Genomic DNA, 252714 nt, shown 5'->3' on the forward strand with positions numbered 1-252714 from the left:
TCTGGCCTTGGCAACTTTGCAACATCAAATGAAGCCCATCTGAAGTATCAGCAAAGCAAAGCTTTTTTTTTTTTTAATTCTAAGCCTCAGATGTCTGTTGGCAGCAGATGCTCAAGTTAAAAGGCATCAGTTGTCTCTATCAGTTAAATGGACTTACTGTTGGGTGGGATCAAATATAACCCACTATTATTTTTGTATCTATTACTTTAGCTATGTCATATAAAGCAAGACACTATTCTTTGTGTGTCAGACATACAAAATTGTCACTAACGGTGTAAAAATTGTCAGTAAAGAAAGAGTCTGATCTCAGAGTTTTACCTGCACAGGTCAAATCAAAGCATTTTGAAAAATTTCTATTGTCTAAAAAAGCTGCTTGAAACCTGCTTTCATAAGTATTGACATTGGTTTGACATGAGCTTACCTCCACTGAATTCAGTGATGCCCTTCCATTAATTCCAGCCTTGCTGGGAGAGATCAGCTCAGCCCATTAGGTCTGCGGGTACACGTGTAAATCTGACAGGCAGCATATAAGCATACCAAGGCTTTTTTTTTTTGCCATCCACAATAGCAATCAGAAAGTCTACAAGCAATTGTTACCCTGTTCAAGCATATAGCAGCAATGGTTAACTTGCTTACAGATGCCTGGTAATATCTAACAGAGTGCTACGGTTGCCTCCTCAAGAGCAGGTCGCAGCATATTGCTGCAATCCTTCTTGGACAGCCACCCAGCAGAGAGAAACCCAACCTTCCTGTCCTCCAGAAGTCCCAGGCGCTTCCCACAACCCACAGAGACATCACCTGGGTGAGAAGATGCACACACAAACCTCGTCCCAACACTATTTGCCATTCCTGGTGGATCAGTGCTGCTATTACAGAAACAAACGACCCTCCTTCCCACCCAACATGCTGGCTGTAGAAAGACTTGAATGACAACTTATTTTAGCATGCATCCCTTAGGCCCCCCCTCACTAACAAAACCAGAACATTGATCCACAAAGGTAATATTATATCAGTAAAACCCCCAGCTAAAACCTCAAAGTCCTACTGACACCAATCAGGCTGACAGAGGAGGGCATTAAAAAAAAAAAAAACAAAAAACCCAACACTGAAAGCTATGGTGATATACAAAGAAAACTATAAAATACTGTCTCCAGACAACTGTACTTAGTTTTTTAAAAAACAGCTGTGTCATACGGGGTGCTGAGGTGGCGAGGCAGCTGACCCAGTGCAGGTTTCTCTGCCTTTGCAAGGTGGGAAAGTCCAGCTCCTCTCTGGGTCTGACCCTGAGCAGTAAATGGCACTAAGCAAAATGCTTTCTGAGTGAGTGGAAATTTTGCTTGAGTGAGGACTGCAAGATTTGGGCCAAAGCTTCCCTGGTCCATTTGAAAACTGCTGTGCAATTGTGTCCTGTAGGTGCAAAGGAAATTAAAAAGCATTTTGGGGCTCTTTCACACTGATGAACATGCAACATACCATGCAAACCACCTTGAACCCTTCAGCAACGCCTACAAAAGGCCCAGCGCCTGCTCCCCTCCAGCACCCCTTTAAATCTTTGGCTTCAAGTCTTACAAACCATCTCCAGTCCTGGCATCCCTTGCTGCCAATCGAACTCCAAGGGAAAAACTTCAGAGGGAGTCCAAATTTCAGTCACAGGTATGCACCTTTTTTCCCTCTCTTCTTTTTCTTCATGTTCTTCCAGAGAGCACCTTGTGAAAGGACACCTGGAGTATTTTCACAGCAGACATTTCAAAACTTGGAAAAATTGGACTCTATGCTCAGTGTTTAATAGTCAGAGGTGGAAAGGGTCTGAGCAGTAACATTTTGTAGTAGCTGTTTTTATTCTACATCTGGATATAATTACTTTTATGGGAAGAATATACATGGTTCACACGCTTTCAGCATCTTTGTAAGCTTCGTTCATAGTCTATAAACAAATACAAATCCCCCAAGCTGTCTCTGTACACTTTTCTGGCAAAAATCAGAGATCAATATTCCCATTTCCTTCCTCATTTCATCCAAAAGTACATTTTGAAAGAGTGAAATTCACCATCCTTAGTGAGTGTAAAATTAAACTATTAAAAAGATAACTTCCACTCTTTACTTTTAAAAAAAAAAAGTAGACAGTGCATGAAATAGTTTACTCTGCTATTTCTTTTGATTCAGTATTCACTCTGGACATGAGCTGCATTTGAAGGGTGCACATCCGTTAATATAGAGACTATAGGTTCTGTTTTCAGACAGTCTCTGCCATGCCTGAAATGGTTGTGGGTCCAAAACTCACAGATCTGAATGCACAAGTCTGGGAAGGAAGCTCCAGCAAGGAAGGGAGCAAGCGAATGTGGACTTGCAGGCAGAGGTTTTCTGAGTCAAAGCTTAAAGCAGCTGGAGCTGGAAATTTGGCCAAGAAAAAAGAGTATCATCACCAACCTTGAAATGTAATAGGAAGAATTTGACATTGTTGTGCAGTTCGTTTTTAATGAAATTCCTCAGTTTGCGAATATCTGGCAGGCTGAAGAGAAACATGGGGATTCTAACCATGGTTTCCACTCATTTATTAACTGTCTTTGCTCAGGTGTGTCTTCGCATTTCTTACGTCCTCAAGAATGGATGGAACTTTCTTGTTGCCAGTAAAAATAAATGGATGAGTTTGGTAGCTCATAAAATAAAGCCATGCCTGGAGAGGAGTGGTGAAGCAGCCTGACAAATCTTCTCAATAGCAAAATGAACATCAGCTCAAGTACTAGGGAGGCGGCTGTTCCAGATGCTGAAAATGCTGACTTTCTCTTTCGTTTGACAGTGATGTACAACCAAAAAGTTTTCCTGAGACAGCAAAACAATAAAGGACATTTTAGACAGAATATTAGGAGAAATGTCCTAATAGTGAAGTCTATTAGTCTGTGGCATATCCACCCCAGGGAAATGATAGAAGGAAGTCTAATTGCTTGAATAATTTAAAACTAGATTGGAGAAAACGCTGGAAAATATGCTGTGAATGAAGAACTACCTTCCAATGGCAGATCTCTGATTTCTGGAATTCTTCAGAAAGCCACCATCAGTGTCATTCTGGGAGTGACGGATTACTATAGTTTGAGTGCCAAGGCTTCAAAACGCCAGATCAGTCACATCAGAAAGCGACTGGGAAGGCACAGGGGCCACATTCAGTACACGTGGGACTCATCCCACCGCAAACACAGGAGTTCCTCTGGGGCTGAGAGCAGCCCCTGCACCCGGGAATGTGGCTAAGAGGGAGCATGAAGTGTTTGGCAGCCTCAACATGCACTGGATACCTCCACCTCACCCAGGTGGGTATTGTGTATGTGGCACAACAGCACGAAGTTTGGAGCCTCAGGGCCAAGTTGTTTGAGGATTGAGATGGCTTTTGTTTCTTTTGAATGCCAGGATTTTTGGATGAGCTTTGATTTGGTTTTAGGCTTTTTAAGTCAATCTGGAGCTGAAGCATTTGCACAACTGTTCACCTAATATATCAGATGAGGAGACCTTTCCCAAATCAGGAACTAAAACCCAATTCTAGCTGGAGCATGCAGACTGGAGAACCCTCCATTGAAAATGCCCTGCTACCACTGTCCTGAACCTTGGAGGAACCCGTGTAGCCAGAGTGGGGAAGTTTCCTGGCTAGCAAAGAGAGGAGCTCCCATGCAAACACCAGGAAAGAGCAAAGACCACAAAGGTAAAGTGGTTCCTGGTGGAAAATTTGGGGTTGGGTGTAGATGCTCAGAGTGGGAAGAAAGCAAACAGTCTGGACAAATTGTGGGTACTGCCATGGCTGTCCAACCTGATAGCACAGGCAATGGTTACTGCTGGGGAAAGCAATGGAGGAAAGGGAAAAAACAAATCAAGCAAGTCCAGAAAACCTACTGTTCATTTTTTAAAAAAGTATGTTAAGAAACTGTGACACCAATCACATTATTGCTTTTACAGACAACCTCTATAGTTCATGCAAACCTGGTCCTGTCTGTTCCCCTGTGGAATAAAAATAGGGAATGAGAAAGACACACAGGTTTTATTCTGAAGGTTTCAAGACTGACAATGGGTTCGGGGACTCTGCTAGTTTCCAACCCTCTAGTTAGCTCTCCGCACCATCTCTGTGACCCATCACTGTCACCCCGAATAACGGCGCCTTCAGCCTGCAGAAAATGCCTTGGGGTTTTCACTGGCGAAAATGAAGGAAGCACAAAAATATTTTCAATCAGTACTGGAACAAACTTCACATTGCACAGCTGCAGTGTAAGTGCCGTCCCCCAGAGACCCTCTAGAATTTGATTAAGGTATATGGAAACTTGACTCATATTTTATGAACATTCATTTTCGTGATACATTTTTAAAGGGACAGCATATATTACCATCATGTGGAAGAAACCAAGGCTGCTATTTTGACAGGAATAATAAGTTTCTAACATGCAGCAGTTTTTGATGGCAGCTGAAGAAGCAGCACAGGAGCTATGGCATTAGCTGCTGCGGGGGACTCTGGTGGGAGAAGCACCATGAGCCATGGTAGAAATTGCAGTGATTTAATCTTTTCTTTATAAAAAGCAGAATAACTGAGAGGAGCAGAAGAATGCTTGATGGCAGCAGGCAGGGAGGGAGGCAAGGGCACGTCCCATGCTCACTGGCAAAAGCTCAGCCAAAAAGTTCTGGTGTACTCTGGGACAGAAAATAGCATCCTAGAGGGATGAGGTCCCACGTGTCTGCCCACAAAAGCATTTCGGCTGACATCTCATCAGCATGAGTGGAAATAAATTAATAAATGGGCAAACACATAAAAGCACACTGGGTTAATTAATAGCAAAGCTGTGTGATGCTCAGCAAAGAATGCACTCCTTCAGGCCGTACCAGCACGCAAAAACTGCTTCCCTGTAGACCCTAACATTTCTGCAGGCTGTAACTGCAAAACTCGCAGGATGCTCCAGCAAGGAGAACAGGCTCTGCCCTGCCTTGTACCTGAGCCCCCAGGGAGTTCAGGGGAGCTATCGGAGATTTACACTCCTGATGACAGCAGAATAAACCCCGTTGTTTGCAGAAAGATGGTTATTCTGTGGAAGACATACTTTGCTAAAGCATCATTATCGCAGTAGGAACTCTCTCCATCTGTTTTTATGTAAATAATTTCAAAGTGTGTGATTTATGTAATGGATTTTGTTTGAATTAGTTTTCACCAGCCAGATGAGGATAAAGATTTTCTTTTATATTACACAGCTGGTTTTACTTCTCCTTAGCATCTGATATTTTTATTATTTCTATACAAATTCCTTTACTGCAGGAGATTTATTACTTATAGTAATCTTGCGTGGTGCAAATTTCTTATAGCTCATTCATTTGGTCTTTCATGTGACTACTCTAGACTGGAGATAGAATAAAAAAGAGGAGATCTAAATCTGGTAAATATTATGGGGTGGTTCATCAGGAGTCATGCCTGCTGTCTCTTTCACAGTATCCAACATTTTATGCACATCACTCAAAGAATTAACTAACTAGTTAATTCTAACAGAGCAGCAGAACTGAATTATTTCATGCATTAAAATCCCTCAGAGATGTTGAAAATGATGAGGATTCAGAGGCAAAGACTTTTTATTACATAGCCAGACAAGGACCCATAAACCCACAGGTGCTAATGCAAATAATAAATAACAAGAAAAATTGCAGGAGCAGTTTTGGAAAATGCATTGATGCTGAACACAAAGCTGCATGGGTCTAGCTGAGACATTGTTTGAGTACAGCAACATTTTGTTAGGTGATAGAACCAATAGCAAATTTGGCTCAAATTTCCTGGGTCATTTGGGTCCAAAGAAGAGAAGATACGAGGAGGAGAATTATGTACATTCAGATTATTTTCCTTTGGCAATTTCAGAATGAAACCTTTGGATGCTCGTTTTGAAACAACATTACTTTCAGAAATGTTATTTGATTTAAAAAAAAAAAGTAGAAGTGATCAGAAGAGCAAATAAAACATCTTTGACATAGTATGTGATGTTCCATGCAGCCCAAAACACGTGCGTAGGGACTGTGATGCCTGATTGCTTCCTTGGCCGAGCAGCTCTTTGCACATCCCTATGCAAAGGATCAAAGTTTACTGATGGGAGTCACAGAGGTTCAAGTTGCACACGTTGATGCTTCTTTGTATTACACTAAATTACTGCATCTCCATCTAGAGGGATATCTGCACGAGATTTTATTGCCTGCCTTGCGAGTCTATTTGGTATGGATCAAAATAATGGCATTTGTAAATGAAGTGTGCGAGAGGCGAGAGGGGGAATGTTAAGTAAGCATTGCAGAGCTACAGCAGCAGGGCAGCACCATTTAAAACACACTTCAGAGATTAAGGAGCGTAAGCAATTTCTAGGAATCACTCTCATTGATCTCTTTACAAATAAGCAAGAGCAGGGAGACAGCTAGAGAGAAGAAGTCATGGCACAGGATTCTCTTCTTGTTTCAGTCCCAGCCTTGGCTGTGGAGGGGATGGATTAAACAGCAGTAAAGAGAGGGGCTGAGGATGACAAACTAATGCTCTCTTGCTGAAAGACAAAGCCCACGGAGCCCCTCTGCTGCCCACAGTGCCCATTTCACATGTAATGGTAAGGGAGGAAATCTCAACTCACTCTGTCCCTGGAAGCCTCTGGATTTACTGCTGTGTATAATCTCATTGCAGGCCAGCGTAAAAACCTGTCTCCAAAAGCCCTGACCCTGCAGTGATATGGGGAACAAGATCTGGCAACTTGATCCAATCCCACCCCCACACATGGGGCACAGGGTCACTGAGCATCGTAAGCTGTGCAGTTCCATTTCCACTTTGGGCCACCGTGAGACCAGTACCAGATCTTACTTAAACCCTCCCTCTGTGTGTGGTATGGAGCGGATGCAAAGTATGGAGCTGACACTGCATCTCAAAAGCCAAGGGCTGAAATAGTCTGAATAAAAAGTTTTTCTTCATTCCACTCTTTGGTTTTAAGTGAATGGATTAAACACTATTAATGCAGTCCAGATAGAGTAAAAGGTATAGAGCAGTGTAAAATACAAGCAACAGCAGAGGGAAAGAAGAGATGTAGAAATTGTTTCTGGGCAGTGTTTCTTACCTTTGCCTGCTAAAAAACTTTATCAACTATATTGGATTACTATATAGACATACTGGATATGATTTCAGTTTTCAATGCTTTTTTTTAAAAAAAAAAAAAGTAGGCAATTATTGATATATTTTATCCTGATTTAAAAAATAGGATTGGTAATTTTTTTAGTGAGAAATGGAGTTAAGCTTGCAGTTTCTTTTTGTTTCCTGTACTTACAGCCTCTGAAGTACTCTGACTTTAAAGCAGCCCCTGGAGATCAGTGGATCAATGCACAGGTGGGTTTGCCTAAAGAGTTACAGCACTCTTGCCACAAGGCTAGCATCAAGTTATTTTGGACATAAAACAAGGGAAGTAAGATGATTTTGTTAACTTATGGTATATGTTTCATTATTGTACAACTCCCCTGCTTGTGGGGAACATTTTTAATCTCAGCTTCTATCATGTGTTATAGTGTACAGGTGGAAAAAAAGATACATGGGACTTTCAGAGGTTTTTTTTTGAGTTAGGAAAATAAATCAGAGTCTGTCTATTTTTTGAGACTTAATTTTGTTCCTTGTCTGTCCTCGGTACTGCCACAAGAACATTGTGTTTTCCTCACACGGTTGCTTTGTTCATCACATTTGCCACAGTCCTTATAGGTCTGCTTTTATTCTATACACTGGTCGTTAACCATTGACTGCATGTATTTGACAGCTGGTACCCAAAACTCAGCCCATCCTCGCCAATTGACTCCATCCTCTAAATCATATGGTGTAAAGAGCTCCACACTCCAAACTAGAGGGCAGAGGACGCAAGGCACCCCTCAGAACGAGATGATAACTTTCAACGAGAGCCTTCACAAACCCAAGAGTGAGGCAGCGTGGGCTGGAGCACCATCTGCTGGCATCCCGTCCGCTGATGGCCTGCATCAGGGCCCTGCACGTTTTGGTTGCTCCCACACATCCCTGGGCACCACAGATTATTGCCTCTGGGGGAGGTGGTGGCCAGGGATCCTCGCCCCCGCTTCCCTGCAGGGCACGGGACATGGCGGCATCCCTGGGGGGATGCAGGAAGGGGAAGGACCGTGGGCTTCCTCCTCCGCCAAAGAGCAGCAGGAGCCCAGGAGGCTGCAAGGGTAGCGGTCCGGCCTGGTCGGCCACGCTTCCCAGCCGTGCACCCTTGGGGCTGCCCAGGGAGCAGAGCTGGGTGCCAGCAGCCTCACAGGGCTGCACATCCCCTGTGTTGTCACTTCTCCACAACCTGAGCATGGGGGAATCTCGCCTCTGCTGGAAAGGTGAGCATCTCAGCAAAATCAGCTGCTGGTTACAGCGCGATTGCTTTCCCAAACTCAACATTTTTTTGCTTTCTGGGTACTGCTGACCTTGCCTGAGGCCTTCCCTGAGCAGAGGGGAATATATTTTTGCAAGGTTGATTGGCTGCTGGGAGAATTAAGTATGTTTATTTTTTCTCAGCATGTTACCGTAAGTATTCTCCCTGTAAAGCATCCTTTCACTGTCTGTCTTGTTTAACTGTCAGAGGACACTCGCATATGTTCCCTTTCCCCACATTAGCTGCTGCAAGAGCAATTTGTGTATGAGTTTCTCGCCACAGGCATTCCACAGAGGACAGAAGGGCCCAGGCAGCTGTGGAGAAATCCTGGCTTGTGTGGAGGTCTCCACAACTTGGAACATCTGCAGGCGCCAAAAGCAACTTTTTGCATGGCCGCATTTTATGTTTCATAGTCACCGGATAAAGTACACAAACCCTGGAGAGAGTGCAGAGGAGAGACCAGCAAGAACGATCTCAAAAATGTGACCTCTGAGGAAAGGCCAAGAAAACTGAGGCTGCTCAGGATGCCCTTGAGATGCAAAGACCAAGAAAGGGGAAAGTAACTATCCTGTCATGCTGCAAGGAGAAGCAATAACTTATTCTCTGTGTCCTTGGGAACAGGACAGGGTGTAGAGGGTCCAGCTTACCATGAAACAGATTCAGATTGCACATTTTGGAGACCTTCCAATAGGACAGATAGCGCAAGTTTCATCAGGGGTCTGTATGGACAGGACCAAGTAAGGGTTTTCTCAAGAATGAGGGAGGTATAACTGATCTTGTTCCAGTGTGCAGGGGTGGATCTTGAAATCCTTTTCCAGTTGTGCAAGTCTTAGTCTCCCGAGAGCAAACTCATGCATCCTTGGCGCAGCCTTCCCAGGAGGAAACACATCTGTCCTCTCGGAGGCACAACTTGGGTGTCTGGAGAACAGGAGAGAAGCTATGGATGAAAGTGGATGTCCAGAATTACAGGTTTAAATTTAGGCAGAAATTAAGCTTGAATTCTACTGTAGTCTCTTAAACATTTTTCTTGCACTTTGGAGATTAAGTTTAGTTCTCCCTACCACAGTCTCATGGATAATGATAATGAAGATCAGGCCAATGTCTAAGCATTCTCAGTGTCTCCTAAAATTTTAGGGCCCAGATGTATTATTATAGCTTATTTCTCTACACATTCTCAACCTTATAAGCTAAATATGGATAGAAAAATTCAGGGGCTATTTTAGACTCCAACAGACAGACAGAAAACTTGCCATGTTAGAGTAGACAATAAGGACTCTTTGTCTGTGTAAAACTGAGAATTCCCATGGTCGATGACTAGATGTAGGACAAAGGGGGAAGCAAGGAAATTTTTAAGGAAAGGTAGCGGACTGAATGCAAGACTAAGTTTCAAATGTTTCCAAATCTCTGTCACTAGCATCCGTGCACTTAACAGAAGTCAGGCTAATATGCAAATGTTTTCAATTCAGCTATTATCTTTTAACATTTTATTTGTTTATTTAGTCATGGTGCTAACAGTAAAAATACCTCTTCAGCACAGTGCCTTCAGGGATATTAAAGAAAGTTATGTTATTATTTCAGGCAGCTCCTGAGAATAGCATATGTGTTTATATAGATGCAGTAGATCAGTAAAAGCATTCCCTCTCAAGCCATATGAATCCAGCATTTTGCACTCATGCAAAAGGATAACAGAAAAAAAAAAGATGGAAGATGCAGACCAGTAAGCTAGGAAAAATTATGCAGTGAAGCAACACAAAGAGCCAAATACCCAAGCCTCTTTTAAATCAGCTCTTCCTAACTTGCCTTGTAGATCCCAGTATGTAACTCACATCAGCTTACACTGACGTGTTTGGGTATAAATCTGGAAGAAGAATGTATACTTCAGCTTTGGATATCACCCTGCACGCAGAACCCCCTGTATGTCTCAAATGTGTCTCTGGCCAGGGGTTAAATTATAATCTGCATTTTAAAGTACATTTGGTGGTGAGTGAAAAGAACCTAGGAAGAAAAGAAACATTGCTGTAACTAGAAGGTTTTTTTAAATGTCACCTGTTTGAAACTGCCCTGGATGCTGTAGAGGTAGATAAACCCAGCTGGTGAGGTAGATGAATATATTGCATGTGGCTGATCTGCTCATACACTTCAGATAATTCATGATAACACTGCAACTGATACCTGTAAGAAAAAGAAATAGTAGGAAGCTTCTCCAGAGTCTATCATGCACATCTGTGTGTAAAGGTATACAAGCAAAACGTGGATGAACTCGGTGATCGTCAAGATGGCAGCATGAGAAAACTTCTTTGCTATGACTGTACATAATTTGGGGACCTTGTTTTCTGAATACGGAAAGTCTCTGATGATGGATAATTTCTTGAAAGCATACAAGGCTGCTCATTATACATTTCAGTACTATGAAAGAAGACCAAGGTTTGTAAAAAAAATCACTCTGTATCTTACCATTATGTGTATCTCACCAACATATAGGGTACAGACCTGACCCCCGACTGAAGAAAACCACTGGGTCTACACCCAGCTACCTTTTGTTACAGAAGCTTATGCCTTGAGATAGCATTAGTTTCCTATTTGCCTGGACTGCATCAACACTGCAATGAAAACAAACCAAAGTCTTGAGGCCACAAATGCCACATTCTCTCTGCTGCGTTGATTAAACTGTTAATTACAAAATGAGAAAAGCTAGTTAAACTCCATAAAAGTGTTGATTGTGTTGGCCTAGCACAATTACAGCCATTGCAGAAACATACCTTTCTGCTAGCTCTTTCCCCTTTCTCTGAGGAGTATTGGTCCAAAAACGTGGAAGAAGAGAGTTTTGAAACTCCACAAAACGCAATTTGCATCACTGGTTTTGTGTCATGCCGTTGTTAACGGCCAAGATCAATAAACTGCTTAAGTGTGTTGGTATGCTTTGCTGGCTGCACATAGGTATGAAATGAACCCGGTTTCTGGTGCAGCCTTGTGAACTGGAGAAACTGAGTATATTGGAAGAACTCCATATTCGCTCACTGGAAAAGTGGGGAATTTATCTCTGAAAGGACACTCACAAATACGCTAGCTCTTGAATGAGCTCAGTACATAAAATGGATCACATTCATTTTCACTGTGGTTATGTCATCCTCAAAAATGGGTTGAGCTCTATAAGTCTTAAATTCCAGATCTTACACTTGGTCCTGTAATTTTTCGGCATTATTTTGTAACAGCAGTGTCCATCAGTGAACTAATCTTCAAGTATGCCAAAACTGTGAGTCTTAAATTCATAATTAATGAAAATAAAACATCACAGGAATGTGCAATAAATATATGCAAATAAAAATATTCTCTAACAGGAGCTGCATGGATTTTAAGGGACTTACACTAAGAATGCTTCTGGCCCATTATTTGATACTAGCAGTCACTAGACACTAAGGAAGGTAACTCATGAAATACTTCTACATGAGTTCTCATAGAAATGTCTGTTGTTTGTATTGCACTTCTACGCTGCACAGTTGAGCAAAGAGGGATGTCATGTAGTGCACTGTATTACATATTAGCAGGGCAAGACATTGGCTGTACTAAGTGTGGGGAAGGCAAAGTTGCTATTATTTTTGGGTCAGCTGAATACGTTTTGATGTTTCTGAAATAAGATAGTGGGACAAATCCTGAGAAAGCCAGGCACCTGATAAAAAGTGATGCTTAGAATCTAACCCAACAATAATGGCCAAATTTCTACAGGGATAACAGACAAGGCTACATCTATGGTAGTAAATTAAACAGGAAACTTATTGTTGTAGTAGTCCCTACCTGTTCCTCCAAACAGTTCCTGGGCATGATGGAGGAGATTGCTATCTCCACATTGCCCTTGGTGGGCCCATATTTACTGGTACGCATCTTCCAACAGACGTGTACCTCTTGCTTTAACCGCTTCCATAATGACTCTCTGTGTTACTGCAGCAAATAGCAGGATGGAGCCACCTCTGATGGCTACATCCAATTCCCCGCTTGATCGCACACATGCTGAATCACAAGTCAAAAGATAGTACAATAAAGAGAGCCAGGAATTAGACTGAATAGGACTGAGAGCTCTAAAAGCCTTAGTCATATGAATAGCTCACAAGAGTTTCTTTCAACTCCAGCCTCGTATCATCAGTCCTTGCTTGTCAAAATCAGCATCTTTTCTTTTGCTTCACCGTATGTGTTGGCTCTGAGTGGCTCTTTTGCCCTTAAAAATGATCAGTACAAATTGAAGGCATCTCAGGCACTCACTGTAGTCCAAGTACATGGGGAGGACTTAGCTACCTCCACACCCCTAGCCGAGTTGGACTGTTCAGTTCTGGCATCTTCCCAAGCACAGAAACACCAAACACAGCTGAAAGGCCCCACCGAGCTAAAAACCAAAACCACTACCCAATTTCTATCCATATAAATTTGTCTTGCCAGCCTCCACTGGTTTCTTTTCAGGTTTAATCACAACTGTAAAGACTATCTATTTATCCAGCTAAGAACTTAACTAATGGATGGGATGTGCTTAACGACGTGGGTGTCGGTCATTTGCTCTGGACACATGGTTTTCAGTAAAGCCCATTGGGTTTTACTGGATTTCTCACAGCCCAGGGGCAAGTCAGTGTGCAAGGAAAAACGTTACAATCCCAGAGCCCAGTTACACAACTAAATACACAGTCAGCAACATCCAGTGAAGGAAGCTAAGCTCAGCTATTTCTACAACAGCACTGAGATTTACGAAATTGTTGCCCCCAGACTGGACACACCTGGCTGCACACAATCCCCCTTGTTGACATCTGAAAATAGTTGCATTTCACTAAGGAGTCACTCCTAATCTCCTGGCTCTTCACAACTGCACCTGCTTCACACGGATTATGTTCTGGGTATATTGACAAACCTCAGTGGGGATTCTGCATGTCATGGTGCTCATTTTCCCATTTCTTGAATCTTACTGACAGTGCCTACACATTGAGGTTCACAGGACCTTGCGTCTTGGGAACACAGGTGAATCCTGGAGGTTTTTTTCAAGGTCGATGTTTCGTTGTCACCTCGTTGTAGGTAGGGACAAAATAAAGGCTAGAAAGACTAGGTATCCTTAGAGACAAAGATGGAAACTCCCCCTACCAACCAGGATATGCATCCTGGTCAAGGACAATAGTATATTCACAGACCTGTCGAGTGTGTATTGTGTGTAGGTGATCTGTGGTTTGTTATATAAGCCTACACTGGACCCTAACCAATATTCGCGTCCTAAACTACCCTTAGGTGGTTTTAATGCTAAAAATTACACCTCCTTATGAATAATGAGTATGCTAATGAAGAGGACCTCCCTAAATGTCTAAAACATAAACATACGTAATCATGGGTGGTGGAAGTAGTATGGGTAACCAGTCAGTTATTTTATTACAATTTCTTCCATGTTGTTATTTTGTGTAAAAGGCCCCTTGTATTTCTAAGAGTTGTGCTAGCTTTGTGGGATACCACCTAGCACTCATCTTTGCACAAACTTGAAATAACACAATACCTCTACTCAGTGTGTTAATTGGTTTCTGCACACCAGGGAAATGGACCCAGATCTGGGACAACAGTTTTTTGGGATGACAATCTGAAATTCATAACTGGGTTAATATCTAAAATATCTTTTGAATGTGCAGTGTATTTCTACTGAATATGAGTTTGAAGGCCCTTAAAACCCCTATTAAATCACAGCTTACCTGCAGCTCTGTTTTTCCATTGGTACTACACAGAAGAGAAGTAGACAAGGCGAAGTACCCACTGCAGCAGGCAGCTACACAAGGCTTGTTGTAGTGTTTTAGTGGTGAATCCTGGGGCCAGCCCATCGTCATGTAAATCCACACTCCTTTGCTGGCAGTGTTCTGTAGGAACTCAGTACCATTAGTGTCTCCCCAAGTCCAACAAAGCCGCTCATCAGTGGGGAAACCACCAGCTCTGCTTTGCAAGTGAAATGCTCATCATGAAGTCTTTCAATATCACCAGGCTATTTAAAAATGGAATTTGTGGCACTCTGCAAGAGACTTCTGTAATTTCAATTAGGCTTTCTTTGGAATGGCTATCTGAGAAAAGAACAGTTTTGGAAAATAAAGGCTTTATCTACTTATTAGCAAGTCAATAAAAGCCATGGAGACTCCAAACTTCTGCTTTGGCTTTGTGTGCATTAACAGGCCAAACAACCTAGCTTCATTTGAAACTGGTTTCAAATTACTTGCAGATGGCTGGATGTAGATGAAAGACTGCATAAAGGTGTTCCTTATTCTATTCTCTACTCCCTAGACTATTGGGCTATGTGCTGACACTTGGATGCTTGTTTTACAATATCATTTGACATGTGGGATTTATGTGTCAAAATTTCATTTAAAGCCAAGAAAATGTCAGCTAGCAAGTACAGAGAAGCAGCAAAAGACTCTGCTTTTCAAGACAGAAGTCAGTGAGTCAGACACTGCCAAGTCTTAACCCTGTACCAAGCACACACAGACAAAAATTTGACCCAACTGCCAGCAAACTAAGATTCCTTTGGTGTGTTCTGCAGAGATTCCATTACTGCCTTTATCATTAAGAAAATAATGTAATAAAATGAGACCTTTTCCCTGAATGCATTAATAAAGATAACTTGTTGGTCAAGTTCCAAAACCACTGGAGCCACATTTAATTTACTGCTTTTATGGATTTAGGATTTGGTTTGCTGCTATGTTCAGTCCACTGCAACATTATAATGGGAAATTGTAATGGCATGTTTAAAAGAAAGGCTTCATAATCTATCACTGAAGCTTTAAAATATCTTCTGCAGATATCCACAATTAAATGCTACCAAAAATGGGCATTTCACATGGTTTCACCACAGCTCACCAAAGAGGGAAAGGGGGAAGATCCAAATAATGATCAGTACAGCTTTTTGTGCTAGCCTCCTTAAAACAGTTTGGGGAAGAGAACTGCTAAAACAGCTTTCAAGGGCTTGCAGCCCCATTCTGCTGCTCCTCATATTAAGAGTGTCTGCGCATTACTTCATAAAATATCAGATGACATACCACTTTATTTCCAATCAATAAAACTAATAATGAGTTAAGTGAAAGTCTTTCTGATATCTTATATCTTTTGTCCGTGCCTAGTTCAGGCAGTGGAGACTTCATCAACATATAAAGCACTGAGAAAATCAGAGCACCTGAGGAGCACTGGACCATGGGCTTGCAAAATCATGACAGAGATAAAGGTGGGATGAAAGACCCATATCCCATCAACCTCTGCATAAGAAGACCCCTGCTTTTTAAAGGCCTGGCTCTGCAGCTTCCCATGTTGAGCAGAAACTGCTCCACCAGCTGCCTTCACTTGGGCTTGCTATTGCCTTGTGATGCGTGAAAAATGGGCAATGGAGTATTGGCTTGTTTGAAATATCCCTTACCTGTAAAGGAGATCATTCTTCAGAGTGAAGGTGAAGAAATGCCAGGCTGAATGATGAGACATAAACTGGCACAGCTTTGGCTCAAAAGGCACAAGATGGGTTTCAGCTATGCTCCAAACGCCATTTGCGTTTCTTCCCTCCTCCTCCTGGGGCAGCTGGAGCCTCATCTTTCTCCTGCTTGGGCTTTAGGAGATGACAGCAGGAGCTTGCTCTCCACAGTGCTGAGCAGGCTCCCACTTGCATGGCCATGACGTGATCCAGCTCCGGGGGAAAAAATAAAGAAAAGCTTCTGACAGAGAGTGAACACCAAACCCACTTGGTTCCTTTGGATTTATTTTAAGATTGTGGGTTTTGGTAAAGAATGTCTGACAAATCCTTTCAAATTGTCCTAGGAAACGTGCCCGTGTCTTCACTTTGGGGAAGGGAGGAAGGAATTTGCCATCTTAATTTTACCATCGGGACTGACTAAATGCTTTGTAGGTTGTGCTGGAAAAAGGCATTCTTCAACTCAGGTGACAAAAAAAGCGCCTTATTTAGAAAGTGTGCCTTGTATGGAGTCTTGCTCTAGCTGCAGAATTAAACAAACACATTGTTTTTTATTTGCATTCAGGAGTTTCCATGTGTGCAGCTTTTGCCAGAAGACTGAAGAGGTCTGTGATGTGTAATTTACTGCTCAGTGATGTTAAAGATGAATGTTTGGATTCTCATTGATATTTGATTTTTATTGCTCATTTTGTTACCAGGGACATTTCCACATGTAGTTTATATAAACTCGGTCTGGTTTCTTGTTCTGTCCTCAGGATACAGCATGTCTTGCTTTGCTAAGAGTTTGGCAACAAATGTTCCGGGATTTTTTTTGTTTGGTTTGCTTTTCTTCCTCTCTATAGCTCATGCTTAAACTTTCTATTAATTCCTTGCTGAAGGTAATTTCTTTACCGTCGGGATTTCAGTGGTTTTGGGACTCCTCATCCTCACAGACCTGGTGAGCCAAACTCGCTGTGGCAGCCACACTTCTGCATGTCCTGAAACCTACCCTGAGGCCTTGTGTCTTCATCACGGGCCTACCGTGTCCAGCAAGAACTGGGTGAGACCCTGAACAGCCTGATCCCAGCAGGGCCCTTTCTGCTAGCTCAGCTTAATCACCACATGGATGCTGTGAAGTCCATTTTGACCGAAGTGGCTTTTAGGAAGCTCTAAGAGATGAAAGTCTAAAAGAAGGCCTGAGAGTCCCGAAGTGGGGCTTGGATCAAGTTTAGAAGGTTAAATTCAAAACACTAATCCTAACAGCTCATGCTCAGCAAGCAGTGACCTACTTGGGAGCATCAGGACCTGGATGCCCCATCGGTAAGGGCTGAGCATGGTCCTCCTGCCCACACTGGGAGTTCTCCCAAGTCTTCGTAGATCATCAAGCTTAGGCTGAGTCAAGGCCCACTAATGAGACCCCTTTAGAGGGTCACTTTGGTAGATACCCAAGGGCACACCTAGTAGGTGTTGTCAGAATAGGACTTTTCACAAAATACAGCAGCAACGCTCTTGGAAGGTGGACGAGGGGAGGCAATTGATACACCTTTGCATGACAGCTGAGCAGCTGTAAGGCTCTGCCAAGGAGCAAGCAAAACCACTTCATTTCCTCCTCCCCGTGGAGTGCTTACAGCTCACCAGGTTCCCCTGATTGTGTTTCACCTGGGCGCCTAATCAAACAAACTGTTCATGAAATAAGAGCTGACTGAACAATATTTCAAACCCTGCAAGTCTACGTACAATAGAAGTAGTTTTAAAATTACTTGCCAAATTAGTTCGAGTGAGCCAGAGGCACTAACTCCTAGCCAAAGCTCTCAGTGCAAGTTTGAAAGTTGAAATAAAACTTTAGGGCTCTTGAAAGAACAGGAGATGAGGGAAATGGCATTCACATTTATTACAGAAATGTAATTCATAATCCCAGCGGTGGGAATGTTAATGTATTTTGATTGATTACAGTGATTTCTTTGTGAGAGCAGAAAGATCTCTGGACCTGAGGACACTACAAGGAGCAAATGAAAAGTCCTGTAATCATGCCTATGTCTCAGGAAAGCAGGCAGGTATATGCCCTACTTTAAGTACCTGCTTAAGTGCTTTTCTGCATAGGGTTGTGCTGAACTCGGTGGGTTTTTTTTCCTGAAATAACCTTTGTCTCACCTTATTCTTAACAAATGCATTCTGTTTCTGCATCATCTGATTTTTAAAAGAAAAATAATTTTCCAGAAATGCTAAAAATATTTTCAAAGAGTTATCACTGAAGTTTCTTACCTGCCATTTATAAAGCATACAAGAACTCTCTATGTCTATCAATCCACACGAAAAGCATCTGTCTTCCAACACAACACCTCTGAACACTTCTCTTAACACTGGATGCTTTCAGCCAATAGTGACCTCCAGGTAATTTTTTCCCCCTCTTCCTGCACATGGGCTTGTATTGTGAAAAGGCTGTGGCAGGCCACAAGTACCTGTCTCATTCTGAACTACAACATGGTGGAATACCCGCAGAAGCACTCCAGCACTCCCCCAGCTTTAAGCGTATGATTAGTCCCATCAATGTCTATGACAAATAAAATGCTTACTCTCACTGCCTCTGCAGTGGATGGGGGAGACATCAGATTTTACCAGAATATTTGTAATAATAGGTAAAATAGTATCTTATGTCTACATGTTGTGCAGTTTCCTACGGTCAATAGCCTCTTGAATTCTTACAAACATGTAACTTGGCAATGAGCATATTCCTCTCTAGGAATCCCTGTCTCTCACTAGATGCTCACTAGGCCTGAGGTTTTAAACCTACATCATTAGACAAGAAATACAGTGACTTTTAATTTAATGGGAAAATGCCTAAGTGGATTTCACATATGAGAAGTATTTGTCATTGCTCTTTTGGAGGGAAGGACTTCTAAGCACCTGCAGCTCAAGTCTTCAAAAGCAAGTACCATGCAGAAACATAAGCAGAGTGGTTTCAGTGTTATGTCCCTGGGCATCAGCAGTAAAGCAAACTGAATGTTCAGATAAGTAAAATGTTTGCATTAATGTATCACGATTCCTGTAAATGTCTTCTATGAATAGGCATATTTTCAGATTAAGAACTGGTAATTTATCTCTAGTGGCTGCTCCACTCTTGGTGCTTCAGCTATATTCTCATCCTGGGGATCACAACAGGGGGTCATTGCCTGCATCTCACAAGTCCTGCTCCCCAACAAAAAAAAAAAAAAAAAAAAGCCAAACCAGAAAAGAAAAAGGCGGGGGAGAGTCGGGAGGGCGGGGGGGTGGGGTGGGGGATGGAGACAGAAAGGAATATAATTGCTAAAACATGGGCTGTACTCAGAAATTGCTTTTTTTTTCACAAGTAATATACATTGGAATCTCAAGTAAATGGAGTGTATAATTCTTTGTGAAATGGACACAGAGTTAACACAGAAACACAAGACGGCCTATGCACACATCTGCGTATGTCTGTGTTTGTATTTTGCTCAGACACACACAGAAACTGTGATTCCTTTAATCCAGCTAATTGTATGTCTTTCCCTAACATCTTACTTTCTGTACTTTCAAAGCCTTATTTTTTTAATTAAAAACACTTAATTTTTTTTTTTTTTAATTTTATAACAACAAAGCCACAGCAGACTTGTGGTAGGCTGCTGGAGTGCAATTACCCAATTCCACAGCACCAGTCCCTTTTCTTTTTGGATGGTAGTCACAGACTCCAGATGCCAATGTACTGAGGCTAATTTTTTCCATCAGCAACATCTAGCTATTTGGCAGGCTGCTCTAGCATTTTTGCTGGCTGCCTCGGAGCAGTTAAATGGCAGCGTTCTCCATATATTGCCTGGGAAACTGATTTACCTGGGTGGTATTTTAATCAATGTTTTGCCTTACTCATACATTTTATGCAATGGCTTCCTACTAATAAGCATGCTCATGAATTATCTTCTCATTAGATTTCCACAAAGATATATTTTCATTTGTAGTCAGAGTCCTGTGCTTAGACGTTCTTTTGCGATTCACAGGCTTCTGTGGTCACAAATCCAGGGTACAAGGATTCCTGCACCCCTGGGTTGAAGGGCAGTGGATGCCGTGCAATTAATTCTCCTCAGTTCACCAGCCAACCCAAGAGAGACAGAGGGGAAATGGTTTCAGACTGATTCCATTTTCAAATTGCATTTGTTTGTTTCAGCTGCAGAATACTTTCTTTCTCACTGTTATTTTCAGTTGACTAAAATGTTCTACATGACTGAAAACTTTTAGAGCAAACTGATTTCCAGTTAAAAATCTATTTTTTCTAATTTCTTTAGCAAGTGTTGAAAAAAGGTGTCCTTTTTTGTTTGTTTGTTTTTCCATCTTTTTTTTTCTGATGAGAAGAGGTCATGAAATTTTATATGAATTTACAACTAAACTACTTGCCTTGAAGCTTCATTTTTTAATCTAAAACAAGTCATTAGCTTCATATTTTACCATAAAGCTGATATAAAAATGAAAGATTGGTGCTAACTTCATATATCTTATACATGTACACACATATGTTTACATGTGTACATGTACGCTATTCGGTACCCAAAAATATATAATGAAAATATATAATGCCTAAGCTGACTGACAAAAAATTGAACCAATTGAGCAGAGGGCACAGTTCAGTTGAGGCAAGGGCAAGGCTGCAGGGAGAATCAAGGCTCCTGGTGCACATGTGGCTCTAGATGAACAGGACAGACCTGCACCTGGGGATACTTAGGTTAGATGCCAAGGAAAAAGTTCTCACAACATAGCTGGTTAAACGCTGTCCACACCTGCCCATGGAGATACTCAAGATCAGACCCAAGAAATGCCTGTTGGAAAAGATTTGGGTATGGCTGACATTGCAGACGACAGCAAAGAGCATCTGGGTGGTCCACGAGCCCACATTCCACCCCCAGCTCTGTGAGCCTCAGACTCCAGGCTTGCTCTCCTGGCTGTCCTCATCTCTTTCTTTCACCAGCATTTGCCTTCCTTGCAAGAGAGAGACGACAGGTCATTGCTCACATCCCTTGTGATCAAAACACCAGGCGCTTTCCAAGGAACACCAAATGGTAGTCTCTCCTCACGGGAAGCCAATGATGTGCTGCTGGTTCAACTGAAATGCAGAATGTCTTTCCTGTGAGCTGAGCCATGATGATTAAATCTTCTGCTGGTTTGTATATTAAACCTTTGCATTTTAATTAGGGGTTCAGGAGGAGGCCTGTTTTCTTTGGAAAGGGAAGGATGTAATTTTCATTTTTTGTCTCCAGTGCTCAATCCTTTTGGGAAAGTCCTCCCATGGAGCTGAAGTATGGATAATTTCCTTTTGAGTTAAGAAAAGCATTGTCTGGGGAGTGTGTACTCTGGAGGACAAAGCATCCTTTGGCTGTGGGCCACGTGCTTCGGGGCAGGCAGATAGCCGTGGGGTGGCAGGCAGCTCTCCCCACCACCTGTGATGGAAAGCACTGCGCTTTTCGCTACCCACACGCTGCTCTGAGCAAACAAGAGGTCTCCTACGTGCCCCTGCAGAAGCAGGTATCTGTGCATCTGTGCTGTGCGGGTGCAAAAGGTGTCAGGGCAAAGCAGCACCTGGTGTTAACGTGCACTCAGACCCCTCTGCGTCCTTCCACAGTGAGGGCACTGCTGGGTCGGCTTTACACTCTGTGATGGGCTTTTTCCACATGAGAAACAGGTTCTTCATGCCGGGACTTTTCCTCATGTGCACTTTTTTCTCCAATTCCAGCTGGTTTCAGTGCTGTCAGAGCCTTCAGAAAAGCCATGCCTGCCTCCCCTGGAGCTGGTGACAACCACACAAATGACCACAAGAACATTTTGTCTCCTTCCTGTGCCTGGAGCCTGTCTCCTCCCAGAGCTGGGGAATGGAGACGAAGCATTAGAACACATTTTGCCCTGCTTCAGTGAAAAAAATATAGCAAGAAATCATATTTTGTGGAAAGTAGCAAACAATCATTTTTTATAGGATGAGTGCATCAGAATGACAAGAAATACCTCCTGAGCTTTCTCTGAAGCAAGATTTCATATCCATCCCTGACATGGTAGTGCATGATGTCCATCTTCTCACCAACATACCATAGTAGGAAATGAGCTGATGACTGGAACAATCTGTCTTTTTTTTTTTTTTTTAAATTAACGGAGGGCAGGTCCTCTTTAGGATTAATTGAAAAGTCTCCCCTCCTGCCTTCAGCAGTGATTTCATTTAATGTGCTAGACTGTGCCCAAGTGTGGCCAAACCACCTGCAGGTCGGTGCTTCCTTGCTGCAGCTGGAGACACTGGGGCAGAGCTGGCACTGCCAGGGCTCCCACTGGAAAACCAGGACAGCTGCTCCCTCCATTTATCAGTTTCACAAGGAGCCAGCCTGCCACCAGCTTTGGGCACCTACATGCTCCTGCAAATCTGTCTCCCCTGTCAAATAAGACTTCTCCAATAAACCTCATCCCTGTGTCAAATGTGAGCAATTCTATGAGAAATTATATGTCACTTGCAGCATGACTTCTGAGGCTACCTAGCAATCTCAATTTCCATCTAACTCAGTGGGGTCATCACCTCATCCACCAGTGCCTTTTGCTCAGTTATATTGTCTTACAAAAGATAAATTTAGAAATGGAGACCCAAGGGTTAAATTGTGTAGGGTATGTGACCAAGATAAACCTATGGAGACCTAAAGATGTCAGCCGTTACCTTGTGCTGGCATTCTTGAGTCATTCAGAAATGTAAGCAAGCTGCACATGCATGCCTTGTTGGTGTTGCTATTTGTCGCATGAAGTGTTTCTCCTTAGCCAGTGACAAGTCAGATTCTGAAACATAAATCCCAATGTTATTTTATCCGTGAGTGCTGCCACATGGATGATAAAACTCGTTACTCTCCTCGTTTTGCTGCCAGCCCTTTCTCACCCAGCAGCTTGTCACATGCCATTCACAGATTACACAGCTTTCATCTACCCAGCAGCGGATGCCCGCCTGCCGTTATTTTGCATGCTCACGGCTGTCGGTCATGGCGAAGACTCAACGCCATTCGATGCAGCCAACAATTGTCCCGTTGCAAAGCCCACTGGTGGGACAACAGGAGTAAGAAGATCCTGCAGTTATGGCAAGCAGCAACACCGACGTTGCAATGCTGTCGTGTAATCTTCAGACTTGAGGCTGCAGCTTCTCGTGTCCTTAGCCAGTAATAATTTGACAACTGCCTTTGTACCGGCTGGGCTCCAATACTGCAGGGCTTCACCTTTCCAAGAACGGCAGCAGCGGAAAAGAAATACAAAGAAATCAGAGAGAGCAGTGTGACAGGCAGAGGGCTTTGCTCGAGGGTGGCAGAGCCTCATCCTTCATTTTTACTGTATTATCTGTCACAGATGTCCATAGGCTATGGCTTCCCAGACTTCTGTAAGTTCAGGCTCCAAATAGGAGAGACCAGATGCAGGTCTTCAACTGAGCGAGAGGAATAAATTACCATGATAGATGGGTTGTAGCAGTTGGAGGTGAAGAAAAACAGCCAATGAGCTCTTCTACAGCACGCAGCAATAGTCCATATGAAGCAGCTGTAGTTCTGCTTACAGAGGTGTTTCCAGCCACATGAAGCGTTCACAGCCAGCAGAGCCAAAGTCCACCACCAGCCAAGCACGGTGCCAGGAGCATCTCCTGGCTGACTCACAAGCTTCTGAAAAGACAGACTTGAAGAGATCATACTGGTTTTCATGTACTTGCATGGCTTGATGCTTAGAAAGTAGTCATCCATCAGCAGGAAGAAGCAGTGGTGAAGAGAATATTTTTTCTCCTTTGATAAATCTGCTGAATTTCTATATAATTTTGTTCATTTTTTTATGAATGAAAGTGAGTAAAATTAAAAAAATAATAACACTGAGCGCACACATCTCATGTATTAAACATGAGAGACTCAAGTGTAAGGTCTTCAGAAAGCATCAAGCAGCAACCTTCTGAAAATAAATCCTTTCTAAAGTTATTGGTATAGGTATCCAAGAAATTTGACCTCTAAAATAACACTTTATTTTTAAAAATGTTTCTGTAACCCAGGAATCATTCAACTATAATTTTGACATAGCAATAATTAATGAATCAAATTGTGTATAGTCATTGATGAGATCATAATTTTCTTACCTCTTATTAGATTAATGTTAATATTCAATTGTTTGCATATACCAGGTTTAATTATTATTTTAGGTATAACATAGCTTGTTTTAATATTAAAACTCTCTGCTTATCTCCTGTACTGTTTGTCCAGCAGAAGATCTGACACACAGCACTTTTTAAACATCAAGGAAAATACTGCATCTGAGGTGGTTTCCTAGTGCTTAATAAGAAAAACAGGCCCTTCCAGATATGAATAGTGGCCATGTGTTAGATGATGGAGTTTCAATGCACTTTTAAAAATTGCAATCATACCCAAACTGAACAGTAAACAACCTCAGCAAATAACGAGCAATTGAAGCAGAGCATTTTATTACTAGGGACAACGAGCATGAAAGTCAAGATGAACACATCGCTTCAATTTCACAGACAATGTGAATTAGAAACAGGCTGCATATATTCTGTTTTAACAGAACAAAATGTTTCCATTGTCTAAAAAACTAGATTTATTTCCAATAACACTCAAACCCTATTTTTCTTCCTCCTAGTGATTTTCCCCAAATTTTCACAAGTAGGGAGTATCTGTCTTAAATATGGCCAGTTAATTTTGTTACTTAGTTGGCTGTGTGACAGCAAACAATAACTTTCTTGTTATTAATTGATAGCTACAGAAAAGATGCAATGGATCACCTCAGACAGCTCAGATCAATCTTTTACTGTTTAACATTTGTTTTGAAAACAAAACTTTGCAAGTGATTGATGTGAGGAAAATTGGCTACAGTCTCTTTTCTGCTCTATTGGCTAGAAATTTCTACATTTAACACCTAACAGACTGATTCCAATGTTTGGTGGCTTCCTCTGGCAAGCTTCTCCTATGTACCAGTCCCAGCCCATATCTGAAGGACACTACAGCCAGAGTGACAGTTCATGGTATTTTCAGAGGTAAGAAAGAAGTAGATGGAAGCCCCACTTCTATTCCTGATGTCACATCTGACAGTTGAGTGACATCAAGCCACTTCTCCTTGTGTCCCTGCGCTTCCCTCTCCTCTAGGAGAGCGCAAGGAGCACCACCATGCTCCTTGCTCAATGACTGCCTAGTGCCAGTCCAAGGCCCCTCTGTGCCCCGCACTAAAGCAATTACACCAGCAGATTGCAAGAGTGCAAAAAAAAGATGAAAAATCAACGGAAATGAGCCAAATCAGCTCAAGTCTGCAAAGTAACAACTACACTCTTAGAATAAGAAAGAAAAGGTAGAGGCGTTAAGTACCCCCACAGATGTAAAATGTGCATGGGAAAGAATATCACAGCTCAGAAAAGCAAAGGGAGAAAAGCCTGCTGGGAAGAGCACAGGGGCAATGGGGAAGGGCTGCCCTGAAAGATAAATAAGCAGAAGTATGGGAAGCAAACTCTGGAAAAAGAGAAAAAAGATAAAGAACACATGGTGGGGAATAAATAAAGCCTGAAACCTAGCAAGGATTGTAAAACATTTTAATATAAACGTCAATAGAAGAAAGAGCCTGTAAGACTGGTAAAATATTATTTATTAACTCACAGTCTGTGCATTTTATGCTGCCTACCTGACTGGCAGGTGCATAAGCCCTGTTCCCACGGAGAAAATTCACTCTTCAGGTGCACTGGTGTGTCTGGAGGGAGGTGTTTTGTAGTTATTTTAATGTGGATTTTTTCCGACATTCACAGGCTGTGATTTTGCTCAGAATTCCCCCAAATGCTGCAGGGAAAGAAACTGCCAAAGACAGTCCAGGGGACTCTCAGCCAAGCCTTTGTAAAAAGGGGTGTTTTCCCACTTCTTCAGGGAGGATGACTGTGGATGTCATACATGGGACATTCAAGTAGGAGGACTGAATTGGATGGAGAAAACAAACATTTGGGGGAAGCTTGAGCTCTCTGAAATTGGAAAAGTATTGGTCTGGATAAAACCAGAGGAAACAGTCCATCCTTGGTGTTCCAAATATCTCTAGAACAGAGAAGATGTGCTAACAACCACCTCACCTAATAGCTATTATTTATGAAACTGCAAAAAAAGTTTTACTGAAGCAACAAAAGTGAGTCACATGGAAGGACGATGCATCCTGGTGCCTCCATACAGGGGCACTTACCCTGCAGCACAAGCTCTGCATTGGGCCATGGGCAGAGAGTGAGGCTAAATCAGTTTATTTAGTCTGACTGACCCTGTGGTCAGTTTGGAGGCTGGAGTAAAGGAGAAATTATAACTGGTGAATTAGACCAAGAGATCTAGCCCAAGAATTATGTTTACTGACTGCACTGGATCCTAGAAAGGCTATTTATTACCTCTTACTAACTATTAAATTTACTACCGATGGCATGGCCAACCTCTGCAGTCCCTTTTGTTGTTGCTTGGACCTGCTGTTCCCCTTGAAATATCAGAGTTGCTGTCAAAAATACAGTTAGTCTACTGCTGCTGGCGATGGTGCTTGATTGTGTTTTACGTGCTGTGGTTATCTTGTGCCATTTGTGTGGTATGTTGTTCTAGGCATCTTACTATGGCACCCCTCTTGCCTGCAACTGTTGCAGAAATCCATTGTGAATGTGTTGTGTCCTGAGACAACAAATCACAGCGGTTTGTTGTTGTTGGGTTTAACTTTTACCAGTTGTTCTGGTTTTATTTAGTGAGGGGGACTATGGTGGCAACTTCTGTAAGAAGATGCTAGAAGTTGCTCCCCTTTCTTCAGTGGACTCGGCCAGGCCTAGGGCAGACCTGCTGCTGGCCAAGGCCGAGCCAATTGGTAAAAGAATGTTCCATGATAACGCCTCTGTGATAACATATTTAAGAAGGGGAAAACAGAAAAAAAAGAGAGAAGATTTGAAGACACTGAGTTGGGGCAGAAAGGGGGACGCGTGAGCCTTGTAGGCCTCACCCTCTGGCCTCCTGCTGGGCAGCCGTCTGGGCCCGGCCCAGCTGCAAGAAGTGGAGAGGAGATGAGCTGGATCATGTGAAGAGATCCTGAGAGGCATCTGCCTGCCTGTTGTGAAGAATTTTTCTTGTGAGAGGAATGGCTGCAGACACCAAAGTCAGTGAAGAAGGAGGAGGAGGAGTAACACTGCTCCTGGCCAAGATTCCCCTGCAGCCTGTGGTGATGACCATGGTGGAGCAGGTTGTCCCCCTGCAGCCCATGGAGGTCCACGGAGGAGCAGAAATCCATCTGCAGCCCGTGGAGGACCCCATGCCGGAGCAGGTGGAGGCCTAAAGGCGGCTGTGGCCCGTGGAGGGCCCGCTGGGGCAGCCGTTCTGGAAGGACTGCACCCTGTGGAAGAGATGACCCACGCCGGAGCAGTTCCACGAAGGACTGTGGCCCGTGGGAGGGACCCCACGCTGGAGCAGGGGAGGAATGTGAGGAGTTCTTCCCCCAGTGATGAAGCAGCGGCGTATAACAACACATGATGAACTGACTGCAACCCCCATTCCCTTTTCCCCCGTGTGCCGCTCGGGGTCGGGGGGAAGGTGGTAGAGATAATGTTAAGCCTGGGAAGGGGGAGGGGTGGGGGGAGGTTATCTTGTTCCCTGTCTCATTATCCTGCTTTGGTTTTAGAAATAAATGAATAGTTTTACCCAAGTCGAGTCTGTTCTGCCCGTAACGGTAGCTTTAAGGATTTCTCCCCATCCTTATCTCAAACCTCGAGCCTTTTTTCTTGTATTATCTCTTCCTATTCTCTTGGAGGGTGGGGGGAGTGAGAGAGAGACTGCGTAGTCTGGTCCCCACCAGGGCTAAATTACGACACCAGTTCATACTGTTGCCTTGCTCCAGTTTCTTTGGCCTCAATTGCCAAACATACAGGAACTCTAACTCTCAATTTTTTTCTTTAAAAAATGCACATGAGAAGCAAGGTTTTGTTATTGCTGTCCTGACATTTCTAAAGGACCTTGAGCCCATAGCAAGATTGGCCACCACAGCCTGTACTTTCTCAGAGACTGGGCATTTTTGCAAGGTTTCTTACATCAAGCTGATGTGTACGATTCCTAGTTCTTTTTCTCAAATGCTGTACAAAATCCTTCTGCAAATACCAAATCTCTTCAAGGCTTGTATTCAATTAGCAAATGCTGTACACATCTGTGTGTTTGTCATCTGGAGGTGAGGGGAAGACATTGCCAAGACCCCTTTTGGCAATGTCAGAATGTTATTTGTGCCAGTTAACATGGGCTTCCCACAAATAAAGGCACTAAACCTTTAGCACCACAGCCACAGCTGTCTTCTTTCTTTAAAGTTTTTGACTGTAAAACACTTTAAAGTGCTTGTTAGTGTCTGCAGTGCATAAACTGCTGATCTAATGCATTAGGTTTTAAATCAAGTTGACACTTGTATCAGTCTCAGTAATTCATTTGCGGTTGCAGAGAAATATTCCCAAACATACACATCACAATTCATTCTGAATGCCACGAAGAGAAAGGAAGGCCTTTTCCCACACAGTGCGCAATGAAAGGGTAAAATGCATCATTCTTACCTTAGGAAACCAGAAGTTTAAAGGGATTTAAAAAAAAAGATATTAGGGCAGTTAACAGAAAACAGGTTAGTGCAGTGGCTCTCGAATGCAATTTTGCCCATACAGCTTGCAGCTTACCATGCATCACGACAGATGCCAGGCCCCCAGGGGACCATACTGTGCTGGTTTTGGTACTCTTCTCCCAGGCATCCAGCAGGACATGAGACTGTTCCTATGATCTTCACTGCCTTTCTTGGGAGCTGTGGATGCAGCAAGCCTTCCTGCAGCTGCCTCTGGAGCAGATCTATGACACTCTGGGAAGAGACCACCAAGGCGCTTGACCTGCATCCTTCTGGTGGCATGCGTTCCAGCTCCAGCACCATCACACAGTAACATCGGGCTAAATGTGCACATGGGTGCAAAGAGGAGAGACTTTGCAAAGCCAGATACTACCACAGTCCCTCCACTCTGGGACTATTGATGAATGTTTATGCTCGCAGCACTGACTGTTCATTAGCAGAAGCTGTCATTTTTTCATCTGAGATCACTTAGCTTAAGTGTTTTGCCAGTATATTTCTGGCACCCCTCTTTGCGAGGAACACCAGACACAGCAACATCTACACTTTTAAATAACTGACAGTTCCATTTTGTTCATTTTTACAGAGACATTGATGTATCTGGCAGTTCCTTAAGAGATGCCTCTGTGCTCAAACTGGAGCCACATCTGAAGAAACAGCAACTGGAGATGCAATATTTCTTTTTGCTCTTCCTCCTTAATCTAAATACCTTCAGCTTGAAATGCCAAATTTTGGACTCTACCATCTCCTTTATCTCTCTGTGTATATCAAAAAGGAAACATATTTCCAAAGATGACATTTTTATTATGAAATAACCTGTTGCTTTTTAAAATACGGTTTTAATTTCCTCTCTGTTTTCCTAAACTCTTCACAGTCTACGCAAACTAACTTTGAGTTTTCTAATGCTGTCTATCATTTAAAAATAAATAAAACTGAGCACACATTATTTAAATTACTAAAATCCACAAGGGCCATTCTACAGTCCCTGACATGTTTCTTTTTTGAAGAAACTCTGGTTGAGAAGAGCTGGAGAGAGGGAACAACTGGAAGGGGATAAGCAGTAGTTGACAGGAGGTTTGGAGATAATTTTTGTGAATGGCAGTTCTGAAGGCAGGAAAGATGGAGGTTTTGCTGGGTTTCCTCAAGGGAACCACTCCCTATGCTTGCCTGATGTGTTCCAGCCCCTTGTGACTGAGCCATCACACAATGCAGTTGGGTGTGCCAGTTCGCAATGTCGCAGCTGTGCTGGTGGCTCAGAGACTGAAATTCAACCTATTAATGTAGCTGAGACTTGACTGATCAACATGGTGGCAGACTAGGACCTAAGCCCTAACCCAGCATCCAGAGCTAAGAGCCAGCTGAAAGACAGGAATATGGGCCCAATGTGCTCGCCACATGGAGAAGGCAAGCAGCCACATGCTGTAATCCTAACCACCCTGTTCAACGATCACATATCTAAATACCCTATTAGACTCCATGGCAACAAAAAAAAAACCAGAACAAAAATGTAGAAATCTTGCAGATCAGTAGATGTGCTCCGAGCTTTTGAAAACTAGACCACTTGGATTAAACTGCCCAACTTCATAAATTTGGTGGATGAGGCAGGGAACTTTATTCTTAAACTCTTTAGTTTATTATAATCTCTAAGCTCTTGCTCACATTTTTGATCAGATGGAGCAGATATACTCAAGAGGGAATAGCATTCTCTGGTGGGGTCTTTACGTAGTTTTGCGTAACAGATTAATAATTTTACTTGGCCTGTTTATAATGTTCTGTTGACTAAAGAAGGGTGACATTTTTTTGGAAGAGATACTTTTCCTCTAAAAAAATGTTTATTTAAGTCAATCAAACTTCTTTGTGATTTGGCTGACTTTTTTTTTGGCCAAAATAATTAAACCTTCCAACATTTTAGAAGTTTAAATGTTTTGATTTGTCATGAACTTGAACTGGTTTGCTTCCTGCTTTACTAAGGACTTTTTAAAAATAAAAAAGCTTTTATTCATCTCTCAATTAAATCCATTTTTGGTAGTGGTGAGGATTTTACAATGACTCAGTTCCTTGAAGCTTCTTCACACCTTCTCCCAGTTTTGAGGGTTGTCTACCAAACCCAAAATCTTACTGTCTTAGTATCTCTGCCATTCAGTCAGTCAGGGATAACTATTTGTCCTGCTTACAGCCATTAAGAAATGCCTTCCCAGTGAGACTTGCTGCTGCAAAGCATTAACACTCCGTAATCCAGCTGATTCCCAAGAGGAGAGTTCATAGGTGAAGTGTCAATGCTCAAAACGTTCAGGGATTCAGATCATTTTCAGATCTGAATGATCATTCAGATCATCAGATCATCATTCAGATATGATCACTGCATGGACACTATGCTCCAAACCTGGATGCACAATTTCCTAAGTTTTCCTGGAGTTGGGTGTATTTTTACCTCCATGAGACTGTGTGTCTACAACCTCTTTTATTTCATTAAATATCTCACACAGGAAGCTATTCTTCTTAATGCCCTCTTGGGGGCATCTTCCAGACAGAAGAGGCAGCCTCTCACTTGTGAAACAGGGTCATGCTATTGCCTCCTCCTCGAGCTTCAGTGTTTTAAAGTCAGCAGTTACCTTGGAGGTAAAGGCCCTAATCAGCAGGTTAAAGGGTCAGGCTCACTCTCATAAGGTCTTTCTCATCTGACCAAACCTGGATTTGTTTGCTGCTCAGCAGCACAACTTCAGCAGAGGGAAATGAGTGTCACTTAACAATGCTGTTGCCACTCTCGTGGCTCACCTCTAAACCTAACCCATATTCAACATATTCTTGAACAATAAGTGCGGGAAAGGACAGAGCTTGCACAGCAGTCACTGTCCCAAGCACAAACAGGAAAAAGTCCCCACACCACATAGTATGTCTTTGATTATAGATGCAAGGCTGAAGGCTCAGCTCAACTTTTTTTTAGCCAGAGGATTGTACAGAGAGCCTGAGTTCATCCGTTAGCCATCACAATTCACAGCTCTTTCCTTGGATTGCCAAGCACTATGACAAATGTGGCCAACATTGTGCCATACCAGAGCAGAAAGTATCTGACTGAGCCCTTTTTGCCCTTACACGTTCTTTGACTACTTTTCATTCACCAGTCTCTAGATTAACTGCAACTTACGTTTTCAAGCCATTGATAAAAGGTAGGAAACTGCATTGGTCCAAGTTCTGATCCTGTTTATTTAATTGACTAGATCATACTGATTTTGTGCTCTTCTTGTATTAAAACTAAAATTTAGTGGGGAAAACCAAGTAAAATATCATGAATCTCACATCAGTACAGCAATTATTAGCAAGTAAATTCACAGCCTCATGACAGCTCTATCAAATTAAATTGGTAGATTTTCTTTACCCTCACCTCAAGTCTCTGTCTCAGCCTTTGTGAACTGGCATTATGCATTTTACTGCTGTTTAATTCCCTCTTGAGTCACACCTCAGCCTTTCCAGCATTTCGTTCAGCCAGGTCAACAAGTCCACAGTGATGACTCCAGTTGTCTCCATTTAAACGTTGACTTAATATTTGCATGTATACAAGTTCACCAGGGTGTGGGGGACCATCACATTCATAAAACAGCCCCTTTTCAGGCAGCTCTTTATAAACTCTTATGATCTAATTATTGAGACTTGTGGCTTAACCTACTTGACTGCTGTGTTAGTGGAAGGCATTTCACCATCAGCCCGCATAAAAGCATCACTTGCTTGCCTCTTCTGTCTGTCAGCTCCAGTATTTGCCTGACATAAACTTTAGCACCAAGTCCTTCTGCTTAGCTTCATCCACTGGGGCTGACCCAGTGGGATTAACAGCTTAAGTCATTCAACAGCAAAGCTAGCCGCAAACCCAAGAACCAACCCCCAGTTCCTCGTCTTCACACAATCACAAGAAGGAAAGATCCTTCTCCAGCCATCCTGTGCAGAAGTTCACTGAGAACAAACTCAGCATGTCCGTCTAGCTCTGAAGCAGGGTGCTAAAAGCACTCAGGATATTTGCAATGACAGCAGCCGCAGTGGGAGGACTAAGCCTGTGCTTCTTACATGGAACTCAGGACAAAGCTGTAAATAGTCAACCTTCTCACAGGACATTCCTCTTCATGCTGCTGTTGTTTTGTTCACCGATGTTTTAGTGTACTGGATCAAAGGTTCAGCTAAACCATCAAATCTAGTTTTTCCAGACTATGTTCCCAAGCTCCAGTCAGTTGTGGCTGAAGGATTTCCTGAGCCAGAAGCAATGTCTTTCTATTAAGACCCCTGGGTGGACTTTTCTCCCACAAACTTTTGCAGAAAATTTTTAAACTTTGCATACAAACACAGGCATATATATGTGGCACATGTTTGTTGCTATAGATATGTGGTCTCCTCTAAACTATTGTATCATTGATAAACGAAACGATTATTAGAGCAGCTGCTAGATAGGGGCCAAATGGTTACATAAGCAAAATGAATCCAATTAAAAGCCCATTTTTCTCACAACCACAGTCTTCTGAATCATTCATTGTTCAGGCTGAAGTTTTCCATGCCTAAAGAGAGGGTTTTTTTCTTATCCCCTTAAAGTCAAAGCAAAATCCCTGCAACCATTTTTAGGTTATGGGAGAATGATTCTAACCAAACTTTTTCCAGAAGAACTACAGTAAAAACAGATGAAATTTGAAACTTGGCCATGACTGAGTAATCAATGAAAATTAGTACTCTTGCATGCCTTGAAAGGAATTGGCTTTAATTTAGGAAATTTGTGGCTTTTCAAAAACAGTGTGCTATATGCTCACGGCTGAGATGTTGTCTACAGGTAGACATACTGCAGAGGTCAATTAGCACATGTACTGATTTCAGAGAGATCCCTATGTTGCTGCAGAACCTGCCACTCACTGAAGTCACTATGTAGAAGAATAATTCTCTTTTATGGGTATGATGTTAAAAAAAATATCATCCAGGGCTTGCTTTCACAAGATCTGAGCTAATCCAGCCCTTGAACAGTCTCCAGCCTCATCAGGTGTGAGAGGGTCCTGTGCACAGTCAGATTGGGGGAATAGGGTAGGAGAGGTATAAGGGAAGGACTCAATCAACCAACTATCTTTTCTAAGAAAGAGGACCACTGAGTCTGAAAGAATCAGCTTCTCACTGTTTCTTCTGTAAGGAAATCTTTGCAGCAGCTCAGCTTTTGGGGGGAAGGCAGAGTTCTCTCTCAGAAAACCCAGTGGTTCCCTGGCAGCCAGGGACTCCCCTGAGATAGAAATGGTGGTGATTAGGATCCCTTAAGATAGGTCTTGTACTTCTTTTTTCTTTGATGAGTGCTTTAACTCCTTTGCAGCCAGGGAACAGGATGAGTCCTGGATGAACAGAGGCAACTGGAGATTCTCCGTGCACTCTGTGGGACACTAACAGTGGCTGGGTCATCTTCTGAGTGTGACCAGTTTCTTCAGGGAGTCAACAAAGTTAAATGGTTGATTGCTTCGGGCCACATCTCCAGAAGCACCTGTTGCCTCTGGAAAGAATTCACTGACTAAGTAAATAATTCAGACTAGGCAAGGACCTTGGTAGGGCCAAACGCTTACAAAATTGATAGGCCAGTGACCAAGTTAGGCTACTCGAATTTCCCCCTTTGCTTTTTGGAGTGAATATTTCCTTTGACAGTGGGCACATCTCATTATTTCTAAAGCTTAGTTATACTTGAAACAATGTAAGAAATTGTGTAAGACAACATCCAGCAAAGCAACAAACCAACCCAGCCCCCGTTTTCACTCAATGCCATTTTCTGAGAGTTCTCCTCTAAACTAATGTATCTTATACCTAGGCACCATTCATTTACACATCTTTGCTTAGTTTACATGAATAAATGGCTCCCACAATGTCTGAAGGGTTTCACTTCTGGCATTAATCTTCAAAGAAATTCTTACGAAGCAATTTCTGCCACATCAATTTATAGCTCTTTAAAATAAGACTCCTCTTTTGGGAATCATTTCCTTGGACAACTAATTACAAGAGCAACTCTTTTTTGACAGAATTTATAAATGCAAGAATAAAGAAAGATAACACCATTCTGACTCATCTGAAAATTGCTATTGTGCTTTTTTCTTATTTTTAAACTCTTTATAGCATTTGGACGTTGCATGACAGATTACTACCTTGAATTTATGCACCACCAGAAAATGCTATTATCCAGCAGGCAATACTAAAACACAGAACTCTAGAAGTTATTTATATGATGTACACTTGTTGTACATTCTATTTTTTTTCTCAAGAGCTCATCTGTTGTTCTAGTTTAATATATTTATTTATTTTGTCCTTCATCAATGCACACAATGCCAAGTTCTGAGCCCTTTGAGAAAGTGAAATGCACAAAAAAGCTTGGCCAGGTAATCACATAGAAGATTATGCAAAAACATGATGCTAGAATCACTTTCTTTTAATATTAAAAACACTAGAAAGGATAACCTGGGGCAGGGTTAGGTATGAAGAAAGTAAAATTTCTTAAATTCTGTAAAATCTTGGGTTCTGACTGCTTTACAAGTTTCAACCCTTTTGCAAAGATGCAGCTATAACTGAATAAAATCTGCTAACATAAAGCCAAAGATAAACACTTTATGACAATTGCTACTTCTTTCAAAATACGGAATTACTCTCAATATTAATTTTAGCAGTATTCCAGATTGAAGTATAATAAGCATTTGGTACAAAATAAGCACCTTATGTGTTCTTTCCCAAACATTCAAAAAATATTTTAATGCTAGGTTAATCAATCTCTAATTACCAGTGTAGGAAGGACTGAAATACTCTGAAGCATCTCAGCATAGGCAAACAAGAATCAAGTCAGATCCAAAAAAATAGTCAGCTTTGAAATCCTTTGGCTGCATCATATAGTTGTTTCTGTTAGAAACTCTAAATTACCCTTTCTTTTATGGGCTCCCAATCCCACTAGTTGAGTTCTTAATTTTTGTCATTTGCCACAGAAAGACTTTGATCATGTGCTAAATGGTTTTACAGTAAGTGGGTAGGACTGCAAGTAGCAAGATACAGAATAAGGAATTTATCCTCAAGAGTCTCTCTCATTTTGATGGGTTGCCTTTGATCCCACAAAGACCGGATTAGAACTTTAAAGTCCGTCCTAGCAGTGGGTGGATCACCTCAGGAACCGACCAGAGAACAAAGCACATTCCAAAGACAGAAATTGCAGGACCTGGCTTAAAACTCTGAGTTGCAATTCAGGGACTTCACCAAAAAAAGAAACCTGACACTTGTGCCAAGCCATCTGACAACCACAGAATTTGGGAGAACATTCAGCTCACTTCCTTTTTTATCTGTTTGTCCAGCCTCCAGCTTTTCCCTTCAAGATCATCAGGTTTGTTTTCAACAGCCACTGTCAAACAAAGAGTTATTCCTTGAATTGTATTCTGTTTTGCCTATACCTTGTGCAAATGACAGGAACAGTTTAAAATCTATGGGCATGTAACTGAGAAAAGAATCTAGCCCTCCATTCCTTAGGGCAGCTTAAATACTGAGGATGCTTTCACAGTGTTGAAACACTTCAAAACTGAGGAATCGGAAGATGAAAAAGTGAGAAAAGCATTCAAAATGTTTACAATAAAAGAAAGAGAAGGAAATAAAAGAAGTTAAAGATTTGTTTTTCCTTTGGTTAAAGCCAGCAGGGAATTCTTGAAATTCCTCAAGCTACATTGAGCTACATCTTCTAGATCTAAACGCGAAACTCCACAGGGTTTAAGTACATGCTTCCAAATGCATTTCAAGCACTGACAATTTCTGGTCCCACAGGAAGGTTACCTCTTTTCTTCTCATTCCTCTACACCTTCTGCAGTGTCTTCGTTAAAGTTATTTCTGACTTGTAAATTTGGTTTCTGAGTAGTGAGTTTCGTGAAAATCATAAAGTGATAGATTTATTGTGGAGGCAAGCATAAAATTATGTAATTTTCATGTTGTGAGCACTCTTCCATCTATCTAAAAGAGAACTGTCCTGTAGGAGAATTCCCACTAAAGCCCTGGAGGAGAATTGGATTCAACTGAATTATTCCCAGATGGCTAAGTTACAGTTTTGTACTTACAGATACTGAAAAGAGGGAAACCTTGTGGATGATGCCATGAAGCAGAAAAGATGTTAGAGAGAAGAAAAAGAGTGGGACTTCTCTCTCTTGTGTCCCATCACAGAAATGGCCCCTGGCTTGAAAGCTACTTGGGGAAGGGAACTGTTTGTATCATGTTTTGTATTGCAGCACTGACCAGGAGGAACATCCATAGGGAAAAACAGTTAATTAAACCACCAACAATCCATTTAAAACAACAACAAAGCCTGTTGGGAAAGTTCCTGGGAAGGAGACACTGCTGTTGTATTTGGGGCGTTTCCTTCAAAATTTCCACAGAAAATCATCCAGATTTTAGGCTCTAATACATAACATCCAGTGACTGATTCAGCCCTTGAGCCAGAGATGACACTTTGCAGACTTTCAGCAGCCAGGAACTTGGGATCCAGCTGTGGTAGCTTCATTTGCACAGAGGACCCGGGCCTCAATCCCTGCGAGCAGGGTGTCACTTTCCCCAGGTCAACTCCTCTCCCCCAAAATAAACTACAAATTTCCTCCTTGGAATTGGTTTGCTGTGAATAACAGCTACCAATAAACTTAATGACCCTCCTAGGCTGCAAACAAGAGATTTAATTCCATTAAAAAGCCGGGGAGCTCTTCCTATACCTAACTGTCTATGGTTAAAAAAAAATCTCTGTCTCTGGCTGATCATGAGATATTCCTCCTTAAGAAGTGCGTCAAATGTCCTGCAAATCATTTTTAGAGGTTTCTAAATTCATTATTTATAAGTTCCCTTCCTCTCCCAGAATTCTTTATAGTTGGAATTGTAGCATTAATGGAGCTTGGCTTTACAGGCAGAGACAGAAATAGAAACAATAAAACTTTAACACTTACTAAAATATTTTATGAATAAGCTGCTGTAAAATATCAGGCATCCACAGAGCACACTGTTGTGTGAAATACTCTAAAGGCCTTATTGGTGCTTCTTGAAGATGACCTACATAACTCACTCACAGCATCTTTAGTCTGAAATAGTGCATCTTTCCAAATACCTGCTGCGAAACTTTTTCAGACCACATTCTGTAAATGTTATAATCTTTCTATATGTCTCATATACAGATCTTTTCTACTTTCACATCTCTAAAATGGAGCGAGATAATTCAGTAATGCAACATTTAATAGAAAAATGTGCTTTCAGTCATCTGACTACAGCTCCACAATTTGAGTTCAATTACCAAAACCATTTTGGCAGGAAGAGATAGTGCAGGGGGAAACAGAGGCAGGGAAACAGAAGAGGAAAAAGAGGTACAGTCATGAAACTGGAAGCTTAAATAAAATGTGCCTGCCTTTGAATTTTCATGCATTATTTATTAAATGTGATCATCTCTATTACATTTCAAAATACCTTGATGAAAATTCAAACAAAATATTTTAAAATATTTGAATCCCTGGGCAAATTTTGAACTCTATTGATCCAAAATTCACATCAAGCAATGGCAGTTCTAGATAGTCTAATGGATTAAACAGAGCTCTGTGAGTTATGGTGCCTCTCAGAGCACTGAAGTCTGTGCCAGTACTCACGATGCTGGACACCACCATCTCAGTACATTCTCTTTTGTATTTGCATTCATGTTTTATCCAGCTTTTCCAAATTATAGTATTTTCTTTCTCTGTGAAAATCAAGGTAAATTCTTTCTTCAAATACAACTGTGTGAAGCACTACTAATTCAAAAGTGTTCAATATATCTTTCTGGTTTGTGCTACTGAAGAAACACAAAGAATCTTCAACATTATTTAGGGACAATAAGCATTACCCAGTTCATTAGTAAGTGAAGGGAATGGTAACGTTCCTAAGGCCAAAGAAAATACAAGGAGAATGTGGCTGAATTAACTGCTGGGGTATTTTGCATTCAAGAATCAAATAAGAACTGGCTGCAAATGCTTCAGGTCTACAAATGTTAAGTCTCAATATTTTTTCATATTATAACAATATTGGAATAACAACTGAATTTTATTTACTTAAAGATTCTGAAGAAGTAGGTTCTGATGAGCATCACAACAATTACTCAAGAACTAGAGAAAATGACTCATGCTGTGACAGTTGAAAAGGTCAGTATTTTTAGTAGGTAAAAAAGAGATATTGAAATAGATTTGGTTACAGAGAGCAATGATATCAGAAATTCAGATGCTCCTTAATCTAGAAGAATGAGGTTTTATACGAACGAAGAGCTAGAAGATGAAATTTGACAAATTCATATATGAAATTAGTCCAAATTCCCTCTTAAAAACTGACCAAGCTCTGTTCCATTCAGGCTTGTTTCTGTCTCTGGCTCAACTGGAAAATAATAAACAAGTCAGAAAAATCTATCTGCGCAAAAAAAAAATTTCCAGAAAAACCTGTCTCTATCAATGGTCTCGCTCCAGCTCTGCTCTTCCCTTTTTAAAGGTCACCCTTTGCTCCCTCTCTAGTAATGCTCTCCCCGCTGCACTATTCATCTAACTGACAATATGCTCTGCAATAAATGTATAATGTCGTAATTCTAGAATTAACTCTTACTTGGCACTGTGTCAAATGCTTTTCTGAAACTCAAATACATGAACTCCATTGAATTTATCTATTGAGTTATCTCCTCAAAGATTGCAGGGTTTGTGCACATGACCTACCTTGAAACTCATGCACAATATTATTGCATCTGTGTGTCAGGATTTTTCTCCAAAGATGATTCTAATCCGATGGAGATAACCATTTGAGGGTTGTGTAAGTAACTTTATTTTCCCCTTCTTTGCTAGAGAGACTCCATCATGATTTTTTAGTGGCATGCTCTAATCACTTCCGTGATTAAATTATTTAAAGGCCATGCCATACCATGCTGTTGGGCATGTTAACTCCACACACACATACTCTTTCACAATCTTAGGATAATGACTATTCTTTCCCCTCTATTTGAGCCCATTTAAGATCTCTGAGGTAAGTTTTCACCTTATGTGTGGTTTCTTTTCCTTCCCTGCCCTTACTATTAGCTCTGTCCTGTCATTCATCCCATAGTCATCATTAGCTTTATTGCAAATTAAGGTTAAAAATGCTCTCACTTGAGCCAGGAGAGATTGTTTTTAACCTCAATGTACTTTTTCAGGGGTCCTACTTATTTTCTTCCTTTTTATTAGCAAAGAAACTTTGGCAGTTTGTTGCAATTTTCTGAAGTCCATTCACAGACTTTTTGCCATCCTTACACTTTGTCCCCTTTAAAACATAAACACTCCATACTGAACAGTCCATGCCCTGTTTTCTTTGCCCTGGATAATCGTTGCTATCCCGACAGTTCCAGCTAATGTTCACATCTTTGCCTTGATACAATTCTAAACTTCCTCAGCATTCAGACTGTTGGGTCCCAATGTCTTCATCTTTATATTTACGGAAGTTTGTTCTTTGAAGTCAGTAATCCTAGAATTTAGCTTACATAACACAGTAGGGAATATGATCAAAGCTATTTTGGGTAGTGTAGTTATATCAGTGTGATGTTCCACTTGAGCTAATATACTTTGAATCTGTCAGCCAGAGCAAAGCATGTGGCAGTACAGCTTCAGATATTCAAATCAGCCCATTCAGAACTAATTTGGTTCTCTTTGCTGGCTAGATACTGTTGTGTAGACATAATTCTAAGTTAGAGATTTATTTCTTCCTTTTCTCTGAACAGGGTTTTTTCTTTTAATTGAAACAAAACTAACTTTTGATTACAGATGCAATCTTCTTTTTTTACAGTCAAGTCTTCCATAGCTTGTTAATTACTCATAAAAATAAAAATTAATATAGATCACCTTTTGTTATTAACTGCGTGAATAAATGTGTTAGTGCTATATGGTCCTAGCAGGATTAGTAATACCTGTTCACCAGCCATGCATATATTATTACAGAGAAACATCTTAGCAGTACAGTTACAGAAAGTCCTATGTGTAAGTATACAACTGTGTCTAAGCCAACCTTAGAGACTACAGTAGGCTCTGTAACCACTCAAAACCAAAAGGAGCTCTTCAGCAACCTTCTCCCAAAGTGACAGTAATCCAAAACAGCTTTATTTTTGCTGTCCCTTCCCATTTCTTTACAGCCTACCACATTACTAATGTATGGTGCTACCACATCACCTCTTGCCTTTCGTCCTACTCTCACTGGACAGCACACTTTTTTTTTAATATTTGTGTTCCAATTCTAATTATTATACTTGATTTCATATTCTGCATAAGCAGTTAAGTTTCACCGTGCCGCAAAGTATCTTTTTGAGAAACATATAGGAACCTCAGTTGTGTCTGTCTAACTTCACTCAATACCATACCTAAACTTTCATCATCTACCTAGTCTTGGTGGTAACAGTTCTTTCTTACCATAACAGAGTTACAGAATGCTTTAAGTCAGAAAGGACCTCTTGAAGACTGTAATTCAAACTCCTGCTCAAAGCAGAGTGAGCTTCAAAGTTATATCAATTTGATCAGGGCCTCATTCATTTTTGCAAACCTCCAAATCTCTTGCCCATTCCCCCTGCCTCTGTGACTTCTTTCTCCCTCTTCCTCTCCCCACTCACCTGATTTTTCTCTTCCATGTTCTTCCAAGAACCAGACTTGAGCAATTATGTGTGTCCTTCTTGACCTTCTCTGCCCTGTCCTCCCTTATCTTTTTTTTCTCTTTGACAGACCAGCAGAACTCTGCTGAAGGTCATCTAGGCTGCAAGGTTTTGAAGCCTCAACCTCTCATCACTAAGCTTGACAGACTTCAGCAGACAGTTTCTTTGGTTGTGAGAGACTGCAAGTGAGCAAAGGAAGCCTTTTTGTTCCTCAGAGGTTATTACTCAGTGTCAGGTCTTTAACATGTAATTCTGTCTCTGGCAGGCAGCACAACACTGTCTTCTAGACCAGTTGGGCTGGCAGGCACTCAGTTCTTCTTAACAGGGAGTCCTCACTAACAAAGATCTGCTCCATGAATGTATGTATCTTTGCTCTTCCTTTCAACTGCAGTTTATCCCATCTTCCTTTCTCTGACATAGACTTTCACATATCACCCTCTTTTCATTGCTGAGACTCACAACATCTCTGCTTAGGAGATACATGAAGTAGACAAATGTTTACACATTTCAAAAACATGGAATCAGCAGTCACTGGAAGGATTTTGCTCAGATTAATCATACAGAATTTCTCTCTTAGGAATAACATATCCAAATCTGTCTTCTCTATTATGTATTTGAGGTATTTTTTTTTTGTAAATTAAGCAGCTCAGCAGGTGATGGGTTCGGTGGTGTTCTACCAGTCCCCACTATGGCCATAAAGCATCACTGATTCTGTCATGGGATACAATACCAGGCACTTCTGTTTATACATGTAAGCATTATCATCACTACAAAACAAAAGAGCTGTAACAAAGGACTAGCAGCTCTACACTTCCCAAAGCACTACCTAGCATTCTTTACTATCACAAGATCTTCCTAAGTGGTTAATGTCTCAAGCAGGTGGATGAATTGGATGTGCCTTTTACTCAGTCTCATGTTTTAAAATTCACTTATCAAGTTGTCCTCCTTGCTTAGTCATTTTATCTTTACTTGCAGTAATCAAATTTCCTTGTTCTTTTTTGTTTCTATGGTATAAACATCACTACTTAACTCAATTTAAGCCACAAAATACCTCATTAAACCCCATCCAGAAACTGTTGGTAAGAAGAGGCTTGTGTTACTAAACCCTCATTTATATCTAATTATAATGATGGAATATATCACATTCTTTTAATAGGAAACAATCACATCTTGGCTTCACACCTTAACTGATCAGTGATTAGAATCCCCAGTTTTCACTAATTAAAACTAAGTTATAAGAAACATATGAAGGAGGGAAATGGTGGACATGGGTGAGTTCAAATGTATCACTGATCAAGCACACTGTATGATATTCAGCACGTTATACGTAGTTTTCTGCAATTCTGCTGCCAGAGAACAGAGTAAGCTGCTGAAACTTACCCATCTCTGTGCAGTGAATGTGATCAGCCAATGGCACAAGATGCTCCATTAGTGTGACAGAATTCAAAGTGCAAAAGCTGTATGACTGCAGAGTTCAGCTTAAAATTGAAAAAACACAAGCACCTCTCAAAAAAAAAAAGAACCCCAAAACCCTTCAAAACCCAAACAAACCCCCCAAAACCCAACAACCACTCAATAACCCACTCAACAAACCCCAAACCCTTCCCGGCTACCTTAACATTAACAGTTCTGAGGATCATTTTGCAGACTAATTCTATGCAGTACTTGACCTCAAGTGAAGTGCTTACAAGACAGAGACAAGGAGAGTAATCCCTGTCTGAAGGCATGATTATTCTATGCATTCAGTAAAAGCAGTAGCAAATCAGGCTGCAAACTAGTTTATATAAAAGTAAAATGAGGAAACAGTAAGTGACGTTTCCCTTACAGAACTTCTGAGACTTCTCTAAAAGTCACTCCAAAATAAGCATATAAAGCAAGGCCTGCATCAATCACCATGAAGCACAGAGGAACCTCCCCTCCAAATTCGCATAACCCTCTTGACCCCATGCTGCTTCTACTCTCTTTTCCAGGCTCTTGATTTCCCTTCTTTTAATGCTCCTTCCTGCTGGTTTACAGCCCTGCACGCCAGGGAACCAGCTTTCTGCTGCCAGTGACTCTTGTTACAGTACCAGGGAGGCACACATGTTGTCCATTTCTTCCAGGTGCAATTTTTATTCAAGTCCCACTGAAATCAGTGGAAGAAGTCTTAGGGTGTTGGATCAGAACCCAGTATTTTCAAACCTTTTGAAATTAAATGAACCCTACAGTTTGTTAAAAGGGAGATGCTGGAAATTAGTCTACACTCAGCTAGATGGGGCTTGAGACAGGAATTTCTGAGGTCAATGCAAGCAAACTTGACTTGCTACTAATTTATTTTGGTTATGGCACCAGAAACACCATTTTAGAAACTCTGTTGGATCTCCCATTTGAAAGTTTTCAACAAAATGCCGTAGGCATATATAAGTAACAGCAAGGTATTCCTCCAAGTTGGGCTAGGCAGCGAGCATCATCTAGCCCCATGCATTCTCAAATGTCGCCTTTATATAAACAACTACTATTGGTTGATCAGCTCAACTTCCATTTTCTGAGAGCTTTTCACAGGCAATTAACATGCAGTTTTAGGGAAGTTGACCAGGATTGTGTTAAATACTCTAAGCTTCAAAAAAAGTGTTAAATGTAAGGTGACATGGACATGGTTGACAGTTTTAAGTATAGTTGGTAGTGTGGCAACCCTTTGTTTTGAATATTCAAAAAATTTGAGTTTTCTAATTGTAATGAGATTTTCAACTGACATTTTGAATACCATGGTGGATCACTTCAGTCCTTTACCATGACATCTGCATTTTCAGGCATGTGGTCTGGCACAGGACTTGTTTGGGTCAGTCAAACGTTTATACAGTAACAGAGCAGCAAGTTAGATTTTTGTGACTATCATCAGCTAAAGGATTTGGTATTTTCTACATTGCTCAAGTAACTCACACGTGTCAAGAAATAGAGCCATTTCACAATTCTAGCCTACCCTGATACCTCTCTGTATTCCTTACAGATGCTCTTTTATTAAGTTTTATACATGTTAGAAGAAAAGCATCTGACATTTTATGAGGAATAGCCCTATCAGCAATGTAAAGTGCAAGTCTAAACCAGAAAGTTTTAGATCCTCAGTTTTCCTTTCTATAAGGCCCCTTTTCTTTTGCTTGGGCATCCACATTTTTTTCCAATGTTTTCAAAAAGTTGTATGTATTTATGGTGGAATTTTCAAAGCCACCAAGAGGATTTGGGTGCCAGACTGCAGCTCTTTTTAATGAGATCTGAGCATCCAGATCCATACACAGATTGAATATACATTAGGTTTTGTATACATGCTAGTGAACAGCTAGCAGAGCTAGCAGCTATGCAACACCCAAAAGTATACTCAATTTGATTCTGCAACACCTTAGTTATTCCAAACTGATCTTCTACAGGGAACTAAGCCACATACTGCTATAGTGAGATGGTTCTGTTGTGGTAGATACTAAGAGCAAGAAGCTGTAAAGCCATCTCATTTGCAATTTCTAAATATAAAACTCCCACCACAGTAAATTCAATTATAAAGTCACAGCTGCCTCCTATTCCAATTAGCGTTTTTACAGGATTTTAGGGAATACCACAGTCCATTCTCAGCCAACCAGTGTCATTCCCTTCCTGCAAGGATTCCTCTATGTCCTCCACCCCCAGAGGGCCAGTTTTCAAGGAGCGATACAGTCAGCGTGCATTGGGAGGAGGTCTAGTTCCAATGGCTCTTCACGCCTACAATGGCCAACTGGATTGCCAATTGGCCTTTGACTCCATCAGCTGCAGAAGTACAAAGCCATTTGGGCACAATCATCGGTCTGGTGCCAGCTGATGTTTTAGTAACATTTTTTGTCAGGGTGGTATTTTTTGGCTTATAAGTCTCCCAGAGAGAAGAGTTAAACATAGTTCTTCAGGAAGCTACATGCCAGTTAAAGAAAACAAGTGACATCTAGAATAGAGAATTGATGGCAATCAAACATAAATGATAGTAGAAATCGGCAGTGCAAGAGACTGAGCAACAAGGGTTCATTTTTATTGAAATTATTTTTATCTAAAACTGCTTCAGAAAAAAATCCTGTCTTCAGCTGAAGATAAAACATAAACTAAATACGGACCTCTGTAGGCAACTCATGTTTTCAGTATTAATTTAGAAAATAGATATACATATACATATTTATAATCTGTAAAGGATGGATTCCCTAAAAATATGAAGGTTTTTCCTCTTTGCACAGGAATCTGCTCAAACGTCAATTTAATGATTACTACTGGTAGATGGAATTTTGATATCCATTTGGTAGTGATTTACACCACTGTTTTCAAGGCTGCCAACAAGCAAATCCAGAAGGCAGGCAGCCAAAATTCCAGAAGAGACAACTGTCTTTTATTTTATAGCTTATGCATTTTGAGCTTAATATGATTTTCCACTAACAAGTTCTGTACCTTCTTCAAAGTGCTAAAACTGGGGTGCAGAACTGCAAAGTAACATAGACTCTTTGAGGCAAGCTAATACTAAACCCATGGTAAATTATGGAAGTTATACTGTTTGCTTAAGGAAAAAAACAGTAAGCTTAAAAGAACTACCCATGATTTATTGCAGACACTTGTTTCAATGGTCACATTTTTAAGCTTGACTATATATGAAACAACAATATATCAGCTAAGCGTTGTTTCCCGTTTGATACAGAAGAAGAAAATATATAAGAGACAAGGAAAAGATTTCTGTAACACTTAAGAGGAGCACAAAATGTGCATTGGTTATATCGTGAGCTTGATAAATAGGATGCAAATCATATCTAATCTTTTCAGAAAGGCCTCAAAAACAAGCTGTGTTTGAAGGAGCAAAAAGGGCACAAACAGAAACAGGGTTTTGTCACTTTTCAAGTAGAACTATAGGAAGTGGGCACACATTAGCATGGTGAGATCCAAATCTTGTACTAAATATGACGACTGAATGCTTTCTAATTATTTCAGTATTCCATTTGCAATAGCAATATTAGTGAAGAAAAAGCTACTCATCCATTAGTCTGGACTCTATACATGAAATTAAGCCCTAGCTACCACTTCATATCCATCAATGTGAAAGATCAAACAGAGTTTTGCTGTGTAAAGGATTTATTCTTCCATCGATCACCCATTGGAAAGATGACTCCTATCAAGACAGCATGTACTCATTGCAACAGCTGCCACTTGACCATCAGCACCTGAAACTAAAATCAGATTAACTAAGTTGTGGACTATATAGAAAAGGTATTTCTGTGTGCCATCTGTGTCTCCTGAAACTATAACTGCACAGAACTGAACACCACAAAGAACACCTCTCATTCTGTTAGAAATTACTTCACAAGTTAATCATGTAAGTCTAAACCAAACAGTCTATAGATGGTGTATGTTAACAGGTGGAGAATAATATTCGTTCTGAAATAATGGCCTTAAACTGACGCTCCATGTTCAGATATGAATTGGAAATGACTCCTCTTCTTTGCTTTCCTCTTCCTGGCACAAGTTTTTGTCTAATTACAAAATTTACAATCCTGTCTTCTTTCTTAGTAACATGTGTCTATCCCAATGAATTCCTAAGCTATGTCTCATTTCATACTCCATGACAGTACAAAGAACAAATGTCAGTTTTAAAAGAAGCACTCTTGCATAGCAGCATGGATCCTGTTGCATGACAGCACAGTTGCAGGTATAGCCTTAGAAACAGGATCTTATTCAAAGACAGGTTATGACCCTACAGGCTGCAAATCTTGACATGCATGACCCAAGGAAACTACAAAAGCCACTGCACACATGATGCTGATCCCACAAGATCACTCAGTCTAACTGTATCGTATGCTTTTCCTCCACCTGTTATGACCTGTACAATATATACCTCTGTACGCATCCAACTTGTAACAGGTGCCTGGGCACCAATTAGACCCTTCCCTGTAACACAGTTTTAATACACACGATGCAAAAGACACTTAAATATACACTGAAGAGAAACCAGAGTTACTCTTGATGTATTTTCTGTGTATTTTATTGATCTGATACAATATACAAACATACATAGCAGTACAGGCATGTGTATGTGTCTGGATATACATACATACACAAAATGCCATATGTATGATACATACAAAAACCAAGGCCAGATTATCTGGTCTTGCAGAAATATGCCCAGCACAGGACCAAAGACCAGGGTGGAGGCATAAAAGCCCTTCAGAACTGTAACACTGTTCCTACAGCTGCCTGGGGACCAGGACAGCTTCTGTAATAGGACAGAAAGACAAGAGGTATCCATTATGGATCTAGTAACAGAAAAGATGGGTTGCTTTTATCTTACCACTGTTTTTTTCCATTTTCCAAGGGTGATCTGTTATTATTCAGATAATCATGACTTGCTGTCTTTGCACCAGGAGACAAATGAAAGGTGCACAGAAACTGCTAAGTGGGATTCCACAGCACAAAGACACCTAATAAAGCCCTCCAGGGAGCCATGGTAGATGATGAAACTGAACTAGGCCCAGGGGCTGAGATGTGGGAAGTCTAGGCAAACACTCAAGGAAGAGCTGCACAGGAATCCTTGCTTTATTCTTTGCCCACCTCCAATCCTGCTGTACTTACACATCCCTCTAGTACCCTCTTCTAATACCACCACAGAAGTGGTCAGAACTCATCAGCATGCTAATAAAGTTTCTCCACAGTAAAGAATTACTACCACTTATTTCTTATTGACATATTTTATAAGAAAAACAGTAAAATTGGTCAAGTTGGTTATCAGGTACTTGACTGTGTGATTTACACAGGAAACCATAGTTGTTGGGAGCTGAAAGAGTAGAAGCCTCACCGTATTCCGGGAGGACCAAGATGGATAGTTACCAAGTTTGTGGCTATTTTATTTTTTAAATTTTTCAGCTCATGAAAATAGAAAGAATACTGGTGATATAGCTCAGACCGGCAGATTTTGTTTGTTAAACAATAACAAAATACATTTTAAGCCATATTTTTTAGCATAAACTACTGTCAGTTAATAACCTAGACCTGAATTTCTTCCTCTGTTGCAAGTTCATGGCTTGGATCAATAAGACATGTTCCTATCACTTTCCCATCAGATATTACTGGAGAAGCAGTAGGTGTCTGCATGGTAAGTAAAGAGAGAGAAGGAGAAAAGCTGGGGGTCATAGTTGGTGGAGGGTATCCAGGATTATGGATAATGGGAGAACGAGGGTATTTTTTAAATGCTTGCCCTGATATTATATTTGGCATTCGTGGTGGCACTGTCCTTATGCCAGGCTGAGCTACTGATGTTATCAAGGGGGGAGGGAAAACAAGAGAATTCTTCTCCTTCAGGAAGCTATCAATGTGTACATTTTCATCTTTCAGTTTTGCAATATCATTAAACACCAAGGCAAGAGGTTGAAATCTGGGTTCCCAGCTGAGTACATAATCCCAGCTATAACCGCCTCTGAGATCCTCATCAGAGGTGCCAACAGTTGCAAGTGAATACTCAGAGTCCTGCCTATCTGACATCAAGATACATTCTCTTGTGAGGTCTGTCATTATGTCTTTCTCTTCTATTTCAATTTTCTTAAGTGTTTGAGACAACATTTTATGTGCATAGGCTGTGTCACAGACTTCTTCTCTGCCTTCTCCTTTAACGGCCTGCACGGTCTCCATGCTCTGCATGATAGCCACAATATCCATTTCTCCAGACTGACAGGAGAGCTGATCAGACTCTCTTGGGATACCCGAATCTGGCACCCGTGAACCACGCCCACTCAGTGCTGAGCTGGTGCTCTTTCTGCAAGGATGCTCATTGATCTTTTTGATTTCCTCATCCTCTGCCGTTTCTCCTTCGGCAGAACCGTGGCCACTGGAGTCTGAATGTCTGTAGGGGACACCATCATCCTTCTCTCCAATTCCAGCTAGGCTCAGCCATTCTGCTATGGCACCCATGGGAAGCATACTGCTCTCAGTACTTTGGATTTTCTGGCAGTCTTCATCTTCGCTGTCTGAATTCACATCAGTAGCTGAGGAGGATACTGCTTCTTTTTTCACACAAGAGTTCACCAGATCTTTCCGCTTATGTCTCAGAATAAGTGCAATAAGACTGATCACAAACAGTAGGAACACTGTCAAGGAGACCGAAACGCTAACGGTCTGTCTGTATGCTAACACTATGGGATAACTCTCAGGAGAATTGGAAACATTTACCAAAATGGTGCATACTGTGAACTTTGACTCAATTTTGGGGCTATGAGCTCTTACCAACAACTCCAGGATGTCATCATCATTCCTTGTGCTGCCATTTTTCTTTCTGTGAACAGTCTGAGTCAAATAAATATTACCACTGGTTTGATTCACATAAAAGAATGGAGAAGTTTTTAGCAGGGAGTAATGAACAACTCCGTCCAGTCCACCATCACTGTCTGATGCTGTCACTCTGCCAAGCAACTGCCCTGCTTCGTTCTTCTCAGGGAGATTAAAGAAATACTGATGTTGTGTAAACACTGGGTCAAATTCGTCTCTCCCCTCAATATCTACCTGAACTGTAATGGTAGACAGTGAGTCACCTTTGTCTTTTGCTTGAATTATGAGACAGTACCTATTCTGACTTTCATAGTCAAACATTTGTTTTGTATGGATATCTCCTGTCAAAGGATCAATGAAGAACATGTCATGGTCTCTAGGAGCTTCACGATGAGCCAGACACGAAGACTGGATGGAGTAGGTAAGGTGTCCATAGGAGCCTTTATCAAAATCCAGTGCATTAACAGTACACACAAAAGAAAAGGTAGGCAGATTTTCACTGACAATGCAGCTCAGGCTGGGAAACAAAAACAGTGGGGCATAATCATTGTCATCTAGGACACTAACATGAACAACAGAAAAAGCCACATTTTTTACATTAGCTCCTTCATCTGTGGCTTGGATGATCAAAGTGAATTTCATTGTGTCCTCATAATCCAGCATTTTCATCAAATCCAGTGATCCTTTTTTCCCATCCAAGTGAAAATGTCCTCTGTCATTTCCAGAGATGACAGCATAAGTGATCTCTGCATTAGTGCCTGCATCGCAGTCATTTGCTGAAACTTCAGTAATGTGACTTCCTACAGGGATGCTTTCTTTGACATGAATATGGTACTCTGGGCTACTAAATACTGGAGGATTATCATTAACATCCAGCACAGTTATTAGCACGGTTGCAGTTGAATTCAAGGAGGGACTTCCACGATCAGAGGCAAGGAGGACCAAACGGTGAGAAGAAGCTGTTTCCCTGTCAAGAACATTGTTCAAAACAAGATTGCCAACAAGTTTGTAGGATGTTTCTGACTCCATGACACTTGTTTCAATGGAGAATAAATTCTCAGCATTGCCGTCAATAATGGAGTATTCAACATATGTGTTTTCATGTGTCCAATCATAGTCAATGGCTGAAAACATGAGGACACTTTCTCCAATTGAGGCATCCTCACTCACACTGATATTGTACAAAACCCTTGTGAACTGAGGGGCATAGTTATTTACATCTTCTACATGCACCTCTATGGAGGTAACTGCACTCAGAGTGGGACTGCCACCATCCGTGGCCTCTATTAGGAGGTGAATAATAGAAATCTTTTCCAGTTGTGTCACTGGTCCCGTAGTAAACACTGAACCTGAAAATAAAACAGAATTAACAAAGGCCCACACTTTACACTCACTAAGGCAAGTAAATGTGATTCCAAAAGCTGATTCTAATCAGTCATACTTGAAAATGACTCAATAGTAATAGCTGCAAACCCCAAAGTAACTCCCTTGCATCCAGAGAGTAGTGGGTCAATGGCTCAATGTCCAGGTGGAGATCAGTGACAAGTGGTGTCTCTCAGGGGTCCATACCAAGACCAGTACTGTCACTTCATCAGTGACAGAGACAGTGGGATCGAAACCACACTCAGCAAGTTTGCCGATGACACCAAGCTGAGTGGTGTGATCAACATGCCTGAGGGATGAGATGCTGTCCAGAGGGATCTGGACAAGCTTGAGAAGTGGGCCTGTGTGAACCTCATTAGGTTCAACAAGGAAAAGTGCAAGGTCCTGCACATGGGATGGGGCAACTCTCAGTATCAACACAGGCTGGGGGATGAACAGATTGAGAGCAGGCCTGAGGAGGAGGACTTGGGGGTACTGGTGGATGAAAAACTGGACATGAGCCAACAAGGTGCGTTTGCAGCCCAGAAAGCCAATTGCATCTGGGGCTGCATCAAAAGTATGGCCAGCAGGTCAAGGGAGGCGATTCTGCTCTGCTCTAGTGAGACCCCACCTGGAGCCCTGCATCCAGCTCTGGAGCCCTCAGCACAGGAAAGACATGGACCTGTTGGAGTGGGTCCAGAGGAATGCCACAAAAATTATCAGAGAGCTGGAGCACCTCTCCTATGAAGACGGGCTGAGAGAGCTGGGGTTGTTCAGCCTGGAGAAAAGAAGGCTCCGGGAAGGCCTTATTGCAGCCTTTCAGTACTTAAAGAGGGCTTATAAGAAAGATGAGGACAGACTTTTTAGTAGGGCCTGTTGTGACAGGACAAGGGGTATGGTTTCAAACTAAAAGGGGAAGATTCAGACCAGACATAAGGAAAATTTTTTTTACAATGAGGGTGGTGAAACACTGGAACAGGTTGCCCAGAGTGGTGGTAGATGCCCCATCTCTGGAAATATTTAAGGCCAAGTTGGATGGGGCTCTGAGCAACCTCATCTAGTTGAAGATGTCCCTGCTCCTTGCAGGGGGGTTGGACTAGATGACCTCTAAAGGCCCCTTCCAACCCAAACTAAGCTATGATTTCTTAAAATCACAGAAAAAAAAACTGTGAAGCCAAGGCTTACCCACAATGATGCAGTATCAAACACACATAATGCATTTAGACCAGAAAAAACAATTATCTTCCTAGTAACAGGCTGAACATGCAAACTACATAAAATAAAAGGCAAACCAAAGCTGAGGAAATATAGGGTACTTATTACAGGTGGCTATGCTGTGCGAGTTCATTACTGGAGTTCTTCTGTTTTGCTTGCAATCCAGTAACAGCATTATGCGCTTGTTTGTTATTTAGATAGGTTTGCCAATAAGTTATGTAAATATGTTTCATTCATATTGCTTATCTAAACATGGAAGTTGGATCTTGAAAGGTCCCTTCCAACCCAAACCATTCAATAACTCTATGTTCATAAGCTGTCTACTTCTACTTCACTCTTCACGGTGTATAACTAAGCACCACAGAGACAACACTGCGTGACAATTTCCCCATCACAGCTGAAAACAGCCACTAACCAAACATAAAGGCAGGTTGGTGAATACAGAGTAACAAATGGGTAAAAAAGAAAACAGCTTTAATTAGGTGAGACATTTGGGTATTAAATATTTGTAGTTACCATCACCCACCAAACACTGCATTCAAAAATTCATCTCATGTAAATAACTGGGAACAGCAAAAAAGAGACAAGAACTTGCTCACTGAACAATAGTGGCACATTATTTTTGCAGTATCTAGTAATCTCTGAAGCTGATACTCCCCAAAATCTTACGTACACATGCATACAAAGAGGGAGACACACAGAGTTTTCCACTTCATGGAGTGTTGCAACATTAGGCCAGAAAATTTAAATTGGCAAATCTCTTAACTATTCAAGAAAATTATATACTTCGGAGAGAGTGTTCACAATTTAGAAAACTTAAAAATTCCATCTAGGATGAAAGGATAACACAAGCTCTCTAAAGCAGCATATTTAACATTTAAAAACATACTGCCCAAGCTGTAGAGAAACTCCTTTATGATAAGTTCAACTTAATACTGAAAATATTAAGTATGAACTTAAATTGAATGAAATCTAATACATAAGCTGAAATGCTATGAATCAGTGCAAAACATACAACAATTTTTCTATCAAATCACATCCAGAGGACTAGCACCTATAGGATGTTGTGACTAGCTGCCTCATGCATGGTTCAGGGACAAACTGAGAACTCCAGTCTTTGATGGAAGCAGTTCTTCAGCGATAATGGCAGATTTAGCCAAAACATATGGCGGACTTGGCCACCAAAGATTTCCAGAACTCAAGAGATCACTGGCAATAGGTAAGGAAGTACAAAAGGACTCTTCAATTTACACTGAAAAAGCTGCAATAATAAATGATGCTTACAGACTCACCATTCTTCTGATCAATGGAAAATCCCTCAGAGGAAGAGAGGATTTTGTAGGAAACCATTCCATTATGCTCCGAATCCCTATCCACAGCAGAGACTGTCAGAACCATGGTACCCATAGAAATGAGCTCTGGCAAGCTCACCTGGCATATAAAGCAAAATTACAGTTTTGATAAATCTTACTAAAAGATTTTGAATAGAAAAAATACTTTTTACTTCATTTGATCTTTCTAGAAAAAAAAAACCACAGTTCTTAGCTTTGCAAAAAGTTTCACCTACCTGTTTTTTACTTCTGGGACAAAACTGTAAAGAGTTGAGATACTGAAAATGATGCATATGATACAGTCAAAATTTATAGTAATCTTTAAAGAGTAGTAAAATCCACCTAGTTCTAGTTGATTATGACAATGAGTTCAGTGAATCATGGAATCTCTTTTTTTAGTACACTAATGGAAGGAATACTTACAATGGACTGCAACAAAAATCAGCTTTTCTCCCTGCTTTTAGAAACATCTTGATTTTCATGCATGGAATACAGTCTGCAGTCTCCATCTGGAGTATATGATTGACCATTAAAAAACCTAACACATGTACCCTGAAAATTCCAGCACTAGAGCACTTAATCATTCCTAGAATTTAGTTTTTCAAAATACTCCCTTTTTTTTTCCTCATATAATCTAGGAAACCAAGAAAGTCTTTTCCCTTAAGAGCTTCCATTATTTGAAGTCCAGATACTGTACTTTTGTGACCAAAGGTTCCTTTCACTTCATAAATCCAACTTCAAATGAACAGTATGATACAGCAGCTACCTTTGTCATAACTTCAAGTGCTAGTTTAAATAATTTTAACAGAGCAAGTATATGTATATAATAGCCATATATATATATGAAACTATATATGAAAAGTATAAATGTGAAACACTTTGAAGGACAATAAAAGGGTAAAAATTACAGGATGATGAATAAGGAATTACATATGTCATTGACTGAAAAGAAGCAGTGTATCTTACTGTGCAAGCAGCACATCAAAACATGAGGACTGTGGAGAGAGAAGCTCAGCTGTTTATGTTAGCACAGTCAATAGAGCTACTGTGTTTTGCATCAGTTAATAACTCTACCTGTAATGTCTGCTCCAATCTACAAAAAAAATTCCTATAACTTGCACAAGCAAGTACTTGCCTAACTATTCTACAAAATCAGACACGTATGAGGGTTGAGGAAAACTTAAGGGAAGGTCTAAAAATCACCTGAGCATTAATAGTGCATTTTTTTTCAGAATTTATACTTAAGAGTTTAAGTGGGCCATTTACACAAACCCTGACAACATAGGCACCTGAAAGTTTCACAGGTGCCTACAGCCTGTCCCATAGTTATCTAAGTAACTAAACCGTTGTGCCTACACATGCTCAGAGGTTGCAATTTCTTTACTAAGCCAAATGTTTAGACATATTTATTGACTAAATCTATGAGATTTATAAATGAAGTGTTATTAAATCCAAGTCTTCTTGTGGTGCCTCATATTCTTGGCTGTGAGCACATCCACACACACATAAAGCACCAAGTCAAGCAAACAGCTCTGTTCACAGGATCACAGAATGGCTGAGGTTGGCAGGCACTTCCAAAGGTCATCTCATCCAGTCCTTGCTCAGAGCAGGGTCACCTACAGCAGGGTGCCCATGACTGTATAGGTGAGTTTTGAGTATCTCCAGGGATGGAGACTCCACAATCTCTCCGAACAACCTATGTCAGTACTTAGTTACTGTTAAGAGTTTTTAAAAAAGTTTTTCCTGATGTTTAAAGAGAATTTCCTGTGATTCAGTTTGTGCCCACTGCCTCTTGTCCTGTCACTGGACACCATAGAGGAGCGTCTGGCTCTGTCTTCTTCATTACCCCCACTAGTATTTACACACATTGGTAAGATTCTCCTTGATCCTTCTCTTTTCCAGGCTGAACAATCCATGCTCTAGGCGCTCTTGGGCCACAGACACAGACCAAGCTGCACAGTCTAGCCCCACACAAACAAGTCCTAAGGAAACAACTGCTCCAGCAGTCTCACCTTTCCTAGGCCTTATTGCAGCCTAACTTCTCCTGGAGCTACAGGCTTTGTCTCTCTCCCGTCCCTAACCCTAATGCAAAGCCATTACATGTGCTGAGCCTTAGCCCAAGCACCACAGCCTTAGGCCTGATGAAGTCAGAGAAAAACCCTTCTAGCAGCCTATCCTTGAGAGTCTTGTATTATATCGTGCGCATGCAACACATATACTAAATTTAGAAAAATATAGAGAGGGTAAGTATGGCTCCTGCACAAGACAACAGGCAAATTCATGAAGCGCTCCATATTTTTTTTTAGAGATCTGGGGATGCTGGTCAACAGCAGGCTCAATAGGAGCCAGCAGTGCGCCCTGGCAGCCAAGAACACAAACCGCATCCTGGCCTTGTCCAAACAAACACAGCATGTCCAGCTGGTCAATAGAGCGGATTATCCCACTGTATTCAGCTTTGGTGTGGTCTCATCTTGAATACTGTGTGCAGTTCTGGGCCCCACAATTTAAGAAGGATGTGAAGGTCCTTGAATGTGTCCAGAGGAGGGCAACAAAGCTGGTGAAAGGGCTGGAAGGCATGGCCTATGAGGACTGGCTAAGGACTCTGGGTTTGTCTAGTTTGGAGAAAAGCAGGCTGAGGTGACCTCATTGCTCTCTACAGCTTCCTGAGGAGGGAAGGAGGTGCTGATCTCTTCTCCCTGGTATCCAATGATAGGATGTGTGAGAATGGTTCAAAAGTACGCCAGAGGATGTTTAGACTGGACATTAGGAAGCATTTCTTTACCAAGAGGGTGGTCAAACACTGGAACAGGCTTCCTAGAGTTATGGTTGATACCTCAAGCCTGTCAGTGTGTTTAAGAGGCACTTGGACAATGCCCATACCAACAAGCTTTAACTTTTGGTCAGCCATGAATTGGTCAGGCAGTTGGACTAGGTGATCATTGTAGGTCCCTTCCAACTGAAATAGTTTATTCTATTCTATTTTTAATATGCTCCAATTAATTTAATCATCTTAGTGACCCATAGTTGTCCACAGTTGCTAAACAACCTTTGTTTCAAAACATTGTTGGACAACTTGACTTCTGCAAGAGTCTAGTAGTTCAAGTGCTTGTCCAGAAGTTAAAAAGCTGAGCTCTGTACCCTCCTTAGTCTAGCAGGGGATGTGGGGAGGCCAAATCTCACATCCCTCACTCCCTAGATGAGTGCCATTGCTATAAGACAGGGTATACACATTACAAACTATATGTGCATAACCTGCCACAGGGGCATTTGCTACACCTCTGTGGAGCTGTGTAACTGTAAATGAGGAAATTCATGCCACAGCAGCGGGGCCAGAATAAATGTGCCAACCTGTTTACCATTCTTTCAGAAGAAGGAAGTTCTGAGTACTGGACCCTGCTCCCCAAACTGGTTTGAATTACATCCAGTAACTCTTAGTGATGCATGCATGTTGTATGGAATACAGTTAGCATTCACATCACTTTGTTTCTGAAGTCAGAAACCACAAACACGAGAACTGAACAATTCCCTCAGTTCTTTCAGCAGAATTCCTAGAAAGGGACTAGGGTTTCCCAGAAAAGCTCTGCTCTGTTTCTACTCAGTAATAGTTTGCAGAGACCTTTCTTCTCGGTGCTCAAATGCATTTTAAAGACAAATATAAACAATCACTCCCACTACTTATCATCATATACAGAAAGGCATCACATCTTTGTTGTCCATTTGCCACATTCTCACCTGATACAAATCCTGAGTAAACACTGGTGGGTTATCATTGACGTCCAAAACAAGGATGGTGAGTACTGCTTCTGTTTGATGTACAGAATCTGAAACTATGATTCTCAGCTTATACACAGCAGTTTCTTCAAAATCTAGTGGCTCCACCACTGTGACTACACCGGTGTGTTGATCAATGGCAAATTTCATTCCAGGACTATTATCATAAATAAAACCAAACTGAAGTGCTGGCCTCGAGTCTGCATCACTTGCTGACACCCGAGTCACTATAAAACCAGGCAGGGCATCTGAAACAATTTTCAGAATAAGTCACAGCTAAAAGATGATGTTACAATTTCTGAAGATTTTGTAATATTGTCTCATAGATACATGTAATCTTTCTATATTTGCTTTTGATGTATTTAGACTTTGTGTTTTAGATAAGAGCAATATTCAGAAATGCTATGGAAACAGTAGTGGATTTCTTTACATCTGCTTTATCTCAATTTTAATCTGGGTTTTCTTCAGACTTTCCTAGATCCAGTGTAGCTGTAACTGTTTCTTCACCAGCAACAGGAACTTCCATGGTTTTCTACAAGCGTTTCTGGGACATTAATTTACTGAACAGTGTCACAAACTTCCACAAGAATATTTAACTGAGGTATTGGAGTCCTCTGGTCTGTGTAGGAACAGTGAATATGATTCTGAAGCTTTTCCAAAGTAGGAGAAGGCTACTACAGAGAAATGAGACCTCCAGCCAGACCTACATGGCACAAAAGTCTTAAGAGCTCAAGGTATGGCCCTATGAAACTGAGAAACTGGATAGAGTCAGCTTTTGTCATGTGCCAAATTTACGGTACCAGGGATTGCAAACTGAACCTATTAGTGACCATCTAACAAAGTCTGGAGCTAACAGAAATCAAACCATCTCCCAATTGCATGCCTGGGGCATTAAGCTTCAAAAATGCTGTGCAATGTCCTAAAGCAAGTGTTTTTAAAAAGAATGTAAACCCCTAAATAAGTAGCTGGTAGTTTACAGCTGCTGTGCATCCATGACTCTCGTACTTGTCGTTACCAGTGGAAGCTACAATTTAGGAACCGCTGAAAAATATCCCTAGAAAGGCCGCTTTGATATCTTTTGTTAACAGCAGTATTGCAATTTCAGCAGCTAAACCCTTCTAAAATTTTCTTCTGTGTATCATAATGCATCACATGCATGAAGCCTGTATTTGAAAATGCCGAGCTTAAGATCTTCAAGTGTTGAGCTAATGTCACACAACATACCCAATGTATGCTGGGATGAACTCAGGAGGTCCAGGGTCCTCCTCTTCATGATCATCAACCGGATCAAGCTATAGAGCATTTCAAAGCTTCATTCAAATTTACAGAAATTATTTCTTTCAACACAGTGAAGTTCAAAATGTCTCACTTCTAGCAATGGTGGTTTTAGCACCAAGTACTTTTAATGGCAAAAAGTAGAAATTGAGGACATCTGAAGAATATGACACTGGAGTCTGAAATGAACAGATTACAGATGTATTTCTGCACTTTGTTTTCCACTTTCTGAATTGCCTACAATTTTGTTCCAAACTTTTCTTAAACACAATGTCTAAAGATTAATAATAATGCCTCTGAAAACAAAAGCAGATCATAATTTACTTTGATATTTCAGTATTAAATATGATCCATTATCCTTTTTACTACAGTTGCTTGGTTACACAAATCACCAAAAGCACTAATGTCTGACAAATCCCAGTCTTAACACAAAACTTAGCTGTAGTACCACACTTACTTTCTGGGACCTTCACTTCACCTAGTGGTTGGACAGTTGGAGCATTGTCATTAACGTCTAACACTTGTATCCTCACAACAGTTGTAGCAGAAAGTCTGGGGTTTCCTTTATCAGCAGCTTGTACAACCAACCTACAATTAAAGGAAGCAGTAATTGTCCCTATTGGTCAGAAATCACAAAATTATCTACCAATGTTAAAAGCAGGGGAAAAACTACAAACTAAATTATTAGCTCTTTCTCCTCCTCATCACAACTCTTAAATTCCATCTTCCTTTCTGTAAGATTGACTGTCTGGAGTTTTATTTTTTGTGTCTTGCAGGGAAAATGTCCAGGAGATTCTAGGTGGCAAAACCTAACAAAATCATACAAAGAAAAGTAAGTATTCATCTGTACTCATTTCAGGCAATTTCATACCAAATGTAGGTGGATAAACAAGCTAGCAAGACTTTTTCAAGCAGGTAATTCCTGCTCTGGATTACCAACATTTCTCCAGTTGGTAATTCAGAGCAGGAATTAAAACCTAAGTGCTAAATTGTCCCTTTGGAGGAACTTGACTCTCCTCATTTTTTATAAGGGGACAACAGTAATGTGAAAATTGGATAATATGAAAGCATCCAAAGTAATGTTCAGCCAAAATGTCTGCAGAAATATATAATAGCTGCCCTATTATATTATAAAAGTAAGCGATAAAGTGAAAAACCTGAATACATGCACCACCTGACAACGGTCAAGTTCCCACTGATTTTAGTGGGATCAGAACCTCACCGTCAGATTATGAGTGTTTGCCTGTACGCTTCCATTTTACACCTGCATAAGGATGGGCAGTAGATGCTGTTAACAATCTTTTGATTTCCACAACATAGCAAAGAAACGACCTGATAAACATGGCTAAAAGGACGTTTACTCTCTGTGAAAACTATCTTCTGAACAAATGTTTATTGTAAGTAAATATTTGGAAAGAAGATACAAAAAGAACCCCATCAACCTATGCGAAAGGATATACAAGTCAGAGCCTGGCATCTCAATTAAATGTTTTGTGTACAAACAACTGTTTGCATGTTGCATTGTATTTTCTGGGTCTCCCTGCAGATTTTCTGAATGCATCATTTCTCCCTCTTTCCTCTAAGTCACAGTTTCTGTTTAAAGTGTCAAATAGATATTACTGCCTAAATGTTCACATGACAATATGGAATACCAAGGCTGTAACTAAAGCTGTGCATTGCAGCACTTCCATTCCTGAACCACACCAGGTCTGTCCTGGGTGTCTTTGTGGTTTCTAACACCGACAGAACACATAAATTGAATTGCAGGCTAGTGTTCAATTGGGGACCATGTATAATTCCATATAGAAAGTGTATTTTTTTTCTAGAATGAATATTGGTAAGGTATACATATGGAAATATTTTACTAAAAATAATCACATTCTAAAATTTCAGAAAAAAACCTCTCTAAAAACATCTCAGTCAAGCCATTAAAATTAAGGTTCTGTCAACACTTTCATTGTAACTCCTATTATAAGAGACTTCAAACTTCTGGGGATGAAAATGTTGAATTTAGATAAAATAAACAACTCCTTGCAAATTTGAAAGAACCAATAGTAACATTTTGAAATTAAACAGGAAAACAGTTTTGAAAGCTTATTTTGCCATTCACTTTTCACCTAACAATGTTCAGATTAATAATATTATTAATAAAGAGAAGGAATATGAAGCTTCAGATTCCTCAAACTGCCAATTCAAAATGCTAAATTTCAACATAAATACTGAAATCAATCAGGCTTCCAGTTAAAAACAGATATGAGAATTACGCTTATATGATCAATGCTTCATCAACAGTAAACATCCTTCCTTTGAAGGGTTTATTCCAGGCATTCATTTAAAGTACTGGTTACAAATAAAATGTATTATGCTATTTAAATGATTAAAAATTAGAACTCATGTTTTTGATTCAGTGAAAAACAAACTGCAAAAGCAGGGTTCCGTACACTAAGTTAAAATAACGTATTTCCTTTAGGACAGTCACGAAATTACACCAATATTTTTTTTAAAATCATATTCTGTTGATCTTTTTGATGTGGTTTTCTAAAAGTTAATCTGGTTCACAAGGATCCTGATTGCATGTTTACAACTTTGAGGCCCCAGAGGATAGGAAAACTTGCAAATACTTTAAGTGATGCCACAACCATATGAAAAAAAAAAAAAGGTAATTTCTACTGGTTTTTTTTTTGTAGAGATTACAGAACATAAAAAGGGTGTATTAATGAATCTGCATACTCTTGTTTTCTTTTCAAGGCATGATTTGCTTTCTAATTCCAATTATGGCATGACCTGTAAAGAAAAACTGTCATGTCCACTTGATTATATTTACTCACAGTTTCTTAGAAAACAGAAAAAAACTAATACTTACTACAAGACAGCTTATAGATGGAAATAGCTTACAGAAGCATCTTTATCAGATTATGCAGAAGAAAACTTCAACCATATTCTGTATTAAAGAACCAAACATATTCCTGTTTCTCGCATTTGGTTTGAGGGCTTTCTCTGTGTCTTTATGTATTTGTAAAAAATAGTTCCAGAGACGGAATGGCTGCGCAGTTGTTAATAAACTAAAATCCAGGACTGCCATCACTCATATAGTGAATCATCACACTCACTTATATTAGTAAGTGTTGTCATTGATTAAACAAGACCATATTTCTTCCCTTAGATTTGAGAAGTATGCAAGAATCCACGGTACAAATGGGCAGCTTTAATGCTGTTCTCAACACTGTCTGGCTTGCACCCAGGCTCTAGTGGCAATGGATATCAACAGAAAATTATAAAATACGTAACATGAGAAATCTCAAGTTAAAGTGAACAAAAATAATAATACATTTTTATAAGAACCTTGCATACAAACCTGTAAGTTGAAGTGTTTTCATGATCTAGGACTGTATTAGTTGCTAAAATCCCTCGTGCTGAATCAACTAGAAATGTTGCATTTTCATTACCAGATAAAATTGAGTATTCAGTTTCTCCATTCAGCCCACTGTCAAGGTCAGTTGCAAATACCTGTTTGGGAGCAAAACTAAGGCTTAACTCAAACTGGCAGAATGTGATTTTAGAAAAAAAACCAAACCCTTATACTACAGTCGCCTATTTCTGGTTATTTTCCTTTTGTCTGCACAGATGTAAGCGAAAAATCATACTGGTCCTCAACAAGAGCATCATGTGAGGTCACAAAATCTGTTAATGAATTGTAATAGGATGCACATTAATTCTTTCCTTGAGTAATCTGAAATTCAGCTACATAAAGCACTAGGGCTGAATGTAATCATTTTACACTGCTTATAAATACTATAAGGTTGCTGTTAGAAAGTTGTGCATAAAAATGCACCTTCTCAGGGGTCTGGGACTGGCCTTTGAAGTATTACTGCTATACAAACACACAAAGGACAAAATAATTAAATGATTAAGTTTTCAGAGATTTAATGGAATTAATTTGTTAATTACTTTTTAAAATACAAACCAGGAAATGTAAAAACAGCAGAGGCAAGCTATAAAATCAACAGAATAAATAACGTTCAACAGCAGTGAAAAGGCTTCTCAAAGACTCCTCTGACTCTTTGAAGAGTCATCTTTGTATTTTTCTGGTTGCTGAACAAGCATTATAATGAGTACAGGATCCAAACCATAGCAGAGGCAACCAGTCAGATTGAATAAAGGAAACATAATAGAATGTATTCTGTCATAAAATTTTGACTATGCATCTGGGTTGACTGCCTTTTGATTTTGCTCCATTCCTGGACATATGTTTCTCTAAATACAATGTCCATCAGTTTCTAATCATTTTCCCTGCAGGCATTTGTAGCTTTTCATTTATTTGTTCTCTAGAGGAGGAATATCTTTAGTACCTAACATGACCCTCACTGTGACCTGACTTGCAATGCAAGAACATGTACTGAGGAAATTATGTGTTCCTCTAGTCCAACTGATGTCTTCTTTTGGTCTAACATGGCCAGCTGGAAACACTTTCGGAGAATGGATCCATTCAGAAGAAGTGTTTGCACATTTAAATTGAGACAAGCTGCTCTTCAGGCATCAGATTTTAAACTTGAGTTTGACTATACTAGTCTGATGAGTTGAAAGTATTCTTTTTATTGCTATAGCCCTTTCAGTAGATGCATTAATGCAAGACTCAGCCTACATTGTAACCAGAACCACAGCTTTGAATGATATTTTTCAACTATTTGAAGAGAGAAACAGAAAAATTTTAAAAAATAATTTAAAGCCTAGCTGCACAACTATTAAGAAAGTTCTCTTTCAACTTAATAATCCTGAACAAAAGATCTGAAATACGATTTAGAAAAAAGCCATTGAGTATTTTATGTATTCAAGCAAAGTAGTAGCAACACTGAGAATCCCACTCAGTTTTTAAGAGACAATGGTCCAGAAGAAACCTACCTAGCAGGACTGTAGTCATGAACAGACCAACCAAACTTCTTTTTAACTACAGCACTGGGCTTGGGAAGATGTATTTTCACTTACCTGTATGATGTCTGTTTTAGGACTGTGGCCTTCCCATACCGATGCTTTGTAATAGCTTTGCTCAAATTTAGGTACATTGTCATTCATATCTTGTATCAAAACTGTCACTCCACAGAGCGCTGAATTCAAGCCATTTTCAGCCAAAATTGAAAGATGGATTTTCTTCTTAACTTCATAATCAAGAAACTTTGACTCTTTTACTGTGATTGCACCTGGTTTATTGAAATAAAAACTTAAAAATATCAAGATGTGACATAGGTATTCAGGAAAAAAACATGCACAAATGCAGTTATTAAGTCCCTAACATACATCGTCTCCTTCATTGAACACATGACAGAATTCCAGCAAGCTCCCCACCATGTCCTTCCTCTACCTAACATCACCCGCACCATGCTAGTTACTGTATAAATCTTGGACAGCTAAGTTTTCACTGGCAATTTCCTAAAACATATTATATAAAAATGTACCTGTAATGGGGTGTATGGAGAATATGCTTTCCTTGTCACTGAAGATGCTGTATTTTATGTTTTCTCCTGTAAATTTGTGTTCATAAGCTTCTACAGTTAGAAGTGATGTACCTATGGAAGCAATAAGACACTTTCATCATGTCCACTTTATAAGGTTTTATTCTAATTTTATATTATTGTGATTAATAACAGGTGCACAGTCAAACACCTATGTATTAAGGCTAGGAGCTTATTCACTAATTAAAATATTAGACAATAAAACCAACTCCTCCATGACTTCATAAGCAAGGTACTGTCTGTCACTCACTGCCCAGTAAATTACTCATCTGATCACAACTTCATCACCTGCCTAAATAAAATGATGAGCTTTAACTTTTCCTAATTGCAAACTCTCATGAGTCATATGTATTCCTTTTATTCAGGTTATGCTGTCTGTGGTCATTTAAATCTCATCTCTTCATGAATTCTTTTAAGGAAAATAGTCTTTTTTTTTTTTTGTGCATCATAGGAATGCATGTTACTCCTGAATCACCATAAAGAGTTTATTTGTCCTTCATTTATCTGAATTAAATCTGGATTTTTGAACAATATTTTAAATTAAATACTCTTAAAAATTTTAATTAGCCATCTTCTGACAGAGAGAATGAAAAGATGAAACTACCTGCATAGCTATGTGTCAATTCAAGCAGAATCCAAATTCAATGAAAAGAGCAATGATTTGATATAGACATTAAATAAAGATCCTGTTTGAAATAGCATTAGAGAAAAAATGTGGAACTGAATACATTATCCTGCTCAGAATCATCATGTTTACCAAAAATGTAGCAAGTTTAAAAAGCATTATCAAGATTTCCAAATAATTGTTCTTTTCAAGCGAGTTATGAAAATGTTTAGCATAAATGACAATTGATTTTAATGGATTTTAATTATTTAATTTAATTGTAATTGATTCCATGCAACTGTGATGGAATGAGTTTACTGTGCAACCTGAACTCTTCCAAGCAGCATTATAGATAACTAGCTACTTTATTACATTACAAAGGGCATGCTGTTCACACTCAGTGTCCTGGATGTTGGAGGAAAGGACTTTATTTTTAGTGTTAAAATGAGAGGAAACATTGCTCTTAAATCTATCTGCTACCTTTTTTATTTTAGTGTTGTTACTTACTAATTTTTAAAACCAGGAAATTTTTTTTTTCTAAATGGTTTGTAATTTGCTTCTAAAATCTGACTGTCAAAAGCAAAATATGTCGATTTTGACAGATACAATTTTTTGCACTAGTCAATAAGATATGTGCCAGAAAAGTTCTGGAAGTAAGATCCAACTGTCCAATAAGTAGACCAATAAGAACACTGCACTGTGTTTTTTTAGGAACTAAAATAGGGGGTTGTAGGTTGAATTTTCATTTCCGGGCAACTTTGATTTACTACAGAAGCCTGCAAGGGCAATCATTCATAGCATCCTCAGAGCTGAGTTAAAGATAAGAAAAAAAACTCAAGGTCTGAAGAATGTCACTGCTGTCAGCAGTCTTTTTGTTTGTTTGCTTGCATGTTTAAGAAGAAAAACTATCAGAAAAAAAAAAAGAAGCAGCAGCATTTCTACTTGCATCCTTGTTTTTCAGGGTTGAGCTTAATAAATTTGTTGCTCTGAGTCCTCAAATCCTTATCCTTTATGTTTCATATTTTTCATATTTTCATGAATTGTGTTCAAAACTGTTTATGACTATTCAGCAGAGAAATTTCTTCTGATTTCTTTCAAATAAAATTACTTCTACAAAAACTGAATTTTCACAGTTCATTGTAAAAAAAATACGATCAAACTCTAAGGTCTGTTGTGACACACACAGGCCCTATACAGGTAAATAGCAAAAGACAGTACCCATCTGCTGGAGCTCGCAATTTCCAGTATACGTGATTCAGATACTATTTCAAGTAGAGGTCATAACATGTAACCCTTATAATTGAGAAAATGAAGAGGAAGGTAGCTTTCTGGTTGCAAAGGACACTGAAATGGCACGGTGAGGATGAGATCAGCACTGAAGCTAGTGCAAGGAAAGAGGGAGAATAGCATCATAACAGAAAGTACTCAGATTGGCTTGAAACACTATGCAATCAAGTTACGGAGTAGTTAAGAATATTAAAAAAAGTGGAGAGTGATTTAAAATGTTTCTATTTAGTGGTTTGGTTTTTTTTCAGTTCAATCAGATAACCTGATCGCATTTGGAAGTATCTCAAGCTCTTTAAACAGACAACACATCAACCTCTACATTATGCCTACTGACTTGAAACTGAAGTATGACCATGTGAACAGTATTTGCCTACCCAGCCAAATAGACTCAAAAACTTCTGTTGTACTCTATGTTTGGACATGACATATACCCCAGAAATGAGCTACTGTATAATCTATATGATTGTTTTTCTTCTCTCTTCTGCACTCATTATAGTAGTCTCTTTTTCCCTCCTTTGTCATCTAACCTCGGTTCATCATTGCCATTATTTCCTGAGACCTCTTAATTGCTAATGAAAGAAAAAGCTAACTGAGCATAAAGAGTAAGAGATGACTTACAGAATAAGAGGTGACATATTTTGTATCTATTCAAAAAAAAAAAAGGAGGAGTCAACAAGTTTTGCTGGTGAATCTGTCTCCAGTGAAGTGCTATGCAAACAACCATTCAAGTGAAAGCATGGTGAATACTAAAGGTTTCTTACCCTCTGGAGACCACAGTGACTGATTATTTATTGACTGGCTTCCAAGTGCCTGCTGTAATGCAGTTTATAATATTTAAAGCCATTAAATATTTAATATTAAACAAAAAACAGAAGAATGGGGTTTTCTGAAGGTCATTAAACTTGGAGGTCAAACACTTAAAGAAAATCTGACCACAAGGACCAGTTCCTGAGGCACTCACCCAATTGACAAGTTTAGACTAAATTAAAACTAAGGACCCTTGGCTTTGGCTTTCATTGGTTATACTATTCAGATTTTAAAATTCTTTTAAAAATAAATGTAGAGATTTCCCACTCTATTAGTTAAGGTAGAAATAAAATTAGGAGGGAAAGCCGCATTTATTAATACCAGTTCTACAAATAATCAGTATATAATGTAAATTTCCCATGGACTGAATACAGTGGTACCATTCATACTTGTAGGGGTCCCAAGATCACATATATCCTGTAAGCTAACTTCTATGAGAGTTTTAATTATAGTCATGCTTTTTTTTTCTCCCTGAAATGTAAAATATTTTATATTTACTTATGCTTATATAAATAAGAAAATACTACAGAGCCAAAACAGTATTAGTATTTTGTAAAATCTCTCATACTTTTAAAGGAATTTGATCTTCTTAACAAATAGACTTTTATTCAATATACAAACTAAAATTTTGTGATTAAATCCTCCTAAAGCTTTGCTAAATTTCCTTTAATCACAACAACTTTAATTGAATTTTATTTATATTTTCTATAGAGTGAAGGGGAGAATAATCTGACTATGGTATTCCGTTACGCCAGCTCCTTGGGGGACTTCCATAATTGCAAACTGAATTGTCTAGCCTAACCCATGAATGGTTTCCCCACTTGGGAAAATTTAGGATCAGATTAGCTTACCTATTGCCACACAGCTCTGAATTTTATTTTCTTTCTTTAAACTGATACTTGTTTCCTAACAAAACCTATCTTCCCTCTTATTATTTTTTTTTAACTAGAAAGAAATTTTAATCCAGGATTAATGCAAGTTAAGCCCATCTCTCCTGAAAAGGCTGAAACACCAGGGCCTTGACAGTACTTCCCCAGGAAGCCGGACAAACAGGTTCTCACAGCATTTTCTGAAAAGACAAGCCTGCTGCAGGAAGAGAGAGAGAAAATTGAGAGCCCAGGGCTCACCTCTGGAAACACCCTGGGTCTGTCTGCTTTCTGGACACCTAGGACTGAGGGCCTCTGTACATCACCACAACTGACCCTCAACGGGTAGATCAGTGAAAAGACAGAAAATGAGAGATTAACACAGATTGCTGTGACACCTGAACTGTATCTTCTGGAAGCAGCAGTTGTCTCAGGGCAGTCTCCTTTGCAAAGTGACACTCGATTAATTACTGTACAGTGCTGACGCTAGTAAAATGAGGTTTAGAGGCCTTGGGGCCTTCTGTGACTCACATTCACAGAAAAGTTCAATTTCAGGGTGTCCAAAACTACTTGTAAATCCTGGTCAAACTCATGGAATAAAAAGTATTTTTTAGATGTCAGGACAAACGCGTTTAGGGATTTTTTTTTTTTTTGCATTTGTAATAGAAGCAATAAAGCATTAGTTTAAAAAAAAATTAAAGAACTCTAAAGAACTTATCCCATAGGTTCTATACTCAGAGTGCTTAGTATGGAGTGAAAAGGAAATGCTCCTCTGCAAGTGATTTAACCACCAGACTACTGCATGCCCCACTCTTTCCTGTCAGAAACCTTTCACCTTTTCAAAAATCTTACATGTTTTTTGACAGACAGTAAACAGCCTAGAAAGATGCTCTAGCTTGGTGGTTTGCTCACTCATCACAACTTTTTAAAAATAGCCTAAAACCTAAATATTTCATCTATGGTTAAAATAAAAGGTCACTTAATTAAAAAAGAAATTACCTTATTGCCTATTTTTGATCTGTCAACTGAAACACCAGTAATACTCACAGCATTATCTTCATCTTAAAATATACTGCTGAAAATTTGGCTTGCAGTCCCAAACAGGCACAGAGAAAGAATGGCTGAGTAAACACAGCAGTGTTGAAGATGCAACAGCCATCTTGCATAATTACAAACATCTGTTTGTAATTATGCAAGAAAATTGATTGGTTGTCCAAAATTATTAACACATTTCTTTTTTACCAATTCCTAATCAAATATATAGGCTGCTTTGGGCATCTAAGAATTCACTAGTCTCATGATACCCTTAGGATATAAAGGAATACTGCTTTCATTTTTCTGAGGGAAATTTGAACTATAAAGAGGATAAATGACTTGTTCAAGGTGAACCTCACGAGGCAGTGTTTGAATCAAGAATATAGTCCAGGTCAGATCTCTAAATATATCTGGTCAGTTGTACATCAGGATTTGTGTGCAGAAAAATGTGAAAGGCACTCCTTTCTGCCCCTCATTAGAATAAACTCATCCCCTGAAGCAGGACAAGGTACTTACCATATCTAATTGGCAGGAGGCATAACTACAAATGTTCTCTGAATGATAAAAAGTAGAGTAGTAATTTTCGTTATTATACAGATTTATTTACTTTTGTTCAGTAAGAACTGTATGATTTAAGCTGTTTGTCTATAGGTAGCATCCAACAGCACAGGGTCTGCCTACAGATGCACTGTAGAAGCCTGTCTGAGTGGCAATGCACCAAAGCCTCTGGATTTTTTTTACCCCTTCATCCCTCCCGCTACCCTCCATTCTCCTTCTTCCGGAAAGTCCAAAACTTCAGTAAGGTTTTAGAGTATCTCTGAAAGCCATTACAGTTCATGAAGGGGGCTGCAAAATCAAGACATGTCATGTTGCAACCGGTACACACTGCTTATATCATCTGAGCTTCTGTGTATTGACAAGTGAAATGATGGGTAAACGCTGTCCACCCATTATTAAACTTATTTTGCTGTAAGAGTGAATCACTGATGATGCTCAGGGCTTCCCAAGCTGAGGGATGGAAACACACCACCTTTCACACAAATGCCTTCTGTTCAATGTGCGCAACACTGTTGTACATGGGCAGCAAACTCAAGAGCCAGACAATGCCTCCAACTAACAGGCCATGGTTTTTTTCATGCTAGTACACTGGAAAAGGGTTGATGAGTATTTGCTACATCCAAATTAACTTTTCCCTGCTGCAACACAAGAAAAAGGGTTCCCTATAGTATTCATCACAATTACCATTCCAACAGGAGGGGAGATTGGCAACTGCAAGAACACAAATTGGGATTTGATGCCCACCTGCTGCACTGTTCTCAGGCACACTTGCTTCATACAGACTATGGCTGAATGAAATCTCCTCCTCTTGTTCTTCTGTAAAGATAATGACCATAGCTGTGGCTGTTCGAGGTAAGATACCTTGATCTGAAGCTGTCACTAGCAGCCGGGTACTGAAGTCCTCGGAAGCCAAGGGCTCCTGAAGAATGATGTCACCTGTCTTTGCATCAATCTTAAATACAGTTTCCGCTATCATCAGACCAAAAACAACAGCTCCATTTGAATCCAGATCCATGTCCTCTGCACTCACAGTGGCTACTGTCTCATTCACAGTGGTTTCAGCAGGCACAAAGGCCCTGAAAGGATTCTGCAAAAAAATGGGATCATTGTCATTTACATCATCAACGTGCACCACAACACTGACAGTGGTGCTTCTTGGCAAATGGGTGCTACAGTCACATGCCACAGCCCTAAATGTATACTGGGATTTGGTCTCCCGGTCCAAGGCCTTGGTAGTAACTATAGACCCCGTTACACTGTCGATGGCAAACGCTCCAAAGGTGTCATCAATGAGGGAGTACATAACTTCGCCGTTCAGGCCATGATCTTCGTCAGAAGCAAAGAGGTCCAGGATGGCTGAGCCTTCCTCTAGGTCTTCTCTCACAGAGATTTGATACTGGCTCTTTGCAAACAGCGGGTTGTGGTCATTTTCATCCAAGACCGTTACATACAGCTGGGCAGTGGAGCTTCTCGAAGGACTGCCTAGGTCATGACACTCAATTACAAGAGTGAAATTGCTGATGTCTTCTCTGTCTAAGCTACGAGTGATCAGCAGTTTTCCTGAAGTGTTATTTAGTGTGAAGTATTCTCCAACATTTCCACCTTTCAAACACACAAAAAGTAAAACGATCACAAACAATTACTTTTGAAAAAAGAATCCCATGTGAATGCCACTATGTTAATTGAAATACCATGATCCAATTGCTCAAACAGCTGGTGTGCTCATGCGCCTTTCGCATATTTTATTCCTCTTATATGAATTAAAATCTACATTTCATTTAAATCAGTGGGTAGCAATGATAGCAAATACAGAATGTCCTATCAATTGACAATGCATGTCTTTTTTTCCCAAAGCAGCACACCTTACAAAATCTCCTGCAGCTATGCTGCTGCATAAAGTGACCTCTTGCCAACCTTAGTTACAAATTCCAGAAACCTATAAAGCTTTGCTGACAATTGCAATTACATGCTCCTTGTTCTCTTCTACAAACCTGTCTCTTGGAAGTGAATAGTTGTGCAAGGCCTTGATTTGCAGGGCATGGGGAGAGGGAGGTAAATATGAAGCAGTTGACAGAAAAGCCAGTGTTTTTAGTAACAGTGAATGGCATACACACTTTATAACATGTAGAAAGACCAAAGGTAATTAAATCAAAGATCATAAAATATTGTGAAATTAAAACAAAAAAAAAACCATACAGGAATTCATAACTGTTTCTTCAAAGAAAAATGTGTTGGCTGTCACCGCAGTAGCTATCTGTCTACATTTGAGCTGTTGCTGAGAGCCACAAACCAAAGTAAGCAGAGCAAACTTCTATTTGTGCAAAGATATTACAGGAGGCTTTGAACAGCTGTGGAGCTTACATTGGCATAGTGGACATGGGGAGAGTTTGGCAATATGAAAACTAAGTACGGCATTATTAATTGCTGGGTGAAAGAAGCTCTCAAGAAATAAAATCAAATAAATAAAATTAAATAAAGTTAGAGTAATTCCTATACTTATTTGCAAGGGTATATTTACATTCAGAATGTCTGCAACTATAACAAAAAGGACAAAATTATGCCTTCATGATTAATGTCTCCTTCCAGCATTTGGTAGTTTTTGTTTTTCTTTTCTGTACTATTTCAAATCCAGAAAGCAGACTGAAAGTATGCCTGGAAAGTGCTTATTAATGCTGACAAAGGGGTGAAAGATTTTTTTTTTTTCCACAGGAAAAAAAGAATGTGGACAAGATGGGAGCTAGGGAGGCCTGGTAAAATCAAGACTAGTCTAAAACTTGGATACTGCTGTTTATATACATCCTGATTTATACTAACAAAAATGATGGAGTGTAACTTACCAATTATTTTGTATCTTAGAGCTCCATTATTGCCAGCATCCATATCTACAGCCCGGGTAATGTAAACGACAGACAGTTGTTGGTTCTCTGGAATACAGATCTCAGAGGAGGGAAGCAGAAATGTGGGAGAGTGATCATTTTCATCTAGCACCTTGCAGATAACTGTCACCGTGCTCGACAGCGACGGGGTTCCAATATCTCGAACCAAAACTAAGATTAATAAAAAGAAAGTACATTTTGTACAATGGTTGTGGATGCAACAATAGATGTTCCTTAATAATAGCAGAACAGGAGAGTTAATTGTGCTATGCAAAAAAGCATATGCTTTTCTGTACCTGAAAATCTTACCACTTCCATGTAATTCAGATGGCATGAAAAAAGGTAATGCTGATAGTACCACCACATCTAGCCTCACTTCCCATTTTACAAGCACTCATAGGTATTTCACACTGTTACCTTTAATACTGAAAAATTCCTGGGTTTCCCTGTCCAGTGATGCAGCTGTTACAAGTTCTCCACTGTTTGAGTTCATCTTGAATTTCTCATAACCAGTTCCTGGTAAGATTTCATACTGAAGCAGGGAATTCAGTCCTTAAAAGCACAATGGAAGTCTTAGTAAGACACACTTTCCTCACATTCAGGTCTACAGATTTGTCTCTTTCTTCTCCCCCTCCCCATCCTGGGAAATGGGTTATGGCTGAAATTATTATTTTTTTAATGCAGTGAATAACTGCTTCTTCACTAACAAAAAGTCTTGTCCAGCTGCTGCTTTGTGCCTAAGTCTTCCAGCCACTCAAAGTGACCTCAGCAGCATTTCCTGGCACTCAGGGCATGTCTCCAAACAAGCTGACATATCAACACAGTGCAAGACAGCATTAACTTAGACCATGGAATCCATGTGTTTGTCTTCTGCTCTCCCTGAGGTAGGTAGTTTATTTTTCACCAGCATGTCAGGCAGAGTACTGGGTTGCTCTGGCAGCTCTGGTTCTCCGCTTAACTTCACTTGGAGCCAGTGCAAGTATTTCTGTACAGTACAACACTGAATAGGATAAATATTCACAGAAAACACACACTTTCAGGCATGCCCACCAATTCAAAATATTCATAATACTGAGCAGGCAGGTGCCTAAGTCCCATCAGGACTCCCAGGGTAGCCATCTCCTAGTTGTCTTCAACAGAAAAGTCAATTTGGTGGACATTCCCACAGCACACCTTAGGCCTTTTAGACAGCTCCTACTTGTAGCCAAACTCTGAATTGATACTGCTTGGTTTTATAAAGTCATGCAGGATTTCCAGAAGGGAAGGTTAAAGATTTTCCCTCAACGTTTTTCCAAACATCCATTCCACTCAGTTCCTAATTAGACCTATCATTTGTATACAGTACAGGGATATTAGTCTTCTTGTCTTTCTCTAGGAAATAGTGGGCTAAAACTGTACAGGTCTTTAAAATTCTCTCTTTCAAAGTTCTCCACCTAAGTTGAACAAGAAAAGTTGAACAAGAAATGTGACTCTGCGTTCTTATCTATTACGATTATAAAATAATTTATTTCATATTTCTTCTAGTTTCAACACCCTCCTAAGGAAAGTATAATGTCATCTCCATCACAGTCATTAACCTTAATGAGTATAATCTTTTGTTATACTTGAAGGGTTTGTACTATTGTGCTTTTTTTTTTTTCACATTTCTGTGAGTTTTATTCAATCATTCTGTGTTTTTTTCAACCAACAATCTGTCTTTTAGTAGTATAGGGACAGTTACTGCACCTGGAAAGCTATAGCACTTCCAGTTACACTAAAACTGCAGACACCGTCTGCTTGTTCTCATCTGCTGCAGTAGCAAACAGGACAATCTGCACTGGAGTTGACGGAGAAACACCAGTGTGAGAGAAGAAACAGAACCTCCAGTTCTGAATATCCATGACTTCCTTTGTTTGCCTTTGAATAGCTTTGCTAAATAGTTAACAATGCTACTGAAATTTGATTGAAAGAATTATTACTGTAAACGCATTTGCACCTAAGCTAAGTCCAGGGAGGGACATCTTCACATAAATAAATAGCAGAGGGAAAATGAGGCACAGAAATCCTTCCAGCCTTCCAGAAGAAAGAAGAAAAATCACACCAGTACACAATCAAAGATAATATCTTGAAAATGTAAGATTACCAACACACACTATCTGATCTGCCCATATTTGATACCATTCAACTATATTTGAGAAGATGGTTGCAGGTCTGTCTCCATTTATCCATCCTTAATCACCAATATACTACAGCTGGAAAAAGAGACATGTGACACTACAGGGCTGGCCTATTAGCCTTTGATCTCTCGCAACTGAATTGCTTCAACCCAGTGCCTTCACTGGCAGATTTCACAATGGACATTTATTTACAGACAGTGCTGAAAAACCATACAGGTGCTCTCCAGGTTGACTATTTACACACTGTTGAAATGAAAACTTTTAACTCTTAAAGCACACATCACATTTATTTCCCAAGTACTTACTGCCTCCTTTCTCATATCCAGCTGCTAGGATCATGCACCTAGCAGTAGGAGAAAGCTGCACACCCTGCCCAAGAGTGGAGCGTGATGACTCCATGCATTCACATACCATGGCACAGCAGCCGACACTTTTGCACTTAATCCAATCTGTGGGTTAATTATTCAGTACTGCTAGTCACATTTTGGGGGCTGAAATGACAAACTGAAATGAGAGACAAACTATTCCTCCTGTGCATTACGAGCTGGAAGAGGAGCTAAGCCAATTCCTTGCCACTGGCTTGTGGCAGGGACCCCTTCTCCCACAGGCTTAATTTTCAGGGTGGATGCCTGGTACCTGAGCTGCAGCCATGGAAAAGCTTCAGCCCCCTTTCTTGTTCCCTCGCCACAGCAAGGGCAGTCCCTGTGCTCCCACAGCTTCTCAGAAGCAGCAGTTGTGGCATTACACTGTGGATAGTCTAGTGCAAACACTGGTGAAGAAGCAATGGGAACAAATGCCCCCACCTCAAATCTAGGCTCAAGTTTCATCTTTATAATACTAGTGTTAAGACCATGATAATCCATGAATATAAGCAAGACAAATGTCTAGTGAATGGCAGTAACCCCTATCTCACAACTCTAAGTCAGTGGTCCCTATTAACCTTCTGAGATTTTTCTCAGGTTTTTCTCCAGACATAACTACTGAACCACAGAGGTGAACATCAGCTTAAAAACAGGCCTTGACAAATGCTAGTTGTGCTCATTCAGAGCTTCTGCAAAGACATATCTCAAGATAAACCCACATCCTATCTTAAATATGCTGTGGGTATATTTGATTTTCCATGCACTTTTTTTCCAGCACTTACTTGTACTACTGTGAGAGACTGTGTCGAATGTTTGTCTCAACATTGTCGAAGCGTCAAACCATCACCTAAACAATGGTACATCAGTCAAACCATAGGACTGGAGTCTTCCTGTTTTTTCCTCCTATTTTCCCACAAACCTGAATGCAGAGCTGATTCTGCAAAATTTAGCCTTACCCCTACGTATGCGCCCAGACCCAGGCCAGAAAAACAGAGGAGCCCAGAGACGGTATTGGGCATGCGTATCACCGCCAGGTGAGGGGTGCGGCCAAGCAGACCCGCTCTTGGAATACGTGACGTGGATAAGACGAACGATAAAAGGACAGAAATGACCAACATCGGACGGAACGTTTCCCCCACCGAGTCGACTGGACTGTCGGGACGCCGCAGCTCCGTGGTGGTAGCTATTGCAACTGAAACTCTTTTCCCTCTTTCCTTTCTTTCTCTCCTTTCTCTTGCATTTGCGAACTTCTTGTCGGGTTAATAAAGTTACCTGGCGCTTGACTCCGTTTTGAGTCTTAATTCTGTTCCCGAGAAATACGAACAAAACCACGCTCCGGTGTGTGTGAGGTTGGTCTAGCCGCCCCTAGCCTCCCAGACTCGTCTGAGGTCGGCTAGAACGCAAGGGGGCCTTCCTCCCACCCGAAATTGGAGCGTGACATTATTTAATTGGCGTAGTCGGCAGGATTCTCGGAGAAACAGAAAGTGTCCAGTTGCTTTATTAGAGACTCTAGTGTGTGCGTGTGTGACTGAGACGTACATTGGTACGAAGTGAGTGCGGAGTCCGGATCCGCGGTTCTGTTTGTCCGCGAGGAAAACAGCCGGAGAAGGACGAAGCGACAGAATTGGGCGAAAAACGAGTTTTTGTTTTGTTTTTTTTTTGTGAGAAATTTGAAAGGTGTGTCCTCCTGAGAGTGTATGGGGGGAATTGTGGTAGAAATTTAAGGTGTGTCCCTCTCAGGACGAAATAACCCCTCTTGGTGAAATAAGTGAAATTTGAAAGTTGTGGCCTCCTGAGAGTGTATGGGGGGAATTGTGGTAGAAATTTAAGGTGTGTCCCTCTCAGGATGAAATAACCCCTCTTGGTGAAATAAGTGAAATTTGAAAGGTGTGGCCTCCTGAGTGTGTGTGTGTGTGTGTGGAATTGTGGTAGAAAATTAAGGTGTGTCCCTTTCAGGACGAAATAACCCCTCTTTGGTGAGATGGGTGCTTGCAAATCTGTAAATGTTCGTGATGAGATCCCCACGACGGTATCGAATGGGGATTTAGATAAATTGGATGACCTTTTGGAAAATTACCATGCTCGCCCGTCCCTCCAGGGACAAGAATGGGCGAAAAATCATTGGTTCCAACCACAGAGTATAGTGGATAGGATCATGATATTACAGAAGGGTTCTAAACTTAGGCCCGGGAAGGGAAAATCTATAGTTTGTGCTGTTTTAGGAGCAAGTCTGGCAGCAGCTATAGAAGATAGGAGGCAGAGATTGTGTCAAGATAATGCTGTGATAGACTCTTTGAAACTGGCAGTTGAATCCTTGCGAGAACAATTAAAAGATACCCAGCAGTTGTTAGAGGAAGAGAAACACCGGAATGTTTTGCTAAAGGAAACTTTGAAGGAAGAATTGTGGAGAGAGAATGACTCATGTGGAGAGGTGGAAATGAAGTTAGAAGAGAAGGGGATCAGACAAATCTATCCTCAGGAGGACTTGCAAAAAGCAAAAGAAATTGTAGAGAATCCTCCTCACATGTATCCCCTAGTTAAAACTGAATATGTGTATGAGGGGGAAACTGACAACCGTCCCCAAGTTATTACTAAAGAGGTTCCGTTTACAGCAACTGAGTTGGCAAAATTAAGGAAGGATTTTGCAAGGACTCCAAAGGAATCGGAAACAGAGTATGTTTGGAGAGTGTCGTTGTCAGGGGGGGATGGAATCTTGTTGTCAGAAAGGGAAGCAGAGGGATATTGGGGTCCCGGCGTATTTTTAACTACCGATAATTATCGGGCCCCATGGTCTTTGACACAGAGGGCAGCATATTGGGCTGGAGGGCTGAACCCTTTGGAGAGGGGGGACCCCCTAGCCATCACAGGCACAGTGGATCAACTGCTAGAGAGTGTGCAAAAGGCTGCTTGTTTGCAAATGATGTATGATAGAGAGCTCAAACCTAACCAGGGCTCTCCTATGATGATGCCTGTGGATCCCGAACGGATGACTCCTCTAATTCGAGGACTTCCTGACTCCCTGAAACCCATTGGGATCCAGCTACAGGGGAAGATACAAAGTACCCCTGTAGCAGATAGACTTACTGGTGCTCTGGAGGGAACAGTGACCCCCGATCACAGAAGAACAGGGAGGAAAGTGTGGACATGGGGGGAAGTAGCACAAGAACTCATAAATTTTGGGAGAAAATATGGTCCCGTTGGTGGATTCGGGCAAAGAACCGAAACCAGAGCTGTACGAGCCGCAGAAAAAGGTGAAGGGCGGCCAGCACTGGTCAAGAAAAGTCCCGATTCTAAGTCGATCCGACTTACTGATTCTGGGAGAGGGAGACCCCTCAGCCGTCAGGAATGGTGGCAACTGGGGCTCCAGACAGGCATTCCCCGAGATTTAATGGATGGGCTTCCAACCCAGAAATTGGGGAAACTCGTACAAACATGGTCAGGGCGAAAAGTCAATTTTGGAACAACCCCTAGTGCCCCACCTTTGATAGACCTTAGGGAAGAAACTGATGCAGAAAAGAGGGTGACGGGAAACTAATTCCTCCGTTCCCCGAAGGTGGGGGGGGAAACGGAGGGTGGATGTTTATAAAGCAACTCACCCTAAATATGAGAGGAGATTTATTGATTACAGTGGCTGTAGGGCCACAGAAAAAACCAGTAACCTTTTTAATTGATACAGGAGCACAAATCACTGCCCTGATGCAAACTGAGGCGGAGCAATGTGGAATTTTGACTTTGTCAAAAAACCTTATTATTTTAAATGCTTTGGGAAAAACCCAATCAGTATCTATGGCCTCAGTAACATTATGGTTGCCCGGGGAGGAAGATCCAGTGCACACTAAGGTTGCAATAGGCCCTTTTCCAACAAATCTTTTGGGCATAGACGTATTGAAAGGCAGACAGTGGTATGATACCCAGGGAAATTCATGGTCTTTTGGCATCCCTCAAATTAGAAAACTCTCTGAACTGTCCTGGACAGAAGTGCGTTTATTACAAGCAGCACCTGCCCTTCCCCCGTCCAAAATTACTAACGTGAAACCCTATCCTTTGCCACTGGGGGCCCGAGAAGGGATAGCCCCCGTGATTGAAGATCTTAAACAACGGGGAATTTTAATGTTCACCCACTCCCCGTACAACTCCCCAGTGTGGCCAGTTCGTAAACCAAACGGACAGTGGAGGCTGACCGTGGACTATCGGCGGCTCAATGCTAATACTGGCCCCTTGACAGCAGCAGTGCCTAATATAGCTGAGCTAATCTCACTTATTCAGGAACAAGCTCACCAAGTGATGGCCACAATTGATGTAAAAGATATGTTTTTTATGGTTCCACTGCAGGAAGAGGACTGCAATCGCTTTGCCTTCACATGGGAGGGACAGCAGTACACTTTCACTCGCCTCCCGCAGGGTTACAAGCATTCTCCCACCTTAGCACATCATGCTTTGGCACAAGAATTAGCCCAAATTCCCCCAGAACCGGGAGTTAGAGTTTATCAATACATTGATGATGTTTTGATAGGAGGAGATCAAAAAATTCCAGTGCAGGTGACACAGGAAAAGATTATACATCATTTAGAGTCTCTGGGACTCCAGATTCCTCAGGAAAAGATACAAATTGCTGCAAATGAGGTTAAATTTTTAGGGATATGGTGGAAAGGAGGGTCAGTCTGTATTCCTCAAGACACCCTCTCAGCACTAGATCAGGTAAAAATTCCAGAAAATAAAAAGGAGTTGCAGCACGCCTTAGGCTTATTGGTCTTCTGGAGGAAACATATCCCAGACTTTGCAATAATTGCGCGGCCCTTATATGATCTGCTGCGAAAAGGAGCAACTTGGGAATGGACCCCTCTTCATGATGAGGCTTTGCGGCTTTTAATTTTTGAGGCTATGACTCACCAGGCTTTAGGCCCTATCCACCCCACAGACCCTGTGCAGATAGAATGGGGATTTGCAAATTCAGGACTGTCACTGCACATGTGGCAGCGAGGACCTGATGGCCCTGTTCGACCAATTGGATTTTATTCCCGCAGTTTCAAAGATGCAGAAAAACGGTATTCCACTTGGGAAAAAGGTCTTTTTGTTGTAAGCATTGCCCTTCGGGAGGTAGAAAGGGTCATTCATAAACAAGCAATTATCTTAAGGGGACCATTCAAAGTGATAAAGCCGGTTTTATCAGGAACTCCTCCTCCTGATGGAATAGCCCAGCGTGCCTCCATTCGGAAATGGTATGCTCAAATTGAGCACTATTGTACTATTTTCCAAATAACTGAAGGTACCCCTAAACTCCTTCCCCTGCAGGAGGAGACCACTCCCGAAGTTGAAAATGATACCCTTCCCCCCGTCATTCAAGTTGCCCCTCCATTTTCAGAGCAATTACAGAATGTTTGGTTTACCGATGCCTCATCCAAACGGGAAGGAAGAGTTTGGAAATACCGGGCAGTGGCTCTCCAAATAGGGACAGGCGACAAAATAATCACTGAAGGAGAAGGTAGCGCACAAGTTGGAGAATTGATAGCTGTATGGAGTGTGTTTGATCGGGAATCAGAGACATTAATTCCTGTACATATATATACAGACTCCTTTGCAGTGTTTAAAGGATGTACCGAATGGCTTCCTTTTTGGGAACAGAATAATTGGGAAGTAAATAGGACACCTGTTTGGCAGAAGGAGAAATGGCAGGAAATCTCTTCTATAGCAAGAAAGGGAACCTTCCTGGTAGGGTGGGTAGCCTCCCACCAGGAAGACGATACCCCAACAAGTCACTGGAATGGCAAAGTCGATGAATTGGCTAGATTGGCAACACTGCAAACAGAAGCCTTGGTAGAAAAATGGGACAGACTCTTGGAGTGGCTGCATGTAAAACGGGGTCACACTGGAGCTCATGATCTCTATCGAGAAGCGGCTAGCAGAGGGTGGCCAGTAACTCGAGAAATGTGTCGCACCTGCATTTCTGCGTGTGAACAATGCCGTGTGCGATTGGATAGACATCCTTTAGAACAACCTCCACTACATTTACGTGATGGAAAAGGCCTTTGGGACACTTGGCAAATTGATTATATAGGACCTTTCCGAAAATCTGAAGGAAAACAGTATGTATTAGTTGGAGTGGAGGTAGTATCAGGGTTGGTACAGGCGGAAGCCTTCTCCCGTGCTACAGGTATCAATACAGTCAAAGCCCTCAAAATGTGGCTTAGCTCCCTTCCTAAACCTCAATCTATTCAGTCAGATAATGGATCACACTTTACAGCAGCGATAGTTCAGGACTGGGCCAAAGAAGAGGGGATCAAATGGATATTTCATACACCTTATTACCCACAGGCCAATGGCATAGTTGAGAGAACTAATGGCCTTCTTAAGCGATTTCTGAAACCCCAAGAGGCAAATTGGGCCAATCGATTGTGGGATGCTGTTCGACGAGTAAACGACCGGTGGGGAATAAATGGGTGCCCTAGACTCACGGCTTTTTGTCCAAAACCCCCCTCCTTGGTACCTGCCATCTCAGGCCCCGACCACAAACAAAACTCTTCCCATTTTCCGGGACAACCTGTTTTGGTCGAGCTACCCACCATTGGAACTGTACCACTGGTACTCACTAGCCCTCTGAACATATATGCATGGAAGGCAAGAGATGCCTCTGGGAAGGAACATAAAATTAACACCCGATGGATCATTCCTTCATTTTAGACAAACTGACAACCACCTAAGCAAACAGAGGCGCCCCCCCCCCCCCCCCCTCGCGCCTCTCAGTCGCTTTTTCCTTTTTTTTTTCTTTCTCTTCTTCCCTCTCTCTCCTCTTTCTCTCACCCGAGGCAAACAGAAGCCCCCCCCCCACCTTGCGCCTCATGGCCGCTTTTTCCTTTTTTTTTCTTTTCCTCTTTCTCTCACCCGAGGAGGTTCTGTTTTATCTCGTTTTAGGAGGAAGAAAGCACCAGACCAGAAACCAACACGCCTGCAGAGGAAGTGATAAAACCTATCAGTGAAGATGTTTTTAAACACTGTTTTGCTCTCAATTATATTGCTCTGGGGATTTGTCCGAGGTGGGGAAGAGAGGCCAGCTCATCCCCCCCTCTACCTTCAGAATTCCTTTGACAGTAATGAGTTTATTTTGTTAGCAAAATCTGTGAGTGAAACTTTTAACTTAAGCCATTGCTGGGTGTGTGGAGGACCTCTAGGACTATCAAGCTGGCCCTGGACCTCCATGCCCCTTACGCCAGGACAAATCATGAGCAATTACAGCGAGGTCAATAACACCACTTGGGACGATTCCGAAACATGGCCAATTCAGTTCCCTGCCATAGGTGGATATTGCTTAAATCGCACCCAAAATGGAGGAGTCAGTGTGGGGGAAAGCAGATGTCAGTGGACACTCACATATAAGTTAATTAACAAAGATGTTAGTCTTAGCATATGGATGTGGGTTAATAAAGCCGGACGCAGTAAGAGTTTTGGTGGATTTTGGTCAAATAAAAATGAATCCTTTGACGCTTGGTGGCCCAACGGCCGAGGTTATATTCAAACTTGTAAGTGGAAAAAAGACACGGGTGCTTGGTACTGCACTGGGCAAACATATAGTCAGCTGGGAAAACGTAACACCACCTTCTTTAGCCCTTTAGGAGACTATAATACAACTTACTTGCAACATCCACGGACTGCAGCTGGACCGTTTGCTGGAGGGGTCAGAGCCAGAAAAGGACATTACTGGATCTGTGGACACACTGCCTACAAAATACTACCAGCAAACTGGTCAGGGGTTTGTTATATTGGAATTATCCGGCCTCTATTTTTCCTGCTTCCAGAAACAGAAAGTCCCCGACTAGGAGTGAAACTGTATGATAATCTGGGTGACGAAGATGTTGCACGCAATAAGCGAGCTATCGAGATTGAAATAGGTGGAACACAAAAATGGGGGAAAAATGAGTGGCCTCCCGAAAGGATAATACAGCATTATGGCCCGGCCACCTGGAATCCTAATGACCTGATAACAGGGGCCCGGGAACCAATTTATAACTTAAATCGCATAATTCGTTTGCAGGCAGTTTTGGAAATCATTACCAACAAAACTGCTGATGCTATAGATCTCTTGAATCAACAATCTCGAGAGATGCGCACTGCGATCCTGCAACATCGCATGGTTTTGGATTATTTGTTGGCTGAAGAGGGAGGAGTATGTGGGAAGCTAAATATTTCTAATTGTTGTTTAAAAATCAGTGATGTTGGTGAGGTGGTTCTACAACTGACCTCAGACATTAGAAAACTAGCCCATGTCCCCACTCAGACATGGAATGGCTGGGATGGTTGGGATGGTGGTTTGTGGTCCTGGCTACCAGGAACACCATGGATAAAACGGCTTTTATTTTATTTGCTATGTGGGTTAGCAGCCTTAATGTTTTTGCCTTGTGTTATACCGTGCCTAATTCAATTAATCCAAAGCGTAGTGACTCGAATGCAAGCGGTCACTGTGACTTCACCCGATGGGGTTAAACATATCAGATTTGTACGGCAAGCTGAACGCGTAACTGTTAAAATCATATAACTTTGCCATTTTTAACTGTTCTGTTTGCTATAGAGACTATTGGCTTTTGTCAGCCAAACCGCGTGGCAGTTTCCCCTTCCCCCCCCCGCCTCCGCAAACTTCCCGCCTTTGCTTACAGATCCACCATAGAAGTGAACAAGAGACCTCCAGATGAACTGTGAAACTGAACTTTATTGTAGAACATATATTAACTAGACTAACAATAACTAACAACACACAAAACAAACAAACAAAAAATGTGAAAACAGCTTATATACAACAATCGTAGTAGTAACAGTACAGCAAAAAGCCCAACATAAAAAGAGCACCAAAAATTGCAACCACTAACAGTAAACAAATTAACATTCTCAGACACCCCCAGTCAACCTCTTCAACACCTTCACTGTGGGCAGCGCCAGCTCTCTCTCTCTCTGCCCCCGCAGCAGGTATCATGAAGCTGGAAGTGGAACAGCAACAAAAGGAAAAACCTTAACAGCCACGAAAATTAAAGGAGACCTCTTGAGATTAATGATACCTACCTCACTGATCGCCTCGCGTGGTGATCGGGCGCTTGTTCAGGTCTCTCGTCTTCGCCAAGCGGCGCCAGCTAATGATAAGAGAACATTACACCACTATAGCCAAGCAACAGGAAAAGTAAAGGAATAAAGGAAAAGAGAACACTTACTGCTGATGCATCTGCCGACATCTTGAAAATGGGTGCCGCAGGTGGTGACTCCTGCTGCTCAGGTGGTGTGCGTGTGCGTGGCACCTTGCCGTTGCCCCTTTTATAAATTCCAAGTCTGGGATTGCGCACGCGCAGTCCCCCCCCGCCTTGGAAAGATCTAGAAACAGATCTTGGGGTTCATATACGCAGTTCCTTCTTCCGGAGGATGTTGGTACTGAAGCAGGAATCCTGGGTAGTAGTCCAGCTTGCCTTCAAGCCCACAGCTCCAAACAGGCGCAGGCGCAGTCACCCCATTTTTGGGAAAACACAGGAAAAAACGCTGTCCCACTCCCGTGGAGTCTATATCAGCCACACCACAACTGGCAGAGAATGGCTCCAGATGATTTTCCAATTGATGACATATAAAATTTAAAAGTGGTCTATCTGTCAGATAGACAGATAGCTTTCCCAAAAAAAAAAAAACCATGTTTGTTACCCCCCCTGTTTGAAGGCAAACCTGGAAACCTACCTAAAACTTGATTTTTAGGACTCACAGGGTGGGAAAAATGGTCCTTATATTGATATTTGAATCTATGTTTTTGATGATAAATATAGAAATTAATTGTTAACCTATTAATCTTTATTTGTGTTATATGTATGATTTTGAATAGGTATTTGACATCATTGGATCTCTGAACATCATATCCACAAAGTGCTATATGTGAACTGGATTAAGATATGTTACCTTGGGGTGGTCCATATTAAAAATGAAGAAACACCTCAACGTATCATACAACAATATAAACCCATTTTGTGGCCACATATAAGCATAACTAAGTCCCCTTACCCTTTCTTCCCACCCCCCCCCCTCCTTTTCCCTTTTTCTTTTTTTTTTTTTCTTTCCTTTTTCCCCTTTCTTTTTCTTTTTCCCCCTTCAACCTCGGTGAGCGATGCTGAGCCACGGGGTGGTATAGAGACTGAAAAGGTTAATTAATGTCTCAACATCGCTGGACGATGGAAAGAACCGAACCAGACCACCAGCAATAGAAATTATATGAGATGTTTGTTTGTTTGTTTCTCTTTTTTTTTTTTTTGAAACCACCATGGATCCATGGGGTGATATAAAATTGACAGCAAATTTATAGTGTTATTGTTTATTTACTGTGTTCTGAGTTGGAGGCGTGGAAATCCACTTTCCTGCTGCATATCCAGACCCAAATTCCAGTGGATCACACAGCTACCAGCTCCACAAGGACCTAGTCGCCAGCTTCACCAAAAGGCAAAAAGTGAACTGTTTTGCTGAAGAAAAATGGTCGCAAAAAAAAAAAAATGAACAAAATGCTTAACATTTTGATGGTGCTGTATCTTGGGACATTTATGAAGTGGTGCATTGCTATAGTTTTGTTGGTTTGTCTTTGTTTACCTTATGAGTGTCCTTGTAAACAATTACTTGCTTCTTCTGAACCCCCAGAGCCATAAGCCTCAAACTTGGGCACATGCTTATATGTTAAAACCCTTTACTCAGATAAGATAAATGTTGTTAATTAAATTTAGATATGTTAAGATCATTTAGTTAGATAAGATATTGTTGATTAAATCAATGTATTTAGCATTTATATACACTAACTTGCCTGACAAACAATAATGTTTAGAATTGTATATATCTTTTTTTTTTTTCCTTCTCTTTCTCTCTTCTCTTTTTTTTTCTTTCCCCTTTCCTCTATCATTTATGCCACCATGGAACCCCATCCCTGAGGCAATAATGTTGAGCCACGGGGTGGTGTGAGAGACTGTGTCGAATGTTTGTCTCAACATTGTCGAAGCGTCAAACCATCACCTAAACAATGGTACATCAGTCAAACCATAGGACTGGAGTCTTCCTGTTTTTTCCTCCTATTTTCCCACAAACCTGAATGCAGAGCTGATTCTGCAAAATTTAGCCTTACCCCTACGTATGCGCCCAGACCCAGGCCAGAAAAACAGAGGAGCCCAGAGACGGTATTGGGCATGCGTATCACCGCCAGGTGAGGGGTGCGGCCAAGCAGACCCGCTCTTGGAATACGTGACGTGGATAAGACGAACGATAAAAGGACAGAAATGACCAACATCGGACGGAACGTTTCCCCCACCGAGTCGACTGGACTGTCGGGACGCCGCAGCTCCGTGGTGGTAGCTATTGCAACTGAAACTCTTTTCCCTCTTTCCTTTCTTTCTCTCCTTTCTCTTGCATTTGCGAACTTCTTGTCGGGTTAATAAAGTTACCTGGCGCTTGACTCCGTTTTGAGTCTTAATTCTGTTCCCGAGAAATACGAACAAAACCACGCTCCGGTGTGTGTGAGGTTGGTCTAGCCGCCCCTAGCCTCCCAGACTCGTCTGAGGTCGGCTAGAACGCAAGGGGGCCTTCCTCCCACCCGAAATTGGAGCGTGACAACTACACGTGTCTTTACACTCATATTTACTTGCATTGCAGTTAGATGTTGGCCTTGGAGCAGGTGGAGAGCTCACACAGTGTAAGAGAACGTAGAGGAATTTAGGCAACATAGAGTTGCAGTAACTGCAGCTATGTAATATGCAGGAGGAAGTCAGTCGAACAAGAAGTTTCATGGATATCCACGTGCAGGAAAACCATACTAGATGACCTTTAAAGGTCCCTTCCAACTCTAACTATTCTATGAGTCTATGATTTAAAAAAAAAAAAAAATCTTTTGAAGCTTGGATCAAACACAAATGAGGTGACAGTGTTTGCTTTCCCTCTTCTCTTTGCAGGGAATGAAGTAGAAAGACAACTAAAACTAAAACTTGATGATGGTTGCAATTGTCAGTAAAAATGATTCCTCCCTGTGGTCAGTCAGGGAACATACAAAGTGAAAAATAAATTCTATGATGGGAAGAAAGTCCTCCACTGAGATGATGCAAATATTACTGGGATGTGAACTGCAATTCAAAGAGCAAATAAAAATAATCTAAAAAAAATGTGATGTAAAAAAAAATCAGAGGAGTCATCTTATTCAAAAATTCTGTTCCAAAACTGTAACAAAAGGCATTATATTTATATGATTCCTATATAAATTCTATTTGCTTACATTATGAGCATCACTGCCATATTTGTTTGGAACAATACTATAACATGCATATGACATGGGGCCAAATCATGCAAACATGAGAAAAAGACTCAACAGAAGGACTGTGGTTACTGGAAAAAGTACTTAAAAAAAAAAAAAATCAGGAACAAACCATCAGTCACAACACTGCTCCAGTCCAAAGTGTCTGCACAGGCAGGCACACATTGTGCCCACCCAGTACACTTGGAATGCTCTTCCTCTCCACCTGCCAAGCCACTCCTGCTCCCTCCTCCTAATGGTTCCCAAAATTTCCCTTCCACTGTATTTCCCACAAGATGTACAATAAATAAATATAAGGGACAGAGAAAGGAGGCAGAGGAACTCAAGCAAATTACCACTTCTTTTCTCTATTATCTTCCAAATTTGTACTTCAAATATTGCCTTTTTTCAACATAGTATGATCCACAAAAGAAAGAAAATACTTGGAAGAGCATGATACAGAGGTAGATTGTAATGCTGCTTAGCTTTCATGAAGACTTTCACAGACAGGGCTAACCACACATTCCTAACTTCTAAATACCTTACATATTCGTGAGGAAATGTCTTTTCTAGAGCACATATTGATGACAAACGGCTGATGTGAGCTCAGGAGAGATGCTATATAGAAAAGTTGCTGGTAAAGGACGAACCTATGGAAAATCATATTAGAAATCCAGAGCGGCTTCCACGATTCAGTCACAGCTCAACTAGCTGGAAAACCTTGGGTGACAGTGCCCCTCTCTGGTCAAAAGGGATCAGTGCATATTTGCCGGTTCTGTTACAAAACCAGGACCCTTGCCTAGTGCACTGTTTTAAAACTATTCAAAACGCTCTAATTGAGAGCAACAAAATGTCCGAATATGAACTTTAACTGAGCTGAACATTGTTTTTTTGATTTATAACCAGAGGACGCTGTCTATTTTCACCTGAAAGCTATAGTATGCTGCGCTACCCTGCACCATCCAAGCGCACATTTTACATTTAATACACCAGCCAGAGCTGAAATTAGTTCTGCACACAAGTCAGAATACCTGCAAGGCCTGAATAAAGGTTGAGAGTCTGAACCAACAGCCATGTTCTGAAATGCAAGACTCATTACATTACCTTGGGAAAAGCACAACAGTTGTACACGCAAGCATAGCAGGCAACAAGATTTGATCAGTCTACTAAGGTCCACAAATAAATTAATAGCAAAAAGACAGAGATTACCTGCATCTCTGTCTACAGCTTCCACCTTTATGACAAACTCCCCTGGATCTTGATTTTCACGAACTGTAGTCTCATAAAGTTGCTTCAGAAATATTGGTCTCTCATCATTCACATCAAGAACAACAATGGTTAGAACCTGCGTGGAGGAGAGAGCTGGGCTGCCATCATCAAGAGCCATCACTGTCAAACTGTAGCGCTCCTCAATCTCACGGTCCAGAAGCTGAGCTGTAGTTAAGAGCCCTATTACAAAGGAAGAAGGTATTAAAAAGGTATTCTGGTCCAGGTTAGAATCCTGTTTCTTCCAGCACTCATACCATAAATGTCGCATCACAGAGTACAACCGTGCCATCGCTGCAAGGCTTCCAAAGTCTGGAGTCAGTTATTACCTTTGATTCCCTTCAGAGTGCTAATTGGCCCAAAAATACTCATTTTTGACATCAGGGGAAATTGAGATTCATGGAATATTCAAGTGAAGATCATCAGCATTTTAAGGCTCCACTGAACATGTTACATCCAGTGTAATGTACGTTCCTTTGATCTTGACTTTGTCTTACCTCACATGTACATAGAGCAACATATGTGTGTTTAAGTATGCATCGTGTAAAAATCAGAATGAAGTATTTCACTGCACACACTTGCTTCCCACATTCCTTAATGCACTATTGGAGGGCACTGCAGTACATTTACACAACACAGTAATAGTGCCATGCAGAAATTTTTGAGCCGAGTCTCGCCAAGCTTGCCTACTGCATGTAGCATTGCCATGCTCGTGTGGTGCTGTGCCTGAGGAAATCACCCCTGAGGACGATAACTCAGCTGGGTGAGTATCATAGTAATGTAGTATCTCAGTATTTAATTGTATGTACTCCCAAACATTACTGTGAGAAGCACAGTACAAGAAACTCCAGAGAGAACAGAAGTTACTGTACCTGTGATTTTATCCAATACAAATGCTTTGTTTTCATTGCCTGAAAGAAGGTGATATGTAACTTGTCCATTTCTTCCCTCATCAGGATCCTTTGCAATTATGTGGTGCACAAGGAAGCCCACCTCCACATCCTCCATGACATAGGAAAGAGGTGAAGACGTAAAACTGGGACTGTTGTCATTAATATCTAAAATAACAATTTTCACAGCCAAGGAATCAAGTCTACGATCAGTCAGATTTATTGCCTGGTCTGTTGCAGACACTGTAAGGATCACAAAGCGAGTAATCTCCCTGTCTAGTGGAAACGCTGTGGTCAAGGTGCCATATGAAGGGTGAATATGAAATGGATTTTCACCCACATTACTAATTTCCAGAGAATACTGTATTTTGCTGTTCAGAAAACTGCCGTCTCCATCTTTTGCATTGAATGTGTAAACCAGAGTACCAACAGGTACATTTTCCTCTATGCCAATCACTACAAAGTTATCTTGAAAATATGGAGAATGGTCATTCTGATCTTCTACATCAATACTTAGGAAGACAGTGTTGTTCTGTGAAGGATTATTATTATAATCCTTTACAATAACTTGCAAAAGGAAGTGTGAAGCTGTTTCATAGTCAAGTTCCTTGGAAAGATAAAGGTCTCCTGTCAAGCTATCTATTTCAAAGTGAACATCATCATCATCATCTTTAGCAATACTGAAATGCAGTTTTCTGTTATTTGTTAGATGATTATCAGACCACTTCAGAGAATTCAACACTTGTGCGGGTTTAAAATTTTCAGGTACGACGAAGTGCTTGAAATCTTGAGATACGCCAGATCTCCCATTGAGACATGGGATTACCTGCAACAAAAGCACAGAGACTGCAATATTTTCCCATTGTTATTATGAACATTGTAATGAAGATTATTTTCCATATTTGAGAGTTTTATTATTTATTATTTGTGACTATATTTATCCCAAGTATGCCTCAAAGCCAGAAAACAAAGTCAACATACTGGATACGCGTTCAAATAGTCCTTGGTCAGTCATTCCATAACTCTGTCTTTCATTCTCATATTAAAAAAAGGGACAAGATTGTCTCTCACCCTTTGAATCACAGGCATCCAAAGACAGACTTGAACTCTGCTTTCTCTGCCCCTACTCTGAAGCACGTCAACTGTCTTTCTACATAGGAAAGTATCACAGGGACAGATGGGACAAAGAAAGCATGATACGTTATGCAGTTTGCCAAATGCAAACAGGTAGCTGTCACTAGCGGTCTCAGTGACATTCAGCCACTGATAAAGGAGCGCACAGGCAGCCTTGACAAAGCAGCCCCACTGCAGTTCAATGAACAGCAGGTGGCTGGCTGTAGAAAGAGCACATGCTGAATTTCACACTGCCATGCAGAGCAGCCCCGCACAAACCAGTACAGAGGAAAGAGCTATCCTTATACTGGGTTACAGAGACAGAATTTAGAAAGAGAGCAACACAGTGGAGAAAAAAAAAAAACTAAGAGATATTTCGGCTTCTCTCTGCCCCAGAGAGTCCCTCCTGATATTTATTTCTAATTCTGCCTACCTGCGTGTTTTCCTTCTCTCTTCCAGTGTTCATAATGACCTCCTAGTAAAGTGCAAATATCATCTAGTTGCAAGACAAACCAGAATGCTGCTGTGTACTCTTAACAAATCAAAATGAGTTTGTGCTCTGATTTCCCCCCTCAACAGACAAATGACTAAAGAAAATTATCTTGAGACAAGGTGCTTATAATTTTGAACTTCTTCCTTTCTTCAGCTTATTTCCCTAGCTTCTCCAAAGTTGTTTTTTCAAAGAAACTAAGTATCTAGCATAGTTTTTCTATCCCTACAACATGAACAAGTACCTGGATGTAAACAGCAGCATGTGCTTCCAGTGAAGGCACCCCCTGGTCCCTGGCTATGACCATCATTCTGTAGTCTGATCTCTCAGCATGTGACAGAGACTGGGCTGTTCTTAACTCTCCAGTGACAGCATCAATCTGGAAGTATCCTATATCCTCTTCTACGGGGAAAAAAAATAGTATCAGTTATTGCAGATCTCTTCAGCTTGCCTCTGTAGTACTGAATGTAGTAATTAATGAGCAAGAAAGAGTAAGACCCAGAGGAAAGGTAACCTGCTGCACTCATTTGGATCTCACTGACTTACTTGGTTCATCCCTTCTCCCTTCACTGAGTACATAGTTATAATAACTCGCTCACTCTGGATTTAGAAAGCCACAGAGAGAAACTCTACAGAGTACTGCTCACTTTTGTACTGACGTTATTCATACCAATGATGTGACATTGCTGGGATTGATACTCCTATCTCCAACAGAAACTGACAGGCAGGGCCAGAGAAATAATTAAGTCTTAGTCTCTGAACTGGCATGAAGGGTCAAGTGATGCTGGGTAAACAGCTGGCTCATGTTCCTTGTAGTCTATGGGTCAGCAAAGAGACCAATCTACCCCTAAGGCACTGTAACTGCAGTGCTACAGTCAGTCCTGCACGTGTTCTGAACTGCGAGCTAACTGGGGGTAGCTAAAATCTTACAGTAAGTTGTTGCAAAGCAATATGTGAATATTGGAAATTATGCTTTCATCCTTCATCAAAGGACAACTAGATCTAGTTAAAATTACTACTACTGCATCAGACTATTATTTATTCTAGAGTTGCAAAAAAAATTCTGCCATAGAAGAATAAATAGCTGTTTGTGACTTCTCCATTTTCAAGGAATGCAATATAAACTACTTTCTGATTTTTAGTAAAATGGGAAAGTACCTACTACTTGGTAAACATTACCAAAACCAAAAAAATCAAATTTGTCATAACTACTTGTCTCTTAAAATAGTCGAGTGAGTTTTTATGCTATGTGAGTTTTTAATAAGGTGTGTTAATGGGTTAAATAAAGTCATGCAGAATAACAGCTGCTATTCTAATAAGCAACTGTGGTAAAAATAAATTCAATGCAGATGTAGTACACAAAACAACCATAAAGAACTATATTTCCATAGGCACCTAAGTGAGCATGAAGATGTTTATGTTCTCTGAACCTGCACATGCAAATTAGTTAGCTGCACATATAGATGCTCTTTTTCATACCTAATCACCTTACCTGCAACTGTAAAAATATTTGCACCTGTAGAATTTGAACAAACATTGAGCAAGCTAGTTAGAAAACAGAGGTTTCACAATCAACAAATAAGAGTTTTTTCCAGTACTTTTCTGCTCTTTCTGACTGACTATAGGTTTTTAATGCTCCAAGGGTCCCCTTCTGGGTTGACTCTTGCAGTCTGGAACATAATGAGGAAATTGCCAGTGAAAGGAAACAATATGTAGAGATAATTATATTGAATGAGACAGCCCTGCATTCTGCATTTTTTCATGATAGTTTCAAAATACTAATGCCATTATATTACTGTTTTAATAAATAGCTTTTGGTTACTTTCCTGGTTTAGGTCCCAACCGTATGTCTACATTCACAGCTACGCTATTTTGTCCCATATAATATTTCATGACACAAAATCCCAGCTAAGCAAAAGGCAGAGGAGATATGAAAAACAGAACACAATGTGAATTGCATGCATATATTTTAAACTTTTTCTAAAACTGACATTTAAAATAACTGATAGGGAGAACTAATGAGAAAAAGAAGACGGTAAACAGAAGTGCACAAAAACTATTCTCTTCATTTTTCTAACAAAATGGAGCAAAAATAGAAAATAGTTAAAAACAAAAATAAAATCTGAGAACAAAAGCAGTGCAAGTACATAATTGCAATCTGAGCTGAAGGCTATGAGAATTCACTCATACTTCAGCAGTGATGAGGACAGTCAGTATTTCTTAGCATAAAGAACAACACTTGTTTTTCTGTTTCAAGTAGCAGAATATAGATGGCTAAGCTCAATTGAATTAGGTGTCAGTCCACAGAGCTTCTGAAGGGTTGAAGCTTCTTTAGTAGGAGAAAGGAATGATCAGAATCTACATTTTTGAATAAAATAAAAGAGAGCTGGTCAGAAAGTAAATTATCAATAGCATTATTCACTAGAGACCATGATTCCACTCAAATCCAAATATTGCATGAAATGGTCAGTTTTGCATATATTCTGGTGGTAACAGAAGTAACGGAAAAGTTTCATAATGTTGGGAGGAGATATTGTATAAAACCAGAACCTCTTGGGACTTCCACTTTGAAAGTGTTTCTCATTTTCATCTTTTTATCTGGTACTGCATTATAAAGAGAGTCAAAAGTGAAACATCTTATTTCTATTTTTCTGGTATTTTTATCAGTCTTTAAAAAAAAATTTATTCATGGAAAATTTCAAAGTGTAGCCACTTGATTCCAAATCAGAAAAAAAAACTTCAAGGAAAGAGCCCCTTATGAAATGAATTTTCCTTCATCTACAGGCAGACTAATCAAACTTTCATACTATATTTTGTAACTAAAGTAATTTCTTCCATTTCTGAATTTCAAAAGTCTACCTGAAGACAGATCTTGCTTTTCAACTGATTTAATAGAGAAGAAATAGATCACTTTTGCATACTTTTGCCCAAGATTACTGAGGGCAAATACATGTGAATGATAGCTTGCTCACTTTCTAAAAACACTCCAAATCCTCCTCTGCATTCTTTTGAACTTCAAAGTGAGGCATAAGGGAAAATCCAGTTTTGAATTTTACACTCAAAGAGCATGTCAGTCATTGCTCTAAAAGCTCGTGCTCCCTGCACACCTTTGCTCAGCTTTCATCTCCGTAAGTTGCCTGTATTAGGCAACTGCTGCTTATATCAGACACCCTAAAGATGTCCCTTTTTGTACAAAGAAACCTCTGTATGCAGTGATAGTTAGCTACATATTTTTACCTAATTTCCTGAAGAATTAATCTTTCCTAGGTTTTAAAATACTTAGTGTCTTGGCCATCTCATTCCCCTTTGAGATAGAAGGAAAGCTGTTTCTCTAAACAGAACAGAGGAAGGCAGTGCCATGGTTCTCCAAGAGCTTCAATATCGTGGGACTGCTGCAGAAACACAGCCCTCTGCAAGTCTAGGAATGCTCCCAGCATCCTGCTTGCAAATCACCCTGGAGAACAAGTACTTGTCCACAGACATATGTACAACATTTGCCAATTTGTGCACGTTAGTAGTGTAAACTAGGCTTCTCCTAGCACTCTGGTGGTCAAGTGCTAATGTACCTGCAGAATTGGTCCAAATATAACTGTAAAAGCCTCCACTTTGCCAGTGCTAGTCTTAACACAAAAAGCAATAGTTTATGATGCACTATAAATACAGACTAATTTTTGTTATAAATGCTATACTATAACCTTTTGACAGTCATAAAGAAGGCCAGGCAAATCACTTTGCAATTGCCAGTGTCACTAAGGGATAGTACACAGCTGGGCTTCACCGCTCTATGAATTAGGTTATGCTTTCAGTGATTAACACAAAAGTGGAGGTATGGTCATATGATCATGCATTTCTATACACATGGATGTTTAAGGATGATTTGTTTTGATTTCCAGGGAAGAGAGAGGGGCATTTTGAAGAAAACACTTGTCCTCTGAAGGCTAAAATGCATCTGTTGTGTAAACGTCATAGTTCTTTTACAGATTTTTCCTTACGTAATTTGTTGGCATTTGTCATTAGCCCTCCTGCATAACTTAATCTATTGCTGCTATCTTGGCATTTCTTTAAGGCCTCAAAAACAGTAAAAATTACCCAGTGACTTTTACAAGCTGAACAGCTGACACTGACATTCATAGCTCTTAATCTTGCAGTAGTCCCTCAATTGTTGAAAAAGAGCACTGGTCTGCAAGCAGTCCTCCAATTAACCTGATGTCTTTGTGTTTAACAAATATGGTTGCATATCAGATCATATTTCTTCTCCATATTTTAGTACTGAACAATGTCCCAGAACTAGAAAATACTATTTTAAATACAAACCAGGCAAGAACTTCACCATGAAACAGAAGACCAGATGTTAAAGGCTGTGAGCCAACTAACAACAACAACAAAAATTAGTATCAGAGAAGCTCAGTTGTTTCTGAATTTGTTTATCAGGAAAATATCTAGTTCCAAGGCTGGGAGGGTTCTTCTAGTGTTGTTTTTTTTTTTTTTTTGCTGCTGTTTTTACCCTTTTGTTCTTTCTAGAGACAGACAGCATTTGCAAGACCCGTCATATTCTGTGTTGCTAGTCATTTTTTACAATTTGAACTCTTTCTTACTCCCCCCTTGGGCTCTACAGTGAAGCCAGTAAAAAAATCCAAAGTGCTGTGTGAAGGAAGGGGATACAGTTAGATATACAGAGGCAGAGATCCCTGAAGAACACTTCTCATGCTGCTTGGCCATCACCCTTCAAACAAAGGGCTGGGTACTACTCATTCCCTTTATCTTAAGGGGGATCATTTCATGAAAAATATTATTATGCACAATGCAGAAGTCTACGATTCTCTTCAATTCCCTTGGAAAAGGCAGTGACTTGTATCCAAATTAAGGTAATAAAAGTATGGTCATAAACTGACCTGACAGTCTTTTATTATCTACATATATTTCAACAGCAAAATTTTCAATAGAGTTGTTAAATGTCTCTTTTTTTTTTTAAGCATCTCTTGGTGGAAGACAGCAGAGTTAGTCCTCTGGCCCTTGTGGATTTGGATCTTAAAGTCCTTCCATTACTCCACAGAAGTCAAAAGGGTACATAAAGACACAGTATAACATAATCCACAGAAATCTTTTGGTAATTTTAGCCTTGGCAAGAAGAGGCTACAGATTCTCTTGCTCTTTAAGAGTGAGGAGTAATGTAGTTTTGCAGTATTTTGTTCTTTACTCTGCAGTGACAAATAATTGTAATGAGTTTAAACCAACCCAGGCCACATTTGAGATCTGACTACACAGAAAAGAACACCTGAGGAAATGCACTGAGTGGATGGAAATACTGGAAATGTCTTCTTGCTCTGACGAAAACAGTCTAGTTTATGTGTAAATTACCATAAACTACAAATACCAAGCTTAAAAGGTATTGATTACATTAAGCTGGTAGAATAGAGCAGGTAACAAAATAAAATAAGTAGTTCTGTTCTTGGCATTTCTTGCTGTTTTAAACCAATAGGGACGCAAAGCAGGCATGTTTTCCTCACTGAATTTCTCTCTTGCATAGAAGTGTAGCAAGTGGTATGTGGCAAAAACAGAGATCACATCTACATCTCTTACCAGTACTAACACCCCAGCCTCACTCATGTTCTAATGCCCTGTTACTTCACTGCAAATAAAACTGGATCCTATAGCATACCCCAGAAGTGAACTACTACATGTAGGAATTACGGGGAAAGCTGAAGAGGAGAAGTGTTTTTAAGCTGCCACGTTATGTCAGGCTAACACAGTGCTAAACAAAGGGTGAAACATGAACTAAAAACTACAAGCCTCATTGTTTGTCCAGATTATCTGCTGATCCTTCTGATCCCTGTCTGAGACTGTCATGAGATGTTCTTGAAGTAGGAAAATTTTCAATTGGTCATGGGAACAGAGAAATCATCTTTCCTTGAAGATGTTAAACAACTGACTGAAACACTAAACTGAACAGTACAAGATCACAGTTCTAATCTTTTCTGAGTGTTGTTAGAATGCTCTCTTGTCGCCCACACAAGTGACCAAACGCCTGGGAAGACGGGGCAGAGGGGGAAGGGAGAAAAGGTAGCTGCTTTGGCCTAAGTTACTTCAAAAGACATATAATGGTCCTGATTCCTATTTACACATGCACCTTTATTCTAACAAACACAAAATAGACATAAAATTCTGTATGTATACACTGCATCTCTAAAACTCTAGCTATTTTAATCTATCTTTTCATATGACTAACATTTTAAATTCTTACCTGATTCTAGTGAATACAGTACAACACCGTTGTTTCCAGAATCAAAGTCTTTTGCAAAGACAGTGGTAATAAGTGTCCCTGATGGTTGCCCTTCCAAAACCTGTCATCAAGCAGTTTATAAATAATTTGCAAATATACATGGATAACAGCGAGCCTTAAAATAAATACCTTCCCATAACAGAAAAGTTTAATTATTGCTCTATTTTCCATTTCAGTAATACTTACAGTCAATGAAAAGAGCATTTCAGGAAATGGTTAAATAATACAGCTCTAGCAATTCTCTGTTATGGTCTGCATATATTGCTAATTCAAAAGTCTTTAGTACAGTAGATTCACAGGTCAGAAATTAAGAGAGATTCTACTGCATACATAATAAAATTATACATGTATATCCTTTACACCTAACAGTACGCAAAGCACAGAAGTGTAATAACTTGATAAATTTTGAAACTGCCCAATATATTTGAATCTCAATTGAGAATGGGTTAGGTTTCTGTGTCGGTGCCACGCTGTCCCCCTTTCACAGCACAGGACATCTGGGCTCCTGCTGCAGGGCAGAGCCGGGAGCAAGTCCATGTATCCCACCTGCAGCACCTACCGTGAGGTGCAGCTCCTGCCCAGGCGCCACCCAGGGGAAATGGGGCTCATTGTCGTTGAGGTCTCTCACCATGATGTACACGGCTGTCGTGGCGTTAAGCTGTGGGGACCCATGGTCGGTCACTAGCACCGTCAGCTGGTGGTGAGTTTGTTTTTCACGATCTAGTGCAACCCAGTTTATGATTTCACCTGATGGACACGGAAAATGAAGGAGAAAGGGAGTTAGACATTTACTATATGCTAGCACTCATCTTACTACATGCAATTATTCATTTAATTTGACGTGAAATAATCATACGTGTCTTCTGGTACACCTTACTGCTGATATTAAAAACTTCAGCATTCCAAGCTCCACTTCATTGAAACAGTCTGTCAATTACAGTTCACACTTGCACTTTAGAACCACATTGTATCCTTTACAGTGGATGCCCAGGAGCAAAGGTATAAAACAGTATGAACCAACATGCTGACCTTCCAAAGAAATCCATCTAGCCTTTTCTTCACCACACTTCAGGACAGATAATATATGAGCACAGGGTTTTAACTGCTGACAAATGGCCTTCATTATGCCCCTGGGTTAGGAAATTCTCAACATAACGTCTGTACGTTAACCAGGAAGCCTTGTCTCCTGTAAGATTCTGGTAAACCCGGTGAGTAAATCTGACCCAGTTTTCTCTCCATCTGCTCAATCATACTCAATATAGCTGCAGATTTGTGGTTGACCAAAGTCCTTCACACAGATAACCACATATTATTTTAAGATCTTATCAATTAACAACAACTAGCACTCTGTTTGCCTTCAAACTTCCATAAATATACTCAACAGAAATCTGCTTTGAAAGGAGAGTTTTATTTCAAGATTCATACATGGAAATTCTGGGTGAGTCTATTCACTCCCCATGAGGACAGGACATCTGGGAACAGAAATTTTAAACAGCAGATCTTTGCTCACTGCCTATTATTGTGCTAAAGCAGATAATTTACAGTGCCTGTGTTCCTTACAGGATCTCCTTCCTCTGGATGATCCATACTGTGTCCCACCGTGTTACACTGTGTGGATACAGTATCTATTGCTCCAGGCATTTGGGATTCACTGCAGAGTACACCCTGTGCCATGAAAAAATTCTCTCAATCAATGCAATTTCTGTGGTGCCATGTACAACATGAAGTAAGTTTTGACGTAACTTACAGAAGTTTTCACAAATATTTTAAATCACTGTAACTGTCAAGTGTCATAGTTACCTTTACAGTTATTTATGGCTGATCTGTACTTTTAAACTGTACTTGACCCCAGGCAATTAAGTTGCTCATATGATCTACTGAAGCTACAACTTAAAACATTTTCTTTTAATTTGTTACAGTCAAGCACTGAAACCTATGACCAAGTGACCAGAAGAAAATAATGAAAAAATCAAATCCTAAGGGTTAGTTCATTCTTCATTACCATATATTAGATTTATTTAATTCCTCAAATTGTGAAGCTCTGAATTAGAATATTCACATATCAACCCAAGAGATTCACAGGAGTTCCTGAAAGCTTTACACTTTACTTCTATTCCCTTAGGGAAGGCTGCCTTCCAAAAGCAATATTAGGCAGATTACAAATCATAAAATGCTACCTGTGTTGGAATTAATCTTGAAATACTTTCCATCAGACAAGAGGAAATAGGAAAGTTGTCCATTTCTTCCTGAGTCTTTGTCAACAGCTGTAATGGTGCCAACCACACCCCTGGGTATAGGATTTTCCTCCATTTCAAAGAAGTAGCTCTCACGCATAAACATGGGAGAATTATCATTTTCATCCAGGACATTAACTATTACGGATGTACTTGCATTTTGCCTGAGGTTTTCATCCTCGGAGGTGCTGACCAGCGCTCTAAAACTTAGTATCTGTGCACATTCATAGTTCAAACGTTTCCGAAGATAAATCCAGCCAGTATCAGAGCTGATTATAAATGCAACAGAATCTGTGCTAGGCTCTAAAGAATATGTCAGCTTGGAGGTAACACTGTGTGGATCAAGTGAGTAAGCTTGAACCTGAAGGATCTGGGCACCTGGAGAGGTAGCTTCACTGATTTCTACCTGATACACCAAGTTTTGAAAAACCAAAGTGGGGCCCATCTTCTGCTCTTCGATTACCACTGTCAACATCAGCAAAGAAGTCAGAGGAGGACTTCCACAGTCTTCAGCTGCTATGTGTAGAGTATACTCCTGCTGCTTATCTGCAAACACTGTCCTCGTGAGGTTTACCACTCCAAGGCTTGGATCAATGCTAAATGCATTTGACTGCTTGCTTGCAATACTATATTTAATTGCCCCATTTAAGCCACTGTCTTTGTCTTCTGCATGAGCAATGTAGACAGCAGTGCCAGGAGGCTGGGTATGTGAAATAGTTACCTTATCAGATTTGGTAAGAAACACCGGAGGATTGTCATTAACATCTATCACAGATATGTTGACCTGGGTGCTACTGTAGACAGGGGAGTTACCCAACTGTGACTGAATGGTGAGTACCACAACAGACTGAGTTTCATGGTCAAGCTGCTTGTTGGTGCGGATGATACCAAACTGGGGATCAATAGAGAATCTTCCATGTGGATTACCAGAGGAAATTCGGTAAGAAACCACTTCTAAAGAATCTAGAAATTGAAATAACAACAAAAAATGTAAAAAAATATGAAAAGGATAACATGAATTGTGGTAAGAACATCTGTGAAGAATGCATCCTGTTAAATTCAGCAGAACAAATAAAAGCTACACAGAGTTTGACTTTCTTGGGCTTTTTATGCTTCCTCGTTCCTATCCCTGGAGCCCTTCAGTAAAATAAATACTGCACAGGCTTAATCTGACTGTATCCAGTTTGTCCACTTGTGCATCATTTGATTTTTATCTCACTGTATAGAGAAAACAGTATAATAGCCTCTTGTTTTTCCCTGATCTAAAATATAGATAAACATCCCTGTAAGTGTCTTGAGGGAGTAATTTCACTACATACAGGCATTCACTATAGCAAGGAATGAAACAGGTGGCAGTTCTCTGAAAAAAACCCCTGCATTTTAATGAATTTACTGTTCATGGATGACTATTGCTATAACTCAGACGCTACCTAAAGCAAAAGCCATCTAAAAGTTCAGGCTTATTACCAAGCCTCGTCCTCACCCTGAGGACAGTGGTCAATGTGCTGTCCTTCCAAGCAAAAGAAAATGGGAGGATCTGACTAACCAAACCCATAAAACCTCTGCCTCTACCACCTTACACACACAGATCCATCATCAAGCTGGTATGTGGACTCATGGCTCCCATTGTTCTGTGTAAGAACCAAATAAATACGGCTCTCAGGACAGGGTATTTATGACTGGGTCCTGGCAGGAGCTAACCCATTTCCCTCTAAAAAACATAAAGAAACCAAATGGATTAAATAAATTTTCAAACATTCATCTGGACTTCACCACTTAATTTGGGAAAATGTAGGGGATTTTTGCAGCAGCAGCACTTCATGCAGATTCTCTGAAACTTCTGAATACTCTCTGCTCATGAATGTTGCTCTAAGATTTGTCTTTCACGGCTAATGCTTTTACACAAGCCACACTGTCACACAGACCCTTCCTTACACTTTCACAGCATACCTCCCATCTCCCCATTTGCAGTTACAGAAATCTATCTGGAACATACAGCCCCCACGTGCATGAAAAACTCATATTAGGAAACTACTTAAGGTATTTTTAACTATATTGCAAAGCAAATTAGTAAACAGAAGCAAGAAAATGGAGGCAGTTGCCATTCCCCGTGGACCACAAATCTCCATCTGTTCTAAAGAGCTTCCTGATACAGCAGTGATTACACCAGTTGCGGTAAATTCCAACAGTAAATACTATTCAATGCTTGAAAGATTGAATGAATAATATGAAAGTTTAAAAAAAATTATCTGCAGATATTTCCAGTTAATGGTCACAACAAAAAGGCAATGTAATGTCTGACTGAGCATGCAACTTACTTGGAGGTTCTCTGGCCTTTACAGTCCCGATCAAGCTCTCTTCAGGTGCATCTTCGGGAACGGAAAAAGTATACCGGGATCTCTCAAATATGGCAGGGGCCAAAGCAGTCTGAAGGATGTTTACTGTGATGGCTGCATTGGTGGCAGAGGGAAGGCCACCTCCATCCCGTGCAGAAACAGTCAGAATGAGTGCAGAATGCACCAAGTGGCCAAGAGCTGAGATTAGGTAAACAATTCCTGAAAGTATACAGAAAAGTTCCCAAATAAAACATCCACCCAAACAGGGTTGAAGTCCCAAAATACAAATCTTATAAGCAATGGGCTCTGTGGAAAGTATCTAGGAAGCAATCATCTGATCACAAGTTTCTGGGAAAATACCCTTTAATAGTAAATTCTAAGGTCTGTTGAATTTGCAAGCTGCTAACAATTACATTTTATATAAACTAAGTGAAATAAGTAATCATTTGAAAAGAAAATGCAATGCTCTGTCCAGAAATACAGCACTTTGGATATGCTTTCCTCAAGACAAACACATTTTCATCCTTTAGCTGAGATGAATGAGACTAGCCGTCTCCAAATACATTCTCTTCTGACTGCTAAAATAAGTCTTTAGTAACATCAGATAAATATGCCCAATTTTCAACTACCCAGGATATTACTACAGACACCCATATCTAACTATTATTCCCTAAGACGGTAGGATGGATAGAAAGAACAAACATGGCAGGAATCCTGTCTCGACTTCTGCTACAATAAAAGCTTGTATGAACTTCAAAGAAAGCTTTGTTTAAGTGAAGACTTCAATCTCAGCAGTGAGAATTACATCCAAATCATAGCTCTCTATGGGATGTTCATAATGGTCTACAACAATTATCCAAAGCTGATACTTGTTAATTGTTCTGTGAGAGACAGTTATTCATTGTCTAGCAAATCAAGGCTTTGCAAGCAAATGAAGGATTTATAAATGAAGATATAAACCCACAAATAAATCATTAGCCCTCAGAGCACTCCAAAATGTCTGGTCTATATAAAGTGAACATAAATACTTAAAAATTTAGGGGAGCACATTAAATCATGGAGTAACATAGAAGATCATAACAAACAGTTTGTTTGTTATAGAATAAATAGTGTCACTAAATAGTAGGGACTATGTTTGGCATTCAAGTCAGACATTTAGTGGTCCTATTTGTCAGACAGTGTAAAAATCAGATTTAACTCAAAGTGTCTTAGGAGAATCAGTGCATGATTCAACTACAATACATTTTCTCAAAATTTAGCATGAAGCCACAACACTAACTTGCTATGATACATTTTTAAGCAAAATAACGGAAAATACATAAAATTCTTATAAATATTCAAATGTCCATGTGGTATACTTTCCAATTATACTGCCAGGACATTACAATAACAAACTGTGTCTTGACATGCTTAAAATGCATTGAAAAGGTCTGCAGCATCAAGGAAGAATACTTTCCACTAACAACAAAGGACACACACTTATTCCAGTGTGACAAACCACAGTAAAAACTCAAAAGATACAGACAGATTCAGAATTTATTGTTGATCCAGCTCCTACGCCAATAACTGATGCACTTCCAGGAATCAACCATATTTTTGCCTTTCTATTCTTTTCTGTCTTCTGATGATTGGGTTTTATGATTAGTTAGACAGCTCAACAAACTAGTCTTCCAAGGACATAAACTTTTGGCATTTCCTGAGGTAATCTGAGCAACTGTAGCTTGAAGGAAAATGGGGTTTAGCCTTTTTTTTGCCCCAGAAGTTAAACATATAAACATGGATTTTAAACAGTGTCGCTGTCAAATTAAATGAAATCATCAAATGGATTGTATTTTACTAACTTGACCAGCTGGGTATTTTTCTACTGAAAAGGCCAAAAATACCTCATTCCCAATTTGGATACTTAAAGATGTATGTGAAGAGTGGGAAAACTTCTGCAGAAAAGCATAATGTTGAAAGCTTTACTCTCAAAGCAATAACTAAGGACTTCAGAACATCCCTTAGCAAAGGGTGGAACAGACAGTGCTCCATTCCAAAAACTCAGAAGACCTGGTGGAACAGACATACTTCAGAATCAAAATTCCTTTTCTGCTGACCTAGACAGACTACAGCACAGTCCATGCCAGTTCAGCTACAGAAAGCAGACAGAAAATAAAATGAATAAAAGATTTTACTTTCTCTCTTCATTCTTTTGCTGTGTCCTAGAGAGGGAAGGGAATAGGAAAGTACATCTCGCCAACTCAGTCCTCTCTTGTAGGACCAGAGACGCCCTAAGAACAGTGGTAGATTCCAAGTAAAAAGTATATGTCTTCCATATGGTTCTTTCCAGCCTCAAAACCATAGTATGTCAGAAATTTTATAACCCAGTTTGACTTTTTATTATATACATTCTGTTTCTTTCAGCGTTTGTAGGACTGGGCATTAGCTTTACATCTGGTGATAGATAATCTACACAGACATTTGAGACAGCTCTACCGTGTGTTGGTGAACATGCCACTTTAGGCTCTGTTATGGCACCATATGACAGGAAAGAAGCTGTAGAAGTAAGCAGCATCTGGGATCCTACTTTCTATATGGTTAGGTAAAAACACAGGACTGTGACTAAAATGGACAGTCATGACCACTTCGGTCAAAAGCAGCTGCCTTCATACCTCAGAGCAGGTGGGCTAGGTGTATTTGATCTACTGAAGTACGGTGCAGGAGATCCCCTGGTACTACATTGCAAAGGCAGAAACACAGGGCTGACTGCAAGAAGCACGCAACAGGAACTAGCTGTGTAAGTCACACATTCGGTGTGTGAAACTCAGGTATGTCTCACTAAATAACAGGCTGAAGATGAGTCACAGTTTTCCTTTCTTTCCTGTTCTGTAATTAAGAAAAGATAGTGGCTTATTACTGTTATTACCACAGTCATGTGCAGCTTGCAGTTTGTGGCTTCAGAGAACTTAAAAGACAATTAGGTTGCTGTTGTACAGAATGTATTCTTCCATTATGAAAAACAGTTTCTAGAAATGCTAAAGATGGAAAGGGAATAATGACATGGCTCCTCTGCAAGGAATGTTTTACCGAGACCAAAGCTTCTAGCAGGGGACCACATACACACAAGTGTGGCTCACCTCTAGGAAGTCACTGCATGAAAAGTGCCACCTTCTTTCTTACAGCTTGGCTCTATATATATATATGGACAGTCTTATCTGCTGCCTTTAATAATATTTATTTCCCATTTTTTAAATTTATTGTTTACATTACTGCAGTGCCTTGAAGATTTTACCCCTGGTAATTTCTCATTCTGCAGGAAAGAGAACTGGAATCAATTCTGCTTCACAGGTGAACAATCATATAATTAAGTACCAGACAAAGCATTAACATTCAGTCTCATTACACCTTGGCAATCTCATTTTCTTGATTAGATCTGCATGGTTGTAACTGATTGCAGATTCCAGCCTTTATAAATCAAAAACATTACCTAGAGACTGCCTATCTTGATTTGCATACCCCTTTTAGACAGCATCTGCAATGCTGGTTGTATGACAGCAGCTGCCACCACGGGCTCCAGTTTGGGAACAGCTCTGCACCAGCGCAGGTTAGCTCAAGCACAGCCACATTGCTAGTTACAGATATTTTGCTGCAGAACAATCTGTGCTTACTGCCTAGCATGAACTGTTACAACATTTTTGGGGATTCAATGTACAGTGAGAGCTAGTACTAAAGAAGGGCAAAATCATGACTGTCAACTCTCTGACCTGCTTCATACTTCCTCACTCACTGTATGTGCTAGGCACTAACTTCCAAGAAGTTCTTGCTCTCCACTTCGTGCCTACCAACAATGAAATATAAATGAAGCCAATGTTCGGCGAAAACGTGCAACTGCATTAATAAAAGGCAGGACTCTGCAGCACTCGCCATCCTCTGGCAACGACAAAATTTCTCATGGGATTTTGCCGTTCTTATTTTTCTGGACATGCACCCTGCTCCACAGGTGGGTTAGCTGCTAGGTGCTATTTCTCAAGAGTTACAGGCAGGAGCCCACATATTATTCTTTTAAAATATATTTCTGATCATCTTCATGATTCTATGTTCAGTTCTAACATTACAACAGTATACATCATCAAAGTAGGTTCACTCACCAAAAGTAGTTTTGGTATGGCAGAAATAACACTGGTTATACCAATAGGATTTCCACACATACCTCTAGCTGACCAGTTTGAAAATCCTTCTATTTTTCCACAGAGTCCTCATGTAAGTAAAGCAAAAACTAGCCCTACATTTATAGCTATTAGTAGGTTTACATTTTTCACTAGTCAAGAACTGCAGAGGCAGAAATAAAAATCAGGATGCACTAACTCAGTAAGTCTGGGTCGCATAGAAATGTGTAGTAATTTAAATAGTTTCCAATATTTTCTCATTGTTCATGGAATAAAAAAGCAACTTTAGAACACTGAAAGAGGAATAAAAACAACTATCAATAGTGGTCCCCAAGTCCACGAAACTGAACACCCTAAGAACTTTAAATGATGGCAATATTTCTTCAGTAAATGTCCTAGGATGGGCCAGCTGGCATGACCCGACACACAGCTCAGACAGTAAGCAGATGGCAAAAAGATATGTATAGTTCATCACCCCAATCCACCTTCAAAGCTGGCCGTTGGACCTGCTGTTTAACACTGCGTAGATCAGTGCTGACCCACTAATCTGCTCAGAGCACGTCTCGCCAAACTTAGCACATCAGCTTCTCAGTGCAGAAACACACATACAGCTTTGCTTTTTATGAGCTTTTTGTGTTGGAAAAATTTTCAGGATAAGCACAGAGAGGGTGTTCCTCCGAGGGGTGGATGCAGTTAGGACGTGTAGACTTTGCATTAATATTAAAACCAGCATAATTCTAGGGAAGAACAATAGTGTTTCTGCTTGACGTTTCTATTTAAGTTTATCTGACTCATTGCATATACACCAATCTTAATATCTCATTTAGGCTCCAGTTTCAGCAATTTACCTATATTTAAAATGCACTTCTTTTTAGTGAAGCTGCATTCTTGATGGTAACCATAACAACACTCCACCAAACGCACTGTTCAAAGAGCTGGTTTAATAACTGTCAGGGGAAAGGAAAGAATTAATGAGTAATTAGATTGTTATTTATAGTCTACCTGCTGTAATACAGGCAGTTTCAGCTAATGGGAAAAGGCTTTAAAAAGCCAAATTTCTAATTAAGGTAGTTCCATTATTCACAAGCAGAATATCCGTCTGAGCATCAGCCTCTAATGTCAAGCAAGAGACTGAACAAGTCTGATACTAAAATGATTTTGTATCATCTAGGCTCAATTTTCTGTTACACAGTGCTTTTCAGACAAAGTCTTGCAATGGACTACTCGAGATGCAAACTTTTGTGTCTCTAGAGACTATATTTTACTAGTTTAGGAGGTCACATGTCTCCTAATGCTCAGGGGCAGGTAGAAGAACATGTAAAGTTGTCCTCTTTCAGTCTTCCTATCTAGCATTTAACTACGAAAAGGTTAAACAATTCTGCAATTTGAAGAAGTGAGCTAGAGGACTAGACTTAAAAAATATAAGGTGGTATATTCACATTATATTTACACTACCGGCTTGTTGGATCAAGTGCATGGCCTAATTGCTGTTTGAACACCACCAAAATTTTAAATTAGTTATATATAAAAAACCCCATAAATTACAGGTAATATTAATATGTCAGCGATGCCATCAATGCATGGTTCAAAGTTTACTACAAATCAAGTTAGCATGACAGTTGTTTATTTTGTAGAGGAAAACTTATTTATAAAGCATCTTCCATTCATGTTAGTAGAAAGGTGTTATGACTCATCAAAGGGCACTGAAACTAAATTTAATATAGAAAAAAAAAAACAAGTATCACTTTGATGTAGTTTTCTCTTTATTGTACTATTACATGATTAAACAATTCTTTCCTACTAGATTTGTCAGTAAAGCAACATGTAACTGAAGAGAGATCATTTCCTGCTGCAGGGAAATTTCCTCTGGTTCTGCCTTGTTTTTTTTCCTTTAATCTGACATAACAAACTCAGAGTATGTTTGTTGCCTGACTGCATACAAAGAGAATGCTTCCACATAAAAGAAAAACCCAAGTTTTAGGTTTTTAGGTTTAAAAAAGTTTTTAAAAACCCCACACCAAAAATCAAAGCATACACCAATAAGTGGGCAGGACTCTGGCCTGGTGAACTGCTGTACTTTCAAGGACAAAGGTCCCCCAAGCAATCTGCACAGCTCCAGCACTGCCACACCATCTCACCAGGTCACCTTTGCTTGCTTAGCTTATTGACATTTTCCAAAATCATCTTTTTAATCAAGGACCTTTTCAATCAAGCTGCCAGTCTGCAGATCCAAAAACTGCTCAATGCACAACCTCATAACAAAACTCAACTGCCATGGTAACCAGAGATGATATTTCTTTGCCATCAAAGGCACTGTACCAAAAGATGCAAGCTTCCAGCACAGATACAGAATGGAGCCTAATACAAGCCCAATAAGATATATTTGCTGTTCTTATATTAAGAGCATTATGAAACATTCCAGATGCTCATCTTAATCCTCACAAACTGATTTTCTACTACATACACTCCCCTACTACATTCATTTTAACAGTCCAACAGCATGAAGGCATTTTGCCGAGGTTACCTGTTCTCTGTGTGTGACCTGCCACTTTCTTCTTTTCTTTAGGTTAACCAAGAACATGAAGCACGTTATGTACATCTCTACCTCAGACCCTTCCCGCCTCTATCAGAGAAACATGCTGATTGTCTGAACTGCACTGTACAAATCTCACTTTATTCCTCTCTTCCAAAACGAGAGGTTTGAGCATAATTATTTTTCTTTTCTTCATTTTTCTTGATATCAGCCCACATCATCTGTGTAATGCCACAGGAGTCTGCACTTTGTCTCATCTGGTGCGTTCTTCTGTTTCTGAGATCTGATGTTGACTTTACTACAAGAAAGGGGGGTGGGCTGGAGTATTTTTGTAAATACTTTGCATTGTATCGCACACAATGGATGTCAAGTACACATGTCATCCCACTATTGCATGGCAGAGTTTTTGGCACATAGCTTGTAGGAATTTTTTTTTCTTTGTAGATGTTCAATTCTATTAGATTTTATTCATAACAGAAAGAAGAGCCATATACATGAAAAGCTGACACGATGGATATTTTTTCATGCTATTCTGCTACACAGTCTTCTTTCAGGGCCAAAATCTGCACTCTCACACTTACTACAGCATATTTTGTGTGCTTCAAGGAGAATGTGCTGTTTCCTGTACTCTTTATGCTAGATTTCTCATTAGATGAAATCTCACTCAGTTAAGCTAAATGTCCACAAACTATTCAGTGAACACTTAGAGAGTTACACCAATGTCTGTCTCAGACATATTCCTCTGATTTGAAGGATTCTGAATATGCTATCAATTTCATATAAAAGATCAGGAAAACCGTAATTGAAGAAACTGCAGTTTAAAATAAAGTGGCCTCAAAATGTTCCAAAATAAAATATTCCTAATTTTGAATGTTATTTATGTGAATCTCTTCATATGTTTAGCAAATGTACTACATGCTGCATGAAAATGCCAAAAGTAGTTTAAAAATAAACTATTTTTTCCTACAATACTATACAAAAACATCATTAATCATCATAAAAATGGCCTTGTTTTCTTCAAAAAGGATGCATTGCCATTTTACTTTGATGTATATTACAATCTGCTATTTATTAAACATTGTATAATATGTGGAGTTAAGCAAAGTTAAGACTTTTTTTTTCCCCAAAAAGAAATTTTGGCATTTCAACTTCTGTTTTCAACCTGTATTGTAATAAAAATAAAGCAAAACTTTTTCATGCAATCAAAATCCCTTAAGATGTGACTGTTAAACAACAACATTTCCATTTCCTTCAATGAAACAAAACTTGTCAACATCCTTAACTGGAATGAATCTATTCTGGTGCTCTGAACCAAATCAAAAAGTTTATTTTAAGTCAGTTTGACATTAAATCACATTTACATATGTTGCCATAGTACACTCATGGAAGTAGTATAGTACTAAATTGCACACTGCCAAAACAAGAAAAATGTATCAATGGAGGGACTGTTCTGCACAAGCTCTATGCTTAACCCCTCTTTTTCCATTGATTACCAGGCACTGTTAAAGATACAAGATGCTGGACTTAAATTTGTCTTTTGGCTGATTAAGTTCATAATTCTTATATTCTTAAATTTCAGTGTTCTTCAGTTGTATTCCTCCTTTCATTCTTCTTCAACTGACTAAGCTCCTAGACTGCTCTACATTTCTTACAGGATATTTTAGTTGCAGTTGCATGATGCTCTATGCTATTCAGTCAAAAATAAATCTGAATGCAGCTTAAAGGAAATTAATTCATTTCTTAGCAAGTCAAAATTTCCTCAAAAGAATGCTCATTTTACAGAAGCTGTACTTTCGTGCTGAAAAAAGAATTTTAATGTTAAACTACTGACCAGTTCTTGTAACAAGGCTTGTCTGTTGTACTTAACATGTATTTTTTGACATAAATAAGTAACATATTATATTATGACAAAAGGTCGATCCAAGTATCTTCAAGTCAATGGAAAGATCTCCAGATTCCTCACTGTATTGGGTTTGCGTGGCAAGGTTTTGGTCGCAGGGGAGCTACAGGGGTGGCTACAGGTGAGAAATTGCTAGAAGCTTCCCCCGTGTCTGAAGGGCCAATGTCAGCCAGCTCCAAGATGGACCTGCTGCTGGCCAAGGCCGAGCCCATCAATGATGACGATAGCACCTCTGGGATAATATAGTTAATCAAGGAGAAAAAAACCCTGGGCAAAAGCAATTGTAGCCAGGGGGAGGAGTGAGATTATGTGAGAGGCCAGACACCAAGGTCGGTGAAGAAGAAGGGGAGGAGCTGCTCCAGGCACCAGAACAGAGATTCCCCTGCAGCCGGTGGTGGAGCCCATGGTGAGGCAGGCTGCCCCCTGCAGCCCATGGAGGCACAGAGATCCACCTGCAGCCCATGGAGGACCCCACGCTGGGGGGTGGCTGAAGGAGGCTGTGACCCTGCAGGGGACCCATGCTGGAGCAGTCTGCTCCTGAGGGACTGTACCCTGTGGAAAAGGACTTCATGCTGAAACACTTCATGAAGAATGGCAGCCCGTTGGAGGGACTCATGTTGGAGCAGTTCATGGAGGACTGTCTCCTGTTGGAGGGACCCCACACTGGAGCAGGGGAAGAGCGTGAGGAGTCCTCCCACCAAGGAGGAAGGAGCAGCAGAGACAACGTGTGATGAAGTGACCCCAATCCCCATTCTCATCCCCCTGTGCTGCTCAGGGGGAGAAGGCAGAGAATTTGGGAGTGAAGTTGAGCCTGAGAAGAAGGGAGGGGCAGTGGGAAGGTGTTTTAAGTTTTTATTTTCTTTCTCATTACCATACTCTGATTTGATTTGCAATAAATTAAATTAATTTTCCCAACATCAAGTCTGTTTTGCCCAGGACAGTAATGGGTGAGTAATCTCTTCCTGTCCTTATCTTGACCCACAAGCCTGTCATTATATTTTCTCTCCCCTCTCCAGCTGAGGAGGGGAGTGATAGAGCAGCTTTGGTGGGCACCTGGCATCCAGCCAGGGTCCACCCACCACAGACAGAAATATTCTCAGTAAAATACAAAAGAGGAAGGTCATAGCCTTTGGTTTAGGCATCTGATTTAAGCAGGATTCACAGAAACACAAGCCTAAGTATCTTACATAGTCGAAAGTAACAGAGAAGCTAAGTTAAATGCTTATACTACTGTAACGTATGCTGTGCGAACACTACTTTCTCTACATCCTTTTCATACTAGGTTTAATACTAACACCTTCAAATAAACATAAATCAATGGCTGCTGCCTTTTACTTAGCCTTCATGAGAGTTTTCTCTGTACACGGTGACTAGCTAGGGCACTTGTTCTAAGAATATGAACAGACCATTTACCTGAAGACTGATACAATGAAGTCACACTGGCCCTAAATAATTTTCAAAGACTATTATTAATTTTGTTGGTTTGAAACAGCTTCCTTGAACCAGGGCTATAGTAAGATAACCAGCTTTTTATGCAGCTCTCAAAAAGGGTATCGATAATGGAAAAACGAATCATATGCCCTTGAGTGAAAGAAAATAATGAAAGTTCAGAAATTCAATTCTTAGTCCCAAAGTCTTAAAGTTATGGACTGCATGAGTTTTCTGCCACACTTGTGATTGTATCCTGTGACTTACATTTTTAATTACCTGCTCAGCCGTAACTATAAATACACTGTTTTTCAGACAGCTTGTTAGGTAACAATAAGAAAATAAAAAAACATAGCTCAAACAGTTTCTTAGCCAGAAGAGCTCTTGAACTTGCTCTGTTCTAATCAATTCATGAATGCTGTTCATAGATCATGCATGGATCAGATATCTACAAAAGGAAACATAATAAAGCCAAGATGTTGTTTACACCAGTGCTAGAAACAAATGATAGCAAGAGTCACGAACTAGCAGAGGAACTGGTTTACAGTTCCCTATCCATACATTTTTCTAGTTACACAGTTCTTAAAGTGGTTTTTCTTGTGGACAGTCTATCATCAATCAAAAGAAAAATACTTCATTTCAATTTTTTCCTCAAAGGGAAATGCAATAAATGTTACTTACAAGTATAATAGCATGTCACAAACAATAAATGCAGTATCTAAAAGCTAAAATAGCAAACAAATACCACTAATAAGGACTTATTTAGAATTCAAAAACTCTTTAATTGACTATCTATCTGTTCAACCAAAGGCTCTTCCTTCCCACTCCCACTGAATTTATCTATATAAGATATCTACATGTCACAGTGCTTGAAATAAAAGATGGGAATCTCTTCAAGCAGCTTGGATGTGGCTCGACCTCATAATACCTATGTATCAAAAGCACCATTGATATATTCTATACACTCAGTGGCTGGCCAGCTGGTATGATATCCTGTATGTATGAAGACAGCTCACCATGCCAAGCTAAAAGCTTTCTTCATACATTCATACATTGGCTTTAACTTCTGTCAAGAGCCAGAAGCAAGCCATAGTAGGGAAGCATTCAGGTTACCGTTTTTATTTTATTATTTTATCCATTTCTCTTTTAAAAATGAAAAACAAAATGGGGGGGAAAGTGAATCTTTAGCGAGTATTCTAAGTGCAGCACTCCAAAAACACCCCTGAAGAAAACTATAGTGACATAAATTTTCAAATCCACAATTTGGATGCCATAAAATAGAAATTACAGAACAGTGTCATCTTGCATATGATTTTAATGTATCTAGTGCAATGTGACAAACTGTTAGCTACTAATTAATTTGAATCTCATAATACTGGAAATATCTGTGTCCACTTCTACGTATAATGCTAAGGGCTATAATGAACATAATAAGTCAAAGACTAATGCACTAATTCCTCATTTCTAAATGCTCTATTAGTGAGAAAAATTAATCATTTTAAAAATAAAACTTGTCAGGAAGGCAAATTCATGGAAGACTCCAACACCACAACTGTGCCTCCTTTTAGGTCCTCTAATAGTGAAAAGAGCAGATAAAACAGAATATGCCACATTGCCAATTGGAAAAACTGCAGAACACATCAGCAACAGAATGCACATCCACAAGATCAGAAAACCAAAGACCAAAACTGTAATGTGATCTTCATTGGCTTATGGGTTTGAGGATTCACCTCCTGAAGAATTCCTATTTCTTGTCATGCTTGTCCATTGTTCACAAAACGCAGCCCGCATAACTAGATGAAGTCCCTCACATAACCTTCAGAGAGATACATCTGAATTAGGATATATATCAGAGCATATGACAGCTTTAGCACAACGAAAACTGGAAAATGTCACTGTCCTAACAAGAAGTAAGGAGGAAGAGCTCAAAATCTCTATGCCCTAACAGTGAGCCACTTGTTTCATCTTCCTCTGAATACTGAGCAGCTTTCGCAGCTATTTAGCCTGCAAAGATTGCAAACCTTCTGTGTGACAAATTGGCATTTTTAATGTTTGTTTCTAATGTTTATTTTTGTCAAGAGTCAAGAGTCTAAAAATCTTTCTGTTCGCCAGTGACTGAGCATAAGCACTATTGTAGATAGATGTGGAAGAATATAAAAAGAAAAAGTGTATTCTGCAGAAAAAAAACCCCTAACACACACCATTAATATTAATAAGTTAAATTTAGACACAGTCTGACCTTGTGAATTACCCAGGAGATCTGATTAAGTGCAATCAGATTCCAAGCACTATAATGTTGCGAATAGCGTCTCTGACCTAGATGCTCTTCTCACCATGGAATGTCAGCAATAATGACCTCAAGCAGCTTCACACTGAATTGAGTCTGCCTTTGATAAAACACCATAATAGATTCGCAAGATAATAGTAACTTATAAACATATATGGTCTTCATGATTAAGCATGACATTTTTTTCCTATACAAAGTGCCAAATTTGGAAAAAAAAAAGATGAAAAGGTCACAATCTGAGGAAGAGGTCTTTCAAAAGAGAGGACTGCTGCAAAGCGTGATCCACAGGGGTTCTTCTCTGACAAGTCTGCTGGGGCAGTTTTAAAATGACCAGTTAAATGTCTGTGGAGATCTAGCTCCCTAATTATTGATTGGCCTATATGTTTTTGGCATCAGTTATGCCCCAGAGAATCTGATTTGATAGCCTGTCAAAAGTTCACAGTTAAATAAATTCCGAAATAGCCAAGACAAGCAGACCAACTTCCGAAGAAGTTTAGTTTCTTCTGTTCATCAGAATATTTTGGGGTCTGTGTAAGAAAGTGAAAATAGGCACTATTTTGAACGAATAGAGCCCTGCAACGTTCCTTATGCCAAACAGCTAATATATACACATGTACAACAGTCCCAAAAATTCTTAAAATATATAAAATAAATCCCTTTGCCATGATCATTACAAAGCAAAACCGCTGATTGGGGTATATTCATAGGCAACGGCTAGCTCTCAAGTAAAACAGTAGCTGCAGTTTAGTTAACCTCTCCCTGGTTTACAGATGTGTATTTGTAGATACACCGCTCATGTTCTTTTCATGGGACATTGATAACTATTTTAAGGTTAGAAATTAGACTACAGGGACTGCTTTCTGACCATAGGAAAAGTAATTCAATCTGTGAGATTCAACTTGTCTTCGAAAAAAATTGACCCAGATTTGTTTTTGACATAACTGGTTTCTTGTTCTCATCATCACTCTTTCACTGAACCTCTCTCCAGAAACCAGAAGGACAAAGAGTCACATCAGGAAGTAAAAAGCAGAAAAAGACACTTACAAAGCTAATAATTGAGTAAAATAGGGAGGCAGATGGATATTATAAGACTGTGAGCAGAATGAGGACTCATTCTAGCATAGTGTTGGGAAAGAAGATTAGGACAGAAACAGACAAGCATCTTGAACGGTCTTTTAGTGCTCCTCAAGAGTAAGACCTAAACATTTCAGGAATTCAGATCTTATTGTAAAAAATAATGTTTTGATTATTTCTTACCATGATTAATAGATTTATGGCTGAAAATAGTGGATAAGTGGCATGCTGCTTGTCTTGTACTCTACTGGCATGTACTATGTTTCCCATTCTCCTGTTTATTCCAGTGAATGGAAAGGATTCATGTTAAACCTAAATCCTCCATTTTCCTCTAGAATTATTTCACAGCAGAATCTAAGTTTCAGCCATATGACATGACTCCAAATAAAAAAAGCATCGTCAAGGAAAAGATACATGTTGTATAATTAAGGCTTTCTACATCATAGGCTCATACCATACCTGTGGATGTATCCACTGTGAAAAAAGAAGAAAATTCTCCTGGGATCAGTTCATATCTGACAATGCCATATATTCCCGAATCTCTGTCTGTGGCAACAACATTGATGATCTCTGTTCCCGGCTGTGTGTGACTGCTGATACTCGTGACATAGACGTCTTGTTCAAAAATAGGTTGATTATCATTTATATCTTCTATCTCAATGCGAACAAAAGCCTGGGCACTCAGTCCACCCTGTTGGATAAATCAGAAAGATAAAAACAAAAAACAAGGTCAATTTTAAAAGTGTACACAACAGAATGATGCACATCTGGCTTTGCCTACCATTAGGAAATGGAACATGCTGCAACAATACGGAGCAATTAAAATATTTGTTAAAAACAACTTATGGTATCTGTTATACCCCAAAATATTGCACTTAAGCAAGCTATGCGCTCAGAACAACTCCAGTGTGCTGACTGGGTACACAAAGAGGTTCAAGTTTTTATGACAGTGAGGCCTAAACACAAAGTTATATTTGTTAATACTAATGAGCACTACACATGTCAAATCCCCTTGCTAGTCTAACCTCACTTGTTTTTACTGTAATCACCTACACACCACTTATTCCTTTACAGATGAAAGTCAGGGCTTTCTGCCCCAGAAACACATGTCCCTCAGGTGACTGTGGTGCTCCAGTAAAGCAGGAATAAACTTCTTTCTATCTATGAGTCTTCCAGATTTAAAAGTGTGATCGTCATAACAGCAAATATGAGGCTTTTTCAGCTATTGATTTGGAACACAGACTGAAAGCAGAACAGTGCAGGACAGCCAAAAGCTGACATGTGAGGCTGCTGCCTGCAAGACCTAGCCTCAATTTACCACCCTGGCAGGTTTAAGCAGTTCTGCTCATGCAGTGGGTGTGCGCGTGTCTGTCTATACATATAATTATGTGTATACAAGTGTGTGTGTGTATATCTCTGTATGTAGGTGCATGTACTTTTTCTACATACCCACACCCTCACCTTGTGTACACAGAGGCAGAACAATAACAAATTTGACTGAAGCAGAGCTGAAACAATTTGTTGATGCAAAATTCGTAACTGATTGATTACATAAATTTATTTCCAGTGCACGTGTGATTTTGCAGGGAAAGAGGTCTCACCACACTTTCTAGAAGGCTTGGCTGAACTTCTCTGCTCTTGTTTCTTTTCCTTACACAAAGTGCTGGGAAAAGAGCCAGGCCTTCGTTGCAGCTTTGGCACCGTACCTCTTTGCGACCCCAGCCCAGCCGCTGCGCTGCTCTCCACACGGTTGAAGCTCCCGCTACAGATGCCCACCAAGAGCCCATTTAAATACCCTGCAGGCATGGGACCACGTTTAGCCTTGCTCTGCAGAGAAACCGGAGAAGCCAGGAGCAACTGCAAGCTGGCTTATCAAACCATGCTACAGCAAAATCAAAATTTGCCATGGCAAAGCACTGAACGTTGTGCCAGTCTGGAAAAAAAGACAATTCTGCGGGTGCTGAAGTGTAGACCCCACAGAGCCTGGAGTAAAACAAATGGCAATTTACTTCTCAGAGGCATTACCTCATACTTCCTGCAGACTCCTCTCCATCAGTTTGGAGGGGTTCATGTTTCCAAGGTTGTTTTGCCCTAAGAACTATAGACATTTTTAAAGGAAAGCAGCTCCACAGCTAAAGGTGAATGCTGGAGCACTGATGTTTACAACAGAGGCCCAAAGCAGCACATGTACGTATAGCCTGCGCATGCTGTACACAGTACATTAAGATGCAGACTAAGGAAGAATCCTGCACTCTTCAAAGTCACACTAAGAAAGCTGTGCTTGTACCAATTAGTCGCTTGCTGAAACCACTGACACAGACTGGATGTTGGTGCGTAAACACAACAAGCTATGCTGAGCAAGTCCAAATTCAATTTTGCAGTCACAGCAGCTATGATATTAAAAAAATAACTAGGTTGCCTATTTCTGCAACCTAATTGTTCACATCAATTATTTTTAAACTTGACCTTCATGAAACTATCCAATGATTCAGAGTGCCCTTAGACTTGCTTTGCAGCACAACAAACTGCCCCAAAACTACTTTTGAATGTTTGCTTATCATGTCCCCAAGGTCTGACTTTTGGGCAAAAATACTATCGCCATTCTCCTCTACGTTTCCATAGGGATTTTCACCTTGTTCTGTTTTGGTTTTTTTTTCTTCCATGTAGTAATATTATCTCTGTTGGGTGGCAGTGACATTACCATGAAAGCTCAAGCATGTAGAAAATTAAGATGATCTTGTGCATCATGTGTCTGCATTTCACCAACAGACTAGGAGATCTGGCCCACATCCTCCTGGCATGCTTGTGTTTTCTTCCAAAGAAAATAAGGCATGGCATGGTTCCAGGGCTCACACTGCCATGGAAGCAGCCAGCAGCCAAGACACATGCCTGGGGAAGAGGACCATGAAGGGTACTGAACAAGCACCAGCCTCAAACTACTGAGACAGCCATGAAACCCTGTGCTGAGATGGGAAGTGGAGATGTGCAGATCTAGTGGGCTCACTGCCAACACTCCAACCCCACTTCAGGCGAAATCCCTTCTCCAACATCTTGATTTCCACAGGAAGGAAATCCCTGCACAGGAGCGAAAAGGGGAGCCCTGTGTGCTCTGCCCAAGCCCACTGTCAGAAGATATTAGTGGCTCCAGAGCTTTCTGTCCTTTACTTTAGGGCAGGAATCAGAAACAACATTTCTGGGGGAAGAGAGTTTGTGGAAGAAGTGAGGTCAAGTACAAAAAGCATCTAAAGAAAAGGCAAAGTTTGGAACAGCATGAAACCAAGCTGCAAAAACTCATGGGAACTTGTGTTAAATGGCTTCTTCCAAGTTTCACTATTGCTGAACAGACGTTAAAAAACCTACACTCTCCATCCAATTTGTATTTATCCTACAGAGTTACATAAACACTGCAAACTCCTTGGAAATTGATTAATTCTAAGTATATATTAACTACCGTTGTGCTGTTTGATGCAACAAAAAGTCACAACTACAACTTCTTTGTCAGACTCCTGAGAGTTGTGTGTCACATGGAACAAAAAGGGGAAAGAAGAAACTACCACCAACTCAAAGTAACCACAAGTAATCTTTATTTTGGCAGGACCAAATATAACATTATTAGTACACCTCTTTATCATATCTTAAAAAAAAAAAACATTATCCTGCTTTCAGCAGGAGAGACTATAGCTTAATAAGTAGAAATGGTGCTACTTTGAATAGCTGTATTTCATCTGGATGCTGTAAAATGCTTAATCCATCAATATTTCCACAACCGCCTCCAACATTTTTGTCAGTCAATTGTGCTGTCAAATTTTTATTCCAAACTGAACTGTGATATACAGGATCTCTGACATGAAGACATTATTTTTTTTGTGTGTGTCTTAAACCTTGAAGCCACAAATGCTGTCAAAGTGGAGAGACACCACCAATTATTTCAAAAGCCTTAACTCCTTAAGAAGCTTTGCCTGTGAGTGTTGAGCTCTTATCTCTACATTTCAATTGCTTCAGTGTAAAAGACAAAGAAAACAGGAGAAACAGTGTGATCTACCAAAAAGCAAGAGATTAAGAACAAAGTATTTTTCTGAGCACAAAGGCAGTAAGAGAGTCACTAAGGTTTCAGTATTATTAAAAGTTCTTCAGAGTTTAAACAAATATCAACCTACATGACAGGCAGATTTTTCATGTTTAATGAATGATTGTTCCTGTACCTGTTTAAAGATGCGCAGTAACATAAAAGGTGACAATGTCAGGCTCTACATTGACAGGCAATTCCATAATCTGCTGCAAGTGGTGTAAACTGAAAGAGTTCAGAATACGCTGCGAACTCCCCAAAAACGTATCATTTCACTTCAGCCTTGAAGTCCAAGCCTGATCTCTTCTTTCCATGATAAAACTTCCACTTACAGTCTCATCATATCAAATTAGGAATTATGCCTGTTTATTTTTTGTTCTTTTATTAAAAGGAAATGCATCTTCATGAAAGAAAAAATATTCTCACTATTCAGGTGAACTACTTACCTACTTGTCCCTCAGTATGTCAAAGCTCCTATTCTGACCAACAGACCTTGAAAGTCGTTACATACAAAATACATGGTTTTGAAGAAACCCAGGCATAGTAGTGGAGTCAATACTATGAGGCAGCTTTAGCCAAGTGTTCTGTGACTGCAAGGGTGATTTATGCACAATACATAAAGCTGAAGTTCAGCCTTTCCTCTCTTCTTAAATTTTTCTGCCTATGTGCACTTTAATTGCCTATGCAAACATTCTCAGAGCATTTTAAGTTGAAAGACTGCTTCCTAAGAAGAAGTGGTAACACCCATCTGTGTAAGGAAGCACATAATGCTGAGTAAACTCAGTAAATTACAATCTTGAGCATAGAGTACAGATGTGATCACAATCCTCTATATAACTGTATCTTCATATTTAACAGACATACTCGTATATGCAATTAGATGAGACTTATTGATCTACTTTAAAGCACTGTATTTAAAATTCTAAGTTTTTTATTTCAGTTTCTACAAGTGCATCTGATTTTGAAGTAGTTTTCATTAAAAAAAAAACTAATCTAAAAAAAAATCCAGAAAAGGATAAAAATACTTAAGACTCAGAAAGACAGAAATCTAGAAAAGATGGCAATTAAAAGTCTTATTATCTCAATACTAATCAACTGGCAATGAAAAGAATCATCCTTGTTTCTTTTATAGGCAATGCTAAGTATTCAGTTTTTCAGCTGCTACATAATCATTGCATAAGGTTCAATATACCACTGGCAGGCTGTTTCACTCCAGTAAAACTGCCTGCATTGCAGGTCTACAGATCACCTCCCTGCTGTCAAAAGCACTTTCATACTGTGCTACACAAAACCACCTCAGTCACAACAGATACCCTGGAAGCCCTTGCAGCACTCACAAGATTTTCAGAGCACTCTCTTGGAACCTGAGCCTTGGACATGCCCTGCAGCCTGCACATACAAAAAAGTAGCTCTGTGCCGCTGTGTTGCTGTCCACCAGCCGCATCTAACAAGAGGACAGGGAAGGGGCAGCCCAGATTAGCAGATGAATGTATGGGATAGTGTCCCTCCATGCTGCACCCCCAGGTCAGACAGTTAGATCTCCCTGAGGCCTGCAGGGCTCAACCCCCAGACTCCAGAGCCAATGCAGGGTGCATGCTCTTCTGCTTTTCTTCATCATTCCCTCGCAGAAATTATTTCCATGGCTTTTGTCCTACGATGTGGAAAACTGAAATATGGAGAAAATATGGCCCCAAACCAGCAGATGTTCATTCAGGCAAATGCTAACAGATGGGCAGGGGGAAGAGAGAAGCAGTGGTGGAATGAATTCCATGACTGGAGTGCTGGGATGGAGGGCTGCAGGCTGTTCAGGAGGGACAGGCAGGGCAGACGAGGTGGAGGTGTTGCACTGTATGTAAGGAAGAGGTTTGACTGCACAGCCTTTACAGTTAGTGAAGATGTGGTGAGGATTAGGGGGATGGAAAACAAAGGAGGTGTAGTGGGTGTCTACTACTGATTGCCCAGCCAGGATGTAAGTGCTGATGACTTATTCTTAGACCCAATTGGAGGAAATTTCTGGATTGGTAGCCCTGGTCCTTATGGCAGTTTTCAACTTCCCAGACATAAACTGGGAGTATCATACTGCTGTGACAAGCAGGTCTTGGAAATTCTTGACGTTTGTAGGAGACAGATAACTTCTTGTCACAGGTACTCAGTGAGCCAACCAGGAAGGATGCCTTCCTAGATTTGCTATTTATGATTAGAGAAGAACTCATGGGAGAGGTGATGGACTTCAGGGCAGCAAACTTTAAGCTATTCAGGGAGCTATTTAGCAGAGTACCCTCGGAATCTGAGGGCTTAGGAGTCCACAAGTGCTGGTCAGTCTGTAAGAACCACCTGCACAGGAGAAGGCAATTCCACTGTGTCATAAGTCAAGCAAGCAGGGCAGAAGACCAGCTTGGCTGAACAGGGAACTCCTCATGGAGCTCAAGAGCAAAAAAAAATTGTATGATCTCTGGAAGTGAGGTCAAGCTTCACAGGAAGAGCACAGAGCTGCAGTTCATATAATTTAGGGAGAAGACACAAAAGGTCAAAGCTCAATTAGAGTTGAAATGGGACAGTGTTGTTTCAGAAAACAAGAAGGGCTTTAAGTATATTAATAGCAAGAGGAGGTCTAAACAAAACATTGAACCAATGCTTGCTGAAGATAGACATCTGACTAATAGGGATGAAGAAAAAGCAGAGGCATTCAATGCATTTTTTGCCTCAGTCTTTATGCTGATCTCTTCGCCCTCGTATCCAGTGATAGGATATGTGGGAATGGTTCAAAGCTGCACCAGGGGAGGTTGAGACACTGAGAAGCATTTCTCTACCAAGAGGGTGGTCAAACACTGGAACAGGCTTCCTAGCAAGGTGGTCAGTTTCTCAAGCCTGTCAACGTTTAAAAGGAGCTTGGACAATGCCCTTACCAATAGGCTTTAACTTTTGGTCAGCCCTGAACTGGTCAGGCAGTTGGACTAGGTGATCGTTGTAAGTCCCTTCCAACTGAAGGGACCTACTGAAGGGTGTCTATTCTATTCTGCCACTATAGTGGGCATGGCTTCCTTGGACCAACAAGTTAGAATGAAAAACACATGCCCTGAAGTGTCTTCAACTCTGATAACATCCAAAAGCTGTGACTGTAGTCTGGAATAAAAAAGAAACTCAAACAAAAAGCTCCATCCTTCCCTTCTCACTCACAATGTGTCCAAGGAAAAAAGAAAAACAAAACAAAACAAAACCAAAACAAACTGTGGAACATGCAAACATTTAGAAGGTATCTGAAGCACTACATGCTAGGGTATGCCAAAAACAGAGGTTAGCAGAGCCAGACTAGGGAAAAGTAGGCAAAATGACAAAGACACTGAAGCACAGATTTTCAACCAAACCCACCAAAAATCCTACCACCATTCAATGGCAGCCTTCAAATCATCATCAAGGGCAGTCCTATCATGCACTCAAGAATCTCACTTGGAGAAAACAACACCTGCAAAGGGAAAAGAAAAAACCCCACAACTCCAAGCCTCTGGACTCTCAGTAGTGTATACAGATGTGGTGTGAGAGTCCTTGCAGTGGTGGGGAATAAGGAGTGGTAAAACACCCTGTGTGTGCTCTATAGTTTTCAAAACTCCTTGCAACAATGATAAAGAGAGATGGTATACTGGTATGTGCACTGTTTTACCTACAGAGATGTTTGTTGCTGGAATTGGTCTATGCCTGGTAGTAGCTCTCACAAGCATAGGTCATCTGGTCTTCCCCAGCTTTTGAAGAAAACTGTGTGGGCCAGCTCCTCCCAGAGTAAAGGTTGGACACTCCTGAACAGCCCTCATTGTGCTCCAACCCCAAGATTGAGCAACTCAGATTTTGGCTTTGAAGGCCAGACAACTGTGGTCTGTGAGGAGATAGTACAGATGTCACTAGACAGAATTTCAATTAACATAATTCCAATTAAATTTCTCTGTATTGTCAGATGTTTTCTTTAACAGCTGCAGGCATTACTGTTTATTTGGTTGAAAGAGAAAGGTGATGGGTGTAATTAAAAATGCAAATTAATGAAAAGACATTCAATTATGCATGATACACAGCAATAAAATTTGCCACTGTACAGCAGCAAAAATGCGTGCTGTTAAAAAAGGTTTCCTGTATGAAACTGAATTCACATTAAGACTCTTTAAGGCAGAATTACACAAAACAACCACAAAGAAGCATAAATTTACATACATAGTACTTTGGAGACCCCTGAGCAAATAAAGACAAATACACAATGGATTGTCCATTTCAGTCACATTGTGAAAGCAAACAAACAAACAAACAAAAGTCAAACAGAAGAATTTAAATGTATCAGACCCAATTTGCACATATTCAAAACCAAAAAAGTAGCAATTTTGTCCCCTGTACTGCTTTTGATAACACGCCAATACTTTTATTAGAATTCCTGGTTTTCTATCTTTTCCTCTTTGCAAGACTTGATTTCACAGTATGCCTCATCCAAAGCTTTCAAGTGTTTGAGAAGGTTCCCCAAGCAACACACCTTCATCTGATTTTCTTCCTTTTTTTCCCCCAGAGAGAGAAAAAAATTACAATTTTAACATCATTATAATAAATTTTCATCTGACTGTAATTTCCTGGCCTCCCCTCCCCGCAAAATGTCTACTGAAAGCGTTTCTGATCTGTTGGAAGTGCAAAAATACCGCTGTTGTGACCAAGGGTGCAGTTCGAGCAAGGGGTGTCCCAGGCAGAGCTAGCAGGTGAATGACAAGGTCACCCTCACTGCTAGAACAGCTCTCAGTCTGCCACAGTTCAGAGAGACCCAAATAGAGAGCTAGATGCAGATGCTGAGGTTCAGTGCAAACACCTTTCTATAAACCTAGCTACATCATTTCTTTTCCTATAAAAGCATTTCAAGGAGTACCATCAAATATGTACGTGAAGTAAGTGACTTTGGGACGAAAATCACTGCTGCCCGCTGAAAAGGCCAATATTAACATTATAATCAGTCCTGTCTCCACTTAATCAGTGAGAGTGCTCCCACAAGCTCTTGCAGGATCTCTATTTAACACCAGTTTAGCAGAATCTGTTTTCCCACTTGCCTCTCATGCAATTTCACTTCTCCCATTACGCATTCTACACAGTGCATAGAAGACATGACCAATGAGCTCCAAGACCATGTAATGGAGTAGGCACGAACAGGTGGATGAAACTGAGAGTTTTGCTGTAAGATAAACTGAGCACCACCTGGAAAGTGGTTTCCATTCCCCCTCACTTCTAATTAACTTTGATATTTTCTTTCCTTTTCATCTCTCTCCCTCCCCTTTGTCAACAGTGACCCTTCACTCTTCCTCTCTCTTTTCTGCACACATTTCTCCCCTGATCACAGCCTCCACTTTGAACCCCACACCTAACATCTTTAATCCATCAAAATCAGCAGCAGAATGCCAGGAGATAAAATATCCTACTACAATTCTGCCGTAAAGGTAGAGAACCATAAGTTCAAGTATACTGAAAATTTTTAAAACCTACTATTGAATTTAAGTGCTTTAGTATTTAGGTGTCAGATGAGCTAATTCTTAGAAGATACATCAATGGAATCTACAAAGTGCTGAGTTCCAGTAAGAAGATCACATCCTGCCTGTCACAGACAAGACAATCAAAAATTGAACCCCCTTGCCCATTACTGAACTTCTGAAAACACAAGGTTCCTAAAACAAGATAAATAACAGCCCAATTTAAAAATTAAATAATCCATAGTTTCAGTGTATTGGCTGTTTAGCTTCTGACATAAGATTTATCACTAGAGCAATAATTTAATACAAAAACGCATCAAGCTTTTTTTTCATGTAAACCTGTTTTCTTTTACATTTTAAAAATAATGTTCTGGACCAGACTGGATATCTGAGAAACTTGTCAGAATTTAACTTCTATTGTCCAGCTTTCACTTAGCCCTTATTAATAAGGCCGAGCTTTATATTCCAGATACACGTATGTCTTCTTTACATTTATACAGCTTCAATGTACACAAGAGGAGAAAAAAAAAAAAAGAATGAAGTGATGAACTATAGCAGAATACATAATTTTCTGCTGTCATACATTGTAATACTGACTGCTTTATTCTTCAAGGCTAGGAAATCTGTACTCAGCAGTATGCTACAAAATTTTTCCTAGAAAGAAATTTTGAAGACAGAAATCACAAATCAGAGAAACTCCAGAATAGGCACATAAACTTACTTCTGCTGGAAAGATTACAGACACCATCCTAAAAGACTTACATTCTTAAATTACTAAATGTTCAAATAAGATAGAGTCAGGAAACAAACACACAAATAAAAAAAAATTATATATTCTTATAGAATTGTTTCTCCTCAAAAGAAATCTATGAGGAAGAAAAGGCACACTGCTAAAGGCACTATTAATACAAGAGAATGCTTCTGTAGCTTTCAAAACACTGAATAGTGAGAGCTAAAGAAAAAAAAGCAGATGAATTGCTTAACTGTTACCCATACATCCTTATTCAATAGCATACAAATATACCCACAACTACTGCATTCTCGAAATGCAACAATTAGTATCAACTGCAGCTATTTAAGTTCATCTATTCATGAATATGGAAATCATAGTTCACCAAGTTTCTTCAGTGTACTGTAACAAAAAGCACAGACATTTTAATGAAAAATACAGTATTTCTAGCACAACTGCATTTTTAAAAAATTATATTATATATGCTTAGGACAATATCTTAAATGCAAGATTAACATTCAAAATACTAAATAGTGTATGACCTGAAATAATTTGATTTCAATGTTTTTCAGCTCAAATTGCACTGCAAAATGTGACCGGAGTAACATTTTTTAGTGTCCTTACGTTAACATTAACACTTGAAGCCAATCAGTAACTTTTTCTTCAGCCTCTTCACAGTTCAATACTAAAGGTGAAGAAAGTAAAGAAAAACCAGCTGGTCTCCTTCTGGGCCTCTCATTGCAAATCACCTTTGGATACTTTCATAAGAAAATTAAGGAATTATTTCATAAGAAATTAATTATTAAATAATTAAGGAATTATTTTCTTCTAGTCTTTTTTCGAGAGTTGCATGATCAAAATTTTTTGTTATGTAGCACTGAGTTCAAATCCAGACATGTCAATGTGTTCCCACAACAACTAATGTCTCCTCACTCTCACTGCCAAACAGAGATCTGAAAGGGAATATTTCAGGCACATACAACTACCCTGCCCTCACTGAATACCCACTTTCAAGCGCCAGATCTTGTAAACTGGGATAACTATCAGACATGTCACTGCAGGGAGACTGCATCCAGCCACAGCAGCAACAATGGCATCAGCTAGCTAGAAAGGACAAGGAATTTATCCTGAAAAATCACTGGTACCCACAGTAGCCACACAGCTCTAGCACAAGTTGCTGGTTTATTACTGCTGCAGTTATCCTGAAAACAGAGCAGAGGCAACCTGGAGTCCAACGGTTGCAAGAGAAGGAGGAACATCAGCAAGGATTAAGACATCCTAGAAGTGGTTTTCAACAACTTGTTTAGGAGCAATTGAGGATTTCACAATCAATTTTATCAATCTGGGTCAAAATTTATGGTTCATGAAGTATCACCTTCTGCACTCTGTAGGGGTAAGACATTCTAATAAAATTCATGCAATTTTTAAATGAGAATGTAATGAGTATGTAAAAGTATACAGCACAGCCAAATTTGCAAATACATTCACAACTCTGGCAGTATGGAAAGGCGAAACGTACCCCATCCATAGCTTTTACTAAGAGATCATAAGTGGTTGGATCTCCTTCTCTGTCAATGTCTTGAGACACACAGATCTGACCAGTACGTGGGTTAATCTGGAAGGCTTTGGATTTTTCATAATAATGAAATCCATCATAAAGAAAATACTCAATTTCACCAAACTGGTCGGCATCTGCATCTGTTGCCTTGACCTGCGTGGAAACAGAGAAAAAAAATTAAGGCAGTGAAATCATTACTTAGTCATGCAAAAATAACAGATATTTTGTTTTAAAGTTACCTGTTTATGTTGTAAAAGCAAACGTGCATATACACAACAAATATAAACACACTTTGCTACCTAAGCTGGCTGTCTGCAGTTTGTAAAATAACGACTCAGCTAGTGACAGTGTAATTATCGCAACAAGCATATAAGATTGATTAGATCCGTCAGTAACTTTACTTGTTTATCTGCCAATAATTATCTCAACCAAGTGGGCTTCCTTTGACTGGGAAAGCTATGCACATTAAGCCATGTGAGTAGGCCACACTTTCCCTTTATGTTATTTTTACCAGTGGAGGTCGGTCTTTTGCAAACCACGTCACACGTAGATGAGAGAAGTGCCGCAGGACATTCTTACCAAATATATTTTGTAAAAGACTCCTCACAGCTTAATTTAGTATTTCATTTGAAAGAGGGGTTGGTGGCATGGTGATCCATACAAGTTAAGGGCTGGAGGGGGTTTTCATCTCCAGTCCTCTCTGCAAGGAGTCAGAGATCTATCAGCACAACTAAACATGACCTTCACGTGCATGCACAGCACAAAGCAAGATGCACAGGCTGCAGTTAAGTCCCTGTGAGAGACTTAATTATCTTGCCAGTGTAGTCTTGCACATAGCTGTAACTGCTGAATGACAAACAAGCCTGACATCTTTTATTTTCAGCTATATTAAGTACATCTAAAAAGCAGCATGAATTCTGCTGTAAATCTCAAACAAATGTTGTTAATAATTTCTTTAAAGAAAGACTTGCTTCAGAGGGAGATTCCTCTGTAACCACATAGCATCAAATGGGAAAAGAGACATATATATACACACACATGAAGTCCTGCTGACAAGGAAAATGGGTGGCAGGAGTAAAGCTAAATAAATGGGTGATGGTTAGGGGCTGGAGTAGAGCAATGGCAGCCATCGGGCAGGGTGGCCTGATCCCAGGCACAAAATGGCTGTTTTCAAACAGAAACACATGCACTCCTCCCCTTTTTTCCAGCTATGCTCAGTCTTCTTGTGTTACCAATGGGATCAGACTAGATCAGTATGCTGGATGGACACAAGATGCTTTCAGAAGCCTGTGAAAACCTGAGGTGATTTTCAACGTGTTGCATCACCTTCCCTCAGCTGGGTTTTAAAGGACTCACAAAGTGTTACACAAACCAAAGGGAGTCATTGCTCTTTAGCTGAACATGTGGCTAAGGCACTGACTAGTCTAGAAAGCACAAAACCTCAATAATTTAAAACCATTAGGTGATTTTAAGTTTTAATACAGAACACACTTGGAAGCTTTTTCTAACACTAAAAATTTATCTTTTGGCACACGGAGGGGGATAGAAATCAACATACCCTTTAAAATATTTTAATACATGCTTACCATAGCTAGAGTTTTGCCATTACCCTATACACGTGCCCTGTCAGAACAAGCTGAGGGAACTGGGCTAGTTTAGGCGGGAGAAGAGAAGGTTTGGGGGGGATTTAATAGCAGCCCCCTTGTGCCCAAGAGGAGGTTACTGGAAAGACAAGGCCAAGTTCTCTCCTTAGGTACAGGGCAGGAGATGGAGAAACAGTAGTCACGAGCTGAAGCTGGAGATGACTTAGGCTGGACCTAAGGCAATATTTTCCCTACAAAGATGATTCAGCATTGGAAGAGGCACCCTGCCCAGAGAGGCTGGGGTCTCCATCCTCAGAGCTTTGAGATCCAACTGGACACAGCCCTGAGCAGCCAGGGCTATGCCAGTGACCTCCTACCACCCTCTTTGTAGCCGGCAAGGCCAAGGAATAAACGCTGCCTGGCTGCGTTAGCACTGCAACATAATTGTGCTGCTACACCAGGCACCAAAAGGCAACTCAACAGGATGCTCAAGTGTGAAACTCGCTCTTTGGACAAGGGGTGGTTTGGTTAAAAAAGTATTTGATAAACAGAACAATTGTCTACATCACACCTTCAATTTTATTGTCCTAAGCTCTCTGGTAACAAAATATTTTGGTCTGAGTTTGGCATTCTCTGGCATGTTCCATTGTGAAAGTTTTCACTTAAATTTACAAAGATCTCAGATGAAAATAATTTACAGGAAAAAAAAAAGTATACATTAAAAGAGCCAGTATTTTTAATTCTCTAATTTGTCATTATTGGAGATACTTAAAGGATTTCTCCTCCTTAGCTGTTTTCATTTTCTGCTAATTCTTCAAATAAGATCAATCCTGCAGTTCTTCCATCAGCCTACCTGTGCAAGCACAATGCTTGAAGACCTTAATCGAGCTTGAGAAACGTTATCATTGCAAAGCCTGAGAGTTAAGACTTGCAGGAACTCACAGAGGAGACCTGTGCCAGCCACCCCCTGCACCTAGCCCAGGCTGGTGAGGTGAGACCCACAGCCATCAGTCACAGACAGGGCAAAAGTGGAGGTGTGCACATAACCGCCCATGCAGATAAATGTCTGGCACAGTTTTAGGCACAATTTAAAAAAAAAAAAAAAAAAAAGAAAAAATCAAGCAGGACAGGCCAGGTAGCAATAAGTTTGGATGAAGTCATCCTGTTTTGGGGATGTAAAAGAGTTTAGCTGCATGGACACAAGCTGTGCCAGGCCATTTGGCCTCAGGGCCCCAGAACAGCCCTTGGCTGCTTCTCCTATAGTACAAACATGACCGTAAAGACCAGTCAGTGCGTTCATCGCACGCTCTTTTGCCTGCAGAGGAATTGTTTTGCCCTTAAGATGCTGAACTGGAGCTGAATTAAAACCAAATGAAGGAAAACATGGCTGGGAAGGCTGAAAAGCATAGAAGTGGGGAAAGGGAAACCATGTAAAAAGTACCAGGGCAAATTATAAAGCTAAAATTTACTCTAGACCAGTTACTTCCATTAGAATTTTAAAATGACAGATAGCCCAAAAGATGATGTGTCATTTCAATTAGCTGGGTTTTTTCCTTTGTTGAGGTTTTTTGTTTCTTCATTTGTTTTTAAGCACCTTGTGGACTTCTCCATTTCTGCATGGGATGCTTGAGATTTGCTACATTTGCTACGCTGTAACTGTGATTGGCCACATACACCAATGCACCCTTTTTTTTTTCCAAACTGTTTCTCAGAGCACTGAAGGCCATTATTGCAGAGTTTCAGGTGCTGCAAATGGAAAGCTCCTCCACAGGAGCCCTATGGTCACAGAGCCCTTCACACCCCTTTCACACCCTTTCAGTCTGCATCCCACGGCTGCAGCACAGGGTGCAACACACGGCCACTCCTGACTCATTCTGGGTAAGTTAAGGCAAAACTTACACTCAACTTCAGCAGGACAAAGTGCTTTACAGCTGTATATAAATCAAGTCTACAACACATGTATTTCACCAGCCTTGTATTTTGTTATTTTGATCATAAAAGAATAATAAAACATAAGCCTAATGTGCTCCCGGTACCCACCCAGATGCTATGGAACAGTAATTCACTTGGCCCTTGTAAGAAAAGTATTTCAATTTATTTCTTGTGCCTGAAAATCTAATGTGGGTGATAATACTGAAAGGGTCCATTTCCCTGTGTCTGCACGCAGGTACATGCGCAAATGCTAACATTTTTGTCTGCAATTGAGCATGGGTGATTAATTATGGGTGTGAAATTCAAGGGTATAGTTAGATGTTTAGCCCATTGTGTTCAGAGTCTTATTTTCTTCCTTTTAAATTATGCAGTCCTCAGACTTTGAACAGTACATGCAAAGGAACAATGAATGATGAATTTAAATAAGTTCAAAGCAATACAAATTTGAAGGTCTAATTGTGATCAACTTCAATTACTTTAATAATCTCTCAGGCCACAGAACTAAGTGGTATCAGTTTCTGCATCTATAAAAATATGACCTTTCTCCCTGTTCAAGTCCTTCGCATCCATTCAATTTCCACCCGCTTGATAGTCCTTTTTTTAATCTCTCAGCAATTTTACCCATGGAATCTTTGATCTGAGGAGGGAAGAATATGAAATTAAAAGCGAATGTAAAATTTACTGTAGCAGACAGAGCTGAGGTTGAATAGCACTACGCCTGAGGTCAGGGGAGCAATTAACTGTTATCAGTGCAAGTTGATTTAGGAGGAGGAACCCAGTGAAATCATGCTAACATATTCAAGTTTTCAGATACAGATGAAGGGCACAAGTTAACACAAACTTTAGAAATTAAAGCACACTAGTCCCAGTCCAAAACACATCCCGTTATGACAGTATACCGTGCTAGTATCAATGCTACAGAGTATTACAGCTGTTAAGTGCCGGAGAGCTGTGAATTACAGCAGTCCAAATAGGAGGAAGTTAAGGCAGCAGCAGGAATTTTCACAGTGGATTGATCAAGAGTCTTGTATGTCAGCAATACCATGGAGGTGATAGAGCTTGGAGAAGTGGAAGGCAAGAGAGTACCAAGCTGTAACACCTCTGTTCTGAGAGTTAGTCTGAATATGAGCTTGAGACCTAGGAGAAAAGAAAGAGGGAGGGGAAAAAGAAGGGTTATGCTCACAGGGCCTCATTCTTTCAATAAACATGTTTTTAGTACACTCAGTCACAGACTCACATATTAAGGACTGTAAACTAGGGAATAAGGAAAGATAGGACAAAGTACTTCCCCAAGAAACATTTTTTAAATGCCAACAAGTCACAGTATGGACAGCTACTGGCTGGACTTCTCCGGTCAGTCATGTTTTCCGTAACCTACGTCTTTTAGTCTGTTTGTACACTGTCTAGACTGCAAATTAGTCAGAGAAAAAGTTCTTCTGTTCTGCTGACACTACCAATGAACAGTCAGAACGCAGATATCCTCTCAGGAGAAGGAAAAAGGAGGACCTAGAGAAATGGTATGGAGAACAATATTTTTAAAAGGCTGACTCGTCAATGGGATGCCTAAACAGATTAATGCATGAGGAGAATAAATGGTGGAAACTGGTAGACATCAAAAGATAGAAGAAAATAAAGACAGACAGACAGTCAGTCATTTAAAGGGACAGATTAAGACAGTCTTGGAAGTACAGAAATTACCTTTACTTGCCTATGGAAAGAGGGGCTAATGTCAGAGAAAAGAAAATAAGGGGAACCCCTCTGTAATTAAGGACCATTCACCTCACCTAGATGTACACTTTAATCCTATAACACATGCGCAGGTTTGAATGAAGAAAAAATGCTGGCGATACACTTCAGGAGGGAACAGAAACATCTTGTTCAGGGTTATGCTAAAAGTATGGAGAGACTTTACAGCTAATAGAAAGCAAACATTTTGGCAGATCCTAAGCTGGTTCCATTCACTTCAGTGGAACTACAGCAACTCACAGCAGTGGGCAATCTGTCCCCATATTTTACAAGCATAAAACAGTATTATCAATAAATAACAAACAAGATTATAGAGAACTATATCAGCTCATAAAGTCCAGAATGTTTTAAACACTGATTGATTTTAAAAGAATAGTCCCCATTTTAAATTTTTGTTTGTTTGCACTGCTTCATAATCCTCAAGCATATATTTAACTGCATCACCTACTGTTTCAACAGATTAAAATAAAGTTCCTGTCTATTGATTTAGATTTCTTTACTTTCTTTCCTAGGCATTATTTCCTGGTTTATAACAACTGAATTTATTTTGAAGAGCAAAGCAAATATTTTAAATTATATGCAAAACAGAATAAATCACCTGTGCACACAAAACCATATTAGAAAATATGATCTTATTAACTGTGTGGATCAAAAATTCAGGGCCATGCACTTTGCATCCTACATAAAGACAATTTCTAGGATTTAAAGTATGCAGTCTTAAAGCTGACTGCTTTGCAATGCTGAATTTCACATGTGGGTGACCAGAATTAATTTTATGGCTTTAAGATCAACAGAATAAAAGTAGACTACAATGGAAAAGAGCAGGCAGTTTGGCCAAATGACTCATGACAGCGGTCATCTCTGTTAGCAATTAAATGAGACTAAAAAATATTAAAACCATTTTTCATGGCTTTAAAATTGCTCCTATATCACATATATTTTCACGTTTACTCCATTTGATTTCAGTTAACCAAGATGCAGCTTTCATAGCTCATAAAATCTGTTTGGGTGACCCTTAATGTCAGGTCGTAAGACAAATTTTTATTTTGTGCATAAAAATGTGTTTAATTTTCAGGTTTTTTTTTGATATCATGAAAAGCAAGTTAATTGCCAGCAGTCAGTTTTAAAGAAAATGAGAATGTAGAGTAAATATAAACATACTCCACTACTCCAAAATATACTCATCATCAAAATGTAAGATAGGACACAACAGATACAGACATAGCAGAAGTACCAGGAAACTGAAAGGAAATGGTTCAATGGTAGAGTTATGCTGCTGATAAATGGTATAAAGCATGGTTCTGTCCTGCAGACATCACCAACCCAAAATCCAACATCCCTCCAATTAAAGGATTGAAGGACACCAGGCCTGTTCATGGCAGTATGGCAGTGCCCAATGGCAGACCCTTACCAGGTGACTGCTGCAGTTCCACATGCAGCAAAGCCAAACACCACCAGAATGGCTGACCACCAGTATTTTGGAAAAATCCACTAAACCAGACCGTCATGCCAGGTCCTTGGCTGCAGGAAAGGAGAGGAGCAGCCTGTGTCAGTGGCATGCTGTCAGTAAAATGAGGTTCTAGAAGTACTGATAGGGGAATTACCACTAGTTGATGCTCTCAAGAGTGTTGTTTGTGTGTAACTGTGCCTACGAGATTAGCACGTGACATGCCAGGAACACACATCATCAGATGTCTTTAATTCAGAGCCCTCACTTATGATTTGGCATGAAAACAGTATATAAAATACAAATTGATCATCTTCACCTCATAGCTGGCTGAGGCAGTGCCGACAATAATGCTGACACCAAACCCGAAAAGAGTTTCAATAAATACATTATTTCTCTGGATTTTTATCTGTCTCAATATGCTTGATCACTGCACGTCTCCCTGGTACCACAGGTTTAATGCCCTGAAACAGAAATAAAGCTTTAGATCTACTTGCTTAAGTCCTAAATGCATATGCCTTGACTTCAAGAACAGGAACTCGTTGCCTGAGCACTTAACAGCCTGTCCTTGAGCTTGCAGTGACAACAGAGAAAGCCCCTCTCCTCATCCTGAAACTGGGCCCTATCTGGAAAGTCACAAACCAAAATAAGATCTGGAATTCAAGCTGAGCGTTCAAGTGGCATCGACACTCTCTTTGTCAACCACCACAGGTACCAGAATAGCAAAATCCACAGTCCTCGTCCTTGCTCTGATGCAAAATGTCTCCACTGTGCTAGTCAGGTCAATGGATTTGACTAATGTCAGTCTTTATTTTTTTTTCTATAGCACAGAGAGACTACCACAGCTGAACAACTGATAGTAAGTGCTGCAGAGACACAACCTTGCTGACCTCTCCTGCAGCAGATGCTGACTCCCACACATCAATCCCAGAACTGTCATCAGTTTTCCAAATGTGCTCATAACTGCTTCATTCAAGTCCCATCAGAAATATTCATTAATTAAATCTCAAAAAATTTTAATATAAAAGTACAAAAACCTAAACACAAGTAGAGTGTCCAGAGACTTATCACAATTCCCACACTGGAGATGTCAACCGTATAATTAGGGATGTCATTCAGGCTCCTTAGAAAGAACATGAGTAGGTTACAGAAAAACAATGCCTAGAAAACAAGAGGAACCTTGTAGCCATGCCACTCCATTTGGAAAGGAAGAGTCTGCCCCCACCCTGCTTGTTCCTTCTGTACTCACCACCTTTGGCATAAAAAGGGGAAGAAAAGAAAAAGAAAAAAAAAAACAACACCAAAAAAAACCCACAAAACAAACCACCAACAAAAAACCCCACTCCTCTAGCATAAAGGCCCAGAAAATTACTCGCTTTTTGTCTGCTGAGTTCCCTACAATCCACTAGAATGAGAATTGAACAAGTGAGAATTCAACTTCTCTTCCTTACCTAGAAGGTGCAAAATATCATAGAATCATAGAATCACATGGTTGGATGGGACCTATAAGATCATCTAGTCCAACCGTCTTCCCACTACCATTGCTGCCACAGCTACTAAACCATATCCTGTAGCTTCTCATCAAGCCGCCTCTTGAACACTGCCACGATGGCGACTCCACCACCTCCCTGGGCAGGCCATTCCAGTGCCTGACCACTCTTGGGAGAAAAAGTTTTTCCTCACATCCAATCTAAACCTCCTCTGGTACAACTTGTGGCCATTTCCTCGGGTCCTGCTTGTTGCCTGGAAGAAGAGGCCAAACCCCTGCTCATCACAACCTGCCTTCAGGAAGCTATAGAGTGCAATGAGATCTCCCCTGAGCCTCCTCTTCTCCAGACTAAACAATCCCAACTCTCTCAGCCACTCCTCATAAGACTTGTGCTCCAGACCCCTCACCAGCTTTGTTGCCCTTCTCTGGACACGTTCCAGGACTTCAATGTCTTTCTTGTAGTGAGGGGCCCAAAACTGAACACAATACTCAAGGTGCGGCCTCACCAGCGCCGAATACAGGGGGATGATTACCTCCCTGCTCCTGCTGGCCACACTATTTCTAATGCAGGCCAGGATGCCGTTGGCCCTCTTGGCCACCTGGGCACACTGTCGGCTCATGTTCAGCTGAGCATCAACCAACACCCCCAGGTCCCTTTCCTCTTCACAGTCCTCCAGCCACTCAGCTCCGAGCCTATAGCACTGCATGGGGTTATTGTGGCCAAAGTGCAGGACCCGACACTTGGCCTTGTTGAATCTCATGCCATTCAGCTCAGCCCAGTGATCCAGCCTATCCAGATCCCTCTGAAGGGCCTCCCTACCCTCAGGCAGATCAACACCACCACCCAACTTGGTGTCATCTGCAAACCTACTGAGGGTACACTCAATCCCCTCGTCTAGGTCATCAATAAAGATATTGAACAAGATGGGCCCAAGTACCGACCCCTGGGGGACACCACTTGTAACAGGCTGCCCCCTGGACTTGACTCCATTAACTACTACCCGCTGGGCACGGCTCCCTAGCCAGTTCTTTATCCAAAGAAGGGTATACCTACCCAGTCCACGGGCAGCCAGTTTCCCTAGGAGAATACTCTGAGAGACCGTGTCAAAGGCTTTGCTGAAGTCCAGGTAGACCACATCAACAGCCTTTCCCTCATCCACCAGTTTGGTCACCCAGTCGTAAAAGGAAATGAGGTTGGTCAAGCACGACCTGCCTTTCATGAACCCGTGCTGGCTGGGCCTGATCCCCTGGATGCCACTCATATGCCGAGTGATCTCTCCCAAGATGATTTGCTCCATAACTTTCCCGGGTACTGAGGTCAGGCTGACAGGCCTGTAGTTCCCTGGATCCTCCTTACGGCTCAATTATCATACAAAGTGCTCAATGACAGCATGTGGAATGTGCTATTTACTGTAACCTCAAGTGAGCATTGCATTTCTCAACTACGATAAGGCTTGTGGGTTTTGCATTTCAAAGAGTTATGAAATGGTTCAGCAAATGCATTTTGTGCTGACTTGCATTTTTTTTCTTGTGAGTGCCCTAATAAACTCCAGAGTTTTACAATCAGATAACACTAACCTCATTTCACATATGAATCTCTCATAAAAGATCACACTGATTTTTATCTTTTTAATAACACATTTATTTTTTTGCAACATTTTGTATTTTCCCTGAGACAAGTAAATGAAAGGAAACATTTTCCTTGATGAACGATTATGAGATTTCAGCTTTTTGCTTTCTCTGCTCTTCTATGTATATAACTGATGACAATGAATAAACTTGCAAATAAAAATATTGATATAACTTTGATTTATTGCTTTCAGTTTGTCTATAGAAAGCAAGAAAGATGAAAATCACCAGAGGAGAAAACAGCATAAGTACGTTACAGCATCATGCTTTCATTCTGAAAACCGACATCATCCAGCAAGCCAAGTTCAGATCCAGAAAGAACAGGACATTTCAGTCCATATAGTAATCTGCAATTCCTGCTCTGATGCTAGTCAAAGCCTCAATTTACTCCTGTTTAACCCAAAAGTTCCTGACATGCCGTCAGCTTTGTTGCTATGCCTCCCACAAAAAGGCACAAGCAGCTAAACCCCACTGATGCTAGCCAGGATCCAGAAGTGTGAGAGGCAGGTGCAACCTGGAAGGCATGCCCTTACCGCACCGGCAGGATCTGGACAGTCACAAAATACAGTTGCTAATGTCTGAATTCATAGCAAGCAGCAGTGCTGCTAATGCCTACTTACTACTTGGTAGACTAGTGGTTATAAAACATGTTTTGGGAGCAGGAAGTTTAGGTTCCAGAACCAAAAATGTCTGCTAAAAGGATCATGTACTCTGTCAGTCTATTTGGTCTACACTGCCTTCCTTCTTATTGTGCAATACAACCAAATAGAACATCATTTATTTTTATTGTCTATGTAAACTGGAAGAACAGAAAGGAAAAGAGAACATATATCTGAGGAAGGAAAACTGACTAGCAAATATTTACAGGACTAAAGCCTTATTTACTCAAAGTCAGGACCCCTACTTTTCAGTAAAGGCAGTTTCATCAATTCATTAATGCTGCTCACATACTCTGCTATAATTTCAGATTTTCTAACATGCTAAAACCTTGCTATGCACTGTTAAGATATTAAGTACAAAACTATTTTTATTCATTAACTTTAGTAAGCTACAGAGCTCCAAGTCTGAGTATCTCTGCCAAGCCACAGCCAAGCACAGACGTTTTCGTACTCTGTGCTAATTGTACAAAAGCAAGGACTCATGGGTTTAATAATCTAGAATATCTGTTACACAAATAAATAAATATTTTTGTGCAGAACATGTTATTTTAATCTTCTTGCACTGAAGCATGTTTTAAATTTGGTGGCAGGATTCATTTTAAAATTATATTTAACAAGATGTACTAGAAAGCACAACTCAAGGTACTGGCTATCTTGTTGCTTAGGACGTTTTTCCCATTAGAATGCCTTACTATGAACAATAAGTCGACAATATGACTTTTATTGGCAGCATATATTATTACATTAATTAAAATAATTAGAAGAATTCCATTTTTTTGCTTAGATCAATTAACATAATTACTATATTTATAAAGCTGTAATGTGATATACTAGCTAACAGAGCCTAAATGATCAATACATATCCTGAATGCAGATTAGATGTGTCACCTTAAAACCAAACACTAATTATTGAAAGATCTTTCAACTATACTCGTGTCTCTAGCAGACAAATTACAGCAGGATGCTACAAAGGAGATAAAGAAGAACTGCAGAAGTGAATAAGCAACCTTGCACCCAGCTGCCTCTTCCTTTGTGGCATCCAGATTTGTGCAACTGGACTTTGTGTCAGATCAGCGAGATGATCCAGGAAAGCTCATCATAAAAACTTTGTTAGTGCTGCAACATTAGATTTCAGTCAAGTCAGTTCCTGAAGCAGCTGATCCCCAGGCAAATAGTAGTGGCAGGAAAGTGGAGTCCAGGTAGAGCCTAAAAGCTCTTTCAGCAGCAGCACGGACTTAAGACAGGCTGAAACTGCGCACTTGCACGTCTTTGTGCAAACATTTTCCAAGCCTCCAAACCAGTCTCAGCTGCTAATTCCTGCCCACAAACCACAACACTCCAACCAACTCTCCTGGCTAGACTGCTACAACTATTTATGGAACCACATTGTGAACAAGATCACTAAGAGCGGAGCTTAAATCCTCCACTTAAAGAAACAGAAAACAGAATAAAACACAGGAACCTTTATTTCTAATTAGACAGATTACTTCAAAAATTCTTTTCCTCGTTCACTTCAGAGTCAGACTAGCAAGGATCAAAGAGCAGCCAGGATAGAAAGCTCTTAAACCGATTTTGCCATCAGAGAAAAGTTTGTCATTGCACCTTTCAGTAAACAAAGGCCGTGCATGGGCTGCCTAAATTCCCACTTACAAGTACACCAGTAAACTGCTGCACTCATTGGGTAAGCGTGGTGGTTTAACACAGGGGAAAGGATAGTGTGGCAGGCCAACAGCAGGGCTGCTGTCACTGGAGAAACAACCTTTGAGGTATCATTAGTGGCCCAAAGAGCCCGAGCAGAAGGCTGTCTCGGAAAACGTACATGACCCAGAGAAGGTCTCAGAGAGGGTCCACCCGGACTGTAGTCCCTCCCATGCTTGTATTACAGCTGTGGCTACTCTATGCGTTGCAGGTGGGTGTTTTCTGAAGCAGAGTTGACCACTCACCACCCTTCCATAAATCAGGAGGGAGTCATCCTCAAAAAAAAACAAAGAAACCAAGCTGATCAAAGCTAGAGAGGGTTTTTTTTTTGCATTCCTTACGGCATCAGCTTTTCACCGGCCATTCCAGTTTATTTATTTCTTTGATTAGTGATAGGCTTCCTTCTACCCATACTTCTTTTACAAGTCTAAGTTTTTGACTGCTTCCTGAGTCAATGAGTTAAGTGACAATAAATTTGTTTGATTTACCTACTCTCATCCTCACACCCTTGAAAAACGGGCATTTTGTTTACATCCATTAAGAATCAGACTGTAGCTGATGGTATTAATATAGGTCAGATATCTCGGCTCCCAGAAATATGGCTTGCACTACTTTCAGTTATTCCCTGTAAAAATTTGTGTCCCTAAGCATTAAAAAGAAGAATAAACTCTCTCCTAAGGAAAGCATATATTTTGTGTAACTGGAGTCTTATAAATCATAGCAAAATTATATTTGGAAGCAAGCAGACGAGGGCTCTCTTAGTTTATTTCTGCTTTTATGGAAAATTTAAAACATGGCCAAACTCACAGCTTGAATAACGTATTCATAGAACGTTAAAAAAATATTTTCATATTTTGTTCATTGTAGACAAAAAAAAATTAGCAAGGGATCTATATATCTCCTAATGATTGGTGCAGAAATGAAGCCTGATACAAAGTATAGAGACATTTCTGCCCTCCTTCCTTCTAAATAAATTTTTCTTATACACACCAATTTTGTTTCCTAATTCTCCAACACTGCATGTCTATTTTTCTAGCTATTTTTGCTCTATACAAGTCTCACACTTTCACAATTTAGAGGCTAGCAGACTACAATGTGCAACAACAAGCAATCATCAGAAAGATCAAAAGGCATAGAACGTGCAAAATCTTAACCTCAATTGCATGACACAAAGCAAAATCTGGGATAGTGTCTAATTAAAAAAAGCCTTTAGTTCTTATTTGGTCTAAAATACAAAACCCACTGAGTGCACAATTAATTATATAAACAAACCAGCAATTTCTTCAATTTAAGTTCGCTATATATTTTACAAATATTATTCAGATGGCCCAGCTTTGAATATGTGGAGGTGGCAGAGCCATTCCTGAAAAGTTAAGACATCCTCTATGATACAAGCAATGATACACACAAGCACCAAAGTCACCACCCCTCTGAAGTTAACACAAGCTGTTCTAAAGACAGAGCTTTCAAACACTCAATATCCAAATCAGAGCTTACCATAAATTACTTCCTGCTCCCAAACTAGAAATCATAATTAGTATTATGATAATTATGCTTATCATGCATACAATGAAAACTCTGTTCAGTGAAGGGCCAGTAAAATTCACCTGATGTGCATTATCATGCTGATAAGCCTTACATGTTGAAAATTAAAATAATTGTGTGCACACATCTGTTCACAAGCTATAGATCTTCAAATGAACACAGTAACATCTTGGTCATTAACTACACCATCTCAGAATTACAGGGTCAGAAGTACCTCTATCCCCTTTGCAGTCCAGGCTGGATGTCTGGATGAAACCAGGACATGCACCAGCCTTCCTTCTCCTATGATCTGTCTCCATTCATACAGCCTCGGTGCACAATCCCAATTACATGACGGCCACCCGACCAACACGTTACATGCATGCAACACAGCCAGATTGTGCATTACATGCACATTTCATTTGACAACTTGATGGATGCACCTTCATCAGATAGGGACGCAGGAACAGACTGTCCTGCTGGGCCATACCCATTGCACAGCTGAGAAGTTGAGAAGTGCCAAGTTACAAACGTTTCCAGGCCAGAACAGTCCAGAGTCAACTAACAGGGTCAAAACAAAGAGAAAGGGGAGAGAATAACCAGTCCTATAGCCTGCACCACAAGTGGATGCCAGCCCATTACATCTGATCTATTACAAGCTCCATTTACTTTATTCATCAACACCTTTTGCAGCATGAGTTGAGAGCTTTTAAATACCATGATCTAATACCTGACGGACCTTAAGCCTTTGCTAAATACACCACATAACAAAAGGAATATTGTATGTGGGAGTAGCTCAAGCACATCTACAAGCACAGAATGTGGCTAAGTTTTATAGAATAACATCTAAGGAAAGCACACTGTGTACTAGCAGCAAGTTTTAATTAGTCAAAGCAAGAGATAGATTAGGTTCTGGGAACGAAATAAGAAGGGCTGACAGGGTATAAATTGGCCACATCAGTGATACAGATCACTTCTTTTTTTTTCTGATAAGGAATTCTCCCACAAACAGGACAGTGGAGTCCTACGCTGCTCCTATACTTCTTGCACAGCAGAAGATGCCAGAGCTCTTTTGAAGTGGAAGATTATGAAAAACAGATGGCTAGGTCCATTTGCTCAGCTCCAGAATTCGCAGAAGTCTTTTGCTTTCTCTTAGGAAAAGGGGACTGGTTCTGAATATTTTGGATATAGCCACTTTGGTGATCAAAACAGCTAACTGGAATGAATTTCAGCTTCAGTGATCAGAAGAGAGATGCTGCTGGCAAGTAGAAGTATTCTTCAGTATATGCTCTGCAGAAACAAAAATTAAAAACATAGGATCTCTGAAGAGAAGTGTATGTCCAACTTAGTATATGCAGAATTGTACACCCGTATGTTTAGGGAGGATTGAGGCCTCCCTGAATATTCAGACAGTATGTCTCTAATACTAAATCACTTTATCACATGCTACTTTTAGACAATCCATTCACTATTTCCTCATTACATTTTTCTCAAACTAATGGATGAGACCATTTGTAGCATGGTGTTTAAACTATAAACAGATCAGATATCATTATTAAGCCAAAAGGATCCCCACAGTTTTGTCACATCTATATGCTAAATTTGTAGCTTTTTAATTTTCATTGTTGTGTAATGTTCCTCCATTTTCTGGAGAAACTAAAAAGACACGTTAGAATAGGGAACTGCTGAATAATGAGATTCTGCTCTCAATTGCTTACATCTCTCATGCATGCTCTTGGTACCTGTCCATGATGCCAGTTAATCTCAGCTGCCTTTATTGAAGCTTTTCACCATCTAGCAAAAAAGCTTATTTTTCTCAACCTTTGCCTTATAATTTCATCCCTAGCTCTTGTCCCATCCTTTCCCATACCTCCACAGAGTGGCAGCTCCCCCTCCCCAGCAGCCATACAGCAGACACATAGCAACAGCATTTTCATTTAACTTTTTTAAAAGTTTCTTACAGAGACCTGGCTCCTGCTAAACAACAGAAATGGGAATCACAGCAGCTAAAATTTCACAAGAGAGCTATTATATTTCAGCCACACAAGAGACACGGGAGACCATACAGTAGAGAGATGGGGATATCTGGGCTACAGTGTATGCTCTTTCCACTTTGCACCACTGGTTTCCACTTCGCTTGTAAATATACCAGCATATTTTATTCTCAAGATGTTGTTCCACTGCGCAGAATCAGAGCTTGTTTCCTAGTTTGTTCTGTCACATTACAAACCCATTTTTTTTTTCCCCCTTCCTTCTTTCCCAAGTGAAACTGTAGCTTTTGAAGGAACATTATAAAGATATAAAATATCCAGACTGGAGCAGAACAACCAAGTCATTAGTCCAGGACCTTGTTCCTGAACAACAGCCAGTGCCAGAACCTGATGAGTAAGATGCAAGAACCTCAGTCAATAAAACTATTCTCCTCTGCTTTCTTCTCCTCCCCAATGAAGGATTCAATATAAGTTTAATAGTTAAATAGGCTAATAACCAAAGGTCAGTTGTTTTTTTTTTTCCTAAACTTTTCTGAATTAACTGATTTTGCTTGTGCTATGTGCATGTATGTCCAAGCTTTCTCCAAAGATGTTAAACTATTTGCCAAGACAAGCCATGGCTACAAATTTTCTACTTGGGAAGAATTTTATCTCATCTTTTTTTTTATTTATGCCTTTTCATTTTAATGGAGTATTTTATGTTGTTAGAAAAGGAGTGAAAAGCTCCAAGTATCTGCTCTGAACTATTCATTATTTCATAATTCCTCTACTGTGTCCCTTTATTCATTTTCTGGACAAAATAAACAATATCAATCTTTCTTTTCTATTTCCCATTTTTGGGAAATATTCCCATATTTGACATCAGTCACAGCTCAAGATGAGAAGCTGCACTAATGGATCTGCAGACTCCTATCATTCAGCACTAAAAAACCCATCCTCTTTGACTGAGCATGAAGCTGGCATTGGTTGGCACTGTAGAAAAGGGAAACCTCAGCCTCTTGACAGTGTCCTAGAAAATGGTAGAGCAATGCCAGTAAAGATCTATCTCCACTAGTGATGATCTAGTAATCCCTGATGTCCACCCATGCTTCTGTCCACTGGGACTGCAGTAAGGTCTCTTGTGCCTGTGGGAACACTGGTAATGACTAATAACGAATCATTGCTAATGATCACTTACTCATGAAATGTGAAAAGGCATGAAGTGATCTCTTAAAGGAGAGACCCCAGTCAATGTGCCAGAGTCCTCTGCCAAGAAGGAAGAGGGAGCTGGCTGCTCTGCCTTCTTCAGATCTTTATCATTGCAGGAGCTGGCATCAAACACCGCTGTGGCATACCTCCGCAACAACTTCTGACATTTAGATTCATTTCACCATAAAGTATGGAATTCACCTAATTGGCAGACATTTCAAATTTGGAAATACACAATTTACTGTAACACTAGAAGCATTCCGTGTGCAGATGTAAAGGTAAGTTGCAATAATGGTGCACAGAGCAGGACTGAAATCAACTGACAGAAAGGCTAAAGAATACAAATTGACATTAGGGAATAATGGAAGAACACATGACCTACAGCAAGCATGGCACCTGTGCAGCTCAAATGAGCTCCAGCAGAGAAGTGATGGGGGCAAGGCATGCAGTTAGAGGAAGTCCAGTGTCTTAACTGCAAAAGTTTAAAAATTGACATTTTTAAAGTATCAGTTCCAAGGGCAAAAAACCCTGCCATGAATATACATGTGTGCTACCATCAAAGAACTAGACTTTTCAGAAAGAGGTGAAAATTAAGAATGAAAAGAGAGGAGAGCAATCTTAACAGGAAAAAAAAAGCTGAAAATAACATTTTAAAATATGATTCTTCTTATAAAGGGTTAAAAAAGACACTTCAGAAATTTATGAAAGAATAAATTATGCTGAGAGTGATGGGGTTGGTGGGAAAGCACCTGCTCTGCCACAAAGTACGTGTAGTCCATCTGGCCCACCAGTTCCATGCATCCACAGAGAGAACTGGAGAAGTCTGCACATGGTAGCAGTCAATTGCTATGTTTTGCAGATGCAGTTTTTTGTGACAGGAAACAGAAACATGATCTCCACATAGCCACCACGCTCTGTGCTCCATTAAGATTCACATCTCTGTCATTTGAGCTGCTTTCACATCTGTAACCTAACACTCCAGCAGCCCAGCCTGAATGTACATCTGGTAATGTCATGCACATTGCATGCACCAGGAGCACAGGTGGGACGATACAAAATGAGTGTGTTTCGAAGGGAATGCAGAATGGATTGGAAGTACATCTAGAAATAATTGAACACAATGACCACGTAAGTAGGAGCCAAAGCTCATGAACAGTGAGCTGTCTAATCAGTCCTGGTAGAGCTACTTTACTTTTAACACACAGTCATAAAACAGCCTACCTGGAAAAAAGAAACTGCTCCTTCTTGACAGCAGCTGAGCTAAGCAGGTTTGCCACACAGCAGGGGATGCTTTCCAAGTACTTGATTATAATAATTATCTGCTAGGCTGTGCAATATGCTCGAAAAGATTTGTAAGCAAGATAAGAGATTTATAGAAAAAAAACAAACAAACAAAAAAAAAAACCAACAACCATGATACTCAAGTGTTCTCATTGAGGGGCAAAACTTTCTTTGACATTACAATGCATTCTCCATCTGCCAGAGAGGCGGTCTCCAAAGGCACTGTAAGACGGAACAGTTAAAATTTACATTTATTTTCTCTCACTAGTGACAAATTAAAATGATTTCTCTGTATCTGAAAACTGTCCACATAAACTGTGGTATTCTTTATTCACATAAGATTTCCATTACCAGGAGAAAATATCAGGCAAATAAATGCAGTGCTTCGTACATGCGCTACTACTACTACTACTCCTCTACTTTGTAAAATAAAATCCAAGCTGACAAATCAAGGCAGGGAAGTGTCTAGAGCTTTTTGCCTAGCTGCTGTGCTAGGAACACACAGCTACAGCTAACAAAAGTTGACTGTATCAACTCCTGCAAACTATTTAAGCAGTCTCCAGTAAAGTCAAAGGAGACAGATTTGTTAGTTAAACACAACTAATCCTGGAAAGACCCTTCACATAATCTCTGGGTTCTTCTGTCAGTTGTCTAAGGCCAACACCATGGTTTCATTTTCTGCAGCCTTCTCCCTTTCACCTGCTCCTCCTCTGCAGGATTCAGGTACTTCTCCATGGTTAGCCACACTGGTTAAAGAGTAAAGGTTCGTAACACTGGCTGTGCAGCTCCCAGTGACACTACCAGTCCTCTGTATGCACACAGCCATTCACGACTTGTCTGTCTAGTTTAAATCTGCTGGAGCACCATAGGTTGTACGTTATTGCAGTTAGAATGGATGATGATACAGGCGAGTACTGAGAGACAGTTCATCTGCTCTGTAACAAACTGAATTTACCTTTCTTCTACCTAGAAATAATAGTGAAAAGGCTCAGTTGTCTCATCCTAAGAATGAAAGTGGGATTTTTGGGTCACCAATGGTTCCCACTCCTCCTGTGCCATAGCAGGATCATGGCACACATGTCATACTCTACTTGGCCTAGAAAGACAGGACTAAAGAGTAGCTAAAATGATGTTTTCTTTTATTTTCAGAATAATTTCTAGAATGAAAATAAAACTACAGAATGCAACAAAAATCAAGTTTTTTTTCCTCTGAGTTATTTTCTAACCTCTTCTATAATTTCCTATACAATTATAAAAATCTATTTTATATGGCCATTCCAAAAGCTGGAACTGCAAACTGATCCTCTGCTAAATCCTATCGTATTTTACCTTCTTTTCTGTAAAAGAGTACTTTATTTCAATTAAGTTCCATAGGCATCTTTATAGGCACTGCTTAAGAAGCCTGGGAATACATCAAAATCTGGAGCTGCTTAGTCATACTTTGCAGGACAGACCAAGACTTGAATTATTATGACCAGTGATAATGAATACAAACTATGAGAATATCAACATATGGACTGAGTACTATGAAACACAATGCTGTGCAATTTCATTATACAAGCAGAAAAGGAGTGAAGGGGAAACTCAGTACAAAACTCTGTTAAATGAGATGAGCAGAGAAATTCAGGTCTTCAGCTTTCAGAGAAAGCAACAGATACACATCATAGGTACCAAGTGGTACAGTTCTTTGTACTAAAGGTGCCCTTGGTACTAATACCATACTGGCTACAGCATCAGGTCTTTCACAGGTCATAATGCAAAAGTCTTTCTTTTCTGATCACATAAAGATCCACTTCCACCAAATTTGAGTAGTTCATCCATTCATAAAAAAATAACATTAATTACCAAGATAATTTCAGAGTCAAAAAATACTCTTTCTGAAGTCATTATGGTTCCTCCATCTCAGTCTACTAGCAGGAGGGGGGGAAGAAAAAAAAAAAAAAAAAGGAGGCCTCTCCAGTTCAACAGAAGAAGAAAGTATAGTAGAAAGATGAATTTAAAAGAAAATAAGAGTAAATTGAAAAAGTTAAAAGGTGAAATTCCATTCAAATTTTGCTGGTATGTAAGAACCAAAACAACTGAAGGGAAGAACAATCTTTCATGTAAAGACACCAACACCAGCATTATGCATGGCTCTTGCTTGCTACAGCTTTTCCAGGAGGATGTGCCGCTATACAAACAGCGCAAATTCAAAATCCCAAGAGCAAATTCAAGTTAATATTTGTTTTGCAAAAATATGGCCGCACACCAATACCTTTTAAAGTACATAATATACAAGAAGGCAAAGGAAGGATAGGCTGAGACCAAACAAAGGACAGCAAGAAAACAGTAGAAAATCTCTGAAGAAAAAAACAAAACAAAACAAAAACAATTTCTAAAGCCATGAGACAGGATAGGAAATAAATTATTTTTTCCACTCAATTCTAAGTAAGGGAAGGAAAGAAGTTACAAAATTCCACTATAAATCTAATACAAAATTCTATTATAGAGATAAAATTGATAAAAACAACATAACCACTTCTGTGCCAAAGACAAAAAACATGGCAACATTGCTGTGAATTCCTACTGTTCTGCAGCACAAGGAATTCAGGATTTTAATAACACTACCAGGGTAGTGCACAAAGGCATTTGCAAAATGTTTGTCAAAATCCATTTCCCAGTGTAGGCAGTATTCTCTATTATGGCATGAAATCCTGAGGGACTGATTTGAACTGACCATGACTGCACTCCAACATATTTTGAAACTAACCCCATTGTCACCACCTGTGGGTTCCAGACAAAAGTAAAGCCCTTTATGCAAGCCAGCATGCACAAAAAAGGTCTCTTTCTCAGCATTATTTTCCTCTCTACAAGTGTCTCCTTTCTGTCCTGCCATCTAACCTATAACATCTATAACATAATGAAAAATTACTAGTAGTTGCTCTAGCTTCCCTCCAGTCTCAATGATTCCTTTAACTACAGAAGAATTACATCTTCAGTGTTTCAAAATTCTTAAACTACAATTTTTTGCAAATAAACACTCATACAATTTCTTGATTATTATGGAATTAATAATATATTTAAAACAAAATTCAAAGCAAACTGTGCCACAGTATATTTACCCTCTTTTAATAATCTTTCCCCTTGCAAAGAATTCCACTATTTTGTAATATGCTAGCAATAGACTGAAATTTCAAAAAAAATTATAATTACCTTTCTAATGTCATCACCTTGGCATTTAAAGGAAAAGGAATGAAGACTCTGTGCCTTTATCAAGGCTCATTTCACATCTAGTATAGAAAACAACATCACTCCATGGCAATAGTATCAGTGACAAAATGTGAGCAAAGTCATGCTGGCATGTATTCATCTGATACCTGTGTCCAAATCAATCACATCAAGATAACTTTCCCACAGACAATGAAAATCAATTAGTACTAAGTATTGACAATGTTTTGCAAAATAAATAAAAGGATAAAGACAAATTATGAGAAGCTTGGAACAATGAGATATTTTGGCCTACAACTTCATGAGAGCCCTCTGCTTCCAGGCAGCTGTGAGTAGGAGTGACTGCTGCTATGGATGATAATACTACCGACAAAGAGCCCTGCCCACAGCTCAGGCTACCAATGCCCAAATATTCAATGCAACAGGGAAAAAAAATCATCAGACTTCATCCATAGGCATATTGGTCATTGACAGACACTTTGGTAATCTTTAAAAGCCTCTCACCTTCACATGTGTTACCAACAGCAGTTAAGAAAGTCAGCCATTTCTGCTGGTTTGCAGGTAACAAGCATCGACAGTTTTGAACTTTGAACTGGTGGAAATCAGAAAAACCTGCAGTGATATACAACTTACTGCTTGCTTAGTACCAAGACAAAGTTCTGCAGTGAAACAGTATTTTTCTACAGCACTTTAAAGTATGAATAGTACTAGATCCTCTCTGTTGCACGCAAAACCGGCTAATCATGTGGACTTCATCTCTGTACAGAGATGTAGCAGCTGTCTCACATTAACATGCTTAAACACATAAATACAGTTACAATATAGATGTAAAGTTACAAATGTTGAATTAATTTTAAGCTAGAATATAGTTGATATAAGCCCTGTTTTTCAATGAGCATCAGAATCCCATAAATGTCAGCTACTGTTGAGGTCTTGGTCCTTATTTTCCTTGGCTGGGTAATATCTAAACAGATATATTTTTCCTCTTTTTTGGGCTTTAATCACTCAGTAAAGTAACTATTATTATTTTGTCTACTGGGTTAAACTGTCCACAACTACATAGTACTTTCATCAAATTTGAAAGGTCACACAGCAGTCATTTTGTGTGCGACCAGATAATGTCATGTGAACAACTGCATTTGGACCTTTTAATGTAAGCAAGAGTAATGAGATTTCATCAATTTTGTGGGAAACTCTCAGATATTTCCTTGACATACATTTATTTCCCATAAAAGCCCCAAACTAACAGCACCAGCAAAATGAAAACCCCTCTGCTCTCTGACAGGAGAAGTTCCTGTTGATGTGTATCACACCAACCACAAAGGAACACACTTTTAGTACAGAGGTTTCACTGTGTGTACACTTTTGGACCTTTTTGCTTGGCTGCCTAAAGAAGTAACTTCTTTCACAATGGTCTATGACAAAGATACTTTGTCTGTGACAAAGACAAATGAAGCAGCAGTAACAAGCCTGAGCCATTCAGTCCCATTTCTGAAGGCTAAGAAGGAGTAAAGAGTAAGAATATTCATTAGAAACATGCTACAAAACTGTTCTTAACAATCTGAATTTTCAGGAAAAGAACAAATTTAAATTCTTCCTTGTTTTTCAGTTAGGTCATATTCCCTTTTAAAATTCTTTTGAGAAGGGTCTCCTTTAAGCACACCGTATATGGCTCTCCATTTATTCAACTCCTCTATTTACTTACTGTCTGTAATATAACCTCCCAGTTCCTCAGGAAGCCAAATAAGAGACTTGACAAGAACTGCCAAGAAGCGGGATTCCTCCCAGCTGGGGATGTTACTGTCATAAACACCTCACAGGCGTTACGGGGCTTCTGCTGGGCTGATTTCAGAGCTCTCTTCAAAACACATAAAATGTCTCTGCTCTTCCTCTTCACAAAACCACTGGGGAAACATTAAATATAATTGCTTATGTACCGCTAACATCCCTCTCTGCTATCAAATATAAGAGCACTATTTGTTAGGTATCCAAGATACAAGATTCGCACATGGATACTAGACAGCTCGCTGAACCCTGCAATCCTAAGGTGGTGCTGGTGAAAAAGAAGAGTTGTTAAAAAACCCTACCACCTTTCAAGTAACACTCATATCAAATGTAATCTCCCTACAAAACATTAGGCTACCTATTTTGGTATTCATCTGAATTTATCATTCTTCCCAAACACTTAGAAGGCCAGAGCAGCTCAGGTGATCCCATTCCTGCCAGTTGGGCTTAACTGCAATGATCAAAAGTTTTTTTTCACCTTTAGGCCTCACAACTTCGACTGCAATGAAGCAGATAACCAAACACACCATGGCATCAGATCCTGGAAAGGCTCCAACCAGACTGGAGGGCAGCAAGGCAGTTGCTCAGCAGCCACAGTCATTCAACACATCTCTCAGTTTGTTCTCCCTTGATTAACTCTCCATTAAATAACAGGTCAAATTCAAGGCTCCTGTTCTTATCTTTAGACCTCTTAAGTGGAAATGGCTCATCTAAGGGAGAAAGTGCTTTTCTAAAGTGACAGAACCGTCAGTTTCAGATTACATGTCCAAACGCTTTTTTCTGTGATGGATCATTTCCAGAAGGGATGAGGACAACAGCAAACCTTAGCTTTATCAAAACAGAAGGCAAAACCCATTTCCTTGAAGTACTCTACTGACGGTAACAGCTAAAACAAAATTCCCCTCTCCCTCAAATAAGCAGTATTTGGTCACCAATCAAAAGAAAGGAAAAAGAAACATATCTGTGTTCCCTTAGACAAACAAGCACCATGGCCAAAGGCACCACTGGTTTCTGAAAGAGACAGATGTGTAAGTCCTTCCTTTGAACAAAATTAAATTTCTTCCAGATGATCCAGAACTTCCCTTCTTCTCAACAAAGCCATGGACACTGAACTAGCCACTCGGTGGGAACAATCTACAGCTGCGGTTCAGTCAGGTCCCACATTGCAAGGATGGAGAGGCTCCCAGAAGCACTGGCAGATTCTGGAGAGTTTCAGGGACACTTGGGGATAACACAGGTACGTAAACAAGGAGAGGAAAAGGAAAGAACAGAATCACTGAAGGAGAATTACAGACAAAGAAAGAATTACTGTTACTTGGGGCCTAAAGAAAAGGTGTTGCTGACATCCATTTTAGGAAGAAGGAGATGTGATGCAATGTTGCGGAGGAGAATTCTAGCATTTTCAACACTATTTATCCTACTCTGTCTACCTACGAAGTTCATGTATTCTGACAGACATAAAAAAAAACCTCCTTCATTTTCAAAACCACATTGAACATAAGATTTAAGATTTCTTCATCAACTAAGATATTCTTTCACTACACAGAAGGTCAGAAGTGCATATTTTCAATATGGCCATTTCAACAAGCTAAGCATTTATGTAACTACTAAATGAAAATCTCACAAGGATATATTATTCCTCACAAGGAAAATAATATTTTTATAGTATCATTATTAAACATGCTTAAGAAAAAGATTTTTTTCTTACACTAGCAAAACCTGAGTGCATTGATAAGTTTTATAAACTAGAATTAATGCGCTCCTTCTCCGGTCATTAATGTTACACAGTAGTGCCTCACTTTACACTTTAGTAACTTCTTTGTGTACGTCATCTGGCAGTGCCAAGCTTCCAGTCCAAGGGCCTGAATAAGGAGATGGCACCAGGGCTCTGCCATGCTTCACAAGGACTTGCTACTCCCGAGAAGAAGCAGGTCAGCAATACTGGCTGCTTTTGTCCTGGAAGATAACTCATGCACAATTCCTTCCTCACTGTAACTGTGTCTACCATGCTTCTAGTGACAGCGTTGAAAAAAATACTCTTTATGGTTTATTTCTGCCCTGTGGTGTTTTCTTCCCACCAAAAAATCCACATGTGCTTTTGTCATGTAGCCTCAAGAACAAATTTGCTTGTGAAAACAAGTCCACTTGCACATACTCATCTATCCACCCTCTACAGTCAGAGCTGAGGATATGCTTATGCCGTGGAAACAGTCATCACCCAAGGACAGAGAATAATATCCAGGCAAGTAGAAGGAATGAGAGTATTTTCAAGCACTCAGGTTTCTTGCTACTTAAGGACAATGAATACAAGCCTCATGGAAGCATGTGAGCCTTCTCAAGAGAAAGTAAAAGCAGCTGTTAAATTTCTCACTCTCCTTTGAGTCCTGATTTCACAGTGAGGAGTCAGTATCTCATTTTACAAAGAAAAGTGGGCAGTTGGTTTCTTTTTCACAATAGGACCTGACCTGTTGGTTCTGGAGCTACTCAGATGAAGACAGTTGGACACACTACAGCTGCTCAGCTCGGGAAGCAAGCAAATTTCTTTCTGTAATAAAATACTGCCCATGGTCATTCTGAAGGTATAAAATGTGTGGCTTTAAATTTGTTTTAGGACAGTTGCTAATGAACTGTATATGTGAGATACAAAGGCAACCTACACAGCTAATGCAGAATTTTTCTGCAATAAAGACATCTGGAAATTTGACAGTTACCGTCAACTAAACTAATCTCACAAAGTTTTTCAATTCCTGCTGAAATACTGCTATCAAAGAATTTAAGCTTTGATTCTTATGTTCAACATCCTTGGACTCAGACAGCGAAATCAAGCTGCTCTTCACATACAGATACATCTAAAGACAGGCTGCAATGAATCAGAAAGTGTGTTCAAAGTAACCCTCTTCACAATATCACAGAAATGTAGAGAAAAAAAAAAAATCACAATAGCAAAACTGATAAAGTAGAAAACCTTAGAAATGTAACTCACAATTATAACAAATTTATACTATAATACTAATTAAAATAGTGCTGTCAAGTTTCAGAAACACATGGAAATCTAAATGGCAGAGCCAAGTATGTTGAATTTTGCTGTTCTTCATGGCTGTACCACTGTAGTCAATGAGATAACTTAAATTGCTATATAAGTACACTGTCCAAAGCTAGATCTAAATAAATACAAATATTATTATTTTAACAGATATCAGAGAACCGATACTGATAAAATTAAAACTAGTGTTCATCTTTACACCTACAGGCTAGATGACTATATAATTACAGGTACTTAAACGTCTCAGTAAAGCCCCAGGTACTGGCCATTTTCAAGGGCTTAAGAGAGGACTAGACTGGAAGAGTGATTTTTCTTTAAAACTTTGAACAGCATTGCCCAACAAGGCTAATCAACAGAAGACACTTGCTCTCTTTTCAAATCAGATAGTACTAAAAGGGAAAATGAAGAACAAAAGCAGGAGGAGGAACAAATGTCTGAGAAACGATCCCTGAGTGCTTATTTTCATTCCATTTTTACCAATTAAAGCTTTCAACTTGAGTGGACACGGAATTCAGAAACAGGACTACATACTAAACTTCACAATTACTGAGCTACAAATAAAGAATAATCATGGCCAGGAACAGAGGAGAAAAATGGACCTTTTGATATAAAAATATAAAAACTATGACAGAACCAGAGAAGTATGATGATTAATAGACTAAGCTTTGACATTTGGAAAAGTTTGCCGATATGTGTCAGCAATTCCCTGCAGGAATGAGACAGACAGACCCCTACCCAAGGTAAGACTGTTTCAGACTTACCGACCACACTGTAGAAACGCAAGAAAAAAAAACAAAACAGGGTCTTTTGTTGACCTAATTAGAGAAAGAGAAACCCTGCCACATACCAAAAGTGCATCATGACAGGACTAAATGTTCTGCATTTGTCACGTTGATGTTACTAAGTGTTCCTGACTGTTAACGCATGAAAATGCAAATGTTGCTGACAAATATAAAAGCTTCTTCAATAATCCACTGCCATCTGTATTATTAAAACCACATTTTTCATATGAGCAAGTTTTTTAGCAGTACATGGAACAAGTCACTATCCTGGCTCATGCTATGAAAAATCCTAACATAATTCTATTGAGCTGATGAATATTATAATACAAAAGTTTAACATAAACAATTAGAAAGAAATGCCATGGAACTAAAGTATCTTCATATACTAGGCCACGTTATTCTATCAAAATCAGTCTTCACAGTTCATATATCTGTCACTTTTCTATGCCATTGCTTACAACATGGAGAGTTTCATGGGATAAAGCACAGTGCAGCAATACGTGCATGTTGTATGAGTGACTTTGGGAGGAAAGTATCTGTTCAGACAGAATATACAAGACAGATGCAATAAACTGAAACAGCTTCAGCTGCAAATCAAATAAGGAAAATAAACTAGTCCCATGGTCAAATGCTAGAAATACTACTCACCTTGATAAAATATTAGATATACAGAAAACGAAACAAAATTATTTTTTGTAGTTCATGTAGAAGACTGGGAGCAAAGAACTCCCCCTGCCATTCCGATTTAAGCACTATCAATCATGCCGCTCACTGCTCAGTAACGCTGGCTTACCTGAAAGCAGGACTGCAGAAAAGCCTTGGTAACCTGGGCCCGCTCCATGTTCTGTATTGCTGGGTTTAGAGGCCAAAAGCTTTACACTAAGCTAGATATGGATCAGAGCTGAACTCTAGCATAGGCAGGAGTGGGAAAGGTAATTAAATATATTTTTAATTCCCTTTATTACAAACATCAGTGTCATAGAGAAAAATCTGTATTTTTTGCACAACTCCTATGGAAAATATTGATGTCTAAAATTCCCAGAAGATCTGTTTCAAATATCTGCTGGACTTCTAGAAGTTTTCTAGGTACACCTTCTACTAAGATGTAAAAAACCTCCTAACTTATGCTGTGCAGGCTCACTACAACCTGACATTTCTATGCAAAGGGGACTTGTGAAGGGCAGAATGCTTGACTAGTTCCATGTGATGGCAGGCTCATTGTAATGCATTGTTCTAATGAACTCTCTGTCCTAACCTGGGGATTTTAAATTGGGCATGCACTTACCGCATCTCAGTATCTTAAGAATACCTTTCAGATACTATCAAAATGGCTAAATAAAGACAAAAAGATTACACAGACATCTACTTCTACTTTCTTAAACCTATCCATTTCTAATCCCAAGGAACAACAGCATGAACTCTAGTTAAGCAGAGTACACTGAAATACCATCCTTTCAAAGGAAAATATAGTCTGAGAGACTTACAAATACCTGAAATTACTAGAGGCTTTTCCCACATACAACTACCAAAATGCAAAGGTTTGTGATCAACAGACATCCAAGACACTGCCTAACCTTACTGAGATTTTAATTGAAATACACAGGTTTAAGTTTCCAGTAATCCATTCTTCCTGCTCACAGCACATACTGACTGACACATGACACTGAGGCCAGTAAAGGCAAAGGGCACATTAAAGGCTGAACAGGTGACATTTCTAGGGAATGGGAATGAATACATTGATAATATCACCTACAGAAGTTAAATCTATTAGGCAATTAAATTCCTTAAGTTAATTAACATCTCACTACAGTGAATGCAGCTAAGGCTGTACCCTTTAAGATTGTTAACACCTGGACAAAGCAATTAGGCCTCAAAGTAACTCCTTACCGTTCCCAGCAAGTGCTTCTGCAGAAGCTTTCCTGAAGACTTTTGCATTTTTATGCCATTTCTGCAACTTCACTGCAGATCCCTCCCATGTCAACCACTGATATTCAGTACCCTCTGCTTTATATTGAACTAATTAATTCAAGATAATTAAGTCAGGCTTTCAGTATTAAAGAGGCTCTGTGGGAAATAAACCAACAGAAGTGACAGGATAGGAGTACAAACAAAGAAAATTGAAATTTCATAGTTACTTCTCCGTTATTAAATAGAACCTTGCTTTGCTGTCCAGGACTTCTATTTCTCTTTTAACTTCCTTTTCTTAGGTCTTATTTCTGCAAGATAAATTTCATGTTGTGGTTTTCTTATCATCAGTTCCCTGGGAAACATTCTGACATTTTACAGTGTCTCACCAGAATGGTTACAATGGTCTCACAATGGTTAAGAACACCTTCAAAACTAGAAATGTTTTCCAAGCACAAGTCTACAGCTGTGACAGTGAAAAATTTAGGCTGGATTGTGTCCGGTTTTAATGATCAGGAAAAGCCTTCACTAACAGATATGACATATACCCTCCCAGAAAATGGGAAATGGGAGCTTGATTTCTGCCTCAGTCTGTGTATGAGTGAATTAACTGAGCTATCAGAAAAAAAAAAAAAAAGAACATTTACTTTATTAATTTATTTGTTTTTCTGAAGGATAAAAAAAAATTTGCTTTATTTGGGGTAATTAATAAATTTTAGAGAATGCCAGTGTTTCATTCAGCCTGTAACACCTCGTTAATTTCCTATTTACCTTGAAATAGAAAAAGCAATGCAATAAATTCCAGGTTCATTCTAACTGAAAGCCTGTATTAGTTTTTGAGCTCAGACAAGGCAGGATAAGATCTGAAGCACTGAACCAGAATAAGTGTGATAAAAGACCTAACAGAAGCCATGGCTCCAGGGATATGAAACAGAGAAGATACCTGAAACAGCCTAATCCTGCTACTACTTATTCTGTGCTGCTGGTCTAAATGTCAAAAACATATTAATGAACCAAAAATGTTACTTAAAAGAACTTTTGACTGATGGTGCTGGAGTTACTGAAAATTTATTAATTACCCCAAAACACCTAGATTAAAAGAGTAAATTAAAGATGGTGCTACCAAATGAATGTCTGTATTTTAAGTTACTTAATAATTTATCTCATAAAGATCATCCATTATTATCGATGCTGTAGCTAGAAGAGATTAATATGCTTACATCCTACTAACTCTCTGAAGATAAAAAATCCTCCTGGAATTGTCGCAAATATGCACAATGTTCCCAAGATCTAAATCTGTATACTACATGACAGTTTGCAAAAACAAGTCAAGTACATGTCCTACTCATATGTGCAGTCTACAATGACTGCACGTATGAGTAGGACATGTACTATTCCACCAAGATGAATATTTCTAGATGAGTTATATGCAAAAAAATGTTCTTGAAGTTCACATATTAAAGAAGAGTATCCAAGTAACTAGAGCTAAACTTATGCTTCTGTATCTGATCAAATCCCATTTTCATTATCTTTTAAAGGAGAAGTAATACTACCACTTTATTTTTGCAAAGGAAATTGACAGGAATATTGAATGGATGGATTACTATATAGTTGGTAAAAAGCACATAGATATCTAAAGGGAAGAAAGTGTTCTAGATGTATGTGGAATTAAATGGGGCTGTCAACATTTAGCTCTGGAAACAGACCTTTTTACAGCAAGAAACAAAAATAAGCCAGCCTGCCTATCACTTTATCAGCCTGTTCCCTTCTATAAATACATAACATTAAAAACTCTTCTATGGTTTGCAACTAAAATATTTACTACTTTAGAGGAAATCTCTTCCCTGAAATGTGTTACTCTATTTTCCCCCCACCTACTCACTGCAGAATTTGGTTTTTACACAATGGAAATTTGTATCACACAGAACTTCATATACCTACACTCTTAGATTATCGTGTTTTGAATGAGCAGAACATACTGAGCGCATGAAGTGCCTATACCTGTAGCTGTCTCCAGAAGATGCTGCTGCAACTGATGATCACTTCCTGTCTCACAGCTAGAAGAGCATTCCTGTAGATCCATCTGGAGACCAGTATATTTAATGCTGATCATATGTAGCTTCACATCATTACAAAACCATATGTGCAAATCCTTAACTTTGTAACACAACTTTTCTGGATGAGTGTCCTTCACATTGACAGTGTTCAGTTACATATAAAAGGAAAACTGATACCTCCTTTTGCTCTGAAAGTTTAATTGAATTTCTGGCAGTTTGTAGAACTCTACTTCAACCCTGTTCATCACGTGAAACTCTCAGAACAGCATTCATCCTCAAAGTAAAATTATTTCTTTTTTCCTTTCAAGTATTTTAAGCATAGTAGCCATATACATTTGCAGCACTACTCATGCAGGCCTAAATACTCTGCAGGACTCTTTTCAGAAACAATTAATCACATTCCCCTTGGCTCTGGTCACCTTTCTCTTCTGACCAAGAAGTCATGATAATGACAAAATGCCTTTTTTTTTTTCCTGGCTACTGCTGATGGCAGCTTAATAGTCCAGTCTCACCTCTGTCTCTGTTAAGTCTGCCTCCTTGTACCTTACTACTGTTTTTATCTTCCATCAGTACTTTAACTACTTGGGTCTTCTTTTCTCCCATTCAGTACATACAAGAGCAAAGTTGTAAACAAAAGTAGGCTGAATTACAGCCACCAAAGATCTCATACTTATACTTAAGAACTTAACAGATGCAGGAGGAATAGGACTAAGATGATTATGATTATTCTTCCCTGTCACAGTTCCTGTTTCTTGCTTTTTGGGATGCATCTTATTTAAATCAATAAATATTAATGCTAAAAGGGGTTACAGATATTCTAAATATTCAGAAGTCCTGAATTTTCTAAAGCATTTTAAAAAGTAAGATGAGGAATATGACAGATTACTGTCTGCCCCTTGAATCTCTCCTTCATTAACAATTCCACCCAAGAAAAGCAAGTTCAGTACTGCACACTGAGAATATCCATACTCACTGTGACAGTCCAGGAATCTTCCCTGTAAACGACTCATGAACTTCATCTGACATTTGGACTTTGTTTTATAAATATTGTTTTTTCATCAAGTAAATCTCGTACACACCATTTCCAACCATACCACCCCAACCAGATAGAATGACTGGCCATTAAGAATAACAATTGCTTCACTGAGTGAGACTGATGAAAGTCAGAAATGGGTTTTCTCCTGCTTGTCCAGAAGGAGGAAGTGGAGAGAGCAGAGAATACCCAGGAAAACTTCACTAAGAGTGGATAAAACACAAGCTTAAAAAGACTTGAAAAAAGAGCCTACATAGGGGGAAATCTCATGAATTTTCAGAGAGGAGAAAGAAGATGATGTCTTATTTAATTGGAGACACGTATCACATGAGAACAAAATGTGAGAAAAGCTTGGTTATACAGAAAAGCTGGAAGGTGCAGACACCAAGAAAAGCTAGGCTGAATCCCCCCAACAGTCACTTGAAAGATTTATGGTATCTCCAGAAGGTGCTTAGAGACCCCACAGAGGTTCAGATTCAAGGGGCTTAAAGAATCTACGACCTAACGGAATAAATCCCTAACACATCAGCTAGTGAAATGTCCCACCTGAGAAGGAATTCTACTAGAAACCCCAGTTAACCTGTATGTTACTAAAAAAAAAAAGGAAACAGAATGAATTCATGTGTGAATCTATAAGCCAAGAGAAACATAGATGGTTAGACCTCAGAGCAAGAAGATGAGATTTTAACAGCTGTGAAGCACTGAGCTAATGCTCAGAGGATATGTTATTCAGTAGATTTTTTCCCCAGCAACACATGGAATAAAGCTGAGTATCTGCAGTAGGCCTCCTCAGCCCCAGGGTTAGATTCAAAGATATACAGAGAATTATAATGCTCTTGGAGAAAGAATATCATGAGGAATAATTTCTTTCTGAGGCGTTTTAATGGCTCAGAGACTCACAAGTCAACTAAAATAACAAAGCCATTGGACATGAATACTTCAGACCATGTAATTATAACTTGTGTAAATTAAACAGAGCAATAAACAAAAGTTAGTCTGTATCTCAATATTTTAAAATTATAAATTCATAACATTAAAAATTGAAAGGATAGTTAACAAAGACAAATTTAAAAAAGGGTTTTGGAGATGGGAGAAGTCTGTGACTTCAGTCAATCATGACAAAAATATATAGGTATTCCTGAACAGAACAGACTAAGCCAAAATGGGTGTGCTAAGGTAAGAAGGTAGCATACTGTTAGAATTAGCCATTGTGTAGAGCTGAAGGAGTACCTTCCTCATTTCTACCATCAGCAGTGATCATGGCTATCAGAACTAGAATGAGAATACAGGAAAGGAAGTTATGCATTTTAAAGTTAAAATTCAAACAGTGTTCAAAGTGGGAGAATCTGACCAAGAACTATTAAAGAACTGACAAATAAAACTACAAGCTTGCAGCCATAACCATTCTAGGTCTTAACAAAACCATCTCTCTTGAAAATATCAAATGGAGGGACTACATCTAGAAAAGGAAACAACTGAATGTGGGCACTATAATCCTATCAGCCTGACCTAAACAGATACAGACTTTAGAACAAGTTTCAAAGAATAAAGAGAAGACAGAAAATATGATAAAACATTTTGCCAAGTATCTCAGTATTCTTTCAATAACGGGGTTTTTTTAGACACACAAAGCATAATAGATCTAGTTTATCTGGATTTAGTAAATGGAAATAATATTTCTTTAATTTTTTTTAGTACAAACAACGTGGCTATTAGTCAAAGAATAATTTGCTAAAAAACTAGAAGAAATGAAAACAAGATGTCTTGGAAAAGGGAAGTAATAAATGGGTTGGCTGTATTGATAATCAGCTTGTATTGATAACCTATTCATTAACCAGAAAATAAAAAAAAAACATAAGTACTTCAATAACATTCACCACTTCTTGAAACTAGAAAGCCCTGTTGATGTAGAAGATCAAGAGGATCTTTATAAAGAACTAAAGGACCAAAGTAATAAAAACAGAATGACAAAATAATAAAAACAGAATGACAAAATACAAAAATTACGTATCAACAAACTAATATTTTTTGCTGTAAGCTGGGAATTTATTTATTGGAAACTAAAGAGGAGAAAAAAAATACATGGATGACTATGAGTCAAAGTAACGGAGCTTTAAAAAAAGATAAATACTATGTGATTTAGGTGAGATATTACCAGTTAAGTATTAACATTCCTGTGTAAATAACTTGTCAGATCCCATTTGGAAAATTCTGAATATAGATGATGGGGCAGAGAGAGAATGAGGAACAGAACAATAAGCCTGCCTAATAGATGAGAATTAGAGTTTGTCTTGTTAACTTAAAAAGAGGCTGACTAGAGACACAAATTTCTTCCTGGTATATTTATAGAAGGTAAATATTTTTTGCCAGCCCTCTCACTCAAGTTAAAAGTGTGCTTCTACAAGAATGAATGGTTAAACCAGACATGGAAGTTGAAACTGAAAAGATGGTTTCTAATAACCACAGTACCTGCTTGTGGGACCACAACCTCCCAGCCAGAGCATTTGGCCAAAATCCAGACCCCTCTGGGTTTAGACGGTTTAATCAGCTGCCAAGCAGGATTAACTGCAAGATACGAGTGCACATCTGAGCCTGCAAGTGGACTAGACACCTCTCTTGGTCCGGCTGGAGCCAGAGACCTGATGAAACTGCTGCCTGTCCGTGCGTTCCAGAAGGCGCAGCAGTTCTGCTCTGCTTCCCAGAAATGTGAGGTGGGTGAGGGGAGGTGTAGTCACTGGCAGCCCCTGGGGACAGCAGGTGCTGAGATTTGCACCTGATAGCCCTGCCAGTGTTTCTCACTTTCATCCATACTTTGTAGGAAAAATAACCATGGCTTAGTGCTTGCTCATAGGCCTAAAACATGGTTTCCATTATAAGCAAATACTAAGAATAATGCAATAACATAAAATCAAAGTCTCAAAAAGTATGCTTCAAATGGTCTTCAATAAGACACAATAGACATCAAAAATCTCCCAGGAAACAGAAATGTTTTTCAGCAATAGAGTTTTACAAACTGTGAGATAACTTGTGCCCCATAACCACAGGGTTCTGGAAACGTAAGACATGTTCTGGTCTACTCCCAAATATTGGCTTGGGTCCTACCTGCAAACAATTTCAGACAAACATTTCCAAAAATAAAAAGCAGTCAGCCTTTCAAAAAGTGTATTTCAACTGTCAGGTCTTTTCCCTCTCCTCAGATACTGGCAGAAATGGAGATTTTTTTTTTTTTTTAAATAGTAATTATTGACTAGTTCCATGAAAATTTAAACCTCACTTTTTTAATTGCAAGTTACAAACCTAAGAGATTTGTAAGGGTTTGATTTTTTCAATGGAAAAAGAACACAAAAGCAGCCTGGTATCAAAGCAAAATCATTATAAGACTGCAGCACTGCCAAAATTGTTGCTAAAGACATCAACTTCAAAGACAGATTAAAAAAAAAAAGAAAAGAAGAAACAGATTCCAGGATATGGAGTTTTATGTTGATAGTAACAAAAGGCAGCAAACAAACAAACAAGCAAGCAAAGCCAAATATATGGGGGTTTGCCGTCCTCCTTTCTTTTTAAAACCAGAATGAAACACTCTCTCTTCGATCCTTTGAAAAGTATACAACTGTAAATCTAAAGGAATTTTTTTTTAAGTTGTGACTTTGTTTTCAAACTAAACTTTGGGGAAAAATAATTATTCTACTGTCACTGGTGATGGCAGCACATGTTTTTTAAAAATACCTTACATTAAGAAGAAGTTCTGTGCTCTGGGAAAGCAGATCACATTTGTATTGGAGTTTATTTCATCCCCTTGCTCCTACAGCATCATGCATACAGCACTCTCTTCCCCTCACAAACCCATAGACACACATTAAATTTGTTTGGACTTTCAAAATCCAGAGAACCTGAAAAGCCCCCAAAGAACAAATTGTGGCTGATTTCATTGCAACTTATGTTCCTAAGCTCCCTGTATGCTTGTGCAACAAAAGCTTTTTTTGAAAAGAGCCTCCCAGTTCCCCACTGCCTCACAAGTTGTGCAGCCATCAATTGGTGTGATGTTGTTGTACAGTATTACCATACGGTAGCATTTCACACTTACTTTGCACAGGCTTATAGATCTACACAAAGCAGAAGGCAGGCAGGAATTACCAGGTTCAGTCATTTTTAAAAAGAAGCATTACTGAATTTTGTGCTCAGAGTTAAACAGCCCATCTTCAATTTCAGCAATTTTTGCCCTGTCCTACCTGTCCTATTTTTGCACCATAAGCTGGAGACTGGATCCTGAGGGGGCTCCAAAAACCCACTGACCCTTAGTACTAATGGTGCTAAAAGCTACACTAGAGTAACTACAAGTGTAAGCGTAACTACAAGCGTGCCCCAAGAAATCTGAAATGTTTCAGTGATTTCATCTCTCAAAACACTGTAAAATCAAATTCTGTTTGATGTCTTCATGAGCAAGGGTGACAGTACAGCACAGAAAACACTCAAAATGGCAACCAACCTGTTGAACACTGAGTAAGTGCTGAGTTGGTTCATTCAGGTTACTGGTCTCCTTCCCCCAAACGTAAGTGCAAATTTTAAAATTTTAATTCTGTGTTGATATATTCTTGAGAGTAATGTATTTTCTAATAGTACACCAAGAAATCCATGTATATGGCATGCACTTATGGTACAACGTACAGCAAAGGCATTAACAAAGGGATAATCCTTATCTCAAAGAGCTTATTCTTCTCTATTTGGGAGCATCGTAAGACAACTGAAAATCTTTTCAGAAGAGAACTACGGACATGCCTTATTGAGTCTGTGCCCATATAAGGGCACAGCATCAATCCTACAGAAATGTCATTAAGCTTCATAGTGACAGAAGTATCAAACTGAAATGTATCCTGAGAATTAGCTAATAAAAATGTTGGGAATTTCTTACAGAATCAAACTGGATAAATGTCCAAAGCAATAATAGCCTATCGAAAGATTAATAATGTATCCCTAAGTAAAAATAATTAGGTGCCTATATATCTGTAGAGAATGTTTAATATGCAACCTCATTTGTGTACGGAAGCAGAGATAAAGATATCAATCTGTGACTCTGATAACAGTCTGTGAGAAAACATAAGTTTCATACGGGTCTATTATGAATGCAGTTACACTGCAGATGGACACTTGGGAGAAAAGCCTTTGGTGAATCATTGCTCTAGTATGGCTGGACATGAGTTCAGAATTCAAAGTAACTACAAAACATAGTAGGAAAAAATTAATGTGTAGTATGAAACTATTTATTGGGGTTTTACACATTTGAAAACAAAAGGTCATGCAGAAGGTAATGTACCAGAGGCTGAGTGCAGTCATCTCCGGCAGTTTCTCTGACTGGTAAGATATATCAGGTTCCTTGGACACTGCATTAAACCATATGTGTTTGTTTATAACTGTTAAAAAAAACCCCAGGGCATATACAAGTTGTTTGTCTTGCATGTGTTCAGTCAGACATCAGTTAAAAAACTGCCCTTCCTGTTACCCTTTTCCCAGCACCAGATGTAGGCACAAGCCAGTGGAAGTGGAGCAGACATAAGCATGACAACCTAATTCTCTGCATGAGGGAAGTAGCTGGGGATGGGGAGGGGGAAGGGGAGACAAAAACACTTTACACTAGAGTCCCTCAAGATCAGTGTAGGGGATTGAGACATCTGTCAAGGCTGGAAGTTAGTACATGTGTTTTTGTAACAGGAAATATTGTCGGTACTGCAACAGTTTTATGTTTAAAATGGAGCAGCCTGTGAGCACAAGCAAATAAGCATGACAGCATCTTGACTTTTTTTTTTTAAGTCATATCCAGCAGGAAATGGAGCTAGTAAAGTCTAGCATAAATGTAATGCTGTTTTTTGTTTAGTGCAAGGTAGAGCAAGAAACAGAACCGAGAGCTGCATTTCTACTGCTGTACTTTGAGTTACAGAACAAAAACTCACTTCTAAACAAAGCACTATTTCAAAATCCATAGGTTTGATCCATTAGAGTAACCTGTGTATCAATGAGAAGCTTGTGGAGGTGAGGAAATAGGCACAAAAAAGGGCTGCAACGTAAGCATCGTCACTTAAAACATGTTCTGCTAACTCTGTCAGATGCTACCATGGTGCTACCAGCAGGACTGGAGGTGTGATCATCCCCCTGTACTGGTGAGGCTGCACCTCAAATACCATGCTCAGTTTCGAGCTCCTCACTACAAGAAAGGCATTGAGGTGCTGGAGCGTGCCCAAAGAATAGCAATGAAGCTGGTGAAGGGTCCAGAGAACAATTCCTATGAGGAGTGGTTGAGGGAACTGGGGTTGTTTAGTCTGGAGAAAAGGAGGCCCAGGGGGGACTTTATTGCTCTCTACAGCTACCTGAAAGGAGGATGCAGTGAGGTGGATGTTGGTCTCTTCTCCCACGTAACTAGCGATAGCGTGAGAGGAAATGGCCTCAAGTTGTGCCAGGGGAGGTTTAGATTGGATATTAGGAAAACTTTCTTCACGTAAAGGATTATCAAGCACTGGAACAAGCTGCCCAGGCAAGTGGTGGAGTCACCATCCCTGGAGGTTTTTAAAAGATATGTAGATGTGCCACTTAGGGACATGGCTTAGTGGTGGACTTGGCATTGTTAGGTTTACAGTTGGACTCTATGATCTTAAAGGTCATTTCCAACCTAAACGATTCTATGATTCTGTGAAAAGTGAGACTTTGGGTTATACTGTCAACTTTTCCCACATAAAGAAAGCCTAATTAAAACTTTCTTTACACTACTTGATTTAAATGGGACCGAGTGAGGAATAGGAATTAACTTTGTACACAGCACAATTTCATCAGTAATCTGCCTACTTTAGGACACAGTTCCTGCCCTGAAAACTCTAACCAAGCAATTATCAAGAGGAGTCGGCAGAGATTTTACATCCAAGCATAGCCAGGCAGTGCATGGGTCCTTACAAACATCCCTTCTGCATTAGAGTGCATTAGCAGTTACAGTAAATGCTGACAGTTACTACATTTGGTCATGTATGTGTTAGGATACAACTGTTTAATCTGCTGCACATTTATATATATGAATTTATATAAATAAAATTATATGCACAAATTTATATAGGAGAGCAGTTCAGTACAAAAAAGGTAAGAAGTGTCTGCACATCTTCTGTTGCAACGCTAAATACACCACCATTTGACATGTTCTCCAGGCATGACATAAATCCCTTGCAATTCCACATCCATTGGAGAAGAATGATTTCACCTAAGTGCCAATGAAGTTTAAAAGCTCCTGATTTTGTACAGCTTCTTATAAAGGAGTCTCAAAGAATTCAAAACTGATTGAATGAACTGTGATTTATAAGTAGTATTTTAAAATATATTACTCCTCCTAAAAGAAACGCCACTTTACACAGATTAGCAAACTTTCTCTGTAGACTGACAGCAAGGGTGCTATTTTCTAGCAAATTCTATAAACTGTGAACTTTCTTCTACTATATCATCTCTGTAAACAAGGTTTAATTTTATGCTTTCACCAGTGGCACATTTCAGCATCCAGCGTTCAAGACCAGCTACTGCCCAAATGCTAATTTTTTTTTTTTTTTTTTTTAAGCTAGCAGGAGTGAGTACTGGAAATGAGATGGAGAGGTGATATAACAGATGTGTGAAATCATGAGTGGCAGGGACTGTTCATTCTCTCTGTCTCCAGGTTCAAAGCAAAGGGGAGATTCCTCATGGAGTGGGTAGCTGACTGGCACATCCCTTGCCACAGTATATTGTGGCTGATAATATTTGGGAAAACCTGAGGGCTAGGTACATTTCATAGAAAAAAAATCAATTCAGGGTTACAAATACATTAAAACCCTATCTTGCTTGGGATATCCCTTATTCACTGTTTTACACTGAATGTGGAGTAGGGATTGCTCAGACAAACTCTGCCATTAATGCACCACAGAACAAGTTTCTCCAAGCTATCTATGTGCACACTGAAGCCCATAAAGCTTCTGACTAGGTTCTAAATCAAACTCATGCATTTTAAAAGAGAAATGCAGACTGTGTAAATCATTGATGTTTTTTCAGCATGCAATTAGAAGTTTGTTTTCAAGAATGAATTGAGCAGCGAAGTAAAATAAAAAGGCTCATTCTGCAGTGTGTCAATATGTTTGCACAGTAAGCTGAACTTAAGACATTCCTAGCTTATCGATTTCCCAATGCTTTAAAACCTTCCAGGAAAGACTAAGCCCTCTGCTGACATAGCAATTTATGAAAATCTATATGGATGATAAACTGACATTAATATTTGATAAATGAACAGATAGGCCATACCCAGCCATTTACAGCATATTAATAATTTGCTGGAGTGTATTATAAGATGACTGCTGAAGTCAGCTCTTTGTATAAAGGTGAACACCAGCAAAACCACTGCATTTCTGAATTAGAATGCCTTCCACCTAAAAAAATAATTCACAGTCATTACTCCAGAAGGTGGTTATGAATGAACACTTGCTGGACACTTAACTGAATGGTTATTCCTTATGCTGTATAAAACTCTACAAACTTAGCAGCCAAAGGTATTCAAGGACTCTATGTTTGCCACGAGTGCTCTGAATAGTCCTTTAGCTAATATTTTAATATAGAGATCTCTGCAATATAAAGCACGTAACTAAGACCATTTGATATCATTACTCTTCTTCCACTATCCCAAAGCTAGGAATATATCTAATTTCTCTAACAATACCTTTAGCATGCATGTCTCTTCTCTCATCATGGCTATAGACCAAAGCGTGCAGACAATTTCAGACTTAGCCACGCACAAGCCTTCAAATTTTCCCTCTTCCCAGGCCCCGCTTGCTGATGTCAATTAAAAGACTTCCCTGAGAACTGGGAAAACACATCATTTTCTGCAGTAATCTAAAAATGTTTTTGTTCTCAAACTTCCACATAATTTTTCATTATCAAATAAAAGCCAAATGTTTCCACGTCAATGTTTTTGATGTTTCAACGTTTCATACGTTCTCTAAGTGGTAGGTTCAGTTAAAAAACAGCTGTAGATTCAGTACATGGGCAGGGGGGAATTACTTACCTCTGGAGATCTGTTTTTTGCAGCCGTTGGGTACTGAAAATGTAATACTTGCCACATTTAAGAGCAGCACACTAAGAGCAGGAAAAGTCAAAGGTGTCCACCTCCCATTTCTCACATCAGAGCTTCTTACATCTACAAAGCATCCATTCAGTGTTGGATGCTGGCACTGAAAGGACAGGACTCTCGTTCTTATAAACATTTCAGTTATTAAATGGAATAGTTTTCCTATTGTTAAAAAGCTAGAAGGGCACCATAATTAGAATCCTTAAGCAAAATAATATGTAGAAATCCTATTCAATTGAAGTTACTTAAAAATAAGTATTAAAGTAATGTATTTTGTTTTCTGATTGTTTTCATTTTTCTCCCTTCACGCAATCAGCTCAGCACTTCTGACTTCTTGAAATCCCAGGCAGTCAAACTTAGACATGGAAAGCTCAAGAAGCCAACAGAGGAATACACAGCACAATTTCTTCTAGCTTCTTTTTGCCTTACCTCTAACTAGGATGTGTTGGATTTTATAGCTCTTAATAACTTACGTGAACCTAGTTTGCTGGCTTCATTTCTGGCTTCAGTAACTGCAGTGTGGACTAAATGATCCAGAACCAAAACCGTCAGAGAGAGGACTGTCCTTTTAGCTCCTTACTTCATCATTCAGGGAAAGAAAAGGAAGACAAATGAGCTCTGCAGCCAATGCTGCTACCTGCTCAGCAGCTCAATGGCAGAGTACAGTCTCTAAGTCTCTGTCCCTCACAACAGGGATGTATCCTCCTTCCCTTTCTGTCCTCTTTGTTTTCTTTTTTTCTTTCACAGAAGGCAGAGAAAATTTGGAAGAAGTGCACGTTAAAATGCCCTTTTTAGAACCCTCTTGTTCTGCAAGTACCTCTTGGTTGTGCATTTCAAGTAAGAATTAACAACTCTCAGATATACTAAGCACTTAAAAAAATCCTCAAAACCCATGCATCCTGCTTACAGATATTACACCATTAAATATTATTTTCTAAACCTCCACAGGTTTATTATTCCATAATTTCTGGTACACCTAGGTTAGCTTTAAGAGCTTTAAACAAAATCTTTCTTCGCTGTCATTGCATTTACAAACCCCTCACAACCTCAGCATCAGAAAGTCTGTTATTTTTAAATAAAAGGAAATGAGGAGCTCTAACCAGTGAGTTAAAACAGCCTCCTTAATGGACCAGAAAAGTGCAAGTTGTCATAACAGTGGAATGCATATGGGTCTCTATCATTTGACAGATAACATACGTTTTTTTTCTCTTCCTCTGCTCTGTCAGAGATTACTCTAAAGCTAATAAATGTGTATTTTCTAATCAACCATAAAAGAAAATTAATTTAGAAAAAGCTACTGACATGACGGTTACTAATTCATGACAATGTATGTGCTATCTTCAGGATGCAATTACAAGTACATAACTCATTATAATTTTCATAAGAATGCATGTGCAGCATAAAATGAATGACATTTATAGCATAGAGTACCTTACAAGCTACAGCACACCCCAGCAGTGGAAGCAAGTTTAACCTACAAGCCTCAAACATACACAGAATGTGCTGTGGCTGTATAACACAAATAAACACCTTCATTAAATTCAAAATATGAGTTCAGCTGCGAGCTGCCATGGTCACCAAAACTCTAACTATAAGGTCTGCACAGCCCAATAAGGGAGAAATACTCTATTTATGCAGAATTCCCTGGAGGATATGAAACAGAACTAAGGCATCTCCACCCCACCAAGATAAAAGGTACAAAACACAAGGAAAACTGGTGCCCACCTGATGTGCTCAATTATTAGCCTTTAGACAGAGTTTTACCCTGCTGAATGAGAGTGACACAAATACAATGTATCACTGCTTCAGATACAAGACTGAAAATCCTGACAAACCTCAGTACTAGAATTTGGAGACACATTGTACTAAAGAGAACTATAAGAATGACTATTGAGAAGCACTGCAATCACCTGGAAAAAAAAGCTTGAAAATAACATTTGTAATCAGAATTAAACCTATGTTAGCAAGGCAGGTCTATGGCAAAGCTTCATTGCTTAACTCATTCACAGGATTAAGAGAATGGCTCAGAAGAGAAGACACTTTGACACACTCCTCACTCTTAGACCACAGAGGTGCAATCATCACAGAGGTATACATCATCATGTGCTAAATCCACCTAAAATTGCCAACCTGACACCAAGGAGTGCAAAAATAGGACATAATGATAGAATCATAGAATGGTTAGGGTTGGAAATGACCTTCAAAGGTCATCTAGTCCAATTCCCCAGTATTTAGTGGCTGGGCAGAGCTACAGCAAAGCACTAGGGCAGAAAGCTCTAGACACACAATCTAGAAAGCGATGGCTCGTCACCAGTCAGCCCCCACGCAGAGGTCACTAAGGAACAGACTTCAAGGATGCACTGCTGGAGGAGCACAAGGCTGGAAAGTTTAGCAGATTTCCAGCTCCTATGATTGTGATCCGACAGTAAACCGGAGCACAAAAGCCAGTGTCAGTGTGATAAACAACCATAGTCCTCTTCTCCTGGCCCCCAGCTTGTGAAGCAGATGAAGTTAAGTGACATGAGCAGCTCTCTGCCAGTTTGTTTCCGGCTCTCCAGGAGCAGCAATAACACAAGGCATGGTTACCCCCTTTTCATGCTAGCTCTTAAATTCAAGAGCCCAGTTAGAGACAGGACTCATACCACAGACCCTGAAAAACAGCTTGGCCAAACCAAAAGCTATTTTCTTTATTCTTATCACTAGCTGCAACTCCTGGAACAACGAAAATGATGCTGCCTGCTTCATGATAGCTTTTCCTGCTCAGGATGGGTGAGCAGAAGGAAAACTGGGAAGAAGGATTTAAAGAGGGTGATTTTAAAAGACAGGTATGTTTAAACCTTAAACCTATTAACCATCTACACAATGCTGTAGTAAACATGGACATCACTGTGATCATCCAGGATTGACGTCCAAGTAGAAACAGCAGCTTCTTTCCCTGGTGGTCCACGGGGTGCTCACCTGCGAGTCCTCCTACACACCTCTCATGCCTCATTCTCATCCACCTTTGGCTTTAATATCCCAGCTTTGATCATTCAGCCACTAGGACCTAACTATTTTTTTCCTGCTCTCTAAAAGGAAGGGATTATGGCAGCACGGTGACACTTTTAAAATTCAGTACACCATGGATGATATCCACAGTATGTGACACCTCTGACAGGCTAGAAAATCTGCACTATTAGTGTACCAAAACCTACAAGTAAAAAAAAAAAAAAAACACAACCACGGATTATTTTCTTTAAAACGCTTCGGGAATCCTGCAGGATGCTTCTGGCTGTATGCAATCAAAAGCAGAAAAACCCGCTATTCGTCACCTCCAGCCGCGGTACCAGGCTGCGGCACTGCACCCCGACGGCTCCTGCCCCTCTGCCTTTCAGCACCACGGACGCCCACGCCCGGGCTGCCCGGAGGCCCCTCGCTCCCCCCGGGAGAAGGTGAACTTTTAAAATCACGTTATTAACTTTCTCCTGGGCTTTCCTGGGGCCACTGGTGCAGGATATCCCTTCCCCCCGCCCCCCAAGGGGAGAAAAAAAAAGCAAGTGCAGTGATTGGATTTTCTTTTCAGTTTGGGATAGGAAATAAAAAGTTCCATGAGGTCAACCTTCCCGACCTTTTTGTAAATTGATTTTTATTAGACTTATGCAAACTGTGTACTTTTTGAGCTCAGAAGGCAATATAAAAAAAAAAAAAAGAGAGGAAACTGCTTTTTGTTGAAAGAGATGATTGTTAGACCCAAAATACCATCAGTGGATCCCGATCTTTAAAAAGTAAGTAGACTCCCTGGAGACAAAGAGCGATTTTTCTTCAAAAGTACTGAGAAAACAAATTGCAACTCTCCCTAGCTCTCCTCTTTAAGCACAGCTGCCTTCCAAATTCACGTAAGTTTCTGCACGAACTCTGGAACATGTGTACCTTCACCTACGATCAACTGCTGTGAGTTTTCTGCTGGTGGAAAGGACGTGGCTCAGTTTGAACGTATACATTCTGAAATGTTCTTCCAAGCCTAAAGAAGAAGGGCTGTCTGGCAACCCCTGGCATTGCAAAGCCTCCGTTCAACCTCATTTGCAGGGAATAAGGCGGGGGTTGATGGACAGGTAGAACATTTTTTCTCTTGGTGTTAACTGGTTTCTGCGAAGGCTGGGTGAATTGATTCTCTTCATTAGCAGAGTGCTCTGGAAATGCTACAAAGCCCCAGAAGTGCTTTTTACTTTCAGGTGTTGCCTGCCCTTCTCTCTGCTTTCGTGTGGGTCACACTTACGCTCAGAGATGGGTCTGACTGACTGCACCCCGAGGGCCACCTCAAGCCCTCAGAGGTATCCCAGGCAGCTTAATCCCCTCTGGGGTTTAAGGAGAGCTGATGCCCGAATCTCTCGGAAGATCTGAGCTTTCTGTGCTCGCTGTCCACGCCGCAAGCTTTAAGGGACGAGGAACACCTTGTTAAGGGCGCTCCGAGCGAGCTGAGTTGGCGAGCTGAGCTCGGCCCGCGGCGCCCCAGCTTTGGGCCTGGGGGCGCCAAATGCCAGCGCCGCGCTTCGCGGCTGCGGCCCAAAAGGCGCCCCCCGGCCGGGGAGCCGAACCCTGGACCCGCTGCGTGCGGCGCCGCAAGCCCCCTTCGCAGGCCGGGCACCTCCCCCGGCTCACTGGAGCCCCGCTCTCTCCCCTCCCCTCCCCGCGGCGGGCGGGGCCTCACCTGCAGCGGGCAGCGGCCGGGCGCGGCGTGCTCGGGCAGGCGGCCGCGGTAGAGCGGCCGCTCGAAGCGAGGTTCGTTGTCGTTGGCGTCCTCCACGCGCACGCTGAGGCGGCAGGCGGCGGCGCGCGGCGGGCGGCCGCCGTCCCGCGCCACCACGCGCAGCTCCAGCGCCGCCTGCCGCTCCCGGTCCAGGCGGGCGCGGGTGCTGACGGCCCCGCTCCGCGGGTCGATGCGCAGCAGGGCCAGGGCGGCCGGTTCGCCTTCCAGCGCGTAGCGCACCTCGGCGTTGGGTGAGCCCGGCTCGTCGGCGTCGGAGGCGCTGAGGCGGAGGACGGCGGTGCCGGGGGAGGCGGCCTCGGAGACGGCGGCGCGGTAGTGGGGCTGCGCGAAGGCGGGCGCCTCGTCATTGAGGTCGGCGACGCGCAGCAGCAGCGGCTCCTCGGCGGAGAGAGGCGGCTCGCCGCCGTCCGTGGCCACCAGCCGCAGCTCGTAGAGGTCGCGGCTTTCGCGGTCCAGCGGCCCCGCCACGCAGAGGAAGAAGACGCCGGCGCCGGCCGGCCGCAGCCCGAACGCCCCGTCGCCGCCCAGCAGGGACAGCGCCACGCCGCCGCCGCCCTCCGTCGCCCCGCCGCCCTCGTCGGCGTCCGAGACCGAGATGCGGGCCACGTAGTCGCCGGGCCGCGCCCCCTCGGAGACCCGCGGGCCGCCGGTCTCGGTGAGGTAGAGCAGGCGGATGGCGGGGCGGTTGTCGTTCACGTCCAGCACGGCCACGGAGACCAGGGCGCTGGAGACCTCGGGCTGGGCGCCGCCGTCCCGCGCCTCCACGACCAGGCGGTGCAGGGCCCGCGCCTCGCGGTCCAGCGGGCGGCGGAGGCGGAGGATGCCGCTCCGCTCCTCCACCGCGAAGTAGCCGTCGGGGTCGCTCTGCCGGCGGTTGATGGCGTAGCGCACCTCGCCGTTGTCCCCCAGGTCCGGGTCGGTGGCCCGCAGGCGGCAGACGACGGTGCCCGGCGGCGCGTCCTCTCGCAGCCGCGCCCGGTACTCGGTGCGGCTGAAGGCGGGGGCGTTGTCGTTTTCGTCCAGCACCCGCACTCGCACCCGCAGGCGGCCCCGGCGGCGCGGGCTGCCGCCGTCCCACGCCTCCACCAGCAGCCGGTGCCACTCTGCCCGTTCGCGATCCAGCCGCCGCAGCAGCACCAGCTCCAGCGGCTCCGGCCGCCCGTAGCGCAGACGGAAGAGCGGCGGCTCCCCCGCCGCGCCGCCCTCCTCCCGCAGCGCGTAGCCCTGCGTGCCGAAGCGACCGGCGTCGGGGTCGCGGGCGGCCGGCAGGCGGAAAGCGGTGCCGGGCGGGCTGAGCTCGGAGACGTTGAGCTGCAGAAGGTCCCGCGGGAAGCGCGGCGGGTGGTCGTTCACGTCGGCGACCGCGATCTCCACCTGCACCACCTCCCCGCGCAGAGTGGCCGCCGCGAAGCTGTAGCGCGCCCGCCGCTCCCGGTCCAGCCGCCGCGCCGTCCGGATGATGCCCGTCTCCGCCTGGACGTGGAAGTCCGCCAGCACCGCCGACTCGCCGCTCCCCTCCGACAGCAGGAAGCCCCCCGGTGGCTCAGCGCCCGCCGGCAGCCCGGCGCGGATGTCCCCCACCAGCGTCTCGGCCGGCAGCCCCTCGCCCACCGTCAGGCTGAGGTTGTACACCGCCGCCCCGCCGCCGCTCGCCCCCCACAGCCACAGCGGCACCAGCAGCGCCAGCGCCCGCCCCGTCGGGGCACTGCCGCCTCTCCCGCCCCGGCACCTGCCGCCCCGCAGCCGCCGCGCCATGCTCCGCCGCTACACCGCCATGGCGGCCGCTCCCCGCCGGGCAGGTGGCTTCGCCCCGCCGTCACGGAAGGAAATCCTGCGCCCCGCTGCCGGGGCTGGGAGGGACAAGCTTGTGTTCGGGGAGGGCGGCTCCCCGCCACCGCCCCCGCCCCGCGCAGCCCCCGCCCCGCCGGGCCCCGCTGCCGCCCCCCGCCCACCCCGCACCCGGGGAGGGCTGGCGTCCCCCACGCGCGGACAGCCGTGAGTCTCCGTCGCGCTGGGTTTGGGTGTCGCGGCGCTGACCTTGGAGCCGCCCTGAAGCCGGAGAGTTCTTTCGCCGAAATCGATTCCTCGGGGGAGAGGCTGGCATGCCTCGTGGAGGAGGAGAACTTAAATGAGCCAGAAATCCGCGAGGATAAACGGGTTTCCTCAATTCGGGAAGGATTTTTCTCGCCTTTACATTCTGGTCCCCGTTTTCCATCAGAAGGCTCGTTCATTGTCCCGGCATTAGATCAGTAGACAGCGCTCAACGTGCCAGGGAAGCAGTTACCCAAAATAAGTTGTAAGCACAGAATTCAGTTGGCTTCGTCAAGACCAGAATTTCCTTCCTTTTTCACCTTTCCTGACTCCCGTATCTAACTGGGAATGGGCTAAGGATGAATTAGCATTTCTTCAGTGACACTGAGAATATATCGCATCATATAAATGCTAAGTATCAGCTATCCATCTTTCCATGAAAGCCAAGTGCGATACTTCAACAGTTACCGGTCTCTTGCTGTTCACACCTGTCTGTTATCAAACTTTATTTCACCTTTCTGGCAGGAGTTTGGCAGTCAGTCAGAGAAAAGTAAATTCATCCTAGGGCAGAGGAGTAAAATCAGGGCAAAGACAAGAAAGTAGCAGGAGGAGTTACTGTAGCTCAGTCCTTTCCTGTGAAGGGGCACTTGGGCGGGCAGGCGTTTTGCTTTTTGCCACTTTTCCCAGTCAGGGAAGAACTACCCAAGCTCCGCGGCCAGAGCACCCGCTCCCTGAGGAGGTGGCAAAGCCACCATAACAGCCCTTGACGTCTTCATGCAGGGGAGAAGGGGAAGAGAGGGGATTTTTCCGACACTGTTGGGACCTAACAATTCCATGTATCCAGGTAGGAGGGAGAATTCGGTTCTAAAAGAAGTCTCGATGTCTTTGTGTGCGTGTGTGTCTGCCTGCACGGGAGGCTGGAGACACAAGATTCTATCCATGGTATCTGACTCACCCTCCCCTTACGCAGAGAGACGGGGCTGAGCAAAAGCTAGATTTTGTCAGATCTTCTTAGGCACATTCTGAGAAAGTCTCTGTGTATTTATATACTGTGATAATTACAAGCATAGAAGCAAGAAGGAAGCTCTGAGGCCCTTGCCAGTTCCATTCATATTCATTGAGAAAACACATGGATCCTCCCCAAGTCACAGATGTTTGATAGGAAAATGCCTGAATTCCATTGAATCACAGCAAGTTTGGAAAAAGAGCCATGTCCCATGCAGCCCGTGCAGTCATTAAGAAAACATGTGAATCATGTTCTATCAGGCACATTCGCTGAAAAAACTGAACCAAACCTGCTGTTGCCAAGGTCAGACACAGCCTAAAGAGCAAAGTTCTGTATTCAGATAACAGCATGCGTGAAGACAGCAGGCAAAAAAAGTAGGATGGACGTAGTTCTCTGTGGTTCTGGCAGTATTAATACATAACCAAGCATTCGTGTATCTTGTGAGACCAGGGCACCTTGGCAGTGAAGTATACAAACAAGAGAAGCTGTATAAAAGCACTGCCCAACTACAGTGTCTTTCCAGAAATACCACACCTTTGGGACACTTCAGATGCTCAGTTTACTGTGAGCGTGAGCATTACCTTGTAAATGTTCCTCCATCTTCATCTTTCTGCCTGCTCTGAGCCTTTTCTTCTTTCCTGCATTCCCTTCCTAAGCTTTTTCATTCCCTCTTTTTTGCCATGTTCATGACCTCATTCCTTTTCTTCCATAAATCACGAACAGAAGTTTCTAAATCTTGAGGAGATGTTTGCTGTCTCCTCGATATATTTAGCTACCCCTGCTGTTCCCCGTCTTCTCAGTGACGTGCTGACCTACAGGAAAAAGAGACATGGTGTCACATAAGACATGGAGGGAAGCTGCCACAATGACATTATCCTAAAGGAAGCAAGGGTGCAAAGTTTTAGTGCACTAACTAGCTACCTCCCACATCCTCAACAGGTCACTCTTGCAGTGAAGATGCTTGCCAGCTACTCAGATGTACTGTGTCTTCTAGTCTAAAAAGTGGATGTGAGCATAACCTTGTTTGAAGGCAAGGGATGCTGGTTAGAGCATGCTAAAAGCCTGTGCGTTCTAGTTTAGAAGGGATCATCTGTTAGCGATCCAGGATGCTCAGACAGAAGTAATGCTTACTTCTCCAGCTGTCCTCCCATCCATTTCCTGGAGATGGCCACTTCTTGACTTCATAGGCAGGTGAACAGCATGTGAATCCACTTTCAAACCACTGAAGTTTCCAGCCCTGCCTCTTCAGGCAATCCTGCATGGGCATCGCTCCACTCCACTGTGCGATGCAGTGAACTCTGGTGCTCCCAGAGCAGCTCCCCATGCCGATTCAGCTGTCCTTGTGGCAGGGATCCAACCCCCAGGAGCAGCGCAAGGAAGGAAACCGGAAGGTGATAACTGTATCAGCTGCTCGAATTTAATCGGCTCCCATTTGTAAATCGATATTTGCTGTAGCTTGATCCTCCTTGGATTAATTGGAAATTCTTTCTCCTTCAAGGAGAATTAAACTGCAGCAAACTAAAGCTGTGGTACAGTACTAGAGCACAAAAGATCACTGAAACAGAGATAGTGTTACAACCATGAAGGTCCATCATTATTAGAGTAAATTCCACCTATAAACGTTGCCTTGCCCACACAACAGCTGTGGCAGCTTAGGATGTGACCCTCCCACGCTGAGGACATGGATGGTTGAGGTGGTAAAGCAGCATGACCACTTCCTTCTCTGCCGCTCGCTGGCTGACTGCAAACCCTCTTGAGCAGAAGCGGCAGCAGCTTGAGCCAAACCGGCTGACTCGGGACTGACGCAGGGTGGGAACACTACAGGATCCATTCCAGCACTCATCAGATGGGCGGTAGCAGCCAGCTGAGGGCAGAGAGTAGCTGAACTGCTCCAGACAGAGCTAAAGCAAATAAAATAAAATTAAAAAAAAATAATAAAATTGTTCCATGAAGTTATTTCCTGCGCTGTTTGAAGGCAGCATGGTCTCAGCTGCTTGTTACTGCCTCTACCACGCTTCCATGTCTGCCTCCCAGGTGGTGTTCCCTGATCCTCTGTGGATTTACTTTTAAGGGCAAAGATTGGTTTAAGCAATGCTGAAAAAATTATTTCCGTTAACCACAGTGATTTATTTCCTATGCTGGATTACAGAGATCCCATAAAAATCATCTTTCTGGCAAAATTGTGGGGTGAGGAAGCACAAACATCTTCACCTACTGCAGCTGGATCTGAGAAAGGATGGCTGTCTACAGCCTTACTGGCTGGAGTCACTACAGATATTCAGCCTGGAATACGTGATGTATGGAGAAAGCGTTAACTTTGCAGAGCATCAGGTGTTTCATTATTTATAATTCCCCAGGCACACGTATATTGATTTCAGTAACACCTCTGTGAAGGACTGTCAGCTGCACAAAAGATTTGCTGGTGACCAAACGAAGGCTGCTCACAGTTACTATAATGGAAAGCTATGCATAGGACTGGTTTTCTTGTAAGTGCAGCAAAATGTAGTTAAGAGTGAATTTTTTTTTTTACTGGTAGAAATCTCTTCACCATTGATCACAAACCAATTTGCAGAACTCATTTTGCCATGGAACAGATGCTTGGCCTTCACTGATGAAGAATAGTTTTGTTGCCAGGATCTGACTGGAAATAATGTACCCGAGTCTGCCTTCAAAGGTAGGAAAGACTTCGATGCTGGTTTGAGAGCTATGACGCTACGCTATGTCTAGTAGTAGTGGGGTTTTTTTTCCTGTCATTCCAGATGCACTGCGATGCCTTCACTCCCTCTGTGAAGTGGGTGTTGCCACTGCCTTCTGTGGGTAATTATTGCGGAATTTGTCATTTGGATATAACTGTCTAAGTAGGATTACCCAGATCAATATTTTCACATGAAATTTATTTCTAGTTCGCTTATCTCATATGCTGTCATCCAGATCTAATCTTCTGTCCCGATGTGCTTTCATCTTACAGATCTTCATTAATCTCTTCGCTGTCAATCCCGTTCTGTTTCTACTCGACACCTTCCCAGCTGCAAACCCGAGCGTCACATCACTTGTCAAGTTGATTGCTCCTAGCTGCCTCACAGAGAGCGGTTACATTCACTGAACTGCCTCCTCCTGACTAACCAGAGGGAAAGTAGCATTTTCGTGCATGTTCTCCACCCCAGGATCACTCAGAACCCCCACCCAGCTCAAATATGTTTGGCTCTGCCTGGAAAATTTTATTTTATCCACATTATATTAATCCCACTATCCCCTGCAGGATGAAGACACTTCTTCTCTGTGATAACTGATCCTTTTTGATGAACAAAGTTTCTGGAAAATTGAAATAAAATAAAATATTAAAATAAATATTCATGGCATTAAATGAGATTCTGCTAGATAGGTGTTCATTCAGATTATGACAGCCTATTATATATATATATGTATTTTATAAGCTTAGACACATATTTTATTACTTCAGCAATAGGATTTATCCAGAAGGAAAAGACACTATTTTTGATTGCTGTGCACTTCGTCATGTGCTTTTCAATATATATCACAATTAACATATTATATAATTATCTTTGAAGCAGGAGGAAGGCTTCTTTCTTTTACTGTCTGTTACTCCAACAAGCTGATGCAGATTTGAAGCAATTCTTTTAAGATGGCAAAGGGTTCACCCTTTTGGGCCAGGAATAAACAACACAAGAACTTCCCACTACATGGGTTTCATTTGCCATCTGCTTGCCAGCACTGAATCCAGAGCTTAGTGGTCTCTCTAAAGCTTGGAGGTGAGCTCCAGAAAGCTTGATAAAATATAATCCCAGGTCAGATTTAATACTCCCTTGATGTGATACCTCCCTTGACTACTCTATTTAATTTTCATATAAAATGCATGAAGTTACCCAGGTTATTTCTCACACGGTAAGACAGCAAAACCTGCAATCAGATCCAGTAGTAAAATTCTGTGTGTGTAGGAGAAGGACAAAAGAAAAAAAAGGCACAGACGGGACTAAACCTCGTCATCTGGTATGTTTATCTGAACTGCAGATGATACCAAAATCACCAAACACAGTTGCAGAAGCTCTAAATCCAGATAATCTTCATCCGGATGCAGCCTCTTCACTCAGGGACATGAGTGCAGTGTTAGAGAAGTTATTCCATACCTACAGCATACAGTATCCTAGCATTTCCTACCCTTCCAAAATCCCCCTCTCTATAAACTTTGAAGCTTTGAAAAGCAAGAGTTGGCTGAGAGCAAGCAAAACAAAACCATTACGAGCACAGCTGAAGACATAAGAAGTCATCGAGCGGAGGATTGCTGTGAATTAGCTCTTCCCAGATTTCCCTTCAGGGATGTCACTTAGCCAACGTGAATGCCGGCTAAACGCAGAGCACAGCACTGCCGGTGCCAGCAAGCCAAAATACAATAGTTGGAAGTTAAAAATCAACACAGTTCAAACTGCAAACAAGATGCAAATGGCAAGAACGACTGCAGTGGCAAGCCATGGGATAGGATGCATTTTCTGCCACTTGCGGTCTTTAAATCAAGGTTAGACAGCTAACAGACATGTTCTATTTCAGCCACAAGTGCCGGGGCTTTAGGCAGGAATTACCAAGTAAAATGAAGTCAGGCTAAATGATTAGACTGTTCCTTTCTGGCTTTCACATCTATGAAAATCCACTTTCCCAGGGCAGCTGCCCTCATCGCAGAAGAGCAGCCCACAGCGTGCTTCAGAGCTGGAAACCTGCTGCTATCACTTCATCAGCTGAAGTCCCAGCCGAGGACTCAAGCCTGTGGCACTGAGAGGGGAGAGGGTGGACGCATAAAGCTGTATCTTAATACGCTAAGCCACCACGCCAGCTGATTCCCTTGCTGGTTTGAGCTAAGTAATTATTTAAAATAGTTATAAATCAGAAAAGGACTTTGCTTTTAAAAGTAAAATATACTGTAATCCATGTGTGAATTAAGGCCCCTGGCTATTTTCTCTCTCACACACACACTCGCACTAAAAGCAACTAATTCACCAGCCGTTTCTGAGCCTTTGCACTCCTTTTCCAGATGATCATTTCATGAGGAGTTTGGATGCCCGAGTCTTGGCTGCTGTGCTCCAACTGACACTACTGTGATTACAATCCTAAAAGGTTCACCTGTTTTCTTAAAGAGCCTGTTAAGACAAGGCTATAAATACACAGGAACAAAGCAATCATCCTCCCGCCGGTGTGCAAGTGCCCGGACCTGCTGGTTTTCAGGGCACGCAGTATTATGCAGCACTACACCTTTCTTTATGGAGGGGACAGCTGGAGGTGCGGCTGGATGGGGTGAAACCCTCCAGAAACCGCGGGGGAGTGGATATTTGTGTTACCTCCTGTAGCAGGTTTGTTTGTGTTGGCAGCTGGCAAAAAGCTGCTCCTGGCTAATTCTGCATATTTCGTTTCAGTAAGTGGTAGCGGAGCACCTAGCAGCTTTTGGTTAGGCACCCATTTTTACTATGTGTGAAAACACATTTGTGCAAATCCTAATTAATGGATTCTATTTGCTTGAATGTAAGCCAAGAATGAGTGCTGGAGACAGAAGTTGATTGCCTATTTTAATTTAGGACATACCAGCTGTGTCTAAAAGCAGTTCTGCCAGCTTCCTCCAGCCACTCAGCGTCTGTAGGGAGAAATCTTATTTTTATGGTGCTCTCACTGAATTATCCAAGGCCCTCATCCGTTTTTACAGAGCTTATCTTTGCAGAATCTTTATGGGGCTGGGAAGGTTCATTATCACCATTCCACAGAGGAATGCATGCAGATATTAAATTACGTGTCCATAGAGCACATTTGCCTCCTGCAACAGAGAGCCCTGAGGTGATGCTGACCCTGCTCTTCAGCTGGAGATGCCACAGCAGCACCCTCAGGGTCCCAAGCCTGAAGTAACAGACCCAAGGGGTGGGTTATATGCTGGAAAAGCCTCAACTATATCATCATTTTGGTTTCTAGAGCCAAACACCTGTCTTTGTGCACTGAATCCACTGGGGTGAAGATCTCTGCTGCCCACAAGCTCAGTGTGCCCACAGTCACGTTGGGAGTCAGCAACGCAACCTACACTTCCTGCACCCCAAGGTAGGGCCTGGAGGCTTGTGTGTCCCTCCTTGCTTTTGCCAGCCTGCTCTAGCTCTATTTGTCTGCTGACCTTTTTTTTTTTTTTTTCTGGTGTGCTTAAGAATACAATTACACAGGCTTTTACCGATTTCACTGCTCTGTTACCTGGAAGGTCAGCTATCAGATGCTTGAGATCACAGTGGCACAGCAGTGTTTTAAAGTTTCAAGCATGGAGATCACACTATTACCCAAAGCAGGATGTTTCCCAACCTAGAACTGTCAATGAAATATCTTTTTAACTGTCTTTTCATCACTCCTAGTCATATTCCTGAATATTCACCACTTTGGCTCTTTTATCTTCAGCAGTTTATGGGTTGTAATGCTTTCATGTGTCACTCAGTGGTGGATGCAGAAATTAGTGTTTGTATTTTGGAATGAACTCAACCAAAAAGTATAGGAAGGAGAGGCTTCTAAAGTATTTAAGCAAGGCTTTAAGATAAACTCCTGTAACGTATTTAGAGGGAAAAGGAAGACTGCTAGGCATCTGTAACCGGAAAGCAGTACTTTAAACCCATACACATACATGCCCTAGAATGTGGCTACAGGAACAAAAAAAAATCATAGGAAGACTAAATTTAAACAGCTAATTTTAGGCAAGAACTGTGTAGACCTAGCTCACTGTTTCAGTTGTATTTGCCATGTGTTCATGCCTGTCTTGACCACACTGCTCCTGAATTCCAGCGTCAAAGGCTTTATTGCTGCTTCTTTCGGAATGCATCCCTTTGCTGAACGGTGCTGAGCAATGCCATCGGGCAAATGAAACTGGATTCCTAAACCCACTCATGAGAGTCGGTGTCTCGGGGCCAGCACAGCTGGGGATGGCCCCTCCCAGCGCGTGGGTACCCCCAGCCTCGGTCATACACTAAAACTGGGTGCCAGTGCTTTGGGGATTAGAAAACTGCATCTGTTTTTAAATACATTTTTTTCCTAACAAGAGTTACTAGCCTTTTTTAGTATACTGAGGAAAATAATTACTACTATGCTTTTCAAACTTTGCCCATAAGAAATGTATGACACTCTTAAAAGGAATGTCAAGTGTTCAGGTGTAGAAATGGATGAGCTATGGATTGCACTCTGCTGGAAGCAGACCGCAGGCACAGAGAGGTGTAACGGCCTGGAAGGGGAGGAACATGTTGTACTGGCAAACCTGGTGTTGCTCATGTCTAGCAGAAGCAAACCAGTACTGAGAAATATCTTAGTGAATTCAAATGCCATCCGTTACTGTGCAGCAAAGTAATTAACTGACTGAAAATTCAGAATACAGAGAAACGGGGCACTCTGCTGACTTTGGGTTGTGTGCAGGGCATCCCTTTCCCTTCACACAAGTCAGAGAAAGACCATTTCTGCAGCTGGCCTCGGGGCTGGTCCCCAGGAGGGGAAGAGCTTCTCCTGGGACAATGTGCATGGGCTCCCCACTGCCGCACAGGGGCAGAGATCTCTGGCTCCATCTTAAGTTTATTGCTGCATGGTGGGGAGGGAAAGGGAGGAGACCATTGGGCAGTGGGACTCGTGGGGGCTGTAGGTATGTTTCTAGGTCTGGGAGCAGTTCACAACTTCCTCGCTGATGCTAAAGAAAACAACGTGCATGGAAGTGCTCCTGCGAGGCTCAATATAGGGTCTCTCTCAGGCTCAAATCTCAGTTTACACCCGTAGAAAAAAATGTATTGCCAGCATGAGCTCATGACACAGTGATCTCTCTCTGAACGCTCATTTTGGCTTATGCGCTTGGAACAGCCTGATATTTTCTCTGTAGCTCAGTCGTGCGATATTTCACCTCGCTCTTCATCAAGAACCAGGAGGGGTCTGTACTGCAATGGAATGAAAAAAAAAATAACAGCAGTTTTAATTTAACATGCATTTCTTTTATGAGAGGGCCTTTTTAAATGACAGCCACAATTTTTATTTTCATACACCAAGAAATTCTCTGTAAGGGGAAGAGTTCAGCTCTGCATTTTCTCTTTTTCTTCTTTCCCTCTGTCATGAAAGAACTGCTCTCAGTTGTTGACACAGGCTGTCAAGATTTCATTGCACTAAACAGATTGTTGGCAGCCGCTGGGAAGGTAAAATGAATTAATCTACACTGAAATAACAGTTTGTACTTTTAAAAGTGGCATTCATTTGCGATTCCTAAAGCTCTTTACAGACGTGAATGAATGAAGCTTAATAGTGATGCCCTTGGAGGAGTAAGCAGAGTGCGCACGCTTCATTCCCAAGCACAGAAGGCACCTGACTTGCCCGAGGTCAGACTGAACGCACCTGATCCAAAATCCACTGAAATCAATAAAAGGATTTCCTGCCACATCAAGGTGTTCTAAGCTGAGACCTAAACTAGTGACAGAAATAGAAAATAATTCAGGGCCCTCAAATCTCTCTTCTAATTGCTATTTTAGGCTACTTTCCTTCCTTCTGTTTTAGAGCAGACTTAAACCAGAACATCAGCCAAACCATGATAATTTATTGTAAGACAATATGATACAAGAGAACTTGTGTTAAAGCTTTCCAGCAAAAATTCATACTGCAAGGACAAATAATAGTACTTTGTGGCCAAGATAATCTTTAAAGGAAATCAGAATGAACTAAAATATCCCCGTGGGCTTCTTTGCTTAAGCAGTAAAGCACTTATCTGAAGTGCTTTATTTACTGCAACAATTTCATGCTGTTATTGCCTGGACTAATTGCCTGACCACACTATAGCAGAAGTACCAACTAGAAGTCAAGACTTGATAGTGTACCGGGGAAATGAAAAATCCAGACTGCTCAGAATTGGACAGTGTTAGGCTGCTAAACAGATGCAAGTCTTTTGCAATAAGCAATTAAATATTCTTATTAATTTAAAATACACCTCTTTAATTGCATAAATAACAGCCATGTAGTCATGACTGTGGGATCCATTTGGAAACATAGACAGCTCTCAATTATGTGGAAATAAATTATTGTGGCTGGGAATTAGTCATACCACAGGGGTGGAAGACACCCAAGTTTCTCTGAAAAAAATAAGCTAATTTACTTGCACAAAATACCACCCAACAAACAGCTCTACTGCTTCCACACCTAAGCTGGGCAAGGCGGATTTGTCAGCAATGGCTTGGGTCTTCTGTACACAGCGACACCGACATTTTTTTCCTACCAGTCGTTTGTAATACCTTCTCATACTCTAATTTACATAAGTAAATTTACATAATTTACATAATTTACATAATTACATATTAGCTATGTTTTATTTTCTCTGAGTATCCACTTCTTACTCCACTTCACAGAATATTTAAACTGATCACAGTTACAGTAATGGAAGATTCCCCCAACTGCCTGCTAATAACAGGTCTTGCAAGGCAAAATAGCGTGACATTAACTTCATCCTCTTTCTCTCCTTGTCTAAGCTCCAAACCACTTATTCACTCCACCCAACACGTTCTGCCCAAGAGGAGGAAGTGAGTTTCCAAGTCAAAGATCTTGAGCAGAAAGTGGCTCTCCAGCTACCCCTTTTTTCTCTCACATTAGCAGCCTTCCAGGCCGAGGGCCAGCACTAACTGGTGGCTGCGCCAGGAAAGGACAAGCTCACTCAGATTGCTGGAACTTCCTAGGCCAAAACTAACATGTTCAAACCAAGACAAGAGGTACTCAAAGCAGACTGTGGAGCACAGGCACTATGCCCTCACAGAGGGGTAAAACTGGATCATAATCTCCACAGGTATCAGTTTCTGATCAGATGGAAGATGGATCTTCGTAAGGAACACGTTGAACAAACCTGCTGATGGGAGGCGAGGGCCTGGATGGAGTGACAAGATCCATCTCCAAAAGGATTCATCAGAACCTCCTGGCCATGCAACAAACAGAAACAAAAAAAAAAAAGAAAGAAATAAAAGAGAAAGGTTGTTCTGGCTACTAATGCTGTTCTGACCATTTAGAAATCCATCCAGAATGAGACTGAAAATCTAACCAGGTCTTTGGATCATAGGCTTGGAGCAACCTGATAGATGCACTCAAAGGGCAAGAAGCTCTCTTTGCTTTCTCCTTGGCTTCCCACCCCTATCTGGACAGCATCACCTCAGGCCCCTTCAGATCCAGTTGCAGACATTTTCTTCCCATCTGTGCTCCTTTCTCAGCTAACCTCTGTGTAATGCTGCTGTTGATGGATTATACAAGAGAGATCTACAAGATGTATTGTTGATGTAGTAAAGACTCTTCCATCCATATCTCTTTCCAAGAACCCCAATATAGTAAGCAACAAATGAAGATTGCTCCCCCCGAGGTAGAGAAGAACAATCCTTATATATTCTCTACAGAGATTCTTATAGTTCATTCACGAATTATCATAACATATAAAAACATATGTAAAATGTATTGGGTGAAATGCTGGCCTGACTGAAGTCAATGGCATATCTCCCACTTACTCTAATGGGACAGGATTTCATCCACTAAGTTCCAAAATAAACCTTTCTTTGCCTCCATTTCCTTGAATATGCGTAGTGCATATTAGGCAGATGCTCCGTATTTGCTCAACAGCTAAAGTTAGTTTCCCTTTTCCCCAAAAAAACTGTTGTCTCTTCCCACTAGAAGATAGACTTGGAATAGTTTCTTCAGAAAATAATACCAAATTGTCAGGGTTTGCACTGTCTAATCTGGGTTTGGCACAAGCGAGTGAACTCGCTGGCTGCTGGCCCTGCCGTTAATAGTGTGTAGCAGCACAGTTTGGGACCTGTCCTTTGGTTTTTCCACTCATCTGTTTGCCCGTGTCCAATTTCAAACACAGTCAATCGTGAAACAAGGAATAAACTGTAAAGTTGAAAGGTTAAGGAAAGGGAAATGTACTGAAATTCCCTTCAGCAAGTACAAGGCCAATTACCTGAGCACAGGAAGAGTAAGTTAGGGCAGAAAAAAATGTTCGGAGAGGATGCCTAGCCATCACAGCAGCGCGCACGACTTACCTCTCCCTGCTGCTCCCCTGCACAGGTCACTGCCCCGCAGCCAGCACCTCATCTGCTCCGGTCCACACTCCCATGAGTTAACCTTAACTGCCTGTATTTGCACTAAGAAACCAGTCGCTGAATTGCAGCGGGCTGGGACGTAGGCAGACTCCTGCCAACAGCTGCCTCCAGCCGGGGCACAGCGGCCAGGCAGGTACAGGGGTGACAACCCAGGGACTGCCGCCTGTTCTCCCATGCACCCAAGTCACGGGCACCAATGTGGGATATCTGAGGACTTCCAACTGTTGCAGGTAACAGGTGAGCAACTTTCCAAGATGGGGAGATCATTGGGAAAATAAGTATCTTCTGGGGAAGGAGAAAGAGTGTTAAGATTCTCTCTTGGGAGAGTTCATTTCCTGCTGGGACACTTTGATTTCCTACTAAATTACTCCCCCGTGAACTCGTGCCTGGCTTTCCCCCTGCACATCAATTCAGATGTTAAAAAGCCTCACCAGAGTGCTGGGAGATGCGATTCCCTCCTCAAAACCTAGACCTAAACCAGCCATTCGGTGCAGGGAGTTTTTGTATGCCTCAGTTCAGAAGCCACTTCATGTTATTTTACCTCTCTGTCAGAAAGATAAAAAACTTGGCCTAATATCTCAGCCTGGGGATTTTTCCCTCTTTGAAGAGACGCAGAGAAAAGGAGAGGGCACAAAAATGAGAAAAATGCTTCAAACTGGAGTTTTAAACAGGTATTTAGACAGAACAAATATTGATCCCTTGGTTCATTGCTTTCTGAGCTGGGGAAGGACGTGAAAGAAGCAGTACGTTAATGCTGTTAGAACATTTTAAAAGGAATGAAAGCATCCCATCCCAGCACGCCCAGCTTACCCTCTCTGTCTGCTTCACCTCAATTAATACGAACTGACTGTAACTGAATACACTTTGAAAAATGAAACCGCTCAGTATGGTAGAAATCAACTCAACTGTTATTGCTAGTACGGCTTCAAGGCACAAATATGACCGCAAAATTTGCTGCAAAGGGCTTATGACTAAAAGTACTGGCAGAGAAAAGACATTTTAGAAAAGACGGCCATGAGGACAATGTAACTTTTTAATTTCCCCGCAGGTGTATGTCGGGTGGATTTATTGACCTTTGGGCTATGAGGCAAGACTTATCTGTTGGCTTAAATCTTTGCAAAGGGGAAAAGAGGAAAAGTGAAGGGCTTGATAGAGGAAGCTTTATAGTATAAAATTTGGAAGGCTTAATCCTATGGTCCCACTTCTGTGGTGGGTTTATATGACACAAAGAGCACATGAAAAATCTCACTTCACCATTATTTCTCAATACTCATTCTCTTACGCATTCCTTTTAATTTTTTTTTTTCACTTCCTGCTAAAGGAGCAAAACCCCAGAACAGATGTGGAAAATTTCGAGATAGATGGGGAGCGAGTCAGGCAACCAGCTGCGCAGATATTTAAAAGATGATAACGCTGCTTCTTAACCACCCCTTGCTCGTTTTACCTATCATCCTCTTGTCCCTGGTACCTCCAGTGTCCTGTCCCCAGCACGCAGGTCAGCTGGGGTCTCCCAGTACATGGCAAACTTGGGCTGACAGTGGGAGAAACCAGCAAACCTCTTCCTCACAGTTTGTGTGCAGCACAACGTATGTGAAAATGCATTAAGCTTGGTGTGCAGGTGAGCAAGATTGGCTCAAAGAAAAAAAATGAGATAAAGAAAGGAAGGATAATGAGCGAACAGAAGAGCATGAGGCAAAGAGAGCAAATAATCTTCCAGCAATTTATCAGACCATTGAAAGAGTGTGTTATTTTTCAATTTAAAATGCAATATTCAATAATAATAAGAAGAAATAAACTCATTGTATTAACTGAGGTAACTAATGGAAAACAAATGCATGGCTCCAATGAGCCAGATATGGAGAAAATGTCAATGCAGAGATTTTGGCAAGGCAAAGGAGACTTCAGAGCAGAGCATATACAAGCAACACTTCCTCTCCTTCTCCCGTGATGGGATGCAGCAGCAAGGATCGCCACACACACACTGCAACTCACAGCACTGCTGTCCTGATGCTTCATTTAAAATGAGAAAAAAAAGAATGTGAAATAAGAGCCACAAACTTAGCTTCCCAAAATTTATTTCCTCAGGAATGTGCATGTGCTTTATTTTTCTAGCTCAATGTCCATCATGAAAAGTAGTTGGTTAACTTGTGGAGCACACAAGGTTTGGCGTAAAGATCTCACACTTTTAATGAAAAGGGAGATTGGGCTGGGCTTTTTGGGTGGAAGCTGTGTTATTACAGACATCAGCTGCGGCCAGTTGTGTCTTGGGGTTTCACTGGAGCCAGAACTGACCTTGTGAAAATTTGAAGGCTCTAGGATTTCAGTCCTGGAGACCAGAAGATATGCAGCTCCAGAAGAAGCAGTGCACATCTGATGTGGTGCCTGTTAGCAGGACTTTGGGAATTCGGTGGCCACAAACTGTCACTCCCAGGTGCCTGGTGGAGCCCCCCAACCAAGTTTGGCAACACAGGCCAAAGCAGTGGCCTGGCTGGATCTGGCACACATTTCATTTGGCCTACTACTCCAAGGGAGGTAGTAGGGAACAGATGATCAGGCAGCAAACAGCCTGAACAGCTGGGCACATTTCCAAGTAGTTGACACTGCACTGCACTGCCAAAGCTGCCATTGTTGTCACTTGTCCCTAGGAAAGGGAGACAAGAGGCATGACACAGGCAGGATCTACCTCTATACCTGTGAGGAAACCTCCAAACTGGAACATGGCCCCCAAGGCTGATAGGGCTAGACCACCCTCAGCCCGATGGGAAAAAAAAATTTTGAACAGCAAAAATATTTCAACACTAGCATCTTGGACCAGCAGCCTAGATGCAAAACCATCCTAGTAACCACCAGAAATAATGCAATTTGTAAGGAATATGCTTTGCAGATAACCACAGTCATACAGTCCTGTAGTCATAGCTACAGGAGTGGGATCCCGTGGTGCTGTGCTTAGTTACTGCTCGGGCTGTATGTTTGCTAGGGACAACGATTGCTGTGAGGAGGCAGCGAGCAAAGCCAGCAATGTTTTATATGCAGCTATAGAGTTTCTTTTCCCTGAACTGCGTTGGTCTCACCAAACAAAATTTATAAACCCAACAGAGTGAACCAGCAATGCTGCCCAGTCCCATTTCAAGGGGAAAAAACTACACCAAAGTCTTTGGAGGAAAGCATATAAAAACATCAGTTCCACACTCAATGCTCATTGTGGCAAATGATAGATGAAAGACATTATTTTTATTGTGGCGACACCTTCTGACAGGAGAAACAACAAAGTTGTCAGCAAAGCACTTTTAAAGTTCACATTTCTAGAACAGGAGACAAACAGGCTTTGGGCATGACTGGAGAAAGGGGCAGAGCTCTGGGTTGGGAGATGGCTGTGGCTGGGCCCACCATCTCCCACCCTCCTGGAAGGGGCAGGCTGAGGATGGGAGAGGACATGGTGTACCCAGGAAGGAGGAAAGCAGAATTTCACTCGGCTGTACCAGTCTCCTCATCAGCCTTGGCACAGGGGGGAATTACAGCAGCCTAAGGAAGTGTGAAAGCACTGAAAATGAATTAAAAAAGCTGACACATCAAATGCATTTCTGCGAGGGGCTTATTTGAGTATATCTACTTTATACCTGCTTACCAACAAAAAGTGAAGCTAATACTTCGTAATCTTTCCCAGGTAAAGTATCAGGAAACATTACTTTTACCCTCTCTTGCTTAATGCTAATTTTGTTCTCCTTCTACTGAGGGAGAGAAGTGACTTTACACAAACTGCATGTGAGAATGTGCAGGAAAACCTTTCAACAAAAACCATGGGAGAGAGAAGATGAAAGAGTATGAGGTTTCCTGTTCTTGGCAAAGCACGTTATGTATACGGGAAGATTTCTAAATTCCACCACATGTTACTTTGGCCCTGTCTACACCAGAGAAATGCACCATGTTAAAAAATGTGTGAACTGACATGTCTTAAAACTAGGACAGTGTGAAAACACAGTATTGCCCTGAGGTATGAATGACAACAGCTGTGTTATTTTAAAATATGCTGGCTCCTGGTGGTTAATTCTACGGTGTCTCCCACAGATAATCATGAGTTTTGTTTTTCACATCCAACGTGCTCTCTCCACAGATATCAGCTATAGTCACAGTCATCTGAAATGGACTGCCTCGGTACAAACAGGGTATAAGGCATACATTTACAGAACAGCACGTGGACATTCACGCTCTGGCCATTCATTTTCTACACACCCACCCACCCCTTCTGTTTTCCCTTTGAACAGAACAACAACATTTAGGCTTTTTTTTTTTTTAAAAAAAAAAAAAGACATAGGTGGAGATGCAATATTCTGAGGAGTAGAAAGTTCTCCCACTTCCTCATTGTGACCATTATGGAGAATGGCTTTTTGTCTGTGATTTTTTTTTTAATAGGAAGAGATATCATGTTATTGCAAGTATATGTCCTGGGATATTCCCAAGGACACAATTTTAAGACAGTTTAGAAGTTCTATCCACAATTTTAAGACCTGCATTACCTGCAATAGTAGATCTCTTTACTACACTCTTCATAGCAACTATTTATGGGGTTTAAGAAATTAAAACAGTAAAGAGCACTATGTGAAACACTCAGAAACTAGAAGAAGGATAGCCTTTCACTAGCAGGATAGATTTTGGCATTCCTCCACATTTTCCCCTGCTCAGCTTCACCAATTCAAAGCATTTGCCAGGACAGTGTCAACTGGGTCAGTCTCAACTTATCCTAGAGAAATCTGAGGCTAATAAACTGTTACTGAGCGTGATGCTGAGCAGAGCAAGAGGCTAGAGAGAAAAAGCCCATGAACGTGATTTAGTTCAACATCTTTCCGACTTTGGTTTAGGTTTCCTTGATGTGTCTCATTCAGTCTTCAGGTTTACCACATGCTTTTATTCTGCCAAGAATAAAAATTGTTGTCAGATTTTGTTATTAAAACCAGTGTGGGGTGTTGCTAGCAACCACCAGAGCATTTTATACAGTGTGCTGCATCACTAGAATGATCACTCAAGGAAAATCAAGTGGGATGAGAAGAAGTGGGAGGATAGAGGGAGAAGAGTCATCGGTCAACATTGGGTTGCCTATCAAGAGAGAAAATAAGATTTCATCCAGTCATTATTTTCCCATCTCCAAGATCAGCTTCCACCACAAAATGCTCCCAGTGCATAGTTCAGTCACTGTGTTTGATGCAGTGAGGCAAAGTCATGGGGGGACCTGGAAAGGCAACTCCTAGCCCCGCACACTGTGCCTGGACAACATGAAACTCTCCAGAACAGCTGAGGATCCCACAGGCTCCATGGGGATGCTGTTGGTGGAAGGCATCCAGGACAAGTTCAGGAGAAATACAGGAGTTACCAGGTCATAATTAATCAGGCTGGAGATATAGGCTAGAGATAGCTTCCAATTTCTTCGCAGTGTTTTCCTCATTAAAGGCTACAGTTGCTTAAGATAAAAATATATCAAGAAGAAATGGAAACCTGTGTGATGGAACACTACTATTAAAAATGCACTGCCATAGATCACAGGGCTATGTTACTGGAAAGCATGTGGACATTTTATTCAGTGTGTGAAAAGTTTGACTGTGCCGCTTTAGGCACAGTCATCCAATTTTAATGGCTGGCAAAAAACTGCATCATTGACCTGGCAACTGCATGTACGAGCACCACTAAAACTGGATAACACCAGTAATAGTTTTCTTTCCCCTTACATAATTAAAGGACATTTAGAGCCTCACCTACAAATTAAAAAAAAAAAAAAAAAACAACAGGTTTTCTCAGGAAGATAAATACACCACATTTCACTACATTTGTTTTAATTAGCAGCAAGCATTTTAATCTACAATTTCATTTAGCTACCATGGTGAGTTTCAGTTGCTAGTTACTTTTGAATTTCCTGTTAAACATTGGAATAATAAAACTCATTCACTGGGATTTTCAGTTCCAAAATAGAACAAAGTCATTAACAGAAGTGATCGGTTTCGGTAGGTTTGCATTGCCAAGCTTTCTTTCAAAGCAGCATGTTCATTACCATGTTGCATGGGAAAAAATAAATTAAATGAGCAGGAAAGAATTAATATACTTACAGGACATGAAATTTGATTCATCTGGCAGCTGAAGTTATGTTCAAATTTTTGTAAGGAGTTTTTCTATTCATACTCTATATTACTGCTTTATTGAGAGCAGATCTCTAGCTGTCAATGCAGGAAGCTTGCTTGTCAAGGGGATTTATTTGGAAATAGTTAAGTCATGCTAAGATTCATAGTGTCTTTTCCTAGTTAAAAAAGCACTGTTGGACACGGCACAGAAGTTTTTCTGATTGCACAAGCTGAGCTCTTTTTTATCAGTCTCCCAACAGTAACGCATCCTGTCAGCATGATACTCTGTGGCTTTAAACTCATGTCTCATTCTACAGCTCATCATTTGCCTGTCAGAAAGAAGCAAACTCAAGTATTGTAAGGTAACCCTTACATTCAACCAGCTGTAAAATCAGCCTCACTATCTTTTTAAGCTATTCACAACACGAACTTTGGCTTCACTCTTCACGCTTTTTACTCTTAAGCCTTGTTTAGAATTGTACTTGCAAGTGCTTCCTCTGTAAAAATCCCACTGCAGCAGCAAAACCCTCCAGACTCCTCACTCTGTGTTGCTCTGCAGTTCTTCATGAGCCGCAGAATTTTCTGAAGTATCTCGAGTTATACTTCAGAACATGAGGGTATTGGAACATGCAGACACATACAATACCAGTGCTTCTCAGAAATGCATTTATATGTGGCTGTCAGAAGAATTTGCATCAGGATGCCCACGTTTTCATTTTCAGCATTGACTGCACCCACATTTGCACACTATTCTCTCCCATTCCTTCCTTTATACCCATGCAGCATTCATCTAATCCAGAAATATCTCCTCTCCTCCAGCCTGCCAGGTAAATGTAGCATGTTTTCAAATATTTCCTTTCAGATGTCATAGCTCTGATCTCTTCCAGTCTTAGTTTTTCTACTGTCCTTTTCACCTCCCAGAGAGATTTCAGTTAATTACATCTGTACCCTTGATATTCATAATTCATATTGATTCTGCATTGACTCTCCCTTGCTCTAGAGGGCTTAACCTTTCAGCCCTCCTCTTAGCAATGCATCAGCTTGGGGGGGGGGAGGAAAGGGGGAGGAACAAAACAATGGAGAAAGACATTTGCAGCATCCAAAAGCCCAAGAGTTGTTACTGCAGCAGAAAGAATAAAGGTGACACTCTCCCTAAAAATAAAGCAGAGGTTGCAAAAAAATGTTGGCAGAAATAAGCGTTTCACACACATTACCTGCACTTCTCAAACACAAGTGTCAGATGTGGGATTTTTTGAGGAAAGAAAAAACACAGCATAATACCGTTTTCCTAAGCCCGGGCAAACTTAAGATTTCTTATTCGCAACTGTAGTTTTCTTGTGAGTGATTTCAGTCTTCCTTACCTGGAGACAAGCATTTAGTTCAATTATTGTTTGTACCATTGAGGTCTAATTTGCAGGCAAGTGCTCCAATTAATCCATGCTTTAGATACACATTTGGGACTTACATAGTCATTATATTAAAAAAAAAAAACTAAAGAAAGGTTAAAGAAAGCCTAGTGATAACTTGAAGGAAGTTAATATGTTACCGACTTAAAGGTTCACAACTAACATTACAAAGCCAATACTACATAGTTTCAATACAAGTAGCCATAGAAAAACAGTAACACCTGAGGGATTTGCAGGATCAATCTCTAAGTCAAAATCTTTTTTTTTAAAAATGATTTTCCAGAGAACATTTTGAAAAAAACAAGTCTGCATCTAGAAACTCAGAAGTTGGTATCTAGAGCAAACCCCATAGACTTTTTCATACATCTTGAAAATATCCGAGTGCTGCTTTACAGCAATTGGCAGAATACATACTAATTAAAGAGAATATTCTTAGTTAGATCTGGTCATTTTGGTGGAAAACCTCCCAAGTAATTTTCAACATCAGAATTTGTGAATGTTTATGCTAGTATTTTTCAAGTTTCTCACACATCCTAGATTAAATTACAATACAGAATGATTCTTGATGAACTTTTTTTTTTTATAAGGAAGCACAGAAAAAAATGCATGTGAAAAAGTGCTCACAGAAGCAATTACATTTCGCTAGCCCTGCAGTCAGAGCTTACTTATAGAACCTTACTCAAAATCGAAATGAGAAATACAGATTCCCCTCTATGCATCAAAATTCTTGGATCATCTTTAGACAGGGAAGGCCATTCATTCTCCATCCAACTTTTTGGTCAGTTTTCAGCCAACTTCTGGCCTACTAAGCAGAGAACGAAATTCACAAGGCTTCAAGATGTAAAAGCCAGAAAATTGATTCTTAGCTGCTGCCATTAAAGAAGCATCAGACGGAGTCTCCCAAAGTGACAAGCTCTACCTAAATGACCACCAGTGAAATCTGTAGTTCCCTGCCTGCCAAGTTTTTGAACTACAGACAAAAAAAAAAACAAGCCAAAAAGCTTTTCTCGTCATGCAGCCTTCAAGCTCATTTCAGCTGAAGACTTGCTTGCTTTCAAAGGAATGAAGGTGATTCACCAACTGCATATCCTCCTTATGGAACAGCTTCCACAAACAGTCATATTTATGCTCATTTCAAGTCCTGCTAATCCAGTGTCAAATTTTATAGACCAAGATTGCAGGCTGACCGTTTTCAGCTGACCAGGCTTACAGGCATTCATTAATTTCCAAATCCTCACAGTATTTTTTAGGTGTACTAATAAAAATTTAGAACCCTTACCTAAAAAAGAATGATGCATCTTGTGCACCAAAAAAAAATGCACCTTTTGTGGGTACTTTGCCAGACTTGAGGGAAGAAAAAAAAAAAAAAAAACAGTCCACTAAGTGAAATCTTGACTCAAAAAATGATAAAGCTTCCATCAATTTCATTCTGACCAATTTTTCAGTTACATGCCATTTTTCAGTTAAATCCCTTTAATTTGCTCCCAGTAAGACATACCAAAGTTAAACTCTAAGCTTTTTTCCACACAAACAGCTCCCATCCAGAACCTGTCCTAGACCTCATACTTAACTCCAGAGAGGTTTCAGCATTTTTTTTAAACATGTTAGAAAAAAATTATGAACAATTCTGCAGTTGTTTTGCTAATCCCCTCATGCAGATAGGAAGCCCTTCATAAAATAGCCGTCAGTACCTCTCTCTCCATTACAGCTGATCTGCAAAAATATTTGTTACTGTACTACAGGAAACAGTCATCAAATTTAATCCTAAATTACTTTAACTTTGAATACGTATTTAGTTATTTTTTGTTCTCCTTGCTAGAAAAACCCCAAAATGGAAAAGAAGACATGAAATAATTTGTATTGAAGGTTTTATTGATGGCTAAATTGCTGTCACTCACAACAGGCATAGCACTTCAATTCTTATCTAACAAAACTAAAAAGAAACTGTCTATCAAAGATTCACTTCTGTAAGCCTTTAAGTTGCCAAAGACACTGTTCTGCACAACTTTTGCGCTGCCAGAAATGACAGCATTCTAGCTGCATAGCTTAAATCGTATGCTTTAGTATACAGCAGAGTGATCTTAAAATTTATCACTTTTACCAGTTACACTTTTTTGAATTATGTTACAAACAAAAAACATCTTCTTACTTCTCTGCAATTATGTACAGTATAAAACAAAACCTAAAGTTTGTGGTAGAAATGCATAGGATTTGATCATATACAGAAGACAACATCAAATTTTAGGAAATAAATGACAACAAATATCTTCTGAGATTAGACTCCCGTTCAAGATTACCTTAACCAACATTGCAGTGTGACACTTTGCAGAAGCATGGAAAATACATCTAGTGGACCAGATCCTCCTCTTTTGCTTCACCTTATGCCTAACATGGACAAATCTAATGTCACTGTGTATCCAACACAAACAGATATGTGTATCACAACTCACTATCTAGGCTTACTTGGCACTAAAGGAAATCTGATAATCTTGATGTGTCATAAACAATACAGAAGTATGTGTGACGATATTCACATTACTGTAAAGTGGAAGAAAAACCCTCTAGGAAGGAAATGAAGCCACAACCTGTATTTTTCCCCATTATGTTAGTTAAACTGAAAACAGTTGTAATAAAGATCTAGAAAAATTCAAATTATCATCCAAATAAAGGATGTTTAATCAAACATGTAAATACCAGATACCCTCCCTCCTTTTCTTGTGAAGACGCTTCAGACAATAGCTATCAACAAAAATTCAGTTATTTATGCAGCACAGACTGCCTTAAAATGACATTGTCAAATACTCAAATTATAAATACAAGACCTCCTGTGCATCATAAAAGACAAGACAAAAACTCTCATAATACAAACAACACTTAGTTTTACTAACTTTTTGTAAGTTACCTTGCAAGTAACTGTAATTTCTCTAAAATAAATCCCAGATTTGAAAGAAGTCAGACTGGCAGATAATAAAAATAATTATTGTGAACTGCTTACTATCAATGCTGTGGCCACAGAACAATTCTCAGCATCTATCCAGCATGACGCTTGCCACTGCAGCTATTAGCATCACTGCCAAAGTTGCCCACAACTGAATGGCTCGATGACTTACTGCTTTTCTCCCTCTGTGAAGAGAAAGTGCTTTAGGGCAGCACAGATATCACAGATAAGCTGTAGCAAGGAGGCTTACATGATTCCTGCTTGTTATGTGACTGTAAACAGAATGAAAGATTTGTCCCTTCAGGAGTACAAATTATCTTTCAGTACTATTTTTTAGTTTATTTTAAATTCTTCGTAAGGGCACAGGGAGATAGCAACATGAAAAACTAAGGCTGGAATGACTTTAGAGCTTTTCCTCTTAGAGTTCAGTTTCAAAAGTTCGCTGTACTCTAATGTCATATACGCTTTGGATAACTGGAAAAAAACAAACAGGTGATTTACAAAGAAAGTCACCTTGTCCTAACCGTATAATGACTGCGAACAATACGATTTGCAGTGGTCCTTTGCTATAAAAGGTCCACTATGAAAATGAAATGAGTGAAATGAAATGAGTGAAAATAAGTAGTTGCATATGAAAGCTTTCTTAGGGAAAGAAACACTTTGAAGATCCATTTCATTCAATAACACAGCATGGGCAATGCTCAGTGGCTGTGTTTATAAAGCAACCTACATTATTATTGTATTGTCCTGCTTCTTCTTGACTACTCTAAGTTAGTATATACACTGTTCCATTACAGTATATATTTAGCATATGTAAACTATACTAGTCAAAAAACCTAAAAGTGTCACTCAAATTTCTTGTAGATGGCTTCTATGTATATATTTGCAATTAACTTTGGAGTCAAGCAAGGGTCTCGCAGAAAACCTGTCTCATCAAAATATTTTTAGACTTATGCTCAATAGATTAATATAAAAAAAAAGTAACCACCTGCACATATATCCTTTTCATGAACTATACATGCTCCACGAAGAGAAAGTTAACAGCTGCAACTGGTTTGCTGGGATCACACAAAAAAAGACTAAAGGGAAGTGAAATAAAATTTATTCCAAAACATGTTGAAATAGCAATGACTTAACTGACTTCCTGCTCTGCTGTTCTAGGCAGAACAAAGTGTGACTGAATGCTCTCAGGAAAGCCAAATCAAAACTACAGCATAAGTATGCTGCCACACTAAAATCGCTTTCTCTTGATAATTTCTGGTTTCCAGCTGACAGGATGAGTTTCTTCAGTCTAAAGGGAAAAAAAGAAAAATCTCATAAGGATTATTTTTAACTTAAAATTCACCTCTAATTAGGGTTTACTTTACAGTGTTACTCACACAGTATATATACTCTATTTCATATGTAACATTACAATTACTTTATCTACTACGTAATTAATGTACCCAAATAAAATGTTGATCACCCCACTGTCTGAAGTACATGACAACACTTTTTCTTTTTTTTTGTGGTTTTTTTTTTTTTTTTTCCCCAACAGGAAAAAAAAATCAGGTTGCCAACAGCATTTCAGAAACACTGTAGTGATCAAAGCACAGGAACAGGAAGTCCAGAGACAGTCCTTCCAGCGATATCTACATCAGTATTAGCAGATGTCACAGAGTGTACAGTTTGCCCAATTGCAAGATGTTTAACATATTCGTTTATATCTAAAAGTTGCTCCAAGTCTAATGAATGCAAAAGAAGTTTAATAAAAATCCTTATATTTTTTATATTGAAGACATACCCCGAGAAACTATACAATAATCTATTGTCTCCTCCATTAGTAAGTGGATTCAGATTTGAGAATAACAGTTAGAAAATAAGCTATTTACTCTGAATTCTAAAAACTGTCAAGGTAAATAACTAATCTAGATCATATACAGAAGTACAGTAAATCTTTAAAATGTAATCTTTTTGCTAATTCCCATGTTTTAATCAATACAACTACACACAGTATCCTACTGGCTTCAAAACACAATGTACATTACTGTATTAAGATTTCTCCAAACTTTATCACAAAGGACTTTTGCAGAAGAGCTGATAGACCTGACACCTTATTTATACTATAGCAGTTAATAAGAAATTAGGAGTGCAGAAACCAGCTGCTGTCCTCTTAACATTATTACACACACATTGCTTTCAAACTTCAATAAAATGGATTACACAAGTCTGTGCATGTCCCTTATTGATATGTGTAACATTTGTCTGAAATTTTATTTCATTAAGATATATTAAAAAGACACTTTAACATACCGCAGTATCATCTTCTTTGTATACTTTTATGGTTTTATCAGCTTCAGCAGTTAGCAATCTGCTCTCTGACTGGTCAAAAACACAAGCAAATATTCCTGATTCACTGTCCAAAGAGCCTGGCTGTACAGCTGCATGTACTCTCTGGAAATTGTATCCAGTTCTCCAGTCCCAAAGATGCATAGTACCATTATCAGCTAAAACAAACAAACATACTTAGTATTTTAACACTTAATTTTTATCGTTTTTCTAAAAACAGTATCGTGAACAAGTAATTAATACATCAGCTATAAAATTCATGTAGAATTAGCTCAGTACATCCTACAAGGTTTTCCGTTTTCTACTGGTTTGCTTCTACATCACAAGGCAACTGCAGCAAGTTGCTTTGGAATCATAGTAAGGACTGGGATTCTGACTATCAAGCTCACTGTTCAGTAGCTCCACTAAAGTTGAACAAGGAGGCATCATCCTGTCAGACCAGAGACATTAAGGAGTCTGTAATGGGACACAGGCTTAATGTTTGCAGAGGCTCTATTTCAAATACAGTTTAAACCACTCTCAGTACTGCTGCTAATGGCATCAGCTACAGGGTATTTCACAGCAATCTGAACTCTGTATTCAGAACGATGCTCTCAAAGCAATTTTTCAGTTAAAAAAAAAAAAAAAAAAAACAAAAAACAACAATCTCCTCCCAAAGCATTATCTAGCCAAAACATATGTATTAAAAATTTCTCCGCAGCTGCCAGCTGGGCAAGAAATCCAGATGTTTCAAGAAGAGTGTTTCTATAGTAAAATACTCAAAGGTAACCATAACTTATTTGAATTCAGCATCAGCTTCTTTGAAGTTGCTGTAGATAGCATAAGGATCTTAAAGGAGGGGAATCTGTATTTAAATTGTAATTTTTAAAAAAGTCACCAAAACGATAGGGGTTTTTATGTGGAGAATGAACAAGTTTTTCTAAAGCCTCAAATACTACTAACACAAAAAAGTCTTACAAAGACCTTCTAGAAGTATCTTCAAAAGAAGAATGAAATATGAGCCCAGTCCAGTATTTTGTCAAGTTCTTGCTCTCACTATGAATGCACCAGTTGTCAAACAGAGCTTTATCCAGATTTTAAGATCAAGGGTGCCCCTTTACAGATACTTGAAAACATAACCAGGGTAAGCTGACAATATAATTAGCTATCTTCCAACTCCTGCTTTGCGTATTTCAATCTTACTCCACATCCCTAGCCTACAGCACATACTGTATTAAACGGGATCAAGAGCACATGGGACCAAAATGGATCAAATGCATTTTAGTGTTCCAAAGTGTAACTTACGGTTACTTTTTTGATTACGCTCTGGTTACAAACACAGAAATGTTGTTCATAAGTATCACTTCTGCAAACTCATGGAACCTGTCTTAATTCACAGCATCACACATTATAAGGCAGTTTAAGTCCCATCCTTGTTTAAAACTACCCAAAAGATTAGTCAAGCAAAATCAAGAGCTGAAAACTCAGGCTCTGCAAGTTATGTGGAGCAATACAGTCTAGTATCTTAATACATTTTCCTCTGACTACTAGAGCTCTCCCAGGACAATCTCATGATTAAGCAATTGGTGTAGGATCTCAGAGATTTGGGTTTCATCTCCTGCTTTAACTTTGGTTTTGCCATGCAATCTTGGACTGTTTCTCTAGAGCTCAGCTCTCAAGCTGTAAAATGAGCACTTCCTTTTCCCACGCTATTCACTAATTTCCTGTTTATAACAGCATCTACATTAAAAACACACCATGTCCCTACTACATAGACAATGCCTTAACAAAAAGATCTGATTTCACTTGAGATTTCTAGAAGCTACTTTCAGAAAAGCTTGTCACTAAAAAAGGTTATGTATGTACTTTGTCTTGTACAAACATAAAACTCTCAGAAACATCACAGATTATGGTTTTAGTAACACATACTTCCACCAAAATATTTTTATTACAGTGCTTGGGTAACTAATACTTAGAAAAATGCTACCTGCAATATGAGGTAAATGTTCTTACATAAAATATTCATGATCAGATACAGTAAGCATTGATAATCCTCCTCCTCCATCTGTAACACATACATGAATACAAACTGGTAGGTCCAAGACTTTGGGGGCTCACAGACCACTATCAATACTCTAGTGTATCAGATGATTAAATTATTGACGCTTTTGAGCGAAAGAATTAAATCGATGTGTCACAAGAGACACAAAATCCTCCCATAGGCACTGGAGCCAAGTGCCTAGTTTCTTAATTTCAGAGCACTTGAACATATTGTATTGCTTTGATCAAACATGGCTTTGATTCACAGAGCCAAATAAAATTTGGAGATTAGCTATCAGTCTTAAATGATACAAAGATAACATCAGAAAATGTGTGCAAGAAACTGAGACAGCAGAACCAATGCATTTGGGCTGCATAAAAAACAGAGAAGAGTTCACTTTTAAATGCTACAACAAGCTTTAGCAAGATGTTTCTACATCCTCTATTCATTCTCTCTACATCAACGTATTACTGAGAGCAGCCAACAAAGAATGGGATATCTCCCAGGCACCTTCCAATTTCCACACCACTCCCAAGGGGATACTAATGATCAGGACATCATAGAGGATGGACTCTGGAGCCTTGAGGCAGCAGCCAACTGAGAAGAGGAAGCCTCTTCCCTGCTGCAAATTAAGTACTTTCAAACACATTTTTGTACACACAGCTTGGTAACATCCAAAAAAATATCAGTGGCCCTACTCACTATGAAATGAAGTTGTACGCTGTAGCAGGCTTATAGGCCTAGATAAAGCAGAGCTCAGCGAGCATCTTTGTCTAAGGACCTCCAGTCAGGTATACATGGGCGAGTGCAGAGGAGAGACATGAACATGCAATTTCTCATTTTTACCTCCTGAGACCAGAACGCCATCGGAATTTACAGCCAGGGTGTTGATAATAGCGTTGTGACCAGAGAGGTTCTGAATGAAGTTTCCATCTGGGAATTTCCACTGTTTAATATTATCTGGAGAACCAGATGCAAATGTGTAACTGAAAGAAAATAAGCATGGTATATTAAAGTTCAAAATAGTCGTAGGGACAGCAAGGGTTCTTCATTGAAACTACTGTTAAATACTAGTTGCAAAGTTACTTAATATCAAAACTGCCTTTCTGACACTTTTACTTCACACAAAAAGAAGAAATTTTATGAAGTTGTGAATTACCTATTCCTACTTTCTGTTCCACAGACTACCTAAACTTTGTAAATCCCACGCCATACATGATGTTAACATGCAAACAAATATTAAAAATGCACATTAAGTTCTTGTCAGTTCTTACTTTGGCAAATTTTCAGGTATAAGGACACCATCAGCAAAGGTACCAGCAAAAAACAGCAGCAAACCCCAAACAAAAAAATTCAGTATCTGCTAGTCTTCTAAAACTACACAACCAAGAATAATTTTACTTCAAAAAAGTTAACTATGAAACAATTTGTTTTACTGAGTCACCCTGAAATAATCAACTTCCTCATTTTAACATGTGCAAGCAGTTACAAGGTTATTTGGGTAGCACATACAAAAGCCAGTAGGAATATTTTCAATTGCCACAATGTCTAAATGATTTGCTGTCTATTTAAGAGAGCCTTCAATTAAAAATAGATCACTAGGAAAAAAAAAACAAAACCTGAAATACAAAAAAAATACTAGTCTGAGAGTTCCTACTGGTTCAAAAAAACACTTGAAATTTTTTTTCAAAGAAGTATGACTGATGAATCTGAAACCAGAATATTTTTTTTGCAGAATGTAAGTAAAAGAAGTGGTTTTCTCTGCCATAGCTAACTGGTATATCGTAAGATTTTTACGATTTTTCAGGCACACAGATTGGATTAGAATTTATTCATATCAAACATTCTGAATTTCTGCACTAATAGAATTTCATTTTAAAATACTGAAGCTGCAGAAGTACTGCAGTTCTACGTGAATTCCTTTCCCCCATTGTTTTAATGGGGATTTATCCAAACAAGTAACAGTTAACGTATCAAAATATAGCATTTAAATTCAGAACACTTCCAACAACACCTGCTTCAAAAATTAAATACTCACAAGTAGTTTCTTTCTAAGGCCAGTTAGATTGAAATGTCTTGAGTAGTGAACTACATATTACAAAAATCCCTTTGTACTAATCACTGTCTCCTTTAGCATTATTCACACATGTGCCATTTAACAAAACTACTTCACTTTCTGCTAACAATCATTCAGTTACATACTTTTAGCCTTACAAGCCCAGTGTTGTTTATTTCTCAAGGACTTCAAAGGCACTTACATAAGAAATTCTGTGGGATATAAGACACTCTCAGGATTGCTAATGTACACCAATGTCAGTACCTGGGGAGCACAATCAATGTAGTAAAGGCATTTAAGAACCAATATGTACACTTTTACAGCATTATAAGCTCATTAGTTTTTCACATTATTATGCCCTACCATTCTAAATCATTACTCACATTGGCTTTCTGTCACCACCCAATGTTATGAACCGTGACACTGTAGAAGAATTAGGAAAACTTACTGTCTTGGATGTAGCACTACTGCTCTTACAGATTTCTTGTGATTTGTTAAAGTAACACGAGTTTTTCCTGCCACTAAATCCCAGAGCCGTATGGTAGTATCATGACTGCCTGCAATGAAAAGACAAAAATAGTAAAAACTATCATCATTATTGTTTTGATAAGGCAGTGAAAACTTCATATGTTAATATTTGTTACAAAAATATGATACTAATGCCACCTCAGATGAGAAAGATGGTGAGTTATACTAGTCTTCATTTTTAGTTTGAAGTTCAAGGAAACCTAAGTAGTCACACAACAAAGTTAGATTTTGACATAAAGGGAAAGAAGATGAACTTTGTATTTAACTGTGGTACTGGACACTTCTTAACTGAATTGGGGAGAACTGTGAAATATCACAGAGAAATGCAAGTCTCAATACATATTACAACAAAAAACAAACACCAGAAACAAAGGAAGTGCAGCAAAACATTCAAATAATGCATAGCTATATTTACTTAAACATACCATTAATAGTATGAAATAACCATTGAATGGCCCATTTTCAACAGAAAACTAGTAAGAGAAATCAAATAAGTTAACAAAGACAACATTATGAATCTCACATAATTACTGAACAAATACGTTCATGACCAGGTTTTACAAACATGTTACTTGTGACACCATGCCTACTATACCTGTAATAATTTGTGGTTCTGCAGCTTGGCACTTCACTGTTGCTACTGCATTTGTGTGTCCTGATAGTGTGTGCACACTGGCTTTTGTCCTCACATCCCAAATCTATGAATTCACAGTAAATAAATCATAGAGGTCAATAACAGGTGCATATTCAATGTATTTTAGGCACTGTCATTGATTAATTCTTTGCCATAGTTCTACAGATTAAACAATGGTATTTAGTTTTTTTTTTTATCCAACAATTCATCACACAACTGCCTCGGTTGGTAAATTTCAAGGGGAGCAGGGAGTCTGCCGCTGAATTTCTAGACATATAGATGAAATCACCACAAAATCATACCATCTTCTAAATACCACAAAGTGATCCTATATACACTATGTAGTCTACCTACTAAATTAAGAAATAAAACACTCTCTGAAGTGACACTGCATTTTTGTACATTTGGGCTTCCGTTTTTATCAACAATGGAAGACAACGTTAATATAAATCATCCTAGTATTTTCATCTTGATTCATGTTAACTTTTGGTAAGTATTCACTTTCACAAATGGAAGGTGTTGAAATACACTGATATATCAAGATACTAAAATGTAACAATGCGATACTTACTCGTGCTGTTGAATCTCTGCTACATGTTACCAGTACATCTATTGTTGGATGCAAGTCTAAACCATAGACAGCACTTAGGTGACCATGGTAATGTCTGATAACCTAGATGAACAAAAACCACACACACACTGACTGTATATTTGAAAGAATATTTGAAATGCTTTGATTTTTATATCGGCCACCACCAATTAATTCCAACTAAAGAAACTAGAGCTTACCTTATTGTATTCAAGATCCCAGCATTTCACCTGTTTGTCTTCTCCACAAGAAAAGAGGTATGGACTTCTTGCACTTACTATCACTCCTCGTACAGTACTGATGTGTCCCGTCAAAGACAATTTCAATTTGCCACTAGCAAGGTCCCAAATCTGCACCAAAATAGGTATTTTGAGGCAGACAGGTAAAAGTTACACAGTGACAGTCTGGGTAAACAGCCCAGATGTAATTGATCCTGCTGCATTTTAAATTAAAAATTACAATAACACAAAGGTTTGCTCTCCAGCTACTACTGTGTAACGAAGAAAAGATAAGAAAAAAATATTCTGCAGTTCATTATCCTGCAAGCAGTAATGAAGAAATTGTTTCCAAGGGCTGAAGACATTTTTTAAATTTAGGAACAAAAAAAAACACTGCCGAACTTCTTCAGAGATTTCTTCCGAACTCTTACCTTTATAGTTCTGTCAGCAGAGCCAGTTACAAACCACTGATTTCCTGGTTCTACTGCAATACATCTCACCCACCCAAGATGACCACTGATAACCTTTAGAAAAAACAAAATTTTTTAAAAATCAGAAATGATACACATACATCTGTCAATATAATTTTAATTCTCGAACAAAGGAATTTGTTAGTATTCACCAAGAAATGCATCGTCCCCAAAAAAGGTCAAATGTGAAATTAGGTCTGAAGAGAGCGTGATTTCTACCTTAGTTAAATGAAGAGACTACTAGGAAGTCACATCACACACCAGACTTGGGGAACTTGCAGTACAAAGACTCTGCTCCTATAAGCAACTTTTTCAAATCCTCTCAGAGTCTGTAGCACTGTGGCTTTACACTTGAGGCTTTGCAGAGAAAGCGTATTTAAGCACAAGTTCCTTATGTTGCTGTATAGTGCTTATACAACAATAGCTAAAGAACAATTACATAAAACCTTTGCTATTATATCACATTGCCACCTAGTAGCTATGTCTTAAAGCATGTCACCACTTCCTTTTCCCCAAATAAGGCTAATAGGAGTAGGTTGGAAACTTTCTGTTAACAAGCTACTGGAGATGGTTCTCATCAGAAAAGCTCTACCAATACACAGCTTGCTTACAGCAGCCTTTCTGTTTCTCTAATTTCTCTGAAGTCAGACAGCTGAAATCAAAACTCGTATTTGGTTTCACTGGATATCATACTTCACGTACTGTCAACACAGCTCATTTCAAAAAACCTAGAGTGCACCACAAGTTCTTAGGCAGAAATAAGACAGAAATAGTTTGGAAAGCTAAAGTGGATTCTTCTGACTAGATGAAACCACAGCCACAAATATTTGTGGCTAGATTTCTTTATAGTCTAGGAAAAGAAATGGGCATTTCCAGGGCAGATATCTAAGAAGCGAATTATCTGACCTATTTTACTTCCCCATCTTTCACAAACAACTTCAAACCAAGCTTAGGAAGACCAGTTAAAATGTAGATCTTAAGCAACAGGTAAGATGAAACGCTCGTTTGGTCTTCCAGCTATGCTTCTACTTCTGAGCTGCTTGAACAAGCTTTCATCCTGTTGAACAAGGATTTTGACAACAAACCTCCACTAAAACTGCTGACATGTAGAATTAGTAGAGTGACTTGAATTGTATTTACATTGTCTCTCTGAAAAGAAAGTGCTCCTAAAAAGCAGTAATTTTTAGATAGAGCATGTTCCAATACTGCTCTACTTAGAATACCAATATACTCCTTTGAGCTCAGGTGTTTTTCAAGTTATTTTTAAGATTAGCCTTAAGATTTATAACTAATACAGCATTCAGGATTCTTCTGAAGATCTAAATGCCTACATATGGTGCTATATTTAGATGAATAATGCTAACCCAATACAATTCTGATACTAAAGCACGAGATTTTCAAGTATCAGGGAAGTCTGACATTCCTAAAATCTTCATCCTTTCTCAGAAAAAATATGACATTGCTGAAGTTTCATAGTAAGAATCAGCCCCTTAGGAAAAAAAAAAAAAAGTGTACACATTCAAACACCTGAACCAATACATACGCTTAGTGATTTTTTCCCTTCAACTCTGCTATCTTGCCATGCCCATCACCAAAATGTTGAAAGATTATATAAGATTTTGGAGTAACAGCTATTATTACTCCCTGAGAAAATTAAAAGCCAAGTTAGGCTAATTCAAAAACAAGACTAGAGGTCAAGCAATCTAAACTGCAAAGTTAATTCGTGATTGAAGTATTCAGCTTTTTTTCCCCATTTTCATAGCAAGTAAAAACTCTGGCTGTCTCAGACATTGACTGCCTTTAAATGCTTTTGCAGACAATTTCCTTACGTTAATATTGCTAGTCTTTCTTTAGCTTGTTATTAGTCTCAAATTTTGCACCTTATCTTTCAGTTCCTCTACTAAAGAATCTGACCAGAAAAGAAAAAACAAACTTTTTAAGGAATTTATCATGCTACAGCTAAACCTATGTAAACAAAAGGGTAAAATTAATATTCACAAAATAATTTGCTAGATTGAATGAAAAAATCTTTGTAATCTAATCTTTGTTATTTAAGAAGAGAGTGGGCATATACAACTTAGTTGTGATCACTTCTCACTTGATTTAGTTTTTATGAACGAGAAGTAGAAATTATACTTTGAGTTCTCTACAGAATATAAAATATTCATATGCTTTCATATGCCTGTTCACGTCATACATTTGTAACTTACTCTGTACAGTTTCCAAGGTGGATGCCACTGAGGTTTGGGCATGGTTGGAGCCTTCTTTGCCATTAATGCAGAATTTTTGTTTCCACCAGTTTCCACCATAGCCTGTAAGTTAAAAGGAAGGTTACTCTTACGCTTTACAAAACTTACCTCTTTGCCTAAAACTTAAAGCCTTCTTGCTCCAACATCTCCACACTGATTAAGTTTAGTCAGTCAGATCTCCACACAACACACAAATGAATCCAGAATCAATCTGGTGAACACTACATACTTTTCACATTAGATGGGCAACACACTCACCACGGACATCCCAGGGGGCTGCGAGCGCTCAGATCCTCCAGCATGCCTGTAAATATCACCCACACCAGCAGCTGTCCGATTTGCATCCAACCTAGGTTGAATGAAAATGGTTGAAGGATTGGAATCAACTTTGTCTTTCACTAAGGCAGTTGTAAGTTACCACAGGGTTGCATCCAGTGAAGTGCTGTACACCTCCAAGGACGGAGACTCCACAATCTCTCTATGCAATCTGTTCCAGTGTCTGACCACCTCAAGGTAAAAGACACCCACAAACAACGCCTCAATTTTCCTCTTGTATCTGAACAGAATTTCCCTTGTTCCAACGTCTGCCCATAGCCTCCCATGACATCCAATACAAAAAATGTGTACAGAAAAATGATGCCTGGCCACATTAAAACTAGTTTCTTTAAATGTTTTATAAATCAGAATATTCAAAATACTCAAAATAGCTCTTATCCTGACTTCTGTGTTTTGCCTTGAAATTCCCATAGATTATGAAAGTGTTAATGAAGTCACACAGCAGTCAGTACCTGGACTGAGAAGCAGGAAGTGCTACGGCCAAGGACTGTGCCGCAGATTCACTAGGCATCCTCTGGACTTTAGTATCTGCTGTCAGAGCCACACCTTGGAAAAAAAAAACAAACAAACAACTCTATTAAAAAGAAAATTCAGAAAAGTATGTTATATAAACAGGTATATACACATACACCTGTCAACAAGGGCTTGTCACACTCCTGTTATATTAAATCCCACCATTCAGTGACATTATTTTTCACATGTGAGTCAAATCTACCAAAATTTTTATTTTGGCCCAAATCCGTTCCATCCTAATTCTGCTACATACGTAGGTACAACATTTCCAGAGCAGAAAACAGTATAATTCTGTCACTGGAAGAAAAAAAAAGCGTAACTAGAAGCAGAGCCCACATTTTTCTCCAGCTTCATCTACTATGGAAATCCAAACTTCTCAAAAATAAACCTGATCTTGAGAAGTATTTCCTAACTTAGGTCCTTTAGTATAGTTTCTTACGCCATTCCTATGTGGTGGTTGGATCACACAGTGGTGCCAGAACTACAAAAGACTTAGCCCTATTGAAGTGAGAATTTCAGAGTACAACTTAAAATGTATCATCTCATCCTAACAACAGCAGATCACATTTGGGAAAAAAAAAAAAAAAAATCCTTTGCAAAGTGTAGTTTTGGGACAGACTGATGAATTTATTCCATTCCTATTTCTCTATTTATTTTCCTAACCAAAGCTCTTGCAGTTGACAACAATGACCATATTTGGGCAAGATGTCCAGGTTAAAACAAGAAACAATAATTAAAAATCCCAATTTTCAACCTTGACATATCTGATTATATTAAAAGAACACTGAACTTGAGGAAACCTCTAAGCATGTCTTGTCCCCACCGTTAGTCAGCTATGTGTGTTTTTTTAATGGTGGAGGGTCCGTTGACCACTCACATTTGTTTACTTACAGATCAAGCCACAACACATCTCCCACCACACCTGCAATAAACTTAAGCACTAACAGTAAAAGATCAACAGCTAAAACTAAACTGCTAGAAGGAGAGAGCAGGATTGACCAGTAACAGTGACAATTAGCAATGGCCAATGTAACAACACAGACACATAAACCTTCAAGCACAGACAAAATCAAATGCCACTAAAATTATCAGATGCTGATGTCTCTTCCTCAGAGCAGGGTGATCCCTACACCTTTCTGCTCTTGTAATGAAAAGCAGGATACATTCCCTCTTTCTTTCAACCTCCTTCTAGCTGGAACTCCCCACCTCCTTGTTCACAACAAAATTCTAAGAGTAGCTCTGCCACAGCAGTGGAAGCACCAGGGATCTGTGGGTCTCAGCAAGCTCTCCAACAGAACGGGGACCCCAGTATTAGAGAGGGGATTTCCTAGAACATCTTTGTGATGATGTTACCACAGGAAGAGAAATCTAATAGAAACCAACAAGGCGTCACAGCAAGCTCACATCCACTGAGGCTTGGGTGAGAAAACACACTGCATCTGTACCCAAATTCTCCTCCTACTCCCTATCTCAGAACATTTATAAGCCACAATACTCTCTGCATCAGTACTATGAAAGACTTCAATGGTATTTCCCACTACTATAAGCTATGGATTCACAGCAACAGGAAGTCTGCCTGTGCTAGGTTGGAGGATGCCTAATTCTTACATGAAGGCAAAAATCACAGGCAGTCACTCACAGAATTTTACTTACCAGGACCAGGTGGGTATGGATGTGTACCAGTTATCAAATACTCAAGTTCTTGTCCTAAAGAGCAACAAAATATCATGTTAACGATTACATATTATACTGCACTGCAAATTATGCACTCAAACAGGAAACACAGGAAAAACAGGAAAACAGAGCAAGTTACACACAGCAGGAGAAAACAGCAATCACTTCTAGTGTACTACACTTAGACATTTCTTATTTTCATTGATTTCATTTGTTCTGGTTAAGTCAGTTTTCAAAAAATTCAAAAGTAAAATAACATTTTTAGAACGGTGATGCCACTTGTTATCAAGAGTGACACTCGCGCAAGAGAAAAATCTTTATACCGCCAAAGATGCCTTTTGAAATAGTTATCACAGAAAAGCATTCAAGTACAAAAAGAGCATGGGTGTCTGAAACCTAAGCTAGTCAAGACAATTTATTGTGTGTGGTATCAGAAAAGAAAAAGGTGCTTTTCTTAAAAAAATTTCATTATCTCTCAACACCTTTTACTCTCAGAACACTTGCAAATAAAGTACCTGGAAAAAAAATTAACTACAAGGTGGCATTTTGCATTCTTTAGAAGAGAAGTTTCTGTATGGGAGTCTATCTAACATGTTCATGTTTTATATATAACCAAACGCAGGCCGAAAAAATCCTCAGGTTTAAAATAGATTTTTCTAGTTTAGTAACTGCACACCTAAAGGAAGTCTAAAAAAATTCTACAAAAAAAACCCAAAACAACCAAAGAGCACGTCCTTGACCATAATGAACTTGTATAAAGGAGAAATACATTGCTGATCTTCCTCTTTCTAGCACCTAAGTACAGTACAGTAAAAATTACTTGTTTTACTAATGAGTTACTGTAAAAAGTTCACAGCACACTATGACTTCTTTGTTCTGAATCACTTGCCTCCTATGGACCCTAGCAAGAAAAATACCAATAAAAAAAAATAGTATTTTGATTTCTGTCTTTAACTCCAATGGATTAACACTGGACTGCATTCTTCAGATTTCACATCAGTGAGACTATCACAAAAGAAAGGACACACATACCACTAAGAGCAAACTAACCTTGATTTCCAGAATACTGTTTGTGTCCATAAGGATCCCCGGTGTTTGGGCCTCCTTTCTCTCTCAAGTTTTCTTTAAGAGTAGGCATGTGTAGCACTGAGCCATACTCTGTACGCAGTTTGACTGCCATCTTTACTTTGTGACTGTTGGAAGAGTAAAGCATAATGCTGATTAAATCCTGAGTTTTGAATTGTTACTAAGTCTTTAAATACTTTAGTGAAGGTTCTATACAATTTACTTTAAAAGGCTGCACTGCTAACTCTGTAGAAACATCTGAACTTCTGACTTGGATGAAGCAACCACTAAAGTAATCTAAATCTCTGAGGCATACCAGTAATTCACCAACGGCAGTACTTACCTTTCTTCATCTAATGGGATAGGCTTGGCATTATCAGCTACAAACATATCATGGGTTCTCTTCAAAGATCTGAACACAAGTGTGTGCACAGAATGCTTTTGGACTTCCTAAAGTTAAAAAAAAAAAAAAATTAATGTTTAAATACATTTGGGCATAACTAAATAAAAAAAATCTAAAATGGAAACATATTGAATTGCGAGTAGCAATTTCAGATTTCTGTGCTATTAATGTTGCAGCACTACTTACTTCACAGAAAACACCACTCTTCTTGGACACAAAAAAATTAAGTTTATCTGTTAAATTTTTAATTCAGCATTTATTTAAAATAATACTCCCTTTCTTGGTAACTGCTAGGACTTGGAATAGCAAGTCAAAAATTTTTATCAAACTTGCTGCACTGGCATCTACATGAAAAATCCATGAGCATGCAAGCTTTTCCCCTCATGCTTTCCAGTTCTGTTTTCATAAGTAGGCAATAAAGTAACTGATTCTGAAAACATTCCTGTCAATTTGATTTCACTACCAGCATAAAAAAAACAAAGACACTCCTCGGTTTCTGTGCAGTGCCACTTTACAACAGCACAGCACAGTTTACTGAGATAAAACTTGGGAACAAACTTGACAAAACTTGTTTTCTTTTTTTTAAATTTTTATTGTTACTAAAATCATAGAATGGTTTGGCTTGGAAGGGACCTTCAAAGAGCATCTAGTCCAACCCCCCTGCAGTGAACAGGGACATCTCCAACCAGATCAGGTTGCTCAGAGCCTCATCCAACCTGGCCTTGAATGTTTCTAGGGATGGGGCATCCACCACCTCTCTGGGCAACCTGTTCCAGTGTTCTACTACCCTCATTGTAAAAAAATTTTTCCTAATATCTAATCTGAATCTACCTCCCTCTATTTTGAAACCATTACCCCTAGTCCTGTCACAACAAGCTCTACTGAAGAGTTTCTCCCCATCTTTCTTGTAAGCCCCCCTTAAGTATTGAAAGGCTGCTATCAGGTCTCTCCAGAGCCTCCTCTTCTCCAGGCTGAACAGCCCCAACTCTCTCAGCCTGTCAAAACTTAGTCTCATCCAGGACCTAACAAGCACCATTAAAAAGCTATTAACTTACACAGAACATTTGCTTATCAACAGCACAACTCAGTTTTTTATTAAGATTTTCCTCCCAACAGACCAAAAAAATCATTAAAAAGCTCAGCCTGCTTGTTTTGGTACAAAACCAAACCTGCTGCATGCCTGCATTTTTTCTGTGTGTCACACAAACAATGACAACAAATGAGATGCCTCATTAATAATTTTTTTTGCACTGGGTGTCGCTCAGCTGCCCAGCCTCCAAGACTCATTACACAGATGCTTTCCTTGCTAAGCTCTTTGTAGGTTCTGTTTTCCCGCCCTGGAAGCTGTCTACTCACCAACCCATTTTGCAGTGGCTGTCACTCTCCTAACTCAGTAGCACCTATACTACGTTTTTTGCTCTGGCTCAGTGAGCTCCTGCACAGTCCAGGTATTAAGTGGAAAAAAAAAACACTCCAGTATTCGGAATTGCGTTAGGTATTTCATACAACTTGAGAAAGAAATAAGAACTAGAGTAGCTAATTACTATTCAACAACATCCACTGTTGAAATCACCACACAAGCAGTAGGTAACACAATGCCTCCCCAATAAGGAAGAAGCACCTACAAACATTTTCTGACAGATACATCACTCTGTAAAAACTAGCTAGTAGCATTACATGGGACAGCAGGCTTTGCACCTTCCTCCACACTCCTGACAACAACATTTGCTTTTAGACGTGCACGATAATCAGCGAACAGTAACTATTCCACGGCCTATAAAACCTGCGGCCTTCTCTGCAGCTTTACTCCCAAGACCTCACAAAAGAGCTGCCGTTACTTGCTTAGCTCACAAAGCTGGTAACTCACCGGACTTTGGGCACCACAGCGTCACCTCCCCAGCCCACAGCACCAATTCCGCACCCGGCCTAAATCTGGCAAAGCAAAACTCCTGCTCCAGACCCACAGAGCCCACGGCCCCGCGAGACCGGCCAGAAACATCCCTCTCGCTTCCTGCGCGCACCCCGGGGCGGACCGGGAAGGTGGAGGGACCGCCGTGGCCTATCCCCACAGCGGCGCCTTCGTACCAAGGGGGAAATGAGGGCGGGGGTGCGGTGCGACGCTCGGTGACCGGCGTACGGCTTCCCCCCCCCAACTCCGCGTCCGGTCCCGGCCCCCTCACGGGCCCAATCCGCCCCGCTGCCCCGACAGCGCTCTCCAGCCTCGCCCGGGCCGACTCAACGGCGAGGGGCCCAAAGGCGGCCCAACTCCCAAACTGCTCTCACCCCTCACCTCCACCATGGCGCCGGCTAGCTCCCACCGCCACAGCCCTCGGCGAACCGCTATGGAGACGCTTCCGGCACCTGCCCCGCGCCGCACCGGAAGTGACGCGCCGCCAGCGCGCAAGCCGCCGAGGGCGCGAGGCCGAGCGCGGCGGGGCGGGGCTTACCATACCCTCGGGGCGGGCCGAGGGTCGCGGGTTCGACCCCCGCGGGCGCTGTCGGGAGCGTGCGGTCCGGCCGTGGGGGGCGGTGCCCCTCAGGCTCCGTCCCCCGCGACGAGAGGGCTGCAGTGGCGGGTACCGGCCGGAAGAGCGCAATATTCAGCTTTCTGAAAGGCACTGGGTGCTTTTCTAAACCCGCCCCGGGGTGCTGAAGGCGTAGATGAGCTCTCCGCAACGGTGCCCGACGCTGAGGGCCTGAAAACGCTACGGTCTGCCCGATTTTGTAGAAATCCTTGGCCTTTGCAATTGTTTTGGGTAGCACAGCTGCAGCTGTTAAGTGTTGCTTTCTTTTGTGAGTGTTCAAGGATCACCCCTATTCAGGGAACCAGACAAAATGAGGGGGATGAGGAAAAACAGTCCCAAGGCGAGAGTGCAACCTCTGAACCAGAGAAAACCCAGTGAGACTGGATGTTAACTGTTACGCCTGGGAATGCCTTTTTGGAAAAAAATGGGCACCTTCTTCCTTCACGCACACTCACCGGCTCTTAAATTGAGGCTGTCTTGTCCTCTCTAGCTGAAGCTGGGATCTGGCAAGCACATCTTTTGCAGCCCCACCATCACCTTGCTCTTCTTTACCACCCTGCCAGCCCCTCCTGCGCCGGCCTGCGCGCCTGAGCTGGGAACAGCTTGCAAACCGGTACGGGCTGAAAATTATCCAGGGCAACAGCTGCTGGCTCAAACCCGTCCTCTTTATTAGCCACGGGATGGCATTAGCCTAGGATTATTTCTGTCATGCAAAATGCCTGCTTGACGTAATGACCGTCTCATCTCTTGTCCGGAGCTGAGGGATCATTTCTGGTGGTGTGTATTTAGTTATTTGAGATACAGCAATAGCTAGAAATGTGCTCTAAGTTAGCTTCGATCCCCAGTTCCTGGTCTGAGGTTGAGGTGGGGGTGAGATGTCCATTATGTTGTGCCACTGATGGCAGAGGAGCATTGCCAGCTCGGTTTCACGCCAAGCCAAGGTTTCACGTTTAATATGAAGATCTATTTCAGTAGTCCTACCAGTGATGCTGGGGATCCCCATTGGGTTTTGGAGCCTCCAGTAAAGGTCAGCACGGCACCTGGAGCAGGGGGAGCATCGTCCATCCTTGTTTAAAGTGCAACCTAGAGTGCAAACTCCGTGGGGCAGTGTGTCAAAGTGGGGCAAGCCTGTTGCATCCTCCCTGGTTGGTGAGGTTAGATTGAAGATACACAAGGTTTAAAAGGAGATATAGGGGGCAAGGGGTTTCAAATAGTTGTGTTGGTTTTTTTTTTTTTAAGTTGACACATGGAGTAATGTGAGCCTGGTGACGGGTTGGTGGACTGATTGGTGGATTTGATGCGTGGAAATGGTTTAAGGGCTAATCTCTGGCAACATATAAAGTATCATGATACAGTTGTTTCCTTTCTATTGTCTGTTGAAAGAAATTAGGCTTATTTTTACTACCTTTTTAAAAGAAAACAAATTTGAAATACAGATGCTTGTAGGAGTCCAAGAAAAAAACTATCTATTTATATTCTGAAAGAATACTTCACGCCTATGTACTGTTTCTTACTATTATTAGTAGTATTCACCCTGGCCTGCAGTTGTTCTCATCTCTTTACAAGTAAGCATTCCCCTCAGAAATTTATAATTTCTGTTTACTTCCTGGTATCCTTGTAATGCTTTAGGAAATCAGAGGACAAATTAACCTCTGTAATGATTTCATGTTTTCTAGAAGATTTAGTCTAAGGTGAAATTGAGTCCCAGAATAAATCATGTCAGCTATATTAATTAGAATATGCACTTTATTATTTTTATTATTATTATTATTATATGCAGTTACTTGATGTTTTCTTGCATGTCAGCTGCATCAGCAATTCTGGAAATAACAAACTATCTATTTTTAAATAAATCACTATTTAAAACAAGGTAACTAGTAGATTGCATGTGCTTTTAGTGCTGTATTAAGGTGAAAGTGAACAGCTCCATTCATTGTTTAAGAACATGCTTGTTTCCAGAAAAAGAAGATAGCATTAATTCTCATTTACAAGAAACCTTTCAAGTAATGTTTGTTACCGGTAAAAGCAAGAAATGAGGATGTACGTCTCACCACAGATGAACATTTAAGTTTACAGTATTTTTTCATAGCATGACACTATTACATCACTAGTTGTGTAAAAGAACATTTCTAAATTGACTGCTATTTTAAAATTTAATTTAGTAAACACTGTAGCTCATTGTGGCCCAAGAAGGTTCTGTTCTTGCACCCCAAGACTGCCTCAGGGGGCACATTCAGATCTGAAGAGCCGTGATCCAGCAACCGTGACTCCTCCAACGGGGATTTGTGTAAAGAGAGTTGCACCACTGGCAGACACGTTTGCCCAACAAACACAAGGGGCAGCAAACAAATAGTCATTCTTAAAAACACACATATACGCCTTTGCCAGTAAGTGCCTTTTCAGTACAAAAATAGAGTACAAAAGGATGTCCTGGAACACCATCAGGTCCATGTTGTATTATTACAGTTCCTAATAGCAGATCTGTTGTTGTATCACTACCACGTTATGTCCGGGAACAGCTTTTCATTGACCACATGAGTTTGGGAAGGGAATATAACATTCACTTCTTAGAAAGTGTCAGCCTGACTGCAATGGTTGCAAGCATGAGAGAAAAATCATGTCTCATAAGCAGCATGCTAGCGTAGATTAAGTTCTGCAGCCAAAATGTTTTACTATATATGCATATGTTTGCCAGTATAGATTTAGACTTTTTTTTTTCCCAATAAAACTATCCAGGCAAAACCTGCGCAGCATGGACAAGACCTCTGCTTACAAGACGAGCAGTCGCGCGATCCCTGTTCTGGGGCATCTGCTCATTTGACGCGAAGCTGCAAACCCACTGTGGTGTAACATACAGGTGTTGTTCATGGTAAATCCCCAGGGAGATACAACCACCCAACTCTCTTGGGGAAGCCAATAAAACATACTGGAGCTGGGAGGGTCAAAGGCTGAGTTTCAGAGGGGAAATCCCATCTGAAGGCAGATGAAGACTGGAGGTTTCTCATGTTGGGAAGGCTTGGGGGTCCCGTGCCAACGCCTGTTATCTGGTCACTGACAGCCTCTGCAGAGCCACAGCCACAGCCACCCTTCTTCATAGCAGGGTGAAGAGTACTGAATGCCTGAAGGCATAACCAAAACCATAAGTTACTGCAGAACATGGTCATGGTTTCAGAATGGGTTTAGGACAAATATTGTACATTTATTTGAGATTTGTTTGGACTGAGCCAGGATAATTTAACAGTAAGTTTCTAGCTCAGGACTAGTGAGACCTTGTTTTAGTTCTGCTGTATCATGAGCTACCCGTAAGCCCCAGGCGCAGGTTCAGCATCACTGTGTCCCTTCCCTATATGCAAGATGAGAGTGACTGAACTTCCCTCGAAGGTACATGGGGGAAAACTGCATTTAAGGTTGGGAGATGGCCAGAATCAGTGATAATGTCTTGACTAACATCTTTAAGTGGAAATAACATGCTAACAATGTCAATTTTGGCCTTAGGCAGATTTCTTTCATGCTTGTAGTGAGAAGTTTGTCTTCTTCCAAGTCTAATAGTGTTGGTGATGTCCCCATGCAAGGGATCAAATTCAGTGGAGTAAGAGCTCCTAGAGCCATGGCTGAATTTGGTCCAAGCTTTGGTCCAAGCTTAATAATTAAACTAGTCAGGTTAAACAGTTTTCATATTTCTGGAACCTCCATTTCATTTGCAAGAACTCTGACAACAACAAGAATACAGGAAAAAAGGTTGAAACCAAGCAATTTTAGCTGTTCTTATCTCTATTTATCACAAAATCTCCCGCTCCATCAAGTTGTCTTTGAAATGGAACCTCAGCTCATGGTTTGCATCTCTTCATGTCTTCACACATCAATATGCATGACTTCAGAAAAGTGTATTGGCCCTCACTTGGCACATTTTATTTAATTCTCTTATATTATGATCATTTATAATGCACACGAAAATCACAGGATATGCAGACACTGAAATATTAAAACTTAAAATTTGGCTAATAAGAGAGCCAAATTGTTATAAAGCATCAGAAAGCATGTTTGAGCATTCCACTATGTTTACAAAGAACTTCATGCTGTATTCTTTTATTCTTTTTAGTTAGAGCTAAACAATGTTTTCACTTAAAATTCTTAGTGTCATTAACATAATATACTCTTTTTTAATCTTGTACTTAAAGGCACCCAAAGGCTCGCATACCGATCTAGGCACTATGAGAAATGTTTAGAAGAATGAAACAATCTGTATCATGTCCGTTTAATTCAAATTTAAAATGATATTTCTGAAACATTCACATTTTCAGGAGGGAGGGAAAAAATGAGATGTCACAGAGTGTGACATCTGACGATGTTTCTTGTCTATGGATATTCACCTTTTCAGCTGTTTTAAGACTTGTGATTTTTGAGAAAATAGTAACCTTGTGTAATCTGAGCTGGAGGTGCTTTTAAGAATTTAAACATCTATTTGATGCCAGCATCAACAAAGGTCTCTAGGACATACAGATAAGGGTTGTCCAGAGAAATTGCTCAACAACAGATGTGTTCAGGCATGCAGTGAAGAGAAATGTTGAATATTAACAGAGATACAGTGATTGCTCAGAAGGGTTGATCCTATCACTGTCAAGCCGGGAAATGAGGGTTGCTGCCTGTATATATTGGAACAGAGAGCACCTCTCCTCGTCAGAGCTGCTGGTGGGAGAAGGTCACTGAGCTGCTCAAGCCAGCCAGCACCATGAAACTGCTCCTGCTGTTCCTGCTCTGTGTTTCCTCCGTTAAATCCCAGGGCTCTGTTGAGTATGATGATGAGGTTGTAATACTGATCATTAATAATAATTAATAATAATAATAATAATAATAATGGAAATTATTAATTTTATTTCATTGTATGCATGACTTACTCAGCTTATGTAAGTTAGCTAAGGTAGAAGCTATGGGGAGAAATGATCCAGTGCATGTTCTTTTTCTGCTGGAAGTATTCAAAGAAATAACCTTTGTATTATTTCTTTGTGTATATGTAGCTGCACAAGTTATTTTCTGTGTTTGGATATATGTTCTTCCTATTTCTTTTCTTTCTCTGTAAGGAATGATGAACTTATGATGGTAAGATTAGTTATTTAGCTGAATTTATTTAAAGATATTAATTCAACAATGTTGACATATGATGCTATAGACAATTAATTTGTCAGGTGCAAAGGAGTAAAGTGTGTAGTTGATCACATCCTGTCTCAAAGACAGTAAAAACTTTTCTACAGATTCAGGAGATAATGCAAAAAAAAAGTAGCTGCCAGTTCATATAGCTTTACATTTGAAATGGAGAGGTAACAATTGTTAAACAAAAAGATAAGCAATGAGGATCAATCTAAAATAGCAATTTAACCTATATTTAGTTTGGTTTAAGTAAAACAGTTTAATGGGAAATACAAATTAGAATCTCCGTACATTTTTTGTATTTTGAAAATCCCTGCAAAAATTAAGTAGGCCAGGGTGATCAGAAATGATATTATTTTCTGTTATACAATCTAAGCATTTGTGTCTGTAAATTGACTACTGATAAGACTACTATACTAAATGATTTTCAGCAATTTTGTGATTTGTATGCTGCCTGCTTTTGAAACTACTTGAAGCCCGTGATCCTGGATCCTTACAAATGTTTGTTATTTGATATTTGTTATTTGTAGCTAAGTCTGAGTGGGATTGGAGATGTGTGAAGATTTTGATTCAGTAGTTCAAACGAATATTCATTCAAACGGCTTAATTTCAACAAGGGTTTAAAGACCAGGCTTGTTTTCCTTGCTCAGCCTCTTAGACTTCCCGTTTCTGGCAGCGATGGGGAATGTATGCATCTGAGGAAGCTCTAAAAATCAAACCTGAGAGACATTGTTGAATGCATCAGTTCACAGCTGATGTGTGGCCTGAGGCCTGATGATGTATTTGGTTGTGGCCTGATTTTCAGAGAACTTAAAAATTTTCCTGTACCCAAATGAAAAACTGGGACACTGATGACATGATGCTGAATATTCTTCTTAGCCCCAAGAATGTCTAATTACTTTTTTTTTTGTATCCTACTACTTCATGTTTCATGGTGCTTAGTGGCCCTGAACTATGTAAACTTTATTCCTTGGTCAGAATGAGCTATTGAAATATTGGTTTGCTTTGGTTTGAAGGCTTTTTTGTTTGTCTATATCCAGGTGGAGGGAGTGTGGCTAGTCTTACAACAGAGAGCACAGCAATGACTTTTACGTAATGTCAGTGTAATATTTGCATTATTGCTTTTTTTCAGTCCATGACATGGTTTTCTTTGCTGTTTATAATACTAAAGAGTGTGGAATGGATGCCTCCAACCTGTGCATTGCATTTTACAATAGCAATCCCAGATTCTGAGGGTTTCCTTTTCCCCTGGCTTTGCAGGATGAGAGCCCTCAGCTCGATGTTCGAGGCCACCGACCCATCGACAAAAGGCGGGAAGCGGCCCCCACACTCCGACCAGTGGCACCTCCCATCAGCGGAAGTGGATACCAGCCCCGGCCCGCAAAGCGAGTGAAGCCAGGTGACAAGAAAGAACGTATCATCTACCCCGATGCTGGTGGCTGCAAGCATCCTCTAGAGGAGCTGGTGGGTGCCTGCCTGATGAGGCAGCTGATAACAAATTGTCCTTTTCTTCTAGTGCACCAAACACGAAGTTTTCTTCGCCAAGTATGGGATGGTTGTTCATCTGAAGCAGCCCAACTTTGCTTCATTTTGTTTGAGTTTGGTAGGACTGCATTCAGAAGAGTAATGCCACAGAGTCCATGGGATTAGTCACAGAGTCAGAAAGCCTATGGCAAAGATGGAAAGATGAGATTTGAACAGTAATGAGGAAGAGAAGTAACTGTGGGTTAGCTGGCGCGTTCCGTCTGGCTTTGCGTAGGTAACTATTAAGAACAGAAAAAAGCTCTGCAGAAGTGCTGGCTTGAATTTCAGAAAATCTCAAGGAACCCTACGGACAAAAAAAAATAACCTCCCATGTCTTAAAATTTGTTTCAAACCATAATTAGTGTCTGCCCTCAGTCACTGCCCCAGCTCTTACAGAAGAGAGTGCAAGCGTGCTGAGATCTAGCATACTCCTCACTGCCTTGTAGTAGTCTATCACACTGCCCCTGCCATGCTCTCTGCCAGAAAATGCAAGCTGCAATGGTGCTGAGGCATGTTGGTGTCTGAGAGCAAATCTGAATGTGGAGGTTTCCAACAAACAAAGGCTGTTAAAGCTTAGTGAATACATGTTGTTGTGGTAGGGTCCCACTGCTGCCTGGGTATTTTGGTTCTCATGGGACTTCAGAATTCCCCAACTCTTTTTAAGATGCTGCTGTCCTTGACGGTGCAGCACTTGTTGCAGAAGCAATGGTGCTCAGCTTCTTGAGATTATAATTTTTAATAAATGGTATGGCTATTTCACAAGAGAGTTACATGTAACAGAGAAGCTGTGGATGCCCCATGACTGGAAGTGTTCAAGGCCAGGTTGGACGGGGCTCTGAGTGACCTGGTCTAGCATGAGGTGTCCCTGCCTATGGCAGGGCAGTTGGAACTAGATGATCTTTAAGGTCCCTTCCAACATAAACCATTCTATGATTCTATGAACAAGATGTAGTGAACGTGTTTGATTCTCTGAGGGTAGTGAAAGAGGTAGATACAAACATGCACAGCCACCAGGTAGTTCCTAACAGACTTTAGTCATAGTTCACGTAGCTTAACACTGTGAACATTTAACAGTGCAGAAAAGTGAAGACCAGATAGTGGACAAAAAACTAGTGAAAAGAGGGTTTTTCCCAAGAGCTTCAACAGAAGAGTCCTCCTGGGAGACTCAGGGCTCCTTCCTGCCCTTCAAACTGCAACTTATTTGTAGAAGTTGAATGTCTTGAGTCCTTCTCTAAATGCTTAAATATCTGGTCTCACATTACTAACTGCTTGGTGTTTTCAAAGGTATGGTTGGTCACTGATGTGATAAGAAACTTTTTATCTTGACTTTTATTCACAGCCCTTTTTGTTTTTTTTTTTTTTAAGGGAGTGCTGTGTCCAACTGGATGTGAGCTGCAAACTACACTAGTAAAACAGGAAAAAAATGTGAAACCAATTGTTCGTGATCTAAAGGACAAAGTGAGCAAACTGTCTGAAAGCTCTACAACTTTCTATGAATATGTGACTGTTCTAGATGATAAATTGGTAAAGAGGCAAAAACAAAGAAAAGGTATGCTATTTCCATGAATTGTTAGTGTAAATGGTGTTGCAGTTCAATTGGCATTGCTACTGCTACTTCTTAAGGGGACTTCTGTCTTGTAAAAATACAGTGGAATATCTAGCAAAGCAGTGTTCCATGACCATGTCCTCTTAAATCTTAAAAAAAGTCCTTTGAGAGAGGTAAAGGAATGGATCTCATACTAAGACAAGATTCATGAGGCCCCTAAATGTAAGGGTCATGTGTTCCCCCTTTACCTGCTTTCCTAAGTCCACCCAATCCCTCTATGCCCAGTTCCTGGCTTGGGACAGTGGCTCCCTGGAAAGAAGCTAAATGTAGTTCTTTGGCAGAATATAGCGCTACTGATAAATCTATTAGCTAGCGAAAAAATAACAATACACGTGTACTACTTCCGTGAGAATCTCTGCATAGTTTTTGCACTTTGTGGAAACGTAAGCAAAAGAAATGCATATCCTTCCTCCTCGCTAAGGAAAGAAGTGGATTCTCAGTTTGTGCTTACAGATTGCCCTTCCTTATTTCGTAACTGGAAAACACGTTGAAACCTAATCTGCTTTTCCTCTCTTTGTTTTTCTAGACAATGATGATATACTTTCTCAGTACAACACAGAAGTGGAATTGCATTATAATTATATAAAGGATAATCTGGACAATAACATCCCATCTAGCCTCAGGGTCCTCCGTGCAGTTGTGGATTCTTTACACAAAAAGATACAAAAACTGGAAAATGCCATTGCAACCCAGGTGGACTACTGCCGTTCCCCATGTGTTGTTTCCTGTAATATTCCAGTGGTTTCGGGCAAAGGTACTCATTTAACTGTAATGACATCTCTTCTCCCATTTATATCACTCTGCAAATTGATAGGTGCATCATTTGATTGGTGTGAACATTCCTCTGAAGCCTGTGTCATTGATTAGGATAGCAGAAAAGATGGAAAATGAGCCTAAATGAAAAAAAAATTTTATGCATGCCTGTATGGGTCAGACCAAAGATCCTCTTACCCAATATCAGCTTACATTAGTGGCCAATAGCATTTTAAAGAAATACATGTTTCAGGATGTTTGGAAGGTGGAGGTGATACATTTGCTACTATCACAGTTATACCCTTGAATTTTTTCAGTCAAGAAATTTTTTTCTTTCACAAGCTTTTCTAATTAAAAAAATAATTGAAAAGTATACAGTCTTCCATTACTCATGTTGAACTTTTAGAAATTCCTATTTGGAAAAGCAGAACAAGGCAGGTGCACTGTTCTCTCTTCCGTGACTCTTTCACATGATGTATCACAGAAACCACAGCAAAAGTGTAATTAGATATATCTTTAAAATTGTTCCTTTACAATCAGCAAACCAAAGGGTAAGAAGAGCTCTCTCAGTAACAGACTCTCCACTTTATTCTTGCAGAATGTGAGGATATTATCAGAAAGGGAGGTGAGACATCTGAAATGTACCTCATCCAGCCAGATCCTTTCGTCACACCATACAGAGCATACTGTGACATGGAAACAGATAATGGAGGTTAGTGTGAAATAACTATGTGGTTAAAAATTTAATTGATGCTACAAAAAATTAGTAATAGTAATTTGCATTCTGTACAGTCGTAACTTTTGTAATTACTTAAGAATGAATTCTGAATGACTCATTCAGAAAAGTCTTGCTGGTCATCTTCAGATGCACAGTAGGATACTTCTATAATGAAAATGGAAATAAATTGTTGGCATGGGATTGGTAGATAAAAACTATATATCTTATTATAATGAGAATGGACAATGTGTGAGTGGGCAGGCAAGGAGGGCTTGGCTCATTTCTTACCATGCTACTATGCACTAGACAGAAAACCAGGGCAGATCTTCAATTTCTGCTTTTTCCACCTTTCCTTATGAAGCAAGGCACCACTTGAGGGTGAGTAAAAATGGTAAGGCTGAGCTCATAAGCAGTGAAAACTCAGATCTGCTGCAAGGAAGCCATTTGCTCTGCTCACCTGAAGATGAAGATAGAAGGACTATATCTTAACATTTCTTGCTCCTTCTTCATGGCAATTTAATCTAAATACTTCTGCTCCTACAGGCTGGACTTTAATTCAGAACCGCCAGGATGGCAGTGTTAATTTTGGAAGAATATGGGATCAATATAAAAAAGGATTTGGAAATGTTGCGAAGAGTGGAGGGAAGAACTACTGTGATACACCAGGTAAAACACTGAGCATGAGAGATGAAGGACTCTTCTTCCTGAAACTGTTTTCTCATATTTCTTGAAGCTCTTTGATTTTTAAAAATTACATAATCCACTTTGCAGACCTATAGGCAAATCGTAAAGTTACCATGAAGTATATCTTGAAGTCTATTTCACAGAGCTCTCACTTGTTTCTTCCCAGGTGAATATTGGCTTGGAAATGACAAGATCAGCCAGCTTACCAAAATAGGGCCCACTGAAGTTTTAATTGAAATGGAGGACTGGAATGGTGATAAAGTATCAGCTCATTATGGAGGTTTCACCATACAGAATGAAGGAAACAAGTATCAGCTTTCAGTTAGTAACTACAAAGGCAATGCAGGCAATGCACTAATGGAAGGAGCTTCACAGGTGCATGGAGAAAACAGGACAATGACAATTCACAACGGCATGTTCTTCAGTACTTATGACAGAGACAATGATGGATGGTAGGTACTTGCATTAGATATTTTAAAAAAATAGAGCTTAAAATAGAGCTCAATATAGACTATTTTTCTAATTTGCTGTTAGCTTTCACAGCATTTCATAGTATCTTAAAATAATGTTTTATCCTTGCAAGTGACCAGCCAAATGTCCATGCAGTTCCTCTGATGTAGCCATGGGCAGGTAAAACTATGTATTAGGTTAGTGCTTCTCCACAGCCAAGTAAGAAGCAAGCACGCTAAATTTTATTGATTCCATGAATGATGTTACCCTAGACAAGTCGGCAAATCTGGGTGCAATATATTCATTGTCAGAGACTGATGGTGACAGTGCTGAGGACCACTGTCTTGCTTAAGCGGCAATATTGGTACTCACTCCAGTACCACTTAATGGATGCTGAGGAAAGAGACAGGTAGCATGTCCTATTTAAGAAACAAAGTTCTGTCTACTCAGAAGACAGGAGCTCAGTTGTAAAGTACATAATTTACCACTGTATTTCTAAACTATGTGCTATGCATTTATCTTAATACTTGCTTACATATTCTTGAATAAATGAATTGTTTAGATTGGGAAAGATGTACATTTCTCATTGTTTATATCTTGAAATTGCATTGATATTGAAATTATCATTATGAACTGCAAGTAATTGTAGTTATCAGTCAGTAAACTAAAATGACATTCCCAAAGAGATGCATCTAAAATTTGACTTTTTTTTCTTAGCTGATTCACCTTCCAAGTGCACTGTGTAGCACACACTTGGGATGGTCTATCTTTTACAGAAAGTTCAGAGAGAATTTTAGATGTTTATTATGGTTTGAAAATTTCAGTTCAGGGGCAGGTGTGTGTACTCTGTTGGTCTGCTTACAGTTCATTTGTCACTCTCAACACTTCTTTCCCCTCATTAGGTTAACTGCAGATCCAAGAAAACAGTGCTCCAAAGAAGATGGTGGTGGATGGTGGTACAACCGCTGCCACTCAGCCAACCCCAACGGCAGATACTATTGGGGAGGAACCTACAGCTGGGATATGGCAAAACATGGTACAGATGATGGTGTTGTATGGATGAACTGGAAAGGGTCATGGTATTCAATGAAGAAGATGAGCATGAAAATCAGGCCGTACTTTCCACAATAACCGTGATCAAAATGTACAGAATTGGGGTTTTTCTTTTAATACTTGTACATTGTTATCTTTTTAGCCACAGTATTCAAGTTTGTCTTTCCAGATGAGAACAAATGCACAAGCATATTGTGACCTGAAGTGAAAAGCTATGTCAACTGTAAATCAAAATCTGACCGATGAAAATAACTCAGAATTGTGGTTTGTTCCATTTTTCATTTGTTTACAAGAAAGAAGTAACTAATATAGAATAACACTGATAAAAAACCCCCAAACCCAACTTGTTTCACTCTTTTACAAAGGACTTTTATACCACATTTGAAGAAGAAAAGGATTATTTTAAAATGCTTTCTAAAAATTAAATAAAGCCTTAAAACTAGAGTTTTCTTCACATGATTCCTAGGTATTTCTGCATTATCTGAGGAGAAGCAAACACATTCCACTAAATAAGAGACAGTAATTTTCTTTTCTACTGTAAAGATAGCAGTAACTACCTGTGTACCAAGTTGAGAAGGAATAAAGTGAAAAGATAGTATCTAACACATGGGTAGGTCACCAGTCACTTATTTCAAATCCTGTATGCTGGATAAAATATGCCCTTTCCTGGGACCTGGCTCACATACTGTGCCTCTTCATATCCCTTCCACCATTCTTTTTCTTCCACCATCCTTTTATCGTAGAAGAAAGTTCAGTATTAGAAGATCTGGCTAGTGTGTCTTTCACACAATCATTATTGTCGGAGTAGCACAATTAGTGGCTCTAATCATAGGGTAGGTGGAGGTTGGATATTTCATTGAGGCTAGTGGTCTAGGCTCCCTCTGTAGCCAGAAACAGCGGTTGTCCCAAAGACAGGAGTTCCCAACTCTAGTAGGAAGGATCAGCCATCTCTCAGTGGGGACTGCCTTCCTCTACAAAGCAGGAGACCCAGATTACTAGTGGTAGATGCATTCCCATCAGAAACCTCTCATGTTGATTTAAGCTCTGCAGCCCAGGAGGACAAGAAGGAGATATCATGGCAGCCTCTCACTACATGAGCACCAATGTTCAGTATCACCATAGGCAGGGTTCCACTGAGGCTAGGGAATAAAAACACAAGGCATAAAGCAGAAGTGCCTTTTCCAAAAGCACAGACATGTCTCCGCACGCGTGGCTGTAAACATGTCTTTGCTCTTCAGCAAAGTCTCCAAAAATGTTAGACAGTGACTGTGGTTCAGAAACACTGAAAAAAGGCTAAAAATGAGCTGCTTTGCCACTATTTGATGATATTGTTAAATGGTATGAAACATGCTGGACAGTGAGATTGGAGACAAGGAAGTTTGCTCATGCTTGTTTCTCAGTAGAAGCACAGAAATATTAAACAGTGTAAATACTTGTGTAATTTTATGTCATAAGATATGAAGGTAAATACAGCATGTTCTTGTGTAATTGTGTAACCGATATAACTGTTTTTCCGTGCAGCTAGCTTTTTGCTAAAAAATCCTTACCACATGCTGTGAGCAAGTTGCTGTTTTAAACCCCTTATCTGTAGAAGAATCCTTGCTTGACACATGTGCCAAAAAACATTCTAAACAAGGAAATGTGTACTGTCATCATCCAGGTGCTCCTTGTCTTGCTTGTGCTGGTTACAGCCATAACCTTTTAGTGGTCACTGGAAAATAATAGCCTGTTTTGGGAGTTGTATTTTGATGAGTTATCAGTGGGGCCTGTTGCGACAGGACTAGGGGTAATGGTTTTAAAATAGAGGGAGGTAGATTTAGATTAGATATTAGGAAAAAATTTTTTACAATGAGGGTTGTAGAGCACTGGAACAGGTTGCCCAGAGAGGTGGTGGATGACCCATCCCTGGAAACATTCAAGGCCAGGTTGGATGAGGCTCTGAGCAACCTGATCTAGTCAGGGATGTCCCTGCTCCTTGCAGGGGGGTTGGACTAGATGACCTTTGAAGGTCCCTTCCAACTGTAACCATTCTATGATTCTATGATTCTATCTTATTTTGAAGCTACAGTATGCATGGTAAACTACCTAGGATTCATCAATGGGACAGAAGGTCTACCTGCATATTTGTAAAATCAAAGCTTGGGAGATCCTTAAAAGTCCTAAAATGCATCATTTATCAAAGCGTTCTCCATATAAAGTGTGTGGCAAAAGTGAGAACTCAAACCACCTATGGCTCTGCTTGAGAACTGACTCCTGCCATTGTCATGCTCCCCTGAAAATGGAAATGAGAGGACACAGCCGAGAATTGTGACTGTCGAACTCAATGAGGCTTTCACGTTTCATGTTGTGGAGGCAGGAGTGCGTGGTGAACATACTTCTAAACTCTTTTACCTCTTTAACACTATTAAACAAAGTAACTAATTAAAATTATAAATATTTTTATCTCCAGTCAAGATGTGAGCTGCCAAAGACGTAGACATAGACAAATTTTATATAAAAAGAAGAGTTTAAAATGAATATTTCTTTGAAAAGGCTTGTCAGTTACAAATAAGATGGAAGAACTGTTTTGTTAATAATTAATCTGTGTTTATTTTTTAAGCCACTGATGTGTCCAGTTGCCTTCACATTCACAGGGGAAGGGTACATCATGCACATGTGTATATATAAAAAATCTTTTCAACTTGAAGTTGTAACATATTTATTAAGAGCCTGTCTTTCTACAGGGTTTCTAAGGGCCTGATTTTCATTCTAACAATTTTGAGGGAATAATCAGAGGCTCTAAATGGCAGCCAGACCACACCGTTTTCAATCTCATACGGTATGTTGTACCTGGGGTCGTAGTGGCCCCCCAGGTAGTAAATGCCATTGAGATTGGCCGCCTGGCAGCTGTTGTACCACCAGCCACCCCCGTACATCTCTGCACAGCTCTCCTCCCAGCGGTCCTGGTCCCGGTCGAAGGTGCTGAACTGCATCTGGGCATGGGATGTGTATTCGGTGCCCTCCTCCAGCCAGCCGGCAATCAGAGCATCCCCAGCAGTCCCCTCATAGGAGGATACGGCAAGGGCGTACCCTTCTGCTTCAGACCCTACCTGTATGATATACTCTGCATACACAGCATTTCCATCCCAGTCCTCTAACTCTACCCGAAGGAGAGTGTCGTTCTGAGTCAGCAAGTGTATGTTTTCATTGCCCAGCCAGAACTCTCCTCGCCCTCTGCCATCCACGCTGCCGAAACCTCTCTTGTAGTCTTGCCAGGTCCGGTTAAAATTCACTGATCCATCCATTCTCTGTTGGATCAATAGCCATCCTCCCAGAGTGGTCTCTTGGTCGCAATAAACTGACAAAACCTTATTGGATCCCGCTGGCTTGATTTTGAAAATGCCACTTTTGTCACCAAAAGTGTGTTTCTGGCGGATATCATCACAGTCTAAAAAAAAAAGTTGATCTGGTTTGACAGGAGTTATCAGCAAAATTTAATAAAAGGTTCAGAGGAATCCAAGTACCAATAGCTCTTAGGAAAATTGTTAAACATGTCTTGGACTACATTAGGTATAGTGACAGGCAACATTAAAAAGAATTCAGAAAAGAAAAATTTACATACTTCTTAAACTGTGAATTGTCTATGTAATACCTGAGTATTAATGAAATATTTCCCTTTTTGTTTCTGAGGTGGCAACAAACAGACACAGTGCTTGCATTTTGTCATCACACTGTTGTACTGCAGTATCTAAAGCCAATCTGTCTGTTTGGTTACGGATGGAGTTTGGCTCTGCTACCTCAATAACTATTTCTGTTATGCCTGTGTACCTTTCCCAGTGTTGTCTGTCCTTTTCTCCACTCCTGACGTTTTGAAGCTGCGTGCCTGAAAGTCTGGGGTATCCTCTGCACTCTCATCATGTTGCACCCCACCTAGCTGCTCAGTTATTTCACGGGTCTTTAGTGATTTCGTTTCAAAAGTGGAGCCTCCCTTGTTGAAACTAGAAGAGGTGCCGGTCACTACAGTCTTGGAGTGACTTGCACTGCCAGATGGGAATCCAGATGGCTGAAGGTGATATCTTGTAAAATCATCTTCTTCCTCCTCTCCTAAGTCTGTAAATCTGTCTTTCCCCCCGTGAGTCCCTGAATGACTGGATACTCCAGTACTAATGTGACTACTGCCTTTGCCAGTTGTGTGGCTGCTAGTTGAAATGCTGCTAGATTCAGCAAAGTGCCTACTACCAGTGGATGGAGAGTCAGGGGTAAAAAATGACTCTAGGTCAGGGGGAAACCTCCCTGCATGGTGGAAGGCACCTGTCCCACCAACAGGGTACACGCTCCCTTCCCCTCCAACATTTCCTGCTCCTTGTAAATGGGAGCAGTCTGAGCCATCAGAAGAAACCACTTTTTCAACTACTTCTTCTCTAGGGCCATCAGGGCCAGTGATTACTTTTTTGGTGACAGTTTTGGTGCATCTACGAACAGTGGAGGAGGTTTTGTCTCCTAGACTAAAGGTTTCTCTCCCATGAGTAGGAAAAACTAATTTGCTGGTGTGTGAAGGTCCATCCCCCCTCGATTCTGCCGTGTGATACAAGCTGTCGCCTCGGGGGGGGTTTGTGCCTGTTTCTGATCTCTCTAATACCGCTTGCATCTGCCTGATGTTATTCACTACATTCAGAGCTTGCATTTCTGGCAGAGGCTTATGCTTAAAATGCTCAGGAACATTTGAGTCCTTAAGTGGCCTCATTTTCAGTGTGCTCAAGGTGATTGTTTGAAGCTCTGGGTGCGAGCTGACGGAGATGGCTTGTGTTAGCTGCTTCTGGATGTTGTCGTAGCTTTCTTTGTCCACCTGGTAATCAAAACTTCTAGCACAGCTTCCTTTGCAAGCTCGTATCTTAATATCAATGTCCACCTACATAAACAGAAATAATTTGGTTAGGGAGCTTTCCTGACTTTCTCAAGCAAGTGTATCCTTTAACTGGACTGGCAGAAGGTGGGACCTGCCCTGGTACCTCCCACCTACAGCTCAGCTTTTCCAAAGCTCAGGTTTGAAATCATCCCTGGGTTTATTTCCACAGTAAACACAACATGTGCAATAGCACAGTGCACATGAGCTCCATGGAGAAGTACATTGCAGCACGTTCCCAATCTCTGCCCCCTTTATCCTCGGGGCATAGGGGTATCTTCCTGTGTTTGGCGAGAGTGCTACAGAGCTGGGCACACTCCCTGGGGACCAGGGCAGAAACAGGTCCTCCAAGGAGACAGGAAGATACTGCCTTTGTCCAGAGCCTGTCACAGCCCCGCTGTGAGGCCTGCCATCCTGGGAGTACCATTGCTTTCCCAAAAGATCTGAAAGGCAGATCTCTGATCCAGGCATCAAAATGGGCTTTTGAGCAAAACCGCTGTTTGTGCCAGGACTTTTTCTTACATTACCATCAGAGGAATCGGCTGCAACCTGGGAACATGGGCTCTAAGGCGAGCACTGGCTGCGGGTGGTGGTGGCAACACCAGGGAAAGACAGGGCACATCCCCATTGTCCTAGCTGCTCTGCAACTCCTTACAGGAGGAGAAACGCCTGATACAGAGCCAGTTATCAGCAGATATAACATCCTTGCTGACTATCTGAGAGCAGAAGCGGCAGATGGGACTAGGAGTCCTTCTGAGCTCATGCTGGTTCCCACACAGCAGGAAAAGAAAAGCATGCCCAAAAAGCATCTCCCTTGGGGATTTGCCATGGCAGGTCAGATCCTGTGAGAGTTACATCATGTTTTCTTTCCAGAGAGAGCACTGCTCACCATGTACGGTGTAATGGATAGAGCCTCTTTCTGTAGCTAAGCTCTGGAAAGAAAGGAAGTCACGTAGCAGCTACCTACCTCCAAGCGCTTCATCTCCACCACCTGTTCCTGGATGCTGCTCTGCAGAGCTTTAATTCTGTTTATTTGAGTGACAACTCTCTGCTTTAATGTAACAATTTTTCTCCTCAGTTCTCCTGATATGTGACCATAAGTCTCATCGAGCTCTGAAACAGAAATGCATCATAGTCCCCCATGCATGTGTGATTATATTTCCTAAAAGAGTAGCCTATTTTAAAATATGTAATTAAAACATGTAATTAAGAATATATTTCTCATATTACTGAGCAGGTAAAAATTACATTAGTTTTTACAAGTTAGCAGTTAAGAGTCTTGTGTTACTATGTTTATTCTGGCTTTTGATAATAAAGTCCAGTGCAGCATATATTTTCACTACATATTGCTTGTGCATCCAAAAAAAAAAATTCACAAGTGGACAATAAAACTGGTGCAAGATACTCACGCTGAGCACTGTCCAAGTTTGGTTTTATCACATTTATGGCTTCGACAATTACCCGATTGGATTTTTTATAGTTGTTTTGATTTTCTGCAAGCAGCTTCTTGATTTTGTCTATTCTGTGACTATAATCCTGGTCCGTTTCATCAATCAGTCCTTGCATTCTGCAGCCTGATGGACATTTTGTACCCTAATATTGGAAAAGGGAAATAATTGTGTTAAAATCTTCATGAGTAAGTCTTTTTTTACATTACATTTGCAGGCTTTTGGCCAACACTGAAAACAAATTAAAAAAAAAAAAGTGAAGATCCTGTTAGTTCTCTTCAGATGTCCTGTCCTATTCATCCAACGACTTTGGCAAGGACTTGTGTGACTTAGGGCAAGGCACCCAGGGGCTAATCCTTTACCTCCTATGCCTCTGACACTGGTGTGATGGAATCAGTGAATCCCGTCCTCAGAAACCTACCATAACGGGAGGATCAAGTCTTCCTTGAGCAAGGATGTCAGAGAGCAAATTATTTAAGTGAAATTTTCCTCAGAAAAGGTTAATGTTCTTATAGACTAAAGCTTTTTGCCAAAGTTCATCAAATAATTGTAGCATAGAGATGGGCTGAGATGCAAGGAGAGAGAGAGACAAATTAACAGTTTCTACACAAAGACATTCAGTTAATTATTACAAGACTTGCTGAACATTTTGTCATCAGATTTCCTAAAAAGTGACTAGTGAAGTGTAAGCTATTTCTAGCTTCTTCTTTTCTTTGTCACACATCTTTCTTCCTGGTGCCTTTCTCTTACCAAAGTCTCAATATCAAAATTCTGAAAAGAAAACCTTCTTATATTTTTCTAGGAATAGCCGTCTTTTATTTAATCTTTCTTTTCCAGACTTACTTCCTCTTCTGATTCTGCACCCCTGCAAACTTGTCTTCTCCTCTTTTTTTTCTTTCTTTCTTTCTTTCTTTCCCACAGGAGATTTCACCAGGCTACTCTGACATGAAGTGTTACCTGTTGTCCCTCAGATTTAAAGCCCAACCACGTGCTGGCTGTACGGCACCCGTTGTAGCGGTCCAGCTGAGGTCCATCAGCGCCCTACTGAGAGGCACTGCTTCTGCCCCCAGAGCTCATTGCTCACCCAGTCGTCATCCGCGCAGATGGGCCAGTTCTTCTCATACTGGCAGGTGGACTGGGACATGGGCTCCACAATCCTAGGACCACGCACTCCTGCACCCTGCTTTTCAAAGGTACTCTCGCTATCTTCTGCCTGCCAGGAGAAAGAGGAGAAAAAGCAAAACTGAGATTAATTAGGCAGCTGCCAAGAGAACAGAAACACAACGCTGGCCTCCTCAAACACTCAGTGGTATAGCTGACCTGTGGCAATTACAGCCATCTGGAAAGCATTACACCAAACATTGCAAGGATTTTTTTCCTGATATTTCTTGTAAGACATGATTTTGTTTGTTTTGTCGGAATAAAGCTTTTAATCTCTTAAAATTAATGCTTCTATTTAGGGAGCTGGTGATGTTCAGGATATATTATGATAATATAATTCCACAGAAATCTTGTGTTCTCTGTGTAAATATAAAATTAATTTGAAATTATATTGAAATGGATTGAGTTAAAACAAATGCTTTAAAAATACTATGTTCTCTTTCCATTTGCTGCAATATTTCTAAATTTCTGTTTTCATTCTAACACCTTCAGTCTACACAAAACTGGCTTAAAGGTATAGCTGGAGAGAGTTTTCCCATTAGGGTTTCTGATTTGAATCACAGTTACTAACTGTAAGATTGTAGCACTGTTTTGCCTCCTACAAAGAGCAAGAAAGTTAATAACATTGTAATAAAAATAATCATGTCAGTGATGGATGGATTCCACTGTGCTAATGGAAAGAAGAGAAATAAATATACTGAGATTTTCTTCAAATCTGAGAAGCAAAAGTGCATACAAGCTAATTATAAGTCGGAACACTGTAAGAATTCTTACTGTGTTATTGCTCAGTAAAGGACGGGAAAATAATTATTTTTCATAAAAGAAAGCCTGGTTTAGGGCTTGAGATGTAATTAGGTCTGACTGGACTCCTCTGCACATCCTACATTCTTTTCAAGCAGCATAATTAATGCTTGAAAAGATTAATGATTAATTCTGAGGCAGAGAAAATTTTCCTAATTCTAGCCTCCAGGGCCAGAACCTCAGCCCTGGGGAACTGGAATGACATTATTAAAATCGGTTAGTTTGATTCATCCTGAGGATCTGGCCCAAGTGGCTCTTAAAATAAACAAATAAAGACTTTGCTTTTAGATGGCCTGTGCCCTTTCAGCATTGACAGCTCCGATACAACTGCTTCTGTTTTGTCACATCTGCTTCCTATAATTTCTGTCATTTGTTAAAACATACACATTTTTCAAAAAGAGTCACAAAGAGAAACATAAAGAATCTAACATAAGATTATGTCCTAAGATCTCAAGGAGAAAACAGCAAGGTTATTTTAGCATAGTTGAAAATCAAGTCTATTGCTTTCATCATCTAAAAATTGATTCTTACTTAGCTCTAGTTTAAGCTGATGTTGCTGTCACAGGAATCCTTGGTTTTTAATGTGTATTTTATAATAAAGGTATTCTGTGTTATTTGTAGGTAGAAAACCCTGCTGAAGCACCGTCCAAAGCAGAGTAGAATTCACCCTAATAAACATGAAAATTCCTGACTGCCTGGAGCCATTAACATCCAGTCTGTTAGGTTTAAGATCCACAGCATCACCTATGAATCTACAAATTCATGTTAATCTGTCTGCTTTGCTGCTCCTGAAGCCAGGCAGAGTCAGCAAAACTGAATTAAGCAAAACTAGAGAGCTGGATACTCCAGAACTACTGATGAAAGCCCAGCAGTGAAGTGGTTACAGTAAGCTTCTGCATATGTGTGTGCATTGAATTTTATGAGCTAGGTGACAGCCAAAATGTATCTATCTAATGAATTAACATTAAATAAATGCTCACTCTTCAAAACAGAACAATATGAAAAGAATCAAATAAGCAAACTCATACCCAGGCTAAGTTGAGGCACAGCAACACACAGAGGATCCTCATTGATATCATCTTCAGGAGAAGAGCGAACAGAACTCTGACTGAAAGGATGCTCTTCACCATCCTTTTGGTGCAATTTATACCTTAATGTGAAGCTGAGATTAATCATTATGCTCCCTTCTGTTTGGAGACAAAACATGCCAGATGTCACCCCCCACCCCCCTTTGGATGATTACCTAAGGCCTCTTGCACAAGTTTCTCATGTTATTTGCTCCAGATAAGTTTGTACAACACCAACATGCGGGCAGCACCATGTATTCCAGGAAAAAAAAAATCTGTGTAAAGCTTAGCTTCTCGTAAGTGGATGTTCAAGGAAGATGTAGGCAGGACCTAGTGTGATCCAGTAATGCCTACCTGCTGGAAGACACACACTCTGTGTGACGAGTATTTAGCTTGCATAATTGAAGAGCTGATATTTGGAGAAGGGAGTAATTGGTTTGCCCTTTCTTTGTGACTGTATTCCACTGCTGTGAACTCCACCGGCCTTTCCAAATCAAGTACTGGCCTAAGAAAGGCTGATACAGTCTATCTGTGACCACGTGGTCATCAATGAAAATTAATTCCTGAGGACTGCAGAGCTCAGTTTACATGCATTTTTACAGCTGGACCTTCCTGGTGTTTGTATAAAGCATGATGTATTTAACATCATGCTGTCTCTTACATAAATGGTATATTATAATTTTTTATCAAGCAGGATTTGTTTGAAATGATCACATATTTATGAAGAGCACAGCAAAGTGGTACTTGAAAATGTCCCCAAACAGATGTTAAGCATAATTCAATCTTCCTAAGGAGTCATGTCTCCTTAAATGTTTGTATAATGGGTATAGTTTATGTGTGACAATTGATGATAATGTGCTGCTGCTGTGAGCTCTATAACAAACCTTATTGGGAAGTGTTGTACAAGGCTGTCCGACACTTGAGAGGTTCTGTCCACCTCAAAAGTTGCTACTACAGCAAGCAGGAATAAGGAAGAAAACCTTTACTTGAGCGAATGTGGGCCTAAACACTTGAAAGAACAAAACTCTCTCTTGGCTTTTTAAAACTGTATGGCATTCACAAAACTCTCCATCATCTACAGGTTGCAACATCTGATCATATTCTGCTTTAGAGGGACATGTTTAAGGTTGACTCTGGCATTGTACAACATATTTAATTCAAAATAGCTCGTTGTAGCTTTGGACCATTCCAGCAGCCTCTCAGGTTTTCAGTTATTCTCCTTTCCTCTGCTTTTCCTCTTTTTTTTTTTTTTTTTTTGTGCATTCAGGAGGCTTGAACCCCCTCCATGTAAAGTTCACTGCAGTTGAACTGGACCCCATTTCTGGCCTTGCACTTCATGCTTCTCTTACCTAGGAAAGCCCTCTTAAACTTAACAGAACTTACACCCATCTCACTAATAGTGAGTCATATCCTCGGGTAGCAGATAATGGAAGAGCTCAATAAGATGGTGCTACATTGATTTATGCCATTGATTAACACCTACACCATCAGGATCTGGTTCTGCATGACAAAGGTTTGTATTATATTTAAGGCTTAATGTTATTTGTGTGCAGTGTGAAACAAGATGTTTTGTCTGTTTTGATTCCCTGCAGCATGCTGTGTAAAGTCTTCTGTTGAGCCCCATGCAGTGCCAGTAATATTATGATGCAACAAACCTCTTCTGATTTCAGCAAGAAGACAGCCCAACTGACTTCAGCAACAAATGTCCATGCAGACCACGTGTTAGCTTTGCTCAGTCTGAAGACCAGCCAGCCATGGCTGTGCTGTCTGGTAGACAAATGTCTGTAAGGCAGCTCCTGAACTCAAAGCAGATAATAAATATACTTACATACCAAAATCCTCAGCTGCTAACTTCAGCAGGGGCAAGATTGGTGATGCTTCCCCACTCCAAGCCCTATGCAGTTTTGTTCACTATGTTGCAGCAGTTCTGTGAAAGAATTATAAAAAGTTTAGAGAACAATAAAATGCTTAAAAGAGGGAAATACCACAATGAGAGGAAGTCTTGTGGGAGTAGGATTAATTATTTTACAGAATAGAGTAAAATGAGCTTCATCCAAAATCTACTGGGGTCCATGGAGAGTCTCCCACTCAAGCCAACAAGCTCTAATTTAGCCTCCACAACAGGTACAAAACTCTGCTCAAAGATGACAACCTTAGGCCGTCTGTGCTCAGGAACACAAGAATTGCACGTACAACCTTCATGTGCTCTCCTGGTGCATACACTCACGTATCTGCTTTACTGCAGGATCACATGTGATGTTTCTTCCACCGAACCCCTTCCTCCTCACATTGAGCATGGATGGTGTTCCATAGGCAAGCAGCTGCCCAGAGTTGTATTTTCTTTTCATTGGACAATGATGGTCTGTAGATGGTTTAAAACTTCAAGGATTTTCATATGGTGCTCATCACTTGGATACTCCAGTGCTGTACAAACATTAATTCACTGGGCACAACTTTCCCCTTTTCACAGCTGCAGAAGACAGGTGAGAATGTTAAGTCAGAAAGCAGTTATTAATTTTTGGGAAGTGTTTTGATAGTCCAAGTCTTCAGAGTGCACCAGATGTACAGTTCCCACTGATGGCAGCTGTTGCTCTGTGCCTGTACTGGGGCTCTGGAGGAACATCCAGCAGCCAGCTCTGAGATGCCTACGCATCTTGCCTTTGGTCCCACAGGAGCCAGGTGATGAGGGCAGGAATAGCACCTAATTCTGCAGAGTATTAGCTGTAAGTAAGAGACAACTGTGCCCCATCTGGTCTAACTCACTGCATGCATTACAACCTATGCATCCCTGGAAACATTCAAGGCCAGGTTGGACAGGGCTTTGAGCAACCTGATCTAGTTGAAGGCGTCCCTGCTCCTTGCAGGGAGGGTTGGACTAGATGACCTTTAAAGGTCTCTTCCAACCCAAATCATTCTATGATTCTATGATTGTATGCAACAACGAAAGCATCCTTCATCATTCGGATGTGACATGTCACCTTAGTTCTGGCTTTTACCAATTTGTAAGAGCTTAATTTTGTGATCTTCAACACTTTCTGAACATTCTTTTTGTAAGTTAATAGGCTTTAAAATTCAAGACCAGTCACAGCACATCAAGCAGAAGAACTTCTACCTTTTCAGCCATGCTAACAGAGGATGCAACAATTTGCTAGGTGGTGTCCCAGGTACCAGCTACCAGGGTAAGACTGGGCATGGCAGCAGTGCCAGGTGTCCTCTGATACTGATGGAAGGCACAGCTCTCTGGTGACCTTCAAATGCACAAAACTTAAGCTCTGGTCCAAGTAAAACTTGGCCACCAAGGCCAGAGGGACTGGAAAAAGGTGATTACTGGTCATAAACATTAGGTAAGCTAAGAGGGGATTCCTGCCTCATGCAGAGGGGATTGCTGGGTGAAGCTGGGGTGAAGGAGCTCCTCGGCCTTTCTAGTCGAGGGCTGAATCTGGGCCTGACCTTCAGCCTGTATCTTTGCTTTCATGTTGCAATCATCCAGTCACTTCTCTCTGTGTTTGTTTGAAAGGCTAAAGGCCAAGAGCTAGATAAACTTTGGATTTAACTTTAATTCATGATCAAAGGACAGAAGTGCAGTTCAGTACTTTAGCAGCCCTGCTTTTGGCAAGTTGCCACAGCAATAGTCGGGGAGTCTGGGATTTAATCCTACTTTGTGTGCTCTAGATGTGAGACAGCCCTTGTTTGCCCAGCACTGCCCCTGTCTCCTGTCCTACCATCTGTCCCCAACACCAGTTTCCAAGCGGTGCCTTCTCCTCCTTTTACCTGCTCATTCCTATCCCTTCTCTGGATACCTTCTCTCACACTCCATTCTCCTTCAGCCCCAGTGCTCAGCTCCACTTTCATCATCATTCAGTTCATATGCTTCTTGGACTACTGAACTCTTTTGAATTCATTACTAGCCAGTCCCAGCATCTAGTAACACATTTTCCCCATGCAATGTCCCAGGGACTGAGGGACCCAGCAAGTCCTCCAGTCCGTCCAGCTTATTTGCCTCATTCTACCTCTATCCCTTCCTTGTCTACTTTTTCTTTTTTTCTTCTTTTTTTTTTTTTTTTTCCACTTTGGCGTAAGCATGCAAAAGAGAAAGTCTTTCTGTTCCTGATTCCTCTGTTTTGTGCTACAGTGGTCTTTGGAAGACTGACTGCAAGCAGAAGGTAGGAAAAAAAGGCAAACTCACTATAGCCACCAAATCCTGAAATGAACTTTCATAAACTCAGAGAGGGATGGGCTTGCCTAATAAAGATAACTTTCACTATAGGCTATGGTCTGAGGGGCATGTATGATAAAGATTTATTTAGAAAAGAGAAATATGACCTCTCATTATGTAAAATAGGCGCATTAAGTCAAACTGCAATGTATTTGCTTGCAAAACATAATACTAAGAGTATTATTCTCTCTAAGGGTCAGAAGAAATAGGTCTTTTCAGGCCCCTTTCTGATAGTCAGAGGGCTGGAAACAGTAGAAAGGAGCTCCAAAAGGCATGAGTTTTACCAGTCTTCTTTCATGGCCCAGAGGATATAACTAAGGGCTGGCATCCTGTGGACTCCCTGATGAACTCTGGCATAGGACTTCTTTGAAAGATCAGACTTCTTAGATTCGATCAGTCTGACCCTCCTGACCACTGGAGCAGATGGTCCTCTCCAAAGAGGTTAAAATGATTTGTGAAAACTTAGGACACCAATCAACAAATCAACTGGAAGAATAAGTCAATCTTAGTTCTGGTGAGCAACCTGTAAAATGCCAGCTCACATCAGTGAAATGTGTGTAGTCACAGCATATTGTCATCAAATAAATCATTGCGGCCAAAAGATTACAGTGCAGATCTAGCAGAGCGTGGATGCAGAAATCAAAGTGACAGAGGGGAAAGGAATGTTTTTAAATTCCACGTTGCAAATATATAAGTAATAACAACCTTCAAGTCATGTCATAGGTGGGATAAACCAAAAACAGAAAGTGGAAGGGACTTGGCCAATGCCAGTCACGTGGCTTTTTGCAGAACCAGGATCAGACTGGGCTTGCCAACCCGCAGCTCGCATCCTTCCCCCAGGCCTCTCTACATATACTGCTTCAGCTATAAGAAACCACAGGAGAGGCCTCAAAGCACAAAATATTCAGGAAAACTGCTTTGCTTGGTGAGGAATTAGGTGTCAAGGCTAGTGGTGAGCTGTGCAGTATGGCTGGTTGCATGGGTGCAACAGAGTCTTGCAAATATAAGGGTTCAGTGGTGTGGAGGGGTTGTCCCTCATCCCAAACAGTTGTTAATCCCATGCTGACTTTATGCTAAAAATGGCTTTTTCTCACCTACTCCTGAGAAACATGCCTTCCTGTTAGATTTTGGTTCAAGTCTAAAACTTGAATTAAGGCAAAACAACCTCACAAAATGACAGGGGGACAGCAGCTTATCATGCTATGGAGACTCAGATCCAGGAAAAGAGGCTGAGCAGCAGCCTTGCTGGAGACCTGGGCACCAAAACTGGAAAAGTGTTGAGGCAGCATAAACTACCTTTAAGATCTGTCTTATTAGTGTGATGTCTTCCTGTCTTTAAAATAAAGAATTTGAATGTGCTATTCAGAAATACTAAGTGAACTTCTGGCCTCTCACTAGTAGCTAAAAATAAAGACCACGATACACTTAATATTTAACTTCTTAATATGTCAACTTCAGATATATATAGATTATATAGATATAGGTACAGATATAGATACAGATATAGATACAGATATTAATATAGATATATTATTATACAGATGTATAATATACAGATATTATATAGATATATATTCTAGCTCTGAGCATATATTTTGTTGAGCAATTTATCCACAAACATAATTTGCTTTGCTAATGCACCCCTGAAATGCACTTATCAAATACTCTGAGTGCATACATTCAGACAGCATTGCAAACTCTTTGCTGTTCTTGATCTGTGCTGTGAGTTTGCTCACGTGAATGACATGCAAAATTATTACCAGATCTACAAAAAGAAAATGCAAGTAAAATACAATTAATTTCTGCTGCAAATTTTAAAACTTTTTGGTCTGATAATGGCAGTAAATACGTTAGATTGATTTTAAAATATTTATTAATAAAAAGGGAGTATTCAGAAATAATGGTTTTACAGTGTAATACTATGTGCTGTACAGCAAATGAAACTTATTCTGAGTAATATTTGAGAAACTTATTAATGTTTCTGTTCTTAGTCGTTGATAGTATACTTCCTAACATATCCTGATTGAAAAAGTATTCATTACTTTGTGGTAAGCTTAATTAAGTAGCCTTCAGCAGTTAACTAGGTCTCTTTCAAGTTGCTATGTACTTTGATCTATGCAACAAATCAATTTCAGGGAACAGTATGAAAACCTTTGGAAACAAGCCACATTTTATGGAGAAATAGCTCCAACACTCATCTCTAAACAAAGAGCAGAAACTACTGGCATGTAACTCAGGAATGAATGAATCAAACAGGTTTGATCAGAGTAACCTTCCAGCCATCACAAAGTTTACTTTGTTTTGTTTGGCCAACAGTAGAGCATAGAGAACAAGTTCAGAACTTTTGTAATAATCAAAAATTTATTGAGAATTTGTACAGAAAAAAATAACCATGTACAGAGAGGTAAGCACTGCTCAGGGAAAAGGCTTGTGTATTTTACAGTCAATGGTGGTTTATAGTCAAAATGGAACCGTGCAATGTTAGGTAAGTTCAGTGTCTAAGAGATAAAATATTAGTTTTCCCTGTTCAGACTGGTCTTTGTGAAATTGTCCCATTACGAGTCTCCAACCTACAACAGAAAAAAAAAAGAGAGCATTTTAATGTTATTCTAAAGAAAAAAGTACAGGTTATGATGACATGTTGATGGTGTTCATGCATAGTTATACTAGTTGAAAATTGGAAATGTAGCATTTAAAACACATGAAGGCAAGACATGACTTCTAATCATGAGATTATTCATCTCTCTGTTAAAAGAAACAGTAATGTGGAAGGTACACTAACATCAAAGTACAAATATTTCTGTGATAAAGTGGCGAACAAAGACAACTTCTCTAAGATGCAGTGGGCTTAACACTTGAGCTGTCCATGCTCAGTGTTTGACATTATAACTATGTTCCGTTATAATTTCAAATATCTCTTCAGCCCTATGGTCAAACCTGTTTGGCGCTGCCTAAGTTGTGCTGCTGCCCATCTACTGACAGTCTGTTGAATGGGATGATTTTCATTGCTGTTTTCTTCATGGAGTACCACCGGTCTCGCCAGGTCGCCCAGATAATGCCATTGTCATATCCAGATGGTTTGGCATCTTTCGATGTGTACACACCATCTAAAAAGTATCAGTTGGAGCAAAACAGTTAGTTGCTTTCTGAAATAGTTAATGTGTCTATATATTTTTCCGCTACTAACATCTCCACAGCATCCCTGGGCATGCTAACAGGCCCTGCTCACTGCTCTTCTCGCTCTACTTTGCTTCTCTCAGGACTGATTCTCCCACTTTGGGCTGGAGAGCAGCCATAAGTTCCTACTGTTGGTGTTAACAGTTATTGCAAAGAATGGGCTATGCCAGCTCTGGGAAATCCAGATGGCAAAACATACTCAATGAAAGTGATCCATTTCTCTTTGTCACTGAAATACAGTGTCCTGAGTTATAGGTATTTAGAAGATACTTTACCTATATAATATACGCCATTGAGGTGGGCAGCATGGCATCTATTCATCCACCATCCAGATCCATCTTGCTCAGCACAGTTGCCAGCGAAGTGATCGTTGTCGTTATCATAGGTACTGAACTGCATGCCATTATGAGAGGTAAAGGATTTGTCACTTGGATTGTCTCCAAAATCAAAGCCATCAAAGGCATCCCCAGCTTCACCACCGATAAAGTAGGCATAAGTCAGTCGATACTTGTCTTTCTCAGTTCCCACTTTGAATACTGCATAGTCAGCAGTGCTGTTAACAAAGGAGAATGGTGGATATGAGAATCCTGCATTCCCAGTACATGCACGAATGAAAAATACATAGGTGTTAGAACTGCAGAAAAGGCATTTATGGCAGCCTAGCGTTTGAAAAGGAATTGGTTTTGCATGATTGTGTGCCTCAGTTCAATGACAGACATCCAACCAACTTTTGTGCTCCAGCATCAGACATGTTTTCTGACTACTAGTCTTCAGTGATGTATGAATGATCTACGTTATATAAACACATATATATATGTGTGTATCCCAGGTTCATAATGCTTAGGCTTACTTAAGTCAGGAAATTCTTGGTGGGAGGAAGGAGCGGATGTCTGAAGAAATTGCAAGGATAGTAAGCCCTCCTAGAGAATGGAATATATAGAAAAAAAAAAAAGAATAGAATAATTCAGCTGGAAGGGTCCTGAAATGATCGTCTAGTGCAGAAGATGCAAAAGATGTCAAGAAACTTGAAGAAACAGATTCCTTCTGTTTCCCAAATAAACTAGGGCTTCGGACATGCACGTGTGGCTGGCAACAAGTCACACACGGTGACTGCTGTCACAGTTGTGAGTTCAGGAGCCAAAGCAGTGTCCTATGCATGTGAGCAGGCCTAAGGGCTCATCATTTTTTCAGAGCGCTGTACAAACTGATGCAGCAGTGGGAGCAGTAGTTTTAAGCTGTCATTTTCAGAAGTGTCATGAGTAAATACCTTTTTTTGCCACTCCAGTCCTCCAGTTCTACTCGTAAGGTGTATGGCAGAGTGGATTGCGTAGTTATTAAATGAATCTTTTCATTGCCTAGCCAGAACTCAGTGGTGTCATCTGGAGACAGATGCCCAAACCCTTCCTTGTACTGAACCCAATTTTTCTTGAAGTCCTCGCTCCCATCCAGTCTCTGGGGAAAACAAAACGAAAACAAGAACTTCAGTCAAAAGATATGTATCTTACATAGGTAAAAAAACCCAACAGTGCTGATGCAATAAGCTTGCTCATGGTAATAATACGTAAGTGGCATACCCTCTGCAATACTGTCCAGCCGTTGCCATATGAGTCAATCTCACAGTAGACTAGGAATTGTTGCTTGGCTTTTTGAGGCTTGATAAAGTAAAGACCACTTTTTCTGGCACCTTTATTTGCAATGTCTTGACAATCTGAAGTAAAGATATTCAAAGGATGGTTACTAATCTGGCTACAGTTCTATCCTCACATCTATTTGATATTGTAACTTCCTTAGTGCATGTGTCTTTGTTGCTAAGTTAGCTATTTAGTCCACATACTTTAATGTCATTGTCATAAAAAATCCTACTGAAGTCACAGGACTTGTGTAAGATGAGGAGGAATTTAGTCTCACGTAGAGTTTAAGTAACTTAAATGTAAAATATAGTCATTGCATTAATTTCTACAGCAACAAAAAGGCAATTTTGGAGCTAATGGAATAATCAATTTTTTTTCAGGTAACTCAGTAGAAATGTGATAATGAGTTATCTTCTGTTTGTCCTATGTCCATGGAAACTCTACTCATGTTCCTCATGTTTAGCATACATTTTGGGATAATCATATTTTGTCCAAAAAGGCCAAAGAGGCAAGCGAGACCACTGTTCCATCTGAATGCCTTCTTTGCTGAGCATCTACCTAGCACTTATATTGATCCAAGCACTGGTTTCATAACTTGCAATCTTACATATCTTTGCAGAAATCTATGGCCCATAAGATTACAAATAACTCATCGCTGTAATGCCCACTGGCAATACTTGCAACTGAATTAACCCTCCACCACACAATAAGAGTTTTGTGCACCTCTTCCAGTTGTCTCCTGTATTTCAGCCGTGTCCCTGCACGGCTTCTGGCAGAGTGGCTCAAGCTGGGCAATCTTCTCTTTCAGCTGTGCGATCCTGTTGCTGTTCAATATATGTGTATCTGTCAACTGTCTGGAAAGAGACATAAAAATGGCTTGTTGTTTCAGCTGTTTCTGAATGTGTCATACACATTGCCCTGCACACGTGCCTCACCTATGTACCATACACCCCTGTAAAAGGGGGCGCCTCTCTTAGTACTGATACTTAAAGTTGAGGAAACTAGCCAAAATAGGAAAGCACGTGCTTAACCTTGTGCAAAACTTGACTCTAATCAGCAAAACTCAAATCATTAATTAATGTATGAAGATAACTCTATGGAAAGTTTTTCTTTGTTCTCCTGAAGGAAATGATAAATTATTCCTCTTTAATTATGGATGCATTTGTAAAACATAAATGCTGTGAATAAAATGCTGCAAGTGTCAGAATGCCTAAATCATCTTTGATATAATGTTACAGAAGTGGAGATTTTTCTACATTCAGGTCAAAAAACGTATCATTGAGATTTAGAAAAGTTAATGATGTTTTCAATTTTATTTTCAGTGTCAATTTGCAAAAGACTACCACTGAATTTATAGTTACTTATGATTTATATCAATGTAACTGACCTGATTTTCATGGATATATGCAGCAAAATTAGCCAGAGTGCATGATTGTACAAATAGTCCACACACTCTGCATTACAGCACAAACTCATATTAATAAAATCTCCAAAGTTCATTAAAAACATTTTAGGAGTAGCTGGCACAGCAAAAGAAACATAAATAAAAATATCCCCATGCTTCCTGACATTCTTATCTGGCACTCCTTGCACAGTTAATGGCTTATGCAGAGGAGCAGAGAATGCTGAGGAGCCTTAGCTGCACTTGAGAAAAGAACAGAAAGAAAAGGATTTGGATTGTCAAGTGATATAAAAGGTGGAAGATACCTACTGTATAGTATTTTCATGAGACAAGATAGTGTTTTCATATCTGATAATTTCTTCAATTATTTTCTTTGACTTTTTAGTAAAATCTTCAATTGTATCTGTAGAACAGAGAAAGATATAAAATTATTGTAATTAGGCAAATTAAAAACCAAGAAAACTACATAAATGTTATTTTTCAGTTGTGTAGCTATTTTTGTATTCTCACTTGGTAGTGTCTGCTTCTCTGGAGGATAGAGGGTTTGGATATGTTGAATCAAATGTTCTGCTGTTCCTGTGGAGTTAGCAATTTGCCGCAAAATTCTCTCCATTTCCTGCAGGTCGTTATCCATAGTGAGATGGTATTTATTGAAGAAATCTGCAATGCCACAGGTCGTCGGGCAGTAGCTACCCTAAAGAGGAAAGAATCATAATTGGAAATGTTTCACAAGCAAAAAAAAGGAAAGCAGAATATTTGGGCAGGGTAACTTTCAGGCAGTGCTTATACAAAAGCTTGTGGATAAAAAGGGCAGGCATTTGCCACTTTGTCCACAGCGTCTGAATTTGCAGAGGTAGTTTAGTTTCACACCGTGTGTACATACACACACAGAGCAAAAAAATGGTGCGTGGTGCAGAGTCCTCTGGAGATATGCTTTTTGTGCAGCCTGCCCTACAGTTTTACCAGGCGTATACCTCTATTAATAGATAACGGGTTTAAGGACAGTGCATTTAATAAGTATCGAAAATAACAATGAAGATCAAATAAAGCTGCAAGTGATAATGGTAGTTAATAATCAGCGTAGGAGAGCTTTAATTGGACTCTTAAGATAAAAGAAAATTTTTCAGGTACTTACAAATCGTTCATCTAATATGCAGCAGTTTTCTCTGGTAGCAATGTACTGAAGAGAAGAAAGAAGACCATTTTCAGTGAATTTTCTCTGACAGCGCTTTCCGCATCGACATGTTTCCTAACACTGTCTCTTCACTTACCGCCATGCTGGCAGAAAAGAGCAGGGAGAGGAGAGGCCCCAGGGGAGCCCAGCTGCATAACCTCAGCACCATCATGTTTGTCCCACTGGCCGCTGCCGACTGCTCGGTGTGAGCGGTGCAGTCAGCAGCCGAAAATGTTTGACCCAGCACAGGGCGGCAGCGGTTTAAGGGGGCAGGTTGAAGCTGGGGGCGGGCACTGGGAGGTGGCGGGAAGAGGTGGGGTAGGGGGTTGAGGTGGCTTCCCAGAATTTGCACACATCTCTTACTCCTCCCATTTTCAGAACCTGCTTCCCACTTATCCTCTTGATCTCTGCCTCAGACAGGAGGTCTCAGGGGAGGTGGGAAGGTGAGACAAGGTATGGAGATGCTACTTCCAGTAACACGAGTGTAAGAAGACTCACACATGGCTTCGGGATGGGGCTGGCAGAAGTTTCACTCAAATAGCACAAGGAAAAGCCACAGTAACTCTCTGAATTACATGTAACAACTACCAATAAATTAACCATAAATACTAAGAATATTTTCAAGTTACATAGCACTTTCCCGCTACAGACCTCAATGTGCTTTGCACAGAGAATCAACATAATTTGCTGTATTCTGTAGATGACAAGACTGAAGCACAGAAAAGTATGAAGTCACATTGGGCAGTGGCATATCTGGAAAAGAAGCCTGTGGTATTTCTCACCGGCAATGAAAGCATGAATCTTCCCTATCCTTCAATTCAAGGACTCCATTTCAATGACTTAGATCAAAGCTTCCTTGCTGGAGAACTACTGTTTTATCTGCTGTATTCAATACACCTACAAGACTGGTGACAGGCTCCCTCTTCTGCTATGGGCTTTATCCCAGACAAATTATTTTATGTATGTGCTTCTGCTTACTAGCTGTATTAACAGCATTGCATGCCCTGCACTTGATCTTTAGGCTGTGGCTTCTCCAGAGAAAGCCTGCTTTTGTGTCTGTACACTATCACCTGTGATGGCTAACGCTGAATGAAGCTTTTGACTTCAACACACATTTGACCAAATGATGAAAAGAATGGTGGGACTGGGGCTCACTGCTAGATCTGTTGTCACTGGGGTCGGCTTTGTGATTTCAGGCAAATGACTTCACCTCTGTACAGCAGGAATGATGTTTCAATTTTGCTTAGCAAGTATTTAAAATCCACAGACAAAAGCACTCTATAGAAGCTAGATGCTATATTGCTACAAAATTAGATATGATTATGCCCTGAAACATACAGAGTCTCTGACCTATACATCCTCTTTTCACCTGGTCAACTAGAAGGTTTCCCACCAAGCCACTTATTGCCAGAAGGAAATATGAGCATTTATATTGCTAAAAATCAAATTGGTGGGACACTTATGTGAAGCTGAAGCACTGTTCATGGGAGAGTCAGCTTTCCAGTAACTGTACCATGACCAGTGAGTTAGCTGCCAGGCTGCCAGAAGTCCTTTCCAAAGGATGACCGATGCTAGAAGTTTACCCTTCCAAATTTGGAATTAATTACCTTCAAGAGTCATGGGCAGAATGTGCTTCTGTTGTCCCTACTGATACAAATAGGACACTGCTCCACCTTTTACATAGTTAGTTCGGTTTCCTGAAGAGTTACAATAAAGTAAATAAAACTAGGTAAAAGTCTACCTGCTCTTGTGTTTTCTACTGTTGCTTCATTAATGCAGTGAATAGGGGCTCAGGAAACTACCAGTTTCTCCTTGCCACTGCTGCTCAAACATTGCTTGTGCTTGCGTTGCTCCTTCATTGGCTGCAGGCCATGACACAGGGTCCAGAGGATCCTGGAGGTACAATTCCAGTGGCTGCACACCACCAAGATTCCCATAAATATGACAATACAGCGTGAGCAAGTGGCTGGTATGAACTTTGTGAAATAACTGGCCCAGCTTCAACCACAGATGTACACTCAAGAGTGCAGATGGGCACGTAATGTTCATGGCATGACAGGTGAACCACGTAACACAATCCAGGTACCCCTCATCCTTTCAGAGAGTAAAGAACATACCCTTGCCTTTTGTCACTAATAGTAGTACATATAGGCTTGAAATGCTTTCAGAAGAATATTTGGTAACAGAATACAGAAAAATTTCTCTTGTGTTCCTAGGCAAGAATTTTGGGAGTCAGAAAAGATGACTACAATCAACACTGGCAGTAATAGCTTAGTTAATCTTGAGACAAAATGCCTAACATTTTAGAATTAAAACATGAGAACGGCTCTAATGAAATAATTTCAATGCATAAATGGAGTTTCATTGTTCTAGATAATTGGCTAGTTGGGTAGGTAAAACAAGGATCATTATGCTTACAAATGGGTTAGGAATAGGAAAACTGAATTTTCAGTGAGGTGCTTGTGTTACACACAATGATCACTGTTTAGATTTGCATTTATGAATGAATCAACATCAAACATTGCTTTAATGATTATCAAGTATCTGTACACTGCATTTATAAGTGTTGCCTAGTTGTACTTCTGGTTGCAACCACTTGTACTTCTTAGAAGATGTAAATATTTAAACCTCAGGAAATTTTTGTTTGCTTTACTGATTACATGGTCACGATTTAGCCTTGAAAAATAATCCTTTCATATATTTGCTTCCTTTTCTTCTATGGTTTCCCCTTGTATGACTCAGAAAAAAAGCTTATTTCTGCTTTTCATTAAGTTGATACCAACATGTGTTCTTAGTGGAATGGCTATGCAGTATTTTTCCTCCCTTACATACCATTTACTTTTGGTTGGTCCTGACTGCAAAATAGCTGACCCATTTACCGAACAAATGTGCTAGAGACCTAGTTGTACCCTGCAACATGTCCAATATAATTTGACTGTGTTGATTTTCTGGCCAGTTTTTTCTTTCCAGTAAGTCTATTTGCTGATTTGGTAACAAATGAGAAACAATTCATGTAGCACAGGCAGAAGGAAGAGTTCTCAAATTCAGTTTACTTTTTTCTTGCAATTTATTTTTTGAGTCGATAGTAAAGGTGAATCATTACTTGTTTAAAAGAACCTTCTTTGATTTGATTTTGATTATTATATTTGTCAAACAGACACTGGGAGAGTATCTAACGCCTTCCCACCATTCATAGTAAATCTTCCCTCAGAAATACAAATCAGAAGAAATATGCTTGTATTTGTAAATTCATTCCTGGATATCAGAGTATTCTCAAGGCTGTCTTGGAAAAAGAAATGTTTTTCAAACTGGTGACTCATACTTGCATGTTCGAAGAATCTAACTTGAAAAATCAGTCTATACAATTTCAGAAATTCTATGGTGATCCATTTTAACATTTCCAGTGGGGTTTTGTTATTGTGTTAACTGGAAGTGTTCAATAAACTTAACTGGAACTTGCATTGTTTTTCAGATGCTTCAGAAATTAATTTTCTTATGTAAAAATAGATATCACAAACAAATGTTGAAAACCCCCAAAAGTGAATATTGAAAAAATTACTTACTTTGCTTCACAAGCCATCATCAGTATGTATTGCCCCACTTGTACTTCTAGTAAGCTGCATGCATTAGTGGGTAAAATCCCCTTTGCTCAGGTCAGTCCATGAGTGAGTGATAATTAGGATGAGAAACAGACAATTAAAAAGCTGCCTAGTATTGAAGCTATGCTGCTGGTGTGCTACAAAACCAACTGCTTTACAAACACAAGCAGAAAAGTGAAAATGAAAAAGAAAAGTTTTGTAACTCATCTTTCTCTTTCTCTTTCAATATTCAAAATTTGGGCAAAAGGTAAATGGCAACATTTTTGGCAATTGGATCGTCCACTCTGTGCAACAGACTTCTTCCTCACCCTTCCTGAAGTGAAACGCCTGGAGGATTCCTGAGTCAGCAAAAATCAGTTGCTCTGCATGGAAGAGGTTTTGATTTCTTGTCACTTATGACACTAGTACAGCTACTCACTATGTTTCTGTTCAAATACAGACTGGAAAATGTTCTGTTTCTGAGGAAAAGTATGACATTTATGTATTTCATGTCAGCTGTGGCTTTCCATTTTGGGAGGAATTAATGGGCTGTTTTGCTGCGTGCACACTGTGGATACAGAAAAGATACTTTCACTCGCTTTACAATATATTCTTAAATAATGAGGGGATATTGTATCTTTTAATATCTAAGCAGGGAAACTCCACTGACGTATGACTGCTAAAACTAATTTGGGTTGTGACTTATGTTCTGGTGGCCATTTTTCCCAGCACTTTTTCTGCAGAATATAGCAATGTAAAAGACCCTTTGATTTCTGCAAAGAATAATCAATTTTTTGAACATAGCTACTCTGTCTTATTTTGATTTCAAATATTGTTAGAAACAAATTTTCAAAAGTATTTAACAATGAAAAAGGCCAAAAATCAAGGCACCTCATCATTACTGTACTTCTGAAAATACCTCATGTCCGTAAGCCAGATGTTTAATAGTTTGGATGAGCCACTATCTTACCATTTAAAAGTCCTATAGTCTTTCTTTTCAGTGTTTACTGATTTTGATACATTTCAGATTAAATAACTTATTTAAACATAATTCAAATCTTAAGGAATTAAGAGAGAACATATCTCCTAAAAGCAACAGAAATGTGATATAAAGGAACAAAACCAATATAGTTCAGAAGATTACATATATTATTGCTTAGTCACAGCTGAGGCTTTTCTGAGTCCCAGAGCATAGGATGTTACACTTCAACACGCTAAAATTCTACTAAACTTACTACAATCCCCCAAACTGCATGTTGGGATCAGTTAAACATCATTATTGAGCTTTGAGTTGTTTGTGCCTTATACAGGGATATTAGATGCAACATGGCAAATTCTCTCCCTTTACTGATTTACAGAGATCATTTTCAACTTAGAAAAGGCTGGTTTTCAGACTATCTGCAAAAGAGAGATTGCAATGTATGCTTTACCTTGAGGGCAAGAGCAGTGAACTCCTTTTGTTAAACAAAGAGATGTACTAATTTGTGGGAATCAGATAAGTAATAAATTCAAATATTTGCTGAATATTTTGTAATTAGCTGGGAGGACAGAGCCTCAATAAGCTAAACAGAGCCTACTCAATAAACTAAAATATTTGTCGGTATCTGCTGATAGAATTGGTTTGGACAGGAACTTATCTACAGTGACATTAAAGGCAGCACAGCAAAAAAAAATGTAATGTATTTCACAAAAAAAAAAAAAAAAAAAACCCCGGCCTGT

At 40.4% G+C, this 252714-nt stretch overlaps 7 protein-coding genes, 1 long non-coding RNA gene and 1 other non-coding gene across 10 annotated transcripts; 4 read left to right on the top strand and 5 right to left on the bottom strand.

Annotated features, from left to right (window-relative positions):
• Positions 1-47096: 47096 nt before the first annotated feature.
• Positions 47097-116433, bottom strand: DCHS2 (dachsous cadherin-related 2). Its single transcript, XM_086747665.1, has 19 exons — positions 116353-116433; positions 115106-115337; positions 101262-101498; positions 98887-99906; positions 97269-97456; positions 96671-96770; positions 90674-90831; positions 88809-89652; positions 87880-88119; positions 72299-72433; positions 71843-72052; positions 69750-70607; positions 63792-63902; positions 63325-63536; positions 61697-61848; positions 58799-58929; positions 57028-57314; positions 53257-53395; positions 47097-50736 (listed from the first exon to the last, which is right to left on the bottom strand). The coding sequence occupies exons 1-19, from the start codon at positions 116431-116433 to the stop codon at positions 48113-48115; spliced, it is 7959 nt and encodes a 2652-aa protein (XP_086603791.1). The 3' UTR covers positions 47097-48112.
• Positions 55494-55595, top strand: LOC147600947 (U6 spliceosomal RNA). The gene has a single exon (XR_015258592.1). It is a non-coding gene; the product is annotated as a U6 spliceosomal RNA (small nuclear RNA).
• Positions 76381-77934, top strand: LOC147600948 (uncharacterized). Its single transcript, XM_086746564.1, has one exon. The coding sequence runs from the start codon at positions 76381-76383 to the stop codon at positions 77932-77934; it is 1554 nt and encodes a 517-aa protein (XP_086602690.1).
• Positions 116434-125915: 9482 nt separating the features above from the next.
• On the bottom strand, positions 125916-174076 carry LOC147600949 (protocadherin-23-like). Its single transcript, XM_086747667.1, has 3 exons — positions 172262-174076; positions 126442-126633; positions 125916-126026 (listed from the first exon to the last, which is right to left on the bottom strand). Exons 1-3 carry the CDS (start codon positions 174074-174076, stop codon positions 125916-125918), a joined length of 2118 nt encoding a protein of 705 aa, XP_086603793.1.
• Positions 174077-174388: 312 nt separating this feature from the next.
• Positions 174389-179326, top strand: LOC147600950 (uncharacterized). The gene is made up of 3 exons (XR_015258479.1): positions 174389-175196; positions 177895-178032; positions 178327-179326. It is a non-coding gene; the product is annotated as an uncharacterized LOC147600950 (long non-coding RNA).
• A 16504-nt stretch (positions 179327-195830) lies between these two features.
• PLRG1 (pleiotropic regulator 1) lies at positions 195831-214355 on the bottom strand. Of its 2 annotated transcripts, none has more exons than XM_086746970.1 (15): positions 214291-214355; positions 211941-212047; positions 211583-211725; positions 210512-210565; positions 208798-208891; positions 208268-208358; positions 207971-208072; positions 205722-205814; positions 205273-205422; positions 205055-205156; positions 204445-204547; positions 203770-203878; positions 202112-202251; positions 199210-199403; positions 195831-198208 (listed from the first exon to the last, which is right to left on the bottom strand). In XM_086746970.1, the coding sequence occupies exons 1-15, from the start codon at positions 214297-214299 to the stop codon at positions 198149-198151; spliced, it is 1551 nt and encodes a 516-aa protein (XP_086603096.1). In that variant the 5' UTR covers positions 214300-214355; the 3' UTR covers positions 195831-198148. The 2 variants fall into 2 exon arrangements, with proteins under 2 accessions (XP_086603096.1, XP_086603097.1); XM_086746971.1 differs by lacking the exon at positions 214291-214355 and adding an exon at positions 213868-214023.
• Positions 214356-219204: 4849 nt separating this feature from the next.
• FGB (fibrinogen beta chain) lies at positions 219205-226900 on the top strand. Its single transcript, XM_010120216.2, has 8 exons — positions 219205-219329; positions 220931-221134; positions 222560-222743; positions 223327-223554; positions 224152-224265; positions 224815-224937; positions 225122-225407; positions 226308-226900. The coding sequence occupies exons 1-8, from the start codon at positions 219255-219257 to the stop codon at positions 226534-226536; spliced, it is 1443 nt and encodes a 480-aa protein (XP_010118518.1). The 5' UTR covers positions 219205-219254; the 3' UTR covers positions 226537-226900.
• Positions 226901-229022: 2122 nt separating this feature from the next.
• On the bottom strand, positions 229023-235847 carry FGA (fibrinogen alpha chain). The gene is made up of 6 exons (XM_010120215.2): positions 235779-235847; positions 233873-234001; positions 232750-232933; positions 232308-232453; positions 230266-231346; positions 229023-229885 (listed from the first exon to the last, which is right to left on the bottom strand). Exons 1-6 carry the CDS (start codon positions 235827-235829, stop codon positions 229176-229178), a joined length of 2301 nt encoding a protein of 766 aa, XP_010118517.2. The 5' UTR covers positions 235830-235847; the 3' UTR covers positions 229023-229175.
• Positions 235848-242375: 6528 nt separating this feature from the next.
• FGG (fibrinogen gamma chain) lies at positions 242376-247649 on the bottom strand. The gene is made up of 10 exons (XM_010120214.2): positions 247515-247649; positions 247379-247423; positions 246754-246937; positions 246553-246646; positions 245565-245695; positions 244785-244918; positions 244478-244662; positions 243486-243763; positions 242971-243140; positions 242376-242603 (listed from the first exon to the last, which is right to left on the bottom strand). The coding sequence occupies exons 1-10, from the start codon at positions 247587-247589 to the stop codon at positions 242589-242591; spliced, it is 1311 nt and encodes a 436-aa protein (XP_010118516.2). The 5' UTR covers positions 247590-247649; the 3' UTR covers positions 242376-242588.
• Positions 247650-252714: the final 5065 nt, after the last annotated feature.

This window comes from Chlamydotis macqueenii, chromosome 4, assembly GCF_036417535.1.
Source record: "Chlamydotis macqueenii isolate bChlMac1 chromosome 4, bChlMac1.mat, whole genome shotgun sequence".
Taxonomy (NCBI): domain Eukaryota; kingdom Metazoa; phylum Chordata; class Aves; order Otidiformes; family Otididae; genus Chlamydotis; species Chlamydotis macqueenii.

Excerpts from the sequence above, each read along its gene's own strand:
- LOC147600948 (XM_086746564.1), top strand. The coding sequence starts at position 76,381 with ATGGGTGCTTGCAAATCTGTAAATGTTCGTGATGAGATCCCCACGACG.
- DCHS2 (XM_086747665.1), bottom strand. The coding sequence starts at position 116,433 with ATGGGCTCTTGGTGGGCATCTGTAGCGGGAGCTTCAACCGTGTGGAGA. Across the intron at positions 63,903-69,749 it reads GCCTGAGAACAGTGCAGCAG|GTACATCACTTCTAACTGTA; the intron begins GTGGGCATCAAA and ends TTGCTTCCATAG. Across the intron at positions 50,737-53,256 it reads TTCCATTGATCAGAAGAATG|GTTCAGTGTTTACTACGGGA; the intron begins GTGAGTCTGTAA and ends TTTTATTTTCAG.
- LOC147600949 (XM_086747667.1), bottom strand. The coding sequence starts at position 174,076 with ATGGCGCGGCGGCTGCGGGGCGGCAGGTGCCGGGGCGGGAGAGGCGGC. Across the intron at positions 126,634-172,261 it reads CCGGCCGCTGCCCGCTGCAG|GTCAAGGCAACAGATGCAGA; the intron begins GTGAGGCCCCGC and ends GTTTCCACGCAG. Across the intron at positions 126,027-126,441 it reads TAGTAAAAGCTATGGATGGG|CTAGCTGATGCCATTGTTGC; the intron begins GTACGTTTCGCC and ends TGTCCTTTCTAG.
- PLRG1 (XM_086746970.1), bottom strand. Across the intron at positions 205,157-205,272 it reads GGGATCTTGAATACAATAAG|GTTATCAGACATTACCATGG; the intron begins GTAAGCTCTAGT and ends TTGTTCATCTAG. Across the intron at positions 199,404-202,111 it reads TGGCGTTCTGGTCTCAGGAG|CTGATAATGGTACTATGCAT; the intron begins GTAAAAATGAGA and ends TGTTTGTTTTAG.
- FGB (XM_010120216.2), top strand. The coding sequence starts at position 219,255 with ATGAAACTGCTCCTGCTGTTCCTGCTCTGTGTTTCCTCCGTTAAATCC. Across the intron at positions 221,135-222,559 it reads AGCATCCTCTAGAGGAGCTG|GGAGTGCTGTGTCCAACTGG; the intron begins GTGGGTGCCTGC and ends TTTTTTTTTAAG. Across the intron at positions 224,266-224,814 it reads CATGGAAACAGATAATGGAG|GCTGGACTTTAATTCAGAAC; the intron begins GTTAGTGTGAAA and ends CTGCTCCTACAG.
- FGA (XM_010120215.2), bottom strand. The coding sequence starts at position 235,829 with ATGATATCAATGAGGATCCTCTGTGTGTTGCTGTGCCTCAACTTAGCC. Across the intron at positions 232,454-232,749 it reads AAACTTGGACAGTGCTCAGC|AGCTCGATGAGACTTATGGT; the intron begins GTGAGTATCTTG and ends TTTCTGTTTCAG. Across the intron at positions 231,347-232,307 it reads TGGAGATGAAGCGCTTGGAG|GTGGACATTGATATTAAGAT; the intron begins GTAGGTAGCTGC and ends CTGTTTATGTAG.
- FGG (XM_010120214.2), bottom strand. The coding sequence starts at position 247,589 with ATGATGGTGCTGAGGTTATGCAGCTGGGCTCCCCTGGGGCCTCTCCTC. Across the intron at positions 245,696-246,552 it reads TCTCATGAAAATACTATACA|ACAGTTGACAGATACACATA; the intron begins GTAGGTATCTTC and ends GTCTCTTTCCAG. Across the intron at positions 243,764-244,477 it reads GACTGGAGTGGCAAAAAAAG|CACTGCTGACTATGCAGTAT; the intron begins GTATTTACTCAT and ends CTTTGTTAACAG.